Here is a 288,358-nt window from a genome sequence, read left to right on the forward strand (position 1 = left end):
TCCTTTCATGGGTTCGAGCCCTGAGTCGACCTTTTGGCTGACAGCTTGGAGCCTAAAGCATGCTAAGGATTCTCTGTCTCCCTGTCTCTCTGCCCCTACCCCACTCACACTCTGTGTCTCTCAAAAATAAATAAACATTAAACTTTAAAAAAAATTTTTTTAATGTTTTTTTTTAATGTTTATTTATTTTTCACAGAGAGAGAGACAGAGCATAAACGGAGGAGGGGCAAAGAGAGAGGGAGACACAGAATCCGAAGCAGGCTCCAGGCTCTGAGCTCTCAGCACAGAGCCCCACACGGGGCTCAAACTCACAGACAGCTAGATCATGACCTGAGCCAAAGTCGGTCGCTCAACCAACTGAGCCATCCAGGTGCCTCTAAACTTTTTTTTTTTAGAGAAAGAAAGAAAAAGGATGGAGAATTACATAAAGTAAGTATAACTGTATTATTTAAATAAAGATGTGTTAAAGAATATTTGTATCTACTTTTCACATTATTAGAAAACTGTGATCGTTTTACAGATATAATAGGTATCAAGTTTGATGTGTTTTTCTAGAAGCATGCGTAAATTTTGAAAATTAGATACCTATGTTAACTGTACAGTATTAGCATATGTGTTTGTAAGTATCAAAAATATTATCCTGAAGTACCCCTATGGTTGGCCAACATTTTCTATTCAGAGTCAGATAGTATTTTATGCTTGCTGGCTACATATCATCTCAGTGGCAGTGGTTTTTCCTCCTTCTCCCTCCCACTTTCCCTCTCTCTCCTCCCCTACTGAACCACCTCCCTCCTCCTCTTTTCCCTCTCCTTTTTTCCTTTATTTTTCCATCCTATAGAATATAAAAACAATTTTTAGCTCATATGATATACAGACCATGGTTACATTTGCCCCATGGGCCACAGTTTACCAACACCTGCTGTATAAAGATTTTTTAATTTGCCCTTCTTCTCTTAAAAAATACATATTTTACTAATATCTCTATTTTTAGTTATAACTTTTCATTAGTTTTTCTACCAATGATAACTAATCTGTGATATGCAATGGCATTTTATTTTAAAATATTTCCTGTTAGGGTGCCTGGGTGGCTCAGTCAGTTAAGCATCCGACTCTTGATTTTGATTTAGGTCATGATCTCATGGTTTGTGAGATCAAGTCCTAAGTTGGGCTCTGTGCTAAAAGCTCTGATTCTTTTCCTTCTAAACCTCAACTGCTTTAGGGGGAAAAGGTAAATATACTATGGATTGTCACAGAGGGGAGAAACTCAAACTTTTATGATTCTATTAAATACACTCAAGCAACCATCCTGCTTATACCTTTGGGTAGGCGAAGTGGCTTGATTCAACGGATTCATTTATATGGGTAAATAGTGGGGGGAGGAGGCCAATGTATCCTTGTAGAATTGAAGTCCATAACTGTGATATCACATCTGAGAGCTCATCTTACTTGCAACTTAAGAAGTAGCCTGCTATATTTTATATGTTAATGTCAGTATGTAATATATGTATGTATGTAAAATGTAAATATTATAGTATACACTATTAAAATCTACAAAAATTAAAAAGTACATGGAGATCTGAAACACCTCTGGGTCATGGAATAAATCTTTTTCTCACAAAAATTTTATCCTTTTCACCATGCCCCAATTCTCCAAGAGCCAAGCAATGAGAACTAGATTTGCCTATGACTCCAGAAGTTTACACCACCCAGGAAGAACCACAAAATTATGAAGCTCTGAACTTTATGAGATCTTCTAAGTCTTATGGGAAGATGTTTGTATCACTCTTTGTAATGTAAGTAAATATCTCCAGGGAAGATGTTACTAAATCTTGCCAAAACCCTGTCTTTCACTTCTTTAACCTTTATTTCTTTTTGAGACACAGAGAGACAGAGCACAAGCAGAGTAGGGGAGAGAGAGAAGGAGACACATAATCCAAAGCAGACTCCAGGTTCTGAGCTGTCAGCACAGAGCCCAATGTGGGGCCTCAAACCCATGAACTGGGAGATCATGACCTGAGTCGAAATCAGATGCTTAACTGACTGAGCCACCCAAGTGCCCCCTCTGTCTTTAACTCCTAAGGATCATTAGTCAGTTGATCATCCTTTACCCCAACACCAGTTGTCCTTTCCCAGAAAAGGCCTAATTGTGCAGAAACATGAAAAAATCTGGATCATTGAATCCAGAAAGTGGGGATCTTTGAGCCAATTCAGTGTAATGTTTTCCTTGCTTCTACATTTGAATGTAAACCAGGAATTGACATATTATATATTTGTATTTCACCACCCCACATGGGGATTAGCCAGAGAGGATTATGTCATCAGTGAGAGTGCTTCAGATAGAGAGCTGTTACTGGACAAACTCCTCTGCCATTTGCCACCAGTGGGTAGATCAGGATTTACCATGAATGCCTCTATTCTCTGAAGTTCAAAACTTTTACTATATGGATGACGTGCTATTGGTTGTCAAGTCTGAAGTCTCAGTGTCAGAAGCCCTGGCTGTGATGTAATTATATCTTTACATCAGAGGTTCATAAAAATCTCTTTGAAATTCAGAGTCCTGCTTTCCAATAAAATTGGGACTATGTGGTAGATTCACAATGCTGAATCCTTTTGATATTCAAGGGAAATATTTTGTCTTTTTGGCTATAATACCTAAAGGAAGGCCCAGCACCTTATTGGATATTTTGGGTACTGGAGATAGTATAACTCTATGACTGATGATTTTGTCATTTTCAGCCTCTCGCAAAAGAGGGCAGACTTTACTCCTTTACTTGGAGATGTCCCTTGGAGTTTTGGACTTATGGCCTCCCTGACATGGCTAATAGATGCACTACCTTTAAAAAGCAGTGATCAGCTTGTGACTGAGTTCTTGTTGATACCTGACCTTCATAGTCCTTTATACTCTCTGGCCTGAAATTCTCCTGTGTAGTGGGGTCAACACAAACTCAAGAACTAACAAGATAGGAAGGACCTAAATGTATTTGCTTGAAAAGTGAATGATGCACCCAAAAACATAGCCTGCTTGGCCCCAACAGCATCTGGCTTTTCATGGTAAAAGGGCATCTATTATTTCACTGGGGACAATTTATCTCCCATATCACTGCTGGAAAACAAGCTATTGGGACAATTGGACCCTCAGTTCCCTAAGGTTTTCCTAAATGCCTATGGCTTTCTCCTTGATTATTTCCCTGAGCTGAAATCCAGTATCTATGGTTTTATTTCAGCTGTGGGTGTAGGTTATCTGGCTCAGTAAATGTATCTCTGATTCTAGGACTGTTCCCAAAAATCTACTTTTTTGGACTGGAAAACTATACACTATATGATTAAATACATCCTTCTCTGAAGACTAAAACGGAAGAAACAAATCATGGCTACTGATGGAATTGTGTGGGCCATTCATTTAGTCACTCTTGGTAAAGATTAATTCTCTGATGAAACTGACTACAACCAAGTACTAAAATAGATATGCTCTGTTTCTGTGGCAGAGGTTATATCTACATGCCGTATTTATGACCACTTCCAAAAACAGACCTGTATGTCGCATGATGGTGAGAGACTACACTGCAATTGGGCATTGCCTCCTTCCACTCCTGGCAGATTGACTACTCAGGTTCCACCACCTTGTGGGACTATTGGTGGTGTCTCATTATCATGTGTGTGTGTGTGTGTGTGTGTGTGTGTGTGTATGCATACACACACATATCTACACAAAAAGTGAACAACCAGCAACCAGGTGCACTGCTGGAAGTTTTTCCACTAGGAGGTTTCCCTTCACCATTATCGTTCATGAATAGGGCTGCAGTGATACAGCCGTCCACCTTTGGGTGGTGACTATGTATCTTGCTGAACCATCTGTAAACAAAGCCAGAATCTTCTCTTCCTTTGTCAACTTATCATAATGAACTCCTTATGAGGCCATAGATGTAGGTTATGAGAAAGAGGACAGCTTAGCAGAAGTGGAGACCATGGATATTGGGATATAACTTCATGAAACTTACTTGTGGCTTCATGTCCCACTCAGGCCTAATCTCATATATATAAACTTCCATTTAATCATGTAGTGCTGTTGTGTACACCCAAATTTATGCTGTGATGGGTCAAGTAATATCCAGTTCATAATGGGCAGCTTAGGTCACATGGTAACTTGGTGACTCATGGTTAGCATCTAGTTTCTACCAAGGCCCAGTAGCAGGCCAAAAGCTGTTTCTAAAATGAGATTAATTATTTACAGAGGATGGCAGAGCTTTGATTCAAAATTCCAAGGGCCTGTGTTGTGATTCTCCTATAAGGACCTGCCAAATGATGCATACAGCATCCGTATCTGCCACTGTGACTTAGAACTACTGGATCATATTATCCAGGTGGTTATAGCAGCTTTCACAACAGCCTAGATTGTTTGCACAACCTCTTCTCATTCTGTGTTACACTTAAAACTAGTAGTTCCTTGAGTCACTTGGTAAATAGACTGGAGTAATGCACCCAAATGAGAAATATGTTGCCTCTGAAATCTGAAATGGTCCACTAGAGGGGCACCTGGGTGGCTCGGTCAGTTAAGGATCCAGCTCTTGACTTCGGCTCAGGTCATGATCTCACATTTCATGGGTTCTAGCTCCAGGTTGGCCTCTGTGTTGACAGCATGGAGCCTGCTTGGGATTCTGTCTCTCCCTCTCTCTCTCCTCGCCCCACCCCTGCTTGTGTGCACCCTCTCTCTCTCTCTCTTTCAAAATAAAGAAACCTAAAAAAAAAAAATAAAATGGTCCACTAGGTATTATGCCTCTATTGATTACAGGAGGAGTCATATGCAACAACTTATCTTTCACCTTAGAAGGGTTATCTGGTCATTCCCCATACAAAGACCTCTAGTAATTTCATTGAAGTGGAAGGACCCTGAACTTTTATTGGATCCATCTCCCACCCTTTTATATGTAAATATCTAACGAATAACTCTAGAATAGTTGTACCTTCTTGCTCACTAGGTCCAATTACTTTATTGTCATCAGTGTAATGGGCCAGAATGATATCCTGTAAAGGGAAAAGGCAATCAAGATCCTTGTGAATTAAATTATGATATAAGGCTAGAGAGTTGATATACCCCTGGGTTAAACAGTGAAAGTCTACTGCTGGCCTTGCCAGTTCAGAACAAATTGTCTAGTAGTGTTTACTAAACAGAAATGGAGAAAAAAGCATTTGCCAAATCATTAGATGTATATCAGGTACCAGGAGATTGGTTAACTTGCTAAAGCAATGAAACCACATCTAGTAGAACAGCTGCAATTGGAGTCACCATCAGTGAAGCTTAAAAGAATCCACTGTCATTCTCCAGCATAGAACTATCTTCTGCACAGGGCAAATAGGAAAGTTGAATGAGGATGTGCTGGAAATCACCACTATTCCATTTCTCAAAGCCTTGATGGTGGTAATAGTAACCACAGCAATTCTTCCAGACACGTGATATTGCTTTTGGTTTACCATTTTACTGGCTAGAAGCAATTCTAGTGCCTTCTACTTGGCCTATCTCACTATATTAGCACTCATACCACAGTTCAGGGAGGCAATGTAAGGACTCCAGCAGCTGCTGAGTATGTCTATTCCAATTATGCAGTTTGGAACTGGAAATATGATAGCACCCTTTATAAGACAGACATGAACTAGTAACTTCACTAATTATCTGATTTCCATAAACCTGTATTATGAATGGGGACCAACGTGATTTTTGAGTCTCCTGGAATTAACTATATCACATGGTCTTCTGTGGAGTTATTTCTAGAGAATGTATTGTAAGCCCTGAGAAAGTGAATGGGGTAACTGCTGAAACATCAGCAACGTTCTGGTCTCAAGGCTGTCAACGTGATAGCACTATGAGAACAGAGCCCCATGATCTCCCAAAAGCCAGTGAGGGAACAGACCCACTGTATTGATTAGCCATTCTTAAAACTGCACATCTTCCCCTACATGCTTTCACATCAACACCAGATGAGTGTTTGGTTTAGGTCTGGAGCCTCTTTGTGTTTTCCCTCCCATGCTTTAACATTCGTTGATGTTTACACCTGGCAAACATGAACTAAAGATTATGTGCAGTTTGCTGCTGCTGCTGTTTCACTGGCAGAGGCAGCCCTGCAGTCCACTTAGTCTAAGTGTCTGAGAACTTTTTCTTTAGTGTGCAGCTACAAGTGGGGCCCAAACAGGGACCAGCAGAATCGACTGGCTCCTAGCGTACCTCGTCTGTCAAGCCCATAAAAGGGAAAAGGATGTCTACTCATTTAAGTAGGATCTACCGGCACTCGGTACTCACGATGAGAGGAGAAAAATATCCCTAATCTTTCCTTTTCCAGTCAGACATGCAGAACCCTTCATCTTCTTGTCTCTTTTACTTTTGTTTTCCTGTTCTCCTATCATGGGAGTTTCACTATGTGAACAGCAGAATATACATAAGGAGCAACTCCATATGTTTTTGCACTCATCAGGATTTAAAGTCCCAGACAAACATCTAACCCAATTGCTTTCCATAATTTATCAGCAATGCCCATGGTACCCCATTGAGGGGCCCCTTAAAATGGCCAATTGGGAGTGCATAGGGCGCTACTTTAAAAAATGGCCTTGACCCAATAAAGGTCTCTCATTTATACACCTGCAACATACGCCACAGTGCTACTCATGCTAAAAAAAAAAAAAAAAAACAACAACAACAACAACAACAACAAACCTGATTAAATGATGAACAGGACTGATTAAATGGTGAACAGGACTTGGAAAAGGAAAATGAGAAAGAAAAAAAAAAAAAAGCTGCCTCTGCTCATCTATCCGAGTTAATAGACTTTAAGACCGGGAGATCTCTTTCTCTGTCCTCTGGGCTTTTATCCATCTCCAGCCTTCTTGGTGGCACCTCACCTCTATGCTCTTTCCATCACCTGGGTTATGAGAAATTCCCTCACATATGTTGTTTTAATATAACTAATATTTCTCACAGAGTCTCACAACTGATAGATGACATTCAGGCATAATTGGACAAAGTCAGGGTCTCTCCTGGATTGTTTAACTGGTTTGGAAACTGGGAACATTATCTTAGAGATGCCATCTTGTTGGTCAATATAATCTTTAGTTTGCATTTTTCTCTTTATTTCTACCAATGTTTATGCCACCTCATGCCTTCCATGCTTCCTATAAAACAATGCCTTAAACCACTCAACCTACCCTTGCGTAGACTGACTGCCATACCCCCACACAGTCCCTTATCAGCTTGAAGAAGCCAGAAAGGTCATTGTCCCTGTTCCCTAAAGGCAGTTAAGGGCCCTATTCCAGGGAGAGAAATAAATAGGGAAAGGATTTACACTAGGCAGGGAAAGATATGGGACCTTTAGGGGGGCAGGCTGCAGGTGCAAGTGGGAGGCTGAGAAAGTGGCAGTGGAAGCAGAGTTTGGGGGAAAAAAAAGGATGAAATAAACATGTTCTAAGCTGCCAGAGATAGGTGCCATAACAGTGCTATCTTACAGTTAGCTCTATGTTGTAAAAGAGAAGGTAAATGGTCAAAAGTTCCTTATATGCAGGTCTCCTTTGCTTTACAGGACCAGGGAAACTTATGTAAGAGTTATAAGTCAGGTGCCAACCTCCTGGCCCCTTAAGCAGCAAAAATAGGCAAGTACTTATAGACTTGCCCCCTTGAGGCCTCTTCTCAGAAAAAGCCACATATTAGACCCTTATGCTCTCCTTATCCAGGATTGCCAGGGATAAAAATCTCCCCCCCCTGAAAGAAAGGCACATTCAATGTATCCATCAACTAAAATGCCTCATGGTACATTTGGAACCATAAAAGTTCCATTTTCCTTGAAAAATCTTAAACAAATAAAAAAGGACCTGAACAAATTTTCAGACAACCCTAATCAATATATATATGGGAATGTTCCAAAACCTAACCCAGGTTGCTGAAAGAGCACAGGCCATCCCTAATGAAGGGGACTCTAACACTCTCTCGCTGCTTCTCTTAATACACTAAAATTCTGCTAAATGTAATTAAGACTGATAAAAATAAGAAAAATAACTCTATATGTACAAAAGTAAGAGATATATAAAAAAGACATAAGGAATGGGAATGCATTTTTGTTAAAGGTAAAAGAAAGTAATTTTGTCCAAAACAAGACTGGTTATTTGGAAAAAAATAGCTTGGGACAAAATCTAAATGCAAAGGAAAGTTATAAGAAGGTTCATGAAAGGAAATCTTTGAAAAACAATTTTATATATAGTTAGGACACTAAAGTTAAAATAAATAGATTTTAAAATATACTAATGCAAGATGAAAATTCTACTTTTCTCTCTATTCAAAAAAGTTGTCTTGGATTGTAGATCTGCTCTTGAAAAAAAAAAAAAATATATATATATACACTAAGGTCTTTTCCCTTTTATCTGCCAAAGAAAGCCAAAGCTTTATGTTTTGTCTTTATCAGGTCTTTAATTACTGAGTTAAAATTTCTCAATATTAAAAGAGCTAGGTTTTACTAACAACTATGTAAACCTCCATATTTGCCTTAAAAAATTGCTTATTGCCACCATGGTTAAATAAATAATTAAAATTTATAATAACCTATAATCCTATTTAGGATACACTTGGTAACTTTCTAAGGTCTTAACAAACTTCCCAAGATTTAAATTGTAAATAAAATCTTTTTAACCAATTGGGACTTTTTATTTAAAATCTTACTTGAAAAGCCCTATCAAATAATAATAATAAACCTTAAGCTATATTGTTGGAGTCAATGCTATAATTGCTCAAATATACATAAAATTCCTAAAATTTTAATATGTTTTGATATAAAGTCATCACGTGGTATTCTATTTATCAAAATGTTCTATGTCACAACTAATTTTTCTTGTCAATTACATCATAATAATTCTCATATCACATTATGAACAATGTCCCTTTTTAAGCCTTTTTTCATTTATAGTTATTTTTCATTACAGCTATTGCTCTTACAAAATGTGTTTCATATCCAAAAAGATTTATAAACAAAATTTAACACAAATACATGTATTTGACATCTTTAAAATCATAAAACAAATGGGAAAAATTTCTAAAATTAAAAAACTACATTCAAACTAAACAAAAATTAGTAACATGAGGGGCGCCTGGGTGGCGCAGTCGGTTAAGCGTCCGACTTCAGCCAGGTCACGATCTCACGGTCCGGGAGTTCGAGCCCCGAGTCGGGCTCTGGGCTGATGGCTCGGAGCCTGGAGCCTGTTTCCGATTCTGTGTCTCCCTCTCTATCTGCCCCTCCCCCGTTCATGCTCTGTTTCTCTCTGTCCCAAAAATAAATAAACGTTGAAAAAAAAATTAAAAAAAAAAAATTAGTAACATGAAACTCAACAGAAAAAATTTTTTATCAACTATCAAAGGACTCTTATTTGGGCTTCCTTTTATTTTTGTTATTCTAATCATATTTTCTCCTATGTTTCTTCACCTGATGCCAAGACTCCTTCACTGCCACAATGTCAAGCCATCATTAAACATATTTAAAACTATTCTTAATAAAACAAAAGGATGAGATGACACCCCTAGGGCAAGATTAATGAGAGCCCTATTTATATTAAATCATCTACAATTAGACAAAAATTTTCACTCTGCAATGTTCAAACATTGTCAAATGGAACAGGAACTCCCGAAACCAAAGGTACGGTATAGATTGCCCAATGAGGGGCCATTCTGAAAGGGTCCAATATGATTGTTAACCTGGGGGAGAGGTTTTGCTGCTGTGCTTTCTCCTCAAGGTCCTGTGTGGGTACCTGCTCGGTTAATAAAACCACATCATGAGCTGGCACAAGGGACTCAAGAATCCAATACCAAACTTCAAACTGATGGTGGTGGCCACTCCCAGCAGGATGTAGAATCCAAAGGAAAGGAAGATTGATTACTCAGCCAACCGAGACATCTCCCGGGGGTGATGTTAAAAAATTAACCTCACAGCTGAAGAGGTTTTAATTAACATAGGCACACCTGTGATCCCTAAAAATATGTTTCTGTCCATCATCTCTTGACTTACTGCCAACTCAAATAAGGTAGTACTCCTGCTACTATGTCTGCATTCTTTACCTGTTGCTTCTATTCACCCACACTCTACTTTTACTTCTAAAATACCTATCTTATCTAATGACTCCCCTATTACAGGAGGACACTGGGTTCCCATTAACGTTGATGATTCGTCTAACTATCCATCCTATAGGATCTCTATAAATTGGACTTCTTCTCACTTAGGCATCTCTCTATGTTTCCATTATAATACTAATACTCATAATACTAACCTAAGCCTCTGTGTCCCTCTTCACAAACAATGGTATATAAATAGCATATTTAAAACATCAGAAGATATAAAGAAGACATCAGGATGGCCAACAGACACATGAAAAGATGCTCAACGTCGCTCCTCATCAGGGAAATACAAATCAAAACCACACTGAGATATCACCTCACACCACTCAGAGTGGCCAAAATGAACAAATCAGGAGACTATAGATGCTGGAGAGGATGTGGAGAAACGGGAACCCTCTTGCACTGTTGGTGGGAATGCAAACTGGTGCAGCCACTCTGGAAAACAGTGTGGAGGTTCCTCAGAAAATTAAAAATAGACCTACCCTATGACCCAGCAATAGCACTGCTAGGAATCTACCCAAGGGATACAGGAGTACTGATGCATAGGGGCACTTGTACCCCAATGTTTATAGCAGCACTCTCAACAATAGCCAAATTACGGAAAGAGACTAAATGTCCATCAACTGATGAATGGATAAAGAAATTGTGGTTTATATACACAATGGAGTACTATGTGGCAATGAGAAAGAATGAAATATGGCCCTTTGTAGCAACATGGATGGAACTGGAGAGTGTGATGCTAAGTGAAATAAGCCATACAGAGAAAGACAGATACCATATGGTTTCACTCTTATGTGGATCCTGAGAAACTTAAGAGAAACCCATGGGGGAGGGGAAGGAAAAAAAAAAAAAGAGGTTAGAGTGGGAGAGAGCCAAAGCATAAGAGACTGTTAAAAACTGAGAACAAACTGAGGGTTGACGGGGGGTGGGAGTTGGGGGTGGGAGAGAGGGGAGGGTGGATGGTGGGTATTGAGGAGGGCACCTGTTGGGATGAGCACTGGGTGTTGTATGGAAACCAATTTGACAATAAACTTCATATATTGAAAAAAAATAAAGGGAAAATAAATAAATAAATAAATAAATAAATAAATAAATAAATAAAATAAAACATCAGAAGATAAATCTTGGGTAAATACTATTAAATATCAACACTTTGTCCTCACCATCGGAGTAGAAGGAAACCTAACTGAGGGAAAATGAATACCAGAACCTCCAATTCTAGTATGTACCAGACCCTGGCTGGAGATGGGGTCCTATGATGGCTTCTCATGGGACCTCTGCTGTTCTCATAATTTTACCCAAATATCCTTATTTAACAATACAATCCTTGAAAATTGGGGACCCCAAGGACTTATGGTGATGGAAATTAAGAGTACTTGGTAAGGACATATCTAAAATTGGTCACTTCCTTTCCATCATGACACTTCTAATGCCATATGAAATCCTGGATTTGTGGGTCCAAAACTTAGACTCAAATACTCTACGAATGCCTATTCCTCTATTAAAACTTCTTCTTGGAGGATTGGCTTGCCATTTGTTCAAAAAGTTATGTTTACATTGACAACTTAAGAATCAGATTGCAAAAACAATTTTAGAGCTTCAACAAGAAGGCCAACAGGTCATAATTGACACCCTCAAGAATATCTCTAACTGGATCAACCCAAAAAACTGGACCTCTGGGTTCAATCTACACTCCTGATTGAACACTATTTATTATAATATTGCTAATAATCTTGTCTTTTGTTACAGTTATCAAAATGATGATGTTTCTTTGCTCCTCTAACAAGTCACCCAAGGTGTTCTTCACCAATACCCAGATGCTTACCATTCCATGACAACTCCTAGTTCTGCTAATAAAACACAAAAGGAGGGAAATGTGGAGTTATTTCTAGAGAATGTATCGTAAGTCCTGAGAAAGTGAATGGCGTAATTGCTGAAACATCAGCGATATTCTGGTCTCAAGGCTGTCGATGTGAGAACAGAGCCCCTTGATCTCCCAAGAGCCAGTTAGGGAACAGATCCACTGTAATTGCTTAGCTGTCCTTGAAACTGCACATATTCCCTACATGCTTTCACGTCAACACCAGATGTGTATTTAGTTTATGTCCGGAGGCTCTTTGTGTTGATGTTTAAACCTGCCGAACATAAAATAAAGATAACGTGCAGTTTGCTATTGCTGCTGTTCGCTGGCAGAAGCAGCCGTGCAGTCCATTCAGTCTAAGTGTCTGAGAACTTTTTCTTCAGTGCGCAGCTACAGTCTTTTAAAGGAATTAGCCACTGCATTTACTTTTCTATATTTTTAAAATTATTATTTAATCACTTTATTTACATCATTGACTTAAAGCTTTTCTTTAATACTTTTACTTATTTCTGGCTTAATTTCTTGGTTGTTTCTTCCCTTATTTATTAAGATAAATCCTAAATTCTTTACTGTTTGTATGTGTTTCTTTTTAAATTATTGGGACTTCCAATATTATACCAATGGTTTTCTTTTTTTTTAACAAAATTTTGTTATAAAGCATTTTATTTTATATTACTGACTAAGTAGCATATAATTGCTCTTATAATATCTTCTTTTGTAGAAATATCATTTCACACTATGATTTTTAATTATGTTTAACTTCCATGTAACTAAGATGTCTTTGGCCTCCTTTTTGCTTTTTTTTTTTTTTCAAATTTTATTGGATGACATCCGAAGTACATGATCTACAATACAAACATTTTCATTAGGGTTATTCAGGTTTGCCTATTGCCAAGAAATATGTTTTTATTAATGGGATATGAATGTCTGTATGTATCAATAGCACGGAGTTCTTTTACTGAATGGTATTGCCTATTGTATCTCTAATGCTAGGAATTCATTAATTGTGGGTGTCCACGCACACACACCTATTAGAGTTAGCCCTTTTTAACTGAAAACTCCTTTCGATATTTCTATGCCTGCTTCTGCTTTCTATTTTACTTGCGTAGTATTTCTTTCTCTATGTTTTCAAACTGCATTTCTTTCTCACTACCAGAGAAATCCAGCTTATTCATATTTAGTGTAATGATTGATGTATTTGACTGTATTACTCTCATCTTAATTTTTGTTTCTATTAGTCATATTTTAATTCCCTCATTTTTTATGTTTAACCATGTTTACTTCAAGTGTTCAACTTGTTTATTTGAAAGCAATTGTATTTATATGTCTATTCAATTAATGCTAATCTTCCACTGACATACACATAATTAGACGCATAGTTCCTTCTTATTCCGAAGAAATTATCACTTATTTCTGCCACCATGATAACCTCTTTCACCTGGCATCTTTTGCTCCACTAAAATGATACCTTGATCTTACTGACTTTGTCTTCTCTATTCTTCTCACTCTTCCCCCAGTAAAAGGTCTTTGGGTCCTTCTTCATTCTAGCGTTCACTGCTATGAGTCTATGAGATAGTTTGGATTAGTTTTGTTTTTTGTTTTTGTTTTTGTTTTCTTTTACTTTTATATCACTGACACATTTATCTTTGCATTTTTTACGGATTTTATGGAGTCCTTATTTAGCACTTATATTACATATTCCAAGAATTACGGTTATCTTTTTAGCTTTAGCTATATTTAGATTACAAGGATCAATACCTTTATTGTTTACTATGTTCTTTATCTTTCAACATCTTGTGGTCTTCATTCAGATTCATCTTATGTTTGGTTAAAATAACCTCTCTTACAGTTTTCGGTTGAGTTATGCAAGGAATAATGACTCCAAATACTTCTTTTTTAAATTTTTTTAAATGTTTATTTATTGACAGAACCAAGTGGGGGAGGAGCGGAGAGACAGGAAGACACAGAATCCCAAGCAGGCTCCAGGCTCTGAGCTGTCAGCGCAGAGCCTGACACAAGGCTCGAACTCACGGACTGTGAGATCATGACCTGAGCTGAAGTTGGACGCTCAACTGACTGAGCTGCCTAGCCGCCCCTGACTTCAAATATTTCTGCTTCTCTGCCTTCTGAAGGCTGAATGATACTTTGGTTATATAATTATAAACATAAGTATGTAAGATCAATTTGCTCTTAGAATATCCTGAACGTTGTCATATGCTACACATATCCAATGCTGAAAAAAAAAATACTCTATTGTTATTTTAAGTTTAAATAACTATTATAGAATTTTCCTATAAGATTAGAAGGCCAATGATTTTGTTTTACTGCTTATCTGAAAAATAATGAGAAGTGATAAAAAAAAACAGATTATAAAAACATCTATATGCTGAGGACTGGGGTAGGCAAAAGAAAAATAAAATCTGTTAGAATTATAGCAATCGTTCCTTATTTGGTTTGTTTTAGTATGTTGAATACAATCTCTAAGTCCGAATAGTACATAACCATCATTCAATAATAGCTTGAAAAAGCACTGAATGTAAATTCAATCTTAATATTTTCTATCACTAGCCTAAATTTTAAATTACAGATCTCTAAACATGATACAGAGACTTCAATTCACATTTATATATTCAAAACAGTAAGTGTAAGGTACAAATTTTTTATTTAAGTAATTTTTTGGTGTGAATACACATTATAACCTCAATCAATATCCATATTTAGGCCAGATTCAATATACATTATAATGTCATAGGCTCAAACATATAATTCAGACTCTACATATGTCTGTTGCAAAAAATAAATAAAAATAAACCATTAGATCTTAGTTTCCAAATAACAAATAATATGAAAACCAAAAATATTCTATTTTTTCACATATTCTCCTAATTTACACATTTTCTTAAATTATGTTCAATATGTACATAGATATAATGCTTCTAATGTTAGTGTTTGATTTACTAACATTTAGATTTTCTGTTCTGCTTTTCATAAATACAGATATCTTCTTCGGTAAAAGTACCTACAGTCCTTTGTATTAAATTACATATATTAGTCTGATTAATTATAATAACTCCAATTCTATGGATTAAATTCACATTAGCTTAAAATAAATAGCTCAATTTTTTGAGTTTCCTAAAAGAACACATTTTTTGGTTTCAAAAAATGCCTATTTTTATTAAAAAAAATTTAAAAGCCTATTTTTTTAACCTGTATTTTGACAGAAAAACTGTAAGAGATTTTCACACCAAATTATCTTGATCATATTGAACAGTGTATTACAGAGTGTATTGCCATCTATTGGGTAACATTATTTCCAAATTGTGCTGTTTTTTGTTTTGTTTGTTTCAAGTATATTTTGATAAAACCTTAACATACAAAAAAAGGGGAGGGGGCTCATCATTTACCTACCTCATCATTAACTATTTCCACTTACACATAAAAAATCAGGTTAGTCGTTTGTTTGCTGATTCTGTGGTGTTACTGAGTTAACTACCACCAAAACCAAACATAGATAAATGAGATGAAGTTTCATCTATAATGACTAAGAAATCAGAAAGACACATTTGGTGAATCTCTCTCTTATAAAGAATAATTTTAAAGATTAAATATGTTTATAACATTGAATTCATGTCTACAAAGATACAATCTTCAAAATGTGGATATTATTATCAGGCTTAGCAAAAGAAAAAATGATTTCATGGGGAAGGCCATGCTGTAATTCTGCATGTAAATATGAATATTTGTATAAAAAAGGAGTCACAAAGAAGGAAAAGACCCTAAAGCACTGAAAATATTTCAAAGATATAAGAAAATATATATTCTTAGAGTTGGATTAAGATGATCCCAATGCTTTATATAAGGGTGTTAGCTATCCTGCTATGCTCTTACTGTAAGAATTAACAAGAAATAATTTTGTTTTGTGATTTTGACACCTTCTATGCAGGATAACATTCTGGCAATTTAGCAAAACAAAGGCTTCATCTGAGCAGCCTCTTTCCTTGCCATACTATATTGAGGTTCTATTTTATTGGAAGCTTGAGGTTAAGAAATGTGTCCCAAGAAAGGCAGGAAATGAAAAAGAATTATCTCACTGTAGTAAGGTCTCTTTTGTGATAGTACTGTTGTATAGAGTTTAATTAGATGATGGGAAGAGACCTAATGTCACTGAGAGAGAACATAATTGAGGTGCGTCACAGAGCCAGCCTTCTACTCTAAAGCTTTTATTTTGTGAAGTCAGGAGTACTGCTGTATTCAGGTCCAAATGGTAGAGTTGGGGGGAATAGTTAAGCATTGAGTGCAGAATATATGCCAAATCTAAGACCTAAAATATTATTTTTAGAGCATGAATATAGTTTATGCCAAATGTTTAAAATAAGATGTAAAAAGCTAGAATGAGGAAATTCTTCCTAAAATTTTTTTTTATATACTGTGAATTGAAGGGCAAAATAGAATTGTATGCTCCCAGGTGAGCTTCATCAACTTCTCTCTCTCTCTCTTTTTTTAACGTTTATTTATTTTTGAGACACACACACACACACACACACACACACAGAGTGCAACAGGGGAGGGGCAGAGAGAGAGGGAGACACAGAATTCGAAACAGGCTCCAGGCTCTGCGCTGTCAGCACAGAGCCCTACGTGGGGCTCAAACCCACAAACCACAAGATCATAACCTGAGCCAAGATCAGATGCTTAACAGACTGAGCCACTCAGGTGTCCCTCGTCAACTTCTCTTAATGGTGTACACTTTATAATTTGAATTTGGGTTAAATATGTTCACTATCTACATTGAATTGAAGTAACACTGAGAATTGACTATTTAAATAGCTAAAGGGAAGTTCAGAAAGATAGTTACATTTTATATGAAAATTAGAATAAATATATAGTACATATGTTTAGTTAATTCCTAATTAACCAAACACTGGAACATATTTAGAACATATAAACATGCACACATAGTTTTATTTTCATAATAACTCCCTTATTTAGGCAAGGCACTTTTATTACTTTGTGATTTAACAGAGAAGGAAAGCGCAACATAAAATTTAAATGATTCTTTCAAATTTCCATGTGTAATAAGCAGTGGAGGTTGTACAAAAATTCTTTCCTCCAAATTTCACTTCCTGGGTTCTACATCTGTGTCAGTCTGCCTCCAAGATTCTTGTTTTCACCATCTTTGTAATTGCTCAGACTTGCACATCCTTACTAAAGAACAAACAGTACGTATTTGCTCAGGAGCTTGACTAGAAGGAAAAGTATATTATGTTGACTCTCAATGTTTTATATAATTTTTAGAGCTTTAAGAACTTTTTTTTAATTTTGCAAATAAAGAAATCAAAAACACCAAACAAGCAGTGCTGAGCAAAAAAAAATGATCAATACAGAAATATTTCAATAACTTATTATATAATTAGATAACTTTATTCTAGTATCACTGAATTTTTTCAAGTCAGTCTTTTGTTTAATTTCTCTTTAGTAAAAGTAAAAATAAAATGTATGTACATATGATAGAAACTAACCAAAAATATGTTGTTTCAGAATACATATTTGAGGAAGTTTATATGATGATTATGGAAATATCTTTATGTGTACAGTTTAAAAAATGCTAATTTTATGGCACAATGAAGAAAACTTCTGTTTTCTTGCTTAAAAGTCAAGTATCAATTTTAAAAAGTTTCAAATTATTTCCAACTACTAACTACTGTTATATTACAAAGATTGAGGGCCATGTGCAATCTACTAAATTATGAAATAGGATAAAAAAATGTTGGAAAGAAAGCTATCAATGAAATTTTTCCTTTTTTAAAATTTTATGTGTTTATGTGTTTGTTATAAGCTTTTCATAATAAAAAGATGCCCAACAATGTTTTTCTTTATAATACTTCCTCTAATAATGACCTTCCTAGTGGTATTTATTCACAACTGACTCATGTAAATTTAAAAAGCCTATCTGTTGTGAAGATAGCCCTAATTTTTGTTAGGGGTGTGTGTGTGTGGGGGGGGAGATTTTTTGGTATTTTAATTTTTAGTTTTTCGTTTTTTTTTTTAGTTTTTTTTTTTATTCCAGTTAATTAGCATACAATATCATATTAGTTTCAGGGGTATAACATAGCGATTCAACACTTCCATACAACATCCTAGGCTCGTCACAAGTGTGCGGCTTAATCCCCATCATCTGTTTCACCCATCCCCCCAAATATTACCTTCTGGTGGCCATCAGTTTCTTCTCTATAGTTAAGAGTCTCTTTCTTGGTTTGCCTCTCTCTTTTTCCCTTTTCTTCTTTATTTTGTTTCTTAAATTTCACATATGAGTGAAATCATATGATATTTGTCTTTCTCTGACTGACTTATTGCACTTAGCATTTTACTCTTTCTGACAACCCCATATAATTGTGGGCTCATTTCTGGGTTTTCTATTCTGTTCTGTTGATCTATGTGTTTATTTTTGTGCCAATACCATACTGTTTTGATCACTATAGCTTGGTAATATAACTTGAATTTATAACTATAATTTCCTTCTTTTTTCTGGAATTATGATGTCTCCAGCTTAGGTTTTCTTTTTTTTTTCAAAGTTGCTTTGGTTATTCTGGGTCTTTTGTGGCTCCAGCCCTGTGAAAAAGTTCTGATAGTATTTTGCTAGGCATTGCATTAAGTTTATAGATTGCTTTGGGTAGTATAGATATTTTAACAATATTTGTTCTTCCAATCAATGAGCATGGAATGTTTTTCCATTTGTTTGTGTCCTCTTAAATTTCTTTGATCACTGTTTTATAGTTTTCAGAATATAAGTCTTTCATCTCTTTGATTAGGTTTATTCCAAGATATCTTACTGTTTTGGATGTACTTGTATGTGAATGGAATCAATTTCTTAATTTCTCTTTCTGTTGTTTCATTAGTGGTATATAGAAATGCAACAGATTTTTGTATGTTGATTTGGTGTCCTAGTACTATGTTCAATAAAATTGGTGAGAGTGGACATCCCTTATTGTATTCCTGACCATAGAGGAAAAGCTCTCAGATTTTTCCCAGGATGAATATTAGCTGTTGGGTTTTTCATATACAGCCTTTATTGTGTTGAGGTATGTTACCTCTAAAACTACTTTGTTGAGAGTTTTTACCATAAATGGATGTTGTACTTTGATACAGACTATGAGTCTGGATTTCTCTTTTGTCCAGCAGAAAAGTGGACACAGAATGGAAAACGAATGAGGCTAATGTCTGGGAGGAGACATGAGCCCAGAACAGGGGTTTCGTCTCCCTAGTTATTTAGGCTCAACATCTTACACACGTGGTGAACATGAAAAAAACAATCTGATAGTAATCATTAACTTGTGTGTGTAAGAAGCAAAGGGTCTGGGGAACAAATGGAGTTTGAAGTTGTGATCAAAGTATATTGGCACCAATTGGAAAGTAGTTTCCTGCAAGTGAGATAACAATTATGATATCTTGCTAGCTAACCTTGTGGGCTTGTACCCTGTGACGACAGCTTTCCGCCCTAAGCTTTTTTAACCCATTAATTTAAGTATAAGGAATGCTTGAACCTATTTGCCTACAGTACTTTGTCAAAAGTTTTTCTACATCTATTGAAGGGATCATATGGTTCTTATCTTTCTTTTTATCAATATGATATATCACGTTGATTGTTTTGAGAATATTAAACCAGCCTTGCAACCCAGGAATACATCCCACTTGATAATGGTGCATGATTTTTTTTTAACGTTTATTTAGTTTTTAGAGAGAGAGAGCAGGGAGGGGCAGAGAGAGAGGGAGAAACAGAATCTGAAGCAGGCTCCAGGCTCTGAGCTGTCAGCACAGAGCCCGATGCGGGGCTCGAACTCACGGACCGCGAGATCACGACCTGAGCCAAAGTTGAATGCTTATCCGACTGAGCCATGCAGGGTCCCTGGTGAATGATTTTTTAAATATATGATTGGATTCAATTTGCTAGTATTTTGTGGAGAGTTTTTGCATCTATGTTCATCAGTGATATTAGCTTGTAGTTTTCTTTTTTTAGTGTCTTTATCTGGTTTTGGTATAAGGTAATGCTTGCCTCATAGAATGAATTTGGAAGTTTTCCTTCTTTTTTCTATTTCTTGGAATGGTTTAGGAAAAATTGTTATTAACTCCTCTTAAATGTTCGGTAAAATTCCTCTGGGAAGCCATCTGGTCCTGGACTCTTTTTGTTTGGCATGTTTTGATTACTGATGCAATTTCTTCGCTGGTTATCAATTGTTCAACTTTTCTATTTCTTCCTGTTTCTGCTTTGGTAGTTCATATGTTTCTAGCAATTTATCCACTTCTAGCTTGTCCCAATTTGTTGGCATATAGTTTTTTATAATATTCTGTTATAATTGTTTTTGTTGTGTTGGTTGTTATTTCTCCTTTCTCATTTGTTATTTTATTTTTTGGGGTCCTTCCTTTTTTTCTTTTTGATAAGTCTGGTTAAGGGTTTATCAATTTTATTAATTTTTTCAATGAACCAGCTCCTGGTTTTATTGATCCACACTACTGGGTTTTGTGTGTGTGTGTGTGTGTGTGTGTGTGTGTGTGTGTGTTTTAATTTCTATATCATTTATTCTCTAATCTTTATTACTTTCTTCCTTCTGCTGATTTTAGGTTTCATTTGTTCTTTCTCTAGCTCCTTCAGGTGGAAGATTAGTTCATTTGAGATTTTTCTTGCTTCTTGGGATAGGCCTATATTGCTACCTACTTCCCTTTTGTGACCAATTTTACTGCATCCCAAAGGTTTTGGGTGCTGTGCTTGTATTTTCATTTGTTTCCATCTATTTTTTTTTCTTTGATTTTATGGTTGATCCATTTATTATTCAGTAACATGTTGTTTCATCTCCATGTATTTGTGATCCTTCCAGATTTTTTCTTGTGGTTGACTTCTAGCTTCATAATGTTGTGGCCAAAAAAATGCAAGATATGCCTTTTTTTCTATTTGTTGATGCCTATTTTGTGATCTAATATATGATCTATTCTGGAAAATGTTCCATGTGCACTGGAAAATAATGTGTATTCTGCCATTTTAGGATGGAGTGTTCTGAAAATATGTTAAATCCATCTAATTCATTGTATCATTCAAAGCCTTTGTTCCCTTGTTGATTTTCACCTTAGATGATCTGCCCATTGACGTATGTGAGGTGATAAAAGTACCCTACTATCATTGCATTATTATTAATGAGTTCCTTTGTGTTTGTTTTTTTTAAATTTTTTTTCTTAACATTTATTTATTATTGAGAGACAGAGACAAAGCATGAGCATGGGAGGGGCAGAGAGAGGAGGGACACAGAATCTGAAGCAGCTCCAGGCTCTGAGCTGTCAGCAGAGAGCCCAATGTGGGGCTCGAACCCACAAACTGCAACATCATGACCTGAGCCACAGTCAGATGCTCAACCAACTGAGCCACCCAGGCATCCCTCCTTTGTGTTTGTTATTAATGGTTTTGTCTATGTGGGTGCCTTCATGTTGGGTGCATATATATTTACAATTCTTATATCTTCTTGTTGGATTTTCCCCTTATTACTGTATAGTGCCCTTCTTTGTCTCTTGCTATGGGGTTTGTTTTAAAGTCTAGTTTGTCTGATTTAAGCATTGCTACTCTGGTTTTCTTTTGACATCCATTGGCATGATAAATGCCCTCCATCCCCTCACTTTCAATCTGCAGGTGTCTTTAGGTCTAAAAGGAGTCTCTTGTAGGCAGCTATAGATGGATCTTGTTTTTTAATACATTCTGTCACCCTATGTCTTTTGACTAGAGTGTTTAGCCCATTTACTTCAAAGTAATTGATAGCTGTGCATTTATTGCCATTTTATTACTAGTTTTATTGTTGTCTCTGGAGATATTTTATGATTCTTTTTTGTATTCTCTCTTTCATGTTTTGTTGATTTTCTTTAGTGATATATTTGGATTTCCTTCTCTTTCTTCTTTGCATGTTTATAAGTGGTTGCTGATATATGGTTACCATTAGGTTTGTATATAACTTGTTCTGCCAATGGCAGTCTATATTAAGTTGATGGTCATTCAGGTTTGGGCCCGTTCTTTTCTCCTTTCCTCCCTTTTAGATATATGTTATTATATTTCATATCCATTTTTGTATGTGTTAGGTATACACCTTTTAGGTATATGTTATTATATTTTGTATCCATTTTTGTATGTGATTTTCTTGACTGATTTTTACAGAAATATTCATTTTTTTTTTGCTTTTTTGCTGTTGTTTCCTACTTTTTTACTGTCACTTTTGGTCTCTTCTTTACACTCAGATAGTGGCCTCTAATATTTATTGCAGGGCTGGTTCGTTTAGTGGTTACAAACTCCTTTAGTTTTTCTTTGTCTGGGAAGTCTGGGAAACTTTTTTTTTAAACTCTTTATCTCCCCTTCTGTTCTCAAGGATACCCTTCCTGGATAGAGTATTCTTGGTTGCAGATTTTTTCCCATTCAGCATGTTGAACATATCATGCCACTGCCTTCTGGCTTATGAAATTTTCATTGAGAGATCTGCAGTTAGCCTCATGGGTCTTCCCTTGTATATTAAGGGCCTCTTTTGTCTTGCTGCTTTTAGAATTGTTTTCTTTATCACTATATTTTGCAAATTTAATTACAATATGTCTTGGTGTTGGTCTGCTTTTGTTGACTTTGATGGGAGTTCTCTGTGCCTCCTGGATATGGATGTCTGTTTCCTTCCCTAGATTAGGAAAGTCTTCAGCCATTTTTTCCTCAAATAAATTTTCTGCCTCCTTTTCTCTCTTCTTCTTCTTCTGTGACTCCTATGATATGAATGTTATTACATTTTTGGAGTCACTGAATTCCCTAAGCCTTTTCTTGTGATCCATAATTTTTTCCCTTTTGTTAAGCTTCATTAGTTTCCATTATTTTATCTTCTATGTCACTTACTCACTCCTCTGCTTCTTCCATCCTTGTGTCCATTACATTTAGTCTGTTTTGAATCTCAGCTATTGTATTTTTCATTTCTATTTTTTTTAACTCTTTTATCTCTGTGGTAAGGGATTCTCTGATGTTTTTTTTTTATTTTCTTCTCAAGCCCAGTGAGTATCTTTATGATCATTGCTTTAAACTATCCATCAGCCATGTTATTCATATCTGTTTCACTTAGATCTCTGGCAAGAGTCTTATCTTGCTTTCATTTGGGATAAATTCCTGTCTTTTGTCTAAATTTCTGCCTTTTGTGTGTTAAAAAAACATGTTATGGCTTCTGCTTCTGAAAGTTATGGCCTATGAAGAAGAGGTCATGTAGTGTCCAGGACCTCCTGGTGCTTCAGGGCATGTCTCTGGTGTGTGCTACATGTGTTCTGTGGTTGTGTTTTGGCTGCACTATCCTTTAGGATAGTTGTCTGCAGAGGCACTCCTTGCCTACTGCAGGCAGTGTTCAGTTCCTGGTCTGAATGTGATGAGTTTTAACTAGGTGTGCTCTGGTCTTCTTGTGAAATGAGATCTGTCATCACATCCACCAGAATTGAGGTCCTGCAAAACTCTCAGGTTAGGAGGTATGAGCAGGGGTTTGTGCTGGTCTTCTGGGTGAGGGATCCACTGCCCTGGGACTGAAGCAAGCGTGACTGAGAAGGGCAGTTCCACCATAGTGTAGAATACCCAGTGGGTTTTAGTGTAAGCAAGTTACACAGCCAGTGTTGGTTATGAGCTTCTTCCCACAGGTGGCTCTGTGCTTGTGCTGAGAGGTAGGGGAAGGAAATGGAACAGGCCAGCTCCTTTTTTCCTGGAGAGATATCTCTGTGAATGCTGCCTCTCAGGCATGTGTTCAAAGAATAGCAAATAATCTCCTCACTATGGGCCCCAGGACCCCTTCTGATCACTGTTGCACCTGTCTGTCCCCAGGTTCTTTGCCTGCCTTCACTCTAGTAGTAGCACATTCGCTCTAGGCTCTATTCCAGCCAAATCCACTGACTATTTGTTTGTTTGTTTGTTTGTTGTGTGTGTGTGTGTGTGTGTGTGTGTGTGTGTGTTTTGGGTGATGATTATATTTTTATGTTTTATTTTTTAATATAATTTATTGTCAAATTGGCTAACAAACAATGTATACAGTGTGCTCTTGGTTTTGAGGGTAGATTCCCATGATTCATCACTTATGTACAATACCCAGTGCTCATCCCAACAAGTGCCCTCCTCAATGCCCATCACCCATTTTCCCCTCTCCCTCACCCCACCACATCAACCCTCAGTTTGTTCTCTGATTTAAGAGTCTCTTATGGTTTGCTTCCCTCCCTCTCTGTAACTATGTTTTTCCCCTTCCCTTCCTCCATGGACTTATGGTAAGTTTCTCAAGTTCCACATATGAGTAAAAACATATATCTATCTTTCTCTGACTGACTTATTTCACTTAGCATAATACCTCCAGTTATATCCACATTTCACTTAGCATAATACCTCCAGTTATATCCACATTGCTGCAAATGGCAGGATTTCATTCTTTCTCATTGCCAAGTAGTATTCCATTGTATATATAAACCACAACTTCTTTATCCACTCAACAGTTTATGGACATTTAGACCCTTTCCATTATTTGGCTACTGATGAAAGCACTGCTATAAACATTGGGGTACATGTGACCCTATGAATCAGCACTCCTGTATCCTTTGGATAAATTCCTAGTAGTGCTATTGCTGGGTTGTACGGTAGTTCTAATTTTAATTTTTTAGGAACCTCCACACTGTTTTCCACAGTGGCTGCACCAGTTTGCATTCCCACCAACAGTGCAAAAGGGTTCCCTTTTCTCCACATTCTTGCCAACATTTGTTGTTTCCTGAGTTGTTAATTTTAACCACTCTAACCAGTGTGAGGCGCTATCTCAGTGTGGTTTTGATTTGTATTTCTCTGATGATGAGTGATGTTGAGCATCATTTCATGTGTCTGTTGACCATCTGGATGTCTTCTTTGGAAAAGTGTCTATTCATGTCTTCTGCCCATTTTGTCACTAGATTATTTGTTTTCAGGTGTTCAGTTTGGTAAGTTCTTTAGAGATTTTGGATACTAATCCTTTATCTGATATGTCATTTGCAAATATCTTTTCCCATTCCATCAGTTGCCTTTTAGTTTTGTTGATTGTTTCCTTTGCAGTGCAGAAGCTGTTTACCTTGATGAAGTCCCACTAGTTCATTTTTGCTTTTAATTCCCTCGCCTTTGGAGATGTGTTGAGTAAGAAATTGCTGCGGCTGAGACCAAAGAGGTTGTTGCCTGCTTTCTCCTCTAGGGTTTTGATGGTTTCCTGTCTCACATTTAGGTCTTTCATTCATGTTGAGTTTATTTTTTGTGTATGGTGTAAGAAAGTGGTCTAGTTTCAGTCTTCTGCATGTTGCTGTCCAGTTCTCCCAGCACCATTTGCTAAAGACTGTCCTTTTTCCATTGGATGTTCTTTCCTGCTATGTCAAAGATTAGTTGGCCATACATTTGTGGGTCCAATTCTGAATTCTCTGTTCTATCAGTCTATGTGTCTGCTTTTGTGCCAATACTATGCTGTCTTGATGATTACAGATTTGTAGTAGAGGCTAAAGTCTGGGATGGTGATGCCTGCCACTTTGGTTTTCTTTTTCAACATTTCATTGGTTATTTGGGGTCTTTTGTTGTTCCATACAGATTTTAGGATTATTTGTTCTAGCTTTGAGAAGAATGCCAGTGCAATTTTGACTTGGATTGCACTGAATGTGTAGATTGCTTTGGGTAGTATTGACATTTTAGCTGTACTTATTCTTCCAATCCATGAGCATGGAATTTTTTTTTCCATTTCTTTGTGTCTTCAATTTCCTTCATAAGTTTTCTATGGTTTTCAGCCTACAGATGTTTTACATCTTTGGTAAGGTTTATTCATAGGTATTTTATGGTTCTTGGTGCAACCATGACTGGGATTAATATCTTGATTTCTCTTTCTGTTGCTTCATTATTGGTGTAGAGCAATGCAACCGATTTCTGTACATTGATTTTTTATCCTACGACTTTGCTGAATTCATGTATCAGTTGTAGCAGTCTTTTGGTTGAGTCTTTTGGGTTTTCCACGTAGAGTATCATGTCATCTGCAGAAAATGAAAGTTTGACATCTTCTTTGCCAGTTTTGATGGCTTGTATTTCATTTTGTTGTCTGATTGCTGCTGCTAGGAATTCCAACAGTATGTTAAACAACAGCGGTGACAGTGGACATCCCTGTCGTGTTCCTGATCTGAGGGGGAAAGCTCTCAGTTTTTCCCTATTGAGGATATTAGCTGTGGGCTTCTCATATATGGCTTTTGCAATGTTTAGGTATTTTCCTTCTCTCCCGACTTTCTTGAGGGTTTTTATTAAGAAAGGATGCTATATTTTGTCATATGCTTTTTCTGCATCTATTGACAGGATCATGTGGTTCTTATCCTTTCTTTTATTAATGTGATGTATCACATAAATAGGTTTGCGAGTACTGAACCAGCCCTGTAGCCCAGGAATGAATCCCACTCCATCATGGTGAGTAATTCTGTTGAGAATTTTTGCATCCATGTTCATCAGGGATATTGGCCTGTAATTCTCCTTTTTTGTGGGGTCTATGTCTGGTTTGGAAATCGAAGTAATGCTTGCTTCATAGAATTAATCTGGAGGTTTTCCTTCCCTTTCTATTTTTTTGAATAGCTTGAGAAGAATAAGTATTAATTCTGCTTTAAATGTCTGATATAATTCCCCTGGGAAACCATCTGGCCCACAACTCTTATTTGTTTGGACATTTTTGATAACTGATTCAATTTTTTCACTAGTTATGGGTCTGTTCAAATTTTTTATTTCTTCCCATTTGAATTTTGGAAGTGTATGGGTGTTTAGGAATTTGTCCGTTTCTTCCAGGTTGTCCAATTTGCTGGCATATAATTTTTCACAATAATCTCTGTAAATTGTATTTCTGAAGGGTTGGTTGTGATAAGTACATTTTAATTCATGATTTTATCTATTTGGGTCCTCTCTCTTTTCTTTTTGAGAAGTCTGGCTAGGGGTTTATCAGTTTTGTTTTGTTATGTTTTTTTTTTTTTCTTTAAATAAAGCTCTTAGTTTCATTGATCTGTTCTACTGTCTTTTTTTTTTTTTTTGGATTCTGCATTGTTTATTTCTGCTCTGATCTTTATGATTTATCTTCTTTGGCTGGCCTTGGGGTTTCTTTGCTATACTGCTTCTAGTTTCTTTAGGTGTGCTGTCAGATTTTGTATTTGGGATTTTTCTTGTTTCTTGAGATAGACCTGGATTGCAATGTATTTTCCTCTTAGGACTGCCTTTGCTGCATCCCAAAGGGTTTGGACTGTTGTGTTTTCATTTTCATTTGTTTCCATATATATATATATATATTTAATTTCGTCTTTAATTGCCTGATTGACCCATTCGTTTTTTAGTAGGATGTTGTTTAGCCTCCATGTATTTGGATGTTTCAACCTTTTTTCTGTGGTTGATTTCAAGTTTCATAGCATTGTGATCTGAAAATGTTCATGGTATAATCTCAATTCTTTTATATTTATTGATGGCTGTTTTGTGACCCAGTATGTGATCTATATTGGAGAATGTTCCATGTGCACTCGAGAAGAAAAGTTCTAAATAGATCTGTCAAGCCCATTTGGCCCAGTGTATCATTTAGGGACATTGTTTCTTTATCGATCTTATGCCTAGATGATCTGTCCATTGTTGTAAGTGGAGTATTAAAGTCACCTGCAATTAACGTATTCTTATCAATATGATTGCTTATGTTTGTGATTGTTTTCTATATTTGGGTTCTTCCAAATTGGGTTAACATTTATAATTGGTAGCTCTTCTGGATGGATAGACCCTGTAATTATGATACAATGTCCTTCTTCATGTCTTGTTACAGCTTTAGTTTAAAATCTAATTTGTCTGATATAAGTATGGCTATTCCATCTTTCTTTTGACTTCCAGCAGCATGATAGATGCTTCTCCATTCCCCCACTTTCAATCTGAAGGTGAACTCAGGTCTAAAATGGGTCTCTTATAGACAGCAAATAGATGGATCTTGTTTTTTTATCCATTCTGATACCCGATGTCTTTTGATTGGAGTATTTAGTCCATTTACATTAAGTGTTATTATTGAAAGATATGGATTTATTAGTGTCATTGTGTTATTTCTAGGTTTCATGATTGTGGTGATGTCTCTGGTCTTTTGTAGTCTTTGCAACATTCCATTCACAGAGCCCCCCCTTCAGATCTCTTGTAGGGCTAGTTTAGTGGTGATGAACTCCTTCAGTTTTTGTTTGTCTGGGAAAATCTTTATCTATCCTTCTATCCTGAATGACACCCTTGCTGGATAAAGGATTCTTGGCAGCATATTTTTCCTATTCAGCACATTAAATATTTCCTGCCAATAACTTCTGGCCTGCCAAGTTTCAGTAGATAGGTCTGCTACTACCCTTATGTGTCTACCCTTGTAGTTTAAGGCCCATTTGTCCCTAGTTGTTTTCAGAATTCTTTTTCTTTGTATTTTTCCAGTTTCACTATGACATGTCATGCAGAAGAGCGATTCCTGTTACATCTGAAGGGAGTTCTCTGGGTCTCCTGGATTTCAATGTCTGTTTCTTTCCCGAGATTGGGGAAGTTCTCACCTATGACTTGTTCAAGTACACCTTCTGCCCCTTTCTCTCTTCTTCTTCTGGAACTCCTATGATATGGATATTATTCCATTTCATTAAATCAGTTAGTTTTCTAATTCTCCCCTCGTGGTCTAGAATTTTTTTATCTTTTTCTCAGCTTCAACTTTTTTCATAATTTTATCTTCTATTTCACTTATTCTTCCTTCTCCCTCTTCAATCCTTGCTGTCACTGCATCTAATTTATTTTGCACCTCATTTACAACATTTCTTAATTTGTCTTGACTATTTTTTAGTTCCTTGATCTCTGCAGTGATAGATTCTCTGCTGTCTTCTATGCTTTTTTCAAGCCAAGAAATTAATCTTATGACCATTATTCTAAATTCTTGATCAGATGTATTGTTTATATCTGTTTTAGCTCTGTGGGAAAAAAAGGAAAGAAAGAAAAAAAGAAAGAAAAAAAGACAACAAAAAAGAAAAAAAACGGGAGGGGGCAGCGGCAGTGGAAGAGGCCTTATCCCATACAAATAGAGAAATGACAGGGACACAAAAAAAAAAGGAAAGAAAAGAAAATTGACCAGGGAGAGAAACTATATGGCTAAATCCAGAGACAGACACAGGAAAATAAAGAAGGAAATATAGAACAGGTATAAAGAGAATAAATTTGTCTGCTTAAACAAACCAACAACCAGAATAACCAGACTAGAGGAGGGAAGAAACAAGAAGGAGAAAAAGGAGGGAAAAAATATGTATATAAACTTTCCAAGAATTAAATCAGAAAATGCAAAAATGCTAGGTGCCTTGAAACCAGTGGTAGCACTGGTCTGGAGGAGGGGCTGTCTGGTTTGTCAGCATCAATACTGCTCCTATAGATACAGTTACCAGGCGCAGAGGCCTGTGGTTTGGTGTAGGCAGGTCCCACCTCCACTGTGGGCCTGCTGTCTATTCTCTGAAGCCCCACATTATTGGTGATGAGGAGAAAAATGGCAACACCCCAGTCTCTCCTCCCCAGACTGAGTGTCCCAAATCACTCTGTTCAGACAGTCCTCACACTGCTGCAAGGGGGCAAGCATTTTGTTTTTGTTTTTGTGTGTTTTCCACAGTCTCCCATGCCACTCTGGGGCTTGTCTGGGATTCAAACCCAGATGTCTTAAAGGGTCCCACTCCATGCACCCCAATTCTGGGGAAGTGCCACTCTGCCCCACCAATGAAGGGCCTCCTCACAGCGCTGCATGGGTGTGAATGAGGTGGTTTGTCCTGCTCTACTGACTCCTGTGTCTCCCTAGTGCTCAGGTGGGATTTAAACCCCGATGTCTTAAAGGGTTCCACTCTGTGTGCTCCAGTTCCAAGGAAATGCCTCTTCGGCCCACCAATAAATGGCCTCTGGCTGGTTGGCATAGGCACGGTCCTTTTTCCTTTGAATATATACCTTCTTCCCATGGTATTCGAGGGAGGGGATGGATTTTTCTCACTGTGGACTGTGCCTCTGAACTAGTTATGGAGGCTGGAGCTGGCTCCCCTCCTCCCCAGGTGTGGGAACAGGGCAGCCGGCCCAGTCCAGAGAAACCCCCACAGTTAGAGATTCGATCTTTATCCATTTTTTTCTGATCCCCAGTCCAAGGTTTTCTTTTGTCGAAATACAGTCCTACATTTCCACAGACTCTCCTTCTCTTCCCTTTGTTTCTGCACAGAAGAGGTAAATCTAATGACGTTTAAAACTCCAGGCTCTAAGCCCCACTGATTGAAATAACACAAAATTCAGCCCCTTTAGTTTTCCTAAGCCAATGGCTTTGGGGAAATGCTATGCTTATGCATTCCCTGGTATGCTCCTCTCTCTTTCACCTTTATCTGTGACCACAGCTCCTTCCCTTCTGCAGCAGCCATGATTCGTTTCTCCCCTACACCACCTCTCTGCACTTCCTACCTTCTTCAATGTGGCCTCTTCTCTCCCTTTACTTATGGAGTCTGTTCTGTCAGTCTTCAGGTCTGTTTCTGGGGTATTTAGTATGATCTGATGGTTATCCAGTTGTGTTCATGGCACAAGGAGAGCCTAGGGTCCTTTTACTCCGCCACCATCTTCCTGCTCCTCAAGGATCTTTTATGCAGCTGTTTTTGGACCTACATCCCAGAACTCTCCCTGAAATATCTTGAACGCCTTCTCATTAATATGCAAGACAATAAAGAATCATTTACTTCTAGTTGACCATACTATGTATTCCTACATACTGCTACCAATTCTTATGAAACTGTCTCTATTTCATTAATTAGCCCATGCGGCCCTCATCCTTTCTCTCCTTAAAAATAATCTTCTTTCAACATTCCCTCTATGTGTTCCATGAATGGTCATGCAGGTTGTGTTCTGTCCAAAGTCACTGACCAAGGTGGTGGGATTAGGGATTAAAATCCAACCAGTACTACTACTCAAGCTGTGCATCCCATGAAGCTGCACTGTCCTGGAGGAAGGCATACTTTTTGAAATAAGCCTTCCTAGAGGGGGGATTTTTTTTTTCAAATTTATTCCTTCACAGGATGTAACAAAAGGTGTCCATTTTTTGATGTTCTGCTGGTGACAGCTTTCAACTATGCCCATCTCCTTTTCCTTCTCATCTCACACCTGGGCAAACTTCTAAGAAATCCTGGGTGCTCCTCCTTTGGTGAGGAGGTCAAACCACACAATACTTTGTTCACAGGCAACCCTCATTCTGGCTGCATAAAACTCCCAAGTCAGCTTCATTTCCTGACTCTATAAACCCATTTTCAGTCCTGCTTGGAAGCTACCATATCCATTCTTTTATGAATTATAATAAATATACTCATTCTTTCTTGGTGCATATATGTTGTCATCAGTCTAAACATTTAAACCAAATTTTGGGTAAAGGTACATTGTGTTTCTGTGGAGTGATCACAACAGAGGGGATGCTTTTTTAGTCTCGATTCCCACAAAGGCCCAGTACATGCTGTAAATGCATAACATGGTTGTACTTAGAATAATGGCTACAAAGGGGGAGGCAAAATGTTACAGAAATAAGCACAGAAGAATAGGCAAAAGTAGCATAAGATAAAAGCAAGTGTGACTTGGAAACAAAATACCTGTGTCTAAGAAAAAGCAGAATCTACCAATACTTGAATTACAGGAGGACCCAAGTGACAGTTTGGCAGTTGTGCTGGCTATTTCCAGGAAAGGATTAGACATTCCCTCCCTCATATCCTTCAGGAAACTGAAGACATTGAACATGGAGAGTGGTGGAGCTGAGGTCACTGATTTTGTTGCCACTACGAAAATGTCTATGCTTTTCCAAAGTCCTTTCCAGAGTTTGGCCCAATGTATACTATTACATTATTATGAAACTTTTTATATGTTTTAGGCATTAGGCCTTAATGCATTTTTTTCTCCAAATTTCAGTCTGTGGCTTGCAGCTATGTAATGAGAACTTTTATTTAGCCTTTTATTAGTTTTTTTTCTTATTGTATTTCTATCTATTAAAGAATAAATCTTGTTAAAAGACTGACATATTAGCCCGTGGGTTTTCATTGTTGAAGCAAATTTATTTTCTGGTTCATTTAATGATAATCAAATTATAGACACAGATAAAAAGTGAAAGGCAAGTTATTCAATCTAGCATGACCAAGACTGCCACAGTCCTGACCTGAGGATACAAATTACTTCTGTTGAAGTCATTTAAAAAGGTATCCCTTCCTTTTATAGTTGAAATTGTATTTGTACAAATGAAGTTGTTTTTTTTTCCCCACTGACTTTGATCTCTGCATAGATCAAGATAATAATTAGAAAATGTAGACAAATCAATAAAAAAGGTAAATGTGATGTTTGGGACTCTCTAAACAAAATAAGTGAGTGCTCATTTTTCAACTAGATAGTAATCACTAGACAGGTAATCAATGTTATTCTCTAATTGTGGCTAACTATTAATCCTTCATTTACCTGAATAAAAACTAGAAATTAACTGCACGTGTGATATGGGTGATATAGATATTTTGACAAATTTAAAGGTATTCTATTTGTGCATTTTTCAATTACTAGGAGAGGAAAACATTTCTAATAAATCTAAATATGTATTATTCATGGTTCTCCTAGCTCAATTTATTTGTTCTTTGTTAATTTCCATCTGTGTTTTCAATGTACTTTAGTCATCCATTATACTCACTATCTTTATTCTTATGCAGTATATTAATATATCTTACCAATATCTAATCCTTTGTGGTATTCAATCATCATCCATCATCATCACCATCATAATTTGAAGAAAAAGAAATGTCTTATGTAGGAAACAGAGTTTTCTTAAGATCCTGAACTAGGCATCAAAAGACATGGCTGCTAGTCCAGGACGCACTTTTGAGTAATGTACACGGCAGGCAAAGAGTAACAACTTGAAATCCAACCTATAGAATTTAGGGTAGAAATTACCTACCTTACTTTATCCATTATGTACTAATTAAATTTGATAATAATAATTGTTACTCCTCTTTTTAATGGCTTTCCATGTGGTAATTGATGTATTTTGTAAGACAAACTTAACTTTAAGAAAGATACTTTACACACCACAGTTTTACAATATTTACATCAAAAAATGCATGTTTTGTTCTACTTTGGATTTTTGCTATTCAACAAGAAATCCTGCTATATATTGATGAGAAATTAAAAAATATAACTTGCAGAGACAATAATGAATGAAATATTTAATAAAACAAGTAGATTTATGTTGAATGATCTGAATCAATAACAACAAATCTAGAGATAATTTGCAACAAATAACTCCTAGGATTTAAAAACTTGGCCTACAATAATACTTATGTAAAAGTGAGATCAAATGACTGATAATTTAAAAAATTCTTTCATATAAAAATGTTAAGTGTATATGAGAATTTATAGTCTATTATATTTCATTACATTTAATTTTCTTCTCTTATGTTTGTGATTTATGGAAAATTCTTCAGCTTAAAATTAAAACCATTTCTTACACACACACACAGACACACACACACACACACACACAGTAAGGAAGGTTTTATGAACCCAAACTTCTCAATTATTGGATGAAAACTAGAAACTGAGGTCCAAAATTGCTTTTTGTAGTTGAATTACTTTATTTATTTATTTGTTTTCAATTTTCTTCCCTCAGTGGGGGGTGGGCAGAGATTACCAGATCTGGTTGATCAGATCTTTAAGGATGGTACATGACATGGAACTCTGGCTATAAACAACAGAATATTACATCATTCCTTCTTCTTTTCAGGTCATCTTCCCTTCCCTTATGAGGTCTACAAAGCAAGCCTCAGTCTCTGCAACTTAGGATGGAAACAAATGCTATTTTTATGGATACAATAAAAAGAATGAAATCAGATTTATACAACATGAAGAAGAGATAAATAACCTCCTGGATGTTTGCATTCATTTTTAGATAAAATAATTATAGTTTAATAGTGAACAATTTTGACATGTTTATTCACTTATTTCTGCTTTGCTTATTTTCCCCCTTTTAATTATTCCAACTTCTTGAACTTCAGTCCATTCATACAGCTATCCTATGCTTTACTTCCCTCTATTTCTTCTAATTTCCAAATATGTTGTCCTCTATAATATTGCCTTTATTACAATCTGGATCTTCGAAGCAGTTATATTTCAAAAATATATAGATAAGTCTATATCATCTGAAAAAATATGTTTATGACAATTACTTTGAGGCACAGGAAAGAGGGTCAAACTGCATCATTATAATTTAAAAGTGACAAATGGTAAATCATTTTCTTTGGGATATTGTGCCACTGAATTTTCAGAGAAATTATTTTCTTTCATTCATCAAATATTTTTTGGTTGACACCAGACAGTTCTGAATCACAAATTCCAGCCTGAAAACATAGTTTATATATTTTAAGACACATTATTCAGTGTGGTTGTAAAAAAGTAAAATTCCATAACACCTAAGCTGTTCATCCACAAATACTATATGCTTTAGCCATGAATAAGTTCAAAGAATGTGAGTTATGTGTAAACTGGAAAGTTCAAGAATTGTACTTATTTATAGTGACCATAATTTAAATAATTACTTCAGAGACAATTGCTTGGCCAAAGTATTCACTTCTTACTACTTAGTATAAATTATCAAAATGTAATCAAGCAGAGCTTTATTCTTAAAGGTGGTTTTCTCCTATATATTGTCCAGGAATAATAATAACTTTAACAATCATTATAATTGTGAAGTAAGCACCAGGCTAAGCATCTTGCCTGCATTATTTATCTCTTTTACTTTTCACACCCACATTACATACTATTACTGTGCCCTATTGGCCAACTGAACGCAAGAGAAGTGATGTAATGTCCCTAAGGTTACACAACTAGAAAGGTAGTGAACCAATACATTTGAAGACATTAACACCTGATTCTAATATTTTGTTCATTTGATCCCTACCCATTAACACTAATATTACCATTTTTTTGATTTTGGAGAATTATTTACACAGTAATTCACCTTTTTAAATATACACTCACACACATCATTTTAATTTTATTTGTGGGGTTTTTTTTAGGAAAACATTTAAAAAGTAAATTAATCTTTCCTTATGTTTTATTCATTGTTTGTGCTTGGAATATTTTTTCTAGCAATAAACTACATAAATATTCAACAATATTATTTTCCATATGTTTTATTTTCTCAACTATCTAATCTATTTTAAATATGTTTTTATCACAATAACCATGAACTGAGATACAGTAATATAGAGATACTAAAGTATTGGAGAGATACCAGGATAACAGGTTCCTTCTCACTTAAACAGAAGGCAAAAATTTGGAAACAATCTAATACTGATATAGAAAACAGCTTTTGAGACATTAATTAATCATAGAATATTCTGACATTAGTTAAAATAAAGATCATATAGTAAATATCATCTGGCTTCTCTGAAGTGAATAAACATATAAAAAACATAGGACATTTGATATCACCGTGTATATTCCTAGTACTTATAATTCCATTATACATTTTTTATTTTTATTTATTTGTAATATCCAATTTCTTTTTCATTGTGCAAGTTTTCTGGAAATGCTGACTTTAATGCCTTTTACAAACAAAACTGTAAATGCCATCCCTATATACCTTGATACATACATGTTGAAGTTTAAATCAAACACTACTAATCTTTTCACCCTCCCCCTAACCCAAATAACCACATTATTTTTTATTTGATAATAAATTATTTTCTGTGTTCTCCAACATTATTTTTACAATCTCCTAAGAATAAAATGTATCATATCAAGTTGTTATCTCTCCTCTCTCTGACCCTGCCACACTCCTCATTCATCAAACATTCATTTATTATCTCAGTGTTTTATGAGTGCAATAGAAGTGCTAAACACAGTACTTGGCACTAGTAAAACAAAGATGAATATGCCTTGCCTTAATTATCTACAAGACTCTGCAAGGAGATAGACTTGCAAAAAATAACAAGGGGGACTTAAGCAAATTCTTACTAAGTCACAGAGAAAAGATTTTTAAATCTGGAGAAATCAGGAAATGTTTCCCAAAGTACCAATATTCTAGTGCAATCTGAATTTTCCAGGTGAATAGGAGGAAATGCATTCTGGGCAAAGTAAACAATAGGTGCATATGCAGAGAATAAATCCTTCTAATTATAAGAGAGGCATGAGATGACAGATAAAATCTATACAGAGGCCTAAATGTTAAACACTATGAATCAAACACTAAGCTAGTTAAATATTTTCTTACTGTTAATAACACAATCACTGAATTTAGGAAAAAAAGTAATTAGTGTAACTTGGGAGTTAAAAAGAGGAGTAAAAATTATTAAATAGCTATTATAATAGTCCAGATGAAGGAAGATGAGATCAGATTTAATACTCTGTTAGTAGATATGAATAAAGTGGGTAAAATCAAATGATACTGGGCTGACAGATTTTATCGCACTTAAGTGACCAATTTATAAGACTCAGATGATGAGACAGAAAGAGGTGTCAAAAAATGAGTAATGTGTATGTAACAATAATTCAAAATTTGGTTTGGTTGACCAAGTTGTGAAATGGCTAAAAATGGGAAACCAAGTAACTAAAAAAATTAAAAATTTTAATTGGAAGTGTTGGAATTAAATCATTAGGTCAGCTTTCTACATGGTGAATTTAAAATTAAATTGCAGCTTCTAAATACTTTAAAACATAAATATGGCATTTTGGAGTGATTTGGTGGTTTCAATAGTAGTTAGTTACTTAGTTACTTAGTTAGTTAGTTAGTTAGTTAGTGAATATCTACCATATGCCTGGCTATGGACTAAATGTTTGTGCCCCTCCAAAATTCTTATGTTGAAATCCTAATCCCCAATGTGATGGTATTGGGAGGTGGGGACTTTAGAAAGTAATTAAGTCATGAGGGAAGTCCTCATGATGAGTGAGTGCTCTTACAAGAGATAGGAAAGAGCCCTCCCTCTCCTATTGCCACAATGTGGGTATATAATAAGATGGCTACCTGCAAATCAGAAAGGTGCCTCACAGGACATCAATCCACCAGCACCTTAAACTTGGACATCTGGCCTCCTTAACTGTAACAAATGTTATTTAAGCCAACCAGCCCATCGTATTGTATAGAGAAGCCCAAACTAAGACATGCCTGCCCTATGTTAAATTCAATGGTGAACAAGAGAGATAGATCCTCTTCCCCCATGGCAGCTTAAATTCCATTTGGAAGGGAAAATAATAATAAAGAAATAGATAAGGTAAATTCACAGTGTGATACACATTTAGAAAAATGTAATTTTTCCATATGGTGGAATATGAAAAAACAAAACAAAACAAAAAAGCAAGGAAGGGTCTCTCTGTAGAGGTGACATTGGAACTGAGAATGAAATCATGATAGAAGGAAGCTACTTCTGGGTAGAAGCAAGTGCAAATGTAAATATTCTTGCTAAGGTACGAAAAAATTGTAGTAATATTTAGGGTAAAAATGTGTGTGTGATATGTAACCTCAGAATAGGTATCTTAGTTCAGATTCCCATGAAACAGAGATGAGAATGAAGGAGATCACTGGGGAATTGATCTAAGGTATGGTACATGTAGGGGAGTAAAAAGAAGTGGAAGTGTGCAGCGAGGAGTTGAATTGCAATAGAGTTAAGAGTTCTGTGAGGAACTTGGAGCTGGGATGGCTAGGCTGTGCAAAGGAGCCAGGCCTGTATATACCTGCCATTGCATCTGAGCTTCCCCCAGAAAGGCCACAATCTTGGGTGAAGTGACTCTCTTTGAATGAAGGTAATTTCTGGAGGGGGCTAAGCTGTGAGCCTTAGGAGCCAATAGTGGCACCAGCTGAGAAAATAGACAGTTAGTCCTGAAGAGGGGCACATAGAGCATCAGAACATCCACTATAGCAGATGAGGACCTGGGTAAAGAGGTTGGATTTTATGTTTAGTATCTACATGGGCAATTCAAGCAAGTGTTTGTCCTGATATGATTTATAGTCTTAAAAAGATGCTCCTGGCTAGTGTGTATAGAAATCTGAGAAGGAATTATTGTGGAATATGGAAGACAAGTGAGGAGTGGAATACTTGAGTACTCCAGGAATGTGATGATGCTACCTTGGTCAAGGGTAACAGGAGAAGACAGGCAATAATTAGAAACTAAAGCCATGGGTTGGAACTAACTGAATCTCTCAGAAAAGTGTTACACCAAGAGAACTAAGGCTAGAATTCAGGAGAACAACATTACTTAAGTCAAGAGAGAAAGAAGCAATAAAAAGGAAAACTAAAAGGACTGCAAGACAAAGTAAACTGAGGTAAGAAGGTGGAATTATGTAAATATTAGAAGCCTTGTGTTTCAACAAGGAGAAAATGATTAACCACATCAGATGCCACAAGAGAAATCTAAGAAGATAAAGGTAGGATTTTCCACTTGGTGAGGTTACCAATAGTACTTCCAAAATTTCATACATGTAATAGGATGGAAGAAACTAGTGGTTGGAAAACAAAATGATAAAGGAAGGAAAAGGAAAGCAAAAAATGATTGATTGGCTGTAGGTAAATGGAGAGCAAAGGATTTAATTAAAGTGACTAATAAGGTTAGGAAAGAATTTTTAGTTTGCTTTTATGTGTTTGTATTTTAAAAATACAGATATCTGACTGGGTTTTCTAGCATGCACACACACAAACACACACACCAAAAACCCAGAATACAAAGAGTTGATAAAGGTTAAGTTGAAGATAAATCAACACTGTCTCCATAATCAATCCTCTGTCATAAAAATCAGGAATTGGTTGGATCTATGTGGGGTTGGGAAGGGCTGTAAGTGAAAAAGTTCACATCAAATTAATCCTATGTCCTTGGAGAAGCAAAAGATAACACTGAAAGGCATAAGACATGAAGTGATGATATGATATAATTAGCCATTGAATTTTTCAAAAATATTAATGTACACATTAAGGATGGCATCACTTATACTAAGATGTGCAATAAAACACCTCACCATAAACAAATTAAAAAAATATGATCTTTATTCTGAGAAAGCTGCTAAGCAGAGATATAAAGTGTGGACAAAAACTGCCTTATATGGATGAGCTACTACTATTCTCCTTAATTATTAAACTATGTAAGACAATTCAAAACTCATTCAAAATTTGCATTCTTTGTATGATGGAGTCTCGTTTTTCCATTGCTTGATTACTTTCTCCGTAGTCAACACTGACTTTCCATAGTCATAACACATACAAACTCAATAAGAGATAATGGCTTCTACATGTAAATGTGCATCTATAACTCTCTAGTCACTGCATAATTTTATTGGTATTTAGGATAAATAATAATTTCAATATGTGTTTACTAGACTTAGAGTAGTCTAGCCAACTCACAAAACAGAGTTATATCAGAAAATTTGTGATTTCCATTTAAATGCCTAAGAGTTCACTTATAATGGGAGATATGGACTCATTTTAGTATGGCATTTTTATTTTGTAATGTTTTAGTAGAATCACTTCTTTTCTTAGCAATATAGCATATTAAGTTCTGTAGCATGAATTATTACAAACATAAAAGTTGATTTAAAAGAGCCTATGGAAATGATAAAAACTGTATGTATCTAGTTTGGCTCTTATAACCTTGAGTGAGCTATTAATATTGACTAAAAATTCAACTATTATGCTACCAATAATTTCTGAGATGTAAAAACAACTTAGATGGTATGATTTATAACATAAAATCTACATGATTATAAAAGTTACTTTAATATTAGGTGTTATAAATTAATGCTAAAATGCATGGAAGAATGACAGAAAGACCATTACAAAATTCTATTTTGGATATTATAATAGAGATAATATGCTGCAATTTAGTTTAATGAGTTGCAATTAAGAAACTGTTTCAAGAGTTGCATGTGACTTCTTTTAATTATTAGTTATTAGTTGTTCCTGCATAAGTGTATTTAAAACCACATTATTTGAACTGTAGTACATGATAAAAACTCTTCAATATATTAATATCTCTTATGGACTACAGAGAAAATTTAAAAAGAGAAATCAGTAAAATTTAAAAAGAAACACAGTACTTTTAATTCTCAGTACTTATGAGGAGAATATGAATATTTTAGGAAGCCTATTACTTGTGAAATGGAGAGAACACACACCTACATATGTAATTTGGGAATATTCTGACAAAAACTAAGGGACAAAATATTGAATACTTATCCATCCAAGAGGTACACCAATTTAATGGTCATCTCAAATCAAATATGTAAAGGTTAGGGCTGCCATAACAGAATATCACAGATTAGCTGGCTCAAGAAAGAGAAATTTATTCTCTCACACTTGTGGAAGGTAGGAGTTCAAGAACAAGATGCTCTCAAGGTTGGTTTCTGATGAGGCCTCTCTTTCTGGCTTATAGATGACCACCTTCTCATCATAGTGAGAAGCATGGAGATAGAGAGAGATTGCTGGTGTCTCTTCTTTTTATAAGGACACCAGTCCAACTGGATTAGGGCTCCACTTTTACCATTTCATTTAGCCTTGATTACTTCTTTAAAGGCCCATCTCCAAATATAGTCACCCTAGGGATTGGGCTATAAAATATGAATTTTGAGGGAACAGAATTCAGTCCATAACACTATGGTAAATAATATTTCACAGTTAGATGAAGAAAATATTATAGGATCCTACGACAATCAGAATAGGTTTCTATTTCATCTAAGAGGAAGATGAAAACCCGCTGAATTAGCTCTGATTTTAGAATAAAAAAGAAACACTGCCTACCTTCATCCTATAGCATACATGGCTCATAACTTTGAAAAATTCAAAAATGTGTAAAATATAAAAGAAGTATTATTATGTTTCATATTCTGTTTGGATATAAAATAAATCACAAAGTAATTGCCAAAGCAAATATATAGTTTCGCTAAATGGAGAAAATATCTTAATGTTTGAGTGACTAAAAATAGAATCTTGATTAAACTTCCTGTGAAAAAGCATGTCTAATTTCACATCAAATTAGAATCTGTGATCTATTTGATCGCAGATATTTCTAGAAAATATAAAATGCTGCAATGAAACATCCAACACTTTTTTAAAAGGCAGACTGCCACATGCAGCACCTCATTCGGATGTGTCTGGAGTCTTGGAAGCTTGACTACCCTACATTCTCCTACAAAAGGACCTTGAGAGCTTATTTGGAGGTTCTAACAGGGGAGAACAGCTACTGTATACTCATGACTGAAAAACAGTCCTCTTCAGGCAGGGAACATCTTCCTCTTCAACCCTGCAGGCAGCTTCTGAAGAGATGCACACGGCGTGCTGAGGGAGGAAGGGGATGCCCACCTACACACAGATCAGCTGATTTTATCCCGGCCATCAATGGGGTGACAGATTTCACAGCCAGATCACCCTCATATCCACATTCAACATTCCTAATGTCATATATTTAAGCTTCTCATTTACACTATATTTTATATAGAAAAGTGTAGAAATACTTTAAAATTCATATAAAAGAAAACCTATTATACGAAACTATCCTTCCCTTACATAAGTTATGGTTATATTAAAAATTGTGTAAATAGTTGTTTAAATTCGTTCCCCCCAACTCTCCATATTTAGTGCAGAATCACCAGCATTTACACAGCCCTTTATTCATATTGAGAACTCAATAAACATATGTTGAAAAGTGAACATATTTTATTGCTTAGCTGTTTAATTGAAGGGTCATTTCATTTTCTTCATACGTTCTAGAACCTTTTTGGAAATTATTTTTTGCACTATGCACATTCCTTGATATTCTTTTTTACATTTATTTATTTTTGAGAAACAGAGTGAGACAAAGTGTAAGCGGGGGAGGGGCAGAGAGAGAAGGAGACACAGAATCACTGTGACATCATGACCTGAGCTGAAGTCAGACGCTCAACTGACTGAGCTACCCAGGCACCCCTACATTCCTTGATATACTTAACTGATACTTTGCACATTTTGAAATTTTAATAGGGAGAGGCTTCTCTTTTCTTCATCTATGAATCTAAAACCATCACATTTCTTCGTGATGGTGTCTCCAAATAACCTCACCCAATTATGTTAACTCCTCCACTTATTGTAATATATTTGTATACTATTAGTATCCACAGAATGCTACATTACTATTAGTATTAGTGCTATTAAGTGGCATAATTATTTCTTTTACTAAACAACTAAACAGTAGTAGTAATAACATGTGTGCTCGTGTGTGTACCTGCCCCCGATGCAAGGATGGAAACCATGATGTCTGTTCACTGTTTTTTTTAACACTCCTCAATTTCATGTTCCATAATGGCTGTATATTCACTAACAACTGCTACAGCAAAAGATTGAGTTCAAAAATGTAACATTTAACATGAAATTAAGGGGATCATCTAGGAGGGACTCACCATAATAATACAAGAATGAACCCTTCAAACACAGCTCCATTTCCTATGCATCATTCTTCAAGAGACTTTGTTTTGTTTTGCTTTCCTTCTCAGATTTTTGCTGAAATTTCTAAGCATTTTGTTAACCCTTTTCCATAGTTGCTTTCCATCCTATCTTTGAGTCAGATAGGATATTTAGAAAAATACTATTCCATCAAGATGTAAGCAAATAGACAACATCATGACATTCTCTCGGGCATATTACTGAAAAGTCTTACATTAAAGTGACTTATTTAACTTTGTTTAATGTAATTTACACCAAAATAATTTCCTTACGTAACCCTTTCTAATTCTTCAGAACTTATGTCATGAGTAACATATTTGAGAAAATGCAGGACGACTTAAGTCCCTTTCCTGAATTATAGCACATAAATGAAGAACATTCTGCTGAACATAACAGAATTGTATTAAAATAGGTCTTTCCACAAACACACAGCCTTCAGCTTATACAAAAACAACCTTAAACAAATTACTTGGTAAGAAAGAGAAAAATTCAAGGTAATTCAGTGCATAAATGGACACCAGAAAGTGAAAGCCTGATGTGAGCAAGAACTTTCTCAATGATAGTGTATCAGGAAGTCTCTAAAAATTATGCATGCAACTTCCTAATTTACTTCATTCTCAAAACACACAAAACATTTATGTGGGTAAGGAGATTGAATTAGAGAAGAAAATGCAAATACAGAGTCGGACTACACATCTTGTAATGAATACAGCAGTCATTTTTGCTATATCAAGTGTAGAAATATACCATTTTCATGGTACATTTATTAGGGTAAATTCTCTGCAAACTAAAAGATGATAATAAAAGAATAATAATTAGTTTTCTTACTATATGTGTAAGACCATTCCTAAATGTATAAGCTAACAAGGATTTCTATTCCAGGAATGACAAGAATGTGAGCAAAGGAGTCACATAATCAGGTTAAAAGATTCACTCTGGCTGCTGTGGGGTAATCAACTCTCAGGAGCTGGTTGTGTAAGAGTTTGAAGCATACAAGTTAGAAGCTAGGCAGTTCTCTACAGGAGATTCTATGCTTGCCTGGACTAAGATATTAGTGATACAGGTTTAAAAAAAAAAGAAGCATATAAACATATAAACATGTGAGCTTTATTTTAAGAACAAACCACCAGTATTTTTTAATGGATTAGATGGAAAAAGTGAAAACATGAATTCAACATGGTAATTCTAAAGCTTTTCACATGAACAACTGGTTGAAAGAGACACCACTTACTTAAATAGGGCACTTCAGGGAAGGAGTAGCTTTTGGCGAAAAAGGAATGAAGACTATTTTTTAACATATTAAGTTGATGATGCCTTTTAGGAATCATAGTCAATCAAATACTTGATTTATAATATATGGTAAAGCGAAAAATATCTATCATTATAGTTGTTAAAAGAAATTTCACAAATATGGATTTAAGGAATTACTTCTAAACACAGCTATAAATAGGAAAGCTGCCATTTTTCTTATAAGTTACAAAAAAAAAGGAAGATGTCAGTAAAACACACACACACACATTTTGGTGTGCAATAAAAACTTGAGTAATTTATTCATTCACTCTATAAATGTGGCATTATGGGCTATGTATATTTACTCTTAGTAACTCTAAATAAGCAACACTGATCAAGAATCTCCCCTTGGATCTTAGAATCTAGTGATAAAGACAAACACTTATTATATATATATATATATATATATATATATATATATATAAGTTTATTTATTAATTTTGAGAGAGAGACAGTGCAAGCAAGTGCATGAGCAAGGGAGGGGCAGATAGGGAGAGAGAGAGAATCTCAAGCAGGTTCCATGCTGTCAGTGCAGAGCCCAAGGTGTGGCTAGATCCCAGGAACTGTGAGATCGTGACCTGAGCTGAGATCGAGTCAGATCCTTAACCGACTGAGCCACTCAGGCGCCACAACGCCTATTACATTCTTTGATAAAAACATGGAGGGCTTTATAAGAACCAATAATAATAAGAATAGATCTTCCCAGTGTGGAAGGGAAAGGCTTCCATGAGGAAAAATGGAGAATAATTTGTGGAATTGGCCACACCAAGTAGGAGGGGAGAGGAGAAGGCAAAGGCTCAAGGAGGATTTCATGAGAGGGTAAAACAGGATTTTATTACTCACAAAATTTAAGCAGTTTTGAGTATAAAGTAAAATGTCTTCATATTGTGTAAGACAGAGGCATTTATTTTAGTGGCATGCATTTAGTTTTGCTGAACTGTTCTGCTTTGAAGCTAGGTGATAAAACGTTCAAAGATAAATTCATAAGATAGAGAATCAAGAGGAGATTTGGTCAATGTAGAAAGGGGATGGAAGTGGAGAGGCTATTGCTGCAGTTCTGCCAGAAGTGCAACATGTTCTTCACCTCCTTAGGGTGAAAATGTAATACTCCTTTTAGTACTCATCGCAGAGTTAAAACCCAAAATACGATGACAGAGTCCCCTTAATATTTCTTTTTAAAAGTGTATTCCCTTGGTCCTTGAAACCCTGCTATAAAATTACTAATTAATATTTGGCAAGGAATTTGGAAAGGTGTATATTCCCAGACATACCATAAAACATCTTGGTTATAATGTAAAATCAAGGCTACAGTACACCCATTAAAAGGATTTATAACTGTGTTTTAACTTAGAGTGGAGATGGAAAGAACACCAGACAGCTGTTAAGGGGTTGAGAGCAGAAAGTACGCTTCACTATTCATCAAAAAAGAAGACGCCAGGGATACAGAATTTGTTTTAAGTTGCTGGAAGATGTTAAGAATTAAACAAGCTTAGAATTGATATTTTGAAATTGGAACATAATTTGTGATTCAACAGATATTCTAATACGATGAAACTCTCAGGAATATTTGTAATAGAGATGTTTAATTATGAAACAATGATAGCATTATATTTGATATTTTAATATATTACACTAAATTGGGGAGGAGGGGAGTTACCCCCAAAAAGAAGAATTTTAAAATATTCTTCTTGATATGAGGCTAGACAGGCACAGCTTGGAGCTTTTGATATGTAATCTAAGTGTCATTTTTCAACTCCAGTGGTTGCTCATCAAAAGAATTACTTGGTTTAGGAATAAAGATAAGTTACAGAGCATCAAATATGTAGTGCAATTTTACTCAGGATCTTGTCATCTATAGATACAAGAAAGTTATCATAAATTTTATGCAGAATTAATGTATTTTACATGCCACGGTTGGATTTCATACAAGTTGTCTTACTGTGTCATCGAAAATATGATATCCATCCAAAATCTAGGTTATCAAACTTCAGAGATTAGCATTAATTGGGAAAAGTTAAGAATTAAAAGATATATAGTTTTTGATATTTAAAATTATAGAATTCCATAGAAAATATTACTTTGCAAGGAAGTTTTCAAATTAGGAACTTCTGTGAAGGAACTGTCATAACTACCACCACTACTACTGCTACTACTGCAATTACTATAAATACTCCACCACTATTAATACTATTACTGCCACTAGACGTAGTAACTACAACAGCAAACTTTGTTGCAGTCACTGGATAATAGACACTGTGCTGAACACTGTAAGCATAACTTATTTTTTATAAAAAGTCATATCAGGTGGACATTACTATTTTCACTGTATAGGTAAAGAAATACGGCTCAAGGTTACTTGGCTAGTAAAGAGCCAAGACCTTATCTGAACTTAAAAGTTTGTGTTACGATAGTCCACACTCTTCACTGTAAGTCTGAGCTTTCATTCACAGGTAACTGTTGAGAAGATGTATACGTACTCTTTCATACTGCAAATTAAAAAAACAGGGAGGAAACAGAAAAGGGCCACATCAAAGTATCGATAAATAATTTGAATTTTTGCTTTAAGTAAATTTTGCTAAACTATTTATTTTAATAATCAGAGTTGATATTTATCAGAAAAGAAAAACACATTGCTTTCTTGGTATTAAAATGTCAATTGCTGCTGAGGATAAGGCTAATCAATACACTAAGACCCAAATGCAGAACTTTACAAAGTTTGTTTAAATAGCTCATCTAATTATATAAATGTAGAAGGTATCAAAACAGATACTGCTGAGCTATCCCACTGATTCAGAGAGTTATCCATAATAAGGCAGTAATAAGGGATTATAACAGGCATGGTATTTTGAGACTTCTGACAAATTCTCATGGGGATCTAGTTAAGACCTTAGAATCAAACATACAGAAAATTCTGGAATATCAAAGGTGAATGATATTTCCAAGTGAAAGAATGTCCCACATAACCCTACAGAGCTTTGTCACATATGCTTTGAGAGGATTCCAGAGTCACACATGTTAATTGGTTACTAAAAAGGCAGTGGAAGCTTGCTTCTTTTACAAAAGAATATTTCCTTAGAACTCTGTCCTTCAAACACCCACTGTAAATTATCTGTGGCCAAAGCCACAATATGTTTTCCCCCAATCATGTCATATCCTTGAAAGTTATAGTCTTTCCTCAAGTGATATAGTTACTTGTAATGTACATTTATTTATTTATGAAAAAAATGGATAGGTGTGTCCGGGTGGTTCCGTTAGGACTCCAACTTCGGCTCAGGTCATGACCTCAAGGTTCATGCGTTCAAGCCCCACATCAGGCTCCGTGCTAACTGCTAGGAGGAGCCTGGAGTCTGCTGAAGATTCTGTGTCTCCCCCTCTCTCTCTGCCCCTCTCCCACTCATGCTCCGTCCCTGTCTCTCAAAAGTAAATAAACATTAAAAAATAAATTAAAACAATTTTGAAAATGGATAAATAACATAAAGCTGACATATATTTTAACAGAATTATAGCTCATTAGGTGTCTTCAACAAGGATAAATGACACTGAAGTTTAAAAGTGTGTAAATTTTAAAAATATGGTTCTCTTCATGAATAGTTAAATTAATTATAATAAATGCAATGGGAGGAAGAAAGTAGGGAAGGAATAAGAGAAGGGGAGAAGAAGGGAAGGACGAAAAGAAAGAAGGTAGGAAGGAACTGAGGGAGCAAAGGAGGAGAGGGAAGGAGAGAAGGAGGAAGAAAGAAAGACAGAACTTGAGATTCAAGTTCCAGATGTCTTAGTCTTTATACTCTTTAACTAATTAAAGTCAAGTGAAGGCAAAGACTAGTAGCCAATTAACATGTTTTATTTTTAAAAAGTTAAAATTCAAATCTATAGTTTACTAAAATCAGTATAAAATTCATTAAAATAAAAAAGACATTATATATCTACTTATGGGAATCTGCCTCCTTGACTAATATAAACTTTTTACTTATTATTTCCCACACACCCTTTTCACTATTTTTAATTTTTCTTATTTTTTAAGTAAGCTCTTTGCCCAAAATGGGGCTTGAACTCATGACCCCAAGATCAAAGTCCTATGCTCTACCAACAGAGCCAGCCAGGTGCCCCCCTGCATTTAATTAAGAATTAATTGCAGTTAATATTGACATTTCCAGGCATTTACCTTTTATTCTTCCGTGGTGTTTAGTAAGATGTTTTGTTATGAAAAAAACCTCTCCCTGTGTTTATTAATTTGATTGTTCAAAACTAAATAAAAAAGATTTTCTTATTGTATGGATTCCAGCTCTTTGAGTAAGCAATCCTCTAGAGAATGTTCTATACCTGTTTAGTTATGTTATTCTTAAAAGACATTCTCAATCTAATTGCTTGAGCTAGAACCATCTGTTAATGGGTCTCAGGTAAAACTAGGAGTTTCCTTCATAAGAAAGAGATCACAGGATACAATAGGATACAACACAGTATGTATTTAATAAAGGTTGCAAGTTCATGTCTTTAATCCACTTCCTCTTCAATAGTAATAAAAATTTTGGAGAGTCATATGACTCCCTCACTATTAAAGGATATGTTTTACAGTTCCTTCTGCAGCAAATGATCATGTCCCTATGTAACAGGATTTGGTGGAAGCTTACAGACACATTCATTATAAAATAGCTAACAGCATTGTTGGTCCCTCTTGATCTCCTCTGCCCACTACTTGGCTTATGGGTGTTGCTAGATTGAATGATGAGGTTTAGAATGTACATAATGAAATACTGCCATTGAAGGATTGTTGTGAGCCATATCAACTTTGCAATGCATATCTGAAATTATATAGGAAAGGAAAATAAGTGTTAATCTTGTTTGGCATCTTTTATTCAATTATTTTTTTCAAGCTTTTTGTTATTCATGGACAAGCTGAACTAATATCTCATTTTTGCATAACACTTATATACCTTTACCTGAAAAGAAATAAAGAATAATTTGGGGACCATATAATCTCTGTTTTACTTGTTACTATTTGTTTTTCCTAACTAAAAAAAAAATCTTAATTAAGTTCACTACTAAGTCCACTTAATATCTCCTCTAATGTCCTAAATTCATGTGTAAAACTTTTTATTCACATGTCTTAACGGAGCTCCCTAGTCAGAATCTGTATTTGAATCCCACTAATAATTATATCCATGTTCTCCTTTTTACCACTGCATACCCTTTCTTAAATATTTTAGATAATGTTAATCATATTTTCTAGTGGAAACATAACCAATTAATAAGAGCTAACATTTATGAACAGTTTCTATACAGAGCTACTCAAATTAATGTTACCTAATTTAATCTTCACAAAACCCCAATATCATTATTATATCCATAATGAAATAGACTTAAAAAACATTAAATGACTTGTGAAAGATCACACACTCATTGGAACAAACAGAACAATTATCCATTAATTAAATCAGTTTCTCTTTCCAAAAATTTATATTCAACAGAAAGTGTGCCTGGTATTATTTACATCTTAGGGGATATGATTTTAAGCCAAGGCAGTGGCAATAGAATTAGACATGAGAAAGTTTCTTGACCCTTAAGTGATTTACTGAGTGACTAAGCTCCTTCAGATTTATGATGATAAAAACATGTTTGGTACGTACAAGGGAGCAAATGATGAATTGTGAGACTCATAAAAGATAGCCCTCAGCAGGTGAAACTGATTATTATTCAAGGGGATAAAACATGACACATCTTTTGAGCTATATGTGTTGAAGTCTGAGCATGTAACACTCTGATGCTATGGCATCCATCTATGCTGTAGCTAGATTCTTTTGTTACTTTGATTAATACTGTCAAAATGATGATTAAATAGATAATGCAGGTCAGTCTAAAAAAATACTGGCTGATTTGTTATGTTGCTTGTATCTTCATAACGAAAACTGTAGCTTGACTTGGATTTTGTTTTAGTTGTTAGCAGCAACCAAGATTGTCATTATCTGGCATTCCATATTTCCCCAAGTAACCAGACTGTTTTTAGTACATCCACTTTTTAAATATAATAAGTATTGCTGGATTCATCTTTCCTTTTTTTTTTTTGACATTCATGAAATGAACATGTATACTCTGAGGCAGAGAGTAAAAGCAAAGTTTTTAAGGGACTGAAGCTAATATAATTATGGTGTATGGATTATGAAATCCTTAAGGGAAACAATATAAACTTAAAATTTTAATTTTAAGTGTAGGGACTTGAAAGAAGTCTGTGTAAATTAGGACCCCTGAAGCTTGAGCTTCATTAGTTTCATGGTAAACCCACTTCATTAGAACAATATACATACATACTTCTTATATACACATCATAGATACATCTTATTAGTAATAATAAATTAGTTCTAATAATATAGTTCCTGACACAATCTATGAAGATATAGAAGTTTATAATTTTTCATTTTATCTCTAGTCTTTATATTTATATATGAAGTTACCTACATGTCTCATAATATTTAACATAACCAACATTTATTGTACCAGGCATTGTTCTAACCACTTTTATATCCATCAATTACATTGTGAAACAGTTCTACCACCTATAAATTAAATACAAACAGATAGATTAACTTAATTATAAATTACAAAATGAGAAAAGGTAAATTAGAAAGGGGTATCTAGGACTTGATGCAACTTAAAACCAAGTGAAGAGACAAAACATTACGTTTCAAGTTAAGTTTCAGAAACAGACACCCTTTGTATTTAGTAATGACAAGAATTTCGTAAGGAAATCTAAAAGAGAAAAGAGTCTTTTGAAAAATATATCAAAAGTGATCTCCCCTCTTACCAGCAAAAAAGGAAGAGTGGGAGGGGGATGGGGAAAGAGGGAAGAAATAAAAGGAGAAAGTGATTATGAGTTGTAAAGGAAGTAAGTATACTTATATATACTGCAAGGTTTTGCCAGTGTATTTTCACACTGACTTCCAGACATATTTTCACAGTGCATATAATGCAAATTTGAAATATAATCCTGTTATATCACTCTTATCAACACTGACTGGTATCATTACTCCTGCCCTGGCCCTGCAAAAAAAGAGCCAATATTTTAATGCCCCCGATTTCAAATCTGAGAGACCACCAAGGAGCCAATACTGATGCAAAGGCACGAGGGTTTATTTGCAAGCTCAAGTTTGGGCCCAAGTATACCCGACACAGCGACACAGCGGAGCAGGGACTTGGACCCCTAGTTTAAGAGGCGTAGCAGTTTTATAGGGGCCAGTGGCCAATGAGATTGTAACACACACAGAAAGTTGCATAGTCATGCCAGTCCACATGCAGGTGGCCAATTGATTTACAATTTACCCTATAGTAACTGTTTGAACTAGCCTATCACTCTGTTCAGAATTGGCGCGCAAGTTTGGCGGGCCAAAGGCGGGGTTTACATTCTTTGGAGGTTAGGGGTTCCGCATTCCTATATGAGCCGGTTTCCAGTAAGGGTGTGCTCAGCGGCTTGACTAGGGTGGGGGAGTGTCTTAAGCAATAAGCAGGTCATATGGGGGTTATACATGAGATGGTGGGGGTAGCACAAAATGGAGTTAGTCTTGCTCTGCTTGTCCAGGGGTAGGGGATTTTTGTTAAATTCCTTGGATCCCACAATTTGATACGTAAAAAGTAAAAAGTAGCTTCTCATTTTTATTTCAATTATTATTTTTACCTTTAATTTTGTATAAGTCTAAAAATGTTCACATAGATTTGTAGACTAATTACCTTCCTGTTTAAGTTATCTTTTCATTATTCTTTCATCATGTTCTAGGAAGGTATTCGGTGTTTTCCTAAATATTTGTTAAAATAATAAAAGTCACTCATATTCCATTTACTTTCCTTTATAATCATTTGACTCCTCTATTTGCAATATTTTATAGAATATAGTTTATAATGTTACATAGATGCATCTTTCAGTATTTATACTATAATTTGTAAATCGGATGTGATGCTTAAAGAGAATATGTGAATATATATTTAATATGTTAATATTTATTAATGTTTCATTTTAAAAGCTGTTTTTATATTCAATATAGACTCCATTTACGAGTGGTTGAATTAGTGATATAATTTCATTTTCTTTAAACATGTATCTGTTTTTTACAAAATAAAAATATGTTATGTTTAGATATATCCTGCATATAAATGTGCACATGCACTTAATTACATACTTGTTGAAGCTTCCATTAATCATTCTATCAATCAATAGATCTATTTCCTAATCCATATTACCATTATATAATTAATTTTAACATCATATAGCAAGTAACCTTACAAAACACACACAAACACAATTTTTTTATTAGTTCCCCAAAATGTGGCTTATTTAGTTGTATGCCTTTTGTGAATAGAGAAGCAGGATTATGGCATTTGGAGCTTAAATTCTTATAGAATGTGAATAAATGAAATTAATAAAATGGGGCCAGGATGAATATGTTGCTGTCTGTTTAACCGGTAAGTTTACTGGATTATATTATATATACAGTGTTTTTCATGCAACCAAAATCCTAGTAAGAGGGTTGCTTTCAAGAAGCAATATTGCCTCACAAAAGAATGTTGTCCATGAAAAGTGCAAATAATGGATTTTTTGAGAGGTAATATCAAATCTGAGATTGAAGTTTCTCATTTGCCTGCAGAAATTTCCATTCTTACCAATGGAATCAGATAATGGTCACTGTTCTTAGGGAAACATGAATTTCAAAAAATTATTTTCATTTTCTGAAATTCATACCCTTATGTGTGCTTGCTGATATTCAGGTAACTAGGTCAATTCCACTGGGTTCACGAGTGTCAGTTCTCAGAAATTCATAACTCCAGGTGAACCTTAGAGTACATAGGTCAAGTTCTAGTATAGAATCCTGTTGGAATTTTGATTAAAATTGCATTAAATTAAAAGATTAAGTTTGGAGGAAGTAAAATATTTATGAGATTATATTTCTTTCCATGTATTTTGACCTGCCTTTATGTTCTTCACTGAACTGAAGTTACATTCTTCATGTGGATCTATCCTTAAATTTCTTTTAACATTTTTAAAAATAACTTAATAATTTTGCTGTATTACCAAAACAGTTTTCTGACATGTTTTCCTATATAAAAATGCTCCTGATTTATATTTACATATATGTTATATCTATACACATTTATATTTGTAAAATATATTTTAACTTTATGTATAAATACACACATACATTTGAATGTATGTATACATATATTTGAATATATGTGTATATACACAAATACACAGATATATAACACAGAACTTTATTTTAGCTCTAATATTTTGCAGGTTTACAAATACTATACAGAATTAATGCCATTTTTTGATCTCCAGTTTAATTTGATATTTCGAGATTTTTTTGTTTCCTTTATTACTTGGCTTACACTTCCAGAGTAATGCCAAATGAGATTTGTGATTCTTCGGCAAATGTCAGAATATTATGTGTTGGGAAAGACAATCTGCCATGAACCTAGAGCATCCCTGCGTATCTGTATGCCAAAACTGAAAGGTTTGAATATTTTTGTGCCTGGGCTCTTTTTCAGGAATGTGCTCACAGTGAGCAACTTTGTGGGATGAGATAATGTCACCCTCTGGAACCAAGAAGAGAATTATTTACTGCTCCCTCTGAAAGAGTGGATTTCCCAAGTCAATACTCCTCAGCTTTGTTGCAAACTCACTGCATGTGCAATGTCCATCTAGCACCCCATTCCCTACATTGCCTCCATGGGACTTGATGAGAAGGGGAGTTGATGTGCTTGCTGATAACTCATGCTGATTCTTGTGCTGTCCTTTGACTCTGATCTCATGTTTCATGTCTTCTGCCTGCATCATGAAATAGTAATAGGCTAACATATTGTGTCGAAAGTAAGATAAAATTGAATCATAGAGGTACTGGGTGGCTCAGTCGGCTTAGCGTCCGACTCTTGATTTCGGTATAGATCATGATCTAATGGTTCATGGGTTTGAGTCCCACGTGGAGCTCGGTGCTGATGGTGCAGGGCCTGCTTGGGATTCTCTCTCTCTGCCCCTCACTTGCTAATGCTCTCTCTCTCTCTCTCTCTCTCAAAATAAATACACTTAACTTTTAATTGAATCTTAAATCCAACAATTTCGGTAATGAATATGAGAAATAGATGACACGGGATGTTTAAAATGGCTTTAAACAAGGAGATGATCCAGGGCCCTACAATTTGGATTTGGGGATATGGGCACAATACCTGGGATTGGGTAGCAAATGCATTTGCCCAAGTGATGAGCTGGACAAATGTAAGGATATCTTAATATCCTATCTGTTAATGAGGCTGAACAATGAGAGATAAAATTGAAACACACCCATGAATAATAATTTGGTTGTTGCTTCTTCTCCTCTGGATAGTAGAAAGGAGGGATGCTATGATGGCAAGGTGGAGCAAGTCCCACAAGCCACAGCTGGAAGATAATGTTGCTGTGGCTGTGGAGTTACCAGACTTAAAATGAAGGGCATCAGCAATAAGGACCTTCTTATTCAATATAGAGCTTGACGTGACCCAAAAACATTAGAAGTTTGTTTGGTAGAGCAGCAAACATGTGGACACTCAAATGCAAAAATGAATCAAAGTTTTGCTAACAAACTGGTCTCCACCACTGGGTAATCTGCAATGAGGCAGAGCCATAGAGGCATGCACAGGGCAGAAGGAATAGGGCCATTGTGTCCAGGTGCTTGATGGATATGGTACACAGAGGAAGAACTGGCACTCTCTTGGCTTCCCTGACTTTGGAGTTAAAGGTCAGGAAGGAAAAAAAAATCCTCCCTCCTGATACTTCCTATCCCCACATCTAGTTTTCCCCTTCTCCCTGCATTCCATGCATTCTAGGCCCATGCATCTTTACACCAGATCCTATGGAGGAAAACAAAACAAAACAAAACAAAACAAAACAAAACAAAACAAAACTGAATTCAGCTAAAAGGGTTCTTGCAAGGGGAGGAAAACTACCCTGACCTTGGACATGAGCCCCTCTGGGCCAATTCAAGGTATTCTCTTTCTGCCTCCTACTTCTAAATGTATAATGAATAGTGATGTTTAATGTTCATGGACTGTGAATGCCCAACAGTATCAGAAGGAATTCACCCATTCAGGGACAACTACATAGGAGAAAGTCCCTATCTCCTCATATGGGGTCTGCAGGGGCAAAGTAGAAAATCAGGAGAAGGGGAAATCACAGTATAAGTTAAATATTTGATGGCCGGTAGAGGACTCAGAGATACCATTCCCCCGTGCTGCAGCATCATCTGTCTCATGCAGTCTCTAAGCCTTTCCAAATCAAAGACAACTATTAACCCCGCTGCTAAGCTCTTATGGAGACTGAATGTTTGACCCATGGTAGCTTTATAATTCTCTAGCTTGACATCCACATTTTGGAGATCTTCAACTCAGATTCAATGACTAACAAGGGAAGGACCTAAGAGGGCTCACTTTTCATATGAAAATGGTGCATGCTTGAGAGCGCAGCTGGCCTGTTGTCACATGAAAAAGTGGCAGCTAGACCAGAAAGGAAACCCTTACTTTCCACTCCACCACTTAAGCAAAGCCAATTGCTCCATGAAGCCCTTGATTTACAAATATCTCCATAAATTCGTGGCTTGGTTCATTCATGGTTTGGCTAAGTGAAAGTCTAACCGTGTTTATTAGAAGGTAGCTGTCATCCAAACTGAGTGGCAACACTGGAAAATCAATAGGAAGGTTTGGCTTCTCATTTTGCTTTGGCTGCAAACTGTGGAAACAAATCACAGCTGCCAATTGAATACTAGATTACTTATGGAGATGGTCATGGTTAAGGGCTCATTCTCTGTTGAAATCTACTGGAATCAAGTTGCTGCTGAAACCTGTAACATCCAAATCTCTGTCACTGGCACTGAGATTCATCATCACACCAAAAATGGCAACACATCCACCTCTACAGACTGGGAACAAAGTAAACAATAATATGTCTCTGATGTCAAGGCCACAACTACACAACTTGCCATTCCTGCCAAAACTTAGCCTGTCTCATGGATGAAGGAGACTATATTGCCCTTTGACCCTTTCTCAAGATTATCTGAGTTACCTCAGAGCTACCAAGATTCTGGTTTAGAGTATCTCTTTTACTGTGTGATCAGCTAACTGATCACAGCATTATAACCCTTAAAATCATATCTGTATATTTTTTCTTTTATCCAACTCTGACAATAGTGTTTATTTGCCACAAAGAATACCTGAAAATGGGGCATATTCAGGTGTTTTATGGTCATTTTATTCCTCTTATAAACCTAGGATACCAGCATTATTGAATGGTAGAATGGACTTTAAAAAAGCCCACTCTACATCCCTCAATTCTGGTCCAGAAAATTCAGAAAGGTAGTTCGGTCAGTGAATATGGTTTTCCCTAGTACGGGTACATTTTCTCTTGCCCACTCCCTGGGTAATTATCAGGATAAGAAGGATAGGGATTTACGTAGACATACATCAAAAATTTATAATTTAATCTAGTCCATTCCTGGGCATAATGAATCTTTATTTTCCTACTGCAACTCCAGGCCAGCCTACTTGTCATACCCTTTAAGTGCCAACTCAGTCAAAGGAAGGTGCGGACATTCAGACTCAATTCTGGCTCAGCCATACAGATTATCTTGTTGGACTGACATACCCTTATATTATAAAGACACTGACATCTTGGTTGAATACACTATTCATTGTGTCTACCTAGAGTGAACCTCTTAGGCAAATGTGATGCATATAATGGAGCCCTGAAAAAAATGTCAGTTATGGTAATGGTACACATTAACTTTGTATTTGTTGAGAGAGAGCAAGAACCATGACACATAGGGAGGGAATGCCTTAGAGTTACTGATTTGGGGATGGGGTACAATTAATGTATCTTTGTCTCCTAGATATAGCACCACAGCCTAGGGAAACAATCAGGGCCTCCTTAAGGAAAGCAGCAGGTGCAGCTGACAATCTGACCTTTTAAGTGGTTTATAATCCTTGTCTATGTACTATAAAGAAAAATTCATGTGGACATGTCTGGTCCAGAAGTATTCAGATATTCTTACAACGTCAGTGGCAGGTCTTCAATGTGCAGTCCACCTCTGTATGTTTATAAACAGGCCAGCAGTCAGCACTTTTTTTTTTCATTCTGACTCCTACAAATTCATACGCTTTTATTGATACCCAAGTGGATTATGTTATGTATGGGACTGAGGCTGTAAATACTTGTTAACACTCTCCACATTAACCAATGGAATGGTGATCCAAATCAAGTTTAAAAACAAATGGCTAACTGTTAAGAGTTGTGACTTTCAGGTTAAACATTTATATATGGGGGAAGTGGGTCTTGTAATGTCCTGAGGATTGAGGACTGAGGATGCGAATTATTTTTTGGCATATCTATTGCCCCCTGGAATTAACAGCAATAACGACAAATACTAGTATATCAACTTTCTCTCTCCTGTATGCATAATAATGGATAATGCACTGGTCTTAGACTACATTTTGTCTGTCTGAAGTAAGACCAACTGATTCTCTCTGAGACATATTCATAGTTGGCTGGTTCTGTCAACTTGGGGAGGTCACTTCTACAGGTTGATCTCAGTATTTTGCTTGGAGGTCTGTTAATAGTTACAGATAGTAGGAAATAATTAAAGGCAGTATGAAACAAAGTGAACAGATTTGATCCCAAACTCTGTCATTTAGATTAATCAGAGTGGACAATGGAGTAGCACATTTATGTGAAAGTTAGGTTTGTCCAAGAACATGTAGAACAAATTGTTGAGAGAGGCAACATTGATGTGGTTGCAAAGCAACCCCTACATGTTCTTGCTGGCTGTATCAAGAACCCAAGCCCTGGCAACTCTTTACCTGGAACATTTCAAGGCTTTGTTTATAATAAGCAACCACGAGGGATGAGGTAATATCATCCTTTGGGACAAACAGTGGGCTTACTTCCTGCTTCCTGTGAAAGAGGTGGACTGCCTAAGCTTAATGCTTCTCACCTGTGACACAGATCTGCTGCATGGGCAGTAACCATCTGTGCCTCTCCACATCATGCCTGGGGAACGTGGGTACTTGGGGAATCAATACACGTCTTATATTCATGATGTTTGCATGACATAATAAATGAGTAATAAATGGTACTAAATAATAAATAAAGTCTTTTCTTTCTTACCTAGGAGTCTCATGTTTTCTGCCAGCATCCATCAGACAGTAACAGGCTTTCAAGTATGTAACTAAATCCCAGACACAAATACATACCCTCGTGGTAATTCATAGCATACATTATTAACCTTATAGCTCTAAGAAGTCTGCTCAAGAAACCTTTCTACATATTTTAAACCTATGTTTTCAAAAACCCGTATGTCATACTGGAACGTGCTGCTATCAGGATTCTTTTATTTATTTATTTATTTATTTATTTATTTATTTATTTATACCTTTAAATGTTTGATACATTCTAACATTTCTTCATTACTAGACATTTTCTTTTTTGTTTCACTAATGAATATGGAATAGAGTTTAATACCTCATGCTCTCAATAACAGCCCTTCCCAACTTTCTTCTTTCTTTCATAAAATAACTTGATCTTTTGCTAGAGAACTTGTTCTCCAGATTTGCCTGTTTTACCATAGTTTATATGTTCCAAACTGTAATTCCTCTGCTATTCCCTAATAAACTCATTTTGCTGGTAAACTAACTTTAGGCTATTTTCACCTTTCAGGCTGACAGTATCAATGTACTTTTGATATTAAGGTTCATTTTAAAAATCCTTATAGTTAATTCATCCAACTTTAGCCAGCTTGACCACACATAAAATTCCTTCTCAAATTCATATTCCATTAAACTTCCACAACTTTTTAAATATTCCTTCAGATTTTGTCCTATATTTTTCCCTTTTCCCATTCTGAAAAAAAGCCTCACTTTAGAACAAATTACTTTTTTTCTCTCAGCAACAAAAAAACATATCTTTATTCCTCCTACCTTCTCTTATTGAAAATATATATCCTATTTTCTTGCATATAGAGTTGTTTCCTTATTATTACTAGTAGTTTAAATTACATGGATTAGAATTTTTAACCCTTAAAAATCTTAATTAAAATAGGCATTCCATTTTGTCTTATTTGAGAGCCCTTGCTTTCAAGTGCATTTCTTAAATGATCTTATCTACTTAAAATGTATCTTTAAATCTTCATTGTAATTCTCTTGAGGGTGGGCAGCAGTTGGTAAGATTCTGGCCACAAATGGAGTTCAATGTACATTTCTGTCCAGCCATATCTAACTGCAAATGAAATACACCCACATTTCTGTTTAACCATATTTTGAACCTCCCAACCTGATGATTACCAAGCCAAGTTCTTAAGACTCAAAACAAGTTCTATGTAGTAAGATCTCACCATTTTTATATATATCTATGCCTTACAGGACTATAGTTTTCAGACATAAAATAAGTAAGTGTACTGGAAAGTGGCACATTCAACCTTTTGGAACCCAAGGGGGCTTTTTTTTTTAAACTAAGCCTTGGGTCTTGTGGAGCCAAATTAATATCTAAGACAGATGTGTCACAGGATTGGGGATAAGTGTACCTCATGGGACAGACATTTTCTTTAGATTGGCATTCTTTAGATAGCCCATTCTGTGACCAATATAACCTAACATAAGAGTCTTAAAGTTAGGTGGCAAGTGTTCTAACAGCTTTTCAGTGCTTGACCCAAGCCCACCAATTTTATGGCTTTTGGCTTCCAAGATTTCCATTAGCAACAGCTTTTACCTACATAAAATAGACAAACAAGCATGTGAACATTAACACACCAGCAGTAACCAAGAGATATTACTGTGGATGTGGACTGGGCAGTAGAAGGCCTTGTCTGCACCACCAGCAATTCCCTGTATAGAACTGGTGATTAGGAAAAAAAAAAAAAATGAACAAGCAGACTCCAACAAATGGGCACTACAGACAGGGATAAACTGCTTTGTCAGCCTTAAAACAAAACTTTATCCACGTAGGTCATCACACTAGATCCATTCTAGCTTAAGTTGTACCCAGTCTGACTTTGGACCCAGTGGGTTTCTAAATCAGAGTCTCTGGCTAGCAGTCACCAGCAGTTCTCAAGGTGAAATATGGAGAGGGATTTCATACAACTGAGGAATTACAGACTGAACCAAAGGCTAGGAATTCAGGTTATGGATAGAACCATCTGTGAGCTCAAGCTGATCTGTTAAGGCCAGGACTTGAAAGCCGATTATATCAGAAGCTCAATGCAAAGACAGTGGAGCTCAGAGCCGAAAGAAACTTACCCATGGCCCTTGGAAATGGTAAGAAATACGGAGAAACTCAAAGGGGTCGTGGAAACCATGATTTGCTCCTCCCCCATGAAGCTGTCAAAAGTTTCCTTTGGATGCTGACACCACCACCAACTCTGTTAAAAAAAAAAAATTCAACTGACTAAATTTTAAAGACATTATTGGCTTTGTTCAATGAGTCATAGATTGGGCAGCATACCATCTAGCAAATAGAAAGGGGCTCCAAGGAGCTATACAAAATGGAAGACTTTTATATGCAGAACGGAGTGGGAGAAAGGAGTTACTAGCAGAGTGGACTGTTTGTGGCAAGGTTACTTTACTTCGGGGGACCGCAAGGGTCTATCAGGCAGATTACCTCACTGGTGCTAACCAGGTAATTTCAGATTGACTAGTTTAAGTTTTCCATTCCCGGGAGATGCTGAAATTGTAATTAAGTTAAATATTAAGTCTCTGGGCTTAAATATTAAGACATGGACTTAGCACAAGGGACCCCATTTGGGGATGTTGTCTCTTTTTTTAAGCAGATTGTAATAGATTGTGTGTGTTGGCGGGGATATCAGCAAGGATTTTTCAGGGAGGAATAATAATTCATACAGATAAACAAGGAAGGTAATGAATATCAGAGAAATGAAACATTATGTATATAAGCAGAAACTTAGACAAGCATTCTAAATGTTTTAGCAACCAACAGTGGATACTCCAATTTGAATTGCAAGCCAATACGAATTACAGAAATATCAAAAGAAGTTAAATGTTAGGTTGGTTATAGGGCTCCTGGGTGGCTCAGTCGGTTGTGTCCAACTTCACATCAGATCATGATCTTGCAGTTGGTGGGTTCAAGCCCAGTGTCAGGCTCTGTGCTGATAGATCAGAGCCTGGAGCCTGCTTTGGATTGTGTCTCTTTCTCTCTGCTCCTCCCCCCGCGCTCACTTGCACTCTCTCCCTCTCTCTGTCTCAAAACTAAATAAACATTACTTTTTTCAAAAAATATATTAGTTGGTTACTTGAGTACTAGACAAAGAAACTGATCCCCAATGTTGTTCACAACTGGTATTATCTGATGGTATATGAGATAATAAGAATAATCTGTATAAGAATAAAAGCTAATTTTATCTGGTGGTAGAGACTATAGGAAGATATTAAAACAACTGTGATTTTGGGCTTTTGAGGCTGGGAAATGTGCACTGCCATTAAAAACAATAATAATCAGGTTTTGGAAGTATATAATTTATTGTTTCAGATTTTTTCCCCAAAGTCTTTGTTAAACATACAGTGTGAAAATAGAACCCAGCTAAGTATTTTATAAAAACTTTATTATTTACTCCTTAGAATAATAGTCCTGTAAAGTAAATTCCAACTATTATTCTCAAATTATACACAAGGTACATGAAGATTGGAGAGCTTACAAGGCTAATAATTGACAAAGTAATGATTAGCCAAGTGTTTTGAGTCTAACATCCCCATACTTAAAACACTTCTCCCAATTGTCTCCCTGGAGGATTTGGGGATATTAAAAGTTTATGTATACACATCTTACAGTTACTCATTTTATTATTATTATTATTATTATTATTATTATTATTATTATTTTGTGTGTGTCTAGCCTCTCATCTAAGAGCAATATGAATTTCAATATTGGAAATTATATTTAAATACAATGACAAATATGAATCTTAGATAACTCTGCTTAGTAAGTGGGTCCTTGGTGGACAGATTTCTAGTAGTGAATCATGAGTCAAAGCTATTCTTGAGGCTTATTAACATAAATATAAGTAGAATGGAATAATAATGGAATGATAATGGAAGCCACATTTCTATAATTGAAATAATCCATATTCTGTAGTACCCTAGGTTAATTTATAAAATTAGTATGAAATGATAAATGAATAGAAAGTTACTGTGCTACCAGACAAAGTTTAATTTGCTGAGGCAGTGTTCAGTTTAGTGATTCTACTTCACATTTGCTTTTCTTTAGATTTTTTTTGTCTTTTCTGATATTCAGACTGCAAAATGAAATGATGTTGAAAATGTAATAAAAGACCAAGTTCTTATTATAACATGCTTTTCTATGTGGTTGGATTCATCCCTTTTTTTTTCCATACTATATATTTTGTTTTTTGGTTCTAGGTCTGATTATTTTTTTTTCAGTTTATTTATTTATTTTGAGATAGAGAGAGGGTGCACAAGTGGGGGAAGGATAGAGAGAGGGGGAGAGAATCCCAACCAGGCTCCCTGCTGTCAGCACATAGCCCAATGTGGAGCGTGACCCCATGAACTGTGAGATCATGACCTGAGCTGAGGTCAAGAGTTGGTTGCTTAACCAACTGAGCCATCTAGGCACACTTTAATGATTTTTATAATAGATTATATTTATGTAATTATTTGCTTTATGAATTTGGAGTTTTTAAATGTAAATTATGTCAATATAGCATTAATACAATGTTTTAATCTAAATAAAATAGCTAATTTAAGATTATTTGATTTTAATCATAAACATTATTTATGCATGATCAAATGAATACCTGTCATACTGTCAGCATACAAAAATATGCATTGAATTAAGGATACAGGTTTAAAAATGAGTTTCAAGGCATTCTATGAGAAAATATTACTGTTGATATTATTACATTATTATATTTATTATTATAAAATATATATAAAGAATGCCAGATATTTCTAGAGATATCACCACCAAGCCACGAAAGTAATGTTTTCTACATCTGTACCATGTGTAAAAACTATATTTTCTGATAAAATGTATATATTTTAAATGGATTAATTCACTTACATTTTGAAAAGTTCCATACTAAAACTTTCATAGATCTTGTATCCTAGTTTGTCTCCTTACATCCCATGAAAACTCAGTATTTTTTGAGGCAATGGAATCACTTTTAGAGAATGAGAATTTACTTGATATAAAAAATCAAAATTATCGATGATTATGTAATTTTCATAGAATTTATATTCAGCATTAAATTTCAGTGAGATTTATTCTGAATCCAAATGTACATAAGAAATTTGAGTAGACAACATGCAAAACAAATAGAATTTAATTGAATATAAGGCATTAATTGAATTTTATGAACATTTGAAAAATTCATGTGTAATAAACTTCTAATGTGCTTTTTAAGTTGTTTTTAATTTTCATTCCCTTTTGAAAGTCTTTTATTGTGTAAGAGTTGAGTCAGGCCACCCCAAGATGTGCCATGTGGGCATGAAGATTATTCTGAGTTGAAGGCAATTGAGAGCCAATGGGCACAAGAAAAACATTTGATCCTCCCTTAACTACATAGAATAATCTGAATTGGGGGTCTCTCCCAGAATAAGGGTTATTAACAGAGCCCTTTTAAATGGCCCTCAGCCATTTTAGCTGAGTGACCTATATGTATGGCAGGGCAAACATCGATCACAAAACACCTGCTCTTATTGTTGCCAGGTGGACTGGGGAAACCCCAAGCCTTAAGGCCTCCCCCTGGCCCATCCCCAGGATGTCCCTGAGACTGTTAGTCTCATCACAATAAAGAGTTAAAGGATGGACCAGACACAGTGGCTGAGTGGTACAAATGGGAAAGTTATTAAAAGGAGAGTACACTCTCGAGATGTGAGAGTGGGCGAGCTCAAGGGGAGATCTGAGATCAGTGTTTGGTTCTCTTTTATTGACACTTATTAACTAGGGGGTGGAATATTTATTATTTGGGGAGGGGAGTTTTTTGGGATCAGGGTTTTGTGTCTTGACTCCTTTACTTGGTCAGGGTCTCCAGGCTTCTTTGTCTTGGCCTGTCTGGTTTGATAGGGCTTCTTGTGACTTTGTTTTTGGAGTGCTGCCTTGACAGGTCTTTAACTTTCCCCAATAAGGGGCTATGAATCCCCCTTTGCTGGCCTCCAGGCATCCTATTAAAGCTTAACTAACTGTCTACTCTAATATTATTGCCCTATGAATTGCATTCCTTTCTTCTGAAGTCCCAGACTCCCGGCTCCCTTCTCTTTACTTTAGGAAGACATATATATTTCATTTTGCCTGTCTTTGGAATTTCTATTTCTGTGTGAATTCCTCATACAAATGCTATTAAATTTGATTTTCTCCTGTTAATCTCTTTCATGTCAATTTGATTCCTGGTCCAGCTAAAAGGACCTTTAAGGAGATAGGAATTCTTGCTCTCCAATAACAGCTACAACTTCAGCTCAAAATTCAGACAAATCAGCTCGTCTTATAAGAAAAAGAAGTTGTAAGATTTACTAAATATTCTGTGACCTTTTTACTGCAAAGTAAATGTACTCTGACCAAAAATGCTGTAGAAGCATAGTGCAAATCTTCACCTTAAATATTAGATACATCAGTGAAGGTTCCTGTGTTCATTAATTCAACCAACACTTAGAAGTTCATAAATAGGAAAGTCATACTTCTTGTACTTAAAAATTTTCCATATTCATGCAGCAAAATATGCTCTTAATGATATATAATTTAATTGGTGCAACTATAGATGTATGCTTAAAGTGCTATAGGAACACAAAGGACCAAGTTGATTAACTTTAATTAATGGGGACCAGAAAAGGACAATTCAGTAAGCTTTATGGAGAGGGCAGGTGTGGACAACACAGTAAGAGATCAAAATATGCAACACTCCATATTCCAGGAGTGTTTACATTTATAGGGGTGAGACACAAAATAACCAATTTAAATTAGTAAGTTATACTAGAAGGAGTATATAGTAAGTATACTAGAAGATCAGAGTGTATAGGAAGTAGAGGGGGTTTACATCTATAAAGAGAGTGATCAGAGACAACATCACGGAAAAACGTATATTTGGGGGAAAACAGAAGGAGTTGATGGAGAGAGAAATGCAGATGTTTGGGAGATGAACATTACCGACAGAAGTAAAGTGGTGAATGTGAACGGCTTTAAAATTCAGGAGTGACTGGCATATGAAAGTAACCGCAAGGATGTCAGTGTGTGGGTGGAGTAGCATGAATAAAGGGGCCAGCTATGAAATAAAACCAAATTGGTCAAATTGACAGAATGAGGAATCTCAGGGGTGAGAACCGGTAAACTATGTCAATTAACTTTCCCTCAGGCAAATCTACCATTGACTTTTTCTGTTAAATACTTGTGCTACTTATTCTTCAATTTCCTTAAAAATTTCTCCCTTGCATTTGGTGATAAATCAATATAGGTGGTAGATATTTGGGGTTAGACTTGTTTGTTCTTCCATTTTCTCTGTGGTTCTTATACAGATAGGTCCTCTGATGAGGTGCATTCTTTCTTTCTCTTGATTCTCCAAAGCAATCAACTCGGAAAAGACTTGCTGTGCAATTTAGTGATTTTTTTTTTAGTTTAAGAAAAGCACCCCAACTGAAAGAAATTGATGCATTACTTTTCTTCATAGTGTATAATGACACAGGTTTAATTAGATATATAGAATCAATGCAAATAATACGCCAGAAGAATAAGCCATTGTTATGTGTAAAATAATATCCTTCATGGAGAGTTCAATTAAAAGAAATACACCAGGCTATAAAGAATTAGACAAACTAAAAATAAAGGTTTAAAAAATTTAGTAAAGGAGAACTCATATTGCAATATCCCCATACTTCAGTAAAAAGGAAGATAAAGCCACTAAATAGATTCCTAAAAAATCTTAGCCATTAATTCCAATAATTCCTAACTCTGCGTTGGGAAACAAATTTTGCCATCCCAAAATATGCCTCTTTGGTATATGATTATTCTAAAAAGCTGCACACACAAGAGAATCTCTGAAAACCAAGTTGAAATTACCCTTTCATAAGAGACATTTACACATATGAGGGAAGTCTCCCTTTGTAAGGGTGCCTCCCTCAGTACTCTAAAAGGAAGATATGTCTAAATCTCTAGAAACTGTTATCAGTACGGAAGCCATGAACTTAAATCTATATAACAACCTTACCCTTTTACTGTGCTTTTCCTGGCAACTCTCATAACTGACTCCCAACGCCTTTTGTCTTCAGCTGGAGATGGTATATAAGGTAATGGCTTCAGCCATTTCAGAGAGTTACTCAGGTTTTATGATCCCTCTATGAATATCAGAAGTATACATATCATTAAATTTTATATTTTTTTCCTCTTATTCTGTCTCATGTCAATTTGATTTTTAGACCAGCTAGAAGAATCTTGAAGGGCAGAGGAACACTTGGAAGACAGTTTTTGTTTGTTTGTTTTAAACTAAACATTCTCTTGCCATATAACCCAGTAATCACATACTCGCTGACATTTACCTAAAGGAGCTGAAAATTGGATGTCCACAAAAAACAAAAACCTGCACATGGATGTTTAGGTCAGTTGTATTCATAACTGCAAAAACTTGGAAGCAACTAAGATGTTCTTTAGTAAAATGGATAATCCAACTGTGATATATTTAGACAACAGAATATTGTCACTAAAAATAAATGAGCTATCAAGCCATAAAAAGACATGGAGGAAACTTAAGTACATATGATTAAGTGAAAGAAGCCAATCTGAAAAGGCTACATACTCTGTGATTCCAACTATATGATATTAGAAAAGGCAAAACTGTGGAGACAATAAAATAACCATACTATATGATACCATCATGGTTGGAGATAACGTCGTTATACATTTGTCCATACCCATAAATTGCACGACACCAAGAGTGAACCCTAAAGTAAACTATGGATTTTGGATGATTATGATATGTCAGTGGAGGCTCACTGATTGTAAGAAACAACCACCTGGTGTGGGAGGTTGATAGTAGGGGAAATTGTAGATATGTAGTGAGAGGGGTATATGAGAACTCCCTGTATTTTCCAATCAATTGTGCTGTGAACCTGAAAATGCGCTAAAAATTAAAATATACAAAAAACAACAACAACAAAACACTGGATAACCTACTATGTTAACCTAACTTACTATGTTAACTTACGATGTAACCTACTATTCTTAAATTACTACGTTAAGATGGCGCAAAATTTTCCCACTATTCTTACTAAAAATTAAGTGACACCTTTGAACAAACACAGAATCTCTCCCTTTAAACTTATATGTGGCAGACTATGAATTCGGGTCTGAGACCACATCCTGTGCCTGATTTAACTGAATCCTTTCATAATCATGCTCAATATTTTAAAATGGTTTTTCCTTAGAAACCCTGAGACATAAAGTCATAACAACCTGAAAGGACACATGGAGAGAATTCTGCCATGCCTACTGACCAGGAGATCTGACTGCATAAAAGTGTTCTGCAGTAAAGATAAGATGAGCTGTCACCACAATAAGACAGACCTTTTCAAGTGCTGATAATCACCCACATAGCTATTTTTTTTTAACTTTTAAAAAATTTTGGATGTTCAGTCCAAAGTAAAAAACAAACCAAAACAAAAAAGCAGCTGGATTAATACTACTCATAAGAAGTTAGTTCCTCAGAAATACTGGACTATGGTTCCAAAAAGGACTTAAAAGCTTAAGTTTTCTAATGTAACTGATACTGGTTCTGAACTCAACTGAAGAGAGGTACTCTCACAAATTTATTCCTATTCTTACACACTACCTTGCGGTTCTAATCACAGTAGGGTTATTTCAATTACAATAAGAATCACATTTTACTAGAAAACAAACATGTCATTTGTTATTGAGGGGAGGCATAATATGTGACCCTTAGGACAGGATTATTTGGAGTTGAAGGCAATCAAGGCCTAGCAGACTCACTATGAATTTGTTTTTGTTTTTGTTTTTGTTTTTTTTTAGAGAGTTCTCCTAACTCTTTAAAAGAATTAGATAGGGGGTCTGTATCAGGAAGAGAGCTACTATCAGAGGTAACATTTTACATCAGAAAGACTTATCTGCATGGCATGGCAAACATTTATTTACCAAATATTTGCTTTTCTAGTCTTCCAATAAGTACCCCATAATAAAACGTTGGTACTAGATGATGGCCATGGTGTCTTGTGTCTTGTTTCACATATGGCAAAAAATATTTGGGAAGATAAAACAATTACTAAAGGGACTAAATTATTACATAAATGTGATGGTGCTTATGTGATGACAGAAACTCAGAAAAAAAGTATTGACCCTTACAAGGAAAACTCAATTAAAATTTTAGATTATCAGGGCCCAAAGTCTTCATAAGGAACTACCAGATAATACTTAAACATTTTAAAAATGCAAGTGAAAAAGGCAACACAACAATTTGTAAAATTAACATATGGCCAAGAAAAATCTTTGTGGATTGCTAATCTAGAATCTAATTCAACTGTTTACCATTGGTATGATATATTCAAAGGTTATTCTCCCAAATTAAATAATCTAATAACTTTTAAACAGTTTTATTGAGATATAGTTGATATACAAATAATTTCATATATTTAATGTGTAGAAATCGATTAGTTTGGATTTATACAAATGCCCATGATCCATCACCACCATCAAGGCTCTAGAGATCTGTTGTACAAAGCTGTTAACAATACAGTATAGGTACTTCAAGACTTGTTAAGAGGATACAGTTTATGTTAAACATTCCTACAACAACAAAAACAAAAACAAAGGTACACCAGGGAAATTTTAGAGGTGTTGGATATGTACTGAATTTATTAGAAATTTGGTAATTTTTGGGGCGCCTGGGTGGCTCAGTTGAGCATCCAACTTTGTCTCAGGTCATGATCTCACAGCTTGTGAGTTCAAGCTCCGCATCGGGCTCTGTGCTGACAGCACAGAGCCTGGAGCCTGCTTCGGATTCTGTGTCTCCTCTCTCTCTGCCCCTAACACACTCACATTCTGTCTGTCTCTCTCAAAAATAAATAAACATTATTATTTTTTTAGTAATTTTGTTATTCTATCTTAATTTTGATAATTGCTTTGCTTTGTATTTTCTATACACTTGGTGTGATTAAGTTTTGGGGTGATGGGGGGTGTCTAGAGCCTATGGACAAGAAAGAATTCTTGAAGACATCTTTAGTTCAAAATGGTGATTTTATTAAAGCATGGCACAGGACCTGAAGGCAGGAAGAGTTGTACTGGGATTGTGATGGGTAACTGATTATATATCCTCAGGTTGGGAGGAGATTAGGGATAGAGTAAGTCTCTAAGGAATTTTGGAAGGAAGGTTTCCAGGACCTTGAGAGGTTGGGTGTTGTTAGGAAAACGCCATTTAGTAAAATTTCAGTTATGACACCCGTCAGATGTATATCAGGGGGCCATAAGCTTGGAGTATGATTGCCAGCATATATCTTGGGTCAGTTGAGATAAAGGAAGTTTCCAAAGGAATTTTTATGTTAAAATAGACTTACAGGATCCTGGGGGTTGGGCTAATGTTAAGCTAAGATTGCCTTTTGCTCCTAGTAAGTGTCATCATCATAAAGGCAGCTGAGCTCTTAGAGGGAGGTCACTTTGCAGGTTTAAAGAACCTGTCAGTGGGCTGTAGGAGGTAAGGGAATTTAATTTTTATTTGCCTTAGTTTCCCACATTACCATGGCAGGCACTTCCTTTGTTCTTGGGTAGTCAGTGTCTGAGTAATATCACACATATCCCACCTGGAGGGAGGGGTTGCTGTTAGCCTGTACTTTTCCCTCAGCTTGCCTATGTTCCCTCATCAGATGGATATTTACAGGGCTGCAATTTGCTCAGAGAAAAGTAGAAACAGAAATGGAGATAACTAGAAACATTATAATGTTACTATTTTATAGTAACAGGGAAGAGATTATAGAGCAAATACAAATTAAAAATAAGAGACTAATTCCCCCTGTTGAATATAAGAAAACTCTCCTCCTTTTTCTTAGAGGATTTACTTTAAAAAAAAAAAACTGATTAAGTTCTTTTTCTGTCTCTTTGAAATGTATATAACCTTTTTTTAAAACTGAGTAAGCCTCTTATCAGCTTCAGGAGCCAAGACTGTCCTTCTCAAAGACCTGGGAACTGTCCCTTTGAAATGTAATCATCAAGGAAGATGGCACCAGTTTCTGTAAGAGGGTACAAGCTTCACTTCAGAGGGCTCTTCGTCCAAGTTGCAAAACTACTTCTCATAAAGATATGACAGGTTCTTTTCCTGTGGTTAAAACCAATTAGCTAACACAGATGGTTACCCCAATTTAAGATGAACTGTGTGTGACTAATGATGCTGTGAGGTTGAGGACTAATTATTGTTTATCTTGGGAACATGTATGTATGTGATGGGTTGTATCTTCACTTGGTTACATAAAAGGGTAAGGTTTCTTTCTGCTCTTGCAATCTTTTAGTGGACTGCCTGTGATGTGCATTGAAGTCTGGTTTAGGGATTATTCAATAATAACAATGTTTTCTTTTCTCCTAGGGGAAGAAAGAAATCCTTTTTGTGAGGAAGGGAGGGGATTTTGTTTTTTTTTTTTTTTTTTCAACGTTTATTTATTTTTGGGACAGAGAGAGACAGAGCATGAACGGGGAGGGGCAGAGAGAGAGGGAGACACAGAATAGGAAACAGGCTCCAGGCTTTGAGCCATCAGCCCAGAGCCCGACGCGGGGCTCGAACTCACAGACCGCGAGATCGTGACCTGGCTGAAGTTGGACGCTTAACCGACTGCGCCACCCAGGCGCCCCATGGGATTTTGTTTTTAATTATATTTCCCTAATAGTTGCCCAGTAAGCAACTGTATATAAAAGTTTGGAGTCAGGGAAGTGATCCAGGCTGGATACATAAAATAGGGTACTGCCATTCTGTAAATGCTATGTAAAGCCAGGAGATAGGCTGAGATCACTAAAGGAGTGAATAGAAACAGGCTTGAGAAGATATCAAATCCTAGTAATGGGCCACTCTACTACCAAAAAGAGAATCCAGAAAAGTAAACAGAAAGAACAGACCATGAAGTGGGGAGACAGAATAGTATAGGGTCTTAGAGGCCAGCTGAAGAAAGTATTTATAGGTCTGTGGTGTATTAAATTATGTAAAATGCTGCCATTAAAGCAAGAAAATGCAAAAAATGCAATATTAGATATAACTACTTGAAACCATTAGTAACCTTATTTTTTTTTTATTATTTTTTTAAATTTATTTTGACACAGAGTGAGAGAGAGAGAGCATGTGAGTGGGGAGGGACAAAGAAAGAGGTAGAGAGAGAATCCCAAGCAGGCTCCATACTGTCAGTGCAGAACCCAGTGTGGGGCTCAAACTCACGAACCATGAAATCATGACCTGAGCCAAAATCAAGAGTCAGACACGTAACCATCTAAGCCACGTAGGCACCCCAAAACCATTAGTAATCTTAACACAGTTGTTTCGAGAAAGAGGGAAGGTTAAAACGCCACTAAAGTAGATTTAATGGAGTTATTTCAGGTATAAAGATTGGTATGCTGGAGGTGGCTTTCAAAAAAACAAAAACCAAAACCCAACAAACAAACAAAAAAAACAAATGTGAGGAAGTCAAGTGAGTACAAACACCATGTTGGATAGTTTGAAATCAGCCCTAGTGGGAGTACATATTTATACCATGAATTTCAGAAAAATACTTCAAATCAGGGTTTTGTTCTTCAAAAAGCTGGTTGTTAAATATTCACCAGCATACCACTGAATGAATGTCATATGGGAGTGAGTTTTAAAGATCGAAAGAAAAGGCAGTAAGTAAAAATAATGTCTTCAAGAAGTTTTTGTCTAAAAAAGAAGCAAAATACATACATACATACATACATACATACATACATACATACATTGGGCAGAGGCTAAACAAAAAATGTGTGCTGGTAAAGAAAGATGTGTTTTGTTGTTTGGTGTGTTAGTTTTGTTTTGTTTATCATCTAGAAGTAAAAGCCACAGGAAGCAGATTAAATGCTTCAGTCAAGAGGAGACAACTGATGACATACAAGAGGAAAGGGAGAAAACGGGGCTGTAGGCAGAAGACGGGATCTAGTGTGCTAACAATGGAGTTGACATAGCCCCTAGAACTACCAACCATAATGGGGAGGAGGACAGAGCATCTGGGTATACCTGTAGACAGATAATAGTGATGGAGGTTCTCTGTGAATTGCTTTCTTTCTTCAAGAGACATTAAAGTTTGAATACATATGCCTTGTATGATTTCATTCTTTCACACAAGATCTTCAGAGGGAAAAAAAAAAAAAACGTTTACAGTCTAATTACTTGAACATATATGTTAAAATACAGCACATTCAATTCTTCACCCACTGTGTTAGGTTTATATATTTAAGTAGGACTACAAGTTGTGTCACTTCTTTAAACAATCCATAAAATGATTAAACTGAAAGAGCCATTTCATACAACTTTTATACAGAGTTCAAAAGTTCTCTGCCTACCTAACTCACACCAAAAATAACAACACCAGCAATGAATTTTCTGACTCAGCCTATAAATGGTCATCCCAATGAATATCTATGTAGTCTATTAGATGACAGCCTGTATAATGTACGGGTTCAGACTAGTTAACCCAAGATATGTCATTTTGGCATGCAGAGCATTTTGAGCTGAAAACAACTAAGGTTCAAAAGATTCAGGAAGAAACTTTAACTTTCTCCCTAAATATCAAAAGCATTTGGGTGGAGGACCTGCTCCAGGAAGGGAATTATCACCACAGGTAACTACAGAATAATATGAATTAAAGGTGGCAGGACAGGGAGGAATTTAGCAAATTCCGGTTGTTAAAAACCAAACATTTACTTCTTCTCATCTTCCTGTAAATTGTCTTCTTTCCCTTTGAAGTCCCAGACCCCACCCTGTTTCTCCTCAGTTCACATACTCCATTTTGCTTTGCAATATTTCATGTTTATGTGTATTCCCCATATGTACATACTTACATCTGATTTTCTCCTGTTATCTGTCTTAATTTAATTTAATTTAATTTAATTTAATTTAAATCTTAGACTAGCCAGAATAATCTTGAAGGATACAGAACAATTTTTTTCTCCCCAAAATAAAAAAAAAAACATTATATTTGCTAACATATTCTGTGGACAAATAACTGATATCAACCTTACTGCCAATTGAGAGCAAAAGAAAATCCAATTTTTCAGTTCTCGTGTGTAGAAAGCAAAATTTGCCAACCTAAATTTGTCTCTTTGACATGCAGATTATTTTGGGCTGATTTTTTTTTTAATTTTTTTTTCAACATTTATTTATTTTTGGGACAGAGAAAGAGCATGAACAGGGGAGGGGCAGAGAGAGAGGGAGACACAGAATCGGAAACAGGCTCCAGGCTCTGAGCCATGGGCTGATTATTTTTAAGAAACAGAAGGCTCAGAAAGAACCTTTGACATTCCCCCCACCCCAACCTGCCTGAAATAATTTACATAGGGAACCTGCTTCAGGAAGAAAGCTATCATCATAGATAAGAACCACAGCATAATATGAATTATGTATGGTATTGGGGAGGACCCTAGTAGTCTGTTTCTTAAAATTCCTATGTCCCATTGTTTCTGTATGATGCAGAAAACATCTGTTTACCAAACATGTACTCTCTTTCATCTTGCTGTGAACTGTCTTCCTTCCCCCCTGAAGTCCCAGACCCCTACACCTTTCCCCTTAGCTCTAGATGGCATATAAGCTTCAATTGCTTGATTGCCTGTGGGCCTCATGTTCTTATGGACCCCCTGTAAGAGTGTAATTAAATCTTATTATCTCCTTTTAAGCTGCCTCGTGTCAATTTAGTTCTTAAGATGAGCCAAAAGAACCTTAAAGGATATATTAAATGGTTCCTCCCCAACTACAGCCTGTCTTTTTTCAAGACTATGTATATAATATATAAAATTTATATACATGCATATAAGATACACGTATATATGGTTACTTACATGAATGGAGTTACTTATTTTATTAAATAAGCTACATAATTAATATGGCCTTTGAAATAATGAGCTATTTTCTTGTTCTCAGAATATATAATGCATGAAGATGGAACATTTTTGAGATGGAACACACACATTTTAATATGTGTGTGTGTACACACAAATTGTTTTGTTTCTTGCAAAAGAAATCTAAATACAAATTTAAAATGTTCTTACATCTTCATGTCCATTCAGTACATCTGACAAGTCAGAACGGGAAGATTTAAACTGCTATTATTGTCACCAACTATCCACATGCTTTAATAATATCCTATTCAACTGACAGAGTGACAAGCCCAGCATCTTTATCTTATCCTTATAATTTAATTTGCAAACAGCTAGCTCAACTCCCTTACCCTCCAGGCCCAGTGTCAGCCTTATTGAATGAAAATTCAATTCTCACTAAAGGCCCTCCAGGGTAATTACTGGTCTATGGTGGACAGTTCTGCATTAAGAACTCTAGGTGAAATCCAAACAATGTGTCTTTATAGTGATAAAAATCCTATCTCCCTAGATTTACACTTCACTCCTCTAGCAAAACAACCTAATGATTTGTTTACTTTCTATACTTTTAGGGCAGGCACAAGGAATCAGTTTTTGTTTTTGTTTTTGTTTCCAAATGATTCTTAGTCCTTTCTCCTGTTCAGTTTCTCAAGCATATTTCAATTTTAGAATTTTTCCTTTGTTTAAAAATGTGTAATTATAGTTATATTGATATTTATTTGGAATTTCAAGGTACAAAATAAATTCCTAAAGTTCTTAAATAGAGCTGAGTGGATTTTTTTTAAGAAAATTTTTACTCAAAAAGCAACTAACTAATAACTGCAGGAAAAAGACAGACTTGAGATTAATAATAAGTATTTGATTGATAAAATGCTTTGAGAAAATGAGTAAGCCACAAGTTGATGTTTTATGATCAAAGGTGAAAAAGATTTTGTTTGTGTCTCATAGTACAGATATCTCTGAATCTGAAAGTCAATTTCAAGATTGTCATTTAAAAAAAGGGGGGGGGGGGATAAACTTCCTTGGTATTTAACTAAATAAAATAATAAGAGATTCTGTCCAAGAACTCTGTGGCAAACTCATTACTCATTTCCCCATTTGTTATTTAGTCATTGTCTACCTGAAAAACTAAACAATCAAAAGAACCACAAAATCACTTTGAACTCATGAAAATAAAAAGATGCTAATATTAAAGAAAAAAAGATACAAGCTAGAACCTTTTCTTTTCTGTCATTCACAATTACATTTCTCTCTATCCATCCCCAAAAGATGAGAAATGGGGTTTTGGATTTTCTGAATTAATCAGTCCTAGGTATTGTTTATTGCTATTATTCATACAACTGATAAAATATATACATAAAAAAATCCTTCATGTTATTCTAACACAATAGCTGGATAGAACATTTATTGCAAAGATTTAAAGAGAAAGAATAAGAAAGTATGAGGGTACTTACGTTGTTTTTTTTTTTTTACTAAATTAGGACATGAAATGAAAATCTTCTCTGACATGTCTTTGAAATTGATAACATTAATAAATCTTCAGCAGAAGGTAGAAAGAATGTGTGGGAGAGGAGAGATGAATAGTGAGTTTATTTATTCAAAAAGGACAAAATAACAGCAACCATTTCCTGAGAAGTGTGTAATGCCATAAAGATAAAAACCTAATTCAATCATTCAATTGTTCAGTCAACCAATTTTTATTTAGTATTTATTTATTTATTTATTTATTGGTCAGGCATCCTGCTAGGTATTAGGGATAATGGAATGAATAAGAAAATATGCTAGCTCCACATTAAGGGGATATAAGTCAGCATAAATAATGGATGTATAAAAAGTTCTCAATTAACTTTCAATAAGTATTACAAAATGTGAAGGATACATCCTGGTGCCAGTGGAGAGATTCCCTCTATAGGCCTCAGACATTCCATCTGTCCCAAAAGGTGTCCACAGATATCCTGTGCCTCATCTGGGCTCCAAGGCTTTGTCCTTGAGCATCTATTTCATCTGCACACCCACACCACTGGTTGCCTGCATTTTGGAGGTCTGCCGTCTATTTGCCCAAAGATTGTAGAACAGCTCCTGGTCTGACCAAACAGAGAACTTCTTACCATCTTCTGGGCTGAACTACGCCTTTTCCTATGAGATCTTAACCTCTTCCAAGTTTGTCCTGCTTTGAGTATTCTTTTTTTTTTTTTTTTTTCAACGTTTATTTATTTTGGGGACAGAGAGACAGAGCATGAACGGGGGAGGGTCAGAGAGAGAGGGAGACACAGAATCGGAAACAGGCTCCAGGCTCCGAGCCATCAGCCCAGAGCCCGACGCGGGGCTCGAACTCACGACCGCGAGATCGTGACCTGGCTGAAGTCGGACGCTTAACCGACTGCGCCACCCAGGCGCCCCTGCTTTGAGTATTCTTTCTTAATCCTACGGTATGATACAAAGTTTCCTTATAGGGGACTCTATTACTTCTACACTCTTACATTTCGTACTTAATCTTTTATGATAGTTTTATAACTCTTTATATTGAAAGTCCTATTTCAGCTGCTGTGTAGTTATCTTGTGATCAGACGCAGACCAATCCTGGTATGTACTTGATAGAAATCTAAAAGTTCACACACCTGGTAAATAATAAAAGTGGGATTTGAACAGAAATGCAATTCCCAAATCCATTAAGAGAGGGAGTAAATTGAAAAAAGAGAGATAAAGACATTGAAGTATAACAAAAGTAATATACCTCAAAATAAAATGATTCAGAAAATTAACAGTACTTAGTTATATTAAATAATAAGGCGGGGGAGGCTGGGGAAAGTCAAGAGAGGAAAGTGGTTACAAAAAATGCCTCTGGTTACCACATAGGCCTATTCTGCAAAAAAATCCAGAAGGTTCAGTGGCCTTTAAAAGGTTAACTTCAGGGAAATACTGAGGCATAATGGAGGAACTCTTTGGCAGAACTGCCTAAGGTGAGGGAGGCAGTCAGTATGAGAAGACTGACAAAAACCCTCACAAAAAGCAGCAGCAATAAAAACAGAACAGCAAAGCACAATGATGGACCCAAAAGAAGCCAATAGTGAGGCATCATGATGGTGTGGAGGATATGCAAGAGATGAGAGTCTGAAAACTTGTATATAGATATTGACACTTTTTTTTTTTTTTCCTGCTGGGTTACCTGCTGGAGCATGTACTTAATCTCTTTATGATTCAGTTTTCAGGTCTGCATAATGAGAATGATAATATCTCACCTTCACTGTTGGTGTGTGTATTAAGCGAAAGATTGACCATAAATCACTTGGCATAGGCCCAGACCCAAATAAATAACCAACCTTTATGAAACGTTCTCATTAGTAGTAAAATAGGTAAATAAATTAATAAGAACCCACTCTTGAACACTTGACAATTGGTGTTATGAGTAGTATGTTCCAAGCATTAGAGTAGAATATATTAGGATAATTACTTGTTTTCTTTAATTAAAACAGAAAAAGGATGTCAGTTAGTTGCTACACTTCCTTTAATATCGTACATAATATTTTATATCTTGTATTGTCACACTGAGTATTTTTAAATAAAATGATTATAGCAAATATTTATGTTTGTGTTAGAAATAGTAACTTTTTTAAGATGCTATTTCCCTTTTACTTTTTACTTATGCTGTTATTTTTTTAATCTGATAGCATGACAAAATAGACAGCGTCCAGGTTTTCTAATGGGCAAATGTGACTTCCCCACTGCGTGACCCTGGGAACTTTTCTAGACCATTTATGAGTTTCTGGGAACAATATAAACCAGCTCATAAGATTGTTGTGATAGTAAAGGTGCAGGATAATCACATAATCCCAGTAAAAGGTTTCATCTTTTATTAAGAACTACAACTCAAACCAAAAATGAGGAAACTGATTTCTAGATACTGTATATTCTAGGTTCAGATAACCACCAAATCTGGGGCCAAATATCTTTCCTCCAGGTTTGTTGAAATTGTAAACCAGGTTGGTACAAGATGAAATATGACTGGAAATAGCATGGGGGCATGCACTACACTAGTTTCTTTAATTCCTAGGCTCTACAGCCTGCTACAGTGTCTGACAGAAAATAGGAATTTGATACATTTTTATTCATTTTCTTCTCTTTTCTGAAAATAGATTAGTCATATGCTATCTATATGTATGTCTATGTATAATAACAGGCATAATTTAGAGCCAAAAATTATAAAACAAGTGGTATTCAAATCCCACAGGTTTTTTCAATAAAGTTAAGGCTTAGGAGTTTATGCCTACTTATGTCTTCACATGTATTATTTTGTACATTGGAATAGATGCCTTTCATTTGTTCTTTCAGATTCCTACCCGCTCTGTTCCATCCAGCTTGATGGCATAGCTGTGTGACTTGTAGAGATGACAATACATTCGCATGCCCTCCAGCTTCCTTATGGGGTTATACTAATGGGAACCAAACGGGCCATGTGAATGAGGAAACAGTGAGGTCAGGGTTTCATGTTCCTGGTTTCCTTCCTGAAGGTTCACATCAGGCTGGCTTCGTCCCTCCATAAAAGGTCACTTCTCTTTTCCAGGCAATGGTTTCCACATGATTCTCCTTCCATATCCCAGTAACCATTCTTTCCCATGGTCCTTTAGAGTCCAGAGCTGGTGATCATTCCACTGTGCTGCTAGCCTTGAGGCCCTTGTGGTTTCCTTCACCCAGCACACTTTAGAATACATTTCTTTGTAACAACCAAACCAAAACCAAAACCAAACAACAACAACAACAAAAAATAACGATTGGAGTGTAGCCTGTCTTTCCTATTGGAGTCCTGACTTACAAATATATAAATTTAATGAACTAGTTATTTAAAGTTATGCAAAAATATGTTAATTATATGTTGTATGTTTAATGGAGCATGATTCCACTATAGTACATGAAGTATGCAAATGTACTATAGGTTAAATGTTTTTGTTTTTGTCTTAGTGTAATATATTTGCAACATATATTGTTTGCCGAACTTGAAATGAAATTAATTTAGCACATATTCAATTATTTTCAGTTTCAGACATAAAAATGTTACTTTTAAACTTCTATTGTTGTTCATTTCCAAAAATCACCATTTTGTTCCTCAGATAATATGGCTGGAGAAATGTTCACAGCTGAACATATAGGTTTCTTTTTGGTATTTAAAAAAATATTTCATTTGAAATTAGTCTAAGTTTGAACGTATTTTGCTTTTGAAAACTACAAAACATTATCATTTGTCTCTTTTCTCAAATATATTTTTCCTACTTGTACTAATCACATATGCTATTATGATTATGATACTTTTACTTGTAGACAATATGTAAAGAACTACTTTTAAAGCTATGCATACATATCGACCAGCAGTAGATGCAAATAGATTTATTCTGATAGGCTGATCCCTTACAAGGAAGTTTTAGGGCTGCTATATTCCTCCTGACATCAAGGGACAATATTTAGAAAATAGAATTACTACACTTGCTTTCAAAGTTAAACAAACAAAAAATAACAAACAAAAAATAACAAAAAACTTCTCCATAGGAAGACAGTGTCCAATTTGCCATTCAAAACTTATTTTTTCATAAATTTACTGAAATTTATTTTAATCAACACTGAAATGCTTATTCCAAAATTTCCTCATGGCCTATTGTGTTTATTTACTGAAGCTATAGTACATTGTTCTGTTACCTTCACGTATAACCTCAAGGGGATTGACATTCTGATGACATTGTGATCACTAGACTTTAGATGACTCTATACTGCTATCTTATTTTTCATCCTTGTCTCATTTCACAACCACATTAGAGCTAAGTGTATAATAGCCTAGGCTCCTTATGGGTTGTTCAAAGAATATGTCAGGAAACAGCCTGTGTTACCTCCAGGAAAAGAAGCCCTTTCTTATCAATGCCATAATTGTCATCCCAGTCAATATTAGCTAATTGAAATACCAGTGATTAATGATCTATCCTTTTAAAGGCTTTTCTTATCTCAGTGAGCTTTTCAAACCATGCCTAGGAGGTCTATATCATTTTCCAGTAATCTCTTTTTTTTTTCTTTCTCTCTTAGCTTTAATTTTCCTGTCTTTCATCTTCATCGAAACTGTCCGTACTCAGGTGTCTAAGCTACATGTGTCATTTATTTCTTTTGTCACAGTCTCCTTCCTCATTCATATTGCCATACGTCTTTCTGTCCTGTGGTGTCTATCCCTCTAATAGTACATATTTATCATAGTATTTTATCCCTTCCCTCTAACTAAATATAGTTATAGAACAGGCACAACGCAAAAGGGAGTCCGATTAGGTGGTGACAGTTCTAATTGCTAAGATGTTAGATATATATGGTATTAGGGAAGTTGTTTTTATCAAGTCATCAAAACCTAGCTTTTCTTAAAGACATACAAAAAGTTCAAGGACTTTAAATCACAGCATCATAGTTATAAGCAGAAGAGTCACCTGTACTTAATACATATTAATCATTGTGTTGCCTGCCATTATCCTCATAAATAGTTTACCTAAATCTGTTTTATTCTGTGCAACATGAAAAAAAAAGTAACATGTTCAACTAAATTGTAACTTCTTTTGTAAAAAACCCATTTTTACAAAAATAAATGATAGTTTCATCATAACAGGACTTAACACCAGTGTTTCCAGTCATCACTATATACCTATTGAAATAATTACAAATATACAGTTCCTTAAAATGTACTTCCCATTAATGTGAATCACAGAGTTTCATTTTGTCTCTGTGTATCAGGATGCGTAACTAAGGAAAAGCAGGCACAAAGTGATACTGCCCAAACATTCCTTCTTCCTTCAGAATGTTTGGTAGAGTGGAAGCCAGATTCAAAAGAATGTAAGATAACACATTTATTACAACACTACCTTAATATAACTTTGACATATCCATAGTATTTTTGAACTAAATAACTATTATGAATATATAATGGGAGACTTCAGTACTGAGAACTGGTTTACATGTCATTTGCCATTTACTTGCTGGCTATCAAAATTTAATGTTAAGGGTGATGTTTTCCAAAAATGACTTAGAAAATGCAGACCAGACTTGAAAAAAGATATGAGTGAATCCAGTTTCAGGATTCTTAAAAATTCACATGCATTGATGTAATAAAAGAGTCAGGCATTTCAGAGTAGAGGAGTCTTTTATTTAGAGAATGATTCTAGCAGGGAGATTCTTGACTGTAATACATTCCATCACCTAGCCCAAAGAACAAGGTGTGACTGCTGTTTTTATTTCAAGTTAGAGAGATTATCTAAAAATAACCCTAAGAGCTTAATATGTGTCCCTTGAAATTTGGAGTTAAAGGGGTCAAGCTCTGAGTAATGCCTGTGTATGTAAAGAGGAGGTAAGTTAGAAGAACCAGAAGAGGAGGTCAGAATAGAAAGCTGATATTTAGAATGTAGCTGTTAGGCAGTTAGCTATGAGACACTTGAGATAAAGCAGATGCTGGCTACACCCTAGGAGCCACTCCCGAGGGTCAACAGCTGTCACAGACTATGAATCTGGAGTTCTTTCTTGCCCAGCAAGAGAGTGGACACAGAATTGAATACGAGACAGGCATATGTCCAGGAGAAGACAAGAGCCCCTAACAGAGGTTTTCTCTCCATATTTATTGAGCGCTCAAGATCTTACACACGTGGTGAATGTGAAGAAAACAAGATTTTACACACATGGTGAACATGAAGAAAACAATCAGATAGTACTCATTAACCTGTGTAAGAACCAAAGGGTCTGGGGGGCAAGTAGAGTTTGTGATCATAGGATGTTGATGCCAGATGGAAAGTAATTTCCTGCAAGTGATATAACATGTTTCTAGTGATCCCATTACAATATCTTGCTAACTCGCATTGGGTGCTTTCACCCCATGGTGGCTTTCTGCCCTAAGCTTTTCTGTAAACCATTTATGTAAGCAGAACCTATTCTCCGACAAACAGCCACAACTTCAGAGCCACCCAAGGACTAAAAGAACAGGAAAGGCCTAGCCACAGAGCTGGCTCAAAAGCCACAGGGGGATCTCTAAGAGCTGAGCATGCACACAAAATGTGCAACTTGCCCTTAAGTACCTGAAGGTCACAACAAAAGCTCATTAGACATCCCTAAATACACAGTACATAAATAAATACAATTATAACAGAATGCATCATGGGTAGGCACAAGTGCAGAAGCCAAAAGGTTTCTAAGCACCATTAGATTATATATAATCTAATGGTGGATTGGGTATAGGTCATGTAAATGCCAAATGCAGGAGTCATGTTTCTCAGGGCTGAGTCAGAAGGAGTAAGACATAATCCAAAGACACTACGAGATCCACCTCAAGAGTTCAGCAGACGAGGTACTCCCAGCTAATGAGAGGGAGCAAGAGTGTCCTCAAAATCCTACAACACTGATTCATGAAAGAGTGACCTTAAACTCCTGCCGAATCCAGAGAGTGAAATGTCATTTCTGAACATGACCAAGCAAGAGAGAACATTGCTACACATTATTCCTCTTTTCTCTTCTTGCTCCAATTTTGAAAAGTAAGAAATGAGTCTACAAGTTGGGGGAGAAATTGAAACACACAGTGAGAAATGAAAGCAGAATTAGTTTATAGCAGACTCATTCCCTGGGGTAGGAATAAAGTCTCAATTTTAAACCAATTTCTAAATTTTGAATGTTGTGTATGACTGGACTTTGTAGTCACTAGGTCGATAATGTAGTGACTAAGAGGGATCCAAGTTTTCATGCGAAGGCAGACTAATCCACTCAGCCACTTGAAAAGCAGAATGGTCTACAAAGTAGGCAGTTGTGTTAAGATTGCAGCCCCTAAGTCATTTCTTGTTAAGAATTCTGGTTACACAAGTTATATAACCTTGGGCAGGTAACACAATTATTTTGATCCTGATTTATATCAGTAATGGTAACAGATGTGGTGACAAGCCCCAAGATCTGGTGACAGGAAGAAAAAAGCCTGACAACATTAAGAAACAGAGGCAAGTTAAACACCCATAAAATCATTTAAAAATATTATATATTTTTTTTATTTTTAAATTTTTTTAGTGTTTATTTCCGAGACAGAGAGAGACAGACCATGAGTGGGGGAGGGGCAGAGAGAGAGGGAGACACAGAATCCGAAGCAGGCTCCAGGCTCTGAGCTATCAGCACAGAGCCCGACGCAGGGCTCAAACTCACAAACCATGAGATCATGACCTGAGCCGAAGTTGGTCAGTCAGCCAACTGAGCCACCCAGGCGCCCTATACTTACATTTTTAACTGGGAATAAAATTAAAACTAGAAATTTCAAGCAAATGACTAATATATGTTTTAAATAACTCATAAGAACTATTGTTATTAAGTATAAGAAACTGCCACAAGTCATGAATCTTTTTTTTTAATGTTTTTTAATGTTTTTTCATTTTTGAGAGAGAGACAGCGCATTAGCAGGGAGGAGCAGAAAAAGAGGGAGACACAGAATCCAAAGCAGGTTCCAGGCTCTGAGCTGTCAGCACAGAGCCCGACATGGGGCTTGAACCCACCAATGGTGACATCAACCTGAGCTGAAGTTGGATGCTTAACCAACTGAGCCACCCAGGCACCCCAGTCATGAATCTTATAGTTGAAACAATTCTGCTCAAGCTCTAATCTTACATACAAAAAATAATTTTTGGAATAAAATGCAAAAATATGTTAGCATTTCAGTACTGGGTAAAAAGTTCAGTGAAAATGCTCGTATATTTTATATCTCATTCACTAACACCCAAATAATTTGAAAATAATATTACTTTTAAAAAGCAAAAAGCATAGCATAATATGTAGCTCTATCAAGAATTATGTCCTATGAGTCTGGCAAAAAAATTGTTATTGCATACACATTATATGCTGAAATGCTTATGGCTCAGGGAGTCCAACAGCAAGGTAATTTGGTTTCCTTATTCAGAAGTATAGATAAAGTTTCCACAGAAATGTCCCATTGTGAGGCTGTTACCTATAATAAGGGACAGAATAGAACCTATACAACAGATCTGTTGAGAAGAGAAATAGGATCGTTTGATAGTGATAAACATAAGCGACTTTTTTCTTCTCTTTTTTACTTTTTAAGTGAGCTAAATATGTGGAGATAAAATACCCCATTTTTTATTGATCCCAATTACTGATAATTTATCAATAGAGCAAAGAGTTATTTTTGCTTTCCACAGCAGACAATCAACAAGGTATTCTACTGAATGGAATCAGAGTGAAACTAGTTAATTCAAAATAATAATTCAAAAAATTTTTTGAAAGGTTACTAAAAAGAATATTGTTATAAGTATGCATGGTACAAGGCAAAAATATGAATTTAAACTTATAAATATAAGACAATTTTATTTAGTTCTATCATCTAGATAGTAACTAGTATAAGAATGTACACACAGCATATGAGTATCAAACAATGCAAAAATGTTTATTTTTAAAGTATAATAGTAATGAATATATTTGAAGTACAATATGGAATATAACATTTTCTTGTTTCAGAAAATACATGAAAAATCTCTGTGCCTAGTTTTCAATTTTGCTATAAACCTAAACCTATTAAAAAAAATAAGATCTTAAAAAATAGGGATGAATATAAATATTCTGGCACTGCATGTTCCTTCGGTATCAGTGAGGGCTTCTTTGATCACAATAGTCAGAAAACTGAATTTAGAATATTTTAGAGAAAAATATAATATATCTTCTACTGGGACAGTTTCATAAAAGGGTGGGAATGACATGAGGACCTGATTTTTTTTTTTTTTAATTTCTCCAAACCTCTCCACTTCACTGCTACTCCATTTATACCCAGAGGTATTCCGTACCACAACAATGGAATTTGGAGTGCTGATTGGCCAGCCTTAGAGACACATGTTCTACAGTAGAGTTAGGAGGGACCTAGTCTGAAGTTCATAGCCTGAGAGTGAGGAAGACATAATTTCCTAAAGAAAATCATGGCTCACCCACTAAATATAGTCAATAAGTAGAGGTGGCCAAAAGAAAACATAAAGCAACAATTTACTGCTCCAACATTTTAGAAACGACCATATCACTTCTAGGATGCACATCATCAAAGAAGCATGCATCAGTGTGCATCAGTCCAAATATTTTCTTTATTCATGTATGCTTTCTCATTTAACCTTAGGAAAAAAAATGCATGAGATTGGTCTAGGTCATGTTACCCTTTATTTCTACAGGATGACAAACTAAGGTGTTTATGTGGCTTTTATGAAGTCAGATAGCTAGTTAGTAGCAGAGGAAAAATTTTAGTTGTTTTGTCTGAATTTTAAAGTATAAGCACTTTATGTTACTCTGTGCTGTCTCCAGTAGGCATTGAATAAATTTTGAATGAAGTAATGAATAAATGAATAAGAAACTGCCTGAAATAAAAGTTGTAGTGTCCCTAAGGCAGACAGGAAGACTTACTGCCATGACCTGACCTAACCACTTGTTTGGTCATGGACTATACACTCCACAAAAGGACTCAATGATTATTAACTTCCATTTCATCTCTGTAGTCACTCACAGGAGGGTAAAAATAACCAAAATTCCATGGGACTGAATAAACAAACCATCACAACTGACCAAAAACAAAATTGAAAGTCAGAATCATAACATGTCGTCATTAGAAAAGCTCAAAGAAAGAATTTTTCTTAGACATCAATAAGGAAATTATGTTTATATCTTATATTGTTTCTCATCAGCAACGTTAAGTCGATGACACACATTTATTTGGCAAATGTTTATGAACGTAAGGTGAATGGCAAAGTATACATAAGTTCATTTTGTTTTGTTTTCTTTTTTTAATCCAAGGATATGGTGGGAATTTTTTCCTCTCAACTTTATCCCCTTGCCTTTAGAATTAAACACTATCTCTTCTTTATATATCTCCAATTTTCAACCATGGGTAGCATATTATTTACTCAGTAGTTTCTTGAGCATATAGAAAGTAGCCAAGTAAACATTATTTAATGAATCTCTAAGACTTGACAAACTAACTCAATAGAGTAAATGTTTATTTTAAAGGGATTTCTTATGAAATGGCATTTCTGGACACTTCCCATAGGTGAAAACTTGTAAAAAGTAATAATAGTAAAATTTATACCCTGAACATAAAGATAATACTGTTGTGTCAACAGCTAATAACAGCAAGGGTTAGAAACATCTAATTACAGATTTATGACTTTAGTACATCCTGAAACCTGATAAAGTCTTTAGTACCATCTACAATCACAGTCCACTATGAATTTAACTTATCTTATAAAATGTTATAACTCTAACAAATAATAATCTGAACTGTGACATCACTGGATAGAATTTTATCCGAAGTAAATCATACATGGATTGTAGGATGACACAAAGACACATTTTTATAACTTGATACTGTGTCCTACTCAGGATTTTTTAAGGTCTTTTAAGTTGTCTGTCTCAAACGGTTGTCAGTGGAGACCAACTTGAGATCTTCTCTATGTCAAATGTAGCTTGTACAGTAATTTAATTTTTGAGTATTCTATTATAAGCCTCTTAAATGCTACCAACAAAATTCTTTTGAGAAGTTAACAAAAATAAAGCACTTTCCTAGACCTTTTGTGTTAAAGAAGAGAAATTTAGAATTCCAAGAAGTTTACAACTGCATTATATGAGATGCATGAGAGGTGCCTACCAACATAAAACTATAAGTATTAATTGTGTTAAATGTATAGCAATTTGAATTACAATCTTCCTAGAGGAATATGTTCACTTCAGAATAAGATACAGTCCAGGACAATGATCTGGCAGTATAGGTGATACAACTTTGTGAAGAAAGGCCCAGGTTATATATTCAGCCTTACTTGGATTAAATTCCTGTCTTAGCTATTATGTGATCTAGAGAAAATTATTTACCACTCTGTTTCTAGGTTTCTAATTATTAAAATAGGTAGTAATCATAAAAATAACCTATATCATCAAGTTATAAATATTAAATTACATAATAAATAAAGAGCACTAGCACAGTTAGTGATCCATAAATATTATATTAGCATCATTATTTGATTGCTGAGAGAGTTTAGGTAGATTAAAAAAATGAGAGAATTAATGTAGCTTCTTTTAAGAAAGATTATTAAATATTTCTTCTCCTCCAAAGTATTGTCTATACTCTATAATGTCTTATACTTCACCTAAGCCAGTTGCGACCATACTACAAACATAATTCTCATGAGAAAAACAAAAAAAAACATTATTAGTCAATTAAAGTGAGTCTTAACATCCATAAGCTTCCTAGACAGACTCATGTTCATTCAAGATTTATCACAGATCACAGTTAAGAGTCATTATTGAAATAATTGCTAAGATATCATTGCTTCTTTTCAAGATAATGGTGTAATTATTTTTTTGCATGGCATTGTGTTGATATGAATGAAACAATTTTACTGAAATTAAGGTTTCTTTTTAATTTTTTTAATGTTTATTTTTGAGAGACAGCGAGCGAGAGAGCGCATGCGCACGCTCACACGTGCAAGTGGGGAAGAGCAGAGATAGAGGGAGACAGAATCTGAAGCAGGCTCCAGGATCTGATCTGTCAGCACAGACCCAGTGTGGGGCTTGAGCTTACAAACTGTGAAATCACAAACTGAACCAAAGTTGTGTGCTCAACCCGACTGACCCACCCAGGTGCCCCAAAGTTTCTTTATCACTAAGATAAAATGTGGGTTAAAAACTGTTGTTTTGAAAATTCACCATTTCAACCTTATTAAGTTGTTCAAAGGCCCTAGAATTTTTGTTTTTAATTTCTACATGAATTCCATTTCACAAATCTAATGTATACTTCCTGAGGAACAACTAAGAGGATTTAGAATAGAAAACAGGTTAATGACAGTAAAATAATCTTTAGATTCACAAAATTAATAATAAAATGAGGAAAAGCACTGACATCATAAACTTACCAGGACTTTTAGTTGTGTCATTATAGGACTTTGATTCATAAGCTTGAAAATATATAAGAGTTAGGTATTAAAATTAGATGTGTCTTTCTGATCCCTGATATATGGGTTGGAAGAAGGTCTAGGAACAACCTTGCAAATAAAAAAAAAATGTGAGTGTGTGTATATGTACACATATATACATATATCTGCAGATCTATGTCTGTGTGTGTATTTACATATACATATATACACACACTCATCAGATATAGCTTACAGTAAATGCTGGATATATTTATCATATATACTCAACACAATTATTGATATTTATTACAATATCTTTATAAATTTCTGAGTCTTCTTTTAAAAACTATCCACGTTGTAATTCATGGACTACACCTTAATCAACTAAACAATAATTCCTTTATAGAATCCTTGGAATTCTAATTTATCAATTTTCTCACTTAACATTGTCAAGACATGCATCACAATAGGGAGATTTTTAAAGAATCATCTAAGTTGGGGTTTTCTGATACATTTATCTCAGGTCCAGTTAAAGATTTAAAAACCAGTAAAAAAAAATAAGATTTCTGACATGTTGTGAATGTTTGTGAATATCTTGTTTTATTTTTTTAAAGTTTATTTATTTTGAGAGAGAGTGAGCGAACAAGAGCACAGGAAGGGCAGAGAGAGAATTCCAAGCAGGATCCGCACTGTCAGCGTGGAGCCTGATGTGGGGCTTGAATTCACAAACCACGAGATCATGACCTGAACCAAAATCAAGAGTCGGATGCTTAACCTACTGAGTCACCCAGGTGCCCCATGAATGTCTTATTTTGAAATAGTATGACCTGTTTTCTTTTTTTTCTTGGGTATTTTCTTGGGTATTAAGGAATCCAAGACAAATTTTTGTTGACTTTTAACAATTTCCCTGCACTCTAACAATGAAACAAACTTTATTAATGGAGAACACTGATATAGATCATAAGAGGTATAATAATAGTTTTAACATGTATCAAGTGGTATCTATTTGTATAGACATGTTCTAAGTACTCGTTAATAAGCATTTTATAAGGACTAACCTCAAAAAATTGTATAAGTAGTAGCTTCAAAAAATGGTTTGAAAGGGTTACTATTATCACTGTTTTATAGCTGAGGACACATAGAGTACTAGATACTAGATATACTTATAAGTAATATTGATAAAATTTAGCTAATTTATATCAATTTAGCTAGATTTATATCAATCTAATTAACATTTTAAAGGATATTTCAGAAATTTTAAATTAATTTTTTTCATGTTTACTTACTTTTGAGAGAGACAAAGACAGAGCATGAGTGGGGGTGGGGCAGAGACCGAGGGAGACACAGAATCTGAAGCAGGCTCCAGGCACTGAGCTGTCAGCACAGAGCCAGAAACAGGACTTGAACTCACAAACTGAGATCATGACCTGAGCCGAAGTCTGCCGCCCAACCAACTAAGCTACCAGGCACCCCTGGATATTACAGAAATTTAAAAAAAACATATGCTTTTCTGAAAATAATGCCAACTTATTAACCACAAGCAAATCAATGGAAAATTTACTAAATGGTAAGAAACTGATTAAAACTTAATATACAAATCTCTAGCATCCATATATAAAAATAAGTAGTGAAAATATAATGTAAGATAATTTGCATTAAAAAAGGTATTAAATGAGGCAAGACGCTGGAGCATAAAGTTAAAAATTATTTTTCAGGAGATACAGTTTTTAAAAAGTACCGTCATGAAAATGCAGAATAACATAAACATTTGCCTTGTTCTTGGATAACTCAATATCATAAATACATAAACAAGTTGTAGTTTGAGAATGTTGTAGGAAGCCAGGCATGTACAATCACAAATGTAGGACTACAAGAAATAAGTGATGGAGAGGTTAACAGATGTCTATTGACTCTATATCTGATAGTGGGAATAGGGTCATTATTGCTCATTAGAACCAGCAGTCAAGAAAAAGAGCTGGACCTAGAGTGTGAACAAGAAGAACAACCCAGACTCCTACCAGCATTTTTGTTTCTGTCTCTTACTAGAGGAGACTGAGGGAAAGAGGAAGTCTTTCAGGACCTTTGCATGTCAATAGCCACATAAGTAAACAAGACCTCTTTCAGAGAGTGATGGATTTTGCTTCACTTCTGACTTCCATCTGATGCAAATTTATCTTTTGGCCATTTCTAACTTGACACAGTGATGGGGTGACTTTCGAAGTATCATGCTTTCAGTTTCATCACATTTATCCCCTACAAAATCATGACTGTCTACCCTTTGTCTATTTAGCTGATACACACCTCCTTTAACTATATTTAATTTCCAAATAAAATAGCAAAACCATGCTCACTATCTAATATGATGTCAATATCTCTTGTAGCCAAAAATCACACTAACCTTCTGCACAAAAAAAGGCAATAAATCCCATATATCAGTGAGTTTCGTTCTTCCTTTAGCTGAGCCACACTTCCATTCAATTATTTGTGACTTAAATACAGAGATATAAGATTACCAGTATTCTTGCATTTTATAATAGCTAATAAAGGAATGAGTGAGAGGGGAAAAGGTATTAGAAGAATACATATCCTGAAATGGAACAATATCACTACAAAGTTTTCATTTCTGTAAATGGTCACATTGTCGTACCTGGCATTTATAACTTTCTTCTTTCTCTACCTATTCTATATTATCTTTGCTCTTGGCACCTGTCTAAAATCCCCATGTTTTTTTTTTTTTAATTACTAGTTAAGTTACACTTCCATTCCTAGAAAGTCTATGCCATTAGCAGTTTTCCTTACACTAATTTTTATCACCGGATGTGGAAGTGGTAAGAAGTGTAATACAAAATCTCTATGTATAGACATGCTTCTCTTCATCCTAACTGTATATTAATAAACCGATTTCATCTTGATAACTTCCTGTATCCAGTACAGTAATAAATATCTCTGCCAATAGGATCACTATAATGAGAAATTCGAGTGTACAGGTAACAAGTTAAGCATCCATTTTTAAAAATGTCTTGGTGACAGCTTTCCTCTCTTAGAAACTAAGTCCTCTAAATGAAAACAGTATAGATTTGTGAAAATGAGCATATTTCAAGATTTCTAATGACTTGGAGAACAATAACAATTCCTTTATTAAGGACCTGTTCTGCTCATGGTTACTGTATTCACTTCTTGTCTCACTCTCTTGGCTATGACTTTACTCTTTGATACACCCTTCCTTCTTCAGAAGAAAATTCATTTTCTGATAAGTTGCTTTAAAGATTGTTCCCTCCCTGCAGGAGGCCAAGGCATCTCTGTTTTTGTTCCTGTTTTTGAACTGTCTACGTTTTGTACAGTATAAGCCTATATAATTACTCTAAAAACTTGTTTGTGTTTTCTGTGAATATGAGTATAATCCACTCTATTAGGCAAACATTTCATCTAACATTTTTTTTTTCTGCTAGGGAGAGTCTAAAAGGTTAATTCTTAAGTTTCTAAGAGTCTTTTTTTAAGTGACTTAAAATATCTAGGCTACCCAAAGCAATCTACACATTTAAAATTTTTTTTTCAACGTTTATTTTTATTTTTGGGACAGAGAGAGACAGAGCATGAATGGGGGAGGGGCAGAGAGAGAGGGAGACACAGAATCGGAAACAGGCTCCAGGCTCTGAGCCATCAGCCCAGAGCCCGACGCGGGGCTCGAACTCACGGACCGCGAGATCGTGACCTGGCTGAAGTCGGACGCTTAACCGACTGTGCCACCCAGGCGCCCCTAAAGCAATCTACACATTTAATGCAATCCTTATCAAAATACCAGCAGCATTTTTTACAGAGCTAGAAAAAATAATCCTAAAATTTGTATGGAACCACAAAAGACTCCGAATAGCTAAAGCAATTCTTGAAAAAGCAAAGCAAAGTGGGAGGCATCACAATTCCAGACCTCAAGTTATATTACATAGCTGTAGTCATCATGACAGTATGATACTGGCAGAAAAACAGACACATAGATCAATGGAATAGAACAGAAAACCCAGAAATGGACCCACAACTATATGGTAAACTAACTTTCAACAAAGCAAGAAAGAATATCCAATGGATAAAAGACAGGGTCTTCAAAAAAAAGTGTTGGGAAAACTGGGCAGTAACATGCAAAAGAATGAAACTGGACCACTTTCTTACATCATACACGAAAATAAATTCAAAATAGATGAAAGACCCAAATGTGAGGCAAGAAACCATCAATATCCTAGAGGAGAACACAGGCAGTATCTGCTTTTGACATTGGCTATACCAATCTCTTGAGGCAAGGGATATACATCTCCAGAGGCAAGGGAAACAAAGCAAAAATAAACTATTAGGACTTCATCAAGACAAAAAGTTTCTGCTCAGTAAAGGAAACCATCAACAAAACTAAAAGGCAACCTTCAGAATGGGAGAAGATATTTGTAAATATCTGATAAAGGGTTAGTTTCCAAAATCTAGAAAGAACATATCAAATTCAATACCCAAAAACAAATAATCCAGTGAAGAAATAAATGGGCAGAGGACATGAATAGATACTTTTCCGAAGAAGACATCCAGATGGCCAACAGACATATGAAAAGATGCTCAATATCACTCATCATCAGGGAAATACAAATCAAAACTACAATGAAATATCACCTCACGTCTGTCAGGATGGCTAAAATTAACAACTCAGGAAACTACCGATGTTGGCAAGGCTGTGAACCCTTTTGCATTGTTGGTGGAAATGCAAACTGGTGCAGCCACTCTGGAGAACGGTATGGAAGGTCCTCAAAAAGTTAAAAATATAACTATCCTATGACCCAGCAACTGCATTGCTAGGTATTTACCCAAAAGACAGAAAAATAATGACTCAAAGAGATACATACACCCTGATGTTTATAGCAGCAATATCAATAGCCAAATTATGGAAAGAACGCTGTCCATTAATGGACTGATGAATGGATAAAGAAGAGGTGGCATATCCATAAAAAAGAATGAAATCTTGCCATTTGCAATGACATGGCGGGAGCTAAAGAGTATTGTGCTAAGCAAAATAAGTCAATCAGAGTCAAACACCATATGATTTCATTCCTATGTGTAATTTAAGAAACAAAACAAATGGACAGGGTGGGGGGACAGAAAGGCAAATCATAAAACAGGCTCTTAACTATAGAAAACAAACTGAGGGTTGCTGGAGGCAGAGGTAGGTGGGGGTTGGGCTACATAGAGAGGGCTATATGGGTGATGGACTTTAAGGAAGGCAGCGGTTGTGATGAGCACTGGATGTTGTATGTAAGTGATGAATCATTAAACTCTACACCTGAAACTAATATTACATTGTATGTTAACTACTGGGAATTTGAATAAAAACTTGAAATTAAAATAAGTAAATTAATAAATTAATTAATTAAAATAAAAAGTGGCTTACCTCCATTTACCCTTATGACAGTGATACGGAAACACTTTCCCTGAAAGTGTTCTGGATTTAACCTTGGGGACATTCCTTACCTTGAGATTCTTTTGATAGGATAAACTGGAATTTAGAAATAGCATTTAAAATTTTTTTTTAAAGTTTATTTATTTTGAGAGAGACACAAACAGTGTGAATGGGGGAAGGTCAGAGAGAGAGGAGACAGAGAATCCCACACAAGCTCCTCACTGCCAGCCCAGAGCCCAACATGGAGCTTAAGCTCATGAAACTGTGAGATCATGACCTGAGGTGAAACCAAGAGTCGGGTGCTTAACTGACTGAGCCATGGAGGCACCCCGAAATAGTATTATTATGGCACCTAGCAAGTTCTGAATCTGAAATATTTTCTCCATATTTTTCTTAAGAACATACTTTTATTTTAGTTAATTTCTCTTTCTTGGTAGCATTATCATATGAAGCTAAAAGAAATCAGTTGGCACATTCAATGTTCTGCCTAAAAAATCTTTAGTCAAATTCATAAGTTAGGTATATTTTCTATTTTTGATGTTATCACAGTGGAATTATTGCCAAACTTTCTGCTACTATTTAAAACAGTATGCATGTTTTTCTAGGTTTCAGTAACAATTTCCTCATTCAAGCTTTCACTAACAGTCTTCTCAAGTATCTTTCACCTTCTACTCACTGCTCAGTTCAAAGGGGGTGCGACATGTTTCAGGCTTTTGCTTTAATAGTACCTAATTTCTGTGCCACAATCTATGCTGGTCCTATGTTGCTGTATTACAAACCACACCAAAATTCAGTGGCCAAAAACAATGACCACTGCATTGTCTCTCAACATATGTAAAGTGTTTTATCTAAGTTGAGTGATTTTTCTGTTCCATGCACTAAAAGCTGTGGCTGCAGTTATCTGAGGGAGGCTTAGCAGGGCTAACACATCCAAGATGGCTTATTTATATATCTGGTATTCTGCCAGGAGTGGCTGGGAGGCTTGGCTTTTACTCAATTATACAGAACAAATTAAATATATTTATTTTATAGATAGATGCAGATATATCTAGATAGATAGATAGATAGATAGATAGATAGATAGATAGATATAGATATATAGATATATTTTATATTTATTATATAGGACAGAATAAAAGGTATTTCAGTTAGTTATAATAACAATGCAATCTAAGCTACATTTAAAAAGAAGTTACTCAGAGGGCACCTGGGTGCCTCAGTGGGTTGATTTCAGTTCAGGTCATGATCTTGAAGTTTGTGAGATTGAGCCCCTCATGCGGCTCTGCATTGACAGCACGGCACCTGCTTGGGATTGTCTCTCTCTACCCCTCTCTCAAAATAAATAAATAAATAAACATTTTCTTTTTTTAGGAAGTTACTCTGGGTTCTGGAGTAAGAATATGTTAAATTATGTGTAGTGCAGATGCAGTAAAAAAAGTTAGCTGGATACTACAATTTAGGTAGGAATAGGCAGTGTCTTTGATAGGAAAGTAATGGTTGAAATGGTAAAAATGTCTGATTATCATAGATGTGTTCTGAAAGAGAATCAACAGAATTGCTGAAAACACAGAAAAAGGTGTAAAGAATAAGAAGAATCAAGAATAACTGCAAAATTTTTAACCTAAACAAAAGAATGTATAAAGTGGCCATAACGGGGAAGACTATTAAAAAATATGTTGAGCTAGAAGAAACAGAAATTCCATTTTGGGTATTCTGAAGTTGGGATGAGTATTGGATACCCATGTTGCCATGTAAAGTATGTGGTTGAATATCAGAATCTGGAGTTCAGTACAGTGTTCTGGGATGGAATCATCAGACCCAGATGATCATTCAAGCAGTGAGAATTGGTGAGCTTGCCCAGAGTGACTACAGATCGAGAAAAGAATAGGACTAAGTAATGAAATATAAGAGGTAGATACATAAGGAGAAACAAGCAAGAAGTGGCATTTTAAAGCTTCCAATGAAGTGAGAAAAAACAAAGTCAGGACCATGAAATATCCTAGAAGACAAATAAAGGTTGTTTTCCAAAAAAGAAGGAATGACCAACTTAGCAAATACTGTGACATGTCAAGCCATATATGATGGAGGTATGGCAATCAGATTTACCATTGCAAAGATGTCTGCTGATTTGTGAAGACCAGTTGCGGTGGGCGATTGGGTGAAAACCTGATAGAACTGGAATCAATTACAGTATGGAAGGAAAAAGATTGAAGACAATAAATACAAACTACCTTTTCCTTTAAAAAAATTTAACATTTATATATTGTTGAAAGAGATGGAGAGAGAGAGGGAGAGAGAGAATGAGCAGGTGAGGGGCAGAGAGAGAGGGAGACACAGAATGTGAAGCAAGTTCCAGGCTCTGAGCTGTCAGCACAGAGCAAGGCGGGGCTCAAACTCTCAAGCCCTGAGATTATGACCTGAGCCGAAGTCGGACACCCAACCAACTGAGCCACCCAGGTGCCCCCAAACTACCTTTTCAAAGATTACTGTTGTAGAAGGAAAGTGAAAGATATGCACGACAGTATGGAACAGGAATGGTTAGTTTGGTTAAAATATATTTTTTTATGAGAAAAATAAAAACATGGGAGACTTTTTCAGTAGGAAAAGTGATATAACATGGAGCACAAGCAGAGGTACTGGCCTCAGAAAGGGGTATGCAATGCTCATTGATATAAAATCCTATTTGAGTAGGATTTGTTGTTGTTGTTGCCATTGTGTATAATCTCATTTGTCTAGAATGATGCCTGGTGCTTAGAATATGCACAACAAATATGTTAAATAAAGACTAGTAATTGGACAGATGACAAAATATAGTGATACTGACATTGATAATATGTTGAGGGATAACATTTTGTGGAAAGTCTCCTCTCAGTGCTTCTATTTTATCAGAGAAACAGGAAACATAGTCATCACCTGAAAATCATAATTGGAGGGCATGTCTTAGAAGTTTGAGAAGAGACAAGTTTTGAAATTCTAGATTTATGTCTGTCCTGTATGAAACATTCTCCAAGCTATATTGCCAAGAAAAAAAAAAGGGGGGGGGGAGGCAAAACTTATTGCGTAAGTTGACTTAACTCATGAAAATTTGAAAACCCATTTATTTTTATTAAAGATACATATGGGGAACCTGGGTGACTCAGTTAAAAATATTTAAAGATGCATAATAATTTTGGGTTACATTCAGAGTATGGTTCTATTTAGAGAGACTTACCAGGACTACTGAAGAAGATACTTTCTTAAAAATTAAATTTAAACTATTCTAATTCAAAATATATTTTAAAAACTCATACAGCACCAAAAATCCAATTAAGAAAATGAGCAGAGGAATTGAACGGAATTTTTTTTCGAAAGAAGAGACACAAATGGCAAACAGACATAGGAAGATGCTCAACATCACTAATCATTAGCAAAATGCAAATCAAAACCACAAGGAAATACTACTTTATACACATCAGAATGGCTATTATCAAAAGACAAGAAATAACAAGTGTTGGTGAGAATGTAGAAAAAAGGGAACCCTTGTGCAAAGGGAACCAACGTAAATGGGTGAAGCCACTATGAATGGTATGAAGGTTTCTCAAAACAATTAAATATAGAAATACCATACCATCCAGGGCACCTGGGTGGCTCAGTCGCTTAAGCGTCCAACTTTGGCTCAGGTCATGATCTCAAGGTTCATGTGTTCGAACCCCACATCGGGCTCTGTGCTGACAGCTGAGAGCCTGGAACCTGCTTCAGATTCTGTGTATACTTCTATCTCTGTCCCTCCCTGGCTGGCACTCTGTCTCTCTCAAAAATAAATAAAAATTAAAAAAATAATAATGATAAAATACCATACCATCCAATAATTCCATTTCGAGGTATTTACTTAAAAGAGAGTGAAAACACTAATTCAAAAAGATATAAGCCCCTCTATGTCTACTGCAACATTACAATATTCAAGATACGGAGGCAACCTAAGTGTCAATCAATAGATAAATATAAAAGAAGATGTCATATGTGCACACACACACACGCAGAGGAATATTTCAGCTATAAAAAATAATGAAATCTTGTTATTTGAGACAACATGGATGGACCTAAAGGATATTATGCTAAATGAAATAAGTCAAACAGAAACACAAATACTACATGATATCACTTTTATATGGAATCAAAACAAAACAAACAAAAAACAAAAACAGACTCAAATACAGAGAACTGGTGGTTCCCAGGGGGGAGGGGTTAGGGAGTGGGCAAAAGGTGAAGGAATTAAGAGGTACATAATTTCACTTATAAAATAAGTTATGGGGATAAAAGTACGGCATAGGAAATATAGTCAACAATAATGTAACAACTTTGTATAGTGACAGGTGATAACTACACTTATCATGCTGGGCATTTTGTGTGCATGGAAAATTTGAATCATTATGTTTACACCTGAAACTAATATACCATGATATGTCAACCATACCTCAATTTTAAAAAGTTAAACAATTCAATATGGTTTGAATATTTGCCCTTTGTATATGTGAATTTTTATTTGGATTTTGAAAAATGATTTTATGTAGCCTGTGCTAAATCTTAATTATAAAAATAGCAACATTTTCAATACATTGTAGGTAGATGTGACTGGCTTTTCACACTTTATCTTCAGTTTTCAAGATGAATATCTGAGGCTCATGAAGGTAAAATAATTTGCTTATAGCATACAACTAGTAAGTAGTGATATTCAAATCAAAGTGTATCAGCTATAAAGCCATTTCCACAAACATGTGGATACTTGACCTTGCAAACACTATGCATAACATTTTAAATAACTGTAAAAAAAATACCTAGGAAATGCAAATACATGCTGAATGTGTAATAGTTAATGCAAAATATAAATTGAAACAATAAATATCAGTTAAAGTTTCAATTAAGAATACATGCTAATATTTTCTATCAATACCAAACCTACCTCAGGAACTTAGCTGTGAAAAATAATCAGTTTTTCTTTTTCCTTATGGGGCTGAGCTTACAATTTTTCTTGTTTGATTTTATCTAAACACTGATACTAAATTATAATACCTTGTTAATTGTCATTTCCAATCTTGAGGATTCCTGTGTTCAAAGTTTAACTTAACATTTCAGGTCTAGGTTAGCTTGGAGAAAAAAATCTACCAGTGCCACTTAGCCATTAAATTCAAAAAGTTTAAAACATGTGTTGCAATTAATATTCATAAATACTGAATATACAGAAACTATGTGGAGATGTTTCCCAATGCTATAGGTTGAAACTCCTTCAATAATTACCCAACCTTTAAAATCAAAATTATATTTGTGGTTTTTTTAGTCACCACATTGGCTTTACTTTGTCTCCATCTTCTTCTATTTCTTAAATATTATGTTCTAGAATATAAGAGATCTCTGAAGTACTTGTAATTTTCAAGTACCATTAGAAGACATGCTGAATTTATGTACTCATCAAAATCAGTAGTTGGGTAGCTTAGGTTCAGTTACTGATAGAGCATACACAAAGCACTTACCTGGTAATCTGAAATAAAGACTTGACAAAATATTTTTTTATAAGTAAGAGAATTATGGAATAAGGTCATAATTCATCAAGTCTATAAAAACAACAGTTAATAATGTCATGAATTAAAAAAAATATTTCTTTGCTTGAACTTAATAATTAGAATGCACAGAATGACCTTGATACATTGGATGTTTGTAACTATTTTAATCACCATCCTGTACAATACAACTATACTATGTAACATCTGTATCCCATTTTCCTTAAAGTATTTTCCTTCCTTTTTATTTAAACTATATAAGCCTAATATTTTATAAAGGCCAGGCTACTGCATTCTTTTATTTTTTTTACTATTTTCAGATCTTTTGATAGTATAATTCTTTCCTTAAAAACAATTAAGGAGAAAATAGTATAGATTAATTCTTCAGTTTCTAAATTACATATGCAGTTATCAAAACAGAACAGGAACTAGAAAATAACTAAATGTAAAGTTCCTTCCTCTGTCACCTTCTAAAAATTGATGTTCATAGATACACAGATAAATGTATAGTGCAAAATAAATCTTAATACTATAATTCAACATTAGAACAAACATCAAGGTTTATGTTCTTTAAAAATCGTACACTCCAGTCATGGACTTTTACTATATTATTCTCTGTAGGGAATACAAGTGTTGGGAAGTTAAGATACATATGCAAGATTACAGAATAATTCAATAGCATTGCAGATGGCATATTTTGTATACTGGATGTAATATTCTTCTAGGATATTTATTCTTATTGTCAATACAGTTATGAGTTATGTTTGTTGTCATTTATCTCTCTGACATTCTGAAATAAAAGGAACTGCAAAGTGACTACTTCAATCTCTTTCATGAGAATTATGACCTACAGAAGAAGGAGGCCCAAGGATCTCAATGTCCTAATTCCTGGAACGTCTAGATATGTTATCTCACATGGAAAAAGGGACACTGCAGATGTGATTAAGAAGGACTCTGAGATGTGGATATAAGCATGGATTATCTAGGTAGGTCTAAATTAATTAGTGAATTCTTAAAAGTAAAGAACATTTCCTTGCTGTAGTCAGAGGGAAATGTGACTATGGAAAAAAGGTCAGAGATGCTGTTTTGCTGGCTTGGAAAATGGATAGAAGAACCTATAAGTAACAATGTGAGGGGCTTCTAAAAACTGGAAAAGGCAAGGAAATGGATCCTCCCCTACGGACTCCATAAAAGATCACCACCTATTGATACTTTTTTTTTTAAGTTTATTTTTTTTTTTAATTTTGAGAAAGAGAGAGTGGTGGGTAAGGGTAGAGAGGGAGGGAGAGAGAGAATCCCAAGTATGCTCCGTGCTGTCAGCATCAAGCCCGATGCAGGGCTTGAACTCACAACCTATGGTATGATACAACCTGAGCTGAAATCAGAGTCTGACACTTAACCGACTGAGCCAGCCAAGCATCCCAATACTTTAATTTTAGCTCAGTGATACCTATGTTAGATTTGTAACTTATTTAACTATAAGATAATAAATTTGTGTTGTTTTAAGTCACTATATTAATGGTTAATTTGTTACAGTTTTCTGTAACTACTACAGCATACTCAAAACTACTAGAAAATTACTTCAAAAATTGATTATTTCTTGGAATTTAATACCACAGTACTCAAAATATGTATACCAAATTAAAATATTCTTATTAAATATGTTGTACATTTATATAGCAATAGATGCTATAGAGAATATTCTCAAATTTAGGTATTCAGATGAGGCTAATAAATAACACCATATTTCTATAAGTGAAGTTAAATATATGGTTTGCTTTAAAGAAGAAAAAAAATTATATGTCAGCAGAAGCACCATAATTTTGTCTCCTTGTGAATGCCACAGTAATTTCTTATAAATGGTCAAAAACTATAGAAATTTTTATTCAGTAAGAATTTTTGAAGTACCATGTAAAAAATATATGTTAACATTTTAGAGCACATACATGTTATTTAATAAAGTCACACTCGAAGGAAAGAGTATTTTCTTTTGAAGAAAATCTGATAATGTGTATTCTGACTGAACATTCTGCATAATAATATTTTGTACCTATTTGTGTAAAAAACCATATACTTCAATACTGATGACTGCAATGAAAGAATTTATCATAATTTATTTAACCAAAGTTTTGGAATTTATAATGCTTTCAATACATGCCATTACACATAGATTTACAACCAATGTTCTTACACGTGATATATTTTATTGGATCTCTGTCGCCTTAAAAAAAGTCCTAGCAGTTAAATTCTTTGCACAGAGAGATATAACTTTCAAGCCAAACATTACTGTTGTCTAAATTAAGCTTGAAGTATACAGATGTTTCCCTTCATTATATCGCATTCAGTTGCATTAACTGGAAATCATTGAAAAAAAAACAGTATCCCATAAAATAAATTTATAAAAACTTAAAATATTTAGCATTTGGATATAAAATCTAATAACACTGGAGCTTAAATACTTTGCACTTCCCTGTTCATGGGGAACAATAGCTATCACAAGTGTTTACTTTTGTACTTGTACAGTGATCTCACTGCATCAGCTACAGCGCTTTTATTCTTATGTATTTAATTCCCCACCTTATTTCAATGAACTGAGAAAACAATTAGCAGAAGTGGAGAAAAAAATTTTTAAACAAAATGACTAATACGAAAGAAGAAAAAGATGTAAATATCAATTTCATTGTATATTCTTTTTGTTTGTTTAAACAGTGAAGATTATTTAGAATAAAGCTACATAGGTAAACAAACAAATGAAAGCATGAGGAAAGTTCTGTATGATGTATATATGTATACATCCATATGTATACATCCATATATGATCCATATATACATGATTATAAGAACACCATATTTTCAAATTAGAATATGGAGATGGACATTCAACCTTGGGATCCAACCTCATATGGAAGTAATCCAATCTGGTAGAGAAACTGAACATCTACATTCAGCTCCTCATCCTGTCTTCTTCATGCAATCTATCTATCTATCTATCTATCTATCTATCTATCTACCTATCTACCTACGTACCTACCTACCTACCTATGAGGCTAAACATTGTATTATGTCCAAAATGAATATATGTTCAATTTTGGGAAAATCAAACATCTTCCTCCTAAAACATTAAATACACCAACACAATTCTAATAAATAGAGAAAATTTCTTCTGCCTATTTTGTATATTGAAAACCACTTCTATGACTTATGATCATAGTCATAATGATGCTAGTGATGCTAGTGACAATAGAAAATAGTGAGAAGATCAACAGTGTAAGAATCCCCCCCAAATTAAAACATTTAAACCTTTACATCCGCAATGTATGACACTCAGAGCACATACTTTTTTTTGGGGGGCGGGGGTGGTATTTTGACTGTAAGATTATTTTTTCTATGGGTTTATTAGACCTTTAAGCTTTACTTCAATCTTTTTCATTTCTTTGTAATCAAAACTTTAAAAATAAAAATAAGGACATATAGAACATTATTCAATTTCAGAAATAGAATTTCTAAATAAACTCAAGAATGGGAACAACTTAAACATCTTTTTTTAGTTATTTTTTTAATGTTGTATGCATTGGGTTTACAATAACCTGTTCCAAATTATTTGCATTCATCATATTCTGTTCTATATTTTTAAGCAGTGTATATTCGGATTTCTTAATATCTAGAAATAACAAAATTTAATTCCTTTTGTCACTTATTTCAATATTTAGAATCAGAATTACTTATAATAACATTGCCTTCTCCTAAGTGGATAAAGGAATGATAGCTTTGATGTTTGTACGCTGGACAAGATGATGTGTAAGCAACCTCATAATTATCAAACCTCCTTATTATTTAGAAGAAAATTACTAGAGATAAATGTCTTTAAATGTAGGTTTTAAAAAAATGAATACTAAAATTATATCATTTATGATTTCAATCTATCCACTTAATAAAGCATAGGAAAATAAACTGTCAGAATTATTTTCACTCGTGTAAAATAAAGCATTGAACGTCATTTGGGATATATATTACGACTTTGCAAAGTCAGTAAAGTAAAAATAACAATATATATAAAGGAAATATCACCATTAAAGTAATGCTATTAAGACAGCTTATTTAATATTAAGTAGTTAAAGAACATTTGGACATTATATCTAGAGGAAGTAGGGTGGGTGACATTATAATTTATCAAATACAAATTTCAAAAATCAATTTGCCCTTCTTCACTAATGCAAGACATAACATTTTACTAAGCTCTCTATTTTAAATATTGAAATAAAACCTAAAAAAAAATTTCAAAACCTAGGAAACAGACACAACACAATGCAACAAATTTAGTGAAAACTTACTATCTGGAAAATTAATTTGTGTTGGATCTTCAAAATTATATTAGATCTCCAAAATCTATCACATTAAATCTTCGAGTGTGTATTTTTTTCTGATTTATATTCATGACATAGTTTTCAGTATGAGATATCATGTTTTCAACAGCAAGGAGTTCCAGATCCTCGTAAACTGAAGAATTATCTATCATTTTCATTTAAGATAAACCAAGTATAACTTGAACTTCAGAGGAATAAGCAAGTGTTTTGCCATTTAGAATTGGTTGGACAAAGACAAACAGCAAAGAAGGTTAAAAAGATAAAGGTAAAAGATGTGAAACCAGAAATAGGCCATATAAAGCAAATATAGTGTGTTTTCAAAGAAAGTTTTCCGTTCTAATCAATTATTATTGCCTTTGTGACTTGATTAAATAATTGTATTTCTATGCTTTAAAATGTTAATGCTTATATTTTTAACAGAAGTGTTTTTAACATGGTACTTCCAATTTTCCTCATTAGGAATTTAATATTTTTTTCTATAAGTTTGAATATTTATAAGAAATTACTATGGCATTCACAATGAGTCAAAGGATGGAGCTTCCATTTGAAATATATTTTTTTCTTCTCTAAAACAAATCATACATTTTATAACTTCAAATATAAAAACATGGTATCTTATTTATCAGGTATTTGCTTACTTATCCTCAGTTTCTCATGTATTTCCTAACTTAACTGCTGTGTTTGAAACACAAACATCTCCTCAAAAATCACCTAAGTATGCAAAAATTTCCCTGACCAAGCTAGTTGGTCATAAACAGTGTCACAGCGTGAGGGTAATGGCAATGATTCACCTTACAAATTTGAAATGTGCAGGAGTGACAATCCTCTCATATTTCTATGTATTTCACTAGTCTAGCCTTTATAAAAATCAGATGGATTCTGATTAATTAAATGATTACATATAGAACCCTTCATCTCCTGCCACACATTACAACTTCTGGTTTTCTTAAGGTTCTGAAGGGAGAACATGACACCAATATTTGGGAATATTGGTATAAAGTTGAGTTTACGTAATCCTAAATAGATGAAACACAACATAGACCCCCTAGGTTATGAAACAAGATCAAGCCATCTATAAGAGATGCCATTCAAAAAAGGTAGCTCCAGGGGTGCCTGGGTGGCTCAGTCCATTAAGCATCTGACTCCGGCTCAGGTCATGATCTCACCATTGGTGAGTTCGAGTCCCACGTCGGGCTCAGTGCTGACAGCTTAACAGCTCAGAGGCTGGAGCCTGCTTCAGATTCTGTGTTTCCCTCTCTCTCTCTCTCTCTCTCTGCCCCTCCCTCGCTCATGCTATGTCTCTGTCTCTCTCTCTCTCAAAAATAAACAAACATTTAAAAAAAAGTAGCTCCAGCGCTATTTCTGAGCCCAGGTGGAAATTCAGCATGTGGCCATTAAATATCAGGTAACTAGATAGCCAGAACCAAGAGCATTGTAAGCTGAACTCTTTCAGACCCACCAAACCAATGTCAAGTAGATCTATCAGCATTCTATAGCAAAATGAATACATATATTTGGAATTCCACAGGAGCAGGTTCAGAGGGCACAAGAAAGCTGCATGAACAGGTAAGACATATCTCCATATTATTCAACATTTCACTTAGGTCAGACCCATGGTCACATGAGGGTTTCTCTGGGACAAGCTGACGAAGAAAAAAGAAGGTCAATTTCAGTTCATGGTTGGATTGACTCAGTATGTCAGTGCAAGCAAAAGAGCAACTACTGCAATATATTGTTCTAGAGAGACTTGGACAAATAATATCACCCAGACTCTGTCGTTAGCCACTCTATTGCTGGCACAATGGGTACAAGAAAAAGCAGCAATAATGGCATGGATGAAGGTGAGAGATGGGCACAATACCATGAGGCTTGTTCAGAAAGCCAATCTAGCTTTCTTCTATCGCTGAAATTCCAGCCTGTCAGCAACAGAGAACATTGTTGAACTCCAGTACAGATTTATCCCCCAATGTGACAAACTGCTACCTTGCTGACAAACTGAGTACACTGAAGCCTTCCCATGCTGGAAGGGACAGAGATTAACATTGTTTAAGATCTGCATATATCTTCGAAATGGGTGTTCCTTTCCTGTCCTTAAGGCTTCGGCCAAAACCATTATCTGAAGATGTATACAGAATATGATCCATCAGTATGGAATCCCTCAAACAACTGCCTTGATCCAAAGTACTCACCCTATAGCAAACATGGTAGTGACAATATACCCATGGGATCCATTCACTGAGCTTATCATTTAGTGTTCATTCTGTTACCAGCCTAATAGAGTGATGGAAAGGCCTTTTTAAAGGTCTAACAGGATGCCATTTTACAGAGCCCACTCTGCAAGAATATGGCATCATCTCCCCAAACGTGCTATATACTTTAAACTAACAATAATCGAATAGTGCTATTTCCCTCTATAAATAGAATACACTGGCCTAGAAACCAAGCACCGAGTGTAGAATTAATTTGTTTTACCATTACTTTCAGGAATCAACTTAAGAAATGTATGTTTTCTTGCCCCAGAAATTTAGGCACAATACATGTAGAGATTCAGGTTCCCAGGCAGGAGGACACTCTTCCCAAAAGGGATGCAATGTCAACTTTAACCTACAGCTGCCATCCAGTCATTTGGAGCTTATTATGTAAACTAGGCAAAGAAAACAGTCACATCCTGGCAGAGGTAACTGGCATTTATCATCAGTGGGAGACAGGGTTGGGGTTACACAAAACGGGGAGAGAAGAAAATGTCTGGCATCCAGGTGGTTTACTTGGCTATCTTTTAGAACTCTCCTGTCTAATCTTGATATTAAGTGACCAGCAAGTGTAATTATGAACAGGGCTTAAGTTTTGGGACATTAATTTCCTATTTGGAGTTTTCCTCCTACAGCAAACTACAACTAGAGCCTGACCTGTTCAGACTTATCGCTCCCACCAGCTTGACTAAATTTTAGATAGGCTTCTTTCAGACTAGAGGCCCCTGCCCTACTTTTTCTTAGAGTATTTACTTTAGAAAATCTGAAATTGCAAATTATTTCTCTGCCCTTTGAGATGCAAATCTCCCAGCTTCCTGTCAGTTTTACAATCCAGGAATGTCTTTCTCAAAGACCTGAGAGGCATCCCTTTGAAATGTAATCATCAAGAAAAGATAGGGCTCCAGTTATCAGTCAGTCTCTGTGGGTGGATAGGAACCTAACTTTGAAAAGGGACAATTAGCATCTTTTCATGTGTCTGTTAGCCATCTGGATGTCTTCTTTGGAAAAGTGTCTACTCATGTCTTCCACCCATTTCTTCACTGGATGTTTTTTGGGGGGTGTTGATTTTGATAAATTCTTTCTAGATTTTGGACACTAACCCTTTATTGGATATGTCATTTGCAAATATTTTCTCCCATTCTGAACGTTGCCTTTTAGTTCTGTTGATTGTTTCCTTCACCATGCAGAAGCGTTTTACCTCCTCTGGAGACATGTCAAGTAAAAAGTTGCTGCAGCCAAGGTCAAAGAGGTTGTTGTCTGTTTTCTCATCTAGGATTTTGATGGCTTCCTCCTGTCTCACATTTAGGTCTTTCATCCATTTTGAATTCATTTTTGTGTACGGTGTAAGAAAGTGGTCCAGTTTCATTCTTTTGCATGTCTACAGCCAGTTTTTCCAACACCATTTGCTGAAGACAATTAGCAAACACAGATGGTCTAATTACAGTGACCAACCTTCCCCTGATGTATTCTGGTACTTTTCCTTTGGCTCTCTCCAACATTTAAAATTCCTCCTCTTTTCTTTCAGTGGACTTGAGCTGAATCTCACCAATTGCAAGTTTCTTGCAGTAGTCTTGAATAAAGTCTTCCTTTCCATTTTTAGCATGCATTTCGTGCATTTTTTTTTCTTTGACAAGTCCTGGAGAAGCATATCCCACATGGGATGAACTTAAGCTAATAAGTCAGTGGATCCGTGTGGCACAAGTGGTTGACGGTAGTGGATATTGTAGTATACCATGCAGAATCTCCTTCTTCCAATACTCACTCATTCTCCCATCTTCTGGAATACTGACTGCTGACTGCTCTCAGCAGTGTCTCTGAAAATACTTTCATCTGAAGATAGCTGCTTCCTCACCTAATGGTTGACCAATGGGAGGTTACTTATACCCAAGCTTTCTTTTCATTTGGGAGAACTCTGAAGAAATCCTACATATGCAGTTATTCTTTAGACTACATTCGTTACTACTATTTTGACACTGTTGAATTTCACCCCAGTCCTGTAATCCTGGATTAGAGCATTCATTTTCTTAATGGTAAGAACACTGCTTCATATTAATTTCGAATGCCCAGATAATTATTCAAATGTAAGTTTTATATACCCAATTATATTTGTTTTCTTAATTTTATACTGTTAACAGTTTTGAACCAATAGCCTTTATGATAAGAATTTTTAAATGCATTGTTACACTCAGTATTCATACATGCACTTCCAAGTTTTGTTTTATTGCCATGTGCATTTTTTTAATATTTTGAAAACTGTAAACTGTGAGAATGACTTAGATATTCATTCTATTAATATCCCAGAACAGTTCACTTTCCATTGCCTATTTTAAAATTACTGATTTTACTGATTCAAATGTTTTGCATATTTTTATCACCGTTCCTTTAATGTTTTCTGTACACTCAGACACATCTCATTTGTTTATCATGTAATTAATGACGTGTGTTTATTTCTCTATGTTCATTTCTCTTGTTTAATAACAAAAAATAGGAGCACATTTATTAACTAGTTACTATAATTTCCATCATCTGAACCAATAGCACAACTATGCTGTTCTCACAGAGTTAATTTGTTTATTTTTTAAAAATGTTTATTTATTATTTATTTTGAGAGGTGGGGGGAGGAAGGGCAGAGAGAGGAAGGGAGAGAATCCCAAGCAGGCTCTGCTGTGCCAATGCAGAGCCCAATGCAAGGCTCAAACTCATGAATCATGAGATCATGACCTGAGCCAAAACCAAGAGTTGGTCACTTAACCTACTGAGCCATCCAAGTGCCCCAATTTTTGTATGAGGTATTTTGTATGGAGGAAGAAACAAGTCTCTTGGTGCTATCAAGTTGCTTAAGTATCCATAGCCTTTCCTTTCTTTCATCAGGCTACGCTGCAACTAGTCTTTTGTCTCTTGCTTTTTGTCTCTTAATAGTCTATTGTTCTTGCCTTGATGTTTATTTTTCCAAAAATAGGAAATATGATTGGATCATACAATGTTTAGGAATTTTATACATGTTAACTCTGTGTTTAATTTCACCTTCCCTATTATAGTGTCACCAACCTGACAAGAAGGCCTTGTATTTCAATAATCCCCCAAATCTACCAATGTATAGAGCACACAGTGGTTTCTTTAAATATTTAACAAATGATTGTATGGGCAGACAGTATAACCTCCATAAATATGGCAACATGATTTCAATGTGTTTTAACTTTTTTTTTTTAATTTTTTTTTTCACGTTTATTTACTTTTGAGACAGAGAGAGACAGAGCATGAAAGGGGAGGGGCAGAGAGAGAGGGAGACACAGAATCGGAAGCAGGCTCCAGGCTCTGAGCCATCAGCCCAGAGCCCGACGCGGGGCTCGAACTCATGGACCGGGAGATTGTGACCTGAGCTGAAGTCGGACGCTTAACCGACTGCGCCACCCAGGCACCCCAATGTGTTTTAACTTGTTAAAGGGTACAGCTATACTTACTTGGCAAAAATCTATTTGGTGATTCTGATGCTATCTAGGAGTTACAGTTTATGAAGGCTTAAGGAACCAAGAGCTTGGTTATTACATCAGAAGAATTTCTAGAGCTCTAATACAAATATTTACAAAGCAGCTCTGCAAAAACAATATAATTTCAAATGTAGTTTCTGATAAGGCTCATTTTCCAACAAGCCTTCCTGCTTGTTGGAATAAAGGCTTGCTAGAATAGAATAGAATAAAGGCTTCCTGCTTGCTAGAATAAAGGCTTCCTTGCTTACACAAACCACCTAAAGAAAGAGATATAGTGCACACATATTAGCCTCTAATTTTCTTTTCCAGAATCTTACATGAAACTCAAACGCATCATCAGAAATGTTTGGCATCAATACCACTCAAGTGACTGATAACAAACTCGCTTAATGTCAAGAGCCATTCCATTTTTCTTTCAGGAAGAATAAGGCCATACCTAAACATATTAAAATATTATTCACTTTGACAATGGAACTAGTTCCAAGACATGAACTATTGCTATATTAGAAACAAGAAGCAATCAGTATTTTTCATTGCCTAAGAATCTCTATACTACAAAAAAATCCATCACTTCTAATGAAATTGGTAAGTACCTAGGAGGCAAATGTCTTTCCTTATTTCTACTGTGAAATCTGGGTTGAAATGAGCAGTTGTAGTTAACTCGCATTCCTATTAACCAGAAAAATTTAGCCAATAGTGAATAAATTTATCAAAGCTTTTGGAAAATGACATGAAATTTTCATTAAGATTAAAAGGACTATTACAGTTCTATTTTAAGTAGACCTGTACTTTTCTTAATATGAAAAACTGAGAATAACAGTAAATTTACTTTTATTTAAATTATATTGATTAATCAACAAAAACATCACTTAGATTCACTTATCTAAATGATAGTAATATATAGTTGAGCTTATGTGTGAGGTTTTTAATACAAATATCATCTTCAATTTCTGCCTATAAAGTGATTATGTAGTACAATTTATGCTTTCTTTACTGTGTAATTGGTTTATCAGTAACTGTTGTGTCAACAGCAAATCATATTTTCTGGTGCATTAATCTTAAGAATTTTTCTTTCTAGACACACAGAAAATGAAGCCACATGAACAACTGAAAGAGATTAAAATGGAATAAAAAGTCCTCAGTAGAATTTTAATGTATTTTTTTATATTAGCATCAAAGACCAATATTGTATGGCTTCAGATATATGCTTGCAACACAATTATTTTAAGATACTTATTAGAAATCACACAGTGGTTTTAACTTACTAAGGTAAGTCACCTTAATGGTAACTTAGGCATAATTGGAAATTAGATGAATACTTTCAGGCTGATAATGCTCTTAAGGAGTTATTTACAAAAAGCAAAAAAAAAATCTTAAGTATTTTTTGAATAGTAAAGTTAGTAAAGAATAAAATTCTATTAATCATCAAGAGAAATTGCACTTGAAATAAATCAAAATATAACATTTTGTAAATTTTCAGAAAAATAAATAGCCTATATATTTCACTTTGCATGACTAGATTTCAGTAGTTGTAGTCTTCCTTCCTGACATTAATTTAAATTTTCAATATATACTTGCCTGTGTGAGATCACTTGATTAATGCCAGTCTGTCTCATTAGAGAGAAAGCTACATGAGAGAAGAAAGCATGGGTGCTTTGTTCTCTATCTCCCAAGTTACACTTTGCCTGGCACATGCAATTAGTTTAATATACTTTCTGAATACATTAAAAATAAATGGACAGGGGCACCTGGGTGGCTCAGTCGGTTGAGCGTCCGACTTCGGTTCAGGTCATGATCTCGCACTCCGTGAGTTCGAGCCCCGCATCGGGCTCTGTGCTGACAGCTTCAGCCTGGAGCCTGCTTCGAACTCTGTCTCCCTCTCTCTCTGCCCCTCCCCCACTCATTCTCTCTCTCTCTCTCTCTCTCTCTCTCTCTCTCTGTCAAAAATAAATAAAAACATTAAAAAATTTTTTTAAATGTCTAAAAAAAATAAATGGACAATATTACCTAAAAAACTATCTAACTCTCATTAAATGGTTTGTATGTGACCAGACACTGGACCAATAAAACAAATACAAAATATACCAAATGACCATATGAGTTTAATAAAAAAACATTATGCATAATTTTATGTTCAATATTATGCTTAATGCACACAATTTGAAGAAATATATAAATATAGAAACATGATAGATGACAGACACTAGATAGATAGATAGATAGATAGACGATAGATAAATAGATAGATCTGGACACTTCTGGCCCTAAATTTCCCAATCCCATTTTAATTTCCAAATTCAGCTATTTTTTTCTAATTTCAAATGTAATTTTTTTTTTTTAAATTTTTTTTTTTTTTCAACGTTTATCTATCTTTGGGACAGAGAGAGACAGAGCATGAACGGGGGAGGGGCAGAGAGAGAGGGAGACACAGAATCGGAAACAGGCTCCAGGCTCTGAGCCATCAGCCCAGAGCCTGACGCGGGGCTCGAACTCCCGGACCACGAGATCGCGACCTGGCCGAAGTCGGACGCTCAACCGACTGCGCCACCCAGGCGCCCCTTCAAATGTAATTTGAAATAATAATTTTGTGGCTTTATGATACTTTCTGTAATATTAACTACTAGTAATCTATAACAGTATTGTTTTTATCTCAATGAGATTGTTTTGCTTTATAATTGGCTATCTTATAAAACTTCAAAATACACTTTGATAACAAAGACAAAAAAATAATTTTATGGCAAGTCATTTATTTCTCCACACGTTTGATAAAGTTTAAAACATGGTATTTGGAAAAAATTTACAATCTAGATGGACATCAAAACCAAAAATTTAATGAAATCATCCTATAATCATATTTGTCATGAATGGCCTTTGAACTGTAACTGTTCTTTAGTAATCAAAGAGTCATTTTGTCTTCTCATTGGATCCAACATCTGCATATTTATATAACTTTTAAGTATGTGTTTTTGGAAACCTATATGGATATAATTTACATAGCCACATGTTTTTATGTGTTCATTTTGACCTAATTTATAGAGATAATAGTATACATTTTCTACTTTTCTACTTGCATGTTTGGTAATTTCTTCAACAATTTCTGCAGTGTTTTCTAATATTCTTATATGAGATTATAATATGTCTGAGGTTATACTCGAGCGATGCAACATGACAGTATGCAGTATACCAAAGCTTTTGGCTAATTAATGTAATTCTTGTATAATGAATTTTTATTTGTTCCATAAGTAATATGAGCATTGAAAACATAGTTTTTGTCATACACATATGTATTAGTCTGCTGGGGCAGCCATAACAAAGTACCACACACTGAGTGGCTTAAATAACAGAAATTTATTTTCTCACAGTTCTGGAAGCTAGAGGTCTCTGATCCAGATGCTAGAAAGTTTCTGGTAAGATTTCTCTTCCTGACTTGCAAATGACTATCTCTTGCTATGTCCTCACATAGTCTTTCCTTTGTGCATTCGTGGAAAGCCAGTGAGCTGTGATGTCTATTCTTTTTTTTTTTTTTTTTTTAATAAGGACACCAGTCCTATCAGATTAGGGCCTCAATCTTACCATCTAATTGAATCTTAATTATCTCCATAAAGGCCCTATCACCAGATACCATCACATTGGAGGTTAGAGCTGCAATCTATGAGTTTTGGGGGAACACAGTTTTATCCAAAACAATATAGAGTTTCCTTTATCTTCCCAATTACAACACATTTGTAATTTCAAATGTGGATTTTACTGCTTTTGTTTTGTTTGTTGTGTTGTTATCCTTTAAGTATATAAGTTTCAGCCACCTAGGGGTCATCACTGACCTATATCAATATTATGTACAATGTGTTTCTTCATAAAGCAGTTTGAACAAGTATTAAAAGTTTAGGTTGTGTTTTTTTTTCCAAATTGCAAAATATAAGTTAATATCTGTTTGCTGATCTCATGACTAGTAATTTTTCAATGTGAAAATATAAACACAATCTAACTTGGCATGTACCTAAACCAATTGCTATGGAAATGATATCATGAAATATGATCATGGATGTTTTTTAAATCATTACTCCATTTATTAAATTTGAATGTATAATATATTTCTAGGTCTAGTTTTATTGATAGATCAACTGCAGTTTTCCTCTGCTACAAGGCAAATGGCAACCAAAGACTGATCATAGAGCTTTAACAATATTTCTAGTGTGACATGGGATTAAAATAATCAATACAACTCATAACACTGCACTTTCATATGAGGTCAAATGTTAAAGTTTTGATTCTTGGATTATCTCCTGCTGGTAATTGTGCCAGATTGCATTCTGATAATTTCCCACCATAGTGAATAAATGTTAAAATGTTTCAAAATTCAAAGTTGCGTGACAGGAGTTGTTTACAGGATTTCACAGTGTCTATCTCTTGTAACTCTGTTCTGCTGACAGTATGATGCTTGTCATTCAAGTCAATATGCACAGGGTTCCTGGAAGCTGGATTTATGAATAGTTTTCCTGGTGTACTTTTTTAATGGAATAAATACATAATTTTATTAGATTTTTCAACGTTTATTTATTTTTGGGACAGAGAGAGACAGAGCATGAACGGGGAGGGGCAGAGAGAGAGGGAGACACAGAATAGGAAACAGGCTCCAGGCTCTGAGCCATCAGCCCAGAGCCCGACGCGGGGCTCGAACTCACAGACCGCGAGATCGTGACCTGGCTGAAGTCGGACGCTTAACCGACTGCGCCACCCAGGCGCCCCTAGATTTTTAATTACTATAACAATCATACAGTATGATTGCATAGCTCATGTATAGCCCATGCAGAATGATAAAAAGTGAAATTTACTTACCTTTTTTCTATATTTTGTACCACATGCAATCACTTGTCAATGGCAGTATTAAAACATAATTATGTCAAATACTATTATAAAAATCTTAAGAGTTGAAATGGATTTTAAATGTTATGTATTGAAATGTGTTATCCCATACACAACTAAACTTCATAGCACCTATAATATGATATCATGGAAAGGATAATGAAATACACATGAGGAGAGCTGAATTCTAACTCCTTCTCTCCAACTGATTATGAGTAAGACTTTGGGCAAAACAGTTAAACTCTCTGAATCTCAGTAACCACATTTATTATCAGTGCTGCCTAATTTTCTAGCTCTCAGTATCAGTAAACTTCACCCACATGATTTCCCTGTATTCACACAAGTCAGTGATACACTGCTGAAACAGTCAAGGTCCTAGCTTGAGCGTGGTTTATCTTCCCTTCACCACTCCGTTCCTTTTCCTACGGATCTCCTTTCCTTCTCCCCACAAGGGGCCTCTAGTCATGAATACATCTTGGATTTTCCCTGAAAGGGCTTTTGTTACTGAGATGTTGTCAATGTCATATTTTGTAAGGATATATTTCACATTAAAAGTCGAGGGTTATGTGTGTGTGCACACTTGATTTCACACCCATGTGATTTCAATATCTTATTATCAATTGACCATTAAGTGGAAAGTGATACAGACCATCAACTACATGGATTTTCTTTTTTTGTTTTTTTAGAGAGAATGTTTTTTAAAAAAAAATTTAAATTTTATTTTAGAGCGAGAGAGAGAGGTTGCTCAAGTAAGGGCCCGGGGCAGAGGCAGAGAGAGAGAAAGAGAGAGAGAGAGAGAGAGAGAGAGAGAGAGAGAGAGAGAGAGAGATTCTTAAGCAGGCTCCATGCTCAGTGCAGAGACTGATGGGGGCTCAATCCCATGACCCTGAGATCATGACCTGAGCCAAAATCAACAGTCAGTTGTTCAACTGACTGAGCCACCCAGACTCTCCAACTACAAAGATTTTCTATATACTACATCAGCTGGAACAATTTTTCAAGAAGAGAAATGAACAACTCTTTCCCTCCAATGTTTTAACTGCTGGAAACTGAAGCACAACACTATTTCCAATAGCAACTATCTGAACAGTAACAATTTCATACCCTAATTGAGACAACAGTCACATTATTTATTAGAATACTTCAAGCAGTTGGTGGATGATGTCAGGAGGTTCACTCACACATGTTGCTGTTTCTGAAAAGATGTTTTTTTTCAAAATCTGGAGATTAAGTATGGAGATGTGGTTCGTATATATCTAGGGGAAACTTGTGTTTTAAAGCCTGCAAGGCCTAAATATCAGTTGGCTTTTTCACTCCTCCAGGATAATTACTATGAAAGTGAATTCTGTGGACATCAAAGATTTTTTGAGAGAAGTCATTTCTTTCTTTAAAATTACCTATAAATAAATATGTTTGCCAACACTGACCCAAATGTCTTCATGGAATATTTGGCAGTAATTCCAGATGTATCTTAGAAAAGACAGTCATTTGAAAATATTTCTTAGAAGTTATTAGGTTTATATCCCATAAGAAAGATAAAGCCTGAGTATATTGTTTTCTTAAAGAAATAACTACTGCGTTCTTAAAGAATGTTTTCACTGATATTTTATATGCCAAAAATGGTCAAAATAAAGCCAAATATACCAAAAGTTTCAAGGCTGAGAAAAATATAAATATTGAGTTAGTGTTATGAAGTATTATAAAAACTTCAGAGACAATATATCTAATATTGGACCCCAGAATGTTTATGTCATTCAATTGTGCACATATGTGTGTTAATTATGTATGTGCATGCGTATGTGTATGCACTCTTCGTGATGAACATGAAGTAGTCAGTTTTATTTTTATGACAAAACTGGTAGCTTCAAAACCAATGACTGAAATGGATATGCAAATGTAAAGAATTAATTGTTGGCAGAAGAAATGAAAGAAAATGGAAGAGACAGAAACAGCTTTTAGAAAGACAAAATCACTGTGCATAATACGTCAATGTGAGTAGAAAAATGCAAAATTTCTCCCATTTACTGATAAAAAGAGGCACCTGAACATAAACAAAGGGCTAAGAAAGGGATAGACTCTGAATCACAGGACAGGGATGAAGTGAAGCCTGGAAGAAGAGGCTTTACAGAAAGTGGAAGAAGCAAATGAACACGATGAACTGTATGAGACGAATGCTGATGAAACATGAAAATGCTAGAAAATTCCAAAAATGAAATTTAATATAAATACGGTTATTCTTTTTCGACGTGATCTTTCTTTAAAAGCAGTTACAATTAATCTCTTGTAGATATAGCATGGAAGAGATGTATGTCTCCTATTAATCTCTCTGAATCTAACTATATGCAGTATTTGTTAAGGTTAAAGTTACTCAGAGATGGTAAAGTTTATGAGGTGTTAGTCAACTCTGAGTCAGAGATTACTACATATTTAACGTTCTCAGTTTCTTTCTGTATTTGGACACACACACACACATGCACAAAGTGCATTTCCCAATCATTCTTGCAGTTTGGTGACCTCGTATGACCAAATTGTGCAAATGAAATGTCAGCGGAAATGATATCTACCACTTCCAGGCTTAGCTAATGGAAACCTACAAGAGACACATGGACTCTTACTTTCCACCATTTTAGGTTAAATGTAGGAGAGGATCATGTCATAGAAGTTAGCAGAGCTCCTAACTGAAGAACCATGGGTTCCCTGAATGACTTTTTTGAACACAGCATCTTCTACTAACCAGTATCAGACTCATAATGATGTAGTTGTTTAAGACTTGGGATAATCCAACCTTCAAATAATGGTGGTTTGCCAATCAAAGCAGTGACATATCTAATGATGCAGAGTCCAGGAGGAAACAGTTGAGGTCTTTGAAGTCTCTATGGTCAAATACAAGAAATTGTAATTAGCAACTTCCCAAAATATTTTCAACTAGAACTATATCCATTTCAGAGGACCTAGATGGAAAAATAAATATTGTAGTCTTGATGAAACGATGTGGTATCTGAAAGTCCCAATTCTCTGGAGCACTTACAATAGCACTATTGTCTAATGAATCCCCAAATCCAGCAGGTTCATTAAGTGAAGAACTTATGAAACTACAACCCACTGCAGAGAATTTTACAAACCAGGAAAAGAATGGGAACAGGGTTCTCTCTCAAAATCTCTCATTCTCTCATATTCTTTATCCCTTCCTCCCTCCTTCACTCCCTTCCTTTTCTCACTCTCTCTCCCTAACACACACACACACACACACACACACACACACACGTGTGTGTGCGTCCATGCATGTGTGTTAGAGAGGGAGATTTTGGAAATTTTTGCTATCCAAAAAGTATACAACATAAGAAACTATTCAAATCTTTTGCTATTCAAAAAGTATACAACATAAGAAACTACACTTTGGAACAGAGTTGCCTAAGTTGTTAAAATTTATACTGACAGCAGCCTTTAACCATCAGAAAATGTACTTCAACAGAAAACAAAGATTTGAACACATTTGGTTTCTATCATGTGAATAGAAATAAAATAATAATAGTCCAGACTCTTTAAAATTTGTAAGATTTAGTTGAAATGTCAGAATTCAGTGCATATGATATTTAACATTTTTTCTTTATTCATTAATTTAATTTATTTACTTATTAGAGAGAGCAGATGGGGGAGGGGCAGGGAGAGAGAAAGAAAGAGACAATCCCAAGCAGGCTCCACACCACGATTGCAGAGCCCATTGCAACGCTCAAACTCACTGTGAGATCATGCCCTGAGCGGAAATCAAGAGTCAGATGCTTAATCAACTGAGCCACCTAGGTGCCCGATATTAATGATGTTTTATATTGCACTTTTGTCATATCTCAATAAATTGTCTGCCCTTGAAGTTTAGTCAAAAGTCTAACAAAGAATTATACACAAGACCGCCCTAAAGTTAAGACTATCTGTGTACAATCGGGGATCCTGGGTGGCTCAGTCGGTTAAGCCTCCGACTTTGGCTCAGGTCATGATCTCACGGTCCGTGAGTTCGAGCCCTGTGTCGGGCTCTGTGCCGACAGCTCAGAGCCTGGAGCCTGTTTCAGATTCTGTGTCTCCCTCTCTCTCTGCCCCTCCCCTGTTCATGCTCTGTCTCTCTCTGTCTCAAAAATAAATAAACGTTTAAAAAAAAAGACTGTGTACAATGTATTAAATAATTCCCATTAAAATTAAAGATTTTTTAGAAAAAAACTCAGAATGACTAATTCTAACATTCTTCAAAACTTAACACTTTTCTGATATTTCAAATAAGCAAAAAGGAACATCACACTGGTGGAGAATACTAAATAAAGAATATTGAAATAATACTTAGGCCATGTGTGATGTGACCCACTATTCAGTTGTTACTTTGTTACTACTGACTGTACACATCAACTTAGACTGGTATAGCTTCCTGTAATTCATTCTGATAAAATCTTTGGTGAGTTCCTCAGTCAGTTGTGATTTTACTGATAGATACTGAAAACTCTTTTCTTATACTTTAATCATCATCAGAAGAGAGACATGACACAGCACAGGAAATCATTGTTGTTTTTTTCTTTGGAGACAAGTATCCTGATTATTCTTATTGAGAGTCAGACTTTATACAGCTCTAGATTATCTGTGGAATTAGCAGGCAACAATCAAAACACAGGAAGACGAGATGTTTCTCTATGACTATATTTTTGGATTCAAAGAATTAAACTTACCCCATCAAAAAGAAAATGGATGTAAAGCTAATAACTAAGTAAAACTAAAATACAATGATCAAGCAACAAAACCTTAGTTGATGTCTAATGGTAGTTTATTTTACCTGAGCCATTTTCCGCTAAGCAATGGCAGCAAAATTACAAGTTTGAATTCCGATGCCTGTGATAAGTATCCTAGTATTTAAGGATTTGTTAGAAAATAATTCCTTCTACGGTGTGTGCTTCTGATGGGGCAAATAATTTCTGTAGTAAATATTAATAAAAAATATCTTCACAACAACTTCAACGTTAGCCATAATTTTGACCAATATACTTCAGGAAGCAGAATAAATAAATGTCAGTAGCCACTAGAATTTCAAGGACAGTACTGCTTCAAACTTGGTCATCTTAGAAGCTATGTAAACAAGGATGAACAACTTTCAATCATGCCAGTAAGTCTATAATGATCTATTATTATTATTATTATTATTATTATTATTATTCATGGTTATCTTATTCTCATCCTTAATACTTTTCATATAGCATGGACTTTCTCTAGTTTCCTCAATGAGAAAAGCCCATCCATCTTGATTTTCTCTATCTCAGCATTCTATCTCATTTATACATTTTGTTTCCTTTCTTAGTCTTAATATATTTACTGCATATAAATGCATATGATGTGGTATACTTGAGGGCAGAGGCCATATCTGTCTTGTTCACATAGCAGCCCATTAAAGCCTAACAAAGTACTGGACACATAATAAGCCATCAATAACATTCGATGAATGAATTAATATACTGTGAATATTCTTGTTCAAATCCAAATACATTCAAAATCATTACATAGACCATATCCTCATTCATAAATTCTGGTGGTATAAGAGACATATCAACCCTTATAGAACAGTTCTCAAATATTATTCTTTCAGCTAATCAGGTAAAATACAGTGTCATCTCTCTGGAAGAAAAGTATTTCTTTTATATTATTGTTAGTTAATAGCTAACCATATATCTCTGAAAGAACTACATCAGAGTTTAATTCATGTACATTTATTATTCTGGTCAATGTACTATATATGAGATTCTCAAGTGTTTCTTAACCAGAAGACTAACAAAGTTGTCTAGGTTTTCTAATCTATTGTATAGCAGAAGTGATGGTTATACAACCCATGTACTCTTCCCTGCTTTCTCCTTATCCTGTAAAAGTGACAGATACTATGTTTCAACTGTAGAACTCTTTTCAAAGACTGCAAGGAAAAGACAGTCTTCAACATGAGAATGACATCCCAGCATCATTTTCTCTTTTATTTCACAAAGTTCTCTTTGGCAGAGGTTCATGACAATCAGAAGTTTGTTTTTTGGATCTTTAGATCTCAAAATATGCTGGGTGACAGTATAGACAGTTGGCAGCCAATAAAGATAAATTTTACCTGTCAAAACTTTCATAAACTGTTTAGGTAAAGAAATATAGATGATTTGGGCAAGTTAATAAAAATAAAAATTTATATCAAAGAATACCTCTCAATGAATATAATGTGGAAAGTGTTGAAATAAGATTACATTAATAATTGTGATACATTTAGAATCACAATCTCAAAAATACCTTTAAAATTAAAGACATAAGATTATAAACAGAAATATACACACATGTGTAAGTATATGTGTACATATATGCATATGTATAGAGACAGAGGTATAATCTGGGTGATTTTACTGAAGAACAACAATAGGAGAAGGCAGAGGGTAAGAATAGAAAGTACCCCAGAAATGCACTAGGCGGGTATGGACAGGAGTAATGGCCAGAATACCCAAGGGAAGGTAATGACTTCAGATTCCATTCATACCCGTGTCATTAAACAGAAGTTTCAATGTCCTAGACAAGCACAGCAGGACTCCTCAGGAGCAGTAACAATACATTAGTAATTTAACAAGTAAAATCACAATTCTAGTGTAGTCTGTCAGTATCAAATAAGAGCACAACCAATGGCTATGAGCTAAGGACACAGAACAGTTCCTTGCAAAGAGAGCAGTCAACTAAACAGGATGCAATTCTTGGAATGGCTATTAGCAGAAAATCAAAATGCAATTTTACCTTTAGGTAAGAAGTACAGGAACATATAGATTCATTAAGTAACACACTTTTTATTTTGGCAAACTTTTTAGACTCCTAAACTTCTAGGCTCTTAGAATTTTAGACTGTTAGACTCTTTTGGTTTGGGACAATTTCTCAGACATTTTTTACTTTTGACGATCTTTACAGTTTTGAGGACTACTAGTCAGGGACTTGGTAGAATTTTTCTCAATTAGGTTTTGTCTGATATTTTTTCTAATGATTACATGTTTTCAGGAGGAATACTACACAGATAAAATGACATTCATACCTCATCAGCACTCACTGCAGATATATAGGAATGCAGTTAAATTTTGTATATGGACCTTGTATCCCTCAACCTTGCTTTATTTGCTTTTTAGTAATTTTGAAATTATGGATTCCATTATTTTAGTAGGCATAAAGTTATTCAGGTAATCGATTTCTCTGAGTCATTTTTTGTAGTTCCTGTCTTTCAAGGAATTGGTATGTTTCATCTAAGCTATGAAGTTCACAGGAACTGTTCCTTTATTATCCTTTCAATGTTCATGGGTGTCAGTAGTGATGAACCCTGCTTCATTTCTTAAATTGGTAGTTTGAGTCTTTGCTCCTTTTTTGTTTAAATTAGCCCATCTGGAAGTTCATCAATATTACCTATTTTTTTCAAAGAACCAATTTTAATTTTATTAAAAAAAATTGAACATTTTATTTTATTTTTTGACAGACAGAATGTGAGTAGGGGAGGGGCAGAGAGAGAGGGAGACACAGACTCCAAAGCAGGCTCTGGGTTCTGAACTGTCAGCCCCATGCGGGGCTTGAACCCATGAACAAGAGATCATGACCTGAACCAAAGTATGATGCTCAACAACTGAGCCACCCACGTGCCCTAATTCTTATTTATTTTCTTTCTGCTTACTTCATTTTAATTTTCTTCTGTTTGTTTCAAGTTAATTTGTTATTTTTCTAGTTTCCTAAAGTAGAAGCTTATGTTATTGATTTTAGGTCTTTATTCATTTATAATATATGCATTTAATGCAAAAAGTTTTTCTCTAAGTGTTGCTTTAGCTGCATTCAACAAATTTGGATAAGTTGCATTTTAATATTTTTTTGGTTTAAATTTATTTTTTAATATATCTTGAGACATCTTTGGCTCATGTGTTAAACATCTGAAGTTTGATCTTCAAGTATTTGATAATTTCTTCTCTTTATCATTAATTTATGTTTAATTCTATTATAGTCTGAGAGCATACTTTGTAAAATTTCTATAACTTTAAAAATTTTTAGTGTGTGTTTCATCATTCTAAATGTGGTATATCTGGGTGAAGCTTGAGAACAATGTGCACTCTGCTCCTTTTTTCCAGGAGTATTTTGTAAAATGTCAATTAAAACAAATGGATTGATAGTGCTGTTCAGGGCATCTATAACCTTACTAATTGTCTACTTACTTGATGTATATGTTGCTGGCATAATCATTTTGAAGTCTCCAACTATAAAGTGAGCTTGTCTATTTCTCTCATCAGTTTTATCAGTTTTTTTCTTTATGTATTTTGGTGCTGTGTTGTTAGATGCATAACTATTTATGATTGTTTTGTCTTCTTAGAGAATTGGCCACTTTATCATTATGTTTTGCCCTTCTTCATCCCTGATAATTTTCATTGTTCTGAAATGTGTCTTGTCTTAGATTAATATAGTTATTCCATTTTTCTTTTGTTAGTGTTTGCATGGTACATAGTTTTTTTATCCCTTTATTTTCAACCTTTTTATCAAAAGTTATTTGTTGAGTGCCTAATCGAGGCACTCAATCAAAGCTAGGTGCTCATTTTTCTTGACTTCTTAGTTCTATGTGTTCACTAATCCATTTATTTTCCTATGAGGAGTCGGAAGCATAAACTCCCCAGGCTCCTCGCAAACAGATGGATCCATGTGACTTGTTCTAAAACATGGAAACATGGATAAAAATAATGGGTGCAACTTCTAGGCCAGTTTTTAAAATGATCTTAAAACATTTAACTCCCTACATAGTTTCTCTGAGATTGCTGAATAGTTAGAAAAAAGAATCTGACAGATGACTTCAGGATCCTAGAAATGGTATAGCCATGTCGTCTTGAGGCACCTGGGTGGCTCAGTCAATTAAGCGTCCAACTCTTGATTCCAACTCATGTCATGATCTCACAGTCATGAGATCAAGCCCAGTGTTGGGCTCCACGCTGAGTGTGGAGCCTGCCTGGGATTCTCTCTCTCTCTCTCTCTCTCTCTCTCTGTCCCTCTCCCGCTCATTCTCTCTTTGTCTCTCTCTCTCTCTCTCTCAATAAATAAACATTTTTTTAAAAAGATCCTAGAGATGGTATACCCATTTAATCTCAATGTAATATCTAAATATAGACATTTAATTTTGCAGTGGCATCTGTATATAATACTTTTTGATATTCATAATATGACATAAGAAAGCTTTTTATTTTATTATTCTTTAATTGTTTAGTTTTTAGAATGAGAGTAAGCATATGTGAGGGAGGGGCAGAGAGAGAGGGAGAAAGAATATCAAGCAGGCTCTGCTGTCAGCACAGAGGCTGACGTGTGGCTTGAATTCACAAACCACCATAAGCTCATGACCTGAACCAAAATCAAGAGTTGATGTGTAACAGAGTCACCCAGGCACCCCAACATAAGGAAGTTTTTTAAAATAACATCTATATAGGGGTCCCTGGGTGTCTCAGTTGGTTGAGTGTCTGACTTTGGCTCAGGTCATGATCTCGGTTTGTGAGTTGGAGCCCCACATCGGGCTCGCTGCTATCAGCACAGAGCCCTCTCTGGATCCTCTGTCCCCTTTCACTCTGCCCCCCCTCAAAAATCAACAAATATTGAAAAAAATAAATAACATTTATCTAAAACCTGTGCTTGAAACTGAGGTCAAGGTGGTTATTGTGAGCCCCTTCTACTATATGATTTTAGCAAGGCACCTTCTCTGACCATTTGTTCTGATCTGTTAAATTATTGTAATTAAACCATACAATGTTAAAGTCCTTTTTGGAATTATTAGGAATTGTATTTTAATGCTCTTTTCTTAATAATTTGTTCCCACTTTGCCCCTAAATCTACTACACATGGTATGCCAAATTACTGTCTGTGACATTTGCTTATTTTCTGTATTTCCCAGCTATGCTATATAGAGAAGCAACTGAAATATAACATGTCTCTTTGTCAGACATTTTTACCATTTTTATTTTCAGTAGTTTATAAGGAAACCTCAGAGATTGCTTCAGGGAGGAAAGGGAGGTTTGTCAACGCTGATTATTCCTTATTTAGCATAGCAATTCTGTTCTTACAGGAGATTTAATTTTTAAAATGGCTTTACCAATAAATGAGAAAAATGGAACATATAAGAAGGAAAAGAGAGAAATATAAAATAAAAATGAAAAGTAAATTGAAGAAAAATGAGAAAAGAAGGAAAAGATAAAAGGACAAAAACAAAGAAAAAGTTTGCATTATACCTTGCCATTTGCATATTTTATGTTCTTATAATTTTTAAACTCTGGATCTTCTTAGGCACAAAGGAAGATACAGTGAAGAGAGCAAGATGGCTTCAAATTAAAATTCTTTTCACCAAATACTGACAAGTTACTTAAGTTCTGAAATTCCATTTTCTGATTTTTTTTAAAGATAAATGTCCTGTAGGATTGCTACGTGATTAAAAACAACAACAATAACAACAACAACTAAACCAAAACCAATGTACTATAGATATCCAATATGTGTCTAGTATCTTTAAAATAGTAAACAGAATGCTTTACCTACATCATGATGTCTGGCTTAGATTCATGGCTCTCACACTTAATTATAGTCTAATTTGAATAATTTATTTAACTTTTTTAACCCAGATGGGTGATTTATCAAATGGGAATAACCCTACCAAATCTGTGTTACCTTGATATTTTGAGGTCTTACCAAATGACCCTCAAAATAATGTATATGAATATCCTTTATTCACTGTAATGTGCTATGTAATTGCAAGACATAATTATAAAAAAGCCATTAGCTCATCTATGTACATGAACTTATTATGCCCTATTATCTTTTTTTGGCTATCAGTCTACTTTTCAACGTAAGTTTTAACTCAAACAATAGTTTAGTTATAGATTTATAGATTTTTGTGTTATTCCAAATCTGTCGTTGTATAAAAATGAACTCTTTGTACCTGCTAACATTTTTTTTTGGAGATAAAGAGCAAGAGTGCAAGAAGGGTAGGGACAGAAGAATTGGGAGAGACAAAATCTCAAGCAGGCTCTAGGCCCAGTGCAGAGGCTGATGCAGCAGTTGATCTCACAACTACAAGATCACTACTTGAGGAGGAATCAAGAGTTGGATGCTTAACTGAGCCACCCAGGAGCCTCTAAGATTCTTTATTGAATAAATGTTTACTTAAATTTATTTCCTATTTCAATTTAGAGTAATTGCCAAATCAGAATCAAGATTGAAAAATTTGGCCACTAAAATGCACATAAAATTTTAGTTTCCTACAATGTTCTGGTAATCTGTTCACCTAAGATAGTTCTTTTTGTTAATTTATGTGGTGTGATGTCTTGGAAGTTAGTTGTAGATCATCAGTAATAATTGGTAATAAGTGCTTTGTTGGCAATATCAAATTATTTTATCTCTTGTTGATATCTGAATTATACATTTTTCAAGGAAATTGGAAATTAAAATGTTAAGTTTCATGTTATCTTCAGTAGGTCTAAATAGATAAAACTGAATCAAGGTGAAATCGATGGAACTCTTCTTTCAGTGGTAGTTACTATGTTTAAATTCAAAGAGAAAGAGAATATCTCACTGAATGATCTTAGAATTTTATAAATCCCTATTTTATTTTGCAATTAAGCTCTAAGTCTCTTTCTTTTCTGCAAAATTTGTTTAATACTTTGCTTTGGTGGTGAACCTTTAAAATAATATCAATAGAGGATTCAGCACAGTATCTTCATAGCACACTGAAAGAGGGAATGTATACATCTAGCCAGTAGAACAAATAAGCTATTCAAGTTCTAACATAATTTAAAAAAAACGTTCTCAACAGACTTTAATTCTGATTTCCCTGTTTTCAAAATTTAATACAGAAAAATATGCCTGCCATTTTTCACTCTAATAAAAATATGGCAGTAATGTTTTTTATATACACTTTTCTACATGAGGATGTCATGAGATTGTTCACAATTTTGACAATTATGTAGAACAATAATACATAGAAAAATACAATATAATCAACTTTTCTATAGAATCTATAAAATACATAACTTTAAATACCTATTACATGAATTATTATTGCATTTATTTCAGTGATATTTGCATTTTCAAAATCTTCAATATCATACCAAAAGATTTATAAAACACATTTTTTACATTACAATTGAAGTGTCAGCATAAAGCATGAAAATTATAAAATAAAAGCTTATTCAAGATCACATATTCAAGTGAGAAAATGAATCAAAATATTCTCCCTTCAGGCGAACATTAAACAGTAAGTTCACTTTAGGCAAAAGGAATAAAATACAAAGAAGCCATCAGTAGCCTCGACAGACTACTTGCAGCTATCGAAAGCTACTTGCAGAATAAAATTATTTCTCCATTCTTTTTCTAGATGCTCCAAGTACACTGTGTTATTAGTATATACATGAGCGCTGTGGTAAGGAGTAGTATTTATTCCAAACCCCTCTACTCTCTTTCCTTGCCATGTCTTCCCTGAGATGGAGTATATGCCCTTGCCTCACAGACCATTGAGTTTGTTCATGAGACTTATTTGTCCAGTGGAATGCAGACAAAAGTGACAGAGCACCATTTCTGAGCCTAAGTCTTAAAACACATGGCAAGTTCTACCAGCCCTTTCTCTCTTCTGCCATCTATCATAAGAAATCTATGCGATAAAGAACCATTGACCTTGCCGCATGGGTCACAGACTAAGAGATATATGGAGAAGTCCCGGGCATAACCTGTGGCCTGCAGTCTGGAGAAAATCCAAGCTGACCCCACAGGGCACCTTAAAGCCACAGATAATACAGATTCGTGAGCAAGAAAGCAAAAGGCCATGTGCTAAAAGCTACACGTTTGGGGTTGTTAACAATGCAGAATTACCATAGCAAAATCTTTTTTTATACAAGAATTATTTTATAATTTGAGAATATGATAAAGAGAGGTGATTCTTAGAGAGTCTGACCCAATACTTCAGTGTAATTCACTGGGCAACACTGTTTTAGCAGAATCAGAGTTGACTAGGGCAGTAGTTCATAACTATGATTACAATGTAAAATTAACGAGGGTGCTTTAAAAGAAATTATGCTTAAAATCCATGCTGAGAAATTCTGTACCGATTGGTCTCAGTGGGATTTAGACAGGCTTGTTGATTATTCCCCAGATGCCTTTGTTAGGCAGCAGGATTGGGAGTTCCTAACCTATGGCGAGCTGAGATCTACAGGAGCATAAATTCATTTTTAGGAATACCTTCTGAATTTACTGGTAGTGGTTTTTATCGGCTAAACTCACAAGAAACATATATATTAATAAATAAACGTTGAAAAAAAATTAAAAAAAAAAGAAACATATATATTGACCAATGTATCAATTTATTAGATTTCACTTCAAAAATTTCTGTATTGATATGCCCCGATTCGAGAGACCCCCTGAAAACAAACCACCAGAGTCCAGAGCCAAAGCCAAGCGGCAAGGGTCGTTTATTGCAGGTTTGAACCCGGTCCTCCGCGCACTCGTCGCCGGTGATGCAAGAGGCCCCGAGCAAGGATCTTACAGCTTCTTTTATAGACAGGCACAAACAAGTTAGGGATTTTTTTTTGAGGTTACAGAGTTGTTATAGGCTGACATTTAAATTTGAACGCTCAGCAGAACTTGATTGGCTCCCGCCTTTATTTCAAACCATTCAGCAGAACTTGAATGGTTCCCGCCTTTATGTCAGACTATGACCGGGCACGCCCTGGCTGGTTTCGGGAACAGCGGGGGAAGGGAAAGATTTTTCTTTGCAGTTGTGAGTACACCTGGTAACTTTTCTCTTAGCCTCTCAGTATCAGAGCGCCTGAGTGGCTCAGTCGGTTAAGCGTCTGATTCTTGGTTTGGGCTCCAGTCATGATCTCATGGTTTCATTGGTTCAAGCCCCACATAGGGCTCTGCACTGGCAGTACAGAGCCTGCTTGGGATTCTCTCTCTCTCTCTCTCTCTCTCTCTCTCTCTCTCTCTCTCTCTCTCCCTCTCTGTCTGCCTCTCCCCAACTCGTGCCATCTCTGTCTCAAAATAAACAAGTAAACCTAAAAAAAATAAAATGAAAATTTCTGTATCAATTAGACAGGCTCTACTTATAATGAGCATCACAGCTAGTCAGCTAGTTCTACTTTCATTAGCACATTTGTCACCTGTCTGCTTGTCCCAACCTCAGGTAAGTGCCAATTCTCGGATATTTCCATTAATGTAAACTCACAATAATATAAATGAATGCATTACAAGTGCAAAATTATTTTCAGCAGCTGTTTCTGGTTTTCTTGTGAAAAACATGAAGCTGTGAGTATAATTTATTTTAACTTCTTTTCAAACTTCATTGGGATAAAAGACACTATTATGCTTACAATTAGCACTTACTTTTCATCTTCTAACAAACATAATTTAAAACTTTTAACATGCCTTTGGTTTTGAACTTTCCTTTGCACCCCAAAATGTTATGGCTTAACATGGCATAACTATTCATCATTTCTTATGATTCTAGGTGCTGACAAGAGGCTGTTTTGTTTTATGTGGTATTGGCTAGAACTGCATTCATCTGGAGACTCAATATGTGGAACATTTAAGGTGACTCCTACAAAACCGGCACCTGTCAGGAGCTCAGGGTCTTTCTCCTGGAGTGTCCCTGTGGTCTTTTAACCCACACCTCTCCTTTGGATAGGCTTTCTCCCAGCTATGCAGCTGGGTTCCAAGAAGGGTTACCCCTAACAGCAAAGATAGAAACTACAGATATCTTACGATGCAGTAGCAGAAGTTACACCATGGCATTTCCCCTGCATTCTCTTGGGCCAAACCAGTCACAGGGCCTAACCAGAGTCAAGGACAAAGAAATAGGCACTTTGTCTCTCCATGGGAAGGAGTGACAGAATTTGAAAGAAAATTTAATCCACCGTATTTATTTCAATTCTACTAGACTGTGAGCTCCAATAACTTTGGAGCAAAATAACTTTTATTCATGACTGTGGTAGAAAAATATCATTACATAAAAGACACTTAATGAATATGTGTTGGATTCTTTTAATATATAAAACCAATCTAATGCATTGGCATTAAAATTATTGTTTAATTTTTAGACTAATGATGGTTCAGTCTCACATCTAAGTACCACATAATCCTACAATTTATGTAATGTGATATCTACACAATAAAATGCACATATGCAGAGTTTAAGTTATTTCAGACAGCCACAAACTAAACTGAAGTTTTATCTTTGTATTATCAGTATAAATAGGCCTGTTAATCAAGTTAATTGAGTAAACAAGACTAGAGGAACACTGGTTAATTTAATCAAGAGATAAAACTGTCCATGAGACAATAAAAAATTTTGGAACCTTTCAGAATATTGTTAATATCCAAGTGTAAAGTAAAACTAACTGTATTTTGGCTTAAACAAGTACATATAAATTTATAAGCGTTTTAAAAACATGTTTTCAAAGATTCAAAATAAACTAAAAGTGATTACTATTTTTGAAATTCATAAATTTTTATACTTTTCCTTGCAATTTGCATATCAGCAGTAAAGAAATGGTTCTCTGGTTTGTGCAGTTATGAAAGTCATATTCTATAATTGTTTAATGCCTAACTTTTGATGTATGTGTTGGTAAATAGCCCAGGGTTTAAGTAAACATTTGCTATTCATCATCTTAAGAAATAAGACCATTGATTTATAAATGTATTCATAAAGCAGAGCTGCAAAAGTCATGGGTGAGTAATTTAAAAAGGTATTTGTTCTCTCTTTATTGAATACCATATGCCATACATACCTAATTCTCACAATTGCATATTTCAATTTTCATGAAAATATAAACAAAGAGGGATAATGAAATATAATTGATCACTATATGTACCATTACTACTGCCTACAATAAACTATACTGTGCAAAAAGAGGCGAACTTCTTCCAAGAAATGAATAGATAAATACAATTCCTTTATAAAAGCAAAAATTACAATTCCATTTTTTAACATTTCATGCTTATAAATATGCAAACATTACTCCATAAACTCCAACATGTTGCTTCTAAAACTGCAAATAATGGCAACAGGTAATTTTTTGCAGGAAAAACACTATAATTTACTTTAATTTTGGTTTTTCCCCTGACACACTCGAATTCATATATATATGAATGTATATATGTATGCAGGCATATATATATGTACATTCATATATATGTAGCATGCATACATACATACATGCATACATATATACATGCATACATATGTACCTATGTATTTATTTTAAAACTTTTAATGTTTTTATTTATTTTTGAGAGACAGACAGCAGGAGTGGGGGAGGGGCAGAGAGAGAGGAAGTCACAGAATCTGAAGCAGGCTCCAGGCTCTGCACTATCAGCACAGAGTTGGATGCAGGGCTTGAACTCACAAGCCAATGAGATCATGACCTGGGCCGAAATCAGATGCTTAACCAACTGAGCCGTCCAGGTCCCCCTGTATATATGTACTTAAATGTATACTTATACTTACATATATTTACATACAGAATGAGAAAAGGGTCTTCACTATAGGTACCCACCTATGCAAAGAACTCGCTTATAGAGACAATACGAACTTGTTCTTAATTGGAGTTATATTAATAGGAGTTACTTAATAAGGCTTTATTAAGAATCCAATGATCAGTATGTGATATGTGATAAAGAATCTTTTAAGTTTTAAAGTCATATATATGTAATAACATATCACATTCATCAGACAACTGAAAATTAAAAGACATCTCCAAATGACTACTAACTTAGACCACACATGGGGTGCCTGAATGGCTGCCTTGGTTGAGCAACTGATTCTTTTTTTTTTTTTTTAATTTTTTTTCAACGTTTATTTATTTTTGGGACAGAGAGAGACAGAGCATGAACGGGGGAGGGGCAGAGAGAGAGGGAGACACAGAATCGGAAACAGGCTCCAGGCTCCGAGCCATCAGCCCAGAGCCTGACGCGGGGCTCGAACTCCCCGACTGTGAGATCGTGACCTGGCTGAAGTCGGACGCCCAACCGACTGCGTCACCCAGGCGCCCCTGAGTGACTGATTCTTGATTTTGGCTCAGGTCATGATCTCATGATTTGTGAGTTTGAGCCCCACGTCAGGCTGTGCTCTGTCAAGTTAGAGATTCTGTCTCTCCCTCTCTCTCTTCCCTCTCTCCCTTTCTCTCTCTCTCTCAATAAATAAATAAACTTTAAATTAGGCCACACAGGTATGGGAAGATGTTTTGATTTACATTCATTCCATTTTCATTCCATTTATGTTTAAAGTCAGGAATCATTGCAAAGTGACCATAGTTCTTTTATATGTTTGAGCTATTCAGGCAAAATAATGTTTCATCTTAATAATTTTGAAAATATAATTGATTCCCTTTTATCATAATTGTATAAGTATTTAGATCATAAATTATTTATGAAGTCACCTGATGAATCTGTAGAAATGTTATAGCAAAATAACATTATTTTGGTTGATGATATTTATAATCAAAAAGGATAAGAAACTCCAATAGAAAGTTCCGAATAATGTATTAAATTGTCCCTAAACTTTATACTCTTGAGTTCATCTCACCAATCACACTATTCAAAAACATGGATCCCACTATATTACATTTAAATGTATGCTCTTTATGATTTCATGAACTTTTATAAACATTCACCATTTTTTTATTGCTATAGAATTTTTGGAGTTAATTTTGTTATTAATTCTCCATTATCATTATGAAAAATCTGTATGTTCCATAAACAATTTCTGTATCTTAAAACACATATCCAAGCAGAAAATCATTAATCCAATATGTCTAAAAATAAATTCATGTGAGGAAATTAATTGAAATGACTATAAATGAAGAACCATTTCTACTCTATGTAAAACTGTTTTTAAAAATATAGCAGGCGCCTGGGTGGCGCAGTCGGTTAAGCGTCCGACTTCAGCCAGGTCACGATTTCACAGTCCGTGAGTTCGAGCCCCGCGTCAGGCTCTGGGCTGATGGCTCGGAGCCTGGAGCCTGTTTCCGATTCTGTGTCTCCCTCTCTGTCTGCCCCTCCCCGTTCATGCTCTGTCTCTCTCTGTCCCAAAAATAAATAAACGTTGAAAAAAAAAATTAAAAAAAAAATATAGCAAAACTAGGGCAGGGGCAAATGGGTGGCTCAGGTGGTTAAGCATCTGACTCTTGATTTCAGCACAGGTCCTTGTCTTGTGATCCACAATGATAGCATGGAGACTGCTTGGGACTCTCTCCCTCTCTCTGTACTCTTCCCCCACTTGCATGCACTCTCCTCCTCTCTCTCAAAATAAATAAATAAGGAAAAATTTTTAAAGAAATATAGCAAAACTGGGGCTCTTAGGTGGCTCGGTCAGTTAAGTGAATGATTCTTGATTTTGGCTCAGGTCATGATCTCACAGTCAAGCCCCAGGTCAGGCTCTCTTCACTGACAATATGGAGCCTGCTTGGGATTTTCACTCTCTCTTCCCCACTCTCACTCATGCTTTCTCTCTCTCTCTCCATCAAAACAAATAAATAAACATAAAAAAACAGCAAAACAATTCAAAGTACTTTGTCATATAAAAAAGAAGCATACCAAAAAAGATAAAGATGGGAAATCAACAATAAAACTATGTAAAATAGAATGAAGTCCTTTCAGTGCATGAGGACAGATATAATTTACTGATATATATATATCTATATATATCTGATTTACTGATATCATATATCATATATATTTTTTAATATGGCCAAAATCTGGGTACCTATTCCTACTCGGGATTGGAATGGGGATTATTTAGAGCACTGGAGAAATTTTTAAATGACTTGTGTGTGCAAGAAACTTAAGATCTAAATTTTTAAGGAAACAAATGTCATTTTAAATGCAGATAAATTAAGCACTCTAGAATTTAATATCATTAAATTGAAAAAAAAAACCTAATGTATTTTTCTATACTCAACTTCAATAACTGTCTCTAGTCTCATAAATATTCACTAAGCATCTATAGCATGAGAGGTAGTTTCATTATGTTATGCTAGTCACCTGATATGCATGTGGGGTACATGACAGACACAATCCCAATCTTCTTAGGGCGCAAAATTCAGTAAAAAATATGGACAGGTCTATAAGCAACTAAAGTGCTAGAGCAGCACAGAGAAAGGATCCCAGTCCAGATGAGAGAGTTCATGGAGGCTTCATAGAGAAAGTGTATCTAAAGTTTCAAGAATGAGAATTTACCTAAATAAAGACTCCAAAGCAGCAGGCATCACTGGCATGTTGAACATACTAACAGCAGCAGGTACGCTGATGAAACTGGACTGTCCAGTGGGAAGAGTAGAGGAAAGAGAGAACCCTAGACAGCAACCAGTATTGGACAATGAAGAACAAGATCTTGTAATCCATGCTAAAAGGAGTTTATACACTTAATCCAGGAGCCAATAGGAAGTCAGTAAATGTCTCTAAGCAAGCGGTAAGAGACTGAAGTCACTGTTCTTCAATATTAGAGGTGTACTCTGTGGTGTGGTAAATAGATAAAAAGGCTACTGCAATATTCCAGGCCAGAGATGATGATGGCCTGGACTAAGCAAGACACAGGGGATGAAGAGATGTAGATTTATTTATTTATTTATTTATGTATTTATTTATTTATTTTTAAATTTTTTTTTCAACATTTATTTATTTTGGGGACAGAGAGAGACAGAGCATGAACAGGGGAGGGGCAGAGAGAGAGGGAGACACAGAATCGGAAACAGGTTCCAGGCTCTGAGCCATCAACCCAGAGCCCGACACGGGGCTCGAACTCACGGGCCACGAGATCGTGACCTGGCTGAAGTCAGACGCTTAACCGACTGCGCCACCCAGGCGCCCCAATGTAGATTTATTTAAAGCTATTAAATGCATACCATTACTAAATTTTCAGTACTCAAATATTTGTATGCTCAAATAATCTTTTAACAAGTAAGCAAATTATTAAAATATTCACAGGAAGTGAAATTTATGGAAATATAATTTAACTATATTTTAATTTTATTATTTTTCATATATAAAGACTAAACAAAAATATTTTTTATATTTTTTTTACCTGTTGGATGACTTTATTTGAGATTACAATTAGCCAATTCTTCAGTTACTAGAAGATGAATAATCTCACAAATGTTAGATGTTATGCCTAAATACAAATATATCCTATTATGGTAGAAGCTGTTCTTTTCTGTTAATGTGCTTGTTACCAAATGAGAAAGCCTCCTCACCCTTCCTTAGAGTAAAGTTAGAAATTCTGGGGGCGCCTGAGTGGCGCAGTCGGTTAAGCGTCCGACTTCAGCCAGGTCACGATCTCGCGGTCCGTGAGTTCGAGCCTCGCGTCAGGCTCTGGGCTGATGGCTCAGAGCCTGGAGCCTGTTTCCGATTCTGTGTCTCCCTCTCTCTCTGCCCCTCCCCTGTTCATGCTCTGTCTCTCTCTGTCCCAAAAATAAATAAACGTTGAAAAAAAATTAAAAAAAAAAAAAAGAAATTCTGCATCAGACAAAACGGCTACTTCTTATATCGTTGATCGTCTTTTTTTTTTTTTTTTGAACGTTTATTTATTGAGACAGAGAGAGACAGGGCATGAACGGGGGGAGGGTCAGAGGGGGGAGGGTCAGAGAGAGAGGGAGACATAGAATCTGAAACAGGCTCCAGGCTCTGAGCTGTCAGCACAGAGCCTGATGAGGGGCTCGAACTGATGGACCGCAAGATCTTGACCTGAGCCGAAGTCGGATGTTTAACCGACTGAGCCACCCAGGTGCCCCTGATCGGCTATCTTAAAGTAAAACGAGTCACAGGGCAAAATGAAAAACTTTGAAAGCTTAAAGCATAAACTAATATATTGTGTCTCATCTTCTTCCATATACTTCTTTCTTCATGGATTTTGCTCTTTTTTAAGTGATTTTATTTTAGCACCATGAAGAAGAAATTGAAAAGTGTCTTTTATTTTTCCTTCAAAGAGGGAGAAGAGAGAGATGAGTCATTTTGTTTCTAAAATCTGCAAAAAAAAATTCTATGTATCAATATGCCACATTAAACCCTGAAGTTTCTAAATCAGATTTCTGTGAAATGTTTTATTCACATATCTAAAACTGTGCACTTTCATCTGTTCCATTCCTTTGTGCATATACTTACTTATCTAACCTTTCTATAGGTACAATAGTGGGAATAGGAAACATAGTTCTGCTCTAAAGTGGTTTCCTCTTTCAAGTAGAAAGTGGGTCCTGAGGGTAAGGGTACTTAAGAGTGACTTTTTCCTTCCTCCAAGTCATTTGCAGATTTATATGCATTTTCTTTCCTGGTACATCCCTTAAATACAGTGGTTTTGCTGAGACCCTGACAAATTTAATTTCTCTTACTAGTTTTATATGTGTTAATCCTGTTGTTACATCTTCCCTAGGATTACAGAGAGCACTCCCTTTTTTTGTTCTTTTTCACTGAACCATCATATACATTCTTTCCAAGTGTCTGCACTTTGGCTGAATGATACCAAGCCACACAACACCACCAAGTAATGGAAGAAGAGTGCACAAGCCCTAATGGATCATTCTGTAATCACAGGAAAAAATGTCTTTTGTAACAAAGCAAAGTATATCCTACCCCAGGACTGCATCAACTTCATGAATAAGGAAATCAGATGCAAGTCTATTTATTTACATGCATATATTATACTTTCTATATTATGGATAAAGAAGTAAAAGAGTGAATTTTTTTTTTTAATTTTTTTTTTTCAACGTTTATTTATTTTTGGGACAGAGAGAGCCAGAGCATGAACGGGGGAGGGGCATAGAGAGAGGGAGACACAGAATCGGAAACAGGCTCCAGGCTCCGAGCCATCAGCCCAGAGCCTGACGCGGGGCTCGAACTCCCGGACTGCGAGATCGTGACCTGGCTGAAGTCGGACGCTTAACCGACTGTGCCACCCAGGCGCCCCTAGAGTGAATTTTTTTAAGTCTCCCTGGGCACTCATAAGCTTTGGCTTCTTTTTCTTTTTAATTTTTTTTAACGTTTATTTATTTTTGAGGCAGAGAGAGACAGAGCATGAACAGGGGAGGGTCAGAGAGAGGGAGACACAGAATCTGAAACAGACTCCAGGCTCTGAGCTGTCAGCACAGAGCCCAACGCGGGGCTTGAACTCGCGGGGCTCGAACTCAAGGACCACGAGATCATGACCTGAGCCAAAGTTAGCGGCTTAACCGACTGAGCCACCCAGGTGCCCCAAGCTTTGGCTTCTTTACCATAGAGAGAAAAGAAGAAGAAAAAGAGCTGGAATGCTGACTGTAAAAATTAAAATGAGGAATATCTTAAGTTTAATTGTATGATAAGATGCTGGTGAGACTGGATCTTATTGACTTTGTTATTTAAACAATTTAGTTATGGCTATCCTTATTTCAATTTGCAACTTTATGTGAATTTCTCTCTCTAACCTTCCTTCTCGGAAGTAAATGTTGCAAAATAGAAATTCGTCCTTATTAAATACCTTTAAAATTTCTGAATATAAGCCATATATGTATATTTTAATACCTCTACTTGAAAATATTTCTTTGCCTCATCTTTACAGACCTGATGTATAGGAAAATAATCTGGAGGAAATTAGATCATTTTGTGTTTAGTTGGTATCTTTTTTTTTTTTAATTTTTTTTTCAACGTTTATTTTTTTTGGGACAGAGAGAAACAGAGTGTGAACGGGGCAGGCACAGAGAGAGAGGGAGACACAGAATCGGAAACAGGCTCCAGGCTCTGAGCCATCAGCCCAGAGCCTGACTTGGGGCTCGAACTCACGTACCGTGAGATCGTGACCTGGCTGAAGTTGGACGCTTAAGCGACTGCGCCACCCAGGCGCCCCTGGAATCTTTTTTTTTTAAGTTTATTTATTTTGCGTGAGAGAGGGGATAGAGAAGGAGAATCTCAAGCAGGCTCCACGCTGTCAGTGCAGAGTCCAACATGGAGCCCGAATTCACAAACTGTGAGATCATGACCTGAGCCCAAATCAAGAGTCAGATGCTTAACCACTGAGCCACCCAGGCTAGTTGATATTTTCAAAAGATGAAATTTTTGGAGTGCCTGGGTAGCTCAGTCAGTTAAGCGTCCAACTTTGGCTCAGGTCATGAACTCACAGTCCATGAGTTCGAGCCCTGCATCAGGGTCTCAGCTGTCAGCACAGAGCCCACTTCAGATCCTCTGTCTCTCTCTCTCTGCCCCTCTCCACTTGTTCTCTCTCTCTCCCTCCCTCTCTCTCTCTCTCTCTCTCTCTCTCTCTCAAAAATAAATAAAAACATTTTTAAAAGATAAAATTTTTCTAAAAAATATAACTTTTAACCATAAGAAAGAACAGGGTAAGATTTTTTTTTATTTTTTATTGTTGAGTAATATTCCATTGTGTGTATATATGTATATGTATGTACATATACATATATACACACAACATCTTCTGCAAACCAGAAAACAGACTCTTAACTATAGATAAGAAACTGAAGGTTGCTGGAGGGGATGTGGGCAGGGAGATGGGTTAAATAAGTGATGGGTATTAAGAACGGTACTTGTGATAAGCACCAGGCATTGAGCGTCAGTGAGGAATCACTAAATTCTACACCTTAAAAAAAATGACATAATAATTTCTATTTCTCTGAACTAACAAGTTTAACATCTAACTCTGTACCTTGGACTTGATTTGTGACAATACATACCAAAATACAAAAGAAATAATGTGAGACAAATGAATCACCTAATGATATGTAGCAGATAGACAAATGGTGTGAGAAAAGCTTGGGCTTTAGCTTAGGGAGGTCTGAGTTTGAATTCTGAACCTACCTCTAACTGGCAATGGGACCATGTGTAAGGCCCTCAAGATTTCTGCATATAAGATTATTTTCTCAATTTTTAAAATTAGGGAAATAATATGTGGGATAGGTTTTAGAGTTAAATTAATGCTTTTATGTGAAGTGTCACACTTGGTTTGTGCCACCAAAATAATGTTAGTACGATCACTCCTTTCTTGACTGGGAAGATTATTATAAATTATTTACTATGAATTCCTGTAATAAGAACAGCTTTTCTGAGTCTTTTGAATTATTAAGCAATTAAATTATACATAAATGGCCAGTTATAATTTTATCCCTTTGAATTGACTACTTTTTTTTTCTGAAAAAAAGTTTGCTCTAGAATATTTTCTTCAAAATTGTTCTTTTTCTAATTAAAATGTATATTTTAATTATTTAAAAAATTATTAAAAGCCCAGACATGGTAAAACCAAGAGAGACGGTGTACCCATTATGTTAAAATTTGACATTAATAAAAATAAATGAGTAAATAAGTACACCATTATACAAGTGTCGTCTGACAAAGTTTTCATTTTTCCTCTAATAACCAAATTAATACTTGTCACATCAAATTTCATTTTCTAAAAGACAAATACAATTACTTATCCAAGCATTCAGGAGTACTGAATTCTTGCCCAATCTACACTTAGTATTTTATTACCTAATGTTCCCACCCTAATAGTTGGTCTCTCATCAGATGTGACTATAACAAATTAACACACCTGTGATTTTCTCCTAGCTTTGCCTATACACCTTTGGACCTTGTTCACATGCTCCCCTTGAGATATGCTTCCAACATCTTTCAAGACTATGGCAATTTTAAACATGAGCCTAATACTTTGACACTCCTCCCATGAGTGAGTGAGGTTTATGTCTGTCTCATTCAGTAATATATCATTCAACCTTGTGATTTCTCAATCAGTTGAGTTTAGAAGTGATTCTATGTCATTTCCAAGATTGGTAATAAAAAGTCACGCAGCTTCCATATGGTTAACTTGAAACTTTTGCTTATGGCAAACTCTCTATTGAGATGGTTCCTCTTAGACCCATGAGCTTATTGTCCAATACAGATGAAGAAGCCACATATAGGTCAACAATCCAAGGACAGCAGAACTTTAAAGCCCTAACATTCCATGCACCAGACATGTGAGTCAAGTCTCCAAGTGATTTCAGGCCAAGACAAAGGATTCATCCAAAGCCCTTTCTGTCTTCTTAGCCAAGACCTTAGACAAACTATCCTTCTCCTACACCTCCATCTTAAGAAGTGGACTCCTACTCTCTTAGAGGACAACTACCCCTAAATATTTTCATGTTTTTGTATGGTCCAGGTGTTGTGAGCAAAGGGCACTGCAAAGATGTTTGTATAAAATCCTTAGAAGTTGCAGACAGTCTAAAAATAGAAACCTCCTGAGACATCTGTAGGCATAATGTCCTTACTTTCTCCTTCCTAGAGACATTTGATTATATTCCAAACTAATGAACCCCCCTTCCCATCCTCCTTACAAAGAGTATTGCTTAATAAGCAGTTTCTCTCTTTCTGGAGGGCAGATGGGTAGGTGCTTCAGTCACTGAAGCAAAATTTTGGGGTTTCTCCCTTGTGACACAAATCTATTTCATATGCAAATAATATTTGGCTCTCATCACATTACTTTGTGGGGATTGGGGCTCTGGCCGCTGCATTTTGCTATGAGTCTGTTTCTCTGACCCAGAAATCCTTGGGTCTCATGCCAATACGCATACACACACACACACACACACACACACACACACACACACACACACTGTGGCAGGCTTATATTCAAATAAACAGTGAGTTTGAGCCATCTGGGACCTGAGTGATGAAAAATATATGACCACGAGGTGGCGGTAACACACAACAAACTTTATTTAAATAAGGTTTTGATGGGTTTGCATTGGGGCCTGGGTATTCTCAGCATCAGGCATCCAGAGGCAATAGCATGGGGGCCACCAGGGAAGGGAAAAGAGAGAGAAGAAAGTAAAGACCTCCCAGGAGCAAAGGAAATCAGAGAAGGGACTTGCCTGTCTACATGATCTCTCTTAACAGCATGATGGGGAGTCTAAAAGGCAGCAGTTGCTTGAGGTCATTTATAGCCCCAGAGTTTGTCATTTCTATGGCTAGCAGATGTTGGGCACAGTTTCACGGGGTATGCAAAGTAGGCAGTTTCAAAACGCCTAAAAGAGCTGTGTACTTGGGCTATACTTAAAACAACCAGATGTATAAAATTTTGAATTTGGGACTGGCAGACTTTTGAACTAATGACTGCCAGCTTCCCGTGAGGTAAATATTAAGGCCAGTATACAGGGATCATCTTTGACTAGCTTATGTAACATCTCAGACTGCGCCCCCCCCCCCAACACACACACACACACACACACACACACACACACACACACACACACACAGTTTCTGACTTAACATATCCTTAACTTAAACCTGGGTCTACTTTGACCAATAGAAAACAGCAAAAGTGATGCCATGGGACTTCAGATATTGGACTCTAAAAAACCATATAATTTCTCCCTTGGTTTCTTGGAAAACTTGCTCTGCTGACACTCCCACTCAGGATCTTCTTCCCAGAACCAGTCTCTACACTGTGAGAAGCTCAAACCAAGTGGAGAAGCCTTATGTAGGTACTCTGGATGGCAGTTCCAAGTGAGTTCTGATTTTGAGGCATGGCAGTCCATGCAGCCAACACATGAATGAAGTAGACCCCAAATTATCTACTCCTTGCCATTTGAGTGTTCTAAGGTGTGGTCTCGTAAATCATATCATGAGGGGTGGACGAGGCATCTCCACTGTGCTTGTCAGAACACTTGTTTCACAGAATCTGTATCATAAAATGATTGTTTTAATTCACCAACCTTGAGGTAGCATGTTAGGTAGCAACAGGTAACTAGGAAAAAATGATCTAGATTAAATTCAATCTCTTTCATGAAGCTTTGCATAAGAATTCCCTTCAAATGTGTTTTTAATGGCTTTTAAACTTCTAAAGCATTTAAGCGTGACTTCAAAAACCATCATCCACTATTATAGTTGCTGTTTTGCATGTGCAAATGCCAAATATCTCTTTACATTATAAATTTTCAAAGGGAAAACTATATCAAACAGTTACACTGAACTGTACCAACACTAAACTGTAACAGAACAATAAGTTAATTCAAATGAAAAGACTAAATAATGCATAGAAAATACTACACGGAAAAATGGAGATAGAAAAATTTAAAGTGTGTATAAAAATATGATCTAAGTTAACCTTTAGTAACTGAGCAATTCAATGCATTAATCACATATTTGATAGCATTAATGCAGTTCTTTAAAATACATATTAATAATATATAAATAACAGAGAAGAATGAATTAAGGCCTGAGATGATTTTCAACATTGTTTCCTTTTTTATGGCACGTTAATATGGTTTAAAATTGTATGTACTTAGTTTTTGAAAACACAGCTATTTAAAATATTGCTGTGTTTCATAGCTCATAAATGGCAGAAATGGATTTGTAATCCATCTTTGAACTCCAAATTCATCCTTTTAATTTTGTCAAATTATATACAGAAAATATCCCAATGCTTAAACTATGTTGGTTACTTTATTTGCACTTAAAAATAAATGTTACTTTCATTCTTTATCAAAAGTGCTGAAATTCAAAGAATTAATATCACTAAATGTTAGAAAGAAAGTTAAGTAGTGAAAGATTCCAATATACTATCAATAGTTAGGATATAGGATGATTTGATTTGGCTCTCCATTATTTTGTAATATTCTCTTTTTGCATCTGCTTTGCATGTTTTGTTTTGATTTATTATTTTCTCCAATTTCTATTTGCACTATGAAATTGTCTTCCTTTCTTTGTGAACAATTAATGAAAAAGGTATTCACTGGTCCATTTAAATAAATCTGTTTTGAACTCATGTTACACTAAATGGTGACTCTTTAAAATAGGCCATCCCCTTGAATTCAAATGGGAGTACAGATAAATTAAGCCTTTTTCATTTAGACTCTATTGACCTGATTCTACTATAATGTATTTTCATAAACACACATCTGTTGTTTATCATGAAAGACTAAAAGTATATTATAATTAGAAATCTGCTAGTAATTTATTTGCTTCTTAACCACCTGCTTCACACAGGATTATACTATCTTGTGATATAACGTCCTTTTATTATAAAAATGAAGTCTGTATATGAGAACATTATCCCATGTTTTGAAAATCATCTTGGTTTTAATATGATACTTATTTTCAATAAGTGCTTTTGTGCCACATTGGCAGTGATCTTGCAAGCAGAGACTATTGTTTTTTGGAAATATTCAATTACATTAACAGTGTCTTAATTATATAACAAAATAACAATCATGGTCAATCAGAAACCTCACTTGTTATTCTTATTATTCCTAAAATTACACAGTATATCTATCTCTCAAAAACAGTTTTCTCAACTTTCTATACTGAAAAATTATCCTCTTTTCCTAAAACAAATGAGTATAATTTTATCATTTTTGTTCTGAGTAGAATCCATTGCTAAGTTACAATATCAAAATGTTACAGGTATTTTTAGAGGTCTTGCTTCACAGAATTGGCATTACCCATTGAGTTTAGTTAAATCTAAAAGACTTTTTTTTTAATAAAGCCAAGTCAGGGAATAGGTAGACCAAGCACTCTTAAGATAGCAATACATAGATGGATCAAAAACAAGAAAATAATATTTCAAAGATAAGGAAAGTTTCAAAATCTGATATAACTTATATAGACAAATCAGTAAAAACCTATGGAGAATAAATTTATCCCTTTAAACATTCCATTTGGTACAATATTTGCATCATTTACTAGATGTTTAAATTATAAACACAGCTAGACAAAGATGAGAGGACATTTTTGGAGTTCTCTTTACAAGACACTTCAAAGATATTTGAGAAAAGACATTGTATAAATTAAAGATTTAGAACTTCAGAGTTCAATAATTCAAATAATTAAATAGAGAACAAATGAATTAAATTTAGATTATATTGTTTTCTATTTGGGTCTGTAATTTGGAATGTGAAGGAAACAGACCAGAAGGCTTCATTATTAGGTAACGAGATGAAAACAGTAATTAAATAAAAATATAGGCATGGATTGTGTTTTCCAGCTATGATTTCTTAGAATTAAAGGCTGGGAATTCTGGGTTTAAAAATTTTTATTTCCCCATTGAATTAAATTGACACATTTTTCAGAGACCATACATATGTGGATCTATTTGTGGACTATCCTGTTTCAATGAAATTTATTTTTATCTTTACACCAATACTACAATGTACTGATTACAGTAAATTCAAATTAATATGAACTTGTACTTGCTTTATTTTTTTTATTTATTTTTTGTTTTAAAACAAATACTTGTACTTGTTTTATTTTTTTCCTAATTATTCTAACTATTTCAATGTTTGGAAGGGGTTGCATTTCCAAGTGAATTTTAGAATCAGCGTTTTAACATACTGAAAAGATGTTCATAGAAATTATTTTGATTACATATATCAATTTGGGCAAAACTGACACAATACACTTGAATCTTCTGACACATCAACACAATATAGCTTTTCATTTAAGTCTCCTTTATATCTTCCCCAAAATGTACTTTTCCGTGTGAAAGTCTCACATGGTTTTATGTTATTGTAAACAGTATAAATAGTTTATGTATTATCTCATATTAGGCCACTAAACAATTCTCAACAAATTCCAAAAAATCGAAGTCACACCATGTACCTTTTGTGACCACAACACTATGAAACAAAAATTACACAAGAAGAAAATCTGGAAAGAGCACAAATACATGGAGGTTAAATAACATGTTGCCAAACAATGTCAACCAAGAAATCAAAGAAAAAATTAAAAACTTACATGGAAACAAATGAAAATGAAAATACAATGGTCTAAAATTTGGGGGATACAGCAAAAGTGGTCCTAAGAGAAGCGTTTATGGCAATACAGGCCTACCTCAAGAAGCAAGAAAACCTCAAATAAACAACTTAAACGTATACCTAAAGGAGCTAGGAAAAGGAGAAAAAAAAAACCCAAAACCAGTAAAAATAAATAATAAAGATTAGAGCAGAAATAAATGATATAGAAACTAAAAAAAAAAATAGAACATCTCAATGAAAACAGGAGCTGGTTCTTTGAGAGATCAACAAAATTAATAAACCTCTAGTCAGATTGATCAAAAAAAAAAAAAGAGGGAGAGAGAGAGAGAGAGAGAGAGAGAGAGAGAAAGCGAGAGAGAGAACCCAAATCCAACTAAACAAAATCACTCTTGAAAGAGACTTAAAAACCAACACCACAGAAATACAAACAACTGTAACAGAATGTTATAGAAACTTATATGCCAACAAATTGGACAACTTATTTATTTTATTTATTTCTTTTTTTAAAGTAGGCTCTATGTCCTATGTGGGGCTCCAGCCCTAAGATCAAGAGTCACATGCTCTCCTGACTGAGCCAGCCATACACCCTCAAATTAGACAACTTAGAAGAAATGGATAAATTCCTAGAAACATAACCTACCAAAATTGAAGCAGGAAGAAATATAAAATTTGAACAGATGAATTAACAGCAATGAAACTGAATCAGTAATCAAAGAATTCCCAAAAACCAAAAGTTCAGGACCAGATGGCTTCACAGGCAAATTCTACCAAACATTTAAAGAAAAGTTAATACCTATTCTTCTCAAACTATTCCAAAAAAAAAAAAAAAAAGATAGAAAGGAAACTTCTAAATCCATTCTATAAGGCTATTATCACCCTGATACCAAAACCAGATAAAGATATCACAAAAAAAGAACTACATGCCAATATCTCTTGTGAATGTAGATGCAAAAATCCTCACAAAAATATTAGCAAACTGAATCTAGCAATACATTAAAAAATCACACACCAAATGGAATTTATTCCCAGAATGCAAGGGTGGTACAATATTCACAGAACAATCAACATGATATGTCACATTAATAAGAGAAAGTATAAAAACCACATGATCATTTCAATAGATGAAGAAAAAGCATTTGGCAAAGTATAACATCCATTCATGATAAAAACTCTCTGCAAAGTAGGTCTAGAGGGTTTAATAAAGGCATTATATGAAAAACCACAGCCAACATCATACTCAATGGTAAAAACCTGAGAGATTTTCCTTTAAGGTCAGGAACAAGACAAAGATATTCACTTCACCACTTTTATTCAACATAGTACTGGAAGTCCTAGCCACAGCAATTAGACCCCATAAAGAAATAAAAGGGATACAAACTGGTAAGTTTGCAAATAACTCTCATATTTGCAGATTACATGATGTTATGTGTAGAAAACCCTAAAGACCACCAAAAAACTAATAGAACTGATAAATGAACTCAGTAAATTCACAGAATACAAAGTCAATGTACAGAAATCTGTTGCACTCCTAGGCAGTAATAACAAAGCAGAAAAAAGTGGAATTAAGAAAACAATCCCATTTACAACTGCATCAAAACAATAAAATATCCAGGGGTAAACTTAACTAAAGAGATGAAAGACCTGTACTCTGAAAATTATAAATCACTGATGAAAGAAATTCAAGATGACACAAAGAAATGGAAAGACAGTCAATATTTTAAATTGCTTTTTAAATACAAAAATATGTAGAAATACAAGTACATAGAAATTCACTATTTTCTTTAAAATACTATGTCTTATCTCCTTCCTATATTGACTTATAATATTTGCTAGCCCTTCTGTGTTTTACATATGATTATATGTGTACAACCATAACATCTGCATGTAAAATAGGTTTTATTTCTGTCCTGTCAATCTTTGTTACCTTTCTTGCCTTATTGCATCAGCTAGAACCTCCAATAAAGAACTGGAGAGAAATGATAGGAGCACATATCCTTGTTCTTTACTTTATGTAAATAAGTATTCAGCATTTCACCTTTGAGTATGATGATAACTATGAATTTTCCATAAATAGTGTCTATGAAATTTTCTATTTACAAGTAACAGAAATTTACTTCTCTTTCTACTTTGCTGAATGTGTGTTCATGAATTAAGATGAATATATTTTTCTCTTATATGTTAATACGGTGAATTATATTAATTGATTTTGAACAATAAACCAATTTTATATTCCTGGTATTGTATTCCTGTATTCTAATAGCCTATTACTGAATAACAAGCCACAAAAACTTCGTGGAATAAAATAACCATTTAAACATACATATGATTCTTTGGCTAAGGAATCAAAACAGGGCACTGTGGGGATGATCTTTTCTCTAAAAGGGATGGAGAAGTCTTATAATGAAGAGAACCTAGTTTATGCTAATTCACATTGGATGTAAACATAAGTGAAAAAAAAACCTTAATTTTTAAAACACTGATCTTTGGTGTGGTTTATAATAGCACCTGACTTATTTGTGGACAATAATATCACTTATCCCATAGATTTATTGTGAAAATTAAACAATAATTATAATGTACTTAAATGAGTGAGGCACCTGCAAATCTCTGTTATATGCATTTGTTTTATAAATTAAACATAGAACATTAAGTCATCCCAGTTTAACTTATTATATGCTTTTCAAAAACCTGCTCACTTGGGATCCATATTTCATGTTAACTGCATCATCAATTTTAGTTCTAATATAATTCTTTCATGCTACTCTTCTTTCTACTCTTATTGTCAAAATCCTAGAGCTTTATCTAAGCCAGGGTTTATCAATCTTGGTACGATTGACATTTTGAGACAGATAATTCACTTGAAGGTGGGGGGAAGGGAGGCTGTTTTGTACATTATTCAATATTCAATAACAGCATCCTGACCAATATCCACTAGACACCAGTAGCAGCCTTCCCAGTTGTGACAACTCAAATGTATCTCCAGGTGTCTCTCTTGTACCAATGAACAGAAAAAAATCAGATGTCTCCATAGATGACCTTACCAGCAGAAAGAGAAGGTAACTGTTTCCGTCCCATTTTAACCCTTATTGGAAGAGGTCTTCATGGCATGACTGCCAGTTACCCACAAATTAGACCCAGGCAATCCCAGACTCCTCACTCCCTCCCCTGTCCTTGGATTGTATGTTCTACTCACTACTTCTGGAGTAGGAGCTACATCAAGGATGCAGCCTTGAGAAAGTAATGTGTTATTGAGACAATATGGACTGTATATATGACTGAACTCCAGTAAGACTTCTACATAAACTTTGCAGATTCTAGTGGGCAGTTGTGGAGTCTACTTGTCTTGTGTCCAAGACAAACCTTGTCTGTAAGTTCTCTTGCTGGGGTACCTAGGAGGCTCAGTCGGTTGAGCGTCTGCTCTTGATTTCCACTCAGGTCATGATCTCATGGTCATGAGACTGAGCCCCATGTCAGGCTCTGTGCTGACAGTGCAGAGCCTGCTTAAGATTCTCTCTCACTCTCTGCCCTTACCCCAATTGCAGACATGTGTGTGCATGCATGCAAACTCTCTCTCTCAAAATAAATAAATAAACTTAAAATAAATAAGTTAATAAATGAAGAAGGAGGGAAGGAGGGAAGGAGAGAAGGGGGAAGGAGAGAAGGAAGGAAGGAAGGAAGGAAGGAAGGAAGGAAGGAAGGAAGGTGCCTTGCTTATTAAAATTGCCACCTACCAATCTAGAGGGGTCTGCCTGTTTCTTTGGTCTCCCCTTGTCCCTCATGTATGGAGGCTGATTTCAAATTTTACTCGGGAGACCAATAAACAGGTCTTGGAAAAGAGGCATCCATAAGGGAAATCCTGAGTTGGCTATCAACCTCCATGTGAAAAGGGATGAGCCATGTGTTAGATACTTGTGGATCCTGTGTAGGTATGGGGAAATCCTAAAAATAGCAGCTGGACTAATACCCTTGTTTGAGGAACTGCATTTGTGCACTGTGGCCAAAGAAAACAAATGGTTTCCATGGCGGGTTGTGGGCAGTTCAACCGGCCACAGATGTCCAACTACAGGCTGAAACTCGGGTCAGGAAGTTAGGAGAAAAGCTGACATTAGAGAAGAACATGCAGTTGTCTACCACTCTGCTAACTTTGAGGCTAGCAGACAAGGTGAAAAAACAAGATAATAAGTTAGAGACCTTAGCATGTCATTTTGCAAAGCTAAGAGTGTGCAAGCTGCTGTAGAATAAGGTCCTAGTGTTTGTGCAAAAGCCTGATTAGTACACTAAGAGCTGTAATGTGATGAGAGTAAAGAGGAAAATGTTGTGGTAATTGACAGTGAAACAGATAAATGCCTCAAGCTGCCCAACCCCTAGCATGTCATCAAACCCCTACAATGGAAAGCAAAAACACAGCAACAACTCCAGCCAATAAGTCATCCCTGTTTCAGGAAATGTTTGTGCTGAGAGAATATACTCTCACTCAGAATATTGACATAGCTGCCAAGTTCCAGCAGAAGGCCAGGAAAAACATCCTGGCATCGTTAGTGTGGGTATGGGTTACAGGGGTGATGGTGTTTCTCTGACCAGGCAAGAAGAAAAAAATAATAAAGTGAGCAACATCACGACATACCCTGCCCTCCAGCAATGCCTGCATGGCACTCCCTTATAGATTGAATTATTCTAGCCTACACAGAGGTTTGGCTCAATGAGGAGGGTGGCCCTGGGTATGTGGGACCCTGGAAATCAATAGAGGAGATACAACAAATTTTTAGGGAATTGGGAATGAGATAAGCCATCTATGCCCCTGTCTTTGAAGGCCCAGATCAGGCCACAGGCACTGCAGGAATGAAAGTAAAGATACTCTAGTACAGAATTCAGGTATAAAATGCTGATATCCATGCTGATCCCAGTTATTGAATAAGACATTTATGATGTTGGGCATTTCATTGCTGACCTGTGGAAAACTTAAAAGTCCTGGGAATGGATGTGGGCTGTGGCAAAGACTCAAGACAGACAGGGAACTCGAGAAGCCAGCTATCCCAATAGGGCTACAAAGAGTCAGGAAAAATAACCTTAAAACAAATGTGGTTTGACCTCACAGCTTCCAGGACCACACCTAGAAAGATAGACCAGCAACTCAGTGCTGTGTTGGTTGGCTTGTGGAAAGCTCTAAAAATGGAACACTTTAGACCTGCCCCTACTACTGCTAGTGCCCCACCTACTCCAGCAGAGGCCTCATGGATACAGTTCTATTCTGGGTGGGTGCCCCCCATGTCCACGCATAGAATGCAGGACAAGACTGCTTCCAGGTAAAGGTCACCATGGGTGATCAGAGGCCTCACATTGAGTTCACTATTCACTGGTACCCCCCAGAAATAAACAAAAGTTGATGGTGGTACTGGAGCCAAATGTATTCTAATACATGGTAACCCTGGAATTCCCTGGGTTTTCTGGCCCTCTTAGGTAGCCAGAAGTAGCCAGAAGTTATTTCCATAACTACAGTTATGGAAGTCAAATGGTTATGGTCAGGAAGGTCTCTTTGCTGCAGCAGATCGGGCATTCTCCCCTAGGGGAATAAGAAGTTTTTATTTCTCCAATACCAGAAAACAAATAGGGCATTCTACAAAGTCAAACACTGAAAACGTCTATCAACAAATTTTGCCTCTAGGTTAGAGTAATCAAACCAGTATGGAGGGGAAACACCAACTGGGAACTAGTAGGCTTATCATTCCTGGAAAAAGTGGTAACTGTCAAACAATATAAATTACCTGGGAAGCATATGGAAATAACCTATCCAAGAACTTAACTGAGTAGGCACTGTATTCCCTGTTCATAGTGCTTTCAATGGTCTATAAAAAAGCCAGATGGCTCATAGTGGATGACCATGAACCACCGAGAACCAAACAAGATCTTTGCCCTCATCCATATGCCTATGCTGCACACTGCTGCCATCTTAGATACCCTGTCCATGGTCCTAGGAGTGTGCCATGATATACTGGGCTTAGCAAATGCTTTTCTCAGCATACCTCTAGTCACTAAGTCAGAAAATTAATTTGCCTTCATGTGGGAAGGATAATAATAGACCTTTTCAAGTGCTGTTTCAAGATACCCACAGCCAGACAATATTTCATAGGATGGTAGCCCAAAATAATTCCTTATTCTCCTCCCCCACATCAGTGAAAATGGGCCCATTGCATTGGTGATATAATACTGACATAAGAAGGCTTGCCTCTGCTATGAAACATTGCTGGAACACCTGCAAGAGAGAAGATGACTGGTGAACCTGTAGAAAATTCAAGGCTCTGTACCACCGTAAAGTCTCTGGGAGTTGTATGGTCAGATAAAGTGTTTATTGACCCAAAAGCTCTTGTTAACAAAGCATAAGCCTATCCAACCCCTAAAAACATGAAAAAGGTGCAAGCTTTTGTGGAAATTTTGGAGTTTTGGAGGACTTTTGTTTCCCACCTAGCACAATGCCTCTGTCCCTTATACCACCTGGTAAAGAAAGGGCACATGTGGGACTGGGGATGAGAGCAAGTTGCCTTTGAAAATGCAAAAATACCAGTGAAGCAAATTAAAGTTTTGGGCATCATCCAAGTAGGGCCACCATTTGAGTTAGATATACCTGTGACTTCAGAAGGTATAGGTAGGACACAGGCAGAAACAACAGAGGGTACCCCTTCAATTTTGGTCCTCACTTTGGAAGGAGGCAGAAACACCACCCCACATAAAGCAATCGTTCCTAGCAATGTACACCACATTCCTACAGAAAGAGCCTCTCATGAAGAAACAACAAACAATGATAAGAACTTCCCTTCCATCAAGGGGTGGGCTGGGAATATGACCCACTTCTACCATGGTTCAAATTCCCACTCTAAGTGGCATGCATCTTCACAGCACAGGAGCAGCACCCTGTCTGCCAGCCCACTGTCTCTAGAAATACAAGCACTACCAGGCTCTGTGGAATACATAGATTCTCCAAAAGTTCCTTCCCCCATTCCTGTGGTGGCCCCTGCAGCCTGTGGAAAGGGAATGGGGAAAACCCTGCTGATGATTGTTATATAGTTGGGTCTAGTTGGAACAATTTGTCCGTATGGCAATTTGTCCGTATGGACTGCAGTTGCTATTCAGCACAATACTGATACAATCTAGATGGCAACAGGAATAAACGCACAGCAGCATAGGAAGAGAGGCGACTTTAGTGCCTGAGTGGGATGGTGCATTGCCAAGGATGTGATATTACCCTTGAAATACGGTGACAGTTACTGTGTTAACAGCATGTCCTACATGTTTTAAACAATGCCCAAGACATTTAAACAATGCCAAAGGAGACTGGGGCTATCCACCAAAGTTCCTGACCAGTAAGAGATTGGCAAATTGAGTATAATGGCACCTTCCCTATAAGTGAGTGTTCTAAATATGCTTTGGTTTGTGTAGGCACTGTATCTGGCCTACACAAGCTTTCCCCTGATATTGTGCAAACCAGCCTACTGCCATTAGGGGATTAGAAAAATTTAATATAATGTATGGATACACTTGTTGAAAAGAAAGTGATCCGGGATCACATTTTAATTGCTATGATATGCAAGACTAGGCAAAAGAATATGCCATTTACTGGAGGTTCTGTCTCTCCTATGACCAGCAGGTAGCAGGATTAGTAGAAAGGAAGAATGAAATATTAAAGCAGAAAGTTAACTTAGTAGCAAGTACAACCACTTTGGTCAGGTGGATTAAAGTACTATCCAGGATTTAATATAGTATTTGAATTATCAAGCATAGGACCTGGTGCCCCATATGCCAGACTGGGGACCCCTGCTGAGGCACCCAATACCATGAAGGTATGGAAATCATGGGATAGCCATTACCCTCTCACTGTGGACTAACATGCTATGCTGCTGAGAATACCGAGCCCCATCATTCCTGGGAGAGGTTTTATGTACCAGAATTTGCAATGGGATGGCTCACTGTGATGGATGAGTTACTTCATATCCTTGGGTAAGGGAGAACTTCTCACTCTCCACAGGGATCCACTGTCCTGCTATAAGCCAGACCTGTTGAAATACTCTATACCTGGAATGGAATGCACACACCAAGAGGGGAGAAGGTAAGATTCCTGCTCTGGCATACCCTGTCCCTAGTTCACCTTCTCATACCTAATTGCACTGCCTCCCCCAGCCAACATGTATGGGATAAACAACCAAGTCAAGCTGCAGCCACATTAACATGTCAGGATCAGGCCACAAGCATAATTCTTATAGAAGGGGAAGACCTTCCCATACAAGTTTCTAATAAATGTCTGTCTTTTTTACTTTAGACTTCTGCTACTTTTGCGGTGTCTGGTCATAAGGTCAAATGCCTTTTCTACAGTGGGCCCACTCATATGTCCAACAAAGGAATCAATCCAGCTGGTGGGTGTATGTAGGCAACTGCACCTCTCTAGTTCATCATGGTTGCCTCCTTATTCCCAAAGCCAGATGGGCATGTTCTCTTTTCTACTATTAAAATTTTTGTTCCTTTGTTCCCTCCATTGGCCTGAAGGATGTTATAGAACACAAAGAAGCCTTTACTGAAGTCACTCGGCAAGCATTAAATGATACCTGACAAAGCCTGCCCTTACTGAACCCTGAAATGTCTCTAATGAGAAAAGCTGTGTTCCAAAATAGTGTGGCCTTCTTTGGACATTATCACTGCCTTGCAAGGAGGCACCTGTGCTATTATCCAAGCAGAACGTTATGTACATACCTGATGAGTCTGTTAATGTATCATCTTTATTAACATGAGGCCATAAGTGAATGCCTGGAGAAATCTGAACCCTAGCTTAGGGGACTTAATAAATCAGTGATTTGAATCAAGGTGCTCTTGGTAGAAAAAACTTGTTGCTTAATTTGGAAATCATTATTTTCCTCTACTTTTTCTCTTGCATGTGCCTATATTGTTGCCATAATACCTGCCTCTAGTTCAGGCAGACAGCCACCAACCAAGTCATCTCCATGCTAATAGAACCCCTTGCTAACCACTTAGGGCACACTGTGAAAGACGACAAACATGTAAGATGTAACAACATGAGAGATGGAATTTGGGGGAAGTCATGGAGAGAATGACTTCCAGATGACCTTCAAGCTGTACCTAGGCAGGAGGCTCCTTATCCCCTTTCCTCCCCTTGGAATGTACATTGTACCGACTATTCCCATATTAGCTGCCATTTCAAGGATGCAGCCTTGAGATAGTAATGTGATACTGAGACTACCTGGATGGTATACAACAGTAAACCCTGTTAAGGAATCAATACAAACTCTTAAAATTTAGGCAGGCAGTGTGGAGATCTAGTTATCTTGTGGCTGCCCAAAACAAACTTCATATTTAAGTTTCCTTGCTTATTAAAACTGTCCCCTACAAATGTGCATTGGTCTGTCCCTTTTGTTGCTCTTTCCTGCCCTCTCAGTATGGGGGCAAATTTCAGAGTCCCTCTGGGTGCTCTTAAGGATCCAAACCAACAACCTTCAAATGCAATGGCTGTTTCTGCTTAGGGGAAGCCAGGTCAACATTGGCAATGAATTAAAGGTGAGTCTACGAAATGTAGTCTTTAGCTTTATAACCTATACCATGAAGAAGTACAAGATACAATAAAGGTAGAATAGAGATGAAAAACCCACTCTACATCTGCCTGCTCAGTCCATTACAATAATTTGTAATAAGTGCTTACTTTTACAATCTGAATCTAACCTATGTTTCCAGGCTTTTATCTGCACATTTCCCTTTATGAGACCTATATTCTAGTGAAACTGCCTTTTAAATACTCTGCACATATTCACTCAGAGTTCTCTAGACTACCTATTTCCTATCTTTGTGATTCTGTTCTTGGTTACACAATTTTCTGTTAATTCCTTCCACTCAGACTCTACTAACCAACTTAAAAATACTTACTTTTAAGATAACAAATGAAAACATCATCCATAATTTATTTAATTGTTCCAATAGAAAATATTATATTACCTCAAGTTGTGCAGATTGTTTACACCCCATTAATATAATTTATCATATATGCATTTCTCATACAGATCTCATCTTCCTTAATAGAGAGTAATTTATTAAAAAATATCTATGAATATGTTTGTTGAATCAATTTATAAAAATTATTAGCAACTGGCTATCTTGAGGATGCATTAACTTTATTTGCTTTATTAAGTGAACACATTTATAAAAGTTCAACATTTATAAAGTTAAACAACTTATGACATATGCTAGTGAATACTTTAATATTTCTGAGTATTCAAAATAGTTTAGGCTAAACTTTTAAAACAATAGGAGACACATTATTTAGATCATGACCATCACAACTAAATAATCTAGAAAGCTATCAATGAAAGAAATAAATTTTAATGTTTAGTAAGATTATTTTTTTTTAATTTAAAAATAACAATTCTCAAATATTTGCATACTACCAACTAGTCATCATGGATTTTTCAAAGTGGAATTTAAGAACAAATTTCCACTAACTTATCCTCATGATCACAAAATACATGACTCTTACGTGGTATGTCCACGTAAGTCATGTTCCCGTATTTTATATTCCTAAAGAATTACATGTTATACTCATATCTATTGTGGAAATTTTAAAATGTCAACCCAATGAGAACAAACAGAGGCTATTTCTTAAGTGATTACTATAGCAAGGGGGTCTGCCACCATCACTGAGTTTGGCAAAGGCTCAAAGGCAGGCAGGGAGTAGGAAAGCTTTATAATGAAAAAACTGGAAGGCTCTGGGTGTGTTGAGATTGGAGGTTGTTGAGACAAGAAAGAAAGCCAACACTTAACTTTCTGTTTGTTTGTTTGTTTGTTTGCTTGCTTGTTTTCTGAGTTGAACCATGGGGGCAAAAATATAAAATTTGGCAGCTGTTGACCAAGTCCTGACGTCTCTGAGCACATCACTGCAGAGGTTGTTATTTGGTTTCCTCGGCTTCTGGGTCAGAATTCTATTGTCATAGATTATTTGGCTATTGTCTATTTGTATATTCAGTCTCTCACTGTCATAATTACATGCTCTAATATCTGGTTGTTTTTCTTCCTTTCTTATCTCCCTCTTCCAACATTCATTTCCTTCCTTCAACCAACAAATATTTATATAGCACTGTGTCAGGCAGTGGCCATATAATGACAGCCCTCATTTCATACAGCTTGTAGTTGACATGAATAGTGTGCATTTTGTTTCAGCCAGAAAGACATGGGGGGAGGACATTAGCAGTATAGACTCCTGTTTGACCTCATAACTGGAGGCTAAAGATGCAACACATTTAGCCAAGTGAAAGGCACTTGCCCAATGGGAAGCCCTCTGAACAGACAGCAGCCTATTTGAAGGTCTGCAATTAGAAATTTGTTCGCTGGAGTCAATGTTAGGTCACTAGTATAGGTAGCAAGCGCTGGCTTAAAATGAGGATATTGAGGGGCACCTGAATGGCTCAGTCAGTTAAATGTCTTAATTCTGATTTCAGCTGAGGTCATGATCTCATGGTTCATGAGATCTGACAGCTGAGAGCTAATTGGGATGCTCTCTCTCTCTCTCTCTCTCTCTCTCTCTCTCTCTCTCTCTCCCCTGTCTCTGCCCCTCCCCCACTCATATTCTCATTCTCACTCTCTCTCAATATAAATAAATAAACTTTCAAAAATAAAAATAAAAAATAAAATGAGAATGTATTTGTGGAGAATTTAAAGAATTAGCTATCTAAAACAGATGGAAATCTTTAAAAAGGGCTCACATTCAAATTCTGCCTAGCTAAATGGCATTCCCCTACAGTGAAGAATAATCAGTAGTTGTTAATTGTGCAGGTTACACACCCTTTCTCAAATTCAAATGGCAGAATCATTTTCTATAAAGTTAAAAATTTGGACCAAAAATGTAAGAATTGACAAAAAATATATATTTTCCCAAGATAATGCTGAAGATTTGTCTATGGAACCTTCCTGGGATTCCAACACTGCATAATTCTATTCCTGATTTTACCCATATTTCACCAAAATACTTGTGCCCTCCATCATAGCCAACACTTCGAGCTGCTGGAGCCCAAAAGGGTAAGCAAACACTACACTATTGTATAAAGTAGACTTATACTTTTACATGATCAGGATGGTGGGAAATAGGCTTATATGGAACTGTAATCATGTGGTAATAAGTCCTGATCATTCAATAGCTAAAATCCACGTTCTGTCTACTAGTTAGGCCACTTCAGTTCTGGAAGTGTGCCTGTTACAGCTTGATTTTAACTATGAATACAGTACTTCAGGATGTGGGTAGAGCACTTTTAAAAAAATTAATGAGAAAGGCCTGGGTGGCTCAGTCAGTTGAGAATCCGACTCTTGATTTAGGCTCAGGTCACGATCTCAAAGCTTGTGGGTTCGAGCCCTGTGTCTGTCGGGCTCTGTCCTGACAGTGTGAACCCTGTTAGGGATTCTCTCTCTCTCTCTACCTCCCTCTCTGCTTCTCCCTGACTGGCACTTTCTATCTCAAAAATAAATAAATAAACTTTAAAAAAAATAATGAAAACCTCACAGATCGGAAATGGAAAAAAAATAAGAAAACAAAAAAATATATAACCAAAGTCAGTATAACCACCAATGACATAAGGGTAACTACTTGTAAGAATTAGGCACCAATATTTAAAAATTATGGAACAGGAATTTGTGGTATTTCGGACGGAAGTCTATGGGTAGTCAAATTATATTTTCACTCTATACTGGTATAATTACAAAGTTTTACTTTGTACATATATAACTTTCATAATTAAAGCCTCATTATGAAAAGAGAAAAATATCATGTTTGAAAGGTATTTAAGTGCTAATATGCTAATTCTGAAAAGTATGCACAGAATGATCTGTTTTGTGTCAAAATAGATAAAAATGTAAACATGTAGAAAGATAGCTTTGCATATATATAATTGAATATATTCATATAAATATTTTGAAAATGTATATAGATAAACGGATACAGATATATGCTTAAGTGTGCACTCAAAAGGTCTGGAAAAATGCACAAACAACTGGATTATGGTTACACATGGAGAGTGGATGTATGAAAGGGGGAGTATGAGAACTGAGAATGGATAATTTTTAAATTTTCAAATCTCTATTATTTGGATAATATTTAACAGTGATCAATAATGTTCTACAATTTAAGCAGAATATTATTTTATGTTGTTATTTATTTTTGAGAGAGAGAGGGGGCAAGCTGGGGAGGGACAGGGAGAGAAGGACAGAGAGAAAATCCCAAGCAGGCTCCCTGCTGTCAGCGTGGAGCCTGATGCAGGGCTCAAACCCATAAACACTGAGATCAAGATCTGAGCCAAAAACAAGAGTTGGAAGCTTAATCGACTGAGCTACCCACGTGCCCCAATAAATGTTCTACAATTTAAAGTAAGCAAATGTGTTAAACAAGCACATGAAGGAACGGTATAATGTGATTAATTATGTAAAATTTCTGAGTTGAAAGAGAATATAGAATCTATTTGAACAAACATCAGTGATACACTAAAATAAGTACTGGAACATAAAGAAGTAAAGGAAGAGACTGTGGTGAGACTAATTAAACTCTATCATTGTGTAGAATTTCAAGTGTGTTTGTTAACTTTCTAATAGAAACTACTCTCTTAATATATTATAATGACAAATTTTCATCTTGTAAAGAGAAAAACTTTCCCTGTGGTATAATCATATTTATACTTTTGTTTCTGTTTTATTTTGTAAAATATTCTCTAAAACATTCATATCTAAGACATGGTTGAAATAATTCATTTTTAGTGTTTGACCTTGAACATAAGAATAAAGCCAAGATACGCTGTCTCTACTTGTACACAGGGAAACAACTGATCATATTTAGCTATTCTAAGGAAATAATGCCATGTAAATACCCTTTCTTTTTATAGAAAACTACTGTATATGGATTTTCTTTGACATCTTACTATAAGCTCTGGTTGCTTTTGTAGTGAGAACCCAGCAATTCATCTGAAAGGTCATTCAGGACTAGGCACAATAATTTCAGCTGATCAAATCAATTATTTATACAATGAACTACAGTATGGTTCCCTCTAGAAATTACCTTATTATAGCTACTCACTCCCACTGAACTCTAAGAAAAGTGACATTTTGAAATACAAAGCTTATTCTCTTCAGTGAGCTTAATACGTATCGGCATCTCTCTGCGGCTCTTTTCTCTATTGAATAGCTGTCAGTCAGCAAGAGAGGGCCCATTCCCCAAGCACACTGCACAGTAGGTTTTCTTGACGTGATGGAAAATTTTCCAGTTGGCAGAAGTAAAGATTGAGGGAGGTAAAGCTTTGGACTCAGCATGAAAGGTAATAGAGCTATTAGCCAAATACCAAATTCAGAGATGCTGGTACTGCACAACCAGGCAGCTAAGAAGGAGTTTTAATGTCCTGTGGGGCACAAGTTTAGGAAAGTGTTTGGCAGATTAAAGCATACAAATAGAAAGAGGAACATCTTTGAAATAGAGCTTTTGGTATGGAAATTAGTGTCATTTTAAATTAACAATTATATTTAGTAGACGGAGAAACGTTGGACAGAAAGTGGACAAGATGTTAGCATCCAGATAATGGTATAATTACAAAAATAATCTGCTACCATGAACCCTAGCTCTATAATAAAATAATCACATCTATGACCCCCATGACCCCTGAATTTTACTATATTCTCTGGTGCTGTATTTATTTATTATGACAAGACTGACTGCCTAAAACTGTCAATATAATAATCTATAATGTCTAAGAATTTTGTATCCATGTTCGTTTAACATTTTATACTTAAGTGAAACTACAGAGTGCTCAAAGGACCTACTTTTTTAATGGATAATTAAAGAAAGAAATATTTAGGGGCACCTGGGTGGCTCAGTCAGTTGAGTGTCTGACTTCAGCTCAGGTCATGATCTAGCAGTTCCTGAGTTTAAGCCCTGCATTGACTGTGCTGATAGCTCAGAGCCTGGAGCCTGCGTCGGATTCTGTGTCTCCCTCTCTCTCTGCCCTCCCCTGCTTGCGCTCTCTCTCTCTCTCTCTCTCTCTCTCTCTCTCTCTCTCTCTCAAAAATAAACATTAAAAAAATAAATGTTTAAAAAATCATTAGAGCAATGCTACATTATGCCATAAGCAGATGTACCTTAGATGAAGAATTTTAAACACAGCAAATTGGAGATTATGTTAGTGGTAAAGTGCTGTGCAAGAAGGGTTACCTCAAAACTAACAGTTTAAAACAACAAACTTTTATTGTCGTACCCTTTCTATAGGTCAGGAGTCTGGGCAGAGCTTGTGTGGGCCCTCCAGCTTAGTGTGTTTCACAAGGCTGTAATCAACGTGTTTGTTGGGACTGCAGTCATCTCAAAGCTCAACTAGAGGAGACTCAGCTTACAATATTTCATATGACTGTTAGCAGAATTCAGATCCACATGGGCTGTTGAACTGTGGACCTCAGTTTCGTGCTGGCTAGTGGCTGGAGGCCACCTTCATTTCCCTGGCATATGAGCCTCTACTTCAGCCAGCGCACGACATGTCAGCTGGCTCCCTCAGAATGAACTGGCAAGGAAGTACAGGAAGGTGGCCACACATTCTCTCTGTAACCTAATCTTAGAGTGACATTCCAAGAGTTTTGCAGTACTCTATTTGTGAGAAGTAAGCCACCAGGTCCAGTCCGCACACACCGGCATGAATGCCAAGCACTGGGAATCACTGGGGCCATCTTAGAGACTACCATAATGGTTTGGCTCCCTTAGACTGATTTTCAGTGAAACTCTGAATGTAAGACAGGGAGAAACATTTGTATATTATTACATAAATGTAATTAGATTACACATAGGTATTAAATTATTATCTTAATTTTCAAAAACCTTTTTCAAGCTTGATTTTTTTTTCTGCTATAAACATAAAATTCTGAAAGTGAATTGGTAAAGAGCCCAAGTCAGGAAGTCATTTATATTGAGGTGTTCTCTAAAATAATTTATGGAAGAAACTCTTTCTACTAGCCCTTGCAGGTTTTCTCAAAAGATATTCTTCAAAATGACATTGCCTTGAATTTTGGCAATTGGTCCCTACAGCTTAGAGGAGACCATGTGTCCAGCTAGCTCAATTTGTACATAAAAAAAATCAGTGACAGGAATATCATGAATAAACAGAGACACCATCTACAGTTCACTGTCAAGCACATGCATCAGACTCACATATGCATCTACTCATATCTGTTTACATATTAGACATCACTATTCCTAGCCAAAGTAATGTAAGCAAACACATTATAGTCTAAAAACAATGGAAACAAAAGCAACACATGCTTATAAACTCAAAAATGTATGATTCTTTAATTGATTTTGTTTTTATTTAGGCTATTTTAAATAAAACTGGTAGAGATTCTTGACAAGTAATGGTCTATAATATGTTGAAGAGAGCATTCTCTGCAAGGTTTAGTCAACACCAATTAGCACTTCTGTTATGTTATTTATTAAGTGGTTAATATTCTGGTGGTGAATTACTCATATCACCAAAAAAATTAATAAAGATAAATCTAACAGCTTGTTCCAATAGCTATCATCTCTATCTGGTCTCCTGCTTCTATCTTTTCCCACTTTTAATCCCATACAACATGGCAGCCAAAACGATCCTATTAAAATTTATGTCAGTAATGTGTTTTGTTTTATTTTGTTTTGTTTTGTATTGTTTTGTTTTCCCTTGGAGATAGGAAGCCATTCATGAAATCCTCCAAAGGCTCATTTCACTACAAGGAAAAAACAAAAGTCACTGAAGTGATAAGAAGAACCTAGATCATCTAGTACCTGATATTTCTCTAATATATTTTATCTTGTTCCACTGTGGCATTCTGCTCCAGACACAGTGGCCTGCCAGATAGGGACAGGCTCTTACTGAAGATGCCATTTGACTAGAGGACCTGCATAAAGTGACAGAGTAAGACATGCAACTATCTCAGAGGAAAAACATTCAAGGCAGGGGAAAGAGGAAATATATAACCTTGAATTAATACCACTAATAAACACAGATTATGAAAAATTAGATAGTTACTGAGGACAAGATTGTTTCAATGTTTATTGAGATACTGACATACAATGAACAGCATATATTTAAAGTATACAATTTGATAAGTTTTTACTTCTATATTTCACTTCCTTTCCATCCAGACAGTTAAATGTTTCAATGTTGTTGAAAATACTATTTGTCCACCAGTGAATCGTCTTAGAACTTTTGTTAAAAAGTCAGTTATGGTCAGACTTATGGTCTACTTCATGATTTTTTTTGTTTCATTATTCATTTTTTTGATGCCAATACCACTCTATGTTGATTTATCATGCATCTTGAAATCAGATGTTAGCCTCTTGCATTACTGCTGCAACATTATTACCACAAACTCTGTCTCTTAAAACAACACACATTTCGTGTCTTAACGTCTTAGAGGTCAGAAGTCTAAAGCAAGTATCACTGGCCAAAAATCAAAGCATCAGCAGCGCTGCATTCCCTTCTGGAGGCATTAAGGGAGAATCCAATTTCTTAACTTTTCCAATTGCTGCAGATCTCCACTACTTATATTAGTACAGCTCTCCCTTGTCTCTTCGCTGCCTGGCAAACACTAGATTCCTTGTCTCTCCTAAAATCTCTACTTGGTCATTTCAACTTAAAGTGAACTTCTGAGTTTCACTAGTGTTCCCCCTCCAAGTGCTGTAACCTACAAAACCCACAGGCAGAATCCTAGGCCAATTCAAGGGACCCCTTCATTTGCTTTACCTTCTATCACTGCCCAATGTCTTCTGTTAGCTGTTATTGGATATTTGAAAATAAAGGTGTTTTCTACTTTTTTTATCCAGTATTCATTTTTTTTAAAGCAGAGGAATGAATCTAGTTCCAAGATTCCAATGAATCTTGGAAACAGGAGGCTCTGTTTATGTCTTCTTCATATATGACCAGTTTTATTTAGTTCTTTTCTACTATACACTAAAAGGAACTATCAAAGCTACACTATTTATGACTTAAGATATATTCTATGATTTCAAGTTCCTCAAAGTCGAGTCTTCCCATACATACTGTCATTTTCCTACCCAATACTGACCAATTCTTCCCACCTTTATCTTTTATCTTCATGTTTCTCCAACCTGATATTTTATTCTTTCTTTATTGTCCTTTGCACACATAATGCTCTATGTTCAGTAATAGCAATATACTTGTAGTTTGAACATCGTAGCCTATTTCAGGCTTTATCTTATGCTTCTTCCTTCATTGCCAATATAAGTATCTTCCCACAACCTGGATTCCCTAATTACTTAACACATAGTTCTTTCTTTAAAAAAAACAATGTTTATGGCCCCTTCCATTTGAATTGACAATTATCTCTCTTGTGTTCTCACTCTTCTCTAAATTTTATTAATGCTGACAAACTTTTTTTCATCTGCTTAACTTACTGTTAGATTATAAATAACTTTATGAAAATCATCACGTCTGTTCCATTTCTTTGTCCTCCACAGCAAAGTATGTGATAAAAAGATACGTTTCCAAACATGCTTTAAATTAAAAAATTATCGAATGACTGAATGAGCAAATAATTGAATATGCTCATTCCCAATGACATACTTATTAAAGTGCAATAATCCTTGCCAGTACACTGTAAGATTAAGGTGACAAACATGGATTACAATTAACAAATATAAGTAGGTAATTTCTCAATAAGCTGTAATTATGAAATTTAGTAATTGAGACAAATTATATGAAATATATGATATGCACATCTAAGTACACAGACCTCTGACCTATCTGAAGAGTGTTTTTAGTGAAAAAAATTATACAGCTCTGTGTACCATAATTAAAAAATATGTACACTTAAGAAAATTCTGATAACGAAATTTCTGCATAAATGGTGTTGATACATACTTTATCAATTCAAATCCTAGAATTGTGTCCTGCTCATTGCTCATTGGTAAAAACATATTTGTTAAATGTATAAAAAAGGAGGGAAAAAGGTATCAGCTGAACTTCTTTTTAGAAGATTTTTGAAAGCAATATGTTTGCTAAAAAAATATTTCCAGAGCTAAAACTCTTTAATATATGTATAAAAGTTGTTTTCCCCCCCCAGGGAATAACAATAAATTTCAGTGTAGAAAAAAAACTTAAGATACTTTACAACTTGTGAATTTATATTTATAAGCCTACCGTTCTTAGTAGAATTAGCACAATGAAGGGATTCAGAACAAATCCCCCCTAAAATGCGTCACTTTGGCACATGGACGATTTTGAGCTGAAGGCAATCAACATCATGCAGCCTCCAGAGAAATTTTGCCCATGCCTTAACACCCTAGAAAAATCTAAATTGTGATGTTTCCTATAATAAGAGTTATTACCAGAGATAAATTTTATCTGTGACCCATCTGTAAGGCAGAACTAACATTTAATTCCCAAACATATGCTCTTCTTCCTATTGCCTTATGAACTGCCCTCCTTCTTTTGAGAATCCCTATCCCATTCCTTAGCTTAAGATGGCATATATACCTCATTTTACCTTTTTGTGTTTGAACCTGTCATGTATGTGAGGTTCCCATGCGTACAACATTAAATTAGAATTTTTCCTGTTGATCTGTCTTATGTCAATTTAAATCTTACCAGAGGATTTGCCAAAAGAACCTTTAAATGGTAGAGGTAAAAATTTTCTCCCCCACAATATCCTATGTCTTTTTCAAAGAATAATCACATTTTCCATTGCTGACAGTGTCCTTTACCACTGACACTATTATGAGGGATGACCTGGTGGTACTTAACATGGAATTTTCATTTAAATATTGGTTAAAACGGCACCTGGGTGGCTCAGTTGGTTGAGCATCTGACTTCAGCTCAGGTCATGATGTCATGGTCCATGAGTTCGAGCCCCATATCAGGCTCACTGCTGTCAGCATGAAGCCTGCTTTGATCCTCTATCTCCCTCTCTCTCTGCCCCTCCCCTGCTCACACACTCTCTATCTATAATAAATTGAATAAAGAAATAAAAATTGCTTAGAAAGACACATGTGAATTATATAGGTCCAGTGTGTATAAGAAATGGAGAGCTTACTGAAGAACATCAATAATTGGAAATAGACTCTAAAAAATAAAACATGATATCTGTACTTAATGTGTTTTTAATGTCAATATTATTATGATTGATAATAGCTTCTTCTGGGAAACAGTTAAGAATCAGAGTATCATTAGAAACTTCTATAACCAATGATTTGCAAACTAAACCAATAAAATATGATAAGTGAAGGTTAGAAATAAAAATAGCATCAAATGTCCCATTTATTAATCACATTCTTTCCATGAACACCTAATTACTTAGTATTTATATTTTTGCTTCATAAAGCATTTTTTTTTCTTTTTAAATTGTGATAGGAATGGATAGGATAGGATATGTAATGGTCACTATCCACAAGGAATGTTCTAGCAAAAAGCATAAATGTATTATTGCAGATATGCAATATTAAATGTTTCATTGTGATTTATTTTTATGATTATAACTGGAAAAAAACTAATGAAAATTATTAGATTTATTTTAATGATTTAATAGGAATTTCTTATATGCATAAAATAGCTTTTTATAGATTTTTGCAAAACTGAAATACCTAAAGACAATTCACTATTTTAAGGTACATAACCATGTCGACAATCTGAAAGTATAAATTTCAGCCAAATATTGGATGAACTGGCTCAAGCTCTGAATTATTGGATTTGAATGCATTTGTTTCTAATAGAAATTTGCATGCAATTCTCTTTTGTAAATAGATCAAAAAAGTTAAAGCATATGTATGAATATACAATTACTTTAATTTTCCTTAGTTGTCTTGTTTACTTTTATGGTTATTGTAGAGAAATGTAATTTCAAACTTTACTGACAACAATCTATCACCTTATATCGTCTAGTTCATTCCTAGAATCACTGTATGCTTTTGTTTGTTTGTTTGTTTTTACTTTTTAAGCATTTTGCGGTTAGAAACCTGAAATAAATGAAAAAAACTGTTTTTGTGCTATAATCTTGATCTTTAAATAATTGAATTGGACATTTGATTTAGTCATTTGTCAGATTCAGATCTATTCACATGAAAGGAATATTTTCACCCAGGTTTCTTTTAGAGAAGTATCAAAGCAAAAATCCCAAAATAGTGTTTTATAAAAAGTAATTAATTTATCATTTTATTCTATAAAATTCAGTAGACAATCTTACCCTCCACCCTGTGAATTCTGCTATGGCCAACACCACTATTTAAGAATTGTTAGGTAGAAAGCAGATAATTAGTTCCTATTTCATCTATTAGAAATGATCTGAATTTAACTTCTAAGTTATCACATTACTGTCACATTTATTTGTAATTAAGCATTTTATACTAATTCTGATCCATAGCTTGCTGTTATTAGCATACAAATGTAAGCAATAACACAATCATAATTCTCTTTAAAGGATTAAGTTAGACTGTCCATAAACTAATGAGCAATAAAAAAAGAATCATGCAATTTCAGTTGCCAGTACCTTTTCTACAACTTACACATTGCTGGAATAGAAACGATTCAGAAGTTTTTTTTTTGTATTAGAGGAACTGTGAATATCTGAAATAACCAAATGGACACCTAATACAAAAAATTCTATAGAATGAAAAAACGACGGGATGTTTATTTTAAAACTTAAGCTATTGATTTAGGAACCATTGCTTAATATTTAAAATTATGTGAAAAATAAATAGTAAAGGAAGTTCAAAAGAAAAAATACCTTAGAACTGGTTGAACATGATTTACGAAATATGAATTTTTCAATCAAGCCATTTTATCCTAATTTTAAACTTAGAGTTTTTGTCTAAATAATTGCTCATTCTTCTGACTCCTAAAAAGTTTATTATATTCTAGATTGTGTGTGTGTGTGTGTGTGTGTGTGTGCGCACACGTGGTCAAACTGTCATAGTCATAGTGGTCCTTATGCAGTGGGGTGGCTATCGTGGCAGGCAGATTCTCATCCAGCTTTTTAAGCATTCTTCTCTAGTAACAGTATTGCATTGTGTTTAGCTTTGAATGCACACTATATTAAAGTCATTAACAGTTCATTTCTTTTACTTTCTTGTGTAGAAGAGGATAATAATATCAACGAATTCAAGTAAATACAGGATTTGCAGAAAGATGAAAATGGACATGCTAGAGGATTCCCAGTTTTCCTCCCACATTTCCACTATTGCTACCTTTTCTTTATTGCAAGTTACCCACACCCCCATCCTGTGAACCTTTACTAGCTGATAATCCTCTGAAGCTGACAAAAATAGTTTACAGAAATACTGTTTTGATGGTTGTCAGCATTATACCGGAGATCTCAAGCAAAGGGCATGAAAATAGGACCAATTTCAAACTGCAAGTTTTGACTAAAGCTGAAAACTGGCACTTAAACCAAAACCATAATGACAGGTACCTAATTTCTCTTAAGCTGTGACAACCCTGATTCTGCATCAGTAGGGCATCTCTGGGTCTTCAGGTGCTTCCAGATGCACACTGGCTAAATAAACTTTTTAACTTCTATTTTAGCCATTTAAATTTCTTTTCTGATAGATGTGTAAATTCTATCCTGTTCTTTGGGTAGTGATTTCAACTGAATTTCTCTCCCCTATGTGAAAATGAATTTTGTCCCCATTTGCAATTTGCCACAACATTCTTTTACTTCATATAAATTTGCGCATTTTTCACTTTTTAAGTTAGTTATAACATCTGTCTATTCCCTCATATTATATGAGCAAAATAAACTAGATAATGTGAGTTCACTATTATTCTATAGGTAAGTCATGATTTTACTTTTTTTAAAAAAAAATTATCTTTTAATGTCTTTTTGGGACCATTTTAAATGGGTCAGAACAGTTTCTGAATATATAACAGTCTTATCTTTTTAATGTATTTAAAGGGTCATCTTATGTATGAAATTCCTGTACAAAAGCAAGGATGGAAAACAAAGTATGAACACTTATGTCAGTACTTAACATGCATGCAAAGAGACAGAGTATATTCCAGTAACTGGCAGCTTTTAGATCCCTTGAGTTTTATTTATTGGTTCCCTGAAAATTAAACACAAATAGTTGAATAAATAGAAATGAACTCTAATAGCCTTTAGTTATGTAAAACAGATAAATACAATATGAGAGTTCATAATAGTTCTACCACATGTAGCAACTGTGAAGAAAAGAACATTTGTGAACAGACTGGACAGAAAAAGATTAAAGATATGCTTGAAAGCTAGTGCTGAGCAGCAAAAAAAGTTGGAAGGAAAAGAAATCCCTTCCACTTGTATCACACTCATATCTCCATTGGGAACTATTTCTCTTTCCAATACAGAATGCCTTACACAGGGAAATACAATGAACCATTGTCAGTCTATTGATGTCTATTAATAGCAATTTCCTTTTCTGCCGAACACAAATTAAGCAATAAGGTAAGCTACTGGATCCTTTTTTTTTTCTTTCTTTTTTTTTAATATGAAGGTTATTGTCATATTGGTTTCCATACAACACCCAGGGCTCATCCCAACAGGTGCCCTCCTCAATGCCCATCACCCACTTTCCCGTCCCTCCTAACCCCCATCAACCCTCAGTTTATTCTCAGTTTTTAAGAGTCTCTTATGGTTTGCCTCCCTCCCTCTCTTTTTGTTTTCCCTTCCCCTCCCCCATGGTCTTCTGTCAAGTTTCTCAGAATCCACATAAGAGTGAAAACATGGTATCTGTCTTTCTCTATATGACTTATTTCACTTAGCATAACACTCTCCAGTTCCATCCACATTGCTACAAAAGGCCATATTTCATTCTTTCTCATTGCCAAGTGATATTCCATTAAGTATATAAACCACAATTTGTTTATCCATTCATCAGTTGATGGACATTTAGGCTCTTTCCATAATTTGGCTATTGTTGAAAGTGCTGCTATAAACATTGGGGTACAAGTGCCCCTATGCATCAGCACTCCTGTATCCCTTGGGTAAATTCCTAGCAGTATGATTGCTGGGTCATAGGGTAGATCTATTTTTAATTTTTTGAGGAACCTCCACACTGTTTTCCAGAGTGGCTGCACCAGTTTGCATTCCCACCAACACTGCGAGAGGGTTCCCATTTCTCCACATCCTCGCCAACATCTACAGTCTCCTGATTTGTTCATTTTAGCCACTCTGACTGGCGTGAGGTGATATCTCAGTGTGGCTTTGATTTGTATTTCCCCCATGAGGAGTGATGTTGAACATCTTTCCATGTGCCTGTTGGCCATCTGGATGTCTTCTTTAGAGAAGTGTCTATTCATGTCTTCTGCCCATTTCTTCACTAGATTATTTGTTTTTTGGGTGTGGAGTTTGGTGAGTTCTTTATAGATTTTGGATACTAGCCCTTTGTCCGATATGTCATTTGCAAATATATTTTCCCATTCTGTCAGTTGCCTTTTAGTTTTGTTGATGTTTCCCTTGCAGTGAAGAAGCTTTTTATCTTCATGAGGTCCCAATAGTTCATTTTTGCTTTTAATTCCCTTGCCTTTGGAGATGTGGCAAGTAAGAAATTGCTGTGGCTGATGTCAGAGAGGTTTTTTTTTCCTGCTTTCTCCTCTAGGGTTTTGATGGTTTCCTGTCTCACATTCAGGTCATTTATCCATTTTGAGTTTATTTTTGTGAATGGTGTAAGAAAGTGGTCTAGTTTCATTCTTCTGCATGTTGCTGTCCAGTTCTCCCATCACCATTTGTTAAAGAGACTGTCTTTTTTTTTCCATTGGATATTCTTTCCTGCTTTGTCAAAGATTAGTTGGCCATACATTTGTGGGTCCAATTCTGGAGTCTATATTCTATTCCATTGGTCTCTGTGTCTGTTTTTGTGCCAATACCATGCCATCTTGATGATTACAGCTTTGTAGTAGAGGCTAAAGTCTGAGATTGTGAGGCCTCCCTCTTTGGTCTTCTTCTTCAATATTTCTTAGCTATTCAGGGTCTTTTGTGGTTCCATACAAATTTTAGGATTGACTGTTCTAGCTTCGAGAAGAATGCTGGTGCAATTTTGATTGGGAATGCATTGAATGTGTAGATAGCTTTGGGTAGTATTGACATTTTAACAATATTTATTCCTCCAATCCATGAGCACAGAATATTTTTCCATTTCTTTTTATCTTCTTCAATTTTCTTCATAAGCTTTCTATAGTTTTCAGCATACCTGGATACTTTTTTCAATCTCAGGTATCTGAAGAGTCTTTCCAACTCCTAAATATCCTAGCCATGGGGAAATATCAAAATGATGGCACTAAAGGCCAGTCTGCTTTGGAACTGATTGTTACAGATTTTTCACATGGTTTGCCTGGAAGAGTCTCATCATTTTGACTCATTTCCTACCAGTATTTTCTCAAAATTTGCTTTAGTATACAAACAGAGTTTGTATTCTACTTACCAACACTGAAGGTGTATATTAAACCATTCAAATATGATTTCTTTGTTACCTCAACAAATGTTTGTTATTAGCTAAGAGCCCAAAGGTCTCTGTTGTGAGAAAGGACAGGAAAAAACAGAGACATTTAACTATAGAAAAGAAAAGAAAAAGAACAACTAAAAGAAGGAAGGAATCCAATAGTGTACAGAGGATATTCTAATAAAAACAATAACAACGACACACAAGCAAGGAAGCATTTACTGATTCATAGTTACCCGAAATTACAATTAATTTGCTTTGGTTTCCACGAAAATGCTAAAATAAGCATTAGAAGGTCAGGTTTCTATTCCAGTTTTATTGCTCACTAGTTATGTTATCTTTTAACATCACATACACAATTTAGTTACTGTCTCTTCAATAGTAAATATTAAGGTTGGATGAATTTAGTAATTTCCAAAACTAAAGAATGGAAAGGGCTCTTATAAAGTTTTAAATCTACCTGTGACAAATTTACGAAGGTAAAAAAAATGGGGCTTTATTTTTATAAAGTTAAATATATAAGTTTAAGAAGTTGTCTGATAGTAAAATTCTATCTTCCATATTATATTGAAGTTTATAAAATTTAAGATTAGGTTTGGCTGCAAGTAACCAACATGTTAAATTTGCAATATTTATTAGATATGTAAGTAGAGCTCTCAATAGGCAAATAAACATAGGTTTTTGTCATAAGTCATATGCTTCTAAAAATCACTCCATGTTCTATTTAGGTTTTTTTTTTCCAACCTATACTCTAAAATGGACCCATCCTCACTGGCTCTTAGATTCCTAAAATTTGTATAGATGATTCACAAATAGAAGGAAAAGTTATTAAGTAATACAGGAACACTATATACTATTTTTTAATGATTGGTGAACCTTAGTATGGTTTTCATGTTGGTGTATATAGAATATTTGTTGGTTGGCAGACTTTTCAGAAATAGACGATTTATTCAATTCTAATTAGAGGACACTGACATTAGCCTAGCTCCCTGAGATCCTAAACATAGTCTGAATCCTTCCCCTACTTTCAAGGACACTCTAAAACACTACACAAATTCCACAAGTGTTAATAAATAGGCTTTTGACAATTTTATTCCCTTTATTCTACTTAGTGTCTACCCTGAGTAAAATAGAAGAGGGAAGATATTCTAAAGAGTGAAAATCCTTTAGAGTGTACACAAACTGGCACCAAAGTTCTGCCCTAAGGCATGAGGAATTAATGTTCTCTCCTTTTCTGCTCTTAAACACAATAGCTAGATCTATTGCTACTTAAAACTACTCCTTGTGTGAGAATTACTATCTCTCTTCACTTTTACCTCATATAACCAACCATTCATTAAACAATTATATACTCTATACTTATTATGTATTAGGCAATACCCTAAACATGAATGAAGAACAATATAGGTTTTCAAGGACCCTGAAGGCTACTGTGAGAAACAGACAATTCAAAAACTAAGACCTACTGAATATAGCCTTTAGCCACTAGAATTCAGTACTATGGAAATGCTCAGGAAGAATGGTTACTGGATGCACATATTGTGCACATTCTCAGATTCCCTCTATCAACTGCCTCTGCCTTTTTCTTCCTTACTACTTACTTGAAACAAATCACCCTCCCACCTTCAGATTTGGATGAAATGTCCTACTGCAGGGTATGCAATTTGGTTTTTTGTCCAACCTCTGAGATGGAAGATGATGCAATCTGGAGTGTTAGCTACCTGTGTCCTACTTTCACTAACACAAAAGAAAGAGTATACAGGGGCTGATTATACATCCCTCTGCCTTTTTCTCGTCCATGGCATACAGCTAGGTATATATTCTCCTTACAAACTTTCCCAGATAAGCTCACATGCTAAGCAAACATGCTGAGCTGCTGGGGACCAGCCTCCTGTTCTTTCTGCAGTTCATACCAAGCAGGCAGATAAGGTTATAGCACCATGTTGCTGCATTTCCTTGCCTTTTTTCTCTTCATCTCTACCACCCTCACACTGCATTTCTCAAACAAACTATTAACACTTGAAACTGTGTCTCTGGCTCTGTTTCTGGAACACCTAGGACAATACACATGGTTAATTTTGCTTAAGGACAATCATGGTTTTATGATGTAAGAAGCTAACCTGTAGCTTGCCTAAAAGCTACATTAAAAAAAGTGTTACAATATTGGCATCATTTTTAATCCAAAGAAGAATCTCATTCTTATAAAATCAAAGTAAGCCACATTCAAACAGCATATCTAGTAGGGCTCAATTATGGAACAAATCCCATTGAGGGCAGTATCTCTGCATATAGCTATAAGGTTGTATTTTGCAGTCTCCCAATTTAGGAATTAAGTAGAAGTACCGTATAAAATCCAGCCTCAATCATATTTTCTCAATAAGCCATTAGCCCTGATTTGGAGCTGTATCTTCTCAGATATATTTTATGAAATGCACTTGATATGGGTTATTCACAGCCCTATCTACAGGCTCACCTTTTATCTATCTGTATTGTTATATGAAAAATTAAACTTAAAATCACTGTGAAAAATAATTCCAAAGGGAAAAAAAGTCTTGTAATCTCATCATGTCATTAAAATTTGATCTAATATATTTATAAGATAGTCAAATGAAATGGAAATAACTTGTTATTGAAGAATGTAGCCACACACTTTAGTAAGAAGAATGAGAGAGATCCTCTCATCAAAATGTGGTTTTAGAATTCTCCATAAAAGGATTCCTAACTCTAATGCTTACCAATACATAAACAGTTCATCATAGAATGTCCACCATATAACAAATACTTAATGGATGAATAAATAAAATTTGACAGATCAGTCTATAGTCCACTACATAATGCAATATTTTTACAAAAAAGAACTAGTTTTGTGGCATACCTATCTTACCAATTTAAAAAATTGCAAAAGTCTTTGTTGGAGTTTCTAATAGTGTCAAATGACAAAACTAAAACAACTGAGTAACAAGTTCAAAGGAAAACAATCCATGAATAAAGGGAGTAGAGTGCCTCACAAGCAGTGAAACACTCTTCCTGAAGGATTCTGGGCAACAGTGAGTTTTATAGAATGTGAGAAGAGACAGTGCAGAAACAGGGCATGATTGGCTAGAAGGTCAAGGATTTCCTTACAAGGCTAGCAGGTCCTATTTTCTAGGGTAAGCTACCTAAAGTTGAATTAGAGGAATTGGACAGATTGGTTGGTTTTATTAGGTTTCCTTGACAGGTGTTACCACAAAGTGCAAGCTGACATAGGTTTAGATGTGTGATGTGGGCCAGGCCACAAGAGTGGTCTCCATTTTTTGGATCCTGGTATATGAATTCACTTTACCAGTAATAAGTAGTCTTCTTTCTACTGTTTCTGGCATTATAGACAAGTAGACAAACCTTTATAATTAAAAGACAATCCTGGAAAAATCACACCAGACACAACACTTCATATATTGTGTAGCTTGGCACGAAGTAAGATAAATATGCACTACACCCCATGCCTTAATTAGGTCAGCATACTTTGTTCCTCCAAGTTTAAGGCTATCTATAATTTCAGTTACATCAGTTCATCCAGAATAGACCAGACTGTGAAAGACTGACTTTCATTAGTCAATTTAGAGAAAACTGACTATTAATCCTGTTAGGGCATACAGCTTTCTAGTAACTGAAACAGTTTCCACTCCTTTTCTTAGTAACAGGCTTTCTGGAAGGTGATGGAGAAATTAGAAGTTTATGTGACGTTTATGGAGTTAACTCATTGTGGTCATTTATCTGAAACAGTGAATATTCAAGAAGTAATTTCTGGATTATTCCAATTTTTAACTTTATTCTTAGGCTAGAATATTCTTACTTGCTGCCAGCTGGGAAAGTTGAGAAAATATTAAATAAAATATCTCTGAGATTATAGCAGGATTTCTAATAGAGAAGAATGATTGAATTACAAATGCATGGGGAGCAGTCTCTGCCAGTGGGTGGTATTTGTATTTTAAGAGATAACATTTCATGGATCATAGGTTCAAGCAAATACCCATTGTGCTAGACATTAACCACCACTTAGCAATAGTGATAGAGAAGTAGAAAACATCTGGTTGTGGATAATGAGCCAGAGCTTCTCAGCACCCTTGGATGCTAATAGCACTGGGCAAAGGTCATGGTAGAAGGCCATCTGGCTCCCTGTGTAAAGGTATTTAGAGATCTTTCCTATCACTGCAAATCACCAGCATATTTATAAGAAGCAGGTAAGAAAATCTACTGAGTAGTATATATTTAACCACCAATTTTAAGTATCTGATATTAGTATGTTTCATTACCACTGTTGCTACTAAATATTAGATTAGTATTACAAACTATTGAAACATGAACTGTGTCATGGTAATATAAAAATTCACAAAACTATATTATGAATACAAGAAAAATCATTGCTCACAGATTTGTGTTATGTAGGCAGAGGAGCTATTTGTAAAATTGTAATTTAGAAGAGAATTACTTTCAGTAAATATTATTTTCCCTTTCTGATTTTTCCTTAATTTTTACCTGCATCATATTTCTATCAAAAATTACTTAGTGGAAAACATATGCTATCATCCATATAACTGTAAGTATTCATTTTCTTAACCAAAAGAAAATGTATGTAGCATCTACTACATATGAGATGGTATACCTGGCATTGAGAACTCAGCAAAATTAATGCTCTAAAGAACTGATGGGTTAGCTGTAGAAAAAGATTACAGAAATGTTTATAAAAGACTTTTGTAATGTAGTATAATGTATGCTTTCATAGAAACGTGCACTGGCCTTTATGGGAGAATGGTCATGGAAACTTTCACCAAAAAAATGTTACTCAGGATCGGTCTCACGTAATGAATAGGCATTGACAAATATTCTTTGCTTGATCAAATTTTAGTCAGGCTCTTGAACCTTCTCCTAGGCCCATCTGTACACTTTCTTGTAAAATACAGTTTTAGAAAGCATCCTGAGAAGTCAGCTAAGCAAGAATACCCCTACCCTTGAAACAAATCATGCTTGTAATTAAAATTTCTCACTCCCCAGCCTTAGCATCTCATCACCCCTGATCTTCCTTCAGTAGGAATTCTGTTAGGCAACTTTAGTAGACTCAGAAGGTACTATTCACAGAAAGTACTAAAAAAGTAATATAAGTGGCATTGTAAAAATGATTAATATACAACCGGAGGAATTTAAAATTAAGCTGTATTTAAATATAACTTGGGAAAACTAAAATGATATGGGTTCACTTCTTGATACTTTGAGGAATTTGAAAAATTAGATTAAAATGTGTATTTTTTTTATTTTTATTTTTATTTTTTTTTTAACGTTTATTTTTATTTTTGGGACAGAGAGAGACAGAGCATGAATGGGGGAGGGGCAGAGAGAGAGGGAGACACAGAATTGGAAACAGGCTCCAGGCTCTGAGCCATCAGCCCAGAGCCTGACGCGGGGCTCGAACTCACGGACCGCAAGATCGTGACCTGGCTGAAGCCGGACGCTTAACCGACTGCGCCACCCAGGTGCCCCTAAAATGTGTATTTTTAAACTTAATACTAAACATTCCCATTAAACAAATACATTAAACAAATATCATCTGTGCCACATCAGAAAGTAAAGCCAAAGTAAAAGTGGTCTTTATAAGTAAATAGCAGATAGATGAAAAAAAAAGGATAAAGTAACAGAAATTACAAACTAAGGTAATAATAATTTATCTCAAAGTGATAAAATATAACCTTAATGTGTAAGAAACTGAATTCTCAGGAAAAAATAAACTAAAAGTTAGAGTAAAACATATCCCCATCTAAAATGCATATATATGTATACGTGTGTGTGTGTGTGTATATATATATATATATATATATATATACATACATATACATATATATGTATATATATGTATATGTATACATATATATGTGTATATACAAATATATAATCAACACATGAAACATAAAAGCAACCCTAAAGTTAAGAAAGAAGTCAGAGAAAATATGACATGCACGTGGGTTGAAATTCATTCACATACCAACTAGAGGAGCAGAAAAATATAACTTCATTATTTTTTACATAATTTTTACAGAATCATTTACTACTTACTCCATAACCATGAGCTCTCCAACATTTCCCACTTTCTTCATTGTTAGGCAATCTCTGGGTCTAAACCTGGGAAATGGGTTATGAATGAAAGAACATTGTATCATTTCTAAGCAGAAGCATGTAAAACTCATAATGTAACACCCCTTCCCTTCAACTCTTTCTTCTTCTGTTGTGTAATTCAAGATCATCATGGATCACATATAATGAAGCTTGAGCTTCTGTCAATTTGGGTTCTTGATCAACTGTGTGAGGCATAGCTTCATTAATCTGTGATAGACACAAGGCATTAGCAAGATGTAAATTTCTGTTGTATTAAACCACTGATTTTTGTGGGTACCTTGTTTGGTATACAGTAAAATCTAGTTTTTCCACAAAGGGCAGGATGATAAATATTTTAGCTTTTGTGGGCTATTCAGTCTCTTTCTCAAATACTCAACCCTTCCTTTTTAGCACAAAAGCAGCTATACACAGTACATGAACAAATGAGTAGAGCTGCATTTCAATAAAACTTTATTTACATAAACAAGCAGTGGGCCAGATATGACCCCAGGATAAAGTTTGCTGACATCTTATCTGGACTACATAGATAATAAAGTAAAATGATCTTAATCATGAAATCTTACTTGCCAAATAGCAGAAATGTAAGTTTTGGTTTTATATAGTTCAAAGTTTAAAGTCCTCTATTTTGGGGGCGCCTGAGTGCCCAGTCCATTGAGCTTCCACCTTCAGATCAGGTCATGATCTCACAGTTCGTGAGTTTGAGTCCCACATTGGGCCCTGGGCTGACAATTCAGAGCCTGGAGCCTACTTTGGATTCTGTGTCTCCCTCTCTCTCTGCCCCTCCCCCGCTGGCACTCTGTCCCTCAAAAATAAATGTTAATTTTTTTTTCAGTGCTCTATCTTGATAGAAAACAAACAACCTCTCTTATTCATTTCATCTTACTCCTTCAGTCTTTCTCAAAAACACTGTCTGGTTGAATGAAGGTGGGGAAGTAGGTTAAATTATCTTGCACTGTCAATTGGTTGTGTACTCTGTACTTCTTGATGCTGGGCAGTGTGCTGGCAGTTGATGCCACAGCTGGTATTTAATAACCTAATTATTTTCTGGATTGAACAGGACCTTGACACACACACACACACACACACACACACACACACACACACACACATATGAATTTAGTTCCTAAAAGAAGCATGTAAAATATGATGTCATGCACAAGGGCAGTTGCATAAACAAATGAATAATTGTTCACCCTAAAGTATCACTAGTACAGCAAAGAAAATAAACTATTGGTACTACATCAAAGAAAGTTTCTGTACGGTGAAGGAAACAATCAATAAAACTAAAAGGCAACCTATTGAATGGGAAAAGATATTTGCAAATGGCATATCTAATAAAGGAGTAGTATTCAAATATATAAAGAAGGGACACAATTTAACACCCTCCCAAAAAAATCCAACTTAAAATGGGCAGAAGAGACATGAACAGACATTTCTCCAAAGAAGACATAGAGATGGCCAAAAGACACATGGAAAGATATTCAACATCACTCATTGTGAGAAGTGAGATGATATATTTTCAGAAATACCAAATAAAAGCTGTGCTGTCTAGTTAATAGGTTTACAATCTATTGGAAATATGTACAAAACCCGCTCCCCCCAACAATGGAGCCCCAGGCCCTTAGACACTTCACTTCATGGTTCTTCTTCCCCTCTCCATTTCCCAACTTATTTTTCGCTGTCTTTGCAATGAGCACGCACTAAAGAATTGAAGTCTCTGCATCACCTCAAGGAATGTACTTTTTGCCTTACATAGGCATAGGCAACTTCCAGGTAAGGCTGTAACCTCTGTATACTTAGCCAATGAGGAATCAGGGGAGTGACTTGCATGCTAGGAGATAAAATGCCTGCTGTAACTGCCCCAAGTGTGCCTGTCCATCAGACACCCACTTTTGCAAGAACGTTGATTAAAGCCTCACTTTACTGTGCTCCAAGTCTCCACATCCCTCCTTTGATTGGGCCAGTGGGTTAATTTCTCACACTCATCATCAGGAAAATGTGAATCAAAACTACAATGAGATACCATTTCAGAATGGCTAAAATAAAAAACACAAGAAACAAGTATTGGTGAGGACATGGAGAAAAAGGAACTGTCATGGACTATTGGCAGGAATACAAGCTAGTGTAGCCACTGTGAGAAACAGTACTGACATTCTTCAAAATATCCTTGGTTTCAGAATTGTTGTTTGTTAATGTCCTATTAACCTTTTATGTGACCACAATTTATGCTAAAGTCTTAACAATGGACACCAAAACCTCCTGTATACAATTCTGTCTTCTCCAATATAGTTTAATGATCACTAGCCATTTGTGACTACTTAAAATAATGAAAATTAAAGTTAGTTCTTCAGTTGTACTGACAACATTTTAAGTGTTCAGTAGACATGTGACTACTGGCTAATATATTGGATGGTGAAGATACAGAAAATTTATATGAATGTGGAAAGTTCTACTATATAGCACTGCTATAGACAAAACTTAATAGAATTGTCTACCATAAAGTAGATAATTCCTTGGTAAAGAGACCTTCTATTGCCTAGAAATAAATCTCTTGGTTTAAGAGATGAAAGGTCATGAGGGGAAATGATTTAATCAAATAAATTCGCCATTTTATATATGCAAATTTTTGTGCAATGTTATTCCTGACGCAAAACAGAAGATGCTACAAATTTTTACCTAAATCATAATATTCCTTATAAATGCAGTGAAAAGTTGTGTAGTGAGAGAAAAATTGAATAGATAAAATTCTTTAAAATATACATTAAATATATCCTCTCCAATTTGAAGAGAAGGGATGTGACAGAGGCAGATAGGCAACCTGGTGGGTAGTGTTAGTGAGCCAACACAAAAAGTATAGAGACTCAAAGAAGAAAGATCCCTTCTGATGGAACAGATGTAATAAACTGTTACTGACCAGTAAGAACAACTTCCAATATTTGACTTTTTTTTTCCCCTTGGTTTCCTGAAAGAAGCACTGGAAATGAGAGAATAAACCTGAAATTATAGCACAGAGCTAATTCTCTACAACAACAAACAGGAAATAAAGGAAGACAAAAGAAATGTGAAACAACGCAGGAATCACTTGAAGGAGAGAAGTTCCCAAGGAAAGACATTTGGAAAGTGCTACATGCCCCCAAACATTAATAATGACATATCCGAGGGACTCCTGGGTGGCTCAGTTGGTTAAGTGTCCGACTTCAGATCAGGTCATGATCTCCCAGCTCTGCAAATTCCAGCTCTGCATCAGACTCTGTGCTGACAGCTCAGAGCTTGGAGCCTGTTTTGGATTCTGTGCCTCCTCTCTCTCTCTGCCCCTCCCCTGCTCACACTCTCTCTCCCTCTTTCTCTCTCTTTCAAAAATAAAGAAACATTTAAAAAAAAAGTGACATATCTGAAACCTATATATTGTGTGCTTGTTTTATTAATTAATTAATTAATTAATTTCACAGGCCTGGAGAACAACTGAAACAGCTACTAGGTAGTAGTAGTTTAAATCTGTAAATAAATAGCCACAAATGCTGATGAACCTTTATCAGCATAAAAGATGGAAACTCAAAGACAGCTGCCATGTAAACGACATACATATTCAATGTGTGGAGTTGTATGGGAATGTTAGTAAAATTAAACAAAAAATGAGCAGAAAATAAATTGTTGAAGCTGAGCTGTTGCTCTCCTCCCATTGTAACAGTGACTTCGGCTCAAGTCATGATCTTAAGGTTCATGAGTTGGAGCCCCACATTGGGTTCTGCACTGGCAGAGTGGAGCCTGCTTGGAATTCTCTTTCTCCTCGTTCTCTGCCCCTCCTCAACTCATGCTCTCTTGCTCTCAAAAATAAATGAACTTTAAAAAATAAAATAAAAATAACTTTTGCAAAACACAAAGTCTAGTATTTGGCATACAACACACAAATAAATGTTAGTTTTCATGCTTCATTCCAAAACCTTTATTCCTACTGAGTTTCTTCCTGTCTTCCTACTTTCTCCCTCAGAACTTAGTCACACTTCTACTCTTAAAAGAAATCTTGATGCCTCAATCTCTTTTGCCTTCCTGATAGATTTCATGAAGGGAACCCTGTCTTTTAACCCTCCTACATCCCTATACTTTACCCACTTAAATCCAAACTCAAGCTCTGCCGTCCCTAGACTATGCCATACCACTGAAAATTCAGCTCTTATTAGTACATAGGTGAGTGCGCATAAGGACAATACTGATTTAAATTATTTTGATCCCATGTAAAATAGCATTTACTGATAAAAGTCCTTATGTTGCTCCGGTAAAGATTTACAAAATTACTTCCCCATTTAAATATCATTAAAGTAAATGCATCTGCCTTTCTTCTATTTGCCAAGACAAAACATGAGGCTTAAAGAAATTTCATGCTTGAAAGACACATTATTTCTTAAATATTTGCTAAGATTTTTTTTCCCATAATTGACATTTCTGGGCAGCTATGTTGTCTTATGAAGAAATACCATTTGTTGTAAGCTATAATACATACTCCTTTGGCTATAATCATAAAACTTTTCCAACAATGAGCATCAGTTAAAGATGAACTTCTCAAGGATGTTCTTCATCATTTCAGAAAGGAACTTCTATGACGCATAAAAGTTCACAGCAATTTTTGTATGTCTTCAGAGTAAAAAGCTCTTTAAATGTGAGCCATCACTCTATTTTTTTTAATTTATTTTTAACGTTTATTTATTTTTGAGACAGAGAGAGATAGAGCATGAACACGGGAGGGTCAGAGAGAGGGAGACACAGAATCTGAAACAGGCTCCAGGCTCTGAGCTGTCAGCACAGAGCCCGACGCGGGGGCTCGAACTCACGGACCGGGAGATCATGACCTGAGCTGAAGTCGGACGCTTAACCGACTGAGCCACCCAGGCGCCCCCATCACTCTATTTTTTAACATCTAGATTAGCTGCACAACTTTCACTTGACTGAAAATATAATTTTGCTTTTTAAAACTGTTGTATATATATTTGTAAAGTGTGTTAAATTACTGATTTCCCCGAAAATCTTCCTTCATTTGTCTGACATAAAAAAGATTAAAATCAACTGCCTAGGCAGTTATTTTAGATTATTTTAAATTGCAAAATTAGAATATAAAAGTATTTGTGTAAGGGAAATACTCATCTTAAGCTTCAGTTATGTAACATGCATTCATGATGAAGACACGTTCATGAAATAGTTTGTAACCAAGTGTAAAAGGAATAATGAAATCTGGAGAATTGAATTAGGGACGGGGAGTGGGAACCTACCTGTTGATTGGAAGAGAAAACTTAAACGTGAGCAATAAAAATAGATCATCTTAAGTTCAAATCTGACCAAGCAGCACTACATTTTTCTCGTACTTGGAGTTCGTCAAAAGCAAGGAAAGCTCTTGGCCAGCGCGAGAGAGACGCCGTAGGCATGGGCGGACCAAGGCGGGAAGAGACCGGAGAAGCCAAGCGGGCGGGAGGTGGAAGCGGCCGCGACGGCGACGGCGACGGCGACGGCGGCGGCAGACCAAATGCGCGCATGCGCTCAGCTCCCGCAGCCGCGGCGGGGCTCCTTTCTTCATGGCTCCTCTGCTCCCTCCCGCCCAGAGTCTGCAGCCACCGCCTCCAGGCGCCTCCTTCCCACCCACCGTGCCCCCTCTCAGCGGCAGGTGAAGGGGGAGAACAGTAAGGTGGGCATTTCAGAATAAATATAACATAAATTTCACATTAGCTTTAAGAATACACTTGGCATGTTTGGGGAAAATTTGATTCCATTGATCTGCAGGACCACATAGAAGATGGGACATTGACAGAATTTAAGAAGCATGTTAGACTAAACTGTTATTAAAGACTGATCTAGATGCTCTCAGGCATACAAATTGGAACAGGAAAGATCAAAAGTCAGACTATTCAAAGAGCCTTTTCAGCAATCCAGGCAAGGAGTAATGAGTTGATAAGCAACACAATGACATTGAGAATTGGGGAAAAATTGATTGAGAGACGTTCTGAAAAAATAGTAAACTAAGTGTCTTGGGTTGGCTACTTGTAGAAAGGACCAGGGAAAATTCAACTTTATTTGGCAATGTCTAACTTTAGGATATATAATGGTATATAAATGGGGACATGAGATAGAGCTATTCCTTTTGAGAGACAGGTGTTTATCTTGTTTAATACATAATGAATTTGAAATGATATGGGGGCATTTTCAAGAAAGTGTCCAATAAGTAGAATGTGAAGAAGAAACTCCAGACCACACGTCTGTTCGTGTTGAAGTGTACTATGGAAGGAAATGGTGGTTGAAGAGAAAATGAAAATTTAATGGAGAATATAAAGTAATTAGCCATTTTCCCACAGGAAGCAGAGAGGACTTAATCACATACATTGGCAGTTAGCCCTGAAAAACCAAAAGACAATGCCATTTGTAGATTTATACTTATAGGAAACTGCCAAACTGTCTTACAGAGTGGATGTATCATTTTACATTCCTGCCAGCAATGAATTCCTATTGCTACATATCCTTGTCTGTGTTTGGTGTTGTCAGTGTTTTGGATTTTGCTCACTCTAATAGGTGTGTATCTCATGGTTTTTCTAAACTTCATTTCCCTGGTGCTTTATAATGTGGATCATCTTTCCATACTTTGCCATCTATATACCATTTTTGGTGATGGGTCTGTTCAGGTCTTATTTTTTAACCTACTTGTTTTCATACTGTTGTGTTTTAAGAGTTCTTTGTGTTATTTTGAACAATAGTCCTTCATCATATATGCTTGTTGTAAATGTTTTCTCTCAGTGTGGCTCGTCTTCCATTCCCCTAATAGTGTCTTCCCACAGAGAAGAAGTTTTTAATTTTAATAAAGTCAAGCTTATCAACTTTTTTTCTTTTGTGAGTCATACTTTTGGTTGTATATAAAAAGTTGTTGCCAAGCTCTAGATTTTCTTTTATGTTGTCTGCTAAGAATTTTATAGTTTTGCATTTTACATTAATGTCTAGGATTCATTTTAAGTTAATTTTTGTTTTAAGTTTTTTTGTTTTGTTTTTTTGTTTTTTGCATGTGGATATCCAGTTGTTCATAACTATTTGTTGAAGACTATCCTTTCTTCATTATATTGGCTTTGCTGCTATGCCAAAGGAGTGGGTCTTTTTCTGGGCTCTTCTGCATTGATCTCTTTGTTCTTTTGCCAGTACCGCACTGCCTTGATTACTGTAGCTTTATAGTAAATTCTAAAGTCAAGCAGTATCAGTCTCAGACTTTATTCTACTTCAGTATTGTGTTTGCTATTCTGCAACTTTTGTGTTTCCATATAAACTTCACATCAGTTTGTTGACATCCACAAAATTATCTGCTGAGATTTTGACTGGACTTGTACTAAATCTATAGATGTTACACATTTTTAATTCCCGTACCCGGTTTAATTGATTTCATATCTTAATTTGGGGATTTATTTATTTGGATTTATTCATCATAAGGGCAGAAAAACCATTATAAAGTTTTCCATCATTCAATTGACATCAAGTTAGCTAACGAGTTTGCATAGATAAGACACCATTTGTCAGGGAATTTATTTCTTTTATCATCATTAAAAGTTACTTTTTCTTGTAGGACTGGTACTTAATTATATCTCTCTCTGATTTTACATTTTTGGGATGTATTTATAATATAGCTGTGTTGGCTTGAATAATAGCCTTTCAACAATATTTACATCCTAATCCCCAAACCTGTGAAAAAGTTACATACATTGCCAAAGGACTTACAAACATGATTAAGAATTTTGACATAGGGAGATTATCCTATGTTATCTAAGTGAGACCAATGTAATCACAAGTAACCTTGTAAGAGGGAGGCAGGATGATCACAGACTTTGAAGGTGACATGATAATGGAAACAGAGAGCAGAGGGATAGAGAGAAAGACATAAGAATGAAACAGTGGTCAGAGAGAAGATGCTATCTGTTGGATCTGACAATGGAGGAAGGGGACATGAGCCAGAGGATGCAGGCAACCTCTAGAAGATAGAGAAGGCAAGGAAATAATTTAGATCCTAAAGCTTCCATAGCAATGGGCTTGCATCAGCCTTGATTTTCAGCCTTTGAAACAGATTTCTGACTTCCAGTCTGCAGAAATGTGAGATAATAGATGTGTATTGTTTTTAACCATTAAGTAGTCCACTGTATCTTCTTCGATCTTCTTCTGTTTAAACTGTCCTTACTGGATTATTTGTATCATGTGTTGTTAATAAGTTTTATCATAAATAACTGGAAGCAAAATCCAACCATCTCTCTCCATATGTGTACATGTATGTGTATATATACATACATCTATGTTTTGATATGCAATTATGTATATGTACAAATATACATATATATTCACCTACATATGTATAGCTACACATATAGCAAAACTAGAAAAAGAAACGTGAAATTTCATTTAGTCAACTGTTGTCTTATTTGAATATATTCTGTAACTCAGACTTCCAGTGTATCATTTCTCAGTGATCTGAGAAATCTCAGGTATTACTTGAAATTTAATTCTATGTTTTTTGAATTCATTTCAGCTTAGTAAAAAAATTGGAACATAAATCTATGCTTAATCCAATATTAAGTTCAAGCTGGTGGTTCAATTTATTATTATATGTGCAAAGCATGTTTTAACAAGACTAAAATGAAAAATAGGTTGATATATTTCAGTATGAATTTGAATGGAGAAGTAATTCATTCTCAAATGTCCCTAGATTTTTTTAACACAGTAAAATAATTTTAATACAGTTTATAAAATGTAATAAAACTTCATTGAAAATAAAATTATTGAAGAAATGGGACTTTATTTGAATTAGTCCATCATAAATAATAGATTCACATTCTCACTAGCATTTAAAACCTTTTGATACACGTGCATATATATAAGTATTTATATATATTATATACATAGTTAAATATATATAATTTAATAAGTTATTATTTTCTTATAATTTCCAAAAATCATATTAAATCTGTTTACTTTAAGTTATTAAGAAGTTTGATAGTGATTTTTCCAATAAATTTTCTGTCTGTGTATTATTTTAGGATATAATTTCTCTGGAATTTACTTTAGAAAAAGAGTATTCGATCTGGTAGCTGCAACAAACTTACACCCAACTGTATACAGCTCTACAACTATGACAAAAATTAAGATTAATTTTTGTCCTTGTATAACTATTAAAGAATTCTTGTACAGTATAAAAGATATGGTGATAGTTGCACTATTGATTCCAAAGTAAAAACTTTTAATGTTTGCTCATTAATTATGCTGTTTGCCAAAGGTTTTTTTTTAAAGGATGTTCCTTTGTTAGAATAAATAGTGCATTGCCAAAGTATCCTTTTTCTTGCTATGAGTACTGGGGTTAATGACTAAATATTGTAATCTTCTGCACAGCATTGTCTTTGACTCAAGGAAGCTGCCTTGCCTAGAGAAATATAAGATATTATACTCCCTTTGGTGATAGACAACTGAATACTACGAAGCTTGAAGCCCAGCCATCTTGTTTCAAGGTAGAAAAATTGGTTTTGCTATTTATATTACAGAAGCTACCTGTTAATGACATTAAAATTAACTTTTGCCAAATATCTCATTTTTGCTTAGTCCTTTCCCTAGCCTTTGTTTCTGTCTCCTTTACAGTATTTTCTGGAAGAACAGATTTTCCAAAAAAGCATATATATATATGTGTCTCTATCTCAGCGATTCTAGGTCCTTCTCAGGAACCTGACCTAAGACAACGTCTATTTCTTATTTACTATGATTTTGCATTATGAATAGATGGTGGGTGTATGTATTTCCTGGCCTGATCCATGGTGATAATTACATTGTTTTACTCCTTTTTTTATTTTAAAGGAGTTCACAAACATTTTAATTTTTATGTAGGTTTATTTACAGCAAAAGTAGAGGACACTGTTGAAAAGGATCACACAAGCAGACAGGGTATACTGCTATGGAGTATTTTACTCATTTTGAATAACTGAAACAAGTATTTGAGTGTGTTGATTGATTTTTAGATGGTAAAGAACCTTTTATTCCAGGTATTGGTCATTGTTTTAGCCCATTTGGGCTGACATAAAATAGTATGGATTGGGTGGCTTTTAAACAACAGAAATGTATTTTCCAGTTCTGGAAGCTGGTAAGCCCAAGATCAGCTTGTATGTTTTATAAATGATGATCTTAGTATTTAATTGATGTTTTTAGTAGGATTTAGTAGTTTCTATATTTTTTAATTTAAATTTAGAATTTTTCTGTTTCCTATTTTCCTCACCTATTTTATATTGATCTCTTGTTTTTTGCCTTCTTTTGGATGGCTTTCTTTTTTACTATTCCATTTTTATCCTCATTTCCTTGCTAGTTACACATTTTCTTAATCTTCCTTTAATATTACACTGAAGATTGAAACATTTGTCCCACTTATTAAAATCCATAAAATTAGGACTTTTTAATCACTTTTAGAATATGCTAGAATTTTAAAAAATTTTAAATATATTTTCACCACTTCCTCCTGCTCAGCATCTCAGACTTTTCTACAGAAATTTTAGAATTGGCAATGCCTTAATGTTGTGCTATCTCATACAATAGCCACCATTCACATATGGGTACTAAGCACTTGAAATACAGCTGAAATGGAATGTGCCTTAAGAGTGAAATGCACACATTTCACTTTGAAGACTTTCTGAAGACTTAATACACACAAATATTTTTTCTGGCTTTTCCTGGTGGTTGAATCAGGGATGTTGATCAGAAACCTGGAAACCCATTGGTGTCTGAAGCAGATATTTCTAGACTGGAAATGTTTGAAATGTGTAAATATTTTTAAATAATACTAAATAAGCATGAGCCACAAAGTTTAAAGCCACAAGTTTTAAAAATTATTTTTAAAGCTTACATAGGTATGTGCAATAGGTTATAATAAATAATTTTTAAATAATAAAAATGTTTGTCTAGGAAAGATTCCAACATACTTCAGATTTAATACAGTCCCTAAATTCAGCTTTATTCTAAATTACACGGATTGGTACCTAAAAGAAAACTCTTCTGGCAAAGAAGAGCTGATAAAGTTTAGAAAAGCATGTTACACGCACACGATGTTAAAGTTTAGTTTTATGTTCCATAAAGATAAACAGTAAAAAAGCATCCCCAAATTTAGGGAATATAAAGCAGCATAAATTGTATTTTACAGGATTAAACTAACCATTAATTTTCCTTTACTAACTCCATTGGAAAATTCTCAACATCTGCCCCACCTTTAACTGAGATGTTTTTGCATATATTATACATTTTGATTGCCTTTGCCCCCACAACATTGGGCTCACTGTCCAACGTGTTGAAACATTCTTATTATATTATTTCTATAAGATTAAAAAAGTAACATTAGTGTTGATGCTTGAAATGGAAGAAATTCATTTAAACTTTATTTGATATATTCAACTTAATACAGGAGAATAGAAATTGAGGACTGGTAAATAGTTGTTTTTCATAAACCCTTTGACAATTGTAACTTCATCTATTAAAAGGCATGTGATAACATTCTGATGTAGTACTCTCAATCATTGCTTTAGCACACACAGATATACACACACTCTCTCACACAGAATGGAATATTTGGACATGGAAGTCCAAAGTATGTTTTTAGTTGACTTCAGCTACTTTATTGCTTATTCCTCTATGAAAAATCTCCCTTTTCTTCTATAAAATTTTAGTTCCATTTTTCCTGATAATTGCTAGTAGGCTCAGAAAACACCCATAAAAATAATTTTGCCTCAATTTTATTTTCATTTATTACAGAGAGAATTAAGGGAATATTAGCATTATTATTTTAATCAAAGAAAAATTATTCCCTTTGTCCTCCAGTGGCTCTGTTGAAAGGTCTTTTTGGTTATTCCAATGTATGAAAAAGGGCATTCATTACTCTGGGTGAAGTACGTAATAAGAATTTTTGATTTTAGTATCTTACAAGGTTGCTTGGCCCTATAAAAGGTAGTCTTCAGAAAAGAGACTGAATCATTCTTGGGTGAATATAGGCTCCAATATTGGAAACTACTGTGGGACTATGGAGCAACAAGTGTGAAATGCCAGCTTGGCCTGGGAGAATGGACTCTCATTCGTGGGCTCGGATTATGGTTACCTTTCAGAATCAGCCACTCTGGTGCATGGTTCTGACTTAGAAAAATGACTAAATATGAGAATATGAAATAAAACAAGTATGTCTTTAACATCCAATACACAGGGAACCATGACTGTGTGACTGGGCACTCTTGTAAATACTTCTTTCTATGTCCTCCAAAACTCTCCTGTCACTTCTCTGGTTAACTGGAGGGACTTACAACATTGACAATAAAAACGTTTACAATGGTTGATTTCTTACAACTCTTCTAGTAATCTAGGGAAAAGAACATGCAACCACTAGTTGTCTCATAAAAGGATTCCCTCACCTGGTCTGTCTGAATATCCAAAGGGTGACTGCTGGAGTAAACCCACACCCACAGATGCACAAAAAAACACATGCATGAAGCAAGATCAACCTGCAGAAACTTCACAGCCCAACCTCTTAATGAGGATGAAAAATTCTCTCTTATTTGTAACACAATGTGCAGAAATTACCTGGACACACAACAGAGACAACCCTTGACATTTCTGTTAAAGAGATATTTCCTGGATTCTCATCTCACTTCCAGATTGTGCCTCAGGGAGTAAGTAGTACATGTGAAGCAGAACATCAAAAACTACTACATGAGAAGCATGTCTCCATGGATGATCAGCCTTATCTAAACCAAGATTCACCAGAATCTTAACTTTTGTTTCTTTATTTATTTTTCATTTTTTTTTAATGTTTAGTTATTTTTGAGACAGAGAGAGAGATACAGAGGACGAGCAGCGGAGAGGCAGAGAGAGAGGGAGACACAGAATCCAAAGCGGGCTCCAGTCTCTGAGCTGTCAGCGCAGAGCCTGACACGGGACTTGAGCTTACCAACTGCAAGATCATAACCTGAGCTGAAGTCAGACACTCAACCAACTGAGCTACCCAGGCGCCCCTATTTCTTTATTTTTAAGTTGACCTGGAGGCATGATAAAAATCTTACAAAAATATCTTTTTTTTATTTTTTATTTATTTTTTTTAAAGTTTATTTATTTTTGAGACAGAGACAGAGCATGAATGGGGGAGGGTCAGAAAGAGAGGGAGACACAGAATCTGAAACAGACTCCAGGCTCTGAGCTATCAGCACAGAGCCCGACGCGGGGCTCGAACTCACGGACCGTGAGATCATGACCTGAGCCGAAATCAGATGCTTAACCAACCAAGCCACCCAGGCGCCCCTCAAAAATATCTTATAATCACTGTGAAATAGGAAATTGAACAGAGGGAGTTTGAGGATTTAAGCTCTTCCAGTCCAACAAAAGTCCCTAGAATTAGAGAGGACAGAGATTTGATCTTCACTTATTTTTTTTGTATTCAATAGTGGACAGAGAACCTGTATATTTTTCAAATTATCCAATAGATCCAAACACAAATCTTGGGCCATGGGACATTATTTATTTGAAAAACAGCTATTTTGATTTTCATTTACAATCAAAACAATTGGAATGATTTAGAAGACACAGTGAGTTAACACTACAGAACAGCAAGCAAATCACATGGAGATAGTGGAAATAACAGACACTATCAAGAAGGTTGAACAGGGCAGAGAGAAGAGCAAATAAAAAAGGAAGAAAATGATGAGGACTCAAAAGCAGATTAAGGTCTCTTGCGAGCACAGCCCTGCAGCTGATAACACAACTCTGCTGTGAGGGCTGAAGGAGTGAAGGCTGTGCTTATCACTACCTCCTGTATACTCATGAGATATCTGGAGATGGCAGACCAACACAGGAACTAATTTATCTTTCCCAGAGGTTTCACTTATCATTTAACAAAAAGACAGGCATGATTTTTTTTCACAGATTAGGATTTTTTTTTTTTTTGTATTTTGGTATCTACAGATAGCAAAATAAAACTGCATACTTTATGGAGCATGTGAAATATAGGCCTTATCATCATTCCCACTTCATGCAATAGTGATCAGTCATACAGGAAGAACTGAAAAACAGAGGCAAAAGCAACCATGCCCATATTTTTAAAAAAATATATGGGTATTACTTAAAATCTACAAATTAACATGGGGGAAGTCTGTATCTTTACTGTATAGAAATTCTTCATTATTTTAAATTTCTTAAGTTCTATGAAATCTGTAGTTTTATTATTTATACATTGATATATATATATATATATATATATATATATATATATAAGTTTAATTAAGATAAAGCTTTACTGTAATAAATGGTTGGGAGGAAAGTCAAAGATTTAAACTTCTGCAGGCCAAGAAAACCACCAGGAGGGCACCTGGGTAGCTCAGTCAGATGAATGTCTGACTCTTGATTTCAGGATCATGATCTCACGGTTCCTGAGTTTGAGCCCCACATCAGGCTCTGCACTGACAGCATGGAGCCTGCTTGGGATTCTCTCTCTCTCTCTCTCTCTCTCTCTCTCTCTCTCTTTCTCTCTCTCACTCTTTTTCTCTGCCCCTCCCCCACTCATGGTCACTCTCTGTCTTGCTCAAAATAAATAAATAAACATTAAAAAAAAACCCACCACGAGTTGAAAAGAAAGTAAGTATGGAGCTTTAGCTGTTAAGACAAAATGTATTAGAGTTCTTCAGGAAACAGAACTAATAGTGTGCACACACACACATGTATGTACATATATAATCTTAATCTATAAAACTACTCAATATGCTAAGAACTATTATATATAATACAATTAATTTTATATATTATATATAACACAATTAATAGAAAAATGGCAAAACTTATATAGTACTTCTTGTTTGCCAGAAAGTATTTTAAAGGCTATAAATATATATTTTTTAATGCTTGCCCTAGAGTTGCAATACACATTTACAACTAATCTAAGGCCACTTTTAAATAATACAATAGTGATTCACAGCAGTACAGGCCTCTTACCGCAGAGTATTTCCAGTCCCTTGCCTCCATCCCTTATGTTGCCTACTTTTCCCTTTGGAACCCTTTTCATATCATAGCTATTTTAAATTCCTTGTCTGGTAATTCCAAAATCTGTGTTATATCTGAATCTGCTACTGATGCTGGCTTTATGTCTTCAAACTGTGTTTTTTTCTTTCCTCTTAGCATGCCTTGTACATTTTCATTGAAAACCCACATTACATATCAGTTAATAGGAACTGAGGTAAAAGGCCTAATGTGAGGTTTTAAGTAAATCTGGCTAGTTCACTGTATTTAATGTTTACTCCAGTTATAGGTCCAAGAGGTTTCATTTCCTCTCTTGTTCCTATGTTCTTTGGGTTTCCTTTATAAACTTCTCCAGAGTGCCCTGTACTCTTTCAGCTGTAACCCACTGCTACTACACTGGGGCCCTGCTGATAGAATGGTAATGTGCAGAGCAAATGAAGCATTCTACAATCTCCCGATTAAATCTGTCTTTTAGTGGGCCTGTGACCTTCACAAATGTTTTTACACCCCCTTAAGCTGTGACCTTCAGAAATGTTTTTACACCCCCTCTACCTTTTTGTTGAGACAGAAAGGATAGAAGGGGCCAGAGTTGAGTAAATATCCTACCCCAGGAATAGATCAGGCTCTTGATAAAGTCTTTCTCCCTTTGATATGGATAGCACACTGGGTATGTTTCAAGTGGTTACTTTTTCTTTCCCCTACAAGAAACATGAGATTATCTTTTCTGACTCTTCACTCCTTGGTTCTTAGAAGTAAAATCCATGAACGTGCAAGGCCCCAATTAAGATGGTGGCCCAGAAGTTTCTCACTCTCATGTTAGTCCCCATTCAGCCTCCAACAATTTGTCCAAATTACTGTTTTAAGTGTTTCTACTGTTTCATGGTACCAGTGGCTTCTGCTTTAGGTAAGGAGATCTCAACCATGACTTTGGATTCATTTGATTCTCGAGTTTGGGGTGGTAGTTCATCCTGCTACCCAGGTTCTGTGATGGATCCAAGAAGAGTCATTCATTTTCAGTTTGTTCAGTTTTGTTGTTGTGCTTATAAGGATGGGTGTGGCCAATTCAATTTCATTACCTATGGAAACTGAAACCAGTAGTCTAGCTAGAAATTACTTAAATCATACAACAACCCATGAGGTATATAATTGCATTTACAACTTATCCTCTACTTAATGATAGGAAAACTAAGTTACAGAGAAATTAAGTACCTTATACATGGTTTCAAAACTCGTATTAGAAATAGGATTTGAACCGATAACACAGCTCCTGAATCTACTCCTTTCATCGCTAGGCCATGTTGCCTTTCAGAGAAGGCACTGCTTAGACAACTTGTCCAAGGTCACATAACCAGTAAAAGATGGAACCAGTAAAAGGTGTGTGTCTCTGACCACAGCATGGTTCTGCATGGATTCAGGTCATGTATTGGTCCACATGTAAGTATGCCCTAGAATGTCTGGATGTTTATCATTATTTACACTTCACCTTACACAAAACTTCCCCATTTACAAACTCTGTAGAGACCCCCAAATTAACATTCTATTTTAATCACCCAACATATAATGTGATATCTTTCTCTGGCACAGACGAATAATATCTAGCAGGTATTGAGTGCTTACTACATGCTAAGTGATAGTTCAGTGATTTTTGTACATTAACTCCTTTAATTCAAACAAATCTGTGAGAACAGAGGTACCATGTTCTTATTTTAAGGCACAAGGAAACTAGATTATAGAAAGTTTAAATATATTTCCTAAGTTTTTATATGTGATCTCTTATTGAAATTACATCTTTAATATTGAATTATTTGTATATGCTACAGTGATTAACACATGAAACTGGAGTCAGTGAGACCTGAGTTTTAATCACAATTCTGCCATTTATTAGTGTGACCTAGTTAAATTAATAAGCTGATGGACAAAAAAAAAATCTAAGAAAAAACTTGCATGCATGTATTGAAATATTTCAGGAAAATAAGATATTTTAAAATATTTTCCAAAAAAATGTTTCCCCAAGTTAATTGAGCAAAGAAAGAGCATGATGGCTTTAAGTACAATAAAATGAATCAAGTCTTAGTGCTTTAAAAATATGTAAATTATAGTATGGCAGAAGATAAATAATGTGTGCACTTCAGTTTGTGAAGTTCCTATTGACGTATCTGTAAGGACAGTAATTCTTTCCTTGGCAACGTCCAGTCTACTTATGAATCCATCAAAGGCATTCTTTCTTTCTGTTATAGTGTTTTTCATTTCTAGCATTCCCTATTGATTCTCAGAATTTCTGTCTCTTTTCTTATATCACCCTCTGTTCTTGAATATTGTCCTTTTTACCATTAGAGCTCTTAACCTATGAATCAGAGTTATTTCAAATTCACATATATTGTCTCAGCACACACATATAACAACTATGTGCTGAGAAAACAGTATAATATATAACATAACCCAGTGACCTATGTGGTAATAATTACATCTAAACATTTTTAGAACAGATTTTTTTTTTTTTTTTTAGAGAATAAGAAGGACAGTTTAGGCACAAAATTTTCAACGTTTTTATTTATTTTTGGGACAGAGAGAGACAGAGCATGAACGGGGGAGGGGCAGAGAGAGAGGGAGACACAGAATCGGAAACAGGCTCCAGGCTCCGAGCCATCAGCCCAGAGCCTGATGCGGGGCTAGAACTCACGGACCGCGAGATCGTGATCTGGCTGAAGTCGGACGCTTAAGCGACTGCGCCACCCAGGCGCCCTAGGCACAAAATTTTCAAATAAAATTTAATACCAGAAGCGCTTACTAGATTATAGGATCACTTCAAAAAATGTCTTCTGAAGGTCTATAATTTTGCTCACATCGTATTAAATGTTAAGTCTTTTACAACTTTAGTGTCCTATTATTTTATATGTCTGGTATATTCATGATTTTAAAAAATTACACAACCTGAAACTCTATTTTTCTCCCTTTTATTAGTGTTTTAAACTATACAGACAATTGAAAAGTTAAAGCAAATAAACAGGCTGTTTTCTCATATAGAAAACCTTTCATGAATCATCTGAAGGAAGTATTTAAAAATTAAAAACAAGCAATTTCTGGAATTGTCCATTCATTATAATACATATGGTAGTGTATGAACAACCTCCATGTTTAAGGAAGGTATTTAGCCTAAGAGGTAAGTTCAGAATTTTCTCACCTCTTCTGTGGTTGCACACTGGCACTACTTTATAGATTCTGACGTGAATGTGATTTGGAACTTGATGCTACCAATCCACCTCTTTTCACTGATTCCTCCCAAAAAGTTCAGGCAACTTAATTCATTCGTTTGTTTGTCAGACTTATCAAGTAGTAGAATTCGCAGTTTCAACTTAGTATCTATAAACATCTTATCACATTCTGAGCCTACATCCCATTAAGTACAAAATAAATCTGAATCATTTATACAAAATAATAACAAAGGACAATGGGACAGGACTTTTCTGTCCCAGGGATAATGATTTGGATATCTAATGTAAAGTAGAAATTTAAAACTACTTCCATCTATACATTGCATCCTTCATTTCATAATTAGTACCATAGACATGCCAACGCATGCCATCCCAGACACAGAGCAAAGCTAATTAGCCTTGAGGGATTGAGGCTTCTCAACTAGTTGTAAATTCTTACTCATCTGGGTGAAAGGCCCCTCGAGAGGTCAAATGATGCTGCCGTCAAACCAGCACATGGAAAGAGAACCACACCGAATGGTCAAAGAGGTCATCAATGATAATAAGTACAGAGAAGTTTAAGTTCAGGACCAAAATATTACAGAGTGATGAGTTGCACAGTTTATGAAAAGGCAATTAAATTTGAAGTACTTCTAATTAACTGCAGGGGTGAAAAGGAGCCATAGAAAGATAGTGGAGGAGGAATAAATCATGGGCCTCTAAGAAAAACATTGTTTTCATCATTAAAATTCCTTTACTTAGATTTTCTTCTGTAGAGTTTTAGGGATGGCAGAAACCACCTAATTAAAAATTCACACATTAACTATTAGTCATTTTTCAATCATATTATATAATGCCCTTGGAAAAAGAAGCTTTTGATAATAATGTATTCTACCAATTAAAGTAACTCAGAAATTTCTTTGATTTACAGTAAAGAAACCATACTTGACAATGAAAGTAAAACCACTTGAATTGCAGTCTGTAAAACAATTTCAGTCATTCTGTGCTTCCTTTAATGCCACTTTCTATAGCTAAATTGGGTATATCTTTATCAGGAGAGCTTGTTAGAAGTAATTTGAGATTATGACTAATCTAAATGGAAAATACCTATTAAGAAATGTATGATTTGTCTCATTTTCATTACATTCTTATTTGAAAAGTTTTCTGTTTTCTCAGGAAAGAAGGACAAATAATTGGGATTATGTGTGATATCTAAAAGCTGCACTAATTTTTCAAACACTCTGCAGTTTTTAAAAGCTTATAGAATTCATCTAAAATCACAGTGATTGAAAAGGCATTTTTCTCCCAAATGATCAATTTGCCTAACTCATATTCATTCATACTGTTGAGAAAATTTAGATGATTTTAATCAAAACATTAATAAATTAAAAAAGTAAATGCATTTGTACAATTTTGGAAATGAACAATACTTTGAAGAGCTGAAGTTTAAGGTAGCTGCTCCCTTTGCATAATAAAAAAATCAATTAAATTCAATACAATATTCATCAGAATCTACTTGTAATAAAAAAGATATCAGGATAATTATCTTGAAATACGGGTAGGATTTTAACAGTGAGAAAGAGAAAAGTACATTCCAGGTTAGGGAGAATAGGGACTTTTTAATGAATGGGATGCTATGGCACAAAGAAACTGAATGACAGAAGACCTACTTCTAGATCTGGCTTGACCACCAATTTGATTTCTGTCATTGAGAACATGCCTTTATTTCTCAAAGCTTAAATATTTTTGACATTTTAAAAATAAAAATAAAATAAAATAAAAAATAAAAATAAGATATATAAGACCTATTTTTTTTTGTATTCCAGACTTCTTATTATCTATGATTATATAGGCACATTGAAAAACTTAAATTTCATTGAAGAATGGAATAAGTTTAGTGGCATTATGGAAATTAAGGCCAGAGAATTATTGTAGAGCCATGTTGTGGGGGGCTCATGCATGCCAGCCTGAGTATATGTAAAATCCTTTAAATTAAGTGAAAAAAATTTATATTAGCACATTCTGTCGATAGAACCAATAAAATTATTTATAATGAAAAACACAAAATCATAATAATAGTTCCTGGTGATGCTTTTCATACTTCTATTGATGTGCTCCTAACATCAAGGAATATTAAGCCTTAGTCCAGAGGAGCCCTGTGAAAGTGAAGTTTTCTCTATTTTTAATGTTTGGGTTTAGCTTAAATATTCATGAGACCTTCTGGGATGCCTGGGTGGATCAGTTGGTTAAGCATCTGACTCTTGATTTCAAGCCCCACATCAGGCTGCGCACGCATAGCCCGGAACCTGCTTGGGATTTTCCCTCTCTCACTGTGTCTCAAAATGAATAAAATAAATTAAAAAAAATTCATGAGACCTTCCACGATGCACCATACCATATCCATAGTTTTTGAAATGACAAAATACCCCCAAATCTTTGAGGTAAACGGAACCTCCAGAAAAATACTTCATGCCCCATCTCAGATTTTTGGAGATGTGTCTATTTAGGTAATAGAGGTCTAAATTGTGTGTGTGTGTGCATACATATACTCTATCTGTGTATATGTGTCTTTGTGTGTGTGTATGTGTGCATGTATCAATACATATATGTATACTGGTGTTTATTAAATTACAAAATGAAACAAAATAAAGTGAAATAAAGAACTCACAGTCACTTTTATATACATTATTATCTTCTTCCAAGACCCTTTCTTGTGTGACACAATTATGCTATGTCTTTAGCATTTAAATAGACAGTTTTAAAACAACCAATTTTTCTTTCTTTTAGCAGAAAGCCAAATTATGCAAGACACAAATTGATTTACGTCACATTTTTAGCAAATGTGCTTCAACCAACAAATTTCTAAGCAAGGCTATAAATCCAAAGCTTGAATAAAGAAATAGACCAAGTTGAGTGTTGCTAAATATATTAACAGAAAAGGAATTTATAGCAGTTAATCATGAAAATCAAAGTAACTAATCGTTTATTGTCTAAGAACTTCAAGGCAGTAGAAAAATAGTGAACTAAGAAAATTAGCCAAAGTTATATACATATGCATACATATGTATACATATATACATTTATAGAATATGTAATAAGGGACATTCAAAGGAAGATTATATAAATAAACTTTGCTCCTAAAGTGGGATTTTTCATGGAAGAAATCTTATTTCTAACACAACTTCATCATGAAATATGTCTTCTCATGTGTAAAGGAAACCATAATCTTAAAAATTTACATTTTCATGATATTAGGACATTATTAGATTAAAAAGGTAGATCACTTTATGAACCAAGGCCAGAGAAAAAGAATGATGGAGGACTTATTTTTTACAAATAATGTTAATAATGCTAGCACCAAACTGTTATAATGAACTTCTACTTTGGACTTTAAAACTGTTTCCAAGTTGTGTGAGAAACGTCATGATTATGGGCATTTAATATAAGATGTTTTTATTATAAAATCAGAAAAAAATAATTATTTATGGGACACATGTGCTATTGACTGTTCTAGCACATTCATACATGTATATCATTAAAAATCACCAACTCTCTAAAAGATGATATACACATTTTCATGAGAGATCAGACTAACATATGTAGATAAGTTACCTACATTCACTTACCCCTAAGAGACAGAATTTCAGCTGTCAAGTCTGTTTGAATAAAAATCCTTGATTTTTCCACTATACTTTGCTGCCTCTCAAACTATAGGAAATATTAGTATTGGGAAAATGCTTTGAATAGTCTAAAATACTGACATGATTGGTCATGAACTGTGAATGATGGAAATAATCCCAATCATTTGCCTTCAGTCTCCAAACTCAGGCTGCTTCCAAAGCTGTGCAGAGCTTATACATGCCTTTTCTCAGATAGTAGTTATGCTGGAATCAGAGCTTTTGATGGGAAAACTTAAGGTTGTCTCACCAGACTCCAAGTTGAAAGAGATCATCATGTAACTTCAACTGTTAAGACTTTCACAGATCTTGCTCCAGTTTTCCAAACCATAATTAGGAATAAGTTACTAGGTGATGAAATAGGGGAGGTAAAAGAAAGGAATGGGAGAGATGATTTGGTCAAATGAACCACTTCACGGTGATATGTATTCACATTAAGGAATCTGTTTCTTCTCCCTTTCTTTTTTTTCTTTTTTTAAAAAATGTTTTGACGTTTATTCATCTTTTAAGAGACAGAGAGAGAGCACAAGCAAGGGAGGGGCAGAGGGAGAGGGAGACACAGAATCTGAAATAAGCTCCAGGGTCTGAGCTGTCAGCACAGAGCCCAATGCGAGGCTTGAACTCACAAACCACGAGATTGTGACCTGAGCTGAAGTCGGACACTTAACCGACTGAGCCACCCAGGCGCCCCTTCCCTTTATTTTTTTCATTAGATTTTTTCTTAATTCTCTCATTTTTCTTGAGCATTCCTTATGATATGAATTTTCCTACATATAGAGATCTCTATGTTTTATAGTGATTAGCGTTATGATTTCAATAATATTAACTCTTTGAAAATCTTTACATGAAGGTATGATTTTCTGGATATCTATGCAGTTTCTTCCATAGGAAAAAAAATGTTTGTGTAAAACAGTAAGACGATAGATGTTTTATGAAACTAACAATGCATTAAGTATTTTTTAAATTCTAGAAAGAGCTTTATCCTAGTTTCATGAAAAATATATGACATATATTGAACAGATAGCACAGATTCAAAAATGAAAAGAGAACTTGCTTTTCTGTATGTTGGAGAATCTCTTATAAAAATATTTTCTCCATCTCTAATTAGGTATCATTTACTAGCTAGGCCATCAAAACGATGGGTACAAATAATGATTTAGAAAAAAGAAAGAAAGAAGAACATTGTAAACTTACATTCTCTGTCAGCATAATAGTGAATCTCAAAAGTTTTGGTTTAAGAACCCCTTGCAACTCTTATTTATGGAGAACACCAAAATACTTTAGTTTATGTGAATTATATCTATTTATACTTGCTGTATATTAGGTATCAAATATTTCTAAAATTCTTAGTCTTCATTGAATTGTAATTGCATGTTAACAAATTATATTTCTATGAGAAATAACTATTTTATAAAACAAAAGGTTAGTGAGAATAGCAGTGTTTTCCATTTTTGCATATCTTTTTTTTTTTTTCAACGTTTATTTATTTTTGGGACAGAGAGAGACAGAGCATGAACGGGGGAGGGGCAGAGAGAGAGGGAGACACAGAATCGGAAACAGGCTCCAGGCTCTGAGCCATCAGCCCAGAGCCTGACGCGGGGCTCGAACTCACGGACCGCGAGATCGTGACCTGGCTGAAGTCGGACGCTTAACCGACTGCGCCACCCAGGCGCCCCATGCATATCTTTTTTTTTAAGTTTTATTTATTTTGAGAGATAGGGAGAGAGAGAGGGAGAGAGAGAGAGAAACAGAGCAGAACCAGCAGGGGAGGGAAGGTACAGAGGGAGTGAGAGAATCCCAAGTAGGCTCTGACTGTCAGCACAGAGCTGGACTCAGGGCTCATTCTCTTGAACTGTGAAGTCATGACTTGAGCCAAAATTAAGAAAGTCAGTTTCTCAACTCACTGAGCCACCCAGATGTCCTGCAAATCTTTTTAATTTCTTCCTTAATTGCACCAGCTGGATTCGCATGTCTACTTTGATATTCAATATATTGCAATATCACATGTCCTATAGCCTCTGGAAAAATCCACTATACACTTATACACCTTGGAAATTATGCAAAATAATCATTTTGAAATGGAACTATGATCTTATTTAAGTCCCACTAGACCATTAACTTCATTGGGTCAAAGGCCATGTCTGTTTTACTGAGCAATGTATACCCAAATTATGAAGTCTTTTCTTGTTTAAAACTTTCCAATGATTTTCTTTCCCCTTCAAATAAAACTTAGTGTAAATTATAAACCCTCCATCTGCATATGTGTCTTTAGCCTCATTTCTATCCCTTCTCCCTTACCCCCACATATATTTGCATTTTGAATCCCATACATATCATTTTCTAAATTCTCAACAAAGTCGAGCCCTCCCTTTCCTCTAGGTTTTCATGTGTGCTATCATCACCTGCCCAACTCCTCCTTATTCTTTTTTTTAAGATATTAGTTGAACTATCAGTTTTTCTAAGTTTCCTTTCCTAGCACCGTAGAATCTCATCTTACTTAAGTTCTCAAGTGAAAGACTAAGTTAAAAATAATAAAAATTACACTTGAAATTTTCTTAATTGCCTACAATCAATGGTAACACTATTTTGTACAATACAACTTTATATAATAATTTATACACATACTCAACTTTTGAGGAGAAGATTCCTACTTTGTGTCAGGATGGAAGAAGGAACTGAGATTTTGGAAACAAATATTTGTAAATTTTTAGTAAGAAATTGAAGAAGCTCTAAGACATTTCTTTTTTTCTTTTCTTTTTCTTTTTTTTTGTTCTTTGCTTTTATTTGTTGAGGACCATGAGTGAGAAGCAAGGAACAATCAGATCTGGGAAGAGTGAAGGTTTGAAACAATCATTTCAAGTGAGGAGAAATAAACTGAACAAAGGTGTTTGGCAGCTTAAGACAAGTTTTGAGTTTGGGAGTCATGAAATTGTACCAAAACCAATCATGTCAGTTTTGTGATTATTTCCATTAGGTAGAAAAAATTTTGAAATAAGTTGGATTTGGTTTCAGGTATAATTTTTATGGACAAACAGTAAAGAGAATAAAGATCAAGAGAGTTAAAGTAATATCAAGAGAAGAGAAAAACAAAAGCCCATGGAATCTAAGTTTTAAGGGTAATTTGCAAATAAACAGAAAAATTTAGGAATATTAGAGGTGTCCATGAAGTTTGCAAATTAATGTATTTAATGAATAACCTGGTCAAAATGTGTGTGTGGGAGGGTAATACACAGAGTAGGAGTTCTAAATTATTGGAAAGCAGGAGCAGATCAGATTCAGGTGAATGTCAAATTATGCTATGGGAAATGGCTTTGGAGTGAAGTAGAGCGGACGTTTGGAGACGAGGTCAGTGAACTGAGGTCAAAGTGTTACATGGGCCAAGACAATTGCACAGTTCATGATTACCCTCAGCAAATGAGGAGGCATAATAATATGGATAATTATAAAGCAGACACAAAATGAGAAGACTCGTAGGCAAACCTCAATGAAGCAGTTTGAGGTTGTGTGTATACGTGCATGTGCAGATTTTTTGTTCGTTTGTCTGCTTGTTTATACCTTAGCAGAGGCTTGGCAATGGATCTCAGAGTGAGAAAGGCATGAGAGTCCCACTTGTAGACAGTAGAATGCATCGAATGCCAAGAATGCTAGAAAAAGAACAATCACCACTTGACGGGAGAATGGAGCTTCCTCTGCAGCAGTAAGAATGGGAGAAGAAGGAAACAATCATTGAAGAAATTGAAGGTGGAATGCATTTTTGGTAAGGGGGCAGGACTTTCAGATGGCAACAAGAAAAAGTTTGAGGAGAAGATACAAAGGAATGGAAGGAGTTGTTAGGACAACTGATGTAGAGAATGTCAAGGGGACAAGTGCAGCATGGAAATAGGAAGGTGACACATGCTTTACTTAGTCCTGACTGTCTCTTGGAGGACATTTCCTGGTTTCTCTTATAGAAAGAGCTGTGTTTACATTTTATTATTTGGTTAGTTTCTGTAGTTCCTCCATACAGTTTTCTACTTACTTGCTTTTGGAGGCTACAAATTTATTCATATTTAACCTTACAGTATATGATAGTTTAGCCTTATGTTCCAATGAACACCTGTCTTCCACTGAAAATAAGTTAGATTATTCCATACTGGCAAAACATCTTTGTTTTAGGGAACTCACAACCTACTACTCTGCAAAGTACACATGATCTATTAAGCTGCTTTTTAAAGCCTCACCCCATGGGGCGCCTGGGTGGCGCAGTCGGTTAGGCGTCCGACTTCAGCCAGGTCACGATCTCGCGGTCCGGGAGTTCGAGCCCCGCGTCAGGCTCTGGGCTGATGGCTCAGAGCCTGGAGCCTGTTTCCGATTCTGTGTCTCCCTCTCTCTCTGCCCCTCCCCCGTTCATGCTCTGTCTCTCTCTGTCCCAAAAATAAATCAACGTTGAAAAAAAAATAAAAAAATAAATAAAAAAAAATAAAGCCTCACCCCAAGAATAACACAACTTAATGCATGATAAGCTCCCGCATCTTTCCTGAAAAGTTACTAATCTCCTGCATGGAGGAATGAGTAAATCCACAGATTATTTCCTAAAGTAGGAAAGTTATTGGGGTACTGAGGTAGTAGTGTGAAAACAACAGAAGGGTTTACTTTGCACTTTTGCATAAATTTGTTCCTTTAGATTTTTCAACATTCAACCTTGGACCCTGTTACCTCTATGTGGTTCCTTATACCTTATTAGTGCTGGGTTTTAATTTCTAAAATGGTTTTAAACAAATGAGTACTGTGACAACTGCTATCCTTTACCATGGCCTCTGAGACTTGATCTGGCCTTCTGCTCATTTTCTGTTTTATTTCTTCTCTCTTCTGTATTCTATTCCAGTCACATAAGGATCCTTGCTTACTGGTCCATGAAAAGCATGCCTCTGCCTGGGTCCTTTGCCTTGATTATTCTACTGAAGATCCTGTTCCTTTAGACAATCACGTGTCTTACACTATCATATCTATCAGGCCTTCACTCTAGTGTTCCTTCAGTTGCAAGACTTTTACTGAAAACCCTGAATGAGTGCTTCTACACCCCACCCTAATCTCTATTCTCTGTACCCAGTCTTATATTTCTTGACAACACATATTGCCATCTGACATTCTATATATGTATGTGTTTACTTGTTTATTGTCTGTGTTTCAGTTATAGATAATAAGCATCATGATAGCAGGTACATTGTTTCTCTTGTTGTTATACCACAGTGCCTAGAAGGCAGCAGTCATTAAATATTTCTTGAATGATTCCATTTGCTATATTTAAGATAATTACAGCTTATCAAAGGTCCCTATTATATCTACATAAGCTGCTCTTTGTAGAAAATGTGGATTTATTGCTTACCCTATAGGGACTCAATACAAATAGTAGTAAGACTGTAAGGAACATTAGGTTTGCAAACAAGCCTTTCTAGAACATCTGAAAATTGCAGAAACACAATCTATCATCCTTCAGGAAATTAATATCTACTACGGCTTCTTGGGCTATAATGTGTTATCTGCAGTTTATTAGCGCACTTCAAAAAAGTTCAAATACTACTGGGACTAACTTGCAGCCTATGTTATTAAGTGTGAGAAAGCCACAGCTCAATATTCCCTTGACAATGAATGGGCCAACCAATAAATTGAAGACAAAATAAATTACATGGAAATAGATGAAAATGAAAACACAATAGTCCAAAATCTTTGGGATGCGGCAAAAGTGGTTCTAAGAGAAAAGTTTAGAGCAACACAGGTCTACCTCAAGAAGCAAGAACGGTCTCAAATAAACAACCTAACCTTACACTTAAAAGAGTTAGAAAATGAATAGACAAACCCAAACCCAGCAAAAGGAAGGAAAAAAATAAAGATTAGAGCAAGAGTAAATGATATAGAAACTAAAAACCAATAAAACAATAGAAAAGGTCAATGAACCAGGAGCTGGTTCTTTGAAAGATCAACAAAACTGATAAACCTCTAGCAAGACTCTAAAAAAATGGGGGAGGGGAGAACCCAAGTAAACAGAATTACTAATGAAAGAGGAGAAATAACAATACCACAGAAATACAAACAGTTGTGACAGAATTTTATGAAAACCTATATGACAATAAATTGGACAATTTAGAAATAATTGATAAATTCCTAGGAATATAACCTACCAAAACTAAAACAGGAAGGAATAGAAAATTTGAACAGACCAATCACCAGCAATAAAGTTGAGTCAGTAATCAAAACTCCCCAAAAAACCAAAGGCTAGCACCAGATGGCTTCATAGGGAAATTCTACCAAACACTTAAAGAGTTAATACTCATTCTTCTAAAACTATCCTAAAAAATAGAAGAAGGAAACCTTCTAAATTCATTCTATGAGGCCAGGTTCACCCTGATACCAAAACCAGACAAAGACACCACAAAAAGGGAAAGAAAAAAAAAACACTACAGGCCAATATCTCTCTCGATTATAGTTGTGAAAATCCTCATCAAAATATTAGCAAATGAAATCCAACAATACATTAAAAAAATCATACATCACAATCAAGTGGGATTTATTCCCAGGATGCAAGGGTGGTTTAATAGTTGCAAAACAATCAGTGTAATACATCATATCAATAAGAGAAAAGATAAAAGCCATATGATCATTTCAATAGATGCAGAAAAGACATTTGACAAAGTACAACATCTATTCATGATAAAAACCCTCGGCAGAGTAGCTCTAGAGAGAACACACTTCAATATAATAAAGGCCTTATATGAAAAACCCACAGCCAACATCATACCCAATGGTAAAAACTGAGAACTTTACCCCTAAGGTCAAGAATAAGAAAGGGATATCCACTCTTACTACTTTTATTCAACATAGTACTAAAATCCCTAGCCACAGCAATCAGAAAAAAAAAAAAAGGAATAAAAGGCATCCGAACTGGTAAGAAAAAAGTAAAACTTTCCATTTGCAGAGGACATGGCACGATATGTAGAAAACCCAAAAAACTATTAGAACTGATAAATGAATTCAGTAAATTAATGAGATACAAAATTAATGTACAGAAATCTCTTGCATTCCTATACATTAATAATGAAGTAGCAGAAAGTGAAATTAAGGGGGTGCCTGGGTGGCTCAGTAGGTTAAGTGTCTAACTTGACTTTAGCTCAGGTCATGATCTCACAGTTTGTGATCTCGAGCCCCATATCAGGCTCTGTACTGACAGTGAAGAGCCGCTTGGGATTCTCTCTCCCTCTCTCTCTGCTCCTCCCCTGCTCATGCGTGCACATCTCTCTCTCAAAATAAATAAATATTTTTTAAAAAAAGAAAGTTAAATTAATAAAATAATACCATTTATAATTTTACCAAAGCGATATTTAGGCATAAACTTAACCAAAGAGGTGAAAAATCTATACTCAGAAAACTGTAAAACACCGATGAAAAAAATTCAAGATGATGCAATGAAATGGAGAGACAGTGCATGTTTCTGGGTTGGAAGAACAAATATTGTTAAAATGTCTATATTACCCCAAGCAACCTACAGATTTAATGTAATTCCTATCAAAATACCAACAGTGTTTTTTTACAGAACTAGAACAAACAATCCTAAAATTTGCATGGAACCAGAAAAGACCTCAAATAGCCAAAGCAATCTTTAAAAAGAAAAAACAAAATTTGAGTAAAACAATTCCAGATTTCAAGCTATATTACAAAATAGTAGTAATTAAAACTGTGTGGTACTGGCATAAAAATAAACATATAAATCAATGGACTAGAATAGAAAACCCAGAAATAAATCCATATTTATATTGTCAGTTAGTCTTTGACAAAGAAAGAATGAATATGCAATGGGAAAAAGACAGTTTCTTTAAAAAATTGCATTGGAAAAACTGTACAGCCACATGCATAAAAATGAACTGGACCAGTTTCTTACACCATGCACAAAAATAAACTCAAAGTGGATTAAAGACCTAAATGTGAGACCTGAAACCATAAAAATCCTTGAAGAGGGCACAGGCAGTAATCTCTTGACTTTGGCTGTAGTGACATTTTTCTAGATATGTCTCCTGAGGCAAGGGAAACAAAAGCAAAAATAGACTATTGGGACTACATCAAAATGAAAAGCTTCTGCACAGCAAAGGAAACAATCGACAAAACAAAAAGGCAGCCTATTGAATGGGAGAAGATATTTGCAAATGACATCCAGTAAAGGGTTAGTATCCCAAATATATAAAGAAATGATACAACTCAACACCCAAAAAACAATCCAATTAAAAACTGGGCAGAAGATCAACTCACATTTATCCAAAGACATACAGATGGTAAACAAACAAATGAAAAGATGCTCAGCATCACTCATCATCAGGAAAATGCAAATCAAAACTATAAGGAGAAATCACCTTACACCTGTCAGAATGGCTAAACTTAAAAACACAAGAAACAACATGTGTTGGCAAGGATATGGAGAAAAAGGAAACCTCTTGTACTGTTGGTAAGAATGTTAAGTGGGGAGGGACACCTGGGTGGCTCAGTCCGTTAAGCATCCGACTTTGGCTCAGGTCATGATCTCGCAGTTTGTGAGTTCAAGCCCCATGTCAGGCTCTGTGCTGACAGCTCAGAGTCTGGAACCTGCTTTGGAGTCTGTGTCTCCCTCTTTCTCTGTCCCTCCCCTGCTCATGCTCTGTCTCTCTCTGTCTCAAAAATAAATAAAACATTGAAAAAGTTTTTTTAAAAAAGAATGATAAGTGGGGAAGCCACTGTGGAAAATAGTATGGAGGTTCCTCAAAAAATTAGAAATAGAACTACTCTATGATCTGATCCAGGAATCACACAATTGGGTGTTTATCCACAAAATTCAAAAACACTAATTCAAAGGGACACATGCACCCCTATGTTTATGGCAACGTTGCTTACAATAGTCAATACATGCAAGCAGCTCAAGTGTTCATTAATTGATGAATGGATGAAGAATATGTAGTGTGTATGTGTGTGTGTGTGTATACAAATATATATATATATACAAATATATATATATATATACAAATATATATATACAAATATATATATACAAATATATATATAAATATATATACAAATATATATATACACACACATACACACACACACACTATAGAATATTATTCAGCCATAAAAAATAATGAAATCCTTCCATTTGCAACAACATGGATAGAGCTAGAGAGTATAATACTGAGCAGAATAAATCAGTCAGAGAAAGACAAATACCATATGATCTCATTCATATGTGTAATTTAAGAACAAAACAAATGAGCAAAGAAAACACAATGAGAAACTAACCAAGAAACAGACTCTTAATTATAGAGGGAAAACTAATAGCTACCAGAAGGGAGGCGGGTTGGGTGATGAGGGAAATGGGTGATAGGGACTAAAGAGTACATTTTTCATTAAAAAAGAAGAAAAAGAAGTTCAAATCCCACTGGGACTGACCCACAGCCTATGTTATTGAGTGTTAGATAGTCAGGTCTCCATATTCCCTGGGTATTATTCCTATTCCCAATAAGTATATTTGTAATAATCAAAAGTTATTAACTTATTCTATTACTTACTGATATATAATTAACACACTAGCCAAATATGTGGTAAGCATTACCTTGATTGATCTCCAGCACCTGTTCAGTGGACTGTCCTTCCAAATACCATCAGTATTTGCTTCTCTCACCTTAAATGTAAATCAGTATATACAAAGTGGATTTACAAATTCTGTGTCCATTATATCTTCCTGAATTATCATTCTCCCAGGCTTTAATAATTCCAGATAGAGTTTGCTGTCTCATGCTAATTAAAGATGATGTAATAAAAGCCAGATGAGCTTTGCCTTCATCATTTCCTTGAGGTCCATCTATGTGCATATGGTTCTTTAATCAAAATCTTGGACATTTAGCCACTCTATGCCTCTTGTGTTTATGAGCTAAATATAATTTTTAAATACTGACATTTTGTATTCTGAGCTCACTAAAGTCATCCATTTTTAAAATGTACCAATTTTACATTCCACTCTGCCTCACTGTTAACCTCCCTGCTTTCTACAGACATCCAGAGAAACTAGCAAAGAAAGGTTTATCTATTATACTACTGCCTGGGCAACCTCTTATTTGTGTCACTTCCCCTTGTAATCCTAACCCTAGAGATATTTGGAATGCCCCTTCATAATATATTTCATCCTAGCTTCCTCTTCTACAATGTTGGGACACTGATGAACACAACCAAACAACGTCCAATTATAGAAAACACAACAGTTTGGCTCTTGTCATACCCATCCCAATCCCTTTCTAGCATGTCTGCTTGCACTGTAAATGCTGGAAAGCTACAAACTGCATTTTCCAAATTTACTTGCACTTAGCATGCAGATCTGTTACCTAATTTCAATAAAGCAGAGAAATGTGAAGAGGCATCTGCTCCCAAAGAAAACAGATCTTGTGGGAGAGACTTTTCATTATTCTGGGGCAGCTGCGGCAGAATTTGAGTGTCTGGTCGCTAGCAGGTGGCATCTCTAGCAGTTTCTGTGTGCAGTTCAGTATTTCTCCTGGCTCCATTTATTTCTAATGGTATAGCACAGAAACTTGATCCTTAGCTTCTGAGAAATTCTGTAAGATAGCTATCATCCTCTAAAATCCTATTGTGCTTAAACCAGCTAGAGAAGACTCAGTTATCTGCAACTAAGAACCTTGAAAGAATTAGAAGCATTCTTAACTACCTTTCCTGATACTTCTCAAGTCTGTTCTCATCTTCCCTATATATTCATGGAAGTCAAAAATTAGTAAGTTTTGATACTGACTTCCTACATGCAGTTTTACGAGGATAATAGTTTCTTAGATGTGGTCTACCTTTGAACAGTTTTATAATTTGGCTACCTTTCTGTGTTAGAATTATAAGAATCCAAATCACTATCTCTAATTTATTGATGAAAGTTACCATGCTTTCTTTGCTAATTCTTAGCATCCATAGCATTCAGATCTGAGGATTTATGAAAATATGTATGAAACCTTTAACATCTCACATAATTATAGTCCTTCCTCCATTCTTTGGAGCTGCTTGTCTTTACTAACCTGAAACTCTTTTCCAGAACCTTAGATATCTGTAGATACAAACTATCTAGTAATTGCTTTCCTTGTTGCCCAAGTTCTTTGTTTTCTTTCTGGCCATCCTACTTTTTAAGGCTGTCATGACATTTGTATTTCTTATAACTTTATTTATTCTTTTCACAAATAAATATACTTCTTAAACAATTGTTTACATGGTACTGTACTTACCACTTTAATAGCAATCCACTTTTAATTCCATCTAGAATTTCTTTTCCTTCAATCTGCTGAATATTTTTGTATGACTTTTAATTCTACTCTAAGACCCCATTTCAAATTTAGCTTACAAGTTAAATTCTATATCTGACACATATTGTCCTCTTCACCCACTGTATATTCAATGCAAAGAGTATATTAAGAGCTCAATAAACATTTACCAAACTAACAAGTTGAATTTCTTTTCTTGGGTGGAAGGATGGGTTAAATGGGTGATGGGCATTAAGGAGGGCACTTGTTGGGATGAGCACTGGGTGTTATATGTAAGTGATAAATCACTGAATTCTATTCCTGAAATCATTATTTCATTATAATGTTATCATGTTAACTAGCTTGGATTTAAATTTTAAAAAAGAATGAAATTAATTACTTTTTCTATGCACAGTCACCCCATAAGTGGGCTTTTTTTTTCAGATTAGTCCCACAAGACATTCTAATCAAATTGCACTGAGTAATAGATCTTGATTTTTAATTCATATCTGTGAATGAATAAATTGAATAACAATTATAGTGGGCTTAGCCTTTTTAGGGGCTATGGAGATGGTAGGTAGAACATAGGAGAATAGCAATAATATCAGGGCTTAACATTTTCAGAGGACACCACCTGCATCAGCAAACTACAACCATATATACTATGTAGTTAGAAAAAAAGGTGATTTGTAATGTTAACATATGTAAATTGGTGATTCTGGAATTCATTCTTTATGCAAAAAAACCCCACATCAGATAGATACAAACTATATACAGGTATAACTATAAACATTGAGTTTAAATGAAAAAACACAAAGACAAGTTTCTCAATTCATGGAACTCTGTAACTGGACACCAAACCTTTATTAAGAATCAGATATAAAGTAAGGGCTACAAAGCAAAAGACATCATGCTATGAGAAAATATCATAGAGTAATACAAACTAGTCTGAAAGTTCAGGGAAGGCTTTTCTGAGAAAATGAAGGGTGAGTACAGCTTATCTAAGTTGGGGAAGGGAATGGAAATATTTCAGGAAATCATTTTACAAAATGCCAGTGGAGGTTGGGACTGATAGGATGGATGGAATAACTTATCAGTAGAGTAGCAGTATAGAGCAAGGGAAAACACTGAAAGAGGAGTCTAGATAGGTAAGCAAAATTCAGATCATATAATGCTCTGTAGGCTATAGGAAGAAGTTTAGTTATGTTAAGAATAAACAATAGAAAGTTATTGAAGGAGTTTAAACATGTATAGGACAAATTAGAAATATGTTTGAAAAGGACACTCTGGTACGTACTCTGGAAAGAAGATTAAAAGGTTAACAGTTAATGCTTGGAAAACAAGAAGTATTAAACACTAATATAAAATATAATGGAGTTTCTGATATAAATTTATGAAATCTTGATTCCCAATCAATGTTCTTGCCTCTAAACTAAGAACATTTTGGCTGAATTATAGAGTTTATTAATGAAATGATCTTATTACTTCAATTTGTTTTATTGTAACTGTATATAAGTAAAATATCTGATAAGAACTAATCTTCACATTCCTTTGGATTAATTAATGAAGCATTTATATTAACTTGGCATTGTGAATCCTTTAATCCTCACATATCCTTGAGTTAATATGTCACCTTAACACCTAAAATGAATTTCAAAACTTAAACTATAGTCTATGCAATTAAAGGTCTAGGTTTCAGAGAAAATATCATATAGATGTGTCCCCATAAATATTGTGAGTAAAAGACTTCAAGTGAATAAAAGGAGGAAACATAGAGGTACAATTTTAGACACATGTATTTTTATATTTTATTTAATAGCTCTGAGTGAGGCTGGACTTGAAATATGTGTTTGCGTATGAATTTCACAGCTACTAGTTTGATTAGATGCAAAAAGTCATTTGTAGACTTCCTTCAATTATGCCAAGTACATTTTGAATTTTGATATTTCACTGTATAACAATCAATGTATTTTTATATAGGAGACTTCATGTGCCTTTGAATTCAGCATATGCTGTATTTTAGGAACATGCAAGGTAAAACTATGAATCAGATTTTCAAGGACATAAGTCTTGTGGCTGAAAGAAAAAAGAAAGAAGTGTCCTAGTTTCCTGACCCCAAGTCTACTTGAGAGTTTAACACCTTGATGCTGTCCTTTTCTTTTTATGAGCTCCCCAGTATTGTTGCAATCAGCCAGGCCACCTTGCTTGTATTCCTCACATCCTTAATAATGGACCAAAGCCTTGCTTTCAGTACTGGTACCAATAATCAGATCAGTTTCTCTTTTCAGTTTCAGCCTTCGGGTTTATTTATAAAATAGTTTTATATGGGATACTGCATAAATTAAAGTCTTCGGGATGACAATAAAACCTGGCCAAAAGAGCTAGAACAACTTCCCAGCACACCATTGGACTATTTTAGTAAAGATGCAAGTGCCATTACACTCAGTCATTGCTATCCAACAAACCCCACCCCACCACCCACTCCCACCATATTGATGGGGGAGTTATTTGACTTTAATTATTTTCTATTACTGCACTATAAAGCAGTTTATTTTTGGAAGTAATTTGATCTATCATGCTTCTTTAGCTGAGCATAATTGGACACCTCAGATTTCTATACAAATAAACTACTATTCAACTATCTTACCAGTTCTAGCAGCTTTTGATGGTTTTTTCTACATAGATGAGTATATTCTTTGCAAATAATGACATTTTAATCTAATCCCTTTAAATCCTTACACTCTAATTCTTTTTTTTTCTTTCTCTTCTTCATTCACTTTTTTTTTCATCTCTTTATGTTTCTGTCTCTCTCCATTACTCCCTGCCACCCTTCCTTCCTTCCATTATTCTTATACTGTAACCAGGACATTCAGTACTATGTTAAGAGTGGCTGTGCTAATGTGCTAATGAGAATCCCTGTATTCCTCTTGTTCTTATGTGTGTCTGTAGGGGTATTTGGTGCATAACCTTTTCCATATTAGGAAAATTTCCTTTTTATAACATTTGGCTCTTTATCAAATGCTTTAATTATACCTATGATAGCTACTTTTTCTTCTTTGGTCCATTAATGTGAGTTATAATGTTAACTATTTTATGCTGAATCAGCAAAGACTTTGGGGGATAAATCTTATAGGATTAGGATACATTAATTTTAGTACACTGATTCACTTTTTTATTTTATCTAAGGGTTTTTATCTATATTCACGAGAGGAATGGATTTTTAATTTTCCTTTTTGTATTGTCTTTTCTGATTTGAGATTATAATAACTTTACATAAAGTAAATAGTTACCTGTAACTATTTCTATTTTTTTGCAAAAATGCAAAAAAAATTCTCACTTTGGAAGTTTATGGAATTTGCTCTTTGTCTTTGACAAACTTAAATTTCAATATAACATATGTATGTATAGATTTCCTTTAACTAGGGAATTTGGCATTCTATAAATTGTTTTGCTATGAGATTTTAAACTTTATACATTTTATAAGTTTACTATTATTTATTCAAACATTTGCTCTCACTTTGGTATCCTATGCCTAAATGCTGGCAATTCTACTTCTTCCCAATTTAATATTTATCTCATTATCTTTTCCTGTTGACGTTTATAAAATTTTGTATATGTTTTTCCAGATCATTTACTCATTTTTAGCAGTTTCTAACTAGCATTTTTTCTTATCCACTGTAACAATTCTACTTTGTCATCTTTTCAGTTTTTTTAATTGCTATTAATCTTCCATAATAAACTTTCATAAAATTTATCATTTGGGTTAGACTCTTAACTGTTTAAAAAATTTAACATCATGTGTTATATTTGTTATTTTTCTTTATAGTGGGTTTACTTCTCAGGTAGGATTATTTTGTTTTGTGAACTTGTATCCCCCTGGTGGTTTTATCCACCCTTTTTGGTAGGTGGCAGGTCTTAAGGACATATAGGGAATAAGCACCAGACTCACGAATCTCCAGAACCCCCAATGTCATGTCTTGCAATTCAACCTGGCCACATTAATCCTGAATTACATAGGGTCTAAGGTTAAGTTTCTGTATCAAGGAGACCCAAAGTTACAATAGATTATATGCAAAGGAATTTTATTCCTCTCTTACTTATATTCCAAAGGAGAATTAATGTAGAGCTACTAGGATATTTCTTCACCACAAAAAGAATGACGAAGGATAAAAAGTGGCCCTCAGACTAAGGATAAAAAGTTTTGTGTTGTCATTTCTATACCAGCAAGGAAGGGGGGTCATGGGAAGGACAGGAAATTATCCTTTCTGAAAGATATAATCTAGAAGTTATAAATCCCATTTGCACATATTCCACTGACCAGAATTATATCATATTGCCACATCTCGTTTCATGGGAAGCTAAGAAATACAGTATTTGGGTGGAGTTGTGCCCTGCTAAAATGTAAGTGTCTCTATCATTAAAGTCAAGAAAGTTTGAATAGATTCTGGAAGATAAGTAGCAATTTCTTTTAAAAATTACTCAGAAAAAGAACTACCCAGTAAAACCTTCTATCTAAATGGCATATATCAAGTTTTCTTGAATTTGGAGGAGGTGGATATGAAGCAAGGAACTTCCCACCATTTTTTTATACTTGTTCTACTAGCAATTCAGGAAATCAGGGCCAATTCTTAGGACATTACTAAACATTTCTATGGTGATGATAGCAAACAATGGCATGCCCTAGAAAATGTGTTTCTAAGGTCAGAATTTTAAACCTCTTTCAATTGTAGCCTTCTGCTGCAATTCACCTTTCTGCAAGGAAGTTGTAAATTTACCGTCTCTCCACTGCCTCTCTCTTACACTCACAACATATGTGTTCCTGTTCATAGTAGCCTTGGTCTCCCTAATCTTTTACTCTTTAATATTAATCCTTCAAATCTATGTTTCTTTATTGCTTCTGCAATTTTTCTGGGGTAAATTATATGGGAGAAAGCCAAAAGCATAAGTTAGTGACCATTTTATCTGATATCAGAAGCCCACTGATTTACTTGCTTGATATTTCAAGTTTTGAAAAATATCCATATAAATACTCCAGAGAGCTTTATAATAGTCTGTACAAAGTTAAAACATTTTGTTGATAACCTTTCAATAACTTCTGAAGCTTATTTTATCCTAACTAAATGGATTATTTTGACATTTTATTGATGTAATTATAAATAGAAATATTCAAAAAGACAGGAGTGGTGAGTCACAATCATTACTAAAATAAGTAAAATAAAAAGAATAATTGAGTATAATTTTAGTTTTAATTAAATTAACGTAACTTGGGCTTAGTCAGATTTGGGGGAAAATTTAGCATTTCATGAAGTTTTCAAGGTCTGAGGATATGATTAAGTTCAATATTGTATGATAGAATAACAGTAAGACCACTGTTGAGATCATACCTCAACAAGACCATTGAGATCATACCTCAATGGATAACCTAGCCCTAATAATTAATACCATAATTCTTAGGCTTTGAAAATTATGCTCATTTTAAATAAGCATATTAAAAGTCTGTTGCTTTGCCTTATCTTTGATACATTTTTTTTAAATCTCCATCTGTCTGATGAGGTTTGTATAAACTTAAAAGAACTATCTTTACTCAAACTTATCATAGTTTTGTCTTTTAAAATATTAAGTCATTCCCCAAAATCCAGTCTCAGTTTAAAGTGCTAAGTCTGGGGCGCCTGGGTGGCTCCGTCTGTTTAGCGTCCGACTTCGGCTCAGGCCACGATCTCGCGGTCCGTGAGTTCGAGCTCCGCATCGGGCTCTGGGCTGATGGCTCCGAGCTGGAGCCTCCTTCCGATTCTGTGTCTCCCTCTCTCTCTGACCGTCCCCCCCCCCCCCGTTCATGCTCTGTCTCTCTCTGTCCCCAAAACAAATAAACGTTAAAAAAAATAGGTGTTACTTTCTAAAAATAATAATAATAAAAAAATAATAAAGTGCTAAGTCTCTGGTGGCTAAGGGCAGCCTGTAGTTCTGGTCCAAAATGGGACTATGAAACCAGAAATCATGAGCTTGTTTTAGTGTGTGTGTGTGTGTGTGTGTGTGTGTGTGTGTGTGTGTGTATTTAACTCCTCCACTTGCAAGTTAAATATTGTATGCTACTTTGAATTTTCCCCAGGCCTTCCTGAATAACCAGAACAAGGTAGATCAAGGTATGCTTACTCTATTGTGCATCTTATTTTTCTCTCACCATATTCCTTACTGTAGATCCTAGGTTGAACTGGTGCTGAAAATACATAGATTGTAGGCATAACTGCTCCATACGGATTTAAATCACTACAGATTTACCTCTGATTATTTTGGTTTTAAAGGCAGAGATCCATAATTACCCTCTAATATTTATCCTTACCCTATATAATAGCAGAACTGCCCATGACTAGAGATAATTCCCAGCCTCTTATGCAGTCTATTGTGAACATATATATATTTATTCACCAATGAGATAGAAGACACGATGTCCACTTGTGTTCAGAGGAATATATGTGTGCTTTCCCAATTCTTCTTCTATACCTAGATAGCTGCTTTGCACCATCCCCAGGTCACTCTGAAATAGATACCTTCAACACAGAGATGGGAATCTCCCTACCAACTCTGGACCTACTATTTCTGTTCTTCCATGTGAAAGATGAATACATTTCTATTTTGTTCTATATTTTTGGGTGCCTTTGCTACAGCAAATTGTCTGAACACTAATATATTCTCCAACTTAAGGCAGATATCCTTAGTGTTGAGACTATTCTACATGTGATGCCACCTATTTGATTATTTTCCAACTGTTCCCATTAATCTCATTCTTGCCTATCACTGCATTCCTTCAGAAAATAGATACTCAAGTATATAGAACAAGGCAGGGATTTTGTTGCTTCAGTAACAGATATCAAGGGTGGTTCTAGCAACCAAGCTAAGTCTGAAATAAGAGTTTTCATAATTGGGTATAGTGCTGAAATTACAAATAAAAGAAAAACTGATCAGAAACATACGGGGACCAAGTTTTTGACAGCATTTCCTAGGAAATGATATAATCATTATAGACAGGAACTCTTCCTAAGTTATTTATTTCTTTACACTTATTTTCATGGCGTATAAAAAAATGAGCATGGAGGGATCAAGAAACATTTATAGACACATACTGTAGCATAATTAAAAATCGCTTTTGATATATTAACTAGAATATGTCAAAAATTTGACAGAAATCAAATAATTGCAATCTTATATTTACAATTTAAAATGAACATTTACATATTCAGAAAAAAACTAACTTGAACACATTCGAGTAAAGAGAAAGAGCACCTATATGACAGATTATAAGGTCACTTATGATTTTTGAAGTCCTGTGGGGTAGAGAAATTATTAGTTTCCAAATATATATAATAAATTAGTAGATGTGTGTGGCTCAAAATGTGTCTAAAACACCACCTTACCCATAGGGGGAGCAGGGGAAAGTAATTGATTATATCAATACATGAAGAAAAAAAAAAAAAACAATATTCAGGATATTCAGTCTTCTCAAGAGACTGCAAAAAAGAATTTCCTGAATAAGAAACTAGGAATTTAAGTTGGCACAAAACTAGTAAACAAGTCTTATAAAGGGAGATTGAACAAGTGAAACATACAAGTTCAAATAAACTTGCAATTAATTTTAACTGGGAGATCAGAGAAAGCTTCAGAGATAACAGGTCATATGTTTAGGTTTTAAATATGAGGACGATCTCGATTCTGGATGACTAGCAGAAAAGATAATTCCAGATAAAGAAATATAACAAAAGATAGTGTCAAATTAAAAAAAAAAATCGAACTTATGTAAGGAGAAGCTTATTTCGAAAAGACTACTGCAATAGGGAGAATGCTCCAACCATAAGATCTGCAAGAATCTCTAAGATCAGAAAGAAAGGGCTCCTTAGAAAGGAGTAGAAAAAACTGAAAAGAACCAGGTGTGGGGAGTCAGATGAGTAGGCATCATGATTGGACAGTTGATCCTCGAATGTTTCTCTTGGCTATCAGTTGCTTTGTAGGGACCATTAACAATATAGCAGTCAGGTTTTAGTTGTTTGATGACAAATCCAGGAAGGAAGGGGAAAATTTGGAAATTAGTTTGGACAATTGTAGCCAGATATTAAAGAACACTGGAAGAATTAAAAGTTTAGTAAGCATTGCTAATTTGTTTTTTTTTTTTAATTTTTTTTTCAACGTTTATTTATTTTTGGAACAGAGAGAGACAGAGCATGAACGGGGGAGGGGCAGAGAGAGGGGGAGACACAGAATTGGAAACAGGCTCCAGGCTCTGAGCCATCAGCCCAGAGCCCCAGCGGGGCTCGAACTCACGGACCACGAGATCGTGACCTGGCTGAAGTCGGACGCCCAACCGACTGCGCCACCCAGGCGCCCCCCAGATTGAACTTTTAAAAGTCACTTGAGGTTAGGAATCTAAGTCAAGAACTTGCAATAAGATTTCACCTGCAGTACCTATAAATTTGGGTGAATTCTTTCTTTCTTGAGGTCACTGAAATATCCTAAGATTCCTAGGTTTTCCAGAAAGTGATTGTTCCTATTTCACCTGTAACACTGGGAACCCTGTGAGCAAGATATGAGGCCAGTTTTCCTAAGAGGGCTTTGTAAGCACTGACTATTACAAACAAACAAACAAACAAACAAACAAAAAAAACCAAAACAAAACAAAAAAACCCTTATTTTCTTAAAACTCTCTACTCCTATGTGATTAAATGAGCATTATTTTCAAATGGCATTCCATTCAAAGCCTTAGTTGTATAACCAGTGTTTCCAATTATCTCCAATTAACAAGAAGGATAGATTCTCATTTATCCTTTATAAATAAGTCTATTGGCACAAAAATAAGAATATTTATTAAGTTTCTGAATTCTGGAGGATTAAACTGGGATAACAAGGTAAATATTAACTTTTGGTTTACGGAAGCATAGTCTAAAAATTGTCATGAATATAAATAACTTAAGAAAAAAGAGAAAAGTGTTTCTTATATTCAGCAAGTACATTAAAATATTATCAATATTCCAAACAAAACCTATGAACCTCTTTCATTGGTTTAATTAATTCTTATTCTACTCAATATTGGGTTAGCAGTCACATGAATCTGCTCTCCACTAGAATTCTGGAAATCCCAACTCAGTCCAATGGTATGATCTTGATGTAAAGCAATGCCATCAGAACCTTGTGCCCAAGAGTTACTAGAATAATCCTTTCCCATGGGTCTCTACAACAAGTCATTCTTTATTAAAGATGAAACATTCTGTCCCATATCTGATTTGTAAGCACCTTCAAGTAACCAGAGTGAAACAAAAATCTTCCTGTAGATGGAATAAAACTAAAAATGGCTATGGTTAACTTACTGGTAATTTTCAGAAGTGGTTCTGATGAGAGTTCATTATAAAAAATAACACAACACAAGGAAAGTTTTGAGGCATTCAAAACAAAATGAAGACAATCCAAAAAGGTTTTAAATAAAATACTTACAAACATAATATTATTTTTCAATAAAAGTAGATATATTTAATTTATGAAAATGAGGCAAAATGTCAAAAGTTATGAAGAGATTTGAACATTCAATCAAATGAAATAATAGATTAGTAAGAAAATATATGGCTCCCTATTGATCAAAGGGCCCATAAAGTTTTCAGAAGTAAATATAGAGGGTAATAAGACATAAATAACCTTATTACTTTCAAAGGTAAAAAGACTTAGTTCTCTTGAATAAGAAATGACATGATAAAGTCAACATGAAGCACAAGATATTTTTCTGATAAGACACAAAATTATTGCCTGCTAAGACAGATTTTTCAGAAGGCAAATAAACTTTTAAAAACTCTTAAGAGTACACCAATAATCCAAGAAACTCGTTTTAACAGAGAAAATAAAATTCTAGTTTTATATTAGCATGGTATTTGATATTTTTTTAATAAACAAACTGATAAAATTTTAGTCAGCTACCATAAAATTCCTTTTCCACAAATGTACAATTTTCTATATCTATTGTGGAGCAAGCAGTGCTTTTACTTTAGGACAAGACCATTCTCTTCCTCAACAAAAACACATCCTCTCTACCTTGCATACTAAAGCTGGTTCTTTTTGCCATTATTCTCCAGGTAGATTCTCATTTATAAATGATGATAAAAACTGAATTACAGGTAACTTTTATTTCACAGAGAAAACTATCAGGTGGATAATTGTGACCTGTATGTCATAACACAAATATCGCAGAAGCAGAGATTATGAATTTACATCTCTCAACTTGTTATGGCCATATACTTTCTTACATGGAATTCCTAAATGATCATTAGTAAAATGTTGCCATTTTTCATATAATGAACTGAATTAGTGCCATAAGGGCAAAGCATGTAATTCATGGGAGAAGGGGAGAAAGGGTGCCAATAGACCAAAAGTTACCCATGGGATTAGATAATTCAGAGATAAATCTTAAAGTTGCTGGTAAAAAGTTCCACTCCAGAGTATAATCTTCAGTCCGGGAGCTGAGGGAACATCCTCATTCAATCCTCATTGAAGGAACAAAGGAAAAACAGAAAAAGTTTCATAGGCCAAAAAAATCTCTTTGCCTGAAAGGAAGTAAATTCTTATAAGCTTCTACAGATAAGCGTGGAGCACTGGATTAGAAAATGTGACTCACTGGGACGCCTGGGTGCCTCAGTCCGTTTAGCATTCAGTTCTTGGTTTTGGCTCAGGTCATGATCTCACAGTTTGTGAGGTGGAGCCCTGCACTGGGCTCCACACTGACAGAGTGGAGCCTGCTTGGGATTTTCTCTCTCTCCCTCTCTCTCTTCCCCTCCCCCACTGGCTTGCACCTAGGCACACGTGCGTTCTTTCTCTGAAAATAAATAAATAAACTTTAAAAAAAAAAGAATATGTGACTCACCACAGTGGATCCTAATATTCCCAGTCAAGACAGGATACAAAGATCCAAAAACCTTGGGTAAATACTTGTGAGAAGACAGTGGGGTCCCAGGGGCAGTCAGCTCTTCATTGGACAGGGTCTTGACATCAGATAACTGTTAAACAGAACAAATCTGGAGGAAAGACTTTTTTCCAAAGACTTCCAAAACCAAAGAATGGGAATTTGGAGGATCTGTGCTTAACCTTGTCCTAGGTAAACAAGGATATTATCCTCAAGTCTTGTCTAATTCACCTGGGGAAGGGTAGGTCATTGCAGTAAACCACTTCCTGCAACACAAAAGGGTGGGAGTTTCTTAATCACAGTTTGCAAGGAGCACAGGGCTTAGGTAGATTTCAACACTGTCAATAATATGAGGAATTATGAAAATGCACATAATATTCTATTACTATCTTAAATACTCAAATTGTGTGCCTTCTTAATATGAGTCATTGAACATTTAAATATCAATATATTCTTATAAAATTGATTTAAGTGCTTCTGTCTATAACACTCAGGTTTAGAAAAATAACAAAGGAATTACAATGAATAACAATAATTTGTGGCTTTCATTAGTATCCAAAGAATAAAAATTCATAATCAAATACAACCAAATGAAGAATTTGGCATAAGATTTTAAATGCTGAAAAACAAAAGATTGAAATCACTGTTACTATGGATATACACATTTAGTAGAGAATTGGCTCACCTTTTTTGTAAAATTCTCATGAAGTTGCAAAGATAATAAAACAATCATGGCTTTCAACGTTAGGAATACAGTTCCATTTCCAATCTTTCCATTCCAGTGGCTTTATGCATAATGAAAATTTAACAATAATTAATGGATCTTTAAAATTTTTTCTTCAATTGAAGGCATATGCTAATTACATCTCTGCCAGGGTAGAAGCAGGGGAAGTGTGCAGAGAAGAGATCTAGAAGAACTCAACCATGATGTGAACATCTATGAATAGCTATTTCAATAGCAGTGCACATCATTTGCAAATGCTTGATATTAATAGTGATTTGCTTATAAGAATGTTTACTTTCAATTCTGGGCCCATGACTACATTTTAAGGCATATACTTCATGACTAAGAAGGCAATTATTCTGTCAGGCTCACTATCAGGAGATATTTGATTAGCAGTTTGACATTTTTGTTTGTTTGTTTTTAACTATCTGAAGCTGTTACTTAAATTATACTTTAAGGTTTTATTGTCTTGACTCCTAACAATACCAAATATATCTCCCATTTCAATTTTCTTTTCCTTTAAGTCTTATCTGTCCTTTTTTTAATTTCAAGCAGTAAGTCTATTAAATACTTTGCAGAGTCCACAAATGGCTACTGAAAGTGACTATTTATTGCTGTTAAAAATCAGTTGTGGGTGACATATTTAAATCTTAATATCTGGGGGTGCCTGGTGGCTCAGTCAGTTGAGCATTGGGCTCTTGATTTTGTCTCAGGTCATGATCTCACAGTTGGTGAGATGGAACCCCATGACAGGCCCTTCTCTGACAGCATGGAGCCTGCTTGGGATTCTTTCTTTCCATCTCTCTGCCCCTACCCTGCACAAACATGTGTGCTCTCTTTCTCTCTCTCTCACCCTCTTTTTTTCTCTCAAAGTAAATAAGTAAATAAATATTAAAAAGAATTAAATCTGAATATTTCAACATGCCATATAATTTGGTTCCAAAATGATATCCCATATAACCCTTCCTACTAATTATAGGAATAAATATGTTAGAGAAAATGATGATAGTTGAACATTGGAATTGCCATCAGTAATCTTAAATAAAGCATTAACAGTGTTCCTTTTTCACCATGATAATTTCTTAAAATTGTAAGTAAGTAGGCCCACATTTCAAATTTCAATCCAGTCAATAAGGCTTTGTAGAAGAGTGAATGAAACGTTGTACTTGAGAATAAAAGAACGCTGTATTTCTGTTTTTGTCATTTCATGGTAAGTAACCTTAATCAGTTTGTTAATTTTTTTTCAAATGGGGCACCTGGGTGGCTCAGCCAGTTGAGCGTCCGGCTTCAGCTCAGGTCATGATCTCACAGTTCGTGAGTTTGAGCCCCGCATCAGGCTCTATGCTGACAGTTCAGAGCTTGGAGGCTGCTTCGAATTCTGTATCTCCCTCTCTCTCTGCTCCTCCCCCACTCATGCTCTGTCTCTCTCTTGCCTTCAAAAATAAGTTAAAACATTAAAAAAAATTTTTTTAATGTATGCCAAATGCAAGTACAAATCTAGTTGATAACATTGTTGTGAATACTAAATCAAATCATATATATCATAGAGCTGTTTAGATAATTTGTGATATCAATGATATTAGATTAAAATGTTATACATGTTCCAAAAGTCCTATTTCATTTTTAATGAAAACAGTGTATTTAAATATTTGATAGAAATGGTTGCCTCATTAAATACAATATTAAATTATAAGCCGGTTGTTCCTAATCAAAATTCCAAAATGCTTTTGAGCACTGAACAGGTCTGAGCAGATTTTCCCTAATAGTGCAGTGCTAAATACAAAAACTGGTACAATTTACACTTAATATCCAAATCACTATAAATACTCCTTTGCTGTTATTGTTATATGCTACTAATCACAGTCCATTAATTCTTCATTCTTGTATAGCCGCAATACGACATTCTATCTTCCCCATGCGACTCCTCCCAACCTTTAAAGTCCCTGACATGTCCACCTGGCCAGTCTTCTGCTACAGTGACCACTGGGATTATTGTAGTCCCTAAAGGGCACTTGAAATAGCAACCTGGTAACTAGATATCATGATCCCAAAAGGGGCCTTCATGGACATAGTGAAGACAACTTCCAGGCAGTCTGACCCTTCCATAATGCCTAATAATTAACCCAAATATTGCCAGCCAGTAGCATTAAGAGACTTTACTTTCCTTGTGTGAAACGGAAGTTATTCCAAGTTTTAAAATCTTTAGAAACTTTTTTAAAACTTATTTTCTCTAGGAAATTGTCATAGAGAGTATGTTGGATCACCTTTTTTGTGCTATACAATAAAATTTATACGCAGTGCTCAATCTCTGTTGCCTTTCCTATAAAGGAAATCCTTTATAACACCTCACAAAGTCTTACATATGTTCTATCTGCTTCCATTGCCTTTTTCCAATGTCATTCCATCTTGTGAACTCCTATTCAGCGCTCACATTTTAGATCAAATATCTTCTTTTCTGGGAAATGTTATAGGATATCTCTAGACACTTTCTATAGCATTTATCATTCTCTTATAGCAGTTATTGTATTTTACTATTTATGAAGGTGATGCACCCCTGGAGTCTTGTATCATTTTTGAACATCCATAACCTACCACAGTACCTGGCACAGAGAAGATTCGGTAGGGGGTCAGTTAAATGTCCAACTCTTGGTTTCGGCTCAGGTCATGATCTCACAGTTCGTGAGTTCAAGCCCTGCATTGGGCTCTGCACTGACAGTGCAAAGCCTGCTTGGGATTCTCTCTCTTTTTCTCTCTCTCTGTTCCTCCCCTGCTAGTGCTCTTTCTCTCTCTCAAAAGAAACATTTAAATACTACTACTAAGTGAAATAAGCCATACAGAGAAAGACAGATACCATATGGTTTCACTCTTATGTGGATCCTGAGAAACTTAACAGAAACCCATGGGGGAGGGGAAGGAAAAAAAAAACAGGTTAGAGTGGAAGAGAGCCAAAGCATAAGAGACTCTTAAAAACTGAGAACAAACTGAGGGTTGATGGGGGGTGGGAGGGAGGGGAGGGTGGGTGATGGGTATTGAGGAGGGCCCCTGTTGGGATGAACACTGGTTGTTGTATGGAAACCAATTTGACAATAAACTTCATATATTGAAAAAAAATAAAAATAAAAAAAAATAAATAAATCAATACTACTACTACTACTACCAATAATAATAATAATGGCTCTTCTTAGGTCATGTGCCACAATCTGTAGTAACTGCTGCCTGCAAGTTCAACATTCTCCACATGGTATCATTTTTTGAAACATGCAAGCCAGCCAGCATTAGCAAAAAGGAATTTGAGGTTTTCCCGATCCTGGGCAATGCTGCTGCTAATTGTTTTGGCTTTTAATGTTACAACGATGTGATTTACTATGCTATTTTTCCTCAATCATGACATCTCAAGTCTACAAACTTAGCAATTTTCCTATCTTTCCTGTAGCTACAGCTATACTAATTACTGCCCACCCTTTAGTCATAAAAGGTAAGCATTCCACATCACCTATGCTGAAGATCCACATTAAGAAGAGAGCAATTTAGAGTGATAGCTTCCTGACTGTGGTCCATAGATAACACTGCAAGAAGATAGCAGAAATGAGAATTTGTTAAACCCCCATGTGTGAGTGCTCTCATAACCACCTCCTTCAAACTGAGGGGCAATGCACATGTCCTGCATGGACTTTAGATGGGACTGGAGAACATTGAAATCTATAAATATCTATATGAAGAGAAAATAGGAGATAAAGTTCTACACTCTAATACTAATCTAAAACTACAGAATGTTTATTAAATATGAGTCAACAACTTATTCTTGTCCCAGAGTATTTTTAAAAAGGTAAATTGTTTAATAGTGAGTTTAGACAATCAATTCCAGCACATCATGTGTGCAATAAAACAAGAGTGGTGAATAAATAGATGTGAGTAACTTCGTTCCTACCTCAACCTAAATGTAGGAGAAGGTGACAGAACTACTAAAATCCAGGGACCAAGGACATTTTAAACACCTAGTTCACTCAATTCTATTCACTGACACCATTGTCTATAGTCTCTTCTCTCTATATACACATACAAATAACTTGCAGAAAGAACTATTGAAGCGAAAGAAAATTGTTTTCTATCCTTTCTGGGCAAGAAGGGGAAAATGTGTGACTAGTACTCTACACAGGCTCAGGAAAATCCAGTGTAGTATTTTAAACTATTATATCAAAATGTGGTTATATTTACATGGATAAGTACACATTTCTAAGTTTTTATTTCAAGTGAATATAGCACTTTGTAAATACAGTTGATATTAATAAAAACATAAGTATAATTTATGTTACATTAATTGCTTTTCCAACTTCTTTCAGAATAGCATACATCAGGGTGCCTGGGTGGCTCAGTCGGTTGAGCATCCGACTTCGGCCCAGGTCATGATCTTGCGGTCCGTGGGTTCGAGCCCCGTATCAGGCTCTGTGCTGACAGCTCGGAGCCCAGAGCCTGTTTCAGATTCTGTGTCTCCCTCTCTCTCTGACCCTCCCCTGTTCATGCTCTGTCTCTCTCTGTCTCAAAAATAAATAAACATTTAAAAAATAAAAAAAAAGAGCAGCATACATCTTTTTAAAGGAAGAGCAATTTGGATTTATTTTGATTATGAGAAACTTGTCTTCAATTCGAATGTATAAAGCAGGATTTATACTTGAAGAAATAATTGAAAGTGACCAAAGAAGGTTTTCAGCAGCTAAAAAAAACAATAATTAGTTGCTAACCAAGGAAGGGAAGAGAAGTGTCTCCGGAGTGGGCACAGTTTCAGAGATGCAATAAGATCCAACTGTCCTCCACATACAAACTCCTACTAATATTTACCATACTATCCAGAATTTCATTTACTAAGGTTATTATTTTTGGCTAAAACATTGTTTGTAGGAGGTCTTGGTTTAAAAATATATAGTTATAACAAGAACAGCAACAGCAATATATATATATATATATAGAAAAATATATAGAAGTAACAAGAACAGCAACAGCAATAATAAAATGTTAATCTACCATATGCCAGTCATTCCTGTAAGTGCTTTACAATGATTTTTCCTTCCAGCCTCCCACATGCCTTGCCCATCATCACCCTCAGTTAATGACATTGCTTCTTATTCTAATGAGAAAATGGGAACAATTAGAAGAGAACATCCTCATACTCCAACCACTGCCTTCATTTGTCCACCTGACTATCTCATGTTCTTCATCCCCTTTTAGGATAACTCACACACCCAGTTCCCCTGCTCCTCTCTGTGCACTTCTCTGTTCCCTTTGCTGGCTCATTTTAATGGGAAATACAGTTAATCACTTAATTGCATTGGTATTGAATCCTCATCACTTAGGACTCCTCCCTCTTTTCTGTCTTGGTGATCTCATCCAGACTTTTGACTTCAAATATCATCTATAGGATTTGTTACTGACTCTCATATTTCTATTTTCAATCTACACTTGTTGAACTCAAGTTTTATATATCTAACAGTTGACTTCATCTTTGGGTATCTAAACATGAATCAGCTATCTAAACTTGAATTTTTGATTCCCCTCCCTCCCCCCCCCCCCCCAGACTGCTCCTCTCAAACTCTTTTGCATCCTCAGTAAGGATCTGTTCCTTCCTTCCGGTTTCTTCCCCAGTAGCTTGCAAGTTTCATTAGGGAGGTAGTTTTGTCTATTTCTGTTTATTGCTGTATCTGCAGGATATTGGTTAGGACTAGGGCATTTTGCCAGCAGTTGATAAATACATTGAATGATAATAATAAGAGTTACATCTGTATTCTTTGTATTGTTCCTGTTTTCACAGGTTTATTCAGTCTTCCCAAAAAGTCTCAATAGTAGGTATTCTTATTCTTATTTACAAACAACCTCAGAGGGCTTAAGTAACTTGCCAGCAATAACAGTGATAAATAGATATCGGTGCCAAATTTTCAACACAAAATCTGTTGTGTGTGTGTGTGTGTGTGTGTATGCATGTGTTTGCATGTGTGTTTACAGAAAGAGAGAGAGAGAGAGAGAGAGAGCCCGCTTATCATCTAGATTTCCTTCATTCCGAATTAACAACTTTCTGCATGGCGGGCATGTTGGTTAAAATATCTTTTGGCCACAGAAATAATATTCTTAGTTCTAGTAGATCTTCAGCAAATTATTTTACAGTTGCTTCTTATTTATTCATTTCTTCTATCTACTTTTTCTTTATACAGAAATAGAAATCGAGATAAAGAACAAGTAAAAACATGGCAGTAGTAGAGCTAGACTTAAGGTGGCATTCACAAAGTAATAATTACTGTTGTTAACTTCTCTTGAGCTATCAAAGTTGCATTGAGTAAACAGGTAATAGTGTTAAATCAATGTAATTTGAGGTGTCCATGTGTTTAGTGTCAATATAAAAAATTCCATGACCAATTTAGAGGTTTTCAAAATTACTTCTAAAAAAGGTAAGTGTAATTAAATGAGTTAGTTATACCCAATTATGTGTGAAGATTAATATGCTTTGTCAAGTAATGCTTTTACCACAGGCTTTACTATTTTCATCTGTTATTCCCTACTTTACCGTGAATTTTTTAAAAATATGATTTAAGAAACTATTTTCATTTCTGTTTTCTCAGCAGAATTTTAAATAATTTATGGCTTTAGTTATATTTGTTTTGAGAGTGAAATCTACTGCCCAATATAGCCTTTATGTCATTCTTTGTTTTAACAGTTTATATCTTAATATCACATATAAACCAAAGTCTATGAAATCCCACAATGATTAGGCCAACTCAGCAATATTTCGTTGACAGTTATTTTTCTTTCTTTTCATTTTCATGTGGGAGTTTTACAATTTCTAAGACATAAGGAATATTTTAAAGTTATTCTTAGGCTTCCAGGTCTGTGGTAGAATGCACACCAGCACTCAAATGCTCTCCTAAATTCCCACTGTAGGTGTGTCACAGAGAGCAAGGGGGAAGCACTAAAGTGAAGGAACTCTAAGAGGTGGCAGGGGAGTCCCACATCAGGACTCAGGTGGCAGCTGGGGCTGGGGGTGATGTGGCATGTAAGCAGTAGTGAATACTCTTTGCTGAGATCTTACGAGATGTATACTTTGAAGTCTTAGTGTAGAAGTGAAGAATTAGGTATGGAACTGAAAAAAAGTAAAAGGATTAATTAAAGATTCCTCTACACAACAGCTGCTCCACAAATTATTTCATCTCTCCCTCACACTGGGAATTCTGACATTTTGGGGGAGGTAGAGGCTAACAGCCAGTTCCCTGCCTGAATACATCCAAATAAAGCAGGTTGGCTGTTGCACCCTGCTTTTGTTTTCATGCAGTTTCCTACCCATGGGAAAGAAGGTTGGGGAAGAAACAGGTCTGTGTGTACTGCAGAATAGGAAATTCCTTTTAACTGCATTATGAAATTCCACACGTTTATTCCTAAAAAAGAATGAACAACCAAGATTTATCACATTGGTTGGGAACACAAGCAGCATAAAAGACAAAGACAAAGATGGAGAAACTAACCCTGGTATAATCTGAGACAACCAAGAAGGAGAAGAAAACGTAACCAAAAAAACTATGAAATTAGAATCCTCTGAGACGTATTAAAATGTATCATATCCAGGGTGCCTGGATGGTTCAGTGAGTTAAGCGTCTGACTCTTGATTTTGGCTCAGGTCATGATCTCACAGTTCATGAGATCTAGCATGGCATGGGGCTCCATGCTGACAGCACAGCATGGAACCTGTTTGAGATTCTCTCTCTCTCTCTCTCTCTCTCTCTCTCTCTCTCTCTGTCTCTCTCTCTCTCTTTCTGCCCTTTCTCTGTGCACTCACACACACACACATTCTCTCTCAATATAAATAAACTTAAAAAAAGAGATATTTGTATCCTTGAAAGCAGGAAGAGGAACAATTAGAGGAAAATAAAGAACTCTCTATAAATCATGTAAGTAAGAATATTTAAGGGACCTTGAGTTTGGTGGTGACGTCTTAGACAAAACACCAAAAGCTGGGTCCACAAACAAAAATTTGATAATTAATAATCAGTCACCAGTTAGGGGAGCTGGACAATGGAGTGTAGTAAGAGAATAAGACCAGCTGAAGAGAACCCTGCCAAAATAAACAAAACTGTGTGACATCCCAGTGTGAGTGTCCATGTCCAAGAATGTTCCTTCTGTGAACATCAGAGGCTTCACAGCATAGTGTAAATAGACTTCACTAAAATAATCTAGTCAGTCACTAAACAAACAAGTGAAGAGTAGTAACAGTCCCAGAGGGTTAATGGCAACATCAGAGCTCTTACAACATGTGTTCTAAAATGTCTAGTTTTAAATTAAAAATTATAAACCATGCAAAGTAACAGGAAGAAGTGACCCACAGACTGGAAATAAAGCAGGCAATGGAAAGTGCTTTTGAATGCAACAACCTGTTGTTGGATTTAACAGACAAATCTTGAAAGTAGACACTAAAAATACGTTAAAACAACTAAACCAAATGTGCTTAAAGAAATAAAGGAAATGATGATTAATTTTATGTGTCATCATGTTGGGTTGGAGGATGTCCAGGGAGCTGGTAAAACATTTCTGGGTGTGTCTGTGAGGGTGTTTGTGGAAGAGATAACCATTTGAATTGGTGAACTGAGCAAAGCATTTAAATAGCTACTGACTCTTCAGGGTTTACCACGTGATCTCATGTAATCCTGACAACTATCTGATGATTAGTATTTGTATTTTCCCACTATAAAATAACCATATTTTACCAAAAAGGAAAATGGAGATTAGAAAAACTATAAAAATCAGACAAATCTAGCACAACAACAGAATAGCTGAGATGAATCCCAGTGAGTTTCAGATGTGTTGTATGAAAGAAGATATGATGGAATTTTAAAACAGGACATTATGCATGGCACAGTCTGGCAGGAGAAAGTGGCAGGGCCGGAGAGATAATATCTCAGATCTCGTAATATCAACAACAATTGACACTGTTGCTTCCTTCCTTCTTACACTTTTTAAAAAATGTTTATTTAGTTTTGAAAGAAAGAGAGCACGAGTGGGGAAGGGACACAGAGAAGGAGACAGAGGATCCGAGGATCCGAAGCAGTCTCCTTTCTGACAGCAGCTAGCAGGATGCAAGGCTCCAACTCAGGAACTGTGAGATCATGACGTGAGCCCAAGTCAGATGCTCAACCAACTGAGCCACCCAGGCACCCCCTTCTTTTACTCTTTACCCTGGTGGTATCTTCCTTTTGATTCTCCTTTCTATCTTTTTCTGTTGTTTTTCTTTACCATATGGTGCTGCCTATTTTTGTCTGGTATTATTAATTATTTATGCTTAATTCTATTAAATCTTGCCTATCCCCATGCACTACTGTCTCCACGTGTATCATGTGCAAGCCTGCACTTCTTAGTTGGGACTCTCTTGAGCACTAGTCCTAAATGTCCAATTTCTACATCACTGCTCAATTCTACATCATTGTTATATTAATTTTCTTTTCATCCGTACTGCTATTGTCATAACTCAAGTTTGTACCATTTCTCGCTTATGTTATTTCAGAAGGCTAATGACCAGTAATCCATCCTTTAATTTACCGCTTATTGATCTGAGTGCTGTTCTGAAATGCAAACTTGATCTTTAAATTTCCCGTGGCATGAAATTCACAGTTTACAGAATTTCATAATAGAAATATAATGTGTATACACACCAGCATATACTGATATTTTTTCTTTCATGGTATCTGCTGTAATGGAATGTGGAGAGAATAGGTCATGTTATCCTATTGCTGGTCTAGCCTAGTTAAGACCCAGTCAATTCAGAAAATTTAGCATCCTTTCTTAAAAATAGGCTTTAACCCTGAAATGACTGACATAAGTTTTGAGTCATGGAATCATATGATAATGTCTTGGTTTATCAAATGGGATAGAAAAAGAACCATATTGCTTCATCAATATTATCATTTATTATTATTGTCTAAAACTGACAATATAGAGGATAAAATACTTTACCATCATGATATCTCAAATGAAAATTTATAAGCTAAATGCCAGTATGTCCACAGGAAAATTTAAAAAATTTAAGCTTCAGTCACATTGCTTCCTCAAACAACTTGATTCTACTAGACAAGTGAAAAGAAAACAAACATTCAATGTAAAAGCCTAGCTCTAGTACAAGTGGACCTGAGCAGCCCAAACCTGTGTGGTTGTTTAACTGTATATCATTTGTCATATATCATATATATTATATATCACATTTCACATATACCCACACACATACACACACACAGACATATATGTATATGCTCAATATGCTCATGAGTATACAGGTCTGAGTAAAGGAAAATAATTCAGATAATTCAAATATTATACTTGGAGTTGGTGAAAATGGTAAATAATAGATTCAAATATGAAAGTCCTCTGGCAGAGAGATAGCTAAAGTATAGCAAATCCCGAGAACCAAGAGACAGATCTTTTAAAAGCATAATGTAGATCAGAAGATATAGTTTGAAAATCAGGAAAAAACTTCAAGTTTCAACTTCTGTTAACTGACTTTTCTGGATGGCTTCCATGAAAGTTTTAAAGGATTTCTCAGTAGCTTAAAATATATATAAATATATATTTAATATACTTAATTATATCTAGGACTTAATGAAGATTAATGGTTGCTTAATTATACTTCTTTAATCCTTCCCTAATGTGCCCAGTGTGTGATACATCTATTAGGAAAACAAGAAAATCTTCCATATCCATAATCAATGAACATATGAAGGTTTCTCTTATGTTAGACTTTCACTTGTTCAGTTTCTTTTTCTATGTCATGCTTGTTTTAGATTCATTCAACAACTCCTTATCAAGAAGTCGTCATAGTGTCTGAGATGAGGTAGATATTTGAAATCGAAATTGCATAGAAAGAAGACGTATGTGTACAGGTCCCTCTCTGGTTCTGATGTGCTCTTCATGCATGACTAACCTGGAGACCACAGGAAGCCTATGCAATCATTGGAATCAGTCAGCACTTTGCATTATGTGCCCAGCCAGATACCTCATGGTTTTGTTTTGTTTTTTTTTGTTCCAGTGTGTGCTGGATCTTGGCCCTGCTTGGCTCTAAAATGCTTTGTAAAACAAAACAGAATGCATTTGATGCCTGCTTGCACTTCATTCACATTTCCAAATAACGGTGTTATTATTGTATCTCTAAACACCTCATAGATTTCAAAGCTATTGGATTTAAACACTTTAAATTAACTACATAACTTTCTAAACTTTTAAAAAATTGGCATCAAATCAAAACATAAAAATCAAATACAACATTTAAACATTTTGGTTTATTTTAGGAGTTTCTATTGCTATTTTAATCAAATAATGTAGAAATTGAAGGAATCTTGTTAATATTGACTGCTTTGCCATTAGACACAAATTATTTTAATAGTAAAAATATATTGAGATAAGTATTTTTAGAGATTTTGGCATAAGATGCTCAAATTCTAAAATGTTTGTGTCTACTGATAAAACAGAGAGAAGTCAAAGTAATGAATCTAGGTTTCTTATTCAGGTCCTTTGCCCTTTTTTTAATCAGACTTTTTGTTGTCATAGAGTTGTATGTGTTCTTTATATACTTTAAATGTTAACACTTTATCAGATATATGGTTTGCAAATGTTTTCTCCCATTGTGTAGAATGTCTTCATTTGTTGATGGTTTCTTTTGCTATGCAGAACTCTTTAGTTTGATATAATCCCACTTGTTTATTTTTCTTTTTTACCCATGCTTTTGGCATAAAATCCAAAAACAAAACAAAAAAAGTACTGCCAAAATCAAAGTCAAGGGAGCTGTGTTTTTTTTCCAGGATCCCTATGGTTTCAAGTCTTAAGTCTACATGTGTAGCCCATCCTGAGTTGAAATATATATACACTATAAGATTAGATAGAGTACAACTTTCCTTCCTTCCTTCCTCCCTCCCTGCCTCCCTCTCTCTTCCCTCCCTCTGTTCCTTCCTTCCTTCCTTCCTTCCTTCCTTCCTTCCTTCCTTCCCTGCCTCCCTCTCTCCTCCCTCCCTCCTCCCTCCCTTCCTTCCTCCCTTCCTCCTCCCTTCCTTCCTTCCTTCCTTCCTTCCTTCCTTCCTTCCTTTCTTCCTAGAAAGTTTTCTAGTTTGTCTTCCTTTCTAGTTTTCCTAACATCACTTACAGAAGAAACAATTCTGTCTCCAATGTATATTATTGGAAACTCTATCAAAAATTAGTTAAGCATGTATGTATATGGCTTTATTTCTGGGGTATTTATTCTATTCCATTAGTCTGTGTGCCTGTCTTTATGCCAGTAGCATACTATTTTGATTATGATAGCATTGTAATATAGTTTGAAATCAGAAAATGTGATGCCTCCACCTTTATTCTTTTTGCTCAAGATTGCTTTAGGTATTTGGGATATTTTGTGGTTCCATACAAATTTTTGCGAAAAATGTAACAGGGATTTTGCCAGGGGTAACATTGAGTCTGTAGATTGCATTGGGTAGAATGGACATTTAACAATGGTAATTCTTCCAATTCCTGAATACAAGATTTTTTCCTTTTCTTTATGTCTTTTTCAGTTTTTTGTCAGTATTTTATAAGTTTAAATATATAGATCTTTCACTTCCTTGTTTAAATTTATTCCGAAGTATTTTATTCTTTTTGATTCTTCTGTAAATGGGATAGTTTTCTTAATTTCTTTTTCTTATACTTTGTTCTTAGGGTATAAATTTTCTCTCATTTCTAATTTTGCTATTTTGTTTGTAGTGTATCTTTTCTCCCCCATACACTTTTTTCTAAGTTTATTTATTTATTTTGAGAGAGAGAGCGAGCAAGTGAGGGAGGTGCAGAGAGAGAGGGAGAGACAGAATCCCAAACAGGCTCCACACTGTCAGCCCAGAAACCCATGCTGAGCTCAATCTCAAAAACTGTGAAATCATGATGTGAGCTGAAATCAAGAATTGGAAGTTTAAGTGACTGAACCACTCAGGTGCCTCTCCCCCATGCACTTTTAAGATGTTTTCTTTATCTCAGGGCTCCTGGCTGACTCAGTGGGTTAAGCTTTGGACTCTTGATCTTAGCTCAGATTCATGAACTCACAGGTTGTGAGTTTGAGACCTGTGTTGGGTTCCTCGCTGACAGCATGAAGCCTGCTTGGGATTCTGTCTCTCCCTCTCTATCCCTTCCATGCTGTCTCTCGAACTCTGTCTCTCAAAATAAATAAATAAACTTAACAAAATAAAAAATAAAAAATAAAAAAAAGATGTTTTCTTTACCTCTCTTTTAAGCAGTTTGATTTTGATGTTCTTTGGTGTACTTTTTTTTTTAAATATTTCTTCTGAAAGTAGTTCATTGACCTTCTTAGATTCGTGGATTTATTTTTGTTGTTGTTGAATTTATAGTTTTTGCACATTTTTTCCTACAAATATTTTCTCATGATCCTTTCTCTTCTTCTTGGATTCCAAATATATTTATATTAGGCCACTTGAAGTTGTCTTATAACTCACTGCTAACTCTATTAATGTTTCCATTTGTATTTCTCTTTTTGTTTCATTTTGGATAATTTCTATGCCTAAGCCTTCACATTCACTAATCTTCTCCCCTGAAGCATGTGATCTGATGTTAATTCCATCAAGTATATTTTCATCTTAGATATTGTGTTTTTCATTGCTAAGGGTTCAACAGGGGATTGTTTATAACATCCATATCTCTTTTTATCATACTCATGTGTTCCTCTTCTTTCTCAATTGTATGGAGTATTACTTATAACAACTGTATTAGTGTACTTTAACACTAATCCAATCATCTGTATTATTTGAGGGGTCATTTTAATTGATTATTTTTTCTCCTTAATATCACTTGTACTTCTTTCTGTTTCTGTGCATGTTTTTTTTTTTTTATGGATGCCAGACATTGTAAAATTCAACATTGTTAGCTGATAGATTTTTTTTTTTAATTTGTGTTCTTTTAATAGTCTTTGAGTTTTCTTCTTGGCTTCAGATAAGATAAGTATAAACTGTTTTTATTTTTTGAGGCTTGCATTTCGACTTGCTAGGTCAGTCCTATTCTATTAGTCTTTGTTCTAAGGTTAATCTGGCCCTACCACTCAGACAATAACAGTTTGCAGACTCTATTTGATGCCAAGCTTATTATGAAGTTGTCCAGTGTGGACAGTGAAAGCAAGAACATTTCCTAGTACTTTGTAAAGTCTGGGTATTGTTTCAGCCGCTCCTTTCCTAGGGCTTTTCTCTGGCCGTGGAAGTTTTCTCACATACTTGTGCTGCCCAGTACTCTGTTGAAGAGTACTCTGTGCATGTGTGTGGCTCTTTCTGTACAATTCTCTGGCATTCTGTCTTGTGATTTTTAGTCTCTTGACCCCTCAAACTTTTAATCTTTTTCCTCAACTCATAGACAGCTCTGGACTCCATTTTTGTTTCCTTCCTTATGTAGTTGCCCAGAAGTTCTGTTTAGGCAGTTAGATGAAACAATTGTAGGGCTCAGATTGGTTGTTCCTCTTTTCTCAATGGTATTGTCTGGCATGCTTTCCAATGAAAGCCATTAGCTTCATGCATCTTACTTAGTTTTCTAGTTGTGTACAATGGAAGAGATAGCACATTTAGTCTCTGGTACTGTATCATGCCTAGAAGTTAACATTCTAGTTGTTTTTAAAAAAACATATATATTAAATCATCTTTTTAAGTATTGGGGGTTTCTCTGGACATAAATTTTCCATGTGGTTCTAGAATTTTGGTAAGTTTCCTTTCTGTCTCCTACTATGGAAATGAAATATTTTATAAATCTCTTATATTTTCTTTCAGCTAATACTAATGTTAACTAACATTTCTTTCAGGAGATTATTCTATTATTTGTAAATATCCAGCATTGGTTACTTTGTAATGAGCTTTTGCTTTCTAGATTCTGAGTGTCGGAGATAAAGACCAAAGCATGCATGCCTTTAGCCACATCTAAAATGAATCTTTTTACCATTCATCTATTGTAAGGCCAATAATCTTTCACTTAAATTCTTCAACTCTTCCCAAGCTTCATTTCAAAGTCCTCCATGTTTGCTTTTCTATTATTTTCTTTCATTTATTCATCTGCGTTCACCAATTTCCTCTTTTTCTTTTTAGTAATTCTCAGTATGAAGAGAATTATTTCCATCCACCAATAGCCTAAAAAAGAATATAGAAATATTCTTAGACCAGAAATCATTATCTGGGCTAGCCTGAGTTAATTAGCCACCAGTATTAACATTTTCCATAGTAACATACCTCAAATACAAACCAACCAACCTGATTACCTTGAATATCTACTATTTAGACTTATATATTGATTACATTCCAAGGAGTTTTTTTGGCATCATTATTTCTTTTGTTATTTGTCATTAAAATAATATCGTGTAACAAATATTTAATTAAAAATTTTGAGGAGAAATTAAAATATGGAATAATATAGCTTTAATTAACAAATTCACCCAGTGTTGTTCAATGTGGTCATAGATGCTGTATTACACAACATATATGTGCATTTTGGAAATGTTTCATCAGTGTTGGTTTATTTTAGGAACAGATACTTGAAGGCTACAAAGTTCCAAAAAAATGTAAGTTCTGTTGATCTGATTTCTAATATGAAAATAAGAATCAGCATGTCAGAGTTTCACAGCTTTTAGTATTGATACTAAATAACAGGCATAGTTTCCAAGTAATATATTCTTATGATGCTTATGAGCTCTTCAATTTATTTGAAGCATAATACTTCTCACGGCAAATAACAGCCCTGTCTAGTTGCACAGTATGCACTCAGAAATGCTCCAGGTTGTAATGCCTTCTGTTAAATGTATCTGTAGGTGTTGAGCCTTTTTATTTCCTTTTAGTATTATGTTCTTAGCTGTCAGCTGAGATGTCTTTTATGTTGCATTTTGTAATCTCTTTAAGTCATTAGTCATTTTAATTGACAGATATTACAATTCTTTTAAAAACCTGATTAGAGTCATGTCCAATTCATAAAGATTTATCTTCAGTGTTCATTTTCAGGCCTATCATCTGCAAACAATATCTAGCATCATGGCCTTAAGATGTTCCTTTTATGCTTGCAAATATTATTGCCATTGATAAATATATAGGGATTATCCTACACAGAATTTACTGTTGTTATTGCTTTATCAAAATATAAAATTTGAAATGGATAATGAATTGTAAGAAATAGCAAACATTCTCAAGTTAAAATGACCACCCTAACTCTAAGTACTGGCTTGCTTATGACCATTTTTTAAAAATTTTTTTCTCTAGAATTTAAACTTAGTACAGTCTCCATAGCTCTTTTCAAAAAGTGTAAAATAATCTTTGTAATTAAGAAAGCTAATAGTTGTAAATGGTTAATATAATTTCATATTTTTTCATTCCTATAAAAGATTCCTATAAACCTTTTATTGTCATGTCAGTTGCAATGTTTTCTTGCTCCATTGTTGTTAGTTGTTTTCTGTTGCCTTATTTTATTCATTCTCATCCTATTTTTATGAAGTTCTAAAACTGAATCTATCATTATATATATGAAAATTTAATGTCATACATTACTATTATTCACCAAAATATCTGAATTTATTCATTATTCAGAGACATGGAGTCTTATACTTCTCTGCCCCTTTGAAGATAAGCATGACCAAGTAACTCCCTTTAATTTAAACATAATTTTCAGAAATAGATACTTAAGAAGGGACAGTCAGTTCCTCATGCTCTTTTCCCTCAAAGTAGTTTTATATTTATTGATTTTAAAATTGCTCAAGAGCAAAACTAAATATTGAGTCACTACATAGAGGACAGTTATATTGGAGAGACACCTGAACCTGGGGAATGGATTTTATGTAAGGAGTGAGTTTTGTTTTGAAAAGTCACTCAGTAGCACTTATTTATGGTAAAAACACTAAGTAAGCTTGGGATAGAGGTGGCTTCCTCAGCTTGATAAAGAACAACTACAAAAAACCTACAGCTAATATCAGACTTAATGGTAAGAAACTTGGTGCTTTCCTACTAAGATCAGGTAATAGGCAAGAATGTTCCTTTTCTCCACCCTTGTAACCATCATACTGGAAGTTCTAGTGAATTAAATAAGACAAAAAAAGGAAATAAAAATATATAGATAGAGAGGGAAGAACTAAAACTGGAGGTAGGGAAAGAAGCATAGACATAGTGCAAAGTATTTTTAAGGCATGGAAAAAATTATGATACCAGAATGATGGGTACATGTCATTATACATTGGTCTAAATCCATAGAATGTACAATTCCAAGAATGAACCATAATATAAAAAATGAACTTTTGGTGATAATGATATGTCAGTTCAGGGTCATCAATTGTAGCAAATATAACATGCTAGTGGAGGATGTTGGTTATAGGGGAAGCTATACATATATGGAGGCTGAGGATATATAGGAAATCTCTGCATTTTTCCCATGAATTTTCTATGAACCTAAGCCACTCTAAAAACAAAAGTATAAATTAAAAAAAAAAAGAATGGACAAACAAGCAAAAACCTTGAGCCACTTGTTATCCTGAGTGATTCATTTTCATGATAAGAATATCTTCTCTACTTAGGCCATTCTGTACCATGCTTTCAGTTATACTTTTGGTACTTGGTGTTAATGTTCATCAAGTACTATTTCATTTCCCACCAGTATTAGGCATAGTTTCCTAATATTCATTTATATCCAATGAATTCCAAATTCATTTATATCCAGCTCTGTCATCCCATCTTTTGTAAATATGTTCCTAGTTATGCCAGAATCCATCTCTCCTTTCTAACTGTTCCTATTCCATGTATACCCTATGTTATTGGTTTCCAAAATGGTTCCTATATGTTTTAGTTGTGGCAAAAGTAACTTATTAGAATGTAGAAGGGAAAATTTATGAGTTCATTTCATATATATGTTTTATGAGAAAAGAAAAAAATAAATTTTAAACATTTTCTTGTGCCTTTACAGATTCTACATGCCAGATGCTCAGTTGCTGTGCATCCCATGTAGTAATGATAACATCCCAAGAAAGTAATGGGAGATGTTCTATGTGGACATCCTTCATCCCTTATTCTTTTTTAATACGTGGGATATATTGAGTTAAAATGTGTTTTGAGTCCATCATGTTGAAGATAATTCTAATAAGAAATACAAAAACAAAGGATTTCCAGAGAAGATAGCAGGGTAGGAGGATCCTAAACTCACCTTCTGTGAATACAACTAGATAATACCCACATCAGTGTAAATAACTCAGAAAAAACAAAAACAAAAACAAAAACAAAAACAAAGACTGCCAAAACATTATCCACAGCTAAATGTAGAGAAGAGGCCACATTAAAACTCATAAGAAGAGAGGAGATGTGGTCTGGAAGCAAGATGACCCACAAGATGGTCTAGGGGAGGGAGGGCCACTGCAATGATGGGGAAGGTAAAGGAGCAGACCCCACCCTGGGCACCCCAGGCACAGGGATCTGAATTAGAAAGATGAATCCCCATACCATGTGGTTTTGAGAACCAGAGGGGCTTAACATACCAAGTTTTCACATCAGTGAAGCTGATCACCTGAATATTTAAAAATCAGCAGCTCTGCTCTGGAAAACAAGAAGACAAGGTGAAAGTGAGTCCCTGGTCTTACAGAGACAGCACAGCAAACAGCTCCACTAAGATAGAGAAAGAAGCAACAGTTTGAAAAATGGCTGGTGTGTATGGGAAGGAAATTTGTTTACTAACCTCAGAACATGTGCTAGAGAGGCAGGGTTCTTTGGGAGACCTCTCCAAGAACAAAACAGCTGGTGGGCGCTATTCCCTTTCCCTCCCCATAACCTAGATACCCAGACACCTGTGGGAACCAGTGAGTGCCAGTACTCTCCACATAGCTTGCTAATAGTATGCCTGACCCCTGAGGACCTCCAACGTGTGCTTAGCAGGAGTTTTCCACATAAGCACCAGGTCTCCTCCCACAACACACCTGTAAAAGCTTGCCAACACCACACATCCTGGCTTCTGTGGACTCAGCCCCTCCAACCCAGCCTCAGCAATGGTACATCCAAAGTGAAACCACCATGGCATTGTGTATAAGGGTTCTAAAATAACTTCTGTTTGGGGGTGAGGGGAAGATAAGCACACAAAACAGTTACATTGTAGCCCTACTAGTGGGCTGGGGTCAGACATCTGGTCTGACTATAGACCCTGCCCACCAATGAAAACCTCCCAGTGGAGAACACAGGGAGAGTGTCCTGCAGTTCAATGCCACTGCAGCTCAGGCAAACACCTGGTATGACTCAAGTCAAGTTCAAGGTGGCCCCATATGGGCCTATTTACAACACAAAGACCAAACCCTACCCATAATAGGCAAAGAAAACCATGGCAGATGACTAGACTTGAGGCAAAAGTGGCTCAGCCACAACAGTAGGGCATAGACAACACACATAAGAGACACCCCTGAAGTGACAGATTCTGGTGAACAGGGGACATTGCAATTACAGGGCATTACAGGATCTCCTCTTCATAAGGCCACTATTTGCTAAAACAGGAGAAATAGTTATCTTTCCTAACAGACACAGAGAAGTAGACAAAATGAGGAGAGAGAGGAATATGCCCCAAATGAAAGAACAGGACAAAATCACAGCAAGAGAGCTAAATGAAATGAAGGTAAGTAATATCTCTGCTAGAGAATTTAAAATAACAGTCATAAAGGTACTGGACTTGAGAAAAGAATGGAGAATCTCAGTGAGATAGAAAACATAAAAAAGCACCAATGAGAGATGAAGTACGTAAAAACTGAAATTAAAAAATATAGTAGAGGGAATAAATAGAGCAGAGGAAGCAGAAGAACAGATCAGTGACATGGAGAACAGAATAATGGAAAGCAATCAAGCTGAACAGAGAAAGAATAAAGATTAATAAAGAATGAGAATAGATTAAAGATTAAAGGAACTCAACAACACCATCAAGCATAACAACATTTGCTTTACAGGGATCCCAGCAGGAGAAGAGAGAGAAATGTGGGCAAAAAAACTTATTTGAAGAGATAATAGCTAAAAACTTCCATAATCTGGAGAGGAAACAAATTCCTGAGGGCAAGGAAGCACAGAAAGCTCCCAACAAAATCAATCTCAGGAGGTCTACGTCATGACACATGGTAATTAAAATGGCAAAAAGCAGTGATGAAGACAATTTGGGGGTGTCTGGGTGGATAAGTCCATTAAGCTCCAACTCTCAATTTTGGCTCAGGTCATGATCTCACAGTTTGTGAGTTTGGGTCCATGTCAAGTTTCACACTGGCAGCTTGTAACCCGTGTGGGAATCTCTCTCTCCCTCTCTCTCTTTGCTCTTCCCCCACTTGTGCTCTCTCTCTCCCCAAAATAAATAAACTTTAAAAGAGAGAGAGAGTGGATTTTAAAAGCAGCAAAACAGTTACTTACAAGGGAAATGCCATAAGGCTGTCAGCTGATTTTTCAGCAGAAACTTTGTTAGTCGGAAAGGAGAGGCATGATGAATTCAAAGTGCTGAAAGAAAAGAAGAAAAAAAACCAGAATCTGCAACAAAGAATACTCTATCCTGCAAAGCTTCATTCAGAAAAGAAAGAGAGATAAAGAGTTTCTCACAAAAACAACATAAAGGAATTCATCACCACTAAACCAGAACTATTAAGAAACGGTAAGAGGTACTCTGAGTGGAAAGAAAAGACTGTAAGTAGGAGTAGGAAAAGTAAAAGCACAACAGCATTAAAAATAAATGTATCTAGGGGCACCTGGGTGGCTCAGTTGGTTAAGCATCTGACTTTGGCTCAGGTCATGATCTCAAGGTTCATGAGTTCGAGCCCCACGTCGGGCTCTGTGCTGACAGCTCAGAACCTGGATCTTGCTTTAGATTCTGTCTCCCTCTCTCTCTGCCCTTCCCCCACTTGTGTGTGCTCTCTCTGTCTCTCTCTCAAGAATAAAACAGTAAAAAATTATACATATACATATGTGTATATATATATATATATATATATATATATATATATATATAATCAGTCAAGGAACTCACAAAATAAAAGTATTAAAAATGTGACACCATGTACCTGAAACATGGTGATGAGGAGAGCAATAAGAATGGGCTCAAATTTAAGTGACCATCAACTTTATATAGACCACTATATGCAGAAGATGTTATATATAAACCCAATGGTAACCACAAATCAAAAACTAGTAATACACATGCAAAAAATAAAGAGAAAGGAATCCAAATATGTGCCTAAGGAAAGCCAACTAATTGTAAGAGAAGAAAGGAACAGAGAACTACAAAATCAATTATTAAACAAGGAATAAAATGGCAAAAATGCATACCTATAAATAATTACTTGGAATTTAAATGGACTCAACAATCCAATCAAAACACATAGGGTGATGGAATGGATTAAAAAAAAGATGTATCTATATACTGCCTATAAGAGTCCCATTTCAGACCTAAAGACACATGTAGATTAAAGTGAAAGGATAGAGAGGCATTTATCATACACATGGATGCAAAAGAAAAGCTGGGGTAGTTGTACTTACATTGGACAAAATAGCCTTTAAAACAAAGACTGTAACAAGACACAAAGAAGGACACTATATAATAATAAAGGGAACAGTACAACAAGAAGATATAACAGTTGTAAATATTTATATGCCCAACTTAAAAGCACCCAAAAACATAACACAGTTAATAACAACATAAAGGAACTAAACTATAATAATACAATAATAGTAGAGGACTTTAATACCCCACTTACATCAATGGACAGATCATCTAAACAGAAAATCAACAAAGAAACAATGCCTTTGAATGGCACATTGGACTAGATGGATTTAACAAATATATTCAGAAAATTCCATCCTAAAACAGCAAAATACACATTGTTTTAAGTACACATGGAACATTTTCTAGAATAGATCACCAGGCTACAAAACAAGTATCAACAAATTCAAAAAGATCAAAAACATAAGATTCATCTTTTCTGACCACAATGCTGTGAAACTAGAAGTCAACCACAAGAAAATCTACAAAGATTTTAATGGAGGTTAAATAACATGCCACAAAGCAAAGAATGGGGTAACCAACAAATCAGAGAGAAAATAAAAAAATACATCGAGACAAATGAAAATAAAAACACAGTGGTCCAAAATCTTTGGGGCACACCAAAAGTTATTTTAAGGAGGAACTTTATAGCATTATTGACCTATCTCAAGAAGCAAATCAAATCTCAAATAAACAACAGGAACTTACACCAAAAGAAGCTAGAAAAAGAACAACAAACAAAACTCCAAGCCAGTAGAAGGAAGGAAATAATAAATATTAGGGCTGAAATAAATGAAATAGAAACTAAATAAAAACAAAAAGCAACAAACAAGCAAACAAAAACAATAGAACAGTAAAATAAACCAGGAACTGATTGTTTGAAAGATCAACAAAATTAATACACTTTTGTCATCATATTTTTGAATTGACAAACTTTTAGCCAGACTGATAAAGGGAGAGAGAGAGAGAGAGAGGACTCAAACAAAATCGGAAATGAAAAAGGAGAAATAACAACCAGCATCACAGAAATACAAAGGATTATAAGAGAATATTATGAAAAAATATATATCAACATATTGGACAACCCAGAGAAATGGATAAATTTCTAGAAACATATAACATCCCAAAACTGAATCACAAAGAAATAAAAAGTTGAAAAAGATTGTTTACCAGCAGTTAGATTGAATCAGTAATCAAAAAACTGGCAAGGAAAAGTCCAGAAACAGATATCTTCACAGGTGAATTCTACTAAACAAATAAAGAAGAGTTAATACTTATTCTTCTCTAATCATTCAAAATAGTAGTAGAAGAAGAAAAACTTCCAAATTTATTCTATGAGGCCAGCATTATTCTGATATCAAAACTAGATAAAGACAATACAAAAAAGAGACATACAGGCCAATGTCTTTGATGAATATAGATGCAAAAATCCTCAACAAAATATTAGCAAACTTAATCCAACAATACCTTAAAAAATCACTCACCATGATTAAGTGGAATTAATTCCCAGGATGCAAGGATACGTCAATATTTACAAGTTAATGTGATACATCACTTCAAGAAGAGAAAGGATACAAACCCTATGGCCATTTTAATACATGCAGGTGAAACATTTGACAAAGTATAAAAACCATCCATGATAAAATCCCTCAACAAAGTAGATTTAGAGAGAACATATCTCATCACAATAAAGTCCATATATGAATAACCCCCAGAAAATATCATACTGAATGGCAAGAAACTGAGATTTTCCCCCAAGGTCAGGAACAAGACCAGGATGTCACTCTCACCACTTTTATTCAGTATAGTACTGGAAGTCCTAGCCACAACAATCAGGTAATAAAAAGGAATAAAGTCATTCAAATTGGTGAGAACTAAAGCTCTTGCTATTTGTAGATGGCATGAAAACCCTAAAGATTGAACCAAAAAACTACTAGAACTGATAAACAAATACAGTAAGGTCACAGGATGGAGAATCAACTACAGAAATCCGCTGCATTTTTATACACTAAGAATGAAGTAGCAGAAAGAGAAATCAAGAAAACAACCCCATTTACAAGTGCACCCAAAATAATGAAATATTTAGGAATAAACTTAAGCAAGCAGTAAAAGACCTTTACTCTGAAAACTATAAGACATTGATGAAAAAAACTGAAGACAACACAAATGGAATATATTCCATACTCATGGATTGGATGAACAAATATTGTTAAAATGCCCATACTATCCAAAGTAATCTACAGATTTAATGTAATTCCTATCAAAATACCAACAACATTTTTCACAGAAGTAGAACTATCCTAAAATTTGTATAGAACCACAAAAGACCCCAAATAGCCAAAGCAATCTTAAAAAAGAACAACAAAATTGGAGGTATCACAGTCCCATGTTTCAAGACATCCTACAAAGCAGTAGTGATAGTACAGGTGCACGCACATGCACGTGTGTGTACACACACACACACACACACACACACACACACACCATATAGCACAATAGAACAGAAGAGAGAGCCCAGAAATAAGACCAATTATATGGTTAGTTAATCAACAAAAGGGCAAGAATATGCAGCGAGGGAAAGACAGTCTCTTCAACAAATGGTGTTGGGAAAACTAGACAGCTACATGCAAAAGAATGAAACTATACCACTTTCTCACACCATACACAAAAGTGAACTCAAAGTGGATTAAAGACCTATATGTGAGATCTGAATCCATAAAAATCCTAGAAGAAACCACAGGTAGTAATTTCTCTGACCAGCCATAGCAACACTTTTCCAGATATGTCTCCTCAGGAAAGAGAAACAAAACGAAAAATAAACTTTGGGTTTTATAAAAATAAAAAGCTTCTGCACAGTAAGGGAAAACATCCATAAAACTAAAAGACAACCTATGGAGTGGGAGAATATTTGCAAATGACATCTCCAATAAAGGGTTAGTATCCAAAGTATATAAAGAACTTATATAACTCAACACCAAAGGAACTCAGAAATATCCAATTAAAAAATAAGCAGAAGACATGAACCCAACAGTTTTCCAAGAACACATACAGATGGTCAACCAACACCTGACAAGATGCTCTACATCACTCATCATCAGGGAAATGCAGATCAAAATGACAATGAGATATCACCTCACATCTGTCAGAATGGCTAAAATCAAAATCACAAGAAACAAGTGTTGCTGAGGATGTGGAGAAAAAGGAAATTTTGTGCACTGTTAATGGGATTCCAAACTGTTACAGCTATTATGGAAAACAACATGGAGTTTCCTTAAAAAATTAAAAATAGAATTACCATATGATCCAGTAATTTCACTACTGGATATTTACCTAAAAAATATGAACATGCTAATTTGAACAGATGTATGCAACCCTATGTTAATTGCAGAATTAGTTACAATAGCCAAAATGTGGAAGCAGTGCAGCCCAAGTCTCCCTCAATAAATGAATAAAGAAGATGTGATATATATATATATATACATATATATATATGTATATATATATATGAGAGAATCACAGAATATTAATCAGCATTAATAAATAATGAAATCTAGCCATTTGAAACAACATGGATGGATCTAGAGTGTATAATGCTAAATGAAGTAAGGCTGTCAGAGACAGACAAATACCATGATTTCACTCACATGTGGAATTTAAGAAACAAAACAAACAATCAAAGAAAAAACAAGCAAACAAATGGAAAAACAGATTCTGAACTATAGAGAATAGATGGGCGGTTATCAGAGGAGAGGTGGAAGAGTGATAAGTGAAATAGGTGAAGGGGATTAAGAGTACACTTATGGTGATGAATACTGAGTAAAGTGTAGAATTGTCAAATCAATATATTGTACACCTGAAACTAATATAACACTGTTCATTAGTTATACTGGAATTAAAAAAATTAATGAATTTTAAATAGATGATAGATAGATAGATAGATAGATAGATAGATAGATAGATAAAAGTAAAAAATGTAAAAAACTACAAAAAAACCCACCAAAGATACATTTGATATAATTTTCTTTAATCATATTTAAAGGTTAAAATATGAGATGTGTGAAGAAGACTTATAAAAAATTGCTAATTTACATTAATATGACCCACAAGTTTGAAATAATTGGAAAGATTTTATGCAATAAGGATCTACTTCAAGAAATGCATTAGTGGGGCGCCTGGGTGGCGCAGTCGGTTAAGCGTCCAACTTCAGCCAGGTCACGATCTCGCGGTCCGTGAGTTCGAGCCCCGCGTCAGGCTCTGGGCTAATGGCTCAGAGCCTGGAGCCTGTTTCCGATTCTGTGTCTCCCTCTCTCTCTGCCCCTCCCGCGTTCATGCTCTGTCTCTCTCTGTCCCAAAAATAAATAAACATTGGAAAAAAAATTAAAAAAAAAAGAAATGCATTAATAAGTTAAATATGTAGGGGCACTTGGGTGGCTAAGTCAGTTAAGCATCCAGCTCTTGATTTTTGCTTAGGTCATGATCTCACAGTTATGAGATAGAGCCTGCATCAGGCTCCACGCTGGGCATGGAGACTGCTTAAGATTCTCTCTCCCTTTCCTTCTGCCTCTCCCCTGCTCATGTGCTCTCTCTCTCTCTTTCAAAAAAAAAAAGTTGAATACGTATATATATTTTTACAATTAATCTATTATATTTTCATATTTTATTTTCAATTTCTAATTTGTATGTCTTTTATGAAACTCATAATACATTAGTAAAATTGTATTGATATAGATCTTATAAACAAATACATAAATGTGCATGCTCAATATTTTTTATATGGATGCACAAAAAAATTGAAATTATTAGGTGCTAAAACAAACTGTGTACTTTTTAAATGTTTTTCTCCATTATTTCGACATATGTTGGTATAATATGTAAATCATATTTTATGTATTCTGAGAACAAAAGAGAAAAAAGCTATCTTATTTTTCTCTTATATACCCTACCAAATATGGGACTGTGTTCTGCATAAAATAAATACTCAAAATATATATGATTATGGTCATTTGGAGGCAAAATGTGAATGTGCTTGTGCGTAAATGACATTTAAAAGATTGCATCTCTGGTAACAGCACTGTCATACCATATCAACAATCAACTTTTGGATTACTTTAGCTAGGCAGAAAGATTAATGGAAACTATGTGTTTATTCACAATGAGGGTTTCATGTCTATTTAGAAGAACAAAAAATCCACTCCATTGTTAATGCTGATTCATAATAGAATTCCTGATATATATTTTTGAAACGGATCAAAATTAAAGAAAACATTGATCCAGTCTATGTCTAAGATTTTTTCCATTATGAAATTAAAATCCCCAAGAACCTAAAACTTAAAGATGCCTATTTTATTTTACTGAGATTTGATTTGCTCTGTATTTCTAAAAATGAAGCTGGAACATCTAATATTACAATAACTGAAGCTCCAGGAAAGCATTGGATTTTATTGCCTGGGGGAAAAAGGCTTTTTCTTCAAAATGTGCCCCATTGGAATTTCCAGTTTGCTGGCTTCTTCAGCTCTAGGTCTGGGATATATGAGTTAATAAGAAAACCAAGGTAACTTACCATTATGTAGTTCCATGGATCTATATTCAAGGTCCTTGGCCAGTTAGTCTTCTCTCCAACTCTCACATTGTTGTTATGTTTTTTATATGTAATTGTAATTTAAAGGGTTTTTAGTTGTATGGATGGGAGTCAAGGGGAAACGTATGTTTACAGAAAATGCAAGCATGATAAATATTATTGTTATTACTATACAATACGTTTTAAACAATGGATCCAGAAAAGTTAAAACAAGTGTTGAGTAAAGGCAGAATTTAAAGATAGAAATCTTATTATCAGGTAAGTTTTTACTCAGGACAAAAAAAATCATTCATAGAAGGGTTTTTTATAATAAAAAAGTATTCAATTCACAAGAAATATTTATTTTATAAAGATTATAATGTCAAAAATATATAACAGGTAATAGAGCCTCTATACTGATAACATCTTCAGAAAACACAAGAGATCAGAAACGCATCGTTGGTAAGTTATTTGGCCCATGAAAGATCATGTAAATAAAAAAGATGACTTGAGAAAACGTAAACAAGGATATTAATGAAGAAACTATTTTACATATATAATATCTATCTATCATTTATCCATGCATCCATCCATCCGTCTATCTATCTAGAGAAAGACATCAGAGAATACACTTATTGACTGGCATTCTTAATAGATTTTCCAATATATTAGTCTATAAAGAAAAATTCATTAAAATTTAAAGTAAATTGATGAAAGCTCATAAGTAAAAGGGAAAGGGAAACAGGTGAGGGATAAAAGTCATTTATGAACTAAATTACTTATATTTATTCATGCTGTCATATGATAAATTAAGCAACAAAGATATAAACAGAGCTGGTACTCAGGAGACAAATATAACTTCAGAATTAGTGAGCATTCATTCAGATAGGGATGTGCTTTTGCTGCACTAGTTGTTAAGAATATTGAATATTACCCATGAGTAAGAATGTATTGTTTAGACTTACAAAGAACTGACTAGAATAGCTAAATAGAAAGGCCCAAAGTGACTACCTCTACAGAATATCACTTATAAATATGCATACTTTACATTTGATACTTTTCTATAGCACTTCAATTTTTATAATTTTGTGGCTAGATTGCTATAATAACTTTAAAAAAATCACTGCTCCAATAATCAAACTTGAGCAGTCCTTTCCCCTTCTATACCTACCACACAACTTTCTTTATACTTTTCCTTAACGTGTTTACTCTTCCCATAATTGCTTATAATATCAATTCTCTTCTCAAATTATATTCATCTAAGATTTACTATCAACTATTTAGACTTAATAGTATTTTTATTAAGTCTTATTAAAATACTAGCCTCCATAAATGATTTTATAAAAATTCTGAGACTTTTTATTTACTTTTGTAAATGATTCTGAACATTAATAAATAAAATTCTATTTATATTCGAAACAGAGTTGGAAACAGCACTAATGTGCTTGGGTAGAAGATGATCTGGGTTTGGCCCTGGACCTTACCCATAAAGTTACCTTACTGTCACTTTAACTCTGTACCTTAGCTTCTTTTGTGGAACAATAATAGTAGTTTTATCACATGGTGTTATGATAAAGATACGATATTTCTGTTCTTTGGCATCACATATAAAACAAAGCATTGGGTGTCTTCTTTTGACAAGACGCATATTATTTGCTTGGAACACACAGGTTAACATGATGCAGCATGTCTTGGGAGGAACATAGTCATATACAAAATCAGACACTTTAGAAAGCCCTTCTATGCTTTGCATCTACATTTTTTCACTTTGCCAGTTTTGTTGGTAGCCAATATATTTAATTTCAGCTAGTTGTGCTCCTGACAGCAGTCACATCACATTACAGAATCTTCCAGGCTCTGTTGGCACCTCCATCTCATTTTCTATGAAAAAATATGCCTGTTTCCTTCATCATGCAATCCATAATTATCTGAAAATAAGCAGCCTGCTGTTGATGCTAGCAAAGGAAATGAGGAAAGAATAATATTCTTTTCTTCACACATGCCTGGACACTCTTCAGAGACATCTGATGTAATTGCCAGTAACAATCTTACGCTGATGCTCTTTTACACATCTATGGCACAAGCCTTTACATTTTTTTAATCTTCCCTGAAAGAATCAGCTTATTCATGCATATATTAAAAACTGCATGGTCCTTTATTCTGTTCATCAGAGATGGTGTAAATCATTGCATGATTTTTAGGCCAACTGTTTTTGGTGGGATAAGATAGTATTTCTCTTTAATTAAGTGGGCATGTATGTGTGTCTGCTTTGAAAATGGAATTGAGAATTTAGTAATTATGCATTCTCCTCAATATCAAAATGGATTTCTAGTCACTGATCCTTAAAAAATCATCACCTAGGAAATCATATCTGGGAAAACTGTTTCAGTAACATAAGACTTACTTGAATTATACCAGTCAGCTTAATTTTTAACTAAAGAAGTTACCAAGCTGGGGAAAAACAAGTTTTGTTTGTGAATCAAGAATAATAAAAGTACTACTCTCTTAGCAACTTTCAAATACAGAATCGTATAAGTGTTTGCCATGAGAAACTATTATATCATCCTTCTGTAATTAAAATATTTAGGTTTTACATGGACCCTCCTATTTCTCTCACATAGATCATCATCCTCACTTTTGACTTTTTTAATAGATTCTAAAATGACCCTACATCTTCTACTTAACTGTTTTTTATTGCAGTTCCTTCATGTCATCATTACAATTTTTTATATGTTTATTTATTTTGAGAGAGAGAGAGAGACCATGCAAGTGTGGAAGAGAGGGAAGAGAGAGAGAGAGAGAGAGGAAGAGAGAGACAGACAGAGAGAGGGAGAATCTCAAGTAGGCTCCATTGCTCAGCACAGAGTCCTATGCGGGACTCCATCTCACAATTGAGATTGTGACCTGAGCCAAAACCAACAGACGCTTAACTGACTGAACCACTCAGGTGTCCCTCATCATTACAATTTTAACGCCGTATTTCACGTTAACACATTTAAGTATTTGAATTTTTGAGGGTCTCAAAAAATTTTTAGTTATATACTTGTATATTTTCCATACCTCACAGAAAATATGCTCTTGCTCATTGTGTTTTTAGCAGCTGCTCTTACATCTTTTGTTTCATATCCCCTGTAGTGTTTTGAGTTATATGAAAAATGGTAGCCAGGGGCGCCTGGGTGGCGCAGTCGGTTAAATGTCCGACTTCAGCCAGGTCATGATCTCGCAGTCCGTGAGTTCGAGCCCCGCATCAGGCTCTGGGCTGATGGCTCAGAGCCTGGAGCCTATTTCTGATTCTGTGTCTCCCTCTCTCTCTGCCCCTCCCCTGTTCATGCTCTGTCTCTCTCTGTCCCAAAAGTGAATAAACGTTGAAAAAAAAAAAAAAAAAAAAGAAAAATGGTGCCAAAATTATATACTAAAATTTGCAATATTGTATTTTCTTAGCATTTATAATATTTAAAATTTATACATGAAAGGTTCTGAAAGGGCCAATGCATGAAATTCATATATCGAATGCATAAAACTTGCGCAAGATTTTAAAGTTTTGTCCCTCTAACATTTCTGAAGCATTGTTACTAGAAAAAAAATGGTTTATTTGAGATACATATCCTCAGACCATAAGAGAAGGAACTAGTGTTAATATTATAGGCATATCCTGCAGTAATAAATTTCATGCATACATTGCATCAGCAATAAGTCTCTACTAATATGAATTCCATGTCCTCTGACCAAACTATAAGTTAAGAACATTACACAAAGAGGCATCTCATATAGTCAACAAGGCTGTTTTTCGTTTTTTCTTTTACCATGGGATGATTTTTCTTTTAGACTCTGTTTTCTTGCAAACTGGCTAATATAACAAATTATATAAAAGGAGATAACCAATTTGTACTTTTTTGAATTATTAAAAGAATTGATAAAAGTAATGTTGTTTTAAAACTCTAAACTACTTTTGTAACTGCTGTGAAGTTATTTCCTTTTAATTCTATAGCTTGAGGCTAAAAGTTTCACATAGTTTTCTTTAAATAGTACCTATTACTGTTTCTCTGATCTCTAAGTAACTGGTAGGCATACATGTTGATGCCATGTGAATTATCATGTGGATAAATCATAGAAACATATCGTGCTTAGAGGAAAATCTGACAGCAGTACAACCAATATTAATGTATCTATTTTTCTAATTTCCAGATATTTTAATTTATTCTTCCTATTGTGTTTCTTGTGATGTTTTACTAGTCTCATTTATTTAGTAACTCTTATTTGGATGTAATTTTTGTCAGTGTTTAATTTTTTCCTCTTCATATTTAAAAATAAGTTATGTTGGAATTAATATGCAATTGGCTATGCATTTTGGATTTGGGCTTAAAAATGTGCATCAAGATGATTGGTTTTTAAAAATCCTTAGAGGAGTTTATTAATTTCACAATGTTCTGGACATATTAACATGATATAATAATATCTGCTTCCTCTTATTCATCTGGATTATCTTAATTATATAAAGAGATATGAGAATCAGTTTCTGTGTACAAAAATGTGCTATAAATATTTATTAAATTATATGCAGTCAGATCAAAATTCTTTATATTCATAGAGGCAGGATGTTAAGGCCATTTTTATTTGTGATGTATTTCACACAAAAGTCAAGTAAGTACAATAATGAGGGAACACTTCATATGCCCTTTCAACTCTTTGAAAAGACTTGCATGTAGAGACACAAAGGAAATTTTTTACTGAAGGAAGTAAAGAATGATCTAATTCAAACCTCTTTATGTGCACTAATGCTTTGGATGTTTGAAACCTATTATTCCATATGATTACTAAAATAAAATAACTTTCATTATTAAACATTAAAGAAAACATGTGATGTATCTATTCTAGTGCAATCTTAAGCATAACTGTTATAGTCTCTATATAGTCTATTGATTGTTTCATTGTATAAAAAAAAAAAGTAAAATCCCTAAATCACCAAGTCTCCCAGCAACACACATAAAAAACATATTTGTGCTGCAATTTAAATGGACTAGTAAAGAGAACATTCAACCATTTGGAACTGAAATATTCATGAGCTACTCAGAGAACAATGAAACTAAATATCTTCAGATGTCCTAGAGGAACAAGAGTCAAGGAAACACAAGAATAACGAGAGACAATTCTATTTTAAACTTTGTTCTTTTTTCCTCCTTTTCCCCATTAGATGATAATATACAATTTAATCTTGCTATATTATGAATAGGATGTGACATGCTCACCATTCTATGCTAAAAATTCTCTTAAAGCTTTTGACATGGTTAATTCCACACTTTTAGGGATACTGGGACTTACATTGGCTTTAAAGTATTTAATCAGGTAATTAGAACTACGGATAGAATTTTCCTTAACTAGGGTAAACACTAAAAAATATCTCATGCCATATCCTTAGATAAAGAAAAAATATCAACAACTACCGTAAGTTCTACTAATACAAAAATATCTTAATAAGATAAAGACCAAGATTTATGGAAATTATAACTCCCATAGCCTCTACAGACATTCTTCTGCAAATAATAATTACTCTTTGAGTTATTTCTACATGGTTCCATTTCCCATTTTTTATTTTAAATCAGCCACACAATTTTAAAGGTTATCTATTATACATAACAGACATTAAAAAAAGAAAGTTTAAAAAGAACATTTGATTATTTGGGAGTTTTAATCAGATTCTAATTCTCAAACAGGATGATTTTTAAGTAAAAATTGGTCTATTTGAAAACAAGATGACTATTTTTTCATATGCCCAGTGACATTTAGAAAAAGCATATGCATGTAAAACTTTTGAATTATATTATTATTAAAGCTAAATTCTTAAGTCTTAATTCCTCACATCCATCCCCTTTCAAATCCACATTTCTTCCTGTGATTTCTATTAGTCAATTCTACTACCTTCTCCAAGCTCTTCAGGAATCGGTAATCTATGTGTAGTCTTATTAGTGCTAAATCCTCACTGCCACTTACCTTGATAAACCACCATCTTCTTCTCTGTAGGTTACAAGCTGCAGTCACAATCACTATTCACATGGGGCTCAATGGACTCCAAATTGATCTCTCCATTGCCATTTATATCCTCCAGCAATCTAATTGATCCCTTCACACAGGACACAAAGTGCTCACTTAAAATATAGATGATAGATAGATGATAGATAGATAGATAGATAGATAGATAGATAGAACTAGATAATCTCTTGTAACTCACTTAATTAAAATAGCTTACAATATATCATGAGACAGTTCTCCAGGATATTTCTGCAGGTCTTCTACTATTTTTTGTACCTGATGAACTTTTCAAAGATGTGTGTATAGCCAATAAACTTGGATGATGATGTGTCTTCTTCTAGAAGACGGAAGATTTGTTTTTTTCCTGACTCACCCATGGCAAAGGTGAGTTAGGTTTGCTAGCCTCCTTCTTTACAAAATCAGGGTTTCCTAAACTTAGGGATTCTTAGCTGTGACATGAAAGCTCTGTGTGGGTAGGGCCCACCTTGGGCCTGCTTTTGCATTGTCCTTGGGGGACTTAAGGAAGAATGAAGCAAAAACTGCTTCTTGTGCTGTAAGTAACCATCTTTTGTCTCAGATCCAGCAGCTTCATATCTTCTTCCAGCATCTGTGGAACTGCAGCAGACTCACTTGTTATTTTGAAAGAAGGACGTAATCTCAGATACTTCACAATTCCCAATTCTCAATTTGACCCTTATTGTTTTCAAATCTTCATTTGTTTCTTCCTCTAATGGAGCCTCATCAACCTTCTTTCAGTTTTTGGAACTACTAAATGTTTTCCAATATTAGTGAATTTCTTCATTATGTGTCTTCTGTCTCAAAATCTCATCCTAAATATCACCTGAATATTCTTGTTTTACTCATCTGCCATTCCGTGACTATCCAATATACATAAATAACTTGCCTCTACCCAGATATAATCTTTCCAAATATTTTATTCTCTTTCATGTATAGTGCTTTTCACTTTTTTTTTTCTATGTATTTAAGTAAAAGCAACAGAGGATATTTCAGGGTTCTATACATAGGAAAATCCCCTACAGGTTCTCACTTGGGACATCTGGGTCTGACTACTGTCAGGCAAAACACACACAGCTTTTAGATTGTGACTTTATGTTTCACAGAGGCTTACAGGTTTCCAGTCCATCCAATAGTAGGTTGCTTGTAGGTGATATGCTACATCATAGATGAAGAAGTCAGGAAAGAATCAGAGACACACTGGAAGATAGTTTGCTCTTTGGTCTTCTCCAATCTGCTTCTGATTTCTCTTATAGATGGTCCTCACCTTTATCATCTGCCTGCACTCTCTTTACCCTTTGTTTTATGTGTTCTCCATTCTTTTTCTTCCCAAACTTGATCTATCTGGCCTTTCCAAGGCAGAAACAATCAAAAAGCCAGTTTCTTGGTCTTAAACTTCACAATTAGTTCTGACCTTGTTTTTCATCATCTAGTATGGACTGATGGAGGGAAAATATCATTGTGTTACAAGTGTGAGAGGTAGGGGAACATAAGAGATACTGTTTGGTTACTGCTTAGTGGTATAACCCAACCATATGGATTTGTGTTATCATTTTTGCTTCATTTGGCACTGAAGTAGTGTAAGCTTCTGAACGAATGTACTTTTTTCAACTCTATGCTCAGTGCTAAGCACAATATCAAACATAAAGATTACCTATTATGTATATTTTGAGTGAACTATTGCAGAGCCCCCAAATGATTTCTCAGCCACAAGCCCTGTTCATCTTCTGCCCATCATGAACACTTCATACACAATTATATTTCTGAAAATATATTATGATGCATCTATTTCGAACATGTATACATTCCATACTGCTATGAGAAGTGCCAGTGTATTTACCATAATTTTAGGAATTATGCCTCAACTGCTTTGTCCATATTCATTGAAGAGAATCCTCCTCCAATGCTAGACACTCCCTGTAGCACCCTGAATGTATCTTATCATTGTATATATTCAGCTGATTATAATTGTTTGTTTAGTTTTGTATTTTTCTCTCTAAGGACATGTGTTTATGTAAGATTGTTATTTCCAGCACTTACCTCAGTCTGAGCACAGAGAAGACACCAAGCAAATGGTTTTTGAATGAACTGATAAGTCAATCCAATTATTCTACTGCACTGTCTTCCATAAAACAGCATTTGCTTTTCTTTGGTAAAATTAATGTATTCCCTCATTTGTTTATTTATATGTAATTACGTATACCTTGGATTTTATTTTCCAAAGATTGTGCTAGTGACAATTGTCATTTATTTACTGCTTTTATCTAAACGTTTCCCTTATATGTGAACAGCAGCTTCTACTAGTTGAAGAGCGACTAGTACATAATCTAAGATACCTTAATTTATATTATAAATAAGAATAAACATAATGTAATGCTAGCATATATGAACAAATTAACCCCCATAGGCTTAAGGATATTTTACACCCCCATAGGTTTAAGAATATCAATACATTTGTTTTTAATACATCATGAAAGTGTGAGTTATTATAATTAAATAATTATACAAATAAGGAAATACTGTATATAAAATCCAGGATTCCTTTCAAGTATCCCTAATTAGTAAATTAAAAAAAATAAAAGAAATAATCCTTTCATATGTGCTATGAAAAATGCACAACCCAACAACTTGGCAAAACTAGTAGCCTGGGGTAAGCTACTACAAGTGACTATATCTTGCCAGCATGGTCTAAACTACAGCTGGGACTAACTTTAAGACTGAGAATAATTGATGTGTCTGTTTACTTCCTACTATCAGTGGATAAGTAAGTAATGTGAGCAGGTAACACGTTTTTCTCATCTGCTTTTTTGCTCTGTGTTTCCTTCCACTTTGTAATGGTATTACTCAGGGCACATAAGGTAATGTGTACCTATACATGCATATTATGCCTACTCACCACAACCAAAGTCGGTGGCTCTGTGATAGGTTTGCAGAATCCACAGCACTCCAGAGCATTCTGACTCAAATGACTAGATGATTTATTTTTCATCTTTTATTTCACTCTTTTATTCACAGTCCAATATTTTCCTCTGATTTAATCTTTATTCTGCTACGTAAAACCTCTACATGTGTCCCCAGTTCTTTTTCCCTAAGGTGGAATTAAATAATTTATTGTTTTATCCCTGAATATTCTTTACTCATTGTTATGTTTCTATTTTAACTATCATTTTATTAACATGAAGAAAGGGTCTCATTTCCATGGCAACCAGGACAGGGGCCTGGACAGTATAATCTCATTTATATTATATAATCCATTTAGTCATACTTACGCTCTAAAACTATGTTCATGGCTCATCTTACTTATGTAATGAAAACAGCACAGACACTCTGCAGTGAGCAATGTTCTTGCACTGATTTTATCTGGTAAGGGCGAGAATAAAAATGGGAATTAGGCTCAAACATATTTATGTATATTTCTGATACCTATATCAGAAAATGTTTGTATCTTACATTTCTTTATCTTTATCTCACCTTATTGTTTGGTGTGTGCATCCACTATAATGATAATGTGTTAATGTCAGAAATACTGGTTGTCCTTGTTTACTCCAACTATAATAGGAATGACTTTCGTACTTGCATTTTCAGGATTATCCTGGTTTGGGGGTTGAAGTTGATATATTTTCTCAAATTAAGTAACTATGTATCTGATCATGATAAATCAAGTGTTTTATGCAAGATTGATTACTGAATTTGGTCAAATCCCATTTCAGGATCTCTGGAGATGATACCATAGCGTTAGATTATAAGGACTTTGAAACCAGCCGTGTTGGATTCAAAATTCAACTTCACCATCTACTGGCTACACAAGCATTGTGAAGCTAACCCTTGCTTTCCTTTATTTCTTTCAGTTTTCTTTTATAAAATAGGAATAATATGAACCTACCTTATAAGATTGTTACCATAATCAACAAAGATTTAACCATCTTTGCATTTATATAACAAAAACTACTTAGTTATGATGAATTATCTTTTTAATCAAATGATAAATTCTGCTGTTAATATTTCATTCAGAAAACCAATGTCAATATTCATAACAACCTACCACAAATTCAATAACTTTACAGAACTCTATTTTTTCACAGTTCAGGAGGGTAAAAATCTGAAGTAAAGATTTTGGCTTTGTCACACTCCCTCCAAAAATTCTAGAAGAGATTCTATTCCTTGCTCTTCCAGCTTCTGGTGGTGGGAGGTATTCCTTTGCTTGTGGTTGCATCACTGTAATCTCTATATCTGTCTTCCCGTGGTGCTTCAACTCTGGGTCTCAAATATTTCTCTTCCTTTCTCTCATAAGGATTTAGGGACCACTAAAGTAATCCAAGATGATCTCACATCAAGATCCTTAACTGAATTACACCTGCAAAGGTCTTTTTTCCAAATGAGGTCACATGCACAGTTTCTGGGTAGAAGTATCTTTTGAGAGGTCACTACAATATTCATAATCAAGATTGTAACTCTATTTCAATAATATTTCTCAGGTTTTGATTTTAAAAATGTGCTTGCTTTAAAAACATGAGTTATTTTTTCTTTCACTCTTTGGAACAGTTTAAATAACATTTACATGAGCTGTTATTAAAGAGAATCCTTTTAGGGGCGCCTGGGTGGCGCAGTCGATTAAGCATCCGACTTCAGCCGGTCATGATCTCGCGGTCCGGGAGTTCGAGCCCCGCGTCGGGCTCTGGGCTGATGGCTCAGAGCCTGGAGCCTGTTTCCGATTCTGTGTCTCCCTCTCTCTCTGCCCCTCCCCGTTCATGCTCTGTCTCTCTCTGTCCCAAAAATAAATAAACGTTGAAAGAGAATCCTTTTATGAAATGGTTTATGCATTTTATTATTTTTTAAAGAATCTTTTGCACAATCTTCTCTATTCTTTTTTTTTTTTTTTTGCATAAATCTTACACAGGCCATTTCGTCTGCTAAATTTTTGTTAAATTACATTTTCCAGGAAATTTTCCAGTTTGGTCAAATAATTTGAATTTATATATACTGATTAAGCAAAATAGTTTATTTTAATATTTTATTTTTTTATTCTTTTCTGGTTGTCTATGTCTCTCTTATCCTTTCATATTTTATCTGGAAATATTTCTTATAAAATTGATTGGATAAACTATTTTATATGTTTTTTTCCCTCCAAAAGTTCCACCCATACTACCCTTTACAGCATGAAGGGCATATATATAGATCTTGATGAGAATCACTATTCCAATAAAAGTCACAATCTGAAGTGAGAGCACTAAAGGGTCTTCAAGCATAGCATTTACTGATTTTAGTCTTTTTGTTTTCAAAACAGTGGATATTGGGGTCCAAATGATTAGTATCACTTCGGAGACAGTATCAGTAATTCCTGAAAATTCTGGTTATTTCCCTTTCCACAACATCCATTCATCATGACAATGAATTGGAAGTCCTGTTGGAAGTGAGAGAAGAAAAACCTAAAATACATGTTTCTTAGCTATGGTTTAGAGCAGCTTAGTTCTGAAAAATGAGAAACAAGTAACATTCTATTGTAGATAAAGAAAACAAGATGATCAACAGATCGACAGTGTTTTTTATGTTTTATTTGTTCACTTTTAATTATAAAAATCTAGTAAGACCTTAGTAAGCTGCCAATATAATTCCGTACTTGAGACATCATGATGATCCCTACCAGTTAAGTCATTTTTTTATCACTTAGTCTCTGTAGACCTTTTGATGCTCACCATGCCTCAGGTGTTTAAGAAAAGACGTTTGACTTCTGCTACTTGGGATCTAATTCTCTTAAATATGTGAATTTATAAAGGTGTGCCTAAATAATTTTTTAAATAAGGTGAACCAGTGATTTTATGTCCCTCATTTAAGGAAAATACTTCATGGTCTTTATACAGGATATTAAAATTAATATAATGAAGATATGATGTAAAGTGGTAGGCCCAACTTGCTTATTGCAACCATTTAACGGAAAAAGCAAATGGATTGTGTTGAAACTGAATTATTTACTAATGAACCACGGAATGCCAGTTATTTAGCCATTATAAATGAGACAGTGCTTCCTTATAAAATATATATCATCAGCAAACTAAATCCTAAATACACCCATTAATGAGCAGTTATACAAGAAGTCAGATGTTCAAATAATCTATGTGAACCTTAATATTGTACTTCATTTAGATCAGTAATCAGAAATATGGATTGAAATTTTAAGTACTGACACTGATATTAATTAATATTTCTACTGAAATTGCCTTAAAATGCATACATGTTGCATAGCAGTAACCCAAAAGAGCAAATGTTATCCATAGAAATACTGCTACAATTAATTCAGGCAGCCACTAAAGCTAAAAAAGTTAAAGCTTTAATAATGGCATTTACTCATTGGAGGATAAAACTAACCATAATTTTTCTTTACAAACTGAATTTTAGAAAACAAGAGTCTGAGTTCAAACCTGAATACTGTCACTTACTGTGTAACTTTCAGCATATTGGTTACACTTCAGACACCTCACTTTTTTCATGTATAAAACAGGTATGTGTATGTTATTTATTTCATATTGTGCATGTGAGAATTAAATGAGTTAATACATGAAAATAGTTAAAACATTCCTTAGTGTATAATAAGCTCGCAATACATGTTACTTATTTTATTAGGTGGTAGTACCAATAAGAATAGTAGTAAGCTGCATCTATTGTTTTCACACCTTAGAATTTCTCTATGAATGGAAACATCTGTAATACCTGCACTGAGAAAAATCCCACTAACAAATTCATGCCCTGAAGCTGAGTTTCTGCTAAACAGGTAGGCTACTCCGATGAATCTGAGGAACTTATGAATCATTTCTTTTAAATTTAAAATATAATAGACCTGTCAAGCTGGACTGAAAAAGTTTACATTTCCTTTTCAAAATTTCAACTTCTTTCCAAGCAATAAACTCACTGGAAACAAACAAATTCTTCACAAATCTATTCAAGCTAAAAAGTGTGTTTGAGTATATAAACGACACAGAAAGAAGAAGAGATAAAGATAGAGTGAGACGATAACCTAGAAAAAAACCAACAAAGGAAAAGAAACAAATAATGTTCCCAAAATTAAATTCTTTGGAATATTTTAGCACAAGATGTATAACGTCTATGCTTATCTTCCTTAGGTTATCATTAGCCCTCCTTCACTGTATTTACATAGTAGAAAAGATTTTATATTTCCATAAAACATCTTATGATTTTTACTATCCAAACCTCATATGCTCAAAATATTATTCATTATTAGAAATTTTCATGTAATTACAAGCATGATACTCAAGCTGATTTACAGCAAATATTAAAAGAAATTAATGTGAGATAAATTGTCCAGAAATAAAGGGAAAATTATGATCAAAGTTTATCAACCCTCCTGACACACAGCAGTTCAGTGATCCTTTGTTTGATCTACTTCATCATCATTTTTAAATACTTTTTAGGTTTGAGCATGTATACTCTACTCCCTGGGAAGTTCACTAAGAAGATATAAAGACACAAAATTCACTGTTTGTCTCTAAATATAAATAGCACATAACATCAAACAATTGCAAAAGCAAAAATCTTCATTGTCATTATTCACTTTTTCTAATTTACTTTCCATTGACCACAGCTCTCTACACCCACTGAAATTCCCTTAGGTCAGACACTATTAATTTACCCCAAATTACTCTAATAGCAACCTGACTCTTCCCGTCCTAGTTATGAGTGTCAGAGAACTAGGAGTTTTTATTTGAATTCCTCCTGTTCACTCATCTTCCAAACATTACATTTTATAACAAGTTCCAGAAGAGGGAGGAACATAAAATACTTGAAGAAATAATGGACAAAGTCTTACCCAAAAAAGGATAATACAAAAAACAAACAAACAAACAAACAAACAAAAGGTCATAGAAAATGAAATAGCAGGTTAACAATGGGGAAAATCAATGGCATCAAATCTTTAGAAAGATCTAAAATTGCTAAACATTTAGAGCACCTGGATGGCTCGGTCAGTTAAGCATCAGACTCTCCATTTTGGGTCAGGTCATGATCTCACGGTTTCATGAGTTCGAGCCCCACGTTGGGCTCTGCACCGACAGTGCAGAACCTGCTGGGGATTCTCCCTCTCTGCCTCTACCCTGTTCATGCTGTCTCTCTCTCTCTCTCTTAAAATTGCTAAATATCTGGATAAATTAATGAAGATAAAAGGGAGACAACAAATATTATCAAAATTAGAAAATGAAAGAGGGGACATAACTGCTGATTCTGTATATGTTATGAAATTAATATGGGAATATGCAGAACAATGTTATACTAATAAATAGAACAACCTGATGACAAATATAAATTACTCAGTAGGTGGAAATTATAAAAATTGACAAAAAAGAATAAAAACCTGTATTACTTCATTTATTAGAAAAATGATACTTGTAATTGAAATTTTTTCTCACAAAGGAAATTCTAGCCCCACATGTGTTCACTGGTTAGCTCTATCAACATTTAAGAAAGAAGATTGTATTAATACTATAAAACTCTTTCAGAATTCAGAATAGAAACGAATACTTGTCAACTCATTCTGTGAAACCATTATTACTTTGATTCCAAACCAGATTCAGACATCTGAAGCAAAAAATTTACATACCAATATACTTCCTGAACACAGACACAAATAGAGATAAAATTTGTATCTAGCTATCTCCCCATTCTGTTAAAGATCATGAAATTCAAATTTGTAATGAACGTTTGTTTTTATACCAAATGACTTCTTATTGATTCCAGAGACTGGGGGAGTTTTCAGGCCCTGAGACCTCAACCACCAGCAGGTGCCAGGTGCCACAAGAAAGAATTTAAGGCCAACTCAGGGTAAAGAGTACCAGAAGAAGTTTTGTTGGAAAGCAAAAATGCAAAAGTACACACTCAGGAGAAGGGAGGGGTGCAGACACACTCTGGGAATCTGAGTTGCCCAGGGTAGATATGGGATTCTGATTCTTATAGTCAGTTATAATCAAGTGGTAGAATGTTTATGTAGGGATTTGGAAATAAGCAGGGACTTCCAAGAACTCTGTATATTACTACATATGCTCTATGAGAGTCACTATGTGCCAGCGCATCTCTTTTTCTCTTGAGGGTAGATCCCCTGGGAGTGCTGTAGCGCCCCCTACCAAGTGGAGAGATAATATTGTGCATGCTTGTAGCAGTTGGGCAACCTTGTAAGTTCTCCTGGCAATAAGCATTCTGTTATTCAACAGATGTCAGGTTAGTTCCTTGTTCCTTGGCCTTCATCCTCCTGTAGTTACCCAACATTTCCCTATTCTAACACTCATTCTGAAGTTTTATATGTATATTCCTTTTTTAGAGATTATATTTAGAGATTATATTTTATGTATTTTTTTGCCTCATAATTATTTATTTAAAATTCTCTAAATTGTAGTGACTTTATCATGAATTGAACTATGTCTTTTATGTTATCAATTACGTATCGCCAAAAGAATCTCTCATTTCTAAATATGAATGAGTAATTGATGATTTTTAGTTATGGGTTGCTTTTTGAGCCTGATTTTACTAGAACTGAATGGTGGTATTAAACTATTTTCTAAGAAAAGAATTCCTAATATTATTTTGCAATTCATATCAAAATATTTAAATGAATAATAAAACATTTAAAAACCAGTTTATGGATAAAAGTCACTTGATATTAGTAACAATATTATCAAGTTATCTAATTACAAAATTGAATAGATGTCAGACTTACCCAGAAGGAAAACCCAATACAGATAGCATGCATTTGGTATATTTATTTCTTCTGAGAAGTAGGAAAAAAAATCCCAATAAAATCATTTTTTTGTTGTATCTGTGTGCTGATAAACCATGTGTAAGAATGAAGCTATAGGGACAAATATATAGGGACCGATGCAATTTTCATTTTCTGAACTTTGAACGTTTGGACTGTCCTATTAAGGACTTAGTTCTAATGTATTTTCTACAGTAATAAATATAAGCATAATGAGCAAAACTTTCTACCTTGAACAAGTCTTAACAACACCTTGGCAACATTGTAAACTTCCAACATATGGTTCATTTACATGAAAAGCATCTTGGCAGAAAGTTTTTAAATATCTAAGCCTCAAAGATGATGAAAAGACAAACATCCTAGCCCACGAGGTGATTAATACCATTGTAGACAACCATGATTGATTGCCCAGAACACGTTCTTCTGTCAAATTTCTCCTGGTAAAAACTCAGCGTAAATGAAACTCTTTTTTAGCCGTTTTGAATATTTTAACAGCTTCATTTCCTTAGGTAAAATGATTAGTGCATTATAATTAGCATTATCCTTGGGTTGACTATCATGAAAATAAAGTTAGTGCACACTTGCAGAATGTAAATTACTATAATTTAATCCTATTTTGTTTCTTTTATTTAGTGCTTTACAGATGTATTCTTATGTTGAAAAGTAGAAGACAATGTAAACGCTAGCAAATGCACACATTCACCCATTTTTTTAATATGATATTTTGTGAAATTGGCTTACATACAACACCCAGTGCTCATCCCAACAAGTGCCCTACTCAATGCCCATCACCCACTTTCCCCTCTCACCCAATCCCCATCAACCCACAGTTTGTTCTCTGTATTTAAGAGTCTCTTACGGTTTTTCTCCCTCTCTGTTTGAAACTATTTTTTTTTCCTTCCCTTCCCTTCCCTTCCCCCATGGTCTTCTGTTAAGTTTCTCAAGATCCACATATGAATGAAAACATATGATATCTGTTTTTCTCTGACTGATTTATTTCACTTAGCATAATACCTTCCAGTTCCATCCAGGTTGCTGCAAATGGCCAGATTTCATTCTTTCTCATTGCCAAATAGTATTCCCTTGTATATATAAACCACATCTTCTTTATCTGTTCATCAGTTGATGGACATTTGGGCGCTTTCCATAATTTGGCTATTGTTGAAAGTGCTGCTATAAACATAGGGGTACATGTGCCCCTATGCATCAGCACTCCTGTATCCCTTGGGTAAATTCCTAGCAGTGCTATTGCTGGGTCATAGGGTAGTTCTGTTTTTAGTTTTTTGAGGAACCTCCATACCATTATCCAGAGCAGCTGCACCAGTTTGCATTCCCACCAACAGTGCAAGAGGGTTCCCGTTTCTCCACATCCTCGCCAGCATCTATAGTCTCCTGATTTGTTCATTTTAGCCACTCTAACCGGTGTGAGGTGGAATCTCAGTGTGGCTTTGATTTATATTTCCCTAATGATGAGTAACATTGAGCATCGTTTCATGTGTCTATTGGCCATCTGGATGTGTTCTTTGGAAAAGTGTCTATTCATGTCTTATACCCATTTCTTCACTGGATTACTTGTTTTTCGGGTATGGAGTTTGGTAAGTTCTTTATAGATTTTGGATACTAGCCCTTTATCCGATATGTCATTTGCAAGTATCTTTTCCAATTCCGGCAGTTGCCTTTTAGCTTTGTTGATTGTTTCCTTTGCAGGGCAGAAGATTTTATCTTGATGAGGTCCCAACAGTTCGTTTTTGCTTATAATTCCCTTGCCTTTAGAGATGTGTCAAGTAAGAAATCGTTGCAACTGAGGTCAAAGTGTATTTTTCCTGCTTTCTCCTCTAGGGTTTTGTTGGTTTCTCTTCTCACATTTATGTCTTTCATCCATATTGAGTTTATTTTTTGTGTACGGTGTAAGACAGTGGTCTAGTTTCATTTTTCTACATGTTGCTGTCCAGTTCTTCCAGCACCCTTTGCTAAACAGACTATCTTTTTTCCAATGGATACTCTTTCCTGCTTTGTCAAAAATTAGTTGGCCATACATTTGTGGGTCCAATTCTGGGTTCTCTATTCTATTCCATTGATCTTGGTGTCTGTTTTTGTGCCAATACCATACTGTCTTGATGATTAAAGCTTTGTAGTAGAGGCTAAAGTCTGGGGTTGTGATGCCTCTCACTTTGATTTTCTTCTTCAGTCATACTTTGGCTATTCAGGGTCTTTTGTGGTTCCATACAAATTTTAGGATTATTTGTTCTAGCTTTGAGAAGAAGGCCAGTGCAATTTTTATTGGGATTGCATTGAATGTGTAGATTTCTTTGGGTAGTATTGACATTTTAACAATATTTATTCTTCCTATCCATGAGCATGGAATGTTTTTCCATTTCTTTTTGTTGTCTTCAATTTCCTTCATAAGTTTTCTATATTTTTTGGCATACAGATTGTTTACATCTTTGGTTAGGTTTATGCCTAGGTATTTTCTTGTTCTTGGTGCAATTGTAAATGGGATCAGTTTCTTTATTTCTCTTTCTGTTGCTTAATTATTGGTATATAAAAATGCAATGGATTTCTGTACATTAATTTTGTACCCTGTGACTTTGCTGAATTCATGAATCAGTTCTAGCAGTGTTTTGGTGGAGTCTTTTGGGTTTTCCACATATAGTATCATGTCGTCTGCAAAAAGTAAAAGTTTGAATTCTTCTTTGCCAATTTTGATGCCTTTTATTTCATTCTGTTGTCTGATTGCTGATGCTAGGATTTCCAACACTATGTTAAACAATAGTGGTGAGAGTGGACATCCCTGTCAAGTTCCTGATCTCAGGGGGGGAAATCTCAGTTTTTCCCCATTGAGGATGATATTAGCTGTGGGCTTTTCAAATATGGCTTTTATAATGTTTAGGTATATTCCTTGTCTCCCAACATTCTTGAGGGTTTTTATTAAGAAAGCATGCTGTATTGTGTCAAATGCTTTTTCTGCATCTACTGACAGGATCACATGGCTCTTATCCTTTCATTAATGTGATGTATCACACTGATAGGTTTGCAAATATTGAACCAGCCCTGAAGTCCAAGAATGAATCCCACTTTATCATGGTGAATAATTCTTTGTATATGTTTTTGAATTTCATTTCCTAGTGTATCTTGTTGAGACTTTTTGCATCCATGTTCATCAGGGATATTGGCCTGTAGTTCTCCTTTTCTGTAGGGTCTCTGTCTGGTTTCGGAATCAAAGTAATGCTGCCTTCATAGAATGAATCTGGAAGTTTTCCTTCCATTTCTATTTTTTGGAACACCTTGAGAAGGAGAGGCATTAACACTGCTTTAAATGTCTGGTAGAATTCCCCAGAGAAGCCATCTGGTCCAGGACTCTTGTTTGTTAGGAGATTATTGAAAACTGATTCAATTTCTTTACTAGTTATGGGTCTGTTCAAATTTTTATTTCTTCCCATTTGAGTTTTGGTAGTGTATGGGTGTTTAGGAATTTGTCCATTTCTTCCAGGTTGTTCAATTTGTTGGCATATAATTTTTCATAGTATTCCCTGATAATTGCTTGCATTTCTGCAGGATTGGTTGTAATAAATCCATTTTCATTCATGATTTTATTGACTTGGCTCCTCTCTCTTTTCTTTTTGAGAAGCCTGGCTAGAGGTTTATCAGTTTTGTTTATTTTTTCAAAAAACCAACTCTTGGTTCTGTTTTTTTTGGATTCTATATTGTTTATTCCTGCTTTATTATTTCTCTTCTTCTGCTGGATTTGGGGTTTCTTTGCTGTTCTTCATCTAGTTCCTTTAGGTGTGCTGTTAGATTTTGTATTTGGGATTTTTCTTGTTTCTTGAGATAAGCCTGGATGGCAATGCATTTTCCTCTTAGGACTGTCTTTACTGCATCTCAAAGGGTTTGGATTGTGTTTTCATTTTCATTTGTTTCCATATGTTTTTTAATATTTTTTAATTGCCTATCTTTTAATTCTTTAATAGGATGTTCTTTAACCTCCATGCATTTGGGGTTTTCCAAACATTTTTTCTGTGGTGATTTCAAGTTTCATAGCATTGTGATCTGAAAGTGTACATGGTATAATCTCAGTTCTTTTATATTTATTGAGGGATGTTTTGTGACCCAGTGTGTGATCTATCTTGGAGAATGTTCCATGTGCACTCAAGAAGAAAGTATATTCTGTTGCTTTGGCATGCAGAGTTCTATATATATTTGTCAAGTCCATCTGATCCAATGTATCATTCAGGGCCCTTGTTTCTTTATTAATTTTCTGTCTAGATGATCTTTCCATTGTTGTAAGTGGAGTATTAAAGTCCCCTGCAATTACCACATTCTTGCCAATAAGATTGCTTATGTTTGTGATTGATTGTTTTATATATTTGGGTGCTCCTGAATTTGATGCATAGACATTTATAATTTGCTCTTCTTGATGGATAGACCTCGTAATTATTACATAATGTCCTTCTTCATCTCTTGTTACACCCTTTAGTTTAAAATCTAGTTTGTCTGATATAAGTATGGCACAGATTCACCCATAAAAATCTTAAAAAATGTATGTGTTCTGAATCCTGGTTAGAAATTACTAACTACCATTGACAAATAAATTCCTGATATCTATATGATATAGTAATTTAATTTTCAGCATATTTTAATTTTCCAAACATTAATTATGTATTTATGTATGGCATTGAATATATCACATCTTTCAGTTATATCTGTAAAACTACATTTGTTTCAATTTTATAATGCTAAAAACAAATAATTGTTTTATTATATCTGCTAACAATATTTTCTGTTTTTTTCAAAAATAATTCAAATAGCTCTCAAATTATCTATCTTGTCCTTAGTATCAATCTATGTCTGTATTTATATCTATTTATCTCAAACACATGAAGACTAATATCTAAACATCTAAAAATGGATTTATTTAATCTTTACAAAGTTATATTAATATACATTCTGCCAGTGGAAACCACCCCACATATAATATAACTTCTCCATGTAAATGTTATGCTAGAAGATGAAGAGAGAATGAATATTAAATAAGTTTTGCATCCTTGTTTCTCTAACATACTGGTGGTAACAATACTCACGTAAACAGATAAAATAATAAGTCATGACTTTCATGGTTTGGGGTAAGAGATAAGCCACTGTAACAACAACAGCAACAACAACAAAAAAACAAACACACAAGCTTAAACCAGATTCATCTACTTATTTCTCATAACATTTCAGAGACAAGCAATCAAAGAAGATAAAGAAGTTGTGTTTCCCTCAGTGTATGGCTTTCATCTCTGATTCCCAGTTGTCTATTCTGGTTGCTGTGATTTGCAATTTCAGGGTTTGTAGAAAATAACAAATAAGCAGAACAAGAATAATATATAAATATTTAGTGTGACTCAAGGTCACAGATTAGCCCAAAATCCACTTAAAATTTCCTTGTAAATCTTATGTCAAGTAAAAACTGTTCATTTGTAGGGTGGAACTCCAAGAAACCCAACCAAAGTGAACTTTGGGAAGCTTAAGACCTGAGTAAATTTGTTGCTACACAATACAGGTTAGGCAGTGGATAGATGTCAAAGTCTTCCAAAATAGAAGGACTTCTATGAACAAACCAGGCTTTTCTCTGAAATCCCAGAAGCTATATATTGTGTGTGGAAGAACCATACACTGGAGTAAAGACAAAAATGACATTCACCTGCCCTAAGCAAGTCTAAAGCCAAAGTAGATGATGTCAAACTGATGGGCCTATAATCTCTCTCTGCCTGCCAGAAAAAACAAACAAGCAAACTTAATTGTCTGTGGAAAATATAACATTATCCAGATTCAACACAAATTTCATATGTGCAGATTCAATAAAACTTATGAGGCATATTAAAATACATGGCCAAATTAATAAAAAATAAAAGTTAAACAGAAAATAGAAACATAACTAAAATTGGCTCAGATATTAGTGTAATTAGGCATATCCTTTAAAATGACTATAAAAATATGATCAAAAAACAGAGAAAATGACAACTTTTATTTCAAAAGATCAGTTATCATATTTATATCTATTTGTATATCAGGCTTTTTAGTGTTAATTATGTAATTATATTTATTTAATTTTATAATATTGCACATGTAATAAATAATTTTAGTTTCATTTCTATACACAAATGGATTCAGTGTCCATCAAAAAGTGTTTTCAATACCAGTTACACATCTCCTGAATTATTTCTTTTTATTCACTATGCATTTGGTTGTATTTAAAAGCCACGCATATTTTTAAAGAAAGTTTCATGTTTGTTAAATCCCCTGAATCATTTTAAGAATGGATAATCATTATGTTTTCTTAACATGAGAAGAAAAGTTTCATCCAACTTAACTCACAGCTAGAGCAAATCCTGGGCACTAGGAACTAGTCAGAATGCTGTCTAAAGAATGGCTGAAGACCAGTGTGTCTGAACAAAGTTTGTGAACATTTAGTGCATGCTATAAGTGTATTTCATAGATTGTAATCCAGGTGGACATGGAGGTGGATTAAAAAAGCTATGTATACATGTGTATAATAATTTTGCAGTTACCAGTTCTATATGGAGGACTGAATGTCAGTCAGTAAGGAAATGCTTCCACACTGTCTTGAATAAAACTGTCTTAGGCCATATTTTTGTTTATATTGCTTGGTTTACAGTTTTAATAGCTTTTATTTTCAACACTGTCAATAAATTTTACATTGTAAATGACATTAATTAAAATCAATTTCCAATAAAAAAGAGCGGTACATAACTAGGCATATAGTGTCCTTATCCTTCCCACTGAATTTGACTTAAATAGAAAAGTAAAATCTTTTATTTCATAAAAGATAATAAAAACTTTTAAGTCAGTTGTCAAAGATATAGAAAAGTCAACATTTCTGTCTGTCTTTGTCATTATGCTTGCAAGGTATGAGACGGGAGAAAGAAATGATCTATAATAATGACAGAGCATGTAGTCTTAACTTTCAGTACATACATAAAATTCCATTTAATAATCATCATTTAAGAAGAATATGTGGACATTAATACTTTCATGGGATTAGTGCTCATTGTTTCATCAGATTCAGGAATACTTATAACTCCCAAATGTTCAAAACATCTCTCTCTAGAATTCCATTTGTGTAATAGGAGGATATATTAACTTAGGCCTCTTCTGAAACAAAGCTAGTGCAACATGTTTGCATTAGAAATACAGTTGGGACAGAGGTGGAATGCATAAAAGAGTAATTCTGAAATGTGCTGAACTTTCTACAAACTCAGATATATAGTTATGAGCAGATAAGGCCTCTAACAGGAAGCCAGACATAACTGTGTTGTGCTTTTCTAGTCCTTGCTTAATGGATCACTGAATATGACAACAGGGTGCCCAGTGCAGTGCTAATTGGATGTGATGTTCTCAGTGGTGCATTGACATTTTTGGGAAAAGGTGTCTAATAAAGGTGTCTGTCTTAGACTTGGGACACACTGCTCAGGAAGACACATGATTTCGGAGTCTGTTCTTTTCTAACATAATAAATGTTTGATTTGCATTTTGTGTGTGTATGTTAGGCACCCAGGATTGTTTGATAAACTTTTTTCTTCTGCTTTTCTATTTTTTCCTGTAGTTTATTTAATGCTTTTATTAAAACCAAAACAGAAATCAGGACAAGGACATCTCCTCTGCCAATTCCTTTTGGAAAAAAATTATTATCCTTTAAATTGCTTCTAGAAGGCCTGACTGAACAGGGAGGTAAGTTCATGAATGACTGATTAATGTGGAAGCTGGTACTCTGGAGAACATATTGTAATACCAAGCAGATCGGAAAATGTGTGCTGAATTATTGTTATGGTAATTACCCTCCACTGAATTTATCTTGGTGTTAAAAAGTAATAATAAAAATCTTGAATAAGTAGAATAATTACACTTAACTGCTGTAATTAATAAATTAATTTTAGAAAATGATTCATATCAGGAATGAATTATAATGACTGAAATTTAAAACCTCTGTGCTTACACTTTCTACCAAAGTTTTAACAAATTGTGTTTAAATTATTATTAAAAAGAATATTTTTCTGGCTTAACTTTCTATGTATCTTAGTTTTGATTCTTCTGTCTACCCAATTTTAATATGTAATCAGTGTCTTCATATTATAAGGATGTGCGAACCAAATACACTTTTAGGAACAGTTACCCTCATTCAAGGGACAATTGTGATTTACTATATGTCCCCAGACATATATATGTCAATGAAAACACATGCGCAGGCTATACAGCACACAAAACTGCTTCCATAGATGGATTTGATTGCTTATCACTAAAGCTTATAAAAACTTCATGAAAAATGTTCTAACTATAGTTTAATACTAATCTGTATTCTTATTATCCCAAATTCTATGATGATATTGGACAAAATTCATAAACTAAGAAGGCATTAGGTCAATGGCTTTTGAGTCAAAAATTTATCTAAGAATATTTTTATAACTTTTATGTAACTTGACTTAAACATTCATTTGTACATATCTCTTTTTTTAAATTTTTGTAATGTTTATTTTATTTTTGAGAGAAAGAGAGCACAAGCAGGGCAGGGGCAGAGAGAGAGACACACACAGAATCCAAAGCAGTGTCCAGGCTTTGAGCTGTCAGCACAGAGCCCGAACTGTGCTCAAACTCATGAACTGCAAGATCATGACCTGAGCCAAAGTTGGACGCTTAACCAACTGAGCCACCCAGGTGCCCCTGTACATATATCTTAAAATTTCACTAAGTTCTATGAGAATTTTAGTTGGACAACTACTAAGAAGGCCATGAGATACAATAGATGCTGCACTGATGAGGAGAGAGAAGGTTTCTGTTCTGCATCTACCATTTCATTTCTCAGAATCATCGTTGTGTTTCTATAAAATCTATCAAAATACATTTGCATAAATTTTTGTTATGTTATAATTAAAAAATATAATAATTTGGGAACAGATATTTTATTTTTTTATGTTTATTTATTTTTTTGAAAGACAGAGAGTGTGCACGCACAAGTGGGGGAGGGGCAGAGAGAAGGAGAGACAGAATCCAAAGCAGGCTCCGCGCCATAAACCCAGAGCTCAATGCAGGGCTTGAACTTGCAAACCACCAGATCATGACCTGAGCTGAGATCAAGGGTTGCATGTTTAACCCACTGAGCCACCGAGGGGCCCCAGAAACAGATATTTTAAACATATTAAAGTGTATTAAAAATTTAAGCAACATTATATTATTATAATCACACATTTCTAAATTTAACATGGGAAACAGATACCACCTCAGAAACAGTGGAAAGAGCATATACTGAAGAAACTCCAAGTACTGTTTCAGTGAAATTTTAATCCAATAAATAATGATCCCATTATTTATTTCCATGGCCAGAGTGTCTGGATTATCAACACAACTTTTCTCCCTTCTTCCCCTCGTCTGTTTTTTCCCCCCGTTGTTGTATTTGTTCTTCCATACACTTTATTTTTTCTTGCCCATTACAATTCCAACACTATAGTGTGTTCTGTTGTTCACTGCAGGGATCTGACAAATGTATGTATCTGGGAATAACGAATGCTGAACTGAAAATGGAACTATGCTAAATACCAGTTTAATTTTCATTTAAAACCATGCCCTTCCCCTAGCCTTTAAGAAAGACAAGTCTCTCTCTTTTCTTGATGATGTATTTTTAAAATTAGACTTGAAAATGAAAGTAAAATTAGAAAAAAGCTTACAGTGAAGAGTATCAAATGAAAAACTAACAACCATATAATTAGTGAGTGGACCTTCATTTAACACAGTTTCAGGTATTTTATTTACTTACATTCATTCCTAAAAATGGATGGGTACTACATATCCAGAGTGTTAAAGGAAGGTAGAGAAAGTGAAATGAGCCCTATTTAAGAAGATTTCAGTTGATATTGATCTAATTGTTTATTTCATAACAGTCGTGAATTAATGTAACCCTATTCTTGGTTTTCACTCTCTTGTGTACATAATGTATAGTGGCACTACGTGCTAAATATAGGCAGATTTAGGCACCTACATCTGCGATAGAGTCATAGAGACCAACTATCCTCACGGCTAAATTCAAGAGCGTGCACTATTCGCTCTTTGTTTTATTGAAGATATTGCTGGACAAATAGCCAACCTTTCTAGCTTTTGTTTATACTGAGTAAATTCCAAGATTCTGGATTCACACTAAAGCAAATGCTGACAGTGGTGAGTCAACTTCACATCATATTTCTCCAGGGCTAATTTTACTGTTGGTGCTTTTCCTTTCTGAACATAAAAGGTTTATCATCATCACAACATACTTTTCTGATTCGTGCTAAACTTGTCAACTGTCATATACCTGAGTTTATAATAGCTATTTTATCCAAAGACACTTGGAAAATTATTTTTTTTGCATTTCATATTTCCTGTCTTCTACTTTTAACTGATCTTTTTGCCCCAAAATTCAAATAAGTTACTGTGTATTCCATTTGGGAGTGCAGAAAAGTTGAACATCATATTTTTAAAGATACTTTATATAGACAAATTTGTCAAATAACATTAAAATAGAGAGGGTCATTTATAGTGAGCCTGCTGCTTGACAATTGACAAAATTTCCTGATTTGTCTAGTGGCTTTAAATAGAAGATGCTACCTTCCTGAGTGCATACACACCCAAACAAATGAAGGCACCTGGGAAGACAGAATAGTGTAGTTATAATTGTAACCATTCTAGAAAATTATCAGTATGACATTATTCTCCTTCCATTCCAGAATGTACTATATTTGAAAATAGAATCTTGAGACATACTTTGTCTGTTTGCCAATGAAAGATTTATGCAATTTGATCATTTCAGCTTCCATGCCTAGTAATAGGAGTGTGTGTTGTGGGAGGAGGGGGCAATACTTTCAGTCTTTGTTTAATTTTGTCATAACAGATTTTTATCTTGTCCTCCTACTTATAATCTCAACTCCTCCTTCAAAAAAAGTGGGATGTACAATATGACAGTTTAAATTCAGAGAAAAGGCTTGGGACATGTTCACTTGGAAAGGGGGAACTATGTATTAAAAAAGACAATGTGTCTGCCCTTTGTTCTGTCTTTCACTTTCTCTTATCTACCTTTAGGGACTGGTTGACCACAGTACCTCTCTGGCAGTCTCCTGCAGTTTCTTCTCCTATGTGACTAGCTAGACAGTGATAAAATCCTCAGAAATTTTGTTGGAATGAAAACATAAATAATACTTGCTTCTGTTAAAAAAATTAACCAAATAATTTATTAGCCTACATAACCAAAAAGTAGTGGCTTCAGATACAGCAAGTCCAAAGTTCCAGTGATGTTCTAAGGGGTCTGTCACTGATACATTTCCTCTTTGTTTCCTAGATTGTCACTCTCAGTTTGATTGACTAATCCATCAAAAAGAGAAAGATTTTTCTAAAAAATGTGGTAAAAGGTCTCTAGTGAAACGCTGGTATACTTTCATCCATTCCTAAAACACTTAGATTGGGTGTTGGGCTACTGTGGTTGACCATGCCTAGATGTGATGTTCACCAGTTCTAGAGGTCATACAGAGCAGCCTTGGCCATATCCTATATGGTAAGTAGTACAAATAAATGATTAGTGAAGCATCCAATTGTATCATTTAATTATCTCTGTGTAATAAAGCATTTGAACACTTAGTATCATAAAAAGCAAGTGTTTGTCATTATTTACAAGGCTATGGATATTTAGGATGATTATACTAATATAAGCTGGATTCAGCTGACCTTAACTATGCTTATTCTTATATCTGCACTTATGTGTTAGATTGAGTGGGTCTGAGTCATGTAAAATGGCCTTGGGTGTTAGGACATGGCTCTGCTCGATGTTGTATCTTATCTTCCAGCAGTCTGAATTTGTTCTCATGGCAGAAGCTGGTGTTTAAAGTTTGAGAGTGGGACACACACGAGACTCTTGATATCTAGGTTTAGAACTGGTTTGTCAGATCTATTGCATTCTATTGGCCAGGCCAGCCTAGATTCAAGATTGGAGAAATACACTTTGCCTTTTGATGGGAGGAGCTGCAAAGTCACAGTGTAAAAGTTGGATGGTGGAATTGCTGGAAAAATGGGAATGTTAGTGCAATTAATCTTAATATCAATAAAGGGAAAAAAGTAATGCTTGGTAGGCAAAATAAGTTTAAAAGTATCTATATTGGGGCATCTGGGTGGCTCAGTTAATCATCTGACTCTTGATTTCGGCTCAGATCATGATCTCATGGTTTCATTTGTGAGTTTGAGCCCCACATGGAGCTCTCTGCTGTCAGCTCAGAGCCTGCTTCAGATCCTCTGACTCCCTTTCTCTAGCCCCTCCCCCCACTGCACATGTGCATGTGCACATATGCACACTCTCTCTCAAAAATAAATGAACTTTTTTTGAAAGCATCTTTATTTTATCTTCATTTTTAGATTGTAGCTTTAATGGTTAGAGACTATGCCTGACCTTTAATGGTTAGAGACTATGCCCGACTATGCTGGCCCCACCCAGCTTTATGAAGCCTCACACTGAATTCTTCCAACAAAAATAATGACACCTCAAAGATAGTAATACAGCATCTCATTTCCCATTTGTTTTTTTTAATTTTTGTTATTATTATTATTTTTTTGCCTATATCTCCCTCAAGAACCCCACTAGGAGTATGCATTTGTCAGAGAAGAGAAGACGTTACATTCTTGTGTCACTGGCCATTAAAAGCAAAACCCAACTTTGATTTCTAACATTTGTTGAAATATTAATCCCTGACACTGTCAAGACCCTATAATTTATCTAAGACTTTAAAAAAAGTGACTCCTTTAATCCTCAAACAACTCAGTAAATTATGAATTTACTTCTGATCATCCCTTTTTTCAAGCAAGAAAATGAATCCTCCCAATTAGCAATCTAAGCAAATTGTGGAATATTTTGGTGAAGGTCAGCTTACCAACACTTCTCTATTAAACATAGAGTGAGTTACCAGTAACATATGGAAGAATAAGAATAATGGTATTGGAGTGAAAAAGTCGACAGAGTTTTGTTTTGTTTTTTCTCTCCATCACTTAAAATACAGTTAGTGCTAGTGGTGTCGAGGTACCTTAGGAAAAGTGAGATCAAAGGGCATGTGTTTTAAGTCCAACATTGTAGCTAATATGATTACAAACAGGGCATTGATATTTACCAGTAAAATCATTTGTTCATATTTTCTTATGTTCACATGTTCATATATTTTCAGTGATCTAGAAATGTGATGCAAATAAGATTCGCATTTAAGATAAGATTAAGAATCTTAATATAGGGTGGCACCATCAGTTAAGTGTCTGACTCTTGATCTCAGCTCAGGTCATGAACTCACAGTTCACGAGTTCTAACCCTGCATCGGGCTCTGCGCTAATGGCGCGAAACTGCTTGGGAGTCTGTCTCTCCTTCTGTCTACCCCTCCCCCACTTGTGTGTGCATACTTGTTTGCTCTCAAAATCAATACATAAACTTAAAAAAAAGATTCTTAATTTAGAAAAATAATTATAAATAACACTAATTTAGGAAATAGAATTTGTTTCAATATATCATTGTGTTACATGAACACAATAAACAGTGTCATATTTAATTATGTACGAACAGAGGAAGTACTGAGTATCAGTGTAGTTACAAATGGGTTTTAGTTTTTAGGATCTTGTGTTATGCATGTTTTACTACTTTAAAATGATGTTAAGAAAATCCATGAAGGAGTTCATTAGAAGAGGGTAATGCCTTAAGGACCATGATGTTGATAATTCCGACTTCTGCTTCAAATCTTTCTTAGGAATAATATATTTTATCTATGCCAATATCCAAAAGAACAAAATAAAATGCTTAATAACTTTAATTATTTAATGCTTGCTTTGTATGTTTGATCCAACAAATAAACTGTTATTTGCAGTAACTTCATTTAGCTTAACATCCCAACTGAATGTGTTAATGACATTTTCCCTACTGAAGAAGATATTAATTAGTAAAATTTAAGAAAGAAATACCACTGGAGGAAACCTTTTGTTTTTCCTTATTAGACACCATAATATAATCCAAACAGACCACCATTTTCTTTACAGAGCACCAAAAGTGAAAATTGATTTCTTGGATGATTGCTTATTACTAGCATGCTAGGTGGTGTACAAAACAGATGACCTAAATCTCTCCTTGGACAAATAGAAGCTTTTATCCTAACAGCAAACAGTACCATAAGTAAGCCATTTTATAGAGCCTTTAATTCACTCTCTATCCATATTATTCTATAAATTAGGGGGGTAATTTACTTTGTGGAATAAGTTTGCTTGCCCAAAGATTCAGGCACATAAATTTATTCAATTATGTTTACTATTTCAATTGAGGCATAAATGGCCTATTATATTAAAAGTAAAGACAACCCATACTTTCTCTCCAAAAGCTTAAATCCCCTAATTCATGAATCCCAAAATGTAATAAAGAGTAATTAAAATAGAAAAAATGCAAGAAAAACGGATTCAAAAATTTAAATGATGATGAAATTAAAAAAATTACTAGTTATTTATTATGTAATTTATTTCTTGTCTGTATGGGTGTATTTTATATTCTGAGTAATTTGGTATCCTGAAAATATTTTTTATTTTCTTAAATACGTCTAGTAATTCAGACATCACTACCATGTTTCTAAATACCTTCTGATACAGAAAAGAGATGCAAAATTCTACACAAAAGAGCAATATGTTTTTTTTTAAGTTTATTTATTTATTTTGAGAGAGCATAAGCAAGGGAAGGGCAGAGAGAGAGGGAGAGAGAGAATCCCAAGCAGGCCCAGCAGTGTCAGAGCAGAGCCTAACCAAGGCTGGATCTCATGAACTGTGAGATCATGATCTCAGCCGAAATCAAATGTTGAGCACTTAACCCACTGAGACACCCAGATGCCCCAAGAATGATATCCTTTCCATCTATTTTTATGGATAGTTTAGGTAAACATATTTGCTTGTATGTTTTATGGGGAAATTTTATTAACTCAAATCTACCTGTGATATATCATATGTAGATGGAACCTAAAGACACATTACATGGTAGGTTGAAATTACTATTGCAAGATTAAAAAAAAAAAAAAGAAATGCATTAATTCTTTGCAGCTACTAAATTACCACTCAGTATACTTGATAAGAAATGCCTTGTATTGAGCTCCCTCAGCTTTCTGCACTCTCATTCTTCTAGTTGATTAACAATTTAGCATCAACTCAAACCTTTGCCGGATTCACTATGTTAAAACACCCAGTACAGTGTTTAGGAGTATAGGAACTTTTATGATTTTAGTTTTGATTAAAATCTATAAATGCATCATGAAATATTGCTGTTTGGGAATAGGAAGTTTAAGTTACTTCTGGCCAGGAAAAATGCATGTTAGTTGCTTCTAAAGGTATCTTTTGAATGTTTATTGATTAGTTTATTTAAAACTATTTATTACAAATAACCATTGGATAAGCATGCTTTATCTGAAGTTGAGTTAAAGTTAATTTTATTTTAAAACCAGTTTAGTGCTCCTGAATATCCATATATTCTATGTTGAAATAATTAAAGTGAAATGTGTTTATAATTTCTCATGCAAGTTTAAGCAAAAAAAAAAAAATAATGTTTATTTTTGAGAGACAGAGACAGAGACAGAGTGCAAGCAGGGGAGGAGCAGAGAGAGAGGGAGACACAGAATCCAAAGCAGGCTCCAGGCTCCGAGCTGTGAGCAAGGAGCCTGATGCGGGGCTTGAACTCACTAACTGTGAGATCATGACCTGAGTCGAAGTCAGACACTTAACTGACTGAACCACCCAGGTGCCCCGAGCAAAATTTTACTTGTACTTGATTTTACCATTGTTAAGATGATCAGGTTTTCTCATCATATATAGACATAATATTATGTTCATTTTTTGAATAAAAAGAAGAAAAAGAGAACAAAGGAGGAGGAAGATAAAAAGGAGGGAGAGGAGACCAGAGAAGATAGTAGGGAGGAGAAAGAGGAGAAAGAACAGCAACAAGGAATTAAGATGACTTAAAAGACGTCACTTGGCTATCACTACATCTAACACTAAATCTACACATGACAGGGGCGCCTGGGTGGCTCAGTCAGTTAAGTGTCCAATTCTTGATTTCACCTCGGTCATGATCTCATGGTTCCTGAGATCTGACCCCACATCAAGCTCTGAGCCGGTTCTGTTGGCATGGAGGCTGTTTGGGATTCTCTCTCTCTTTCTTTCTCTGCCCCTTCTCAGCTTACTTTCTCTCTGTCTCAAAATAAATAAAACTTTAAAAAACAAAAAAATAGGGGCACTTGGGTGGCTCAGTTGGTTAAGCATCAAGCTTCTGCTCAGGTCATGATCTGGTTCACGAGTTCAAGCCCTGCTTTCAGCCCTGTGCTGACAGCTCAGAGCCTGGAGCCTGCTTTGGATTTTGTGTTTCCGTCTCTCTCTGACCCTACCCTGCTCATGCTCTATCTCTCTCTCTCAAAAATAAACATTAAAAAATTTAAAAATAAATAAATCTACACATGACATTAAGTTAACATTGAGAATTTAGAGAATTTTTTAGTATTAAAGATTATTCAGGATTCACATATCAATGAGCTATTTTGATATATTAGGTTTTCTTTGTGTTTTCTTTTTAATCCAGTGAATATTTACTTCATCTTGTGTATACACACTTTGCTTTTAGTGAGTCAGTTTATGCATGTGTATGCAATGGAAATGGAAAACTAGTCTGTTATTAGGCTAATTTATCTCCAACACTATGTCCTATAGCTCAATTTGGCTGTATTATATTCAAATGAGTTTCATACTTTTTTTCCCTTCACTTCACTTGTCATAAGTGCAATATAAAGTTATGCTATATGTCACTAGAGAGATAACATGATATCAATTTTTGTAGCACCTATATAAAATATTGTATTTATATATATTATGTGAAGGTATAAAGATAATACATATATATATGTATAATTATATTGATATCTGGATATTTTTATTATGTATGTGGAAATCAGACCATTCTGACATTTGTGATAATGGTCAAAATAATTGAAATGCCAATTCTCTGAGATTATTTCACATATATAGATATAGTTTCTGTCCTATGCAACTTTTAATTTTACAAACTAATAAAGACAGGCTACCTGATGTGCAGACTTAATCTGGAATTAAAACTTGTCACTTTGCAAAATAATAAGAAAGGTAATTTGGGTCCATGAAACATTACCAGTATTTATCTTATCTTACATTGTCACAATTTCATGGTATCTCACATCCTTGAGATTTTTGGGAGAAAGCTTCTACCCAAGTATATTTTAATCAGAGGTAAAGTTTTTTTTTTCTTCCTTTGAGCTCTTGAAGTATGATATCTGAACTCTATTTTTGCCAAGTGTAGCAAAACATGCAGCTCATTAGGTTATCTGGACCGAAGCAAAACTGCAAATGCAACAAATTGAACAACAACAAAAATATTAATTATGTACAGAAATTTTAAGTTTCTATTAGGAGATCTTTCCATCAAACTTCTGGTTTGTGCATTGCTGACTTTCATCAACAGCAATTATGAGCATCCGTCCCACCATCACACCACAGAACCTAGGGAATAAGATCTTTTCAGGTCATTCGTGCTGTGCACTAATTCACTCTTTACCTTATAACTGCAGAGGAGATTGGAAAATGTGGGGCTAAATCTAACCAGACTCAAAAACTGACCGTAAAATTGATTTTTAAGTAGTACCAATTTACACTCCCATGTGTAGATTTTTGAGAATGGTTTAACGGACATATCTGTAATCTAAAGTTGTTCTTTGTAAAGTTAGAATGTTTTACAAATTTGTGAAAAGTTTTATCAAAATATACAAAGTCTGAATTGTTAGTATACTTGTGGGGCACACACCAAATGTAAACCTGTACATATAACTTCTGATAAAGCAAGGCTTGTTTTGATCTGAGAGTTGGATTCTCCTACGGTATGATGAATAATATACAAAATCTGCACAACTAAAAAAGAATATGTGGTACTTTATTATTTTCAGGGTTTTGGCAGATGATTTCTATTATGATATGGATTATACATATCTCAAGGAGAAGTGAGATCTCTGCCTACTGACTGTTGCTCATAGTTTTTCACCTAGTTTTCTGCTTTCCCAAAAGCAGTTATCAATGCATACTTATGTCTGAATACTTATGTCCATGTTATTTCTGTAAATGAAATAAGCTTACCTCCTTGCTGACTAAGAAGGCCTGAAAGTTCCCCACATCTTGACTAAACTTAAGATAAGCTTCTTTCTAACTATAGGTCCCTGACCTTCCTTTTCTTGGAGGATTTACTTTAGAAAGCTTGCAATTGTAGATTCTTTTCCTGGTTCTTTGAGAATGAAATCTTCTATAAGATTGTCTCTATCAAGGCCCTAGGAGCCAAAATGCAATTATTAAAAGAGATATTACTTCTATCTCTGATTCTTTGTGGGAGGGTAGGAGCCTAACTCAATAGATTAGCAAATACAATGACCTAATCACATTGACCTCCCTTCCTCCAATGTCCTCCAGTACTCTTCCATTTGTTCACCTCAGTATTTAAAAATCTCCCTGCTCTTTTGTTTCAGTGGAGTTGGGTTTAATCTCTCTCCCCTATTCCAATAGTCTTGACTCCCATTGTGATAGTCTTGAATAAAATATTCCTTGCCACATAAAACAAGTGTCGAGTGCAATTTCTCTTTTATAGTTCTCTGGTTGAATTCTTAACCTACATAATCCATGTGCATTATAAAAGAGTTATTTTATGCCATTAAGTTGTAGGGTATTTTATTAAATAGCAATCGTAGCTAGAAAACTCTTCTACAAAAATTACTAATGCAGCCTTTAGTTGAAATGAAATATAAATCCAAAAAACATGGGGAACAATTCCATTTCAATGAAAGTAATTAGAAAAGGAAAAGGTAAGATTGAAAAATTTAAATTGACCTTATTTACATAATACCATCATCGTTTTCCCCATTAACTTTTAACTACATGAACCTAGCATCATTCATCACTGAACGAAGAAACTTTTCACTTTCTCTTGGTCAGCCATTGGGCTGATGATTACTGCTATAGAACATTACTGTCCAAAAAGATCAGAACTATCCCAATCCTCTATCACAGTAAGTTTATTTATTTTGAGAAGGGGAGGGGCAGAAAGAGAGGGAGAGAGACAGAGAGACAGAGAGAGAGAGAGACAGAGAGACAGAGAGAGACAGAGAATCCCAAACAGCTTCAGGCTCAGTGCAGGGCTCAGTCTCACGAACTGTGAGTCATGACCTGAGCCGAGATCAAGAGCTGGAAGCTAAACTGACTGTGCCATCCAGGAGCCCCCTCTGTCACAACTATTAATGTGAGCTGACCCTCAGTTGCTACTTGGTTTCCCTGTCACCCCAGTCATAATCTCACTTTCTCAATCAGAATTTCAAACTCCTCCACTCTCTCCAAGTTTTCCCTTTTCAATTTTCTTCTACTTCTCAGAGTAAATAGAAGCCATACAACCACCATAGTGTGTGTTCATCTGTTACTTCATTTCTCTAGTCACAGTGAAGGAGATGTCATTCCCCCTGTCTTTGGCCAGTTGCTTTAGCTATACTCTAAATCCCAACTCCCCCCACCTTCTCTGTTGGAGCTGACTGTAACCAGGAGACAGTCAATAGCAGATATCAAGATACTTATAGATAATGTGTCACTAAAGGTAATGGATTTTCTTCCCTCTCATATCGCTTAACCTCTCATCAGCATATGAAAGTGTGTATCTGAACTACCACTCTGACTTCTCAGACTTTTACACATTTGGCTACTTTTGTTCACTCTAAGGCTCTTATTTTGCCACCATGTTTACTCTATCCACCCTCATGGCTTTGATTACCAATTGTATGCCTGTATCTCCTAAAGCTACATTTTCAGAAAGACTTCTGTTCAAAGCACCAGAAATCTATAACCAATTGTCTACTGAATTTATGCACTTTGATGTCTTATAGGCAAGTGAAGAACTGAAGAAGGAGAAGCTTCTAACATTAGCAAAGAAATGACTAGAAAACAAAGAACAAGAAGGAAAAGTATTAAAATGGCATACAGGACCTGTTAGGATAGAAGTTCCCTAAATGAGAATGAACTGCAGTGCCAAACCAATAAAGGAAATAAAGTAAACATAATATGTAATGTTTCAAGGAACAAATTTGGAATGATAGAAAAGAAGGATGGAGGTCAATTCCCAGAAAGTATTACTCAAGGAAGTTGATCTAGGACATCTATGGTGCTATTAAATACAGGAAGGATGATGGGGGATCATCTTGTAGGAAAAGCAATAAAAATAGACTGTCTTGGGGATGCTGGGTGGTTTAGTTGGTTAAGCATCCCACTTCGGCTCAGGTCATGATCTCACCCCACATGAGTTTGAACCCCACATCAGTCTCTGTGCTGACAACTCAGGGCTTGGAGCCTGCTTTAGATTCTATGTCTCCCTCTCTCTCTCTCTCTCTCTCTCTCTGCCCCTCCCCTGCTCATGCTCTGTCTCTCTCTCTCAAAAACAAATAGACATTAAAATTTTTTTTAAATACAAAAAATAAGTTGTCTTATGAAATGGTATATATTATATTACCCTTAATAAATGGAAGAAATCTATACTAAACTTTGGAATATATTAACTCATTAATGCTAACATAGTTATATTAAGTAATAACTGTTATTGTCCTCATTTTTTAGTAATGTATTGGTGAACAAGGTGCTATACTATGCCCACGTTCATGAAGGTAATAAAAACTAAAGCTGGGTTTTAAACCCAGACATTCTGACTCCAGATTCCATGCTTCAGTGTATATTTAAAACTTTATATTTAAAGTTAAAACTGTATATTTAAAACGGTTTTAAAACTTCAAGCATATTCCATGTGCATACCACTTCGCTTCAGCATAAAAAAAATGAGGGAGCATGACTGAGATCAAATAAAAAGTCAAAGCAAGGTAAAAAGACAGGACGCTAGAGAAAACAAGAAAGAAAAGAGGAACAAAGAAAGAAGTAAACCAACTCTTTATTTGGGAGATCACATAAAATGTAAGTTCTTATTAGTTTTGTCTGAGGCGATTTCCACCTTCTCCAGAAACAATATGCTGTTATACAAGAAAAGCTTGAGTTCAGGCTTCAGGCTACTTTGTGTTCAGACTACTGTGTGAATTCTGCCCTCACAGAAGACAAGCTGAACTAACTAAGCCATGTTCCTTAGACTCCATGATATTCAGGAGGAGGATGAAAGAGAAGCCTTACGGAATTCATCCAGCATATGGTCTGGCAGTAGGAATTTAGTAAGAGCATACTTTCTTTTCTACCTTGCAAACCATTCTCTACCCAAATTCATTTATTCCTGAACCTTCCTTCAGTTACCCAACTGACTCAGGCTGCACCACTGAACCAATCTTCATGATTTTGCTGTGGCTTTCCTGTGTTGGAATGCAGGGAAGTCTCAGAGAATATTTTGGTTCACTTCAAATATGGATGCAGCCTAACAAATAAATATAAATTCATTGGGTATGAAATACTTCTGAAGGAGACAGTGAAAAATGTTTAGTAGTGCTTCTCACAGCGACAAAAAGAAAGTTTATTAACTTGCTCAGGCCATGAGAGTACTATTCAGTAAATCATTCCATAATTGTGTTAAGTTGTATCCAATAATGCTATCCATCAAAGGACAGGTACATTTCTCTCTTTCTTCCTCTCTTTCTTTCTTTCTTTCTTTCTTTCTTTCTTTCTTTCAGTCTGGGATGCTTAGCTAACTTCAGAGCCTGATTTATTTAAATCTGATTGAACTGAAGGCTAAGATTTCTTACCATATTATTCCATATCCAATTCTGCCTTCTTTTTTCAAAAAAAAAAAATTAAATGCAGAGAACACCAAAGCTAAATAGATAGAGAGACAGAGTAAAGCAACTGTTCTATGATAAATGAAGTAGGTTATTACTAATGTGATAAAAGTTAAAAAATCTTAAAGAGTTCTCTACAGGTGCTAATTTTACTACTTGAGTGAAATTAATAAGACTCTCTATAAAACAGCAGGAGATCCTTAGATTACACGAGTAATCAGCAAGAAAATTTATTGTGGTTTCATGAAGCATAAAATGTTTGTGTAATATATGCAAAAGTGGTACTTTATTCTCTGCAGTGAACAATTCTCTGTCCTTATAATAGAAAAATATTTAATAGTTTGACACCTCTTGAGCCATAGTTTTTAAAAGTTGTTCAAGTGTGATTAATTTGACTCAATACAAAATAACAGTGCAGCAATGCTGAGTCATGTAAAACTACTGGAGTCTTTTATACGTTAGTATAACTACATATACAAGGGAAAATGTAAATGGATACCTGGATTTTCTCTTTGAGATACAATCCAGAGTACACAGTTAGGTTCCAGAAAACATGCATTTAGTAAGTATATTGAAAAAATGAACAGAAAAGTAACTGGAAAAAAATCAATCTGAAACTTGGGAAGAAACTGGTATCTAGAATATACTATTTTTAAGGAGGATTAAAGCACATAATAACTAAATGATGTTAGACTATGAACTCTAGATTATATATTTTACCTTCAACTGAATTTAATCAAGTGCTAAATTGTACTTTGTTTCATATTGTTGGAAAAAATAATATATATATTGAATAGGGCCTTTTTTTCTCCCACATTTTCCTTGATTCAATGCATTTAGTATGCGTAAATGTTCCTTGAATTTCATATGCTTAGGCTTTTAGTCTGGATGTCTTTGGAGAGGATCCTGTGCAAACACTGGCCCAGTCAATTGGCCCAGTTCACTTCAATGTTTAGGAAATACGGCATGGTGATTTTTGCTGTTAGATCCTCTTCCTTATGAAAACAACCAAGATCCTTCAAGAAAGATTTCAGTGTAAATAAACAGTATACAAGTGGGTACCAACATTGGGAATCCAATCTGGGACTCTTGCAGCTATAGTTTTAGAATAATTGTTAAGAATATAAAAAAAAACAGAGAATATGGATGGATAAGGACAAAACATGTTCATGCAAAATTTCCAAACTTTTTTTTTTAAATCAAAGAACTTACTCTATACATACTGAAGGGAATATATACAGATAACTGCTAAGAACATACTACATATCAAGCACTTTGTAAGACATTTTCATAGTAACATACAAAATTAAAACAATGACAACTGCATGAAGTAGTTATGGTTACTAGTCACGTTTTATAGAAAAGGAAACTGAAGAACAAAGAATCAATTTGCCCAGGATACTTTTTTGGTATAGTCAGAATTTAAACCAGGAGTGTAGTGGCTTTAAACCCTGGTCTCTTAACCAATACAATATACTGCTTTTTGTATAGTGCAGCTGAAATGGATGCTGATTTCACTTAAAACATGTCTTGTGAGACAGTTATGTTCCTATATCTATTTGTGACTTATTTTGAAACTTATCAGATTCCTTTTTCCCTCCTTATTGCAAAATATTTGTTTTGTCTCTCCATGCCTCTCCCACTCTGATGCCCAATAAAGTATACATGGCTACATAGATTTTTTAATCTAAATTCTTAAATTATGTTAAAATTGGATATATTCAGTTAACCCAGGAAGAAAATATACCTAAATGAGAGAACAGAGGTATAAGTCATATAAGAGCAAGTCATGACAATCAAATGGTAATGTATTCTGGACTCAACTTCAAAATACTTCTGATGAGGGGCGCCTGGGTAGCTCAGTTGGTTAAGCGCCCAACTCTTGATTTCAGCTCAGGTCATGATCTCATGGTTCATGAGATTGAGCCCCACATCAGAATCCAAGGGAGCCTGCTTGAGATTCTCTCTGTCTCCCTCTCTCTCTGCTCCTCCCCCTCCTGCACTCTCTCTCAAAATAAATAAATAAACTTTACAAAATGCTTCTGATGAAAAAAGATAAAATAAAATGAAAATTTGCCCTAATAACCTATTAATCATTTATGTAAAACATGCTTCTCTGAGTTAACCTTTTATATTTTTAACATGTATTGTAGGGCAGCTAACTACTAAATAATAGTTCACTATTAGATATTCACAATAAAAAAAAGATATTCACAATATAGATACACCATGTCTGTTTTCAATAATCAAGAAAATTTTTGTGTCCAACTTCTTTGTATAAAGTTGATTTGTTATTATTCATAAATATAGGCTTTGAACTTATGAATATTTGCACTTTGGGAACATTTAACATTCATTGATTTGAGACATTAAATGCAATTTTCTGCACTTGCTATTTTAATTAAGTGACTGAAAATATCAATATAAAATAGCTGAGAATTTGAAGTTTGGCTGATTAGAGCTATGTCAAAAAAAATGAAATAGTGCAAACTCTAACACAATCCTCTAATTTAACTGTTTTCTCTAAAGTAATGTTTCATTTCTATGTTAGAGACATAGCTACCAGAATTTTTTATATTGATGGATAAAAGTAGATATTTTTCTATGATCAGTGGTTTATCTTATTGAGACTAAACTTAAAGATAGCCACTAAGCTTATAACAGCATAAATATATATACCAATATTGACATCCATCCTTTTTTCAATCAGACTGTAACAACTATCTTCATCTATTTTCTTTCAGTTCAGTTGAAGTCCATAATATTTAGGAGATAATTTGCTACTCAGTCTGGACCCTCATAGTGAATTACGTCTGCCTATCAACTTTGCAATTACAGACCCACAATTTTATCAACCCACCTATGAATGAATGTACTCTCAAGGTACTAATTCTTATATCAATGCATGTATTCAAAATGGGACATAATTCCAGCGTGGTAAATAAGTATTTTTGTTCATAACACTCCCTTCTGTCATATGACTCCATTCCAAGGACGTATTTCTGAGTCAGAAAGAAACTTAGAATAAAATAGAAAAGATGTAAATATTATTAGGAATATTACACAAATTTTATAATTACTTAGTTATCAATATAAATTTTCCTAATCTTTTACCAAATAAAACTAACTGTGTGACTTTTCAGGTTCTATGAATTGCCCCTGGTGCTGAAATGCAGAGGTGAAATATGTAAAATCTCTGCTCTTGTAGTGTTTACATTCTCATAGGGAAGCCAAATTATATAAATGCACCCTAAGTGAGCTAAAGGTGCAGTAGATAATTTAGATTGAGTGGTAAGGGAAGGTTTCTCTGAGGACACTTCCATTAATCAGAGAACTAAATGTGGGAGTGGGAATTGTCATGTAAATATCAGCAGGAACAGGGTTCCTGGCAGAAGAATTAGCAATAATAAATGCCTTGAAGTGGAAATGAGGACTAGGGAGAAGGAAAGAAGAACTAAATGAAAGAGTGAGGAGGAAAAGTTGGGGAAATACATGGGAGCCAGACCATATAGTCCCATTAGCCATGTTAGACTTTTGAAGTTGATTTCAAGTGATCAGAATTCATTGAAGAGTTGTAAATAGGGGTGTGATGATATGATATGATTTAAATGTATAAAATATGCTGACTGGTATGTTGACAAATCATTGTATGGGAGCAGTGTAGAAGAGGGAGTACTGGAAGGGTGGTTATT

The 288,358-nt window shown here is 35.1% G+C and overlaps 1 long non-coding RNA gene across 1 annotated transcript; it reads right to left on the bottom strand.

Annotated features, from left to right (window-relative positions):
* Positions 1-48,458: 48,458 nt before the first annotated feature.
* On the bottom strand, positions 48,459-180,536 carry LOC125164558 (uncharacterized). Its single transcript, XR_007151805.1, has 4 exons — positions 180,356-180,536; positions 175,035-175,100; positions 60,075-60,196; positions 48,459-48,580 (listed from the first exon to the last, which is right to left on the bottom strand). It is a non-coding gene; the product is annotated as an uncharacterized LOC125164558 (long non-coding RNA).
* Positions 180,537-288,358: the final 107,822 nt, after the last annotated feature.

This window comes from Prionailurus viverrinus, chromosome B1 (genome assembly GCF_022837055.1).
Source record: "Prionailurus viverrinus isolate Anna chromosome B1, UM_Priviv_1.0, whole genome shotgun sequence".
Taxonomy (NCBI): Eukaryota; Metazoa; Chordata; class Mammalia; order Carnivora; family Felidae; genus Prionailurus; species Prionailurus viverrinus.